The sequence below is a fragment of the Onychomys torridus genome, chromosome 13 (assembly GCF_903995425.1).
Source record: "Onychomys torridus chromosome 13, mOncTor1.1, whole genome shotgun sequence".
NCBI classification, from domain to species: Eukaryota; Metazoa; Chordata; class Mammalia; order Rodentia; family Cricetidae; genus Onychomys; species Onychomys torridus.
In genome coordinates, this window is record NC_050455.1 from 41,256,639 (window position 1) to 41,544,996 (window position 288,358).

General features: G+C 41.9%; 2 protein-coding genes across 7 annotated transcripts; both read left to right on the plus strand.

Annotated features, from left to right (window-relative positions):
* Positions 1-28,086: 28,086 nt before the first annotated feature.
* On the plus strand, positions 28,087-166,913 carry LOC118594826 (synuclein alpha interacting protein). 6 transcript variants are annotated; one of them, XM_036205032.1, is made up of 12 exons: positions 28,087-28,229; positions 97,281-97,383; positions 109,443-109,515; positions 127,942-128,810; positions 130,524-130,703; positions 137,785-137,898; positions 147,868-147,993; positions 150,394-150,563; positions 155,734-155,826; positions 156,372-157,431; positions 158,860-158,930; positions 166,298-166,913. In XM_036205032.1, exons 2-12 carry the CDS (start codon positions 97,324-97,326, stop codon positions 166,380-166,382), a joined length of 2,901 nt encoding a protein of 966 aa, XP_036060925.1. In that variant the 5' UTR covers positions 28,087-28,229; positions 97,281-97,323; the 3' UTR covers positions 166,383-166,913. The 6 variants fall into 6 exon arrangements, with proteins under 6 accessions (XP_036060925.1, XP_036060927.1, XP_036060924.1 ...); XM_036205031.1 differs by lacking the exon at positions 28,087-28,229 and adding an exon at positions 28,368-28,418; XM_036205030.1 differs by lacking the exon at positions 28,087-28,229 and adding an exon at positions 28,586-28,748.
* LOC118594827 lies at positions 84,589-85,563 on the plus strand. Its single transcript, XM_036205036.1, has one exon. The coding sequence runs from the start codon at positions 84,589-84,591 to the stop codon at positions 85,561-85,563; it is 975 nt and encodes a 324-aa protein (XP_036060929.1).
* Positions 166,914-288,358: the final 121,445 nt, after the last annotated feature.

Here is a 288,358-nt window from a genome sequence, read left to right on the forward strand (position 1 = left end):
CAACCAAGACAGAATGAAATTGAGCAGTAAAACTGAGTAAGGGTCAATGGAACAACACAGAAAACCCATCAATAAACATAAAATATGCACAACTGGTATTTGATGGAGACGCAAAGTAGTTCAATGGAAGAAATCAGCTTTTTAACTTCTGGGGTGAGAGAACTATGGGATAAAAAAATAAGCTTTAGACCTTCACACCAAAGACAGAGATTAACTCAAAATGTATCCCAGACTTATTGCAAACACATGCAAATTTTAGGGGGAAAATGAAAATAAACTTTTGAGATCTTGAATCAGGCAAAAGTTCTTTGTCTTGACAACAAGATAAAAGTTTATAAAACACAGAAAACTAACAAATTGAACTTCATCAAAGCTTTAACATTTGTCTTTTGAAGAGGATTTGATACAAGATACAGCTTACTAAAGAAAAAATGGAAAGAAAGAAAAGAAACACTTTCAAACTACTAAAGGATTAGCATGTAGAATATATTAAGAACATTCCAAATTCAATAGTTAATAAATAATACAATTAGAAGAGGATGTGAACAGAATTGTTTTGTCATTGGTTTTTGCAGAGCTGAGATCAAACCCAGGAGCTCACACATACCAAGTACTATACCACAAAACTGTACCGTAAGCTTGGTAAATAAACATTTTACCAGAAGATATAAAGTCAACAAATAAGCAACAAATATGAAAAAATACATATACCCATTATTTAGGTGGAAATTACAGCTACAGTAAGATACGTCACGTGTCTATTCAAATGACTAAAATTAAAAAAAAAATAGCAACACTGTCAAATGTTGGCAAGAATACAGAAAAAAAACTGAATCACTCATACATTGCTGATGGGAATAAAAACATGGAAACACCACACTATAGGAAAGAATTTAGTATTTTCTTATAAAATTAAGCATGCAACCACCATATGACACAGTAATTGCATGCTTGGGCAATCCCGGAGAAATGAAAATTGGGTATACAAAGAAACCAATAACATGTTTTATTCATAATAGCCTGAAATTGAAAACAACTGCAGGTCCTTTAACAGGTGGATGGTACACCCATATCACTGTATACTTCTTAGAAGCAAAAGTACATTCATAACAACTTGAGTGGATCTCTGGGAACCTTGCTGAATGAAAAAGTCAACGTCAAAGGGATGTATGTCATATTCCTTCATTTACGTAGCATTCTTAAAACGTTGGAATTATAGATACAGAGACTTGATTAGGTTGTCAGTATGATGGGTTTGGGATAGATGTTTAAAAAATAAAAGTCAGCAGAGGTCTAGGGCTATAGCTCAGCAGTATAGGACTTGCCTTGCATGACTCAGACTCTGGATTAGATCCACAGCACGCACGCGCGCGCGCGCACACACGCACGCGCACACACACACACACAAACACACACACACAAAAAAAAAAAAAAAACATCAAAAAGTAGAGAGGGATGGATCCTTGTGATGAGGGAACTACTCTGTATCTTTACTGGAACAGTATCAGCATGCAGTTATTATACTACAGCTTTGAAGCTGTTGCCATTTAAAGAAACCAGGTGCTGTGTTTATTCTCGTTTCTCAACTAGATGGGGTTGAGAAATGTCTAAGAGATTAGTACAGCATGCCTACGATGTGGCTGCAGGGCATTTCCAAAGAGGATTGATTAATGGGAGGAAGCCCACTCTAAGAGTGGGTGGAGACATCCCATAGGCTGAAGGCCTGGACAAAATACAAAAGAATAGAAGATAACCATGACTCCTGGACATTCTCTCTCTGCTTCCTGGCCTCCGTCAGGTAAGAAGGTTTACTCAACCCATACCCTCCCCACCATGATGGACAGAAACCTCTATAACCAAAATCTGTCCTCTCCTTTAGTTGTACTGCTCAGGTAGTCATAGCAACAGAAGCTGACTAACACAAAGGACATAAACAGTTTTAATATGATTTCTCAAAAGAGCATGCAAATAAATTTCTAATTACCCAAAATTAAAAGCTTAATTTAAAAATCATTACTTTATTCTTTTTCTGTTTTCTAGGTGATTAAAATTTTGTACAGACCAAGAAAAGATAAAGAAGTCAAATTATCTTAGGAAAAGACAATGGAGAATTCTTCATCTATTTTTACAAAATATCAGGTAATACTTATACATAAATTATCTATATTATAATTATGTCATTGTTGATAGTCACATATGAAATATTGAAAACCAGACAGAAAATGTCATTGTCTACTCAGACTTTATAGGGAATAGGCCAATGTATGAGAACTCCAAAACACTGATGTGAACACATCTTGGGCTTTCCATACAAAAATATTAATGAAGCATTATTTCTGTCTTAATCCTCTAAAGCATGGATTTATACCAAGACTCACACTTATTAATGAGTTTTATTCTCTGAAGACAACACTTTAAACTAGTGTGTGTGAATTGTTGTTAATTGGATTAATTCTGTGATGCAAAGAGAAAATGTTCCTGTGCAAAGAAATTAATTGTAAAAGTACAGCTTACAAGTGGAGTTGACAATCAGAAGCTGAGGTCATAGTGCTAGGTCTTCGAGAAGAACTGGGTACAAAAGAGAAGCAAAAAAACCACATCAGCATTCAGACAAAGGATGAGTTAGAAAGACTGACAGAACAGTCAGATGAAAGTAAGTCTTGAGAGTCACTCAGGGAGAGCGGAGTGACTCCTTTTAAGGTCCCCTAGTGGCTTGAATATGAAGTGCCCCTCTACCCTAGACTCATGTATTTGAACAACTGATCTTCAGTTAGGGGAGGTTATAGATCCTTTAAGATGAGCTGGAGGAAGCATATTACTAGGGACAGGCTTTGAGAATGTATAGCCTTGCCCCACTTCCCATATGCTCTCTTGGCTTCCTGGGGGGAGATACGTAACAGTTCAGCTTCTTGCTCCAGCTGCCTGTTGCCATGTCTTCCTTGACACTATGAACTCTGGAGTCAAAAGCCAAAATAAAGTTCTATAAGTTGTTTTTGGTCACAGCAACAGAAAAGTAACAAGACACTTGGATAGAGTAAGGGAAGGAAAGGCACTGGCCCTAAAGAAACAGACCCAAGGTCAGCTGACACCGCCCAATTAGACTTAGAGACATTATATTTTCTTGTAGTTCTGCCTGAAGTTGATGTTACAAAAAAGAAAAAGAAAAAAAGAAATAAAGTCCCAAGGGCTTCTTTCTCTCAGGAAGGGGTGGCTATGAGGGGAGCTCTTGGCTTTTGGGAAAAACTGTAAGTGGATTAAGACAGAAGAAGATGATCTGTGAGGGGCTGGCTTCACTGCAGTGAGAGAATCTGTGACCTCTACAGGATTCTTTATCCTTTCTATCACCATGTATGCACCTTAATTCCATAGCTGCTATGCCATGGGTAGAGTCTAATTTTTTTTTCATTTATTTATTCAATGAATATTTATTGAGGACATGGTATGCCCATAAAGCAGAAAGGTAAAAAGGTTCTGTTCTCAAACAAACTTCAAAGTAACACACCACAAAACCCCTCATACATAGAAAGCTTTAAAGCCTAAAGTACAGTTGATACAAGAAAGGGCAGTCAGCTTTCAGAACAAGTATCTTCTTGATCCAGGAAAAACAGGAAGTCTTCATGGAGAAAATCGTAGTTGAGTAGGCTGGTCTTAAACAGACTGAGACAGTGAAGGACTGGGAAAGAACAGAGGTTAGAAGTCTGTCTTGATAAATGATTAATGTGGGAGGGCCCAGTCCATTGTGGGTGGTACCACCCCTGGGCCAGAGATCCTGAGTATAAGAGAGTCATGGAGAGCAAGCCAATAAGTAGCACTTTTGTGGTCTCTGCTTCAACTCCTGCCTCCAGTTTTCTGCTTGAGTTCCTTCCCTGACTTCCCTCAGTGATGAACTGTGGTAGGGAAATGTAAGCCAAATAAACCCTTTCCTCCCCAAACTGGCCTCAGTCAGTGTTTTGTCACAGCCATGAAAACAAACTAGGACAGATATCTAAGGTCACTCAGGTTGATAGCATTCTTTATCATATTGCTCACCATGGCCCATCACACTTGCTTGAATTCAGTGATAGGTCAGTGACTATTTCCCAAAGAAGGCTCTTTAACCTTCAGTAAAATTATCGGTGCCTAGTTCTTTTTTAGCACATAAAATGGACTTTGTAGGGATTAAAGAGATATATAACATCTAAAGGGTCTCAGTCAATATTCGTGTCACTTTCATTAACAATGAAGACCCGCAGTAAAAAAAAAAGATGAAAAGAAAAAAAGAAATAAAGTCCCAAGGGCTTTGATGGATAAGGGCACTCTGGGAAACAATGAACCTAGTTATCTGGAAATAAGGCAGTCCTGTCTACAGCCCATCTCCACTTTGGGTCTATTTCCTTGAAATGCTTTCTCTCAGGAAGGGGTGGCTATGAGGGGAGCTCTTGGCTCTTGGGAAAAACTGTAAGTGGATTAAGAGACAAGAAGATGTGTAGCAATTAGGAAGTCACCAAAGAATAAGAGTCTATGGGACTTGTGTGTAGAGAGGGCAATACTGGAGTAAGGGTAATCTGGGGTTCAGAGGTGGTAGCTGAAGAAAAGTTAACAAAAAAGTTCTTCAATATAGTGATGTGTCAGAAGGGACTGTCTCTTTGTCTCTTCCCGCATCCCTGTGATATTAGACATGGGGTGATATCTAAATGCCAGGTAAAATCTGAACTTTCTATTTCCCTGGTCCTCCAGAATCTGGACAAGAAAGCATAAGGGTAATTTTTTTTTAAAGGACTTTCAAAGTAAACTGATGTTCAAATAGAAAAGTTCTAGCCTGTAGCTAGAGTCTACACTAGCCATTATTATAAGCTCTTCAGAGGAGTCACTATTACCATAAGCACTTAAATTATTTCTCAGCTTGAGTTTCACCAGGCACCACCAACAGGAAGTTGAAGGGAATTCATATCCAGCAAACCCTCACAGAGATTTGGCCGAGAGAGAGAGAGAGAGAGAGAGAGAGAGAGAGAGAGAGAGAGAGAGAGAGTGTGTGTGTGTGTGTGTGTGTGTGTTGGAGACAGGAGGACAGAATGAGTTAATAAAGGAAACTGTACACACAATATATGAACTATTGGAAACCTGTTCTCAAATTTTCTTGGGACTCTAAACTCACTTCTATTAACTGGATGATGATTTTTATCTTCATAAAAAGTAGCCAGATTATATTTAATGAGCCCTGCAATTGTAGTATGCATGCAATTAGGTTTGTGAATGTTGCCAAAATCACAATCATAGTAGTTATCAATTAGTTCTTGAAACTGCAGGATGGATTTTGAAATTTCTTAGACATTAAAATCATTACCCTTTCTCATGCCCCCACCTCCAATAGCATTAATTAATGACATAATTAAACATGTACATAAGAACTTAAAATGTAAACACAAAGAACTGCCATATCCAACCTTACTCCTCCTACACTCTGATCCCTAAGAGACAGTATGAACTGCTATAACAAGGCCTGTTTTCCTCACATATTTAAAAACAGAAAAAAGAAGCTGGACACATTAAGATACACTTGACCCCAGTATTGGGAAGGTGATAACAGGAGAACCAGATGTTCAAGATCATTCTGGACTACATAGTTTTAGGCTAGCCTGGGCTACAATGACACCACTGCCTTTAAAAGGTAAAAGAAAAAAATGGGAAGAAGAGGTAGATTCAGATCAGCAGTGCTTTTAACTTAGCCTTATGCGCTGCTGTATTTCAAGTCCCCACACAGACAGGAGGCTTCAAAGTCATTTTACACACATACACACACACACACACACACACACACACACACACACACACACACCACAAAACTTCCCCACTGGATGATCACAAAGCAAATCCTTTTAATCATAAGACTGCAGAATTGAACTTCTTGGGAGACATCCCACATCTTCACAGGGAAATTTAATTACTATGTTGTTCCATGAAGCTCACCCTCCACTCTGATGTGAAGGCTTTGAATAAACCATACAAACACAATCTCTAGACTTTCTACTAAACACCCTCCCCTGACACACACACACACACACACACACACACACACACACACACACAGACCGTGGCTCAGAAGTGGATGTGGTAATGTCCAACACCACATACCATCACAGCCATCCTTCTTGCAAAGGTCTAGTTCTCTCACCTGAATAAACTAGCCTCTGATATACATCACCCCATGAGATCAGAATTTTCCTCCTTGCATAATGCCTAATGTGGAAACATGGGAACCTTGTGTTTCTCTGAATAGCAGGAGTTATAATTATTTCAACATACGAGTTGAAACTATTTCAAAATATGAATATTTCAATGTTTGAGTATTGTTGAGAAAAGCTTAAAGCACTGATTTCAAATTGTGAATTATTCACATTGGAGAAATCACTCAGGCCAGGGGTCTTGACAATTGTTCTCCGAGATCAGCATGGCAACCCTTTTCCCTGGTGATCAGGTTTTCTCCTACAATCTATACTTCCCTTGATGTACACATAGGATTGAAAGAAGTTAAAAAAAAAAAAAAAAACATCAAAATTACACGGGAGACTAAAGAATTAAAGGAAGCTGGTTGTTCTGAACGTATCTTTTGTCTTTTATAAGTGTTAACAGATTGGAACTGTGGGTTTGTAGTTTTTGGCAAGCATGTTTATTTTGTACTGACAAAAATATTTGGCTTGGCAAAACGTGTTTTGGTCAGGTAGACCCATGACCCAGGCCATATATCACTGGGGTAATGTCAGGACTGTTCAGCAAGTCTGAGGGAACATGATCCACCAAAATGTGCAGTGAGGAGCAGTCCTCAGTGCAAGTCCAAGTCCAAGTGCAGATGGTGACTGCAAAGTGTGCAGATCTGAAATCACAGAGTGGCTCGGGCCTAGTCCTGCTCCGACAGCAAATTCTAGACACAATCACCTTGAAAAGTGGGAAGAAGTCACTGTGGGTCTATGCTTGCTCTGTAGCCATTCTTTGCTAAAGGAAATCATAGTATAGTCCAGTAAATCTGGCTATGTAGCAGTTGTGAGAGACAGGAAGTCTAAAGAGGGAAGATGTGAAGGATAGAGCCCTAGTCCCGTTGGAGATGAACATTGATTTTCTTCTGTGGATTTCACTCAGTCGGTGTAAACTGCAAAGTCCTCACGTTGTTCCTTCAATCTGCCTATCTTAACTCCCTGACACTGTCTACATACATAACCCCCGCCCCCCCCCCCCCCACACGCACCTCTTCCTATGGCACAAACTGGGAGCCAGGCCAGATGGAACATTTTAGGAAGCCCCACATGATGCACTATAGGTTGACACTGGAGTGTTGCTACTACGTACGGCACAACACAGTAGTTTTACATAAATCTATTCCTTGCTGGGACTTGAACACCCAACCTCGAGTCTTATGTTTCTTCACAGACTCCAACTTCCACACTCTTTGGAGCATGTACAAAGAGCCATCTGCACACCTACACTGCAACAGACATTAGCAAGATCAAATATGACAACATCGAAGACATTTTCCCATCTCCTTGGGCCCGTATGTTTTCCTTGTGCATGAAACATGCTTGGCCCTTTGATTATATGCTAGTACTATTGAAGATTAAACTCCTGACCTAATTTTCCAGATTTCTTGGCTTGTAAAATCCTCTCACCAGATGCGTTGCCTGTTTTAAAGGCACTGGTTTTTTTTTTTTTTTTTAAGCAGTCTAGTGTGTTAGCCAAGATCATGGCAGATTCGTGTTTTTAGTTTATGAATCTCTCTATTCCATGCTGAAGACCCTAGATATTAAAACACAAAAGAATAAAGGTTTGCCACCATGCCCACTGAGTCCTGAGCCCCCTTTATGTGGTTAAGGGTTATGAGGCAGGATGGCACTCGGATGAACAGATGAATTCCAGAGAAAGATTGTAAACTGCATGCAAATCCAGGAGACGTTTCAGTCCTTGGTCCTGGCGTGTGGGCTTGAGGAAGGATGCTGCAGGCCTGACTGCGTATTGTCTCACGGCGAAAACATTCCCACTCTGAAATGTCCGCTCTTTTCAGAGTCATGTGATTCTTGCAGCTGATATAGCCCTTCTGTAACTTGGCTCTTTTACATGCAAAATATTTTAAATCAGATACCCAACAGTTACCTTAATTCCATTCTCAAAGTTAAAATTAACAAAAGACTTGTTTCCTTTATCAGGACAGGGAGGGGCTCCCGTGGAGCTAATCCGATGCAAATGTTTAATCTCAGTTTGATACTTAGCTCGTTGCCTTTGTTATTCAACAATTTTTCTTTCTGATTAGTTGGTGTTCCCAGAGTCTAGGCAGTTTTATATGTGAGACACAAAGATGAAAGTGATCCTAAAATATCATCCTAGAAAGAAAAGCAATACCTATATAAAGCTAAAACACCAATTTAGCCATCTAATTCCTCAGTCATTTAGGGAGACCTTTAACATATTTGAGTTACTTCAGTACTGTGCTTATGTCTTGGACTGTGCTCTTGGGGAGAAGGACCAACTCTAGCTTTTCCTGCAGAAATTAAAGAAAGGGAGGAGGAAATTCCAGGAGCTGAGATGCATTAGTGACTGCCAGGGCTGTAGTTTCTTGATTTCCTCCTGCCCAGGGACTCTGAATCGCCTTCATTCTGGGGAGGTTTGTCTCACAACAGGCACTATGAGAACAACAGGTCTGATCCATTTTGATGCACACCCGGAAGATGTGTTTTGTGGAGAAATATTTGAAATGTAGGCTTGGAGTTACCTCCAAGAAGTCAGCCTTCCGGAGCTGATCCGTTTACTACATAAATAAGTCACATCATAATCCAGTCTCTACATCCTTCCCCAGAATTTCTGATTTCTTTTTTGCTTGTTTCTTTCCCAGAATTCCTTTGCCAATTTGGCCTACTTCTTCTGCACCACCCAATTCGCCAGGCAACACTCGGGTTACTTCATTGCACAGTGCTAGGGATACCCCCACTCTCTGTGTGTAGAACACCTTCTGAGTACATCCAAATGTAAGCAGTGTTCCTGGAGTGGAGGGTGGGGGGATGGGAGGTAGGTGGAGGGGTTGGGGGAACCACATGGCAGCTCAAAAATAAACAAACAAACAAACAAACAAACAAAAAACAACCTCTTCTTTTTATTTGCCAAAATTAGTACTAGCTGAAGTTTGGTGTGGGTGCTAAAATTCTGCAGACCGTGCCGGGCTAAGAAGCAGTAAATACATCACAGCGTGGGAACACTTTTTAGGCCAGGATGAGGGGAGGGAAGGACCTTTATCTTCATCGCCCAAATAACCCAAACCATTAGAGCATAAAACAAAAAAAAAAAAAAATTCTTTGCAAGTAATTCCCACCTCCTTCCTAATCCTTAGCTTCAAAATGATGAAATGGTGGGTATTTTTATTGCCTTTACACGGGGTTTAAGGAGAAGAGAGAGAAGATAAGCTAAGACCCTATGGATGATTTGGGGCTATGGCAAAGTCCCTCGCTGAAAACCTGAAAGCCACGGAGTCACCCTAACCCCACCCCCCCCCCCAACCCCGCCCCATGACACTTCACATTATATATTCATCCTCTCAGACTGAGAGCAATGGAGAAATTTGGCTCTCCAATGGTCGTATTGAAACACATTGCTCTTATCTGTCCAGTGTCAGGCGATTGTTTACTCTATTGATTTGAAAATCTTCTTCCCACCCAAGGTCTTGCTTATATTGCCAATTAGCTTGTTCCTAATGTCCTGCCGCCACCATTAAGATCCCTGATTAGGGAATTTATAAGTGCAATCTCGTCCTCCTTGATATGAGAAGTTTCCCAGTGTGGTGTCACACTTCTCTTGAAAGTGATTAGTAAACACATCTTTAGTGCGTGAAAAATAAGTCCATTTATGCTTTCTAGCTGATTTATGAAAGGTACAACAATTAATGTCTTCAATTATTCTTTAATCCTTCAAATCATCACTCTGTTGGGTATAAAATCAACTAATGTTATATCTATAAATTTTATTTATGTGGTACTAAAGCTATGTAAATTGGACCTTTATTTATGAAAAAATTAGAAATCAGTGCACTTGGAAACATATCCAGAAGAGTTGAGCAGCCAGGGAATCTTCTCCAGGACACTTGTTAACTGTTCCTAGTCACTGTATAAAAGGCAGGAAATGGAACTGGAAGGCCTGGCCAGGGACCTAAATACCCATGAACTTAAGGAACATTTCCATTTCTTTTCTTTCACTCTGAAAAGAATTCTGCTTCTATTTAGGAAATATCAATATGCCGTGTTCTTTATTGGAACCCTAGGCTCATTTCTTTTTTTTATTATCTTGCCTGAAAATGACACCAAGTGCTATAGTCTCAGAGGTCGCTTCAAATACCTGACTGAAGAACCACACAGGTAGATGCCCTTTCGAGAGGGAAAAGAACACACTTTTGAAATGGGGAATTCAAAAGCATCTAAAAACAGGCACTCAAGACAAGGGAACTGTCATCAGAAAGTCCATTTGGAGCAGAGCTTAATCCCATTTTGACCCAGCATGTGTCTGCTTTGAGCCCTCTGGTGGAACTCAACATGTGTTTCAAGGAAGGCAATTGTCCTAGTTACAGACAAGAGCAGACTGGCCATGAAGGAAGTGAGATTAAAGTGTGGGAAAACCTAACTACTGAAATCTGCACACTTCAAACATGGTCTCTCACTCCCTGAGTCCTGAGCATCCAGGGGTTGTCTCCAGCTAGAGTGCGTTCCTGGCAGGGCTCTCTTTGCCTGCTGTGGGGAGGGGGCCCCAGCATTGCTTCACCCTGAGGACTGCTGTTGTGTAGTCTCCAGCTCAGTCAGGATAGCGTGTGAAGTTTCCTGTCAGAATGGCAGAAAGCCAGGCCTAAGTCAGCAAGGCAGGGAAGGGCCTCTAATGTGCTTTGAGAGATTTTTAAAAACACCCCTGTCACCAAGTACTTCCCGGAGAAGGTGCTTGAAAATTTCACTTTTATTATTTTTTTTCCTGCCATAAAGGAAGTCCCAAGCAGATGCAGTAGCTTCTGGCTGCACAGTCTACTCAAGGAATGCATCACTGGTGACTGTCACTTGTAGGGACTGAGCAACTGCATGCCACATCCTACTGCAAGGAGGAGGGTTGGAACAAAAGCTAAGAATGTTTTGGTGGCAGATCCTGTATGCAGATGAATGTTGGATACCCGAGAAATGGTATTCATTCCAGATCTAAGACTAAATATGAAGATTGGGGTCCTGGACGGCTCAGCCCAGGGTAAGAGAAGAAATAAATGGGTTTGTTTTCCTGGAGGAAAGAGAAGAGAGGGACGATTTTGAGGAGAGCAGGTGACAAGGTGAGGAGGTGGTATCTAGCACAAATGTTACTTACCCACAATCTCACAGACAATGCCTGGCCTTCAATTAGAAAGGGATCTGCTGTGGATGTAACCATCTATAATTCACTTATGGTAGTCAAAGAAAAGAGTAGACACAGAAGTCTGGATAGCAGGACTTGCAGGCTTTCTCATTTGGGAAAAGGGAATCTGCCTTACGTCTATCTTCCTTGTCAACACAGTTGCGGCTCACTCTTTTAGGTGGCTAGTGTGGTTCAGCCTACTATTGAACACAACTGGAGATCTCATGATGAAAATTATGTCCTTGTTGTCAACAGGACCTAAGAAGGCCATAACACTGGGAGGAAAGCAGGTCCTGCTATCTCTATGTGGTTACAGGCAAGTCACTTCACACCTGCTGCCCTCAGGGAAAGGGACAAGAGCTTCCACCACTCAGCATGTGTGTTCTTGCTGTCAGTGGGCACAAAAATGCCAAAGTGAAGAAGAGTCAGCTGGATGATGAGACACCATGGGAAGGAATGGTTTCCACAAGTCTTCTTGCCCCAGGAAGGTAGAGGAAAGTATGACAGGTAATTGGGTCAGGCTTCAGCAACCTCAAGTGTTATATCCGGCCATTAGTACAGTCAATGGGTTTCATGATGATCCCAAAACAAGCATGAAAGAACTGAATGTGTATTGAGTTCTAGAAGTTCCCCCTGGAAAAGGATCCCAGAAGAAGGCAAAATAAATGATTCCTGTCCACTGGGCTGATTAAAGAACAGCGATTGTATTGTCAGTCTGCCAGGACTCAATCACACCAACAGAATTCAGAATTAGAGGTGCTTGTAAGCCTCTTGATCCAGACAAATGGACACAAGACATCTGCCCGAAGGTGAAAATCTGTTTTGCTAACTGTCTCATGCAGTAACTGACAGCCGCTGACAACGAAAATGACAGAGATGTAGGATAAGAGGTCAGTCCTCTGCCAAGACCCTTAAGCCCCGGGCATGACTTAAATGTCGCTCACAAACAAGAGGCGAGGCAGCTAAGCGTGTGTGGACATGAGTGTGAGCCCACTCCCCCAGGGTCAGACTCCTCGTGGTGATGCTTTTGTTTGTACCTCACTTTAAAGCATGTCTCACAGGACCCAGTGTGTGTCAGGGTGCGAGCAACCCCAACCCCCACCCCCCAACCCCCACCCCACTTTCACTAGTTTATAGTTTGTGACCAGGAAACTGTTGCACTGAGAATGTAAGCACCAGAATTCTTTTAAAGGAAGGGTGTAAAAAATAGAGTGTGTAAAGGGCTGAAGTGATAGTGTTCTTACCCTCTAGGTGTGAAGCTCTGACTCTAATGGCAAAAGGCAAAGACATTAAATAATAATAATAATAATAATAATAATAATAATAATAATAATAATAAATAATACCACCTAGAAGCAAACTAAGTTCCTCAATACATCAAAATATTAATTAGCTGCCAAATAAAAGGAACTGGATCTATAAGTGTGAATGTGAAAAGATGTGCTTTAAATGCCCTAAGCCATTTTTAAAAAGAATTAAGCTGAGAACATGTATACTTTGATTCCATTTTTGTTATAAAAACAAAAATATGCTTTGTATATTCAGTGGGAAAGCGAACTCAAAAAAACATACACAAGCGTAAGCATGAGGAATAAGTTTATAAATGCAAGGTTTGGTTATTTCATTGTTTACTTAATGGACTCCTTTACTATTAAAATTTTAATGAATATGTATTTGTTAATTTCAGAAAAATAAATGTTCCGGTGAGAAGACTTGGTGGGTAAGAGCATTTACCGCTCCTTCAGAACCCAAGTTCAACTCCCAGCACCCACACGCTTGCTCACAACCGTCAAAAACTCCAGTTTCCAGAGATCCAACGCCTCCTTGTAGCCGTTGTGGACACCATGCATGCACAGGGTACACAAACGTGCATACTCACACATGCAGCTAAAATTTTTAAAAATAAATAAGTATTAAATATAAAAACATAAATAAATATTAAACTAACTGTTTCTTTTGTTTTTAAAAGGAAATCACAAAACAGTAACAATAAAGGGAGAAAGACAGGAAAGCAAACGGGAAGGGCTGAGAGGCATGGTTCAAAAGTTTGCGTTTTTTCGAGGGTAGACCAGGAGTTCGGTGAGGAGCGGGGATTATAATGCTTCTGCTTAGTTGGGAGTATCTGCTTGGTTGGCCATTTGTTTTATGAGACAGGGTCTCGCTGGCTAGGAAACTGCTACATAGACCAGGCTGGCCTTGAACCGGCAGCGTCATTCTGCCTCTGCTTTCTGGATGCTGGGATTGCAGGCTCGCACCACCATGCTCAGTCCAGGCTTCGTTAATGTGACTGCCGTTACCTACTCGTTACCGAGTCCTAGTGGATAAATTAAAACAGCGATATGAGCCAGGAAGATTGTGTGTTCAAAATCAGTTCAAGACGCATGGCAAGTCCAAGACCACTCTGGCTACCGTATAAGGCCCAAGCACCTCAAAAAAGGAAATTCTGTGTGTGATCTGGGTATAATTTCTGCATTAATAGAAAGGAAAACAATACATTCTACTTAGCTCATTTTTTGTTCTCTGCTTCCTCCTCATCATCATCTTCCCTCACCCTCGTATTTTTGAGAATGGGTTCCACACTACAGTCCACACTGGCTTGGAACTCGCTTCGGCGCTTAGGCTGGCCTCAAGTTTGTGGTGACCTCCTTGCCTGCAGAGCGTTGGAATTGCAAGCTTGCTGCACCGTGCCTGGTTTCTTTCCCTTTTGTTACACAGTTTTTCCTTGCAATCAAAGATCGTGTATTAGTCATGAGTCTTTTGATTACAAGAGGCAGAAACCCAACTCACACCAGTGTATGCCAAAAAGGGAAGCCGGGTGGAAACCGTGATCATGGAAGTATGAAAACCAGGGACTTAGATTTTTTTTTTCTTAATCAGGGTTGTCTTTCTTTTCCCACTTCTCAGCACTATTTTTCTCTCTATTGATTGTATTCTAAACAAGTCTGTCCCCTCAAGGTAGCAAAGATGGAAACCACAGCTGCCTCCTCTTTCATCACCTTATGAGCTCGCAACTCTAAGAGGCCAGGGAGTAATGCCCTTCCTACCCAGCATTCCTCCATCCCCAGGAAATCATGATGGCCCTGAGGATGAGACTCTGATTGCCAAGTCTTGCTTCTGTGTCCCTCTTTGTGGTGAAAGAAGCACTTGAAGTGATCAAGAAATACAATGCAAGAGAAGGGGAGAACCCGGATGAGGGCCACAGCTGCTGGGTGAAGGAAGGCAGCTGGAGCCAGAGCATGGGATCGCGCCGTCTTATACTGCACTCAAAGACCGAGCGAGTTCTAAATTTTTTTTAAGGTTTTCCTGTCTTATGTTTTTATAATTTCTCTTCAGATTCCTCTCTGGGTTGTGAGCCCCAGCTGCCCAAGTCAGTCTTCCGATGAGTCCCGAGCTATGAACAAAAAAAAAGCACGCTCTTTCCTTGGGTTCATCCAGTGGACCTGTCACTTGTTTCTCAGTGATTTATCACTCGAAAAGGAAATTTGGGGGAAATGGAAATCTCTGGCTTTTTAAAATACCGTATTTGATTATGCGGAAAGAAAGTGCACTGTTTCAGATAGAGTTTTTTAAACTCTTGAGCTGGTGAGTTATTTCATAAAAATAACTTATGTTTCGCTTCCTGAGCCAGCAGTCCTTGGAACAGCAGGTGTTCCGGATACTCGGGATGACAACCAGCTTTATAACTAACTCAAGGAAGAGAAGAGGACGCTCGGCTCCTCTGCCAAGAATTAGAGCCAAACAGAAACTTTCCAAGACCGGCTTTTCTGTAACCATCCCCAAACAGGGGAAGCCAGAGATCAGTCAAACAGTGAGTGCACGGTCTGGTCACTTTGAAGAATGACGTGTTCCTTTGCTGAGAGCAAGCGTTTACTCAGATCTTTTCAAGGGAAGATTTTCCTTCAGCCAACTGTTGAGGATGTAATAGTTTTTCTGCGTCCAGTTCTCATCAAATTCCATTAGCATATTTTGTAGTCTACCAGAGTGAGGCTATTGTCATGAAGAATGAGCCGTGGAACAGGGTGCTTAGTCTAGTGAGGGCAAAGACTTCTTTTCTGGTTGTTTGTTTTGGAGGCAGAAGGAGAAAGAGGAAGACAGAGATTGGTTATAGCTGTAGAATTATATATATATATATATATATATATATATATATATATATATATATATATATTCCATGCACACCCTTCAATTTGAGAAAGCACAATACATCTGAAGGTCAGTATATATTCTGCAACCCCCAGTCACCAGGCACAGGAAGGAACAGTTTCAGTTTGCTCTGCTTTTAAGACTCCCACTTCCCCTGCTGAAGCATTCACAGAACTCATCAGTAATTAGCTGATGACATTTATTGGTGCCTTTTTCTAGCAGGCATCATTATTTTTTCAATGTAGGTAGCAGTCACATCCATCTGTTACTCTCCATGTAAGCTTGAAACAGGCTAACCACTCGTTTTCCTCCATGACAACGCTGCTGTTTTGACAGGGTGGTTCAGGTCGATGTTTAGAGACAGGTGGCTTTACACGCTTCCTAGGAACACAGCTGTCCAGTAGAACATGGGGCAAATAAAATATATGATTTTAGAGGTTTTAGTAGCTGTGTGTAGAAACAAATAATAGGTGAAATTAGCTTGAATGTCTTTTAATCATATATATATACATACATATATATATATACATAATCATATACAAATATATGTGTGAGGTAGTGATGATATTGTCTGCATTCTTTTCCACACCAGGACTTTGGACTCCAGTATGTGTATGATGTTTGTAGCACAGCTCAGTGTAGACTTTCAAGTGCTCCATAGCTATGCAGGCTGGAGGTATGGTAAAGAACACGAGGTCTTTAGAAGCACCCTGTGGGTATACTAAGCATTTCCACTGTGGCCCTGCACTGCTTCTACATAATACTTCTGAGTAGTTCTGGGTGCTGGGAACTTATCATTGATTCCATTTTTAAAAATTCTGTTCCCTTCAAATCTGTACCATAACTTCAAACTCTTTCCTCCTAGTCTGGAGAGTTGTCAAAAGCTACTTCCAAGGCATGATAGATTTTAGAAGGCGGGGCAATCTAACAGAAAAGCACTTTAGATCTCTAAGTCAGGACTCTAATTTTAGATAATACAATTTCAAAGTATCTACCTGATTATTGATGCTTCTCAAAGACTTTGTCTTGCCTTTGTAATTTTCTGCTACCCAGCTTGCTCCTAGATCTGTATTCTAGTTTCAATGCTATCTAGTCTAGTGGCACCCACTTACAGCATTGCTTGTCCTTTCTGTAGACTCTTGATAGCATAGATGGTCCATTCAGAAGCCTTGCACATCCTTTACTCCAACACATCTCCACTCATGTTTACCAGCTCTGTGATGAGTAGTGGTGTAGACACTGATTGAGAATTTTAGACATATGTATGCCAGTCCAAGACCCTCCTAAATCACTGGGCCATTTGAGAGCAACTCTGAATGCTATTTTGTCTTGTGAGAGGGTGGTGGGTGAATGCTCAGCAACTCAAGCTGCTTCCTCCAAGTGGACTGAGCCTCTATTCATCACTCACACTGTTCATTCACACTGATCATTCACACTGTTCATTCACACTGTTCATTCACACTGTTCACTTCTCATTCTGAAAAACCCAGAAGCATTGCTGAGCAGTCATCCAGATCCCCTCTTCATTTTCCTCAGTTACCTTCTGGCTGTCTTTACAGTGCTTGGGGCCATGGGAATATACTTCTTAGTCACTCTGCCTGAGCAACCTATTATTCTGTCTTATTCACCTTCATGTTTTCTGAATGATTAGCATGTACTGTGCACCGGGTACATTGCAGGAGCCCAGAACTATTTGCTGAATAAACGCATAACAAAGTATTTTATATTTTCCCACGGATCATGTTTTGTCCATTTATATCACATTAATGGAAAACATATCAAAATCGTATTACATTCTGCCCTAGAGTTAAGAATGCTGATACTGCTTCTCTCATTAAAAACACTTCACTGAAAATCCTTCCTTTTCATCTGTTCCTGAATGGCTCAGCATTGGAACTCTGAGGAGAGCACTAAATGCTGTTTACAAACCAAAGCTAAATATCACAAGAGAAGGTCTAAATTTTTTAAAGTCTTGAACTGCCAGAGGGCCAACAGCAGCATTTAAACACCAGCCAAAACGGTTTTTGAAGCAATATCGCACATAATCAAAATGGCTGTACTGAAAGGGTTGTGGATGGCTATATCCACACCACAGGTTAGATTAGTCCAAGGTGTAGCTGCACAAGGTGGTAGATGAAATCCTGTTTTGTAAACACTACAGCCAGGAAGCTGAAGCAAGAACAGCAGATGTTGGAGGCCCAAGCTGGGCGATCTAGTGAGATCCTGACTCAAAATAACCAATCAACCAAGAAAAATCCAAGGTGAACTGTAATAGGGTTTAAGAAATAATTCTGAGGCTAGAAAGATGACTTGGCAGCACACACTGCTCTGGCAGAGGACCTTGGTCAGTGGCCAGCACCCTCCCAGGACGTAGTAGCTCACGAGAGACTATGACTCCAGTCCCTGCTAGGGCATCTGATACCCACTTCTGGACATGGCAGGACCTGAAAAGACCCACGACACATACACACATACACATACACACACACACACACACACACACACACACACACACACACACACACACGGAGAGAGAGACAGACAGACAGAAACAGAGACAGAGAGAATTAAAAAATAATAAAAGTAAATCTTAAAAAAAAAAAAAAATCTGATTCTATTTAATGATGCCACAATGCAAACAAGAGAACAGAGATCTGCAGCCAGCTTGGCTTCTGGAACTGACATCCGTATTACCAGTAGATTCACCCAGACGCCAAAGGCTTGATGGTTATTTCCTAAACAAACATTTTAAATTATCTGAATATGGACTTTTTTTTCAATTATTACAGAATGTTGTTATTTAAATCTCATAATCTTTTGAAGTAAAGTCTATGAACATCCTATTTTGTAGTCAAGGAGACTAAAGTTTGGTCACATTAAATAATATTGAAGACAATGAAAACCAAGGCCGAGGTTTAAATTCAGAAAATGTGACACTTAGGTTAGTGAGTTTAACCTCTAAACAACAGGGCTCTCCTGGACTTTGAATTTTATGATATATATCTCTTTCTCTATTTCCACAAGTTACCTTTAAAAAAAAATCCCTCATCAGGCCGGCACTCGGGAGGCAGAGCCAAGGGGATCTCTGTGAGTTCAAGGCCAGCCTAGTCTGCAGAGAGAGCTCCAGGACAGGCTCCAAAGCTACAGAGAAACCCTGTCTCAAAAAGCCAAGAAACAAACAAACAAAAAAATCCCTCATCATTTATAAGAAAACCTTTTTTAAAAAAATCTGCCATCACCTGTTTTAATATGGATTTAGCATTTCCTGGCTTTCTTCTAAACTGTACTATCTGTCCTCAGGCCAGGGATGTGGGTACTAAAAGCTATAAAAGAAAAACATAACATAGTGATGCCTAAAAGATTGAACGCCTTACTTTGCTTCAGAACCATCCTTTCTTTCCCAGAACTGCTTGGAAATTGGTTTTCTTCTGGTTTGGAGTGGTGAGGATTAAAATTCCACATTCTCTGCACTGATCTCTATGCGAAGCTGCTTAGGAGTAACCAATTCTGGTGCCTTTGCATGGCTCACTCAGAGGGGAGGTTGCTTCTATTAACCCACAGAAGCTGCTTAAGGATAAGACAGAGACCAAAGTCGGTTCTAGTTTTAATCCCCTTAAGATCTAAATCCTGCCCCCCTTTCATTCCATCGACACCTGCATCATCTGTAAGCCTCCTGATGATGTTCAAATACACCTACTTATCCTGAAGGTATTACAGGTGGGGGCAATCTGTAAGCCTAGTGATGTTCAAATATACCTACTTATCCTGAAGGTATTACAGGTAGGGCAAATGACTCACAAAGAAAGCAAATCTTATGGAAGTAGATGTATATTACAATACTATGCAAAGTGAAAATTGCAAACTAACATAAAACATTATTATCCAAATGAGAAAACCAAAGACCCCGTGTAATTGCTGATGGCGCATATGCAGCTGAGTCCACAGTTACCAGCAGAATGCTTGTCAGAGATTTCAATCAGCCACCACAATCCATGTGAACGTGCCATGAATGGCTTTTCACAAGAATCAACCCCATTCAGATGACCTGCATTCCTTTAAAAAGGGGGAAAAATCAAATTAATTTCAAGTTCTAAAACTTCCCCTTAGAGGAGTCCCTAGTGTCTAAACAAAGACTTCCCAATAGAACCTGGTTTTTACTGAGTAAGAATTCCATGAGATGTCCCAGGCCCAAGTTCTCCATCTCAAGTGAACTTCCCCACTTTTATTCTCCAACTCACACAAATGGAAATCCCCAGTCAGGGTCAGATTGCCCCAGATAAAGTTTGCTTTTACAGACATTGGTCTATAATCAATGGGGACTCATCATCCCAAAAGAAAAAAACCTAGGTGCTGCCTCTAAAGATACATCTACCCCACTTCCCATTTTCCCTCCCTCCCTTCCTCTTAGCCCACCTCCCTCTCTGCCATTTCTCTCCTTCTTCCTTCTCCTTGCCTTAACTTCTCTTCCTCTTTCTGTGGCCCTTTTAATCTGTGAGGTCTACATGGATGGAAACTTCAACCCCAGGCCTGCATCTTGGAAAACATTTACCTATCCTCTTGGTCCAAAGTGCGAAGTAGTGTGACCCTGCTGGCAAAGCACTAATCTGGAAGCTGGTGGAAAATAGTATTAATCAATCCCATGGTCTATCAAGCATCTGTTGGGTATTTGATAATAATTATGTTATTATATACAAGTCATGTTAGAACAGGTATAGTGTAAGTGGATAGGCGTTAAATCCAAATACTATGATGTAGGAGGGTTATTTGTTTCACCAATTAAAAAAATGAAAAAAATGATAACTAATAAATTTGTATAATTTGAAGAATTTTTAAAATCTATGTTATATTGTTGTAGAATGTTAGCATTACTTATAAAATTTGCTTAGAGTGAATTATTTTATAGTAAACCGGTATCTGTTCACAACAGTAACTAAAACAGAAAAGGAATCAGTTGACTCCAGAGGGGGAAAGGATCGTGTCAGAGGTAAAAATCAGACATGTAGAATTAATTTTATTCAGATCTTTGCAATAAGAAGTTCCCTAATCCCGAATACCAGTGTTTCTGTGTAACTTGAATGTTTACATACAGAAAAGACAAGTTATGGGTGGGACAATTTACATTTGGGATAATTCTGTAACAAGAGGAAGCTTAGACTGGTTTAGCTGAAGAGGAAAAGTTTATCTCTGTCTTGAAAGATCCAGAGAGACAAATGTTTTTTAAAAAAAATCTCAGCTAATCATTCATGGGATAAGAATGGGAAGCAGGAAGGTCTATGTCTGAACTTGTCAGGACATTCTGGCAAAAAAAAAAAAAAAAAAAAAAAAAAAAAGTCTGTGTTTCTCCTTTTTTTCAGGTAAGTAAAGAGCTATCTATGGCAATAGCGGGAGTCATGAGGTTTCCAGCTGAGGTTTCCAGCTAAGTTGTGTGGGCAAAGGTGGCCCCAAGGGTGGGGGAAACAGGGATTTCCCAGCCACTGATAGTTCTAGGCTCCAGTAGTTTCTGCCACTACTGTGGTCAGGGTCAATCGTGGAAGGCATCAACAGATAAATGTGTCCAAGGAGAATCTTTCAATTAAAGCTAAGAGTGAGTTACCCTGAGACTCTTTTATCTTTGTAAAGGAAAAAGCAACCTGTTAAAGACAACCAATGATAGTGGGGCCCATGAAAAAAAGGAGAGAGATGTCAGCTGGGCCTCATGTAGCTCCAAAATACGACAAATTAATTTCAATCCCTTGTGGATATCCTCTTTGCCTCAAACTGCCTTTAATCTATTTAATTTAATTTTGCACAGTTTAATTGCCTCCATTGAAAAATATTACTAAAAAAAACTTATATGATTGGACAAAACAAAGGAATATGACTAATTGTAGTCCTAGGATAATCCAATGGAATCAGATTAACAGTCTAGAAAAGGTCCACATCAAATCTTTTTATTGATGGTTCTCTATTATAATGCAGCCAAGCTGCCAGATTTGGGTTCCTCCCTCCTTCCTCAGTGTGTGGTTACTGATAATAGTCAACTTGATTGATGTGGCAATCTAACTCAAGTTAAAGACAAGCCTCCAGGCACACCTGTGAGGGGTTATGTTGATTAGGTTAATTGAGGTAGCAGGACACTCACTACAAGCAAGAGACACCATTTTCTGGGCTGAGGTTCCCTAATGTATAAAAAGGAGCTAGCTAACAGAGCACCTTCAGTTGTCACTGTCAGCTTCCCGATTAGTGATACCGTGTGAGTGCCTGCTTCAAGAGCCTGCTGTCTTGACTTCCTTTTGAATTTGTGCCACAATAAATCCCCCTTCCTTAAGCTCATTTTCTCAGGGTGTTTTATCACAGCTGCAGGGAAGAAGTGAAGAACACTGGTGGGGAGGGGGGAAGCACTGATGTCATCAACTTGACCATGCGGTTCTTCTTCCTTAAGCATTTGGAACTGGTTTGTAGGAGGAATGAGGAAGAGTTTGGAGCACTGGGCTAGAAAAGCCCTTGAATGCTGCAAGCAGAGCCTGGTGGGACATTCTGACAAGGACGTGGAAGATAAAGGATATACAGATAATGCAGGCCTATCTCATGAGATTTCAGACGTAAAGAAGTAGGAGAGGTGGGGATCAGATGAAGTCCTCAGTGAATGTGTGTAGCTGAGATGAGCACAGCCCTGTCAAAGACCTTGATTCTTCAGGCAGATGAAAATGCCAAAGCCTTCCCTGGGTGAGAAGTCAAAGGGATGATGCAGTCCTTCCCTCTGGTCCCAGTAGGAGTATTGACAAGCAATTGAGTATGTAGAAACTATGGACCACAGCTTCGTCCTCCCAGATCCTTACAGCCTGAAACTGGTCCCCACAGAGACAACTCCCCACTGAGACGAGCTGGACCCTCCTCCTTGTGCTGGACATAATAAGCAAGCTGAGTCTCCAAGATGTGTAGTAAGTTCCCTCCACCAGAGGAATGTATGTATGTGTACGTGCGTCACTTCTTCAGCATCAGGTCATTTCTTCATCCCTGAGTTGACCCAGCCAATTTCCTAAGACCAAGCTGTGTAGCATACAGAAGGGAGGAGGGCCATCTTTAGGATATTTTGGCCAAGAATCTGATTCCATTCTGCCATAGCCTAAGAAGTCGAGTTTGGTTGAATTTACATGTAAGGGACTAGTTTGTCTGGCAGAGGAAATTGCTGTGAAAGCATCTGAAATAGTTAGAGAGATTAGCACCACCAAAGAGAAACATTCTGTGCTGGACTTCAACAATAGGAAAACTGTCCTGAAAACAAAATTCAGCCCATTAGAGGCTCCATCTTATGAAGATCCAAATGCACTTGAGAGAAGAAGAAAGCCTAAACTGTAGGGGTTTCCTGCTTCAAAAAGACAACTGCCCAGGGAAGTATTTTCCCCGGGGTCAGCACAGCTGTGGTCCAATGAGGCCAAGTTACATCTGGCAACAGAGTTTGGCAGCATTGTCTACATGACCCTAGTTTTGCAGGCATGGAAGATTCAAGATTAATGGGGTAATGGAGGCCTGCTCCAGAATTTTAGAGAGCAGTTGAAGCCAGACAGTGTGCAACAGGGTTGGAATTCCTTACAAAGATGCCCTGAGAACCTATTGTGTAAAACTGAAGGTCAAGTCTAAATTGCAGTGGGGACCTTAGGATATTAGAGATTCCTGGACCGTGGGCAGCTCTGAGGTTAGCTGTAAGAATGGGATGGAACTTATCAGAGAAAGGTTATATGTGCTACAGGTTGCAGAGATTGAGGAGCAGGATTTACCTAAGTTATTGGACAATTTCATAGTGAGTCCCAAATACCAGAGGTGGAACAGTAGAATTTGGTATTTTCACTGCTGGATTTTTTTTTTTTTTTTTTGGTCTAGCTTTGGTCTTATCATTCCTCTCTATGCCTCTCCTTCTCCTTTATAATAATGTCCTTTATTCTTTGACATTGTAAATTGAAAGTATGTAGCTTCCTTTTTATTTTACATGAGTTCAGAGTTAATAAAAGATTTGTCTTGAGTCTCAGATGAGATATGGGTCTTCAGCTCTTAAACAGTGTTGGAACTATTAGGCTAGGGGGATATTTGAAATCAGATTTAATACCTTCTTGCATTATGAGATGGACATGAGACTTTGGGGACAAGGAGTGAAAGGTGATGGTTTAAAGTGATGGATTTCATTGTCAAGTTGTCAAGGCATGGCTTTGTGATGGATAGTATTAACTGTCAACTTGATAGGATTGGGAATTACCAAGGAGGAGTCTCCAGACAGTAAGAGGAATTATTTAGTCTCTAGAAATCTCTATGGAGGATTTTGTTGATTAGGTTATTGAGGTGAGAAGACCCAACCACAAGTGGGCAGCACCATTTGCTGGGCTTGGGTCTTAATGGTGATAGGCATTAAGAAGATAGGAAAGAGTTAGCATTTGCTGGGAAAGCAAAAGGACCTGATTTCAAATCCCCCCAGCCCTCTTATAAAAAGGTAGGCATCAGCACATGTGCCTGTAGACTCAGTATTTGGGGGACAGGGACAGATAGATTTTGGAGCTTTCTGGCCACCAGCCTAGACAAAAGAGTGAGCTTCAATTTCAGTGAAAAGGCCTTGTCTCACAAAATAATGGTAGAGGAAAAAGGAATACATCCAGTGTACTCCTTTGATCTTGGTACAGGAACACATGGCCATACACACAGTGTAAGAGGAGTGGAGGGGGAAAGCTAACTGAGCACATTCATTATCACTTTCTGTTTGCTGGTTGTGGATGTTATCACCCGCTGTCTCATTTCCTCTTCCTTGAATTCCCTGTCATGGCGGACTGTACCGTTGAACTGTGAGCCACTACAAACCCTTTCTCTATTAACTTGCTTGTATCAGGATATTTTATCACAGCAACAGGAAAAGAAACTAAGATACCCAGTTAGAATTTTGTTCAAGGTACTAAGATGAAGCAAGCAGCTGAAACTCACTCATAAAGTAAGAAAGAGCAAATTGGAAAAAAAAGTTGAAAAGGAATGGAGAGAGAGAGAGAGAGAGAGAGAGAGAGAGAGAGAGAGAGAGAGAGAGAGAGAGAGAGAATATGAATCAGCCATAGAGATAAGTAAGGTGATAGAATGGATGTCAAATCTCTTTCAGGCTTTGCTCAGACACTCAAAGACATGGTAGTATATAAAAGTAAAAATAAAGGAAAAGAAGGTGTAAAGAAAAAATGAGCATGTTCTACAGCTTGGCACAAAACAATGTAACACCATTTCTGTCTGTAATCATTCCTTTCTCTGAGAAACTTTTTTTTTTAAAAAAAAGAATATTCAATCATTGTATTTCTAAGCATTTGGTAAAATCACATTTCCCCTACTTTTGGTTCGGTAGCCACTTCAGAAATTAACATAACTATAGAATATATATTTGGAGTTCTTCCTCACAGTTTACATTGACAGCATGTGCACCGTGTTCAAAATTCCTTGCAGTGTTATTTTCCAAGTATTGTGGATGTGGGTTGTATCCCTTTATCCTCTTGGCATTTGGTAGAGCCACATGCCTAGTGGCATTCAGTGAGTTGTGAGCAGAAGTGTCTGTGATTTGCCATTTAACTTCTAGTGTGAGGTGCTAGAGATTGCTTTCTCCTCTTTGAGTAACCAAAGTCAGTTGTGAAACAAAGACGCAGCTTTTTTGAAACTGCAGTATAATGAGAACAAGAAATACATTCTTATTAATCTACAGAAGTTCAGGGTGGTGATTTGTATGACTGTTCATTACCATAGCCCTACCTAACCTATCTTGACTGATATGCACACACATTTGCATAAGATGTATCATCAGATTCCTGATGTAAATAATTTAGGATCAAACATGCTGAGGGCCAAACAAATGAAGCAAACTTGGCTCCAGAATAAAAAAAAGTAGCCCAATGCAACCAAATTATAGTTCCCAAGCAGAAATCAGAGAGGACCTCAAATAGGCCTCTTTTCAATGAGCCAGATTCACTCACTCAAAGAGGGGGGGGGGCTCTACTGCAAAGCTAAATGTTTTATTAATAAAATCTGCACTTAAAAATAGAAAACACTTTTCTGTTTGATCACTAGCTGGATTGTGGTAGTTTTATCCAATCTACAAAGACCAATAAAGATATATTACAGAAATTGGGCAAAAGGATAGAGGAGGCAGATGTTTAATTGTAATAATTGAACGAGCAGTTACATGGCAGCTCTTTGGCAGATGATCTACAGTGAAATACACTTCTTCACTAATTATTTTCAGTAGCTAACTGTGAGTATAAAAATGTGCTCAGTGCTGGGGATCCAAATGTGAGAAGTAGAAGCTTGCTGTCATTGCGACGGGAGCTGACAATTAAATGGTAGGGATAAGAAATGCACAAGAAGCAAAAATATCTGAGCACTGAGTGGAGTAGAACCAAAGACATGGCAGTCACAGGTAGAGGGAAAGTTAAGAGGGAAGGGCAAATGGTCTTGGCTGTGGCTTGCCAAGGCCCTCTCGGTTCTACACACAGCAGACAGTCAGCTTTATTAGGAAACCGGCTATCAGAGACTAGATGTTAATAATAAGGCGTTAGAAAGATGAAGCATCAGCTGGTTAGTTTTTTTTTGGGGGGGGGGCAGAGTCAACATTATGCTGAGGAAGCTAGCATTCCTGCCATCCAATCTAAAATCTAGCAGCTGTTTGAACCGAACTACTTCGTTACTGCCACACTTTGGTGTATCAATTTGTGGTTTGGATTTGGCAAGGGTTTGTATAGGAGAAGCAAAGCAACAAACGGTCCCAACAAAAGCAAACACACAAGTCTATGTGGGAAAGTGTATACAAGCCTAGATTTAAATCACAGCGTAAAAAATAATCACATGGAAACAATGGTGAGCATGTAATCAAAAACATGTTGGGAACAGAAAAAAAAAAAGTAACAAAAGAACTTTGAAAAAAAAATGTAGGGGAAATAACTGAAGAAACATCACAAAGGTTTCTGCCTTGCAGTGTGGCATGCTGGTTGCTGTGGCCAGGAAAACTGCTTCACCCCAGGCAATCCATTTTCTGTACAGACAACAAAATCTACTCTCTTCTTATTGACTCATGTAAACATCTGGCTCAGTGCTAGGATTATAGGATGTTTGGGGCCACTAGAAGAGATACCTACTTATAAGTCTAATATAATTGATATCAATAAATTCAAATCTGATTTTTTTTTCAAGAAAGGGATTCAATGCATTCAGGGGGGCAGGAATCAGCATTTCTAGTATGTATACCACCACGTCAGAAAACACACACACACACACACACACACACACACACACACACACACACAGAGAGAGAGAGAGAGAGAGAGAGAGAGAGAGAGAGAGAGAGAGAGTAATCCCATCCATATCTACTGGATAGAAGTGAGAGGTGCTTTTCTCAGACTTTACACCAGGAAAAAGAAGTTTTATTTTAAACAGATGTGAGAAAATTAAACCCGATATTTTAAAGTCTTTTTAGCAGCATATGATGTCATCTGATTTCATATTTTCTACCCAGGGATAGTGTGTATTTTTAAAGTGGGGAAGCCATTTTCCATGCATGTACTTATATGTAAGCTACAATAAACACATGGCAGGACAGCATGCTATGGGCTTGGTTGTTTAGTCAAAACCCAGGGAAGGAATTTAGCGTTTGAGTAGGAAATGGAATTAAAGCACGTGAACTGTCTTCTGCTACCATCCAAGGCTGTCATTTCTCGGGGTGGCCTTCATCTATGGTAGGATTTCCTGGTAGGATTCCGGCTGGGTGGAGGACAAGGATTGCTCTGGTTATCCTTAGTCCTACATATCGCCGTATGGAACCATGGGAATGGCTTATACCATCACTCTAATTACTCAAGGCAATGTAGTTTTTAAACAACCAGGCCCTTCTTTCTTACTGGCAGTGTATTTTCAGTGATAATCTGGTACATATTCCCTTGTCAGCACCCAGGTAGTGCTGGGTTTCCCTGGATCTCAGAGCCTCTCCCATCCTTTAGAACTGGCTGATAGGGGGACAAGATGGCCCTAAATTGACCAGAACTTAGTACCTCATGCATTCCTCGGGATAAACTCAAGCAAGCAGCTTATATCCTGGAACATGAGTGTAGTCAATAGCTTTGCTCAGTCTCCAAATCTTGTCCCTCGCCTGCAACAGAGATCTGTCCAAAAACCATTTAAGGTTTCCAAGAAGCAACGGAAAGTCAATGTTGCTATCAATGCTTCCACTGTCCCCGGATTTTGTTTCGGAAATAGGAAAGAGGCATTCAGTCATCGCTACAGGCATCACTGATGCCTCATCCAGTCTCCTCCCTGCTACCCCCACCACAAGGGATGTTAGGAGTAAAGTTACTATTATCACAGGGTCTTGGGTACATTGAAACATTGCTGAATTAACCAACTGTCATTTCAGACCAAAATCTCCAGCACCACCCCTTCAGGAGCACAGAATGTTCTGGGTAAAAAAAAAAAAAAAAAAAAAAAATCCCCCAGTCCTGCCCCTTCACTCCTTGGCTAAGTTCTCCAGGGTGGGCGAGACTTGGAGAGGGGAAGGTTGGGGTTTGAAGACGCCCGTGCCAAGGCACAACGCTCTGCCAAAACGCTCCTCAGACACAACCGTTTCCCAGGACCGGGCCCACCTTCCTTTTCTCCCAGAGTATCTTTTTCCCGGTTTTATGCTGGAACCTTGGAATGGTTTGGGGACCAATGAGGTGGCAGCGGTTGATTCATGGATCGCGGTGAGGGGAGATTTCATTTCCAAGGAAGAAGGCGGGGTGGGGTGGGGGCTGGGGGGGGGGGCGGGGAAGGACAGCGAAGCCAGAGGGGAGGCGGGGGAGAAAGTGGAAAGAGGGGGCCAAAAGTAGGAGGGGAAGAGAGGAGGGAGCCTGCGGGGAAGAGCCAAGGCGGCGGAGGTGAACGCGCGCGAGGTAAGCAGGAGGCAGCAGGTTCGCCGGCTGGGGACACCCGGGAAGGCGGCTGCTGGCGAGGGGCGTGGGCAGGGCCGGGACACCGGAGGACGGTCACTGTCGGTCGGGCGGCCCCGCACGGTGGTCGCGTCCCCGGGCTCGGCGCCCCGCCGCCCCGGGGTGTCCCCGCCCGCGCGCGCCCGTTGGGGGGCCCGGGGAGCGGCGCCGGCCGCCCGGCCGCATTGTGACGTAGCGGGGCCGCGGCAGCGCCTCCGCCGCCCGCCGGGTCTCCTGCGCCCGCCGCTCTCGCCGTCTGTCCGTCCATCCCTCCCTCCGTCCTTCCGTGCTCCGGTGAGTCCAGGTCCTTCCTCCCCGGGCGCTGCGGGGAAGAGAGGGACGCGGGCGGCCGCGGATGAGCCCGTGCAACTTTGCACCCGGGCGACACCCTGAGGGTTCCCCGGTCCCCGGGGCCCCCTTTGTGCCTCGGGTCCCTTCTGCCCCGGGCCGCGCGGGGCCGCTGCGGAGAGCCACTGGGGTAGAGCCGCTGTGGTAACCCAGGCAGCTTCACCCCAGGGACCCAAGTCGCTCCCGCCGCCTCGCAGTCCTCGGCTCCGATGCAGGGGATTGTTCTTTTCATTGGCCCTTTGCGCCGGCGTTACGCTTGCTGCTGCTACCTCCGATGGTCCGGGAGGCGGCGATGGGCTGTGCCGAGGCTCCCGGGAGCACTCAAGGAGGAGCGAAGGCTTAGTGGTAGCCACACTAGTAACTAGAACAATAACAAACGTGAAGGGGATTCCGGGTGGTGTCGCTGCCCGAGGGGAGACCCCGGCCCATCAGCCCCGCGGCGCCTAGGCTGCCCCGTCCAGCCTCGGCTCCTCCTCCCGGCGCTGTCCGGCGTCCCGGGCTTGTCCAAGTCATAGGGAAGGTTTCTTTCCCGACCCTTGCTGTGGCGGTGACTTTCGTCTGCAGGTGGTAAGTGGGGATGAAGCCAATGTTGGCTATTGTCAAATGCCACGTTTTGTTTATTTCATTTTTTTTTTTTTAACAAAAAGAAAAGGGGGAATATTCTGAGCCAGTTCTGGCAGCCATACAGTTTCCACAGGAAATACTAGCATTCTTTGAGGAACACGCTACTGCTTGCAGCAAAGAAAGTCTTCAGGAGACAAAAAGGCAAAGGCATTGTTGCTCATTTCCAATGGGCCGCTAGGAGGGTGGAAACGTGTTGTTTTTTCCTGTGGGAACATTGCTTTCCTTGGGAAAGTTAATTAAGGAAACATTGCTATCCGCCCCCCCCCTCCCCGCTTTTTTCACTTGCTGGAGGTGGAGCCCCACTCTCTTGGTTGTTACTGACAAGTGTCCATCAAAGGGCCCCTAAGAAGAAAGAACCGCGGCAGGACAGTCTCGCCACACACCACGTGCTGTGGAGCCCTGCCAGGGTACAGTTTGCTAAATGAAATAAGGGCTATCTGGGGAGGCTTATGAGGATTACATCTGTGCAGATGTCAGTTCTCCGAGGTGTCAACTCTAAACACATTATGGTCAGGCATCATTTCGGTGCTGAATCTGCAAGCAGGCAAAAACCTATTTCCCATTATGAAGCAGACATCTCCGTTGGGAACAGATTCAAATCTGTATTTCATTTGTACATATTGAAAAATTTAAAAGTCAAGAGAGCAAGATGTGGGAAGGCAGTATGCTAATGTGTGCACACCTGGGAGGCAATGTCTATTGGCTGATTCTGATGTGTCTTGATATTAAATTACTTTCTGCATAGCAAAGTGCAGGGAGACACCTTTAAACTGTCCTTACAATTAGGAGAAAAATGTGTGACATTTGGGGACTGATTACAGAAGCCTCTTTCTAAGGGAGCATTAGCTGAGGATTGCCCATAATAGAACACACATGGGTTCCCAGGTCTAGAATCAGAAAGAAGACAATGATGCTTCTCCTAAGGGTCATAGAGCATCATCAATGTCAGTAATAAAGTAAAAATGGAGGTTTGTAAGAGAGCTTTTATCAATCTGAACGTAACCTTTATTGTCCCTAAGCATTTCATGAAGGGAGTTTACAAGAGCTAAAGTATCTGAAAATGATACTGCATTCATGAAAGTGATAAGTTCTGTTTGTCCGGGTCCAAAGGGAAGTGACTAAAGCGAGTGGATTTTTGTGTGCCATGTCACAGCTTTGCTGAGTCCAGACAGCTGTTCGGTGCAGGTGTACAGTGGAAAGAGAGAATAGAAGCCAAAAAAAATCTGCGAGCACTGTTGTTGTGGAAGGACTTGGAGGAACTTCACTGCGCCTGGGAGGAGGGGAACCCACAGAAACATCTAAAACATACAAATGCTCTTTGATATTATCAGAGGAAGCCTGGAGCCATGTTTCTTGCCAGAGTTAAGTTGTTCCTTGTGAAAAGAAGAAATCTCCCAAGTAGCAGGTGCATCATTAGAAACAACACAGGGGACTTTCTCTTTTAAATGCAAAATCTAATTGAAGAGCCACAAGAGGATCGGAGACACTCTCCGAGTCAAAGCCTAGGTTTTGGCAATCTTTCAGGTTACAGATGCGAGTCCCATAGGAGACATATGTGTCTTCAGAGACAAATAATATATGGGGAAAATCAAATAGTTGCTTCTGTGCGACATGAACCCAAATATACTTGTGTACTCTTGCTGTTTGGTATATAAATCCACTTGCAAAGTAACATTTCCTGAAATGAATACATCATTTGGGTTTCTTAGTTATGTACTATACATTATTTTCCAATTAGATCATGGACTTTACGGTTTGTGGTTGGAAACTTAATTCTTTTATTAAGCCTTTAAAATGAATGATCATAGCTGGACACAGTGATGTATACCTGTCATTCCAACACTGGAGAGGGAGGGGGCAGGAGGATCACTGCAAGGTCGAGGGTCACTTGGGATACATAATGATTCCCACGCCAGTGTGGGCTTCACAAGCAGAACTAGTCTCAAGAAAAAAAAAAAATCTGAATCAGAAATAAAATTAATGATCAAAAGAGTGATGGTTCATTGATGCCCGAGCCCAGCAAAAGTGCTAGTTGACTCTTAAATTGTTATTGTATATTCATTTGGGGTATATGTAGAGTACAGAAGTATAAAATGCAGGGGTCAGAGAGATGGCTCAGGGGTGAAGAGCATCAGGTGCTGTTCTAGGAACCCTTGCCAGGTAGCCAATCTCTGGCCTTGGGCCTGGCACAGCAGACCCCTTTGGACTAGCCGGGGTGGCGTGCACATGCCTGAGCTAGAAGCATTGATTTTCAGCCTCCCCAAGGTGACATGCCTTATGGAGTCAGTAAGTGCCTCCTCAAGAACACTGATCATCAGGGCTAGTCAAGGGTGGCACAATCAAGGGATGCCCACTGCGGAAGAACACTTGACAACTGATTTGGGCCTGGCCACCGGGAAGTAGGCAGGAAGCAACAAGTAAGGCATATTTATAGTGAGCTATGGGTGCACTAATAAAAGCTAAACCCATGGAGTAGTCGGGTTTTCTCATGGAGAGCCAAAAGTGAAAAGATGGGCTTGTACAATGCCTCATCTGGATTCCTTCACAAATGTTAGCGGACATTTTACTAGAAAGGAATGGAATTCTAAACACGTTCTGTTCTGTCTTTTTCCTGAAGACATATTCAAATTGTGGCTTCATCCGCCTCATTTGTAGATAGCCAGACTGAAATTCAGGTGGTGTCCTTACCATCAAATGCAGCTGTTGGGCCAGACAGAACACCTGGCCTCAGTGACTTCACGCAATTAGTCTGAGCAGCACATACAGCTGTGCATCGTGGACGAGCCATGGATGGACCAGCTTAAATCCCAGCGTACACTTTTATAGTATTTTTCTGTTTTATTGCCCAAGCCTAAGAAGCCTGAAGATACTCAATAAATGTTAATTGAATGAGTGAACGCGCCATTATCTAGTGTAGTAACATTTTCTGAAACAGTCTGGTCTGGCTTTTCATTATTCAGGGTAGAGTTGGCTATAAAATCCCTAAGTGCCTTCTGCGAACTGACATGTTTCCAGGCACTCCTGTCACAGTAACGAAAGTTATTCTTTTCTCTAATCCATCACTCGTTAAAGATAACTTTTCCTTTTTTTTTTTTTTTTTGAAATAGAAATTGTTATGGATCAAGTATTTTTGCAAGTGACAGAAACCAAGTGACAGTCTCCACCTATTCAAGTGGGAAGGGACAGATAGGACCATGGAGACACACTAGAGATCCAGTCTGAGCCCCTGTCTTGCATGGTGCTAAGACTGGCTTAAAAAGAAAATACCCAAAAAAGAGAGAGTGGGTTCTGTCAAAGTACACATAGCAGATACCTATTCTATCTGTCTTTTCTGGAAACCATGCCTGTTCACGACATCCCTAAGCCCCAAACCTTGGAACTAGACCTAACTCCTTCATTTCCTTCTCCACCTGGCCACTCCCAGAAGCCTCCTGCCCCAGTTTTGGATCTTTATTTCTCCTCTGAGATCATCTGTGTTTACCGGGCACCTGAAGATGATGCCTCAGGTCTCCCGTTCTGGTCCGTCCTTGTCCAAAGCATGAAGTTCTCTTTCTAGAGAAGCAGATGCAGTCAAGCCATGTAACTAGAGCCATTCACAACCTTGTCACTTTCCCGGGGCTGTGGACCATGGATCCCAAAGTCTTGTGCTGTGCACTCTGCCTTTTTCTGAGAGTGCAAGAGAGGGGAAGGAAAGGTGTGTTCATGTTGGCTGACCTGTATCACTTTAAGGGACTTACTGGCTTTTACATGAGTTGTTGCCTCAGTGGGATATCATTGCATCCTTCTTGACCCACTGAACACCATTATCTTTTCAGACTCAGCCCCAATATTTTTCTCTCAAGAACCCTTTGATGTCTACCGCCTCCTATATGTCCCCTGAACCACACTTCACCTTTCGATACAGCCTTTCATATGAACGCAAGTCTCCCCTTCTAGACAGATGAAGACTGTGGTGTCTAGTTCTCATGGTCACATCTGCTTAATCTAATGCTGTTCACACCACGTACGTCCTGAATCTTTCATCTTTAGAGATTTTTTTAAAGGATATTTTCCCTTAGGGTTTATCTGGTTTCCTTTAACTTGATTCTCCCATGTGTAGCTCAGAGTAGTAGACAAGAAGCCAGATTCTCTTTGAAGTTGCTGTTCAGATAGTTTATCAAAAGTGATTTTTTTTAATGATTGGCTTTTAATTAGTCCCTAATGACTACATTAAGATAGAGCCTGAAAATGAAGCAACCCAAAGTAAATTGCTGGGTTGCCATCTATGGCTTGCAGATCAGAAGAATCATTCCTCATACCACAAAGGAAGATGGCTAGTGGCTCCATTTGTGAGGTCTATGGTGCTCTGTGCTGGGTGCTTGCTAGATGCCTTGTAATTACTTTGTTATTTAATTTTCACAGCAGACCCTTGAGTGAAGTCTTTCTTTTCTCATGAGGAAACAAAGACTGAGAGAGTTGCAGTGGCATGTTCCCCTGTAAATGTCTTCCTAGTGATGGCCAAGTTGCAGGAGAGCTCGCCTGGGTGCCTGACCAGTAAAAGCAAGCTCAGACGTGAACCTCCCATCTCATGACACGTAATGCTTTTAGCGCTGTTTTAAGGTGAAATGACTGCCTCTGGAGAGATGACCTGGGGTTAGGAGAACTTAGTGATCTTTCAGGGACTCCAGTTCAGCTCTCAGCACCCATACTGGGTGGCTCACAACTATAACTCTTCGCCCCCTACTGGCCTCCACAGGCAACTGTGGTCTTACATGCACATACCACACCCTCCCATACACAGGAATAAAAATAAATCTCTTAAAGAGGGTTAAAACATCCTAGTGCATGTATCCCAGCCATTGACAAATTGGTTAATGGAAAATATATCCAGAAGGAATGATCCCGGCACTGTGTCTCAGATTACATCAGATTATAATGATTGGTAATGCCAGGGTTTTTGGTTTTTTTGTTTTGTTGTTGTTGTTGGTTTTTTTTGTTGTTGTTTTGTTTTGTTTTGTTTTGTTTTGTTTTGTTTTGTTTTTTGAGGGCTTGTTGCTCCTAGTATTTTACTGCTTTGTTTTCTGGAGCAGACATGAATGGCTTGGTTTACTCTCTACATTTTCAAAAGGAACAAGACTGCAAGCCACAGAGCTCAATGCTTTTTAACCTATTTTTTTTCCATCTAAGGTTCTCATAAGAGTTATAGAGTCTTTACTTTGAGGGAAAAAAAGATGTGCAAACATACATGTATACTACTTCCTGTTGATTTTCCATGACTCCATGGGCCCTATCTGTTATTGAGAAACTTTAAAGCTGACCCAGAAGAAAAATGAGAGTTGAGTATTTCCCAGACAGCACATATAATCATTTACTTTGTGTTTGTCAATTCCCAGTGTTTTTTGGAAAGTGTTTTATAGCTACCCAGCTCTCTAAGACCTGCACCACAAACTGTTTTACGCCATGGTAAATGAGGTGAATGGAAGGAACTTAAGTGGTAAAATGCAATTAAAGGCAGAATCACATGTGTGCTGCCACCCCTTCAGGATGCCTCTGCATGCATGCATCCTATCGTAGAGTCAAAGCTGAGCCATGGAAAAATGGAGCCTCCCTCGACCTCTACCATCCCTGTGGAAAGTTGGCTAAGTGGCTGCTTCTACTGCAGAAGCCTCTTCCAATGACCCCAGTGCAGACTCAGGTAGCACTCCAGGTTTCCAAGGATCTCAGTTCACTCTACCTCCCTTGTCCCTGACTCACACAGTGGGTATTTGGCCTCATTAGAGAGAGCATTCCTGGTTTGACCTTCTCCTCGATACAAACTCCTGCTGTTGGGTGCAATTCACACATTGAAAATTCGAGCCAAGTTGATACTCAACAACAAAAGTGACCATCAGTTCTCCTGGTGACCCCTCTGAAGATATTAATTGAGGCCTGTTGTTAGCCTTTGTCCTCCAAGCTCCGGTCACAGCAATGGGTAGACAGAGTCTAGGCTTGTAGTACCTACATCTATCCTGGAGGGGCTCAGATATTTAAATGAGTATTGGGGTTAATGGAAACACAAGCACAAAGAATTTTCTACTGAAGTCTCTCTGTTCCTTGCATCTTCAGAACTGTAGTCACAATCCTGGGTCTCCTCCAGAGACTTTTTTTACAGCAATGGGGTGGAGGTGGGGGTGGGAGAGAGGGGAGTGGCAGGAGGCAGCATGCAGGTTGAGGAGTTCATTGTAGTCTCCTCTCTGCAGACCTGAAGCCCAGAGTGAGCCCATGAATTAACCTCAGATGGGGTGAAGATAGGGTTAACTGGTCAGTCTGGCCCCCAGTAGAGAACTGCTCCCTTTAAACCACAAGCTGCTCCTAATTTACTGGGGATGTTATTATCGTGGATTGTCTTCTCTGGCTGGCTTTGCTGCAAATGAATGTAGCAGACAAACTAACTCAGAAAGCAGTGACATTGCCAGTCTCTCTGTGTCTCTTCTTCATGCCGTGGTTACCTCATACCGTGGTTGCTTCTCCCGGCCTGTTCCGGAGACAGCCTCCCAGAACCTCCCTAGAATTTCCCTTCACAGACAGAAAGGTAAAATCTCATGAATGCAAAACACATAAGTGGTTTCACGTTTCCTAGCAGGCATACTATAAGTAAAAGCAAACACGTGACACTGATTTTAATCATATGTTCTCCTTAACCCAGTGCATCTAAAGCCATAACATTTCCACGTGTTCTAAATCATTAACCGGATACCTTGCATTCTTTTTATTTTTGCGCACTAAGTCATTGAAAGTTGATGTGCATTTTATACTTGCCCCAGACAAGCCACGTTTCCAAGGCTCGCCAGCTCCTTGTGGCTAGTGGCCCCAAATTGGGATACAGACCTGGACTGGAGAGTCATCAAGTTTTCTTCATCTGACTCAGTCTGCACTTAGCTTCAACCTCAGTTCTTGCCTGGCCAGGAGATGTCTGTGGCTTTGTATCCTCCCCAAAGCGGGTCGGAGGGTAAGGAATGAATGACACTTTGCCATCCCTCTTATTCATTCTGTAGTATGTAATGTAATGTAACTGTAGCATTCCTGCTGTAGACTGTAATGAGCCCTCAGTAGGAGGGAAATGAATGAAGGAGGATGTTTGCAACCCTAGGAACTGAGGGGTTTGGTATGTGGAGGCTTGCCTTGCCACACTGAGCATACACCACATTCACAACCTCCGGTTTCCACCTCCCAGCTCTGCTCAGAGTCACAGAGCCCTGTTTGGGTCACACTGAATGACTGGAAGCTTCCATAGTCAGAAAGTGAGAGGTTGCCCTGCTGTGTACTGAGCCTACACATTTATCTTCTGATTTCATTCTTTGATGTCAAGCAAGAACTCTACTATGATAAACCATGATACTCTTTCCAGGATGAGAAAACAAACAGGAGAACAGGCCAAACCCAAAGAGTCATCCACTAGACAGACCTCTTACTGAGATTACCAAAAGCCCACTAATATACACAGCATTAGTACACAAGAAAAAGCGAAAAAGTGAGCTGGTAGAGTCATCACGAGCTCTGTTTTCTGATGATTTCCAGTTAGCTTTCCTCTCCCTGAGAAAATGGGAGATTTGCATCCTAAGAACAATTGCCTGTGCATGTGCAGTATTTAGATGTCTGCAAGTGCTTCTAAATGGTTAAGAGTGCGTTTTTGCATCTCTACTTTATCCTCAATGATAAATGTCACGTAAAACAATCCATTCAACCGCATCTAAAAGATTGCTACTCTCATGAGCCGTACTAATCACAGTTGTGAGAAGAAAAAAAAAAAAATCAAAGTTTGGAAACAGGAGATTCCAGTGTTTCATCTAACACTTGAAAACAGGGGAAAGAGTATGATTACCTCAAACCCACTTAAAGAGTGGTTGGGGGGCTAGAGAGATGGCTCAGCTGTTAGAAGTACACACTTCGCTTGCACAGGACCCCAGTTCTGTTCTCAGTACCCACAACCTACTGGCACCCCACTTCCAGGGGATCCGACGCCCTCTGCTGGCCTGTAGAAACACCAGCATTATCACACACACACACACACACACACACACACACACACACACACACGCACGCAAGCACGCGCACACACGCACGCAAACGCACATGCACACACAAATAACTAAGTGTGGAGAAAAAAAGTGCTGAAATCAAAAGTAGACTTAGGCCTAACCTCAATGTGACCAACATTTGCCATCTTCACCTGTAGGTGAAATTTTTTCTTTGGGCCGACAGCTCATAAATAATGACACAGAAATTATTATATTTATATTTATTATTATTATTTATGAAAGCTTGGCCTTTAGCTTAGGCTTGTCTCACCTAGCTCTTCTAATTTCAATTAACCCATTTATATTAATTCACGTTCTACCATGTGGTATTACCTCTCTTTCATCTTGCACTGCCTGATTCCTCTCCATCTGGCTGTCGACTCTGCCCTTCTTCTTTCCAGAGTTCTCTCTGCCCCTGGAAGTCCCACCCAACCTCTTCCTGCCTACTTATTGGCTAGTCAGCTCTTTATTAAACCAATAAGAAGGTGCCTTAGCAAAGACACATCTTTACAGTGTCAACAAATATTCTGCAACATTCACCCTAGGAGCCTCTTGACCTGATTGAAATTGTGTTCCCACATCCACACAGGAAAAGTAAATCTTGCTGTTCCATGCTGTGTATCAGGAGGATTAATGAATTCAGACAACATTTTGAGCCATTTAAGTAAAGAAAACTCTTAGGGTCACTGGAGCGTGAAGTAACATGCCAATATTTATTTTTGCAAAGTAAATTCCTGAAAGCTAGAAAAATCGTCACATATACCATATGGTAAATAGCTGAACATTAGCCATGTTTAAGTTATCTGATGGCCGTGTCAGGAAGACATGGACAGTTCAAGATGGACAACACTTTCCTCCACTGGCTCCGATTTGGGGACTGCTGCTTTCATCCGAGTCTCTGCAAAAAGAATCCGTGTCTCTCTGCAACCTACATACACTTCTTCAAACACCACGGCTCTGGGGTGCTGTGCTGGTGTAATTGAAAACCTATAAAAAGGCTGAGAGCTCCTTTTGAATTGGCTCAGTGAACTTGGACTGGATTTGTCAAAGTGGTGAAAGGTTTAAAGGAATTTTCATAAATGAAGTCTCCAAGCTGTGTGTTAACCATAGAATTCCAATGAACTCCAAGGCCCATGAACTCAGAGGAGAGTGGCTCAGAGGAGAGCAGTCATAGCAAGATGGAAATCCATGATTCATTCTCATCCCTGGAGTTGGGCAGATGCAAGCACACTTAGCCACTGATAATCATAATTTAGCAGCCCCGCTGTGTACTAAAGCTGCAACTGAGAACTCTAATCTTTAATTGAATCGAGTACTCACAGATTAACATGGTGAAAATCTCGGGTACTGGATGTAATACAATGTTTACTAGTGTTGCTAAGAAATAGAGCAGAGATATTCGAAGTTCCAGATTGATTTGCTGAGAAAGGGGGCGGTTCTGCCTCTCCCTGTTGGGAGATTCTTCACTGCTCCTCACTTCCACAATGTTGTAAGCGTGTTTCATGCGCAGAAGCCCTGCATTTTCAAAGTTGTCATTTGTAATGGGTACATGGGCATGTGTGCCCAAGTACACCCTCAGTGGCTATTTGAAAAAGAGCCCTCCCCTCCTCCTCTCCCTGCCCTGCCCCCCCCCCAAGCTTGCATGAATAAGCATCATGAAGGTTAAGGGTTTTTAGTGAAATAAAGTTTTCTATTTGTTGGACTTATCAAGAAAATATAAAGTTTCTTGAAATTTAATTATCACCAGGCTTTGCATTCTGGCCTTAGTGGGAAACTGTCAAATTATTTTAAAAAAATTTTTTGATCCAGGTTGACAGTTTTCCAAAATCATTAAAACGTGCATGTACAAAACCAGTTCTACTCTGCTTTTTTTCCCCTCTTTTCTCCCCCATTTGGCAAATCTCACTGCACGATGCATTGTATAATAGTTTTTTTTTTTTCCTTAATGCAAAGCTGACATTTGCACAGCGTGAGAGGGAGAAGCTATGCCAGCTCGCTTGCCTTGTCTCTGAGAACAAGAGATTGCTATGTGCTATTTCAGTCAGGACCAGGCATTAAAAAAAAAAAGTGTCCTCAAAATAAGAGAGGGGGGGGGGAACCCGCAGGGACAAATTCCTATTTGATCTATTCAGGCAGGCTCTTGTCCTCAGGGTCTGGTATTTCAAAGCAGGAGGCCTTCCTGAGAGGGAAAGCCAGTGAACACTTGACTAGCTGGTTCATGCTTCAGAGTTGAGAGGACTTGGGCTCATGATCAGATTCTATACGACATCCAATCTCAGACCGAGCTGGATGGAGTTAGGGAAGGGTCTGCCAGGGGCTGCCAAGGGACAGGATCATGGCTGCACGTCAGCAAATGTCCTTAGCTATCTTTAGGACTGTTATTAGAACACACTTTTACCTTTAGGGTAATTACGGACGCATTGCTGAGGAGAGCCAGTTGTTAACTGTGCTAAGAACTGATTTCTCAGACTACAAAAGCATCTACTGGGTATTGCATGATCAGTGTGTGTTGGCTGGAGAAGTGAATCTTTCAACATGTCTTGAAAAGTGAATGTGTTTATAATCTAAGACCTGAGGCTAGCTCCAATGCAATTAACTGAAGCTAAGGGCTTTCATTTTACAAAAGAGAATCACTTATTTATGCCCAGAGCGTCTGAATAAAGGTCTTGTGAAATCTGTAAGTGAAAATGTCATGTAGTGGAAGATGTCACTGCTTGGTAGATGGTTAAAATGGTAATGAAACCATAAGGTCTTAAAACCTACTTTTCTAGAACTTCTGATGCTAGGTGAGAATTTGGAACTTTGACAACAAAGAGACAGAATACTAAGATAATAAAAACTGACATGTGAATTAAAAACTCCTTTAAAGAGTTAAGTATGATCATTTCCATTGTCTCCCCAGACAGGGGAATATGAATGCTGTTGGTAATAATGGTAGACAGGATGGTAGATGTCACATTGGTTCTAAGTTTGATGTTGAACATAAGCACAGGCTAGATTATCTATATGCTTATAAGGCATGTGATTTGGGGTGGTTTATTAAACTTTTCAATATTTTGATGCAATTTCATCCTTTCTCAAGTTCACAAATGTTTCTTAATTACTCCACTTATTCAAGGTGAGTTTTAGTGGTTGGATTTAAGTAAAAATAGTGGTATCAGCTGGGCAGTGGTGGCGCACACCTTTAATCCTAGCACTCGGGAGGCAGAGGCAGATGGATCTCTGTGAGTTCGAGGCCAGCCTGGGCTACCAAGTGAGTTCCAGGAAAAGGCACAAAGCTACGCAGAGAAACCCTGTCTCAAAAAACAAAAAACCAAAACAAACAAAAAAATGATATCAGATCCATTCCCTTTTCTTCACTCACTGTGTGTGCTAAGGTATTTGTTGGGTTTGCAGGATGAACTGACAGGTCTCTTGCTTCTGATTGGGTTCCCACTAATCAGAAAGACCAGCTGGAGATTTGCAAACAAGTGGAGAAAGAACTTTAAATGGATTCCCTGAGCTTCCCGTTGCCAAACCACCTCCCTATTGGCTGCAGCTGTTCCCTGTAGCCATCTCTCTAGGTCTACTACTCTCAGGGCTGTGGCATCTGTGCCCCACTCCAGACACTTCAACGTGGTGAGTGCTCCTTGAAGTCTTTTTGTTTGTTTGTTTGGTTGGTTGGTTGGTTTTATTTTTCGAGACAAGGTTTCTCTGTGTAATTTTGGTGACTGTCCTGCCTCTTAGTTTGTATTAAACTATCCTCAAATTGCATTTGTATCTGTGATCTGTTTCCTGTCAGGGACCTGATAGACAGAAGTGACTACCTGTCTCAGAAGTCATTATAAGAATAACATAATTTTAGTAGATTTAGTACAATGATTGCTTTCTAGTGTGCACTCAACAAAACTGAGTCCTCTGTTATTTAATGGAAATTCCTTCATTGGGCAGTTTCACCCTTGTATGAACATTGTAGAGAGTGCTCACATAAACTAAAATGGCTAGATGGGTGATATAATCTTACCATTGTCACATTCATATTCCTTTACTGAGCAAAATATAGGATGTATAGCGGCATTGTTGACATTACAGCATTATCATCATTGGGCCACATACCTAAATTCGAAAAACTGAGGCTTGACTCCACAGCCTGATTCTGCTGGGCTCTACTACTCAGCTACACTGCCAAACCAGCTTTCTACTGTTAAATAATAAACCGGGTATGCAATATTGTGATTGCATTATTTAAATCTTTCAAAGTTTAAAAGGAAAATAATAATTATTTTGCAAATATTAAGAGTGAAAAAATAAAAAGGAAAACTATCAAGGGCCAAGGCCATATAGGGCTCACATGGCATAACTAAAATGTGAAGAAAAGATTTTATTCTGCTTCCCAGGACAGGGTACATAGTCATAACATGTTTGGAAGAGAAAGCTATGTTTTCAAAGTATTTTTTTAAATTCAAACAGAATCCACATGGGATAATTGGGAATGTCTAAAGTAATAAACCACAGTTGTGACTACTAAATAGCAACAGGATTGAATCATGAACACTTCACCATCTTTGGGTTAATTACTGTAAGGTCTAGAATTAAAAGCTCTTCACATTCTTATCCTCTTGATAGTTTCAAAATAGATGATGTTAGGGTGGTATTTCTTCTTGGCTCCTGCTGAACTGAAAACTAGCATCAGTACGCTTGGTACATCTTTGGCTTCAGGCTTAAAGGGCTTGTTCTTAAGTCCTATAAAATGAGTTGCTTTGTGATTTTTAGCATTATTTCACACAAACTCATGCTCATTGAACTGTTTGTCAAGAATGAACACTAGAAAATTCTCTGAAGAAAAAGCCAGTTGGAAAAACAGATCATAACCCTCTTTCTTTACATTTCATAGTACATGCCATAGGTTATTAAAATTTCAGACTGTGCCGGGCAGAGGTGGTGCGTGCCTTTAATCCCAGCACTCAGCAGGCAGAGCCAGGCAGATCTCTGTGAGTTCAAGACCAGCCTGGTGTACAGAATGAGATCTAGGACAGGCACCAAAGCTACACAGAGAAGCCCTGTCTTGGGAAAAAAAAAAAATTCAGATTGTACAAATGTAGCTTTCAATGTCTTTGGAAAAAATGCCCACACATTCTCTCTCTAACAATGCAGAAGGGCGGGGGAGAGGAATTTCAGAAATGCCTCTTTGTTACAATTAAGTAGAGTCAAATTGAAAGTTCTTTTGATGTCGCTCCATGTAAGTATTTATATATCCCTCCTCCTGAGGAAGGAGCTGGGAAGTCAAAAGCTAATGCCATTGCTAAAGGACCTGGTACTTCCAGGAGGAAGTATTAGCATTCAAAACGCTGGGCTTCTCTTTCCCTTCTTCTTTCCCCTTTAGTATTTTCTTTAAGGTCTTTTCCAGATAGGATTCCTTCTTTGTATTTTATGTTTTCTTTAAGAAAGCATTTTTGTACATTGACAACTAAGCAAACATTAGCTTTCTCAAGTATGTATTGATTATCTCTGAATCGCCCTTAATTTTCAGATCTGGTAATCAAACCAGGGTCCTACCTGTGATAGGCAATTGCACCATGGAGCTGAACTGCCAGGCCAGATTGCCCTGTCCTGAGGTGGTCTCCCATAATGCTCTAGTGCATTGGTTCTCAACCTTCCTGACGCTGCGACCTTTAATACAGTTCCTCATGTTGGGGTGACCCCCAACCATACAATTATGTCATTGCTACTTTATAGCTGTCATTTTTCTACTGTTGTGAATCATAAGGCAAATGTTTTTGGAGATAGAGGTTTGCCAAATGGGTCACAACCCACAGGTTGAGAACCGCTGCTCTACTGTCTCCTTATCCAACCCTGTTCTCTGCTACTGCCTTCCACTGTGTTTCAGTTTCACCTTTTTATTTTTGGCCTTTGGTGAAATAGTCACATTTTCACTAAGAGGCCAACATATCCCTAGTCGTTGCTAGAAATAATTATACTGTTTTTAAATCAGTTGTATTAATACCAGTGTCAGTCATCTAGGAACACAGTGAAGTTCTTCGTGGATTATACTGAAAATATGACCTCATAGCTAAGAGCCTTCCCTGTTTTCCAAACAGTAGTCAGGGGTTGTTAAAATGGCGTCATTGGTGTTGGTTGGAGAGGGAGCTTCTCTTCTTCATTCCTTCATTCCATGAACACGTGATTTAGTAATCTTTCTGGGATGGATGTAATTGTTCCCTCCTAGAAACAGTCTATCCAGTGAAGGAAAGTGTCTGTCCATAGTAAGAACAGGGACCCAGTGCTGTAATCCCAAAGAGGAGCGAACAATGATGCATCTTACCTACAATACAAACAGAGACAATCAGATTACCAAAGGCTTCCCAGAAAACATGACATTTCATTCAGAGCTAAGGGTTGAGTTGAGTGAGTATTCACTAGACAGGAAATTAGGGGGCAACATTTGAGTTGGACAGAGCCCGAAATCATATTTTGTTGTCATTTCCTGCTAAGATATATGGTGTGAGAGTGGCAGGCGATAAAGGTTCAAAGGATGATGGGAGCCAAATCTTGATCCATTTCCCTCTGAGGAGGAAGGGGTTTAGTACCACGTTCACTGAACGGTATTGATGTATAGTCTCACGTAGACTGTGCCATCCATTCTCAAGGTTTAGCCTGTCACCTCTCCTGGCGATGTCCACATTTTTTTTTCTAGTCCTAGACTAGCAATCCTTTGTCTTTTCACTATCTGATTTCTCATGTTCTCTTCTTAAAAAGAAAAAGTATCGAGGGGGATGGGTCGCTCACAAAGTTTATGCCCTCAGAGAGAATTCATCTCCCTTCTTTCAAAAATCTTGGCTTTGTCCCAATTTCTAAGCTGGTGAATGGTCCCAGCTTTCAGGGGAGTTGTCTGTAATGTTACCTATGCTCCAGCCACCCCCCATCTCCTAGCCTGCAGAGATACAACAAGTCTTGCTTTTTATACTTTTTCAATATCTGTCTCTCTTGTGCCCCATTTACATTGTCATCATTAAGGCTGCCATCATCACCTTCTCCTCTGATTATTGCAGCAGTTTTCTCTCTCTCTGCCTTTTTTTTAATTGAAAAATTTTTCAGACAATATGTTCTGATCATGATTGTCCCCAAGCCTTTCGACATCCCTACCCACCAACTCCATGCCCTTTCTTTCTCTTTAGAAAACAGATAGGTAAACAAAAAATAAGCTTAAAAAAAAGAAAACACACACAAGAATTTCTGTCTCTGTCTGTCTGTCTGTCTGTCTCTCTCTCTCTCTCTCTCTCTCTCTCTCACACACACACACACACACACACACACACACACACACACAACAACAACAACAACAACAACAACCCAGAACAGCCATTAGGTTGGGATCCACAATATACAAGCAAAAAACCACTAGGACCAAAAAAATGCCCAGACAAAGACACATGAGACAAAAAGTCTGCAGAAATGCCATTGGGTTTGTTTTGTGTTGGCCATCCACTGCTGGGAAAGAGACCTGTCCTACTTGTGCTTAATTCTGCAGCAATTTCTTACTTCTACTGTTCTCTGATCTATTCCTGCACTGTTCCTAAAAGTGATTTCTTCAAACATTTTGCTAGCAAGTGTGTATGAAGTCTTCACTAGGATTAAAAACCAAAATCCTCAGTATGGCGTATACATCCTCATAATTTTGGTCTTGTCCATCCATTCAGCTTCATGGAGCCCATGGCCTACCTCTCACTCTTCACCATGATTGCTGAATGACTTCAGTCTCCCTGACATTCCCAGGGACTGTGATTCCCCTGGGTATTTTCTCCTTGTTCGTTCTCAGCCTTCTTGCCCTGTCAACTCATTTCCTCTGCCCTCTGCCCTCACCTCGCTATCTGTGTGGTGGTAGATTATTTATTTTTGTCCACAGACACATCAATGCCAGACATCATGTTTCAGTCACAGCGGCTGTATTCCTCCTGCTGAGTTTCATGTCTGGCATGTTGCTGTGCTGCAAGCCATAGCGTTTTCTAAGCAATTATTACAGACCAGGTGGTGCGAATTTATTTACATACATTATCTCTCTTAAGAAATTAAAACAAGGTGGCAGTATTTGAAGGTAATGTGGCAAGGAAAAAGTGAAGATGGGGCGTTGAGATTTGTCTGAGGGTGAACTCTCACAATAGTATGTTAGTAAAACAAGTTAGTGTTTAGACCTATACAGGGGTAAAGGTAATAGAGAAATCAACCAGAGAGACGACGTTAGAGTGTTTCCTAGTGATGCTGGGTGACAGGTACATGCGTGGCTGATAATGCATAGAGAGCCTGGCCAAGGAACTTACTTTATTCAAATTATAAAGTCAGTGATATTTTGATGCAGCAAGCTTATGAGAATTAGAAAGGCAATCAACTGATAACAGGTCAGGAAGTGGATTATATGACCACAGCCTGAAAGAAAAAGGGCAGAGATATCATGAGACAGAGACACCACATGGCTTTTAAGCATAAATTGGTAAAAGAATGAAGATCCATGAAAATTATAAAATCAGACTCAAAGTTTTTAAGTAAGTATGGTGCTATGTGAACTTTAGAATTATTATTTTTAATATTATTTGAGATTATAACATATAACGTCATTTCCCCTTCCCTTTCTTCCCTCCAAACCCTGCTATATACCCTCCATTCTCTCTTTCAAATTCACGTCCTCTTTCTTTGCTAATTGTTCTCACAAACATATACATATATGTATACACATATATATTCCTAAATACGTAAGTACAACCTGCCCAGTCAATGTATGTTTTCAGGGCTGACCATTTCATACTGGATAGGCAGTTGGTGTCCTCTTCCTTGGGAAAGACTGTCTCTTCAGCTCTTAGCATCCAGTTTCCAGTGCAATAATCATAAGTGTGATCTTTATCAGTCCATTGTTAGAAAAGAATAATGGTTGAACGTGTGAAGCCTGGAACCAGAGTACTTGTATCAGTGTGTTCAAGCTGCTAGAACAAAGTATGAAAAGCTAGGTAGCTTTTAAATAACTGGAACATATTCTTATACTCCCAGAGGCTGGGAAACCCAAAATCAGAGGCCACCAGATTCAGTATTTAGTGAGGAGCCACATTCTGGTTTGTAGATGCTGCATTCCCAGTGGGTCCTCACAGGATGGAAAGGCCTAAGGGAGCTCTCTGGGTAAGGAGAGTCATCTCTCCTGACCCAATCACCTCTCAAAGATGCTCACCTGGTAATATCATCTCACGCGTGTTTGAACTGTAACATGAATTTAACAGACACAAAGTTCAAAACGCAGCATGGCCTAGCAAATCGTGGAATTCATAATCAATACCTGTAATATCAACCCACTAAAGCTGTTCACTTTTAAAAAAAAAGGGAGGGGGCGCTTCTTCACTTTCTTAGATTCAACAAATGTGCTGCCCCCTCTCAACACACACTCACACTCATTCTCAAAACATTCACCTTGTCGGGCAGTGGTGGCACATGCCTTTAATCCTAGCACTCAGGAGGCAGAGCCAGGTGGATCTCTGTGAGTTGGAGGCCAGCCTGGGCTACAGAGTGAGTTCCAGGAAAGGCACAAAGCTACACAGAGAAACCCTGTCTTGAAAAACCAAAACCAAACAAAAACAAAAACAAACCAAAAAACAAACAAACAAACAAAAAACCATTTACCTTGCATTACTTCTCTATCATAACACTTTTCCCAAGTTAAGATCCTAAGTTCTATTGTTTGTCTATTGCATTTCTTACCCAAGACTATCCATTGTTGGATGCTGTTTTTATGAACCTTTGCCCACTGTAGAAATCCAGCAAACGTATGTTGAACGAGTAAGTGTGCAGATGGGTCTTAGTTTCTCTTCTGTTCCTAAGATAAAATACTCCAACAGAAGCAACTTAAGTGAGAAGGATTTGCTTTAGGGACAGCTCGTCATGATGGGGAAGCCATGGCAAGCAGGAGCTTGAAGGACCACACTGTATCCCCAATCAGAAGAGAAAAATGAGGACATGTGTGCTGATGCTCAGTTTCCTGTCTTGTTTACACAGTCTGGGATCCTCAGCCCAGGGAATGGTCCTGTCCACAATTACTCTGTGCCTTCCCACACTGATTAATGTAATCACGGCACTCTTCCACCAGCATGGTCAGAGGCCCATCTCACAGATGATTCTAGATTCTGACACTGACCATCACAGGGAAATCATTATGTAGGACAGCATCTTAAAGAGATTATGCTGCCATCTGAGTGTTTTTGTAAACTTTGCTTGCTGTTTGTTATAACTGTGATGCTTGTTAGCAAAAAAAAAAAAAAAATCCAAAATAGAAAATGCAAAGATATATCAGTTGAAAAACCATTCTTCAACTCAGAGACAGATATTTACCATCTTGGTGTGTTTTCTCAGTTTGTTTACTTGATAGCATAACAATGTATAATCTAAATATATCATTTTGTATTCTACAACTTTGACTCTGTATTCCATAACCAGCCTTGTTTCACACTCTAGAAAAGATTTTTATAGTGACTTCTATTTTAAAGTGGTGGGGTAAATGTACATTGATCCCCACCTTTTAAAACAACAGAAATAACGAGACACAGAGAAGAAAATCCACATCTGTAATGAAGCAAGTCATTGGCAGCAACCCCAGAGCACAAACCCTACAGTGCATGCCAAGTCTATAACGTGTGGACACAGGTGAGGGAGGATGTAAGGACCTACACTTATCTCATCTCTTTGGACCTTGAGCAAGACATCAGTTTTCCTCAAATTAAGTGCACTGCCATAAAGCCATCTCCATTGTTTCCTGATTTATGTGTCAAGATCTAGATCTGCAGCAGGACTTTGGGAGAGGTTAGGAGTAATGCCACAATCATCCACATATCACCACTTGAAGGTAGGCAAGATGAAACCAGAGAGAAACCATCCTTTGCCCCTTTAATTTTTTTTCTCTTAATCTTCTGGCTGAGGCAGCATGCTGTGGGGGAAGGAGGGAGCAAGCAGCAACTGCCTTTAAGAGCAAGCAGACAGAGAAGCAGGGGCTGGAGAATCCAAAGCTTTCTGAAAGAGCAAGCCAGGCATTTAGGGAAAATGCCTTCCTTATTTCTGCCTCAACACACCGAGACACTAAGTAGTGCGTGGTGAACTGAAGGGTGGCTAGTTTCTCCCTAATCTATTCGTTAGATAGACACGGCCACTGTGGAGAAAATAACCCATTAAGATTAGAAATAAGAGTGAAATAGCTGAGCTTGGATAAACTTTGTGTAGTTCACAGAACAAGGTTAGCACCTAGATAGGTGTCATAAATCAAAAGATTAGGCAACCCAGCACAAAAGTGCACGTGTCGCTGTAATTGTAAAAAGGGGTTTCGCAGCAAACGATGAAGCTGAGCTTTTCAAATTGCTGAAGTGTCACTGTTTATTTATGAGCCAAGATAAAACTCATTTCTAGATAAATGACTAAATTGAAATACTATAATGCATACCATTCAAGTGCTGTTATGGTTAAAATATGTGACCATAAAAATGTCACATTATTACAGAACCTATTTGTTGGTTGGGTATTTTCTGAGTCCTGTCTCCCCATTTATTGACTCCCACTAGGGTTTTACTGCTTGCCTTGCATAGCCAATACACAGTAGCTGTTTTAGAAGCGGGAGACTGCCCTTTCTATGTGGTACAGCCTTTAAAAACACTCAGAAACTTAAACTAGAACCAGTGTTCTTGATGGTGACATTGGATGAGGTAGCCACAAAAGCATGCCTTGGCAGCCATCATACCTCATTTACAGAAAAGCATTGTGCTCTTTACTCAAGTTCATATTTAATTTGAAACTATATTTTTTCTTCCTATTGGTCTTCCATTTCCTGTAAATGCTCAACTAAAAAGATAAATACCTACTCCCTACCACTAGGGCTGGTATGTCAAATGGAGCAAAGTGTAGCTTATATAATCAGCAGAGAACAGGCACCCCATTTCATAGCAAAGTAGTTCTGTTTTATGTGCCTTGAAGGTTATAAGTTGCAGTCTACCACCAAGGTTTATAACATTTTGGATATTGGTGTGATTAGGCCACAATGGACAATGTTTGGAGATATAAGACAGTAAGTCATTAAATATTTTGTAGACATGAAATACACACTGTGATAGACCTAGAGAAAGTAAAAGCCTTAAGTAAGAGAAGATCAGTATGGGGCAAGGACAAGATGGTTCATTGGGTAAAAGTGCTTGTGCAAGCCTGGAGATCCAAGTTCAATACCCAGAAACCACATAAAGGTAGGAGGAGAAAACTGACTACACAAAATTGTCCTCTGACATGCACATGTATGCTGTAGCATGACTCTGCTCCCCACCCCCTACCCCATCCTCCATCATATTAACACATACACAATACAAATACTATTTTTTTCTTAAAGAGTGGATAAGTATGGAAGACTGCACTCACGGAGAGGGGAGTAGTGAATCCAGTGGGCAGTCATGCAGCATGCCAGAGATGGATCAGGGCAGGCATGAGCTCTCCACTAGGGTCCCAGGAAGAAGCACCAAGCAGAAATGAACCCTTACCCAACTCCAGACCAAGTGCACTTTGTACAAGTACTTCGCATAAGTTAACTAATTTTGTCTTTACAATTGCTCAGTGAAGTAAGATGATTAGCTCCTCTACAGAGAAGAGGAGGAAGGCAGAGGGAGAAAAGAGAGAAGGAAGAAGCATGTTGGAAGTGATGTGCCTCAGTTCCACCACTCACTGAAGCTCAGCTGAAACTTGAGTTCTCGATCATGTTCCCAGTGACCACATTCTTCATTACCTCTGTTGGACACAGTTTACAATAACAGAAGACAGTTTTTAAGAGTTTAGTGCTTTATTATATAAAAGATGAGTTGGCAGCGAGATCCTTCTTCAGAGTTTCTGCCTGATTAACTCAAGAGATTTCCAGGAGAGAGGTGTTGACAAAGAGGTGGTGCACAAGTCCTGGAGAGTGAACTCAAGGCATTGACATTGTGGGAGGGAAACCATTCGATGACTTAGAGACAAGATTTCAGTAGCAAAGCCTAATTTGGAAAATGTAGACTCGCATTTGAATGATTACTTCATTTACTTCTATTCTGCAATAGAAAATTATCTTAATAAGAAACATGAAATCTTGAAACATTTATAGATTAAATATCTCGTAAAATAGTTGTCGCCTCTATACGCATGGAGAAACCGCTGGTTTTGATGTGTTCCCTGATTTGTGGTTCATTCCCTTCACTCTTGTTCCCTGGAACAAAAGTGATAGTGGTCCTATAGGTGTGGGCTTAGTTCCTTGGAGAAGTCTGAAAGGAACAGATACCAATGACCCAAAGAATAAAGCCTCTTCCTAGGCCTACTTGTAGTGTCAAAATTACAACAGTGTTTGAATAACCATTCAGTTCTGCAAATCACAAAAATAAAATGACCATTCATCTGGTTTTAACTATTTTTTTTCTCATTTTCACCTGTGTTATAGAGCCAGCAAATACTTCAGCACTGGAGGGTACCTTAGTTGTGATGTTGCAGGAAACCTGGCCACACACATTTATTTGGCAAGTGGTCCCTCTGGGCCATCACTGATGCACATCAGGTTCTCAGGAAACAGACCTCCAGCAGGAAGTATATGTTGGGTGCTGCTCCCAAGTCAACACCTCCTGGAGCAAAGGCAGGGGCTAGAGTACTCGAGAGAAACTGGGCTCTGATAGAGTCCCACAAGACCTTAGCCAACTCATGGAGACCCCAAAGATTAAGGAGTCCTTCAGTACTGAACTGTGTTACAGCAACAGAGCCTCGCCTGTACAACTCACACCATCCCATCACTGGCAGGACGACACTAAAAGGTGACTATGTTACCAAGGGACAATTCCTGTGGAAAGCTGACAGCCTTTTATATTGGGCAGAATCCTTCCCCAGAGCCAGGGGAAGTTAATTTGAGTAGCATACAGCAGTGTCCTGTGTCATAACTATAATCTCTATAGTTTATATTTGGCATTTAATTCCTAGACAGTGTTGTCGCAGAACCCATCTTCTCACAAAGAAAGTGAATTTAAGAAAAAATTGTTTTAATAAGCCATTTGCTGTATAGAAAAGAAATAACACATACCGGTTAGCAAGAAAATGTATGCATGCGTGTGTGAATGTGTTTGTGTGTGTATGCATATACGACTGAGTGATAAAGTAAATAGGGTGGGCCAATTTTCTATGTGTTATATCCTCTAATGTGTGTAGCTTCCTTGCAAGGAAGGTATGCTCCTCCTCGTTCCACTGATAAGTAAGCAAAATTGGAGCATTCAAGAGACTGATGAGATCAGCCATTTAATGGTACAGTCATGCTATCAGGCCAAGTCTGCCCAAACCAAAGCCCTTGACTCAGTCATATTGTATATTGTAAGTTCTAGACCTTGAAATTCAGCCATGAGCTTTGTGCTTTGATAGATAACTTTTGCCTCTGTTGTAACAGTGCTTTCTGATCCAGCAGTTTGTCATCACAGATCTCAGACTTTTGATATTTAAACTAAGCATGTGTCTTTGGACCTTGCCACAAACTTCTATTGGGGAAAAAAGGGGAACTACTTTATCTTTACTTTAGTAGGACTGAGTGCTGACAGTGGCCTGGCATCTTATAAAAAGATTGTTCTGAATGCCTGGTGTGCTGGTACATGAAGGATGCTGAGGCAAGAGGATACTGAGTTCCATGCCAGGGAGTGCTATTCTAGGGAGATGAGGCCCCCCCAAAAAAAAGAAGAGAGAAGAGGTGGAATGGGAAAAGAAGAGAGAAGGAAGTGAGCTACTGTGAGCTGTTTTCTGCCCTGCCCTCCTGCAGGGGTTTAGTAGATGAACAGCAGCTAACAGAATGGAAGATACGTCGTGTAGAAATCAGAACTCAGTGTGCATCTGCAGAGTGCAGCGCCCATACTGGTTCCCACTTGGTGAATACAGGGGGAAAAACAAACACATCCTGGTTAGTTTTTGTCAGCTTAACATAAGCTAGAATTATCTATGAAGAGGAACTTCAACAAGTCTGTGGAGTATTTTCTTGATTAGTAATTGATGTGAGAGGGCCAGGTCCACTGGGGGTGAAACCAACCCTGGGCAGTTGATCTCAGGTGGTACATTAAAGCAGGCTAAGCAAGCCATGGAGAGCAAGCCAATCAGCAGCACTCCTCCATGGCCTCTGCATCAGCCCTACCATTCTTGAGTCCCTGCTCTGACTTCCTTTTGAAGTGTACAATAAGGTTCAAGCTGAAATAAATCCTTTCATTCTCAAATTACTGAGAGCCAAGGTGTTTTTATCAGAGCAGTAGAAAGAAACTAGAACACATGAACACATATGTACATGCACATACAAGTACAGAAACAAGCCAATCATTATATGTTCCTAATTATCATTCTTTAATTTATGCTGATGACATTCTGGAACCAGTGGAAAGAAATCCTTTGAAGGTCCATTAAGAAAAAAAGAAAGCACATACACTTTAACTATGTGACTAAAATGAATTTGGAAGTGAATTTAAACCCCACTTCAATTTCAACAACTTCCTGAGGGCTTCTCATTTTGTAGAATGCCTGGGTCATGTATCTTTTTTTTTTTTTCTTCCTGAGACTATGGTTGACTGATCTCCACAGTTGAATCCTGTTACAAATGATAACAACACTTTCACTGCCCCGTGACAGTTGGTTTCCTCTGGTTGGTTTTTGACTCCACAATTAAAATAGACAAGGTTCTGTTGTCCCTTTGTTTATTTTAACAGAGTGCTGCTGAAGTCAGGTAGCCCAAGAGGCAGGCATTTGTCAGGTATTCACATACACTGTCTTCCATAGTTAAAAAAGGAGTAAAGAGAAGAGTCGCTTTTAGTCACATGTCTCTGGATGTAAAAAAGAAAGTGGCACATGCTCTCAACCTGAAGTACTTTTCCCTCTTTTTAAGCAGCTGGTACTTTATTCATGCCTTTGGTTCCGTTCAATCATAATTTAATGGAGGATTTGGAGAGCGGTTGGAAAAGGCAGCGATTTCTGTGTGATTGATGCAGGGTCCCACATAAATCTCATAACCCTGCATTATAAATCATGTGGGAAGTTAGTATGAAAAACAGATGATGTTTCCTTTATGAAATACAGGAAACGGCATTTAGGTATCCACAGATACAGGGATGTCAAGGCATCGTGAACATGTATTTGCATGTGTGTTCATTAACAACCCTAAGTCAGACAACTTCAAACTACGCACAGCTTGTCAGCAACAACCCAAAGGACTCTAAATTGGTTCTGGCACTGCAAAGACTGATAATTTATTTTATTGTTCTGGGTACGAAAATGGTTGTACTACAACAACAATGTTAGTGCATATTTATGCATTCATATGTTATGTTGACCACGACAATTTATAAAGCATTATAAATAATAACAAATTTAAGTCAGCCTTTGGGTTCTGTGTGAAATCAGAAACTTTGCACTCATGTGAAGTCTCAAGAATTAATATGTGCACACTGCAAACTTCCAGGTTTGCAATCTCCATAGTTTCTGGAGAAAGCCTTTGTCTGTCAGTCTGTGTATTGGAAGGAATGCTCATTTCAAGAAACCAGTGTATGATCTGAACATGACAGCTTATTTCAGAATTCACACTGACCTCTGCTTATAGAGTAGGTGTTCCAAAGCTGGATATGTACAGAGTCCAGGAAGGGATGTGTCCCAGGAGGGGGACTTGAGCATTCCACTTGGACAGACTGGTAAAGCAAAGGATGGAGGATGGAGGCAGCTGAGTTTGTGACAGCTTGGAAATTTAGAGCCATCTTCTCTATGTCTTCTAGTTTCAGAGGCGGGGAGAGAGGGAGGGAGGGAAAGAGAGAGAGAGAGAGAGAGAGAGAGAGAGAGAGAGAGAGAGAGAGAGAAGTTCTGACAAAATTCCTTGATCTTTAGAACACTGAATAGACAAAGTTACTTCCTTATGTTAGATGTACATTACCCAAAGGCCTCCAGCTTCACATCTCATCTAAGTCAATGGGAGACTGGAGCCTTGGCTATCTTCTGTTTTACATACATGGGATGTCAAGACATTTCAAGTAAAAAAACTAAGAGACTTAACAGAATCTTCCAAACAGAATCAACACCACTTCAGATAGGCTGTCTTCTACAAGTGTAAGAAATAAAGTGACTGTCCACATTTCAAGCAATGGTGTGTATTCTGTTCAGTCAGAACTAGCAAGCAGTTGGAATCTTGTTTTGTTTGGCATATTGGCTTTTGTTATTGATTGGCTCAAAATTGAATGGTGGATTTCCTCCTTCCCATTTATGTCTCAGCATGAGATTTCCTGCCTTGATTCAACCTCTGTGGTAAAGTTTTTATCTGATCATTTGCCTTTCTCATATCTTCGCCATATTCTTATAACATTTTAAACAGAAATGTAAGTGCTGTTTGTGTGAGACGTAAGCTGTTCAGCTGTGAAGGGTCTCTGGTGATTTCTCAAGTTGTTTTCACATTTAGTTGATACTGAGCTTCTAGAACAGAAGTCTGGGAATTCACAGTGAATGAGACCATTGAACACAGGTTTCCTTCCTGGCCAAGCCTGTCTTCGGGAGCCAAGCAAAACTATGAATGAGAATGGAAAATTGATGAGTATAGCCAAACAGGTTAATTTTATTAATTTCAGACTCAGCGCAGCTCAAAGACAATATAATAATCTATAAAAAAGAGGGAATACTGGCTACCATTTCTTTTCACTTTTTAAGAGCAAAATGTGTTATATTAATCAGGAGTCCAGAGCTTGTCCTTGCAAGCAGTTCAGAGAAAGACACTGTGTGAACTCTGCTTGGAGTTGGAAACATAAAGAGATTTTCTTCTCCCTGTTGCTCATGAGGTATTTTTTTCCATGTGTTGAATTTCATTTGGGTTGTTCAGGAGAGAACATGGGAATTTTGCTTGCTTCTGGAACCTGCATTTGAGGAGGAGGGGTCAAGATGCAATCCAACCACTTTAAATACTAAGGAGCCAAAAGTAAAGGACATTCCGCCATATGGTAGTTCTTTGGCTGTGTATGTGAGCACACAGCATCCTCATGGTTTCCCCTCACTTAGGCTAATGTAGCTGGCAAGAACTATTGGGTGGTAGGTGGGAATAGGAAAAAAATGGAAGTCAGTGACAAAATGATCTCTCTCTTCCCCCCATCAGTTCCTCTGTTTCATCAACAATTCTAGGAATTTCTAGGTCAAAGACCACTGAGAACTCTTGACACCTCAGACAAACAAATGTTTTATTTTTTCAGTGCAGCTATGAAAGTAACTTAGAAAGGCCATTCCCATCTCAGTTTCATCAAACTTTGTCAGTACTGAGAGTGATTTTGTCCCCCCCCCCCCACAGATGAACAATTATTTCATTGACCCCTTTTGTTAAAATATGCGAACAGTTCTTTTGAATTAGTCAGAGGAAGCACATGGCTTTACAGAGATTTCCATGGGAGATGTGAGGGAAAATTTACTACCTCATCACCTGTGTCTAGACAAATTTATTAGGCACTTGCTGATGGCAAGTAGTACCTGTTTATGAAGCTGAATTCTAGACTGCTTACATGGGGACTTTCATAAATTACCTCAAGTGCTTTAGAATTTAAGCTTAAATAGGGATTAGGCATTCATAAATTGAATCAAGTGGTCACAGACTAAAAGGGAAGAAAAATGTCCTTTAGTGCGCCTCTGGTGTTCCCTGCTTCCTCGCCTTCAGCCTTAGGAACATGCTTGACTCTAAGGAGGGACATAGTTAAAGTCCGACCCTCTAGTGCCAGAAACTTCTACTTCACATCTTGGCTAACCAGGGAAGATAATCAGCACCTTGTCTCTCTTGAAAATGACAGGGTGCATTTCTGAAGTGTTGAAAGAGAAATATACAGAGCTTACAGGTTGAGCAGTCTCAATTCCCTGGCCTCGGCAACAGTTTTAAAATGTAAGTTGTTTTCCGCTGTCAGAGCAAAGCACCTTGGTCAGCTGAAATGACTACCTACTTGAACCATTAGTAGTTTCTAGCCACTAAATGAAACTTGGAACTGCATTCTTCGAAATATGAAACATCAACATTACTCACAGTAATATTCATTTTTAATTTTAGAGTTTAATGTTAACTTTTACCAAATGCAAAAATTTGGCTTCCAGTTTGGGTAAGTCTGTCAGCTTTTTTTTTTTTTTTTTTTTTTTTGCTTCATTGAGAAGAAAAACTCATGTAAAGACTCAGGTTTAATCCTCTGGAAATTAAATGGAGCCTACGTTTCAAAAGCATTCTGCCATGTTCACACTAAACTCGAAGGGAGCATCCTTACTCCCTTATGTCTTTTACTTGAAAAGACAGCAAGATTCTCCATGCTTCTGGTCACGTGGCCCCTCTGCTGATCCTTCCAAGTAGCAGTCAAAAGCTCTCATGTCCCAGCTTCAGCTGGAAGTGCCCTTCCCTTTGGACATACTCCAGCCTTCGAGATCTAGCCCTGGAAGACTATTCTTGGGGGGTGTAGTGGGTACAGCCAGAAATTTAATAATCATCATAATAATAAAACATCCTGAATGTATCTTCTTCTGCAATCTCTTATCTCCTATAAATCTGCTTCTCGATTACATCATAGAATCAGAAGGAATGGAAAACGGCTTAAATGCAGTCTCCGTAGGAAAGTTAAGCCAAATGGGCTTTGTTGTCTTCAAGCCCCTCCTCTCTAGGAGAGTGGAACTCACTCCTAAGGACAGTGATGCAGGGATGCTGTGGCTTTAGCTGTTTATCAGCTGTGCATTTCTCACATTGACCAGGCTACCAACTGCCAGTCATCAGTGTTAACAGAACCCGGGTTACAATGCTCTGGTGGCTCCTCCCCTCCTACTCTCTTCTTCCCCTCCATGTCCTGTCACTCACTACTCTCTTGCCCTGGCACTTGAAAGATCATTCTGAGCAATGGAAAAATGGAACCAGCAGCTGCTCTGCTGATCTTCAGGGGCTTGGGAAGCGTAACCAAGGGTGACAACCGCAGGTTTCCTGGAGCTTCCTACAAGCAGAGATAAGTCATCTCCTCCTCTGTGATTCAGGTCCGTGGTTATGAGTTCTTTCACTAAAATTTCATAGGATCATTTCAACCCGCATGCTGCTACTCACAGCTGATTGTAGCTGTCAATCATGATTGGATCCTCAAGGACCTAGTAAAGTGCAAACCTTCACAGACAACGTTTCGTTCAGTGCTCACGGAAGTCCCAGGATTTGACTTTAATGACAGTTACCCCTAACTTACAGATGAAGAAATGGCTTGAGAATCCAAAGAGAGGTTAAGGACCTTGTCTTTGGTTATTGTGTAGATGAGTTGTGGGAAGGAGAGCCAGTCCCTATCTGTAACACATCTTGGAGTCCTCTCAGCCGACTGCCACACTTATCCAGCATGGATAAGGCATTCGGCAGCACTAGTGTCCTTTTCTTGTCACTTGTTTTTATAGAGACTGTGGTAAGTGGGCATTGCTCTTTTCAGTGGCGGAATGTTTAAGCCACACTGTTCCTCTCTTAGCGACGAACTGTAAGGGCTATCTGCGAATGCGTATCCACTGCCGTCTCCACATTTGCCTTAAGGAAGAAACAAGCTAGAGCGTCTTTTTTCCTTCCCTTCCTCTTGAACATATGACTACACTTGTGTTGGAAGACATGCTAGGACAGATGGTATCTTAAAATAGTTTCAGCAAACATGTTCAATGAGTTAAAATCATAGACGTCCTCATGCCAAGCAGATTTTCCAGAGACACGATGAAATCAACATCTTAATATTGAGATGTAGGTGCTTAGCTCTCAAACTAAATCGACTAGCTGTCTCGCTGTTTGCCCTCTCTTCTGCCGCTTCCTTTTGGGTAAACATTTGCTTCCGGAACTGAATTTTTGCTCGTGAAGTCATTTGCTCATGCTCACCCTTAGCCTTGCTGTTTCTCCCTCTAACAATACTATCTGAAACCTCTTATTCAAAAGGCAACCCATCATTTCTAAATAGAACGCAATTTTAAAATTCAATAATTTGGAGATTGTTCAAATCAACCCAAAACTTATGATACTGAATATTTGAGGCAATGGCAATATGACTTTATATATATATATTAAACTGAAGTAATGTACTTTTGTAATTATATCTTGCTTTAATGGATCACTAAGAATGTTTTGTACATAAATCATCAGTCAGTACTCTGTCCAGATGCTAAACAGATGATGGTCTTTTACTTGTGTTCTCTTAGGTATTGAGGCTTTAAGAGCGGCCACTCACTCTCCAGTCTCTGTGGCAGCGTCCTCAGCCTTGGTCTTACTGAGTCTGAATGGGTCATTTGAGGGGGCTTTCCCTGGGTGTTTCATTTAGCAGTTCTGGTTTCCTGTTAGAAATGGTAGTAATCTCTTTCCAGGTTTAACACTCTAGTGTCCCAGTGTCCCTTACAGGCAAAATCATCCAGTTTAATAACTCTTATTCTGTAGTTCTTAACCAGATAGATAAGAAGTAATTATATATATATATATATATATATATATATATATATATATATATATATATATATCTCAGCTCTGTTGATAGCCAACTAAAGGGGAGGGTTCTTTATTATATTCTTTCCAGACACTTGGACCCCCCTTTCATTTTTCCAGATCTTCCTTGACCACTCTGTGCAAAAATGGAACTAGCCCTGCATCCTCATTCAACTGTATTTATCTACTCAGCCCCTATCTGTACCTGAAATTATAGATTTAATTGTATATGTCCTCCTCCTCCTCTACATATTTCAAGAGTGTGAGATGCTTTTTATACTATTCAGTGCTTTAATCCCAGAGCATAGATCAATGCCTGGCACGTAATCTGTGAGCTAGGAGTAATTGTTGACTAAATGAGTCAATTATTTACGGACACTTGCTGTGAAAAAGCAAAGAGTGGGGATATTAAAGATCACAAATGTAGCTGCAAATAAATCGTTGAGAGAGTTCTAACTGAAGAATCATAGCAGCCAGGATGGTCATTCTACCTAACGCTTTTATAATTAATTATTCTATAATTGAGATTTAACTTTCTCCTCATTTTATGTGATTAGTTTTCCTAGAGCCTATTTTTCATGTCAAGTGTACAGTGACTTCAGAGGACAGAGAGCACTGAGCTGTAAAGAAGTAAGGAAAGCCCAGATGTTGAATGGAGGGAAAAGACATAGGAAAATACCAACATTTTTTTGCAGTTAGTCATTGCAGGCTTATCAAGGAACAGAAAGAAGACTATCATTAGGTTCTTTCACTGGTATAGACAGTCAAGTGCAGTATTCTTTTGAATGCTGTTTTGAGTATTAGAACCAACAACTGATAGTTTTTGAAATTTCAAAAAATTTATCCATTCAGAGCTTAAAGTTGTCTTATTTTATATTTCAATTCCTCCAGCTCACTAACTTGCTCCAAACATATTTAAGTGCCTTCATATTTAATCTTTTAATTGAAATAATTATCTTTGATAGAAAATCTACCACTCACCATTAAGGTGGTAAACAGAAATCTTTGGCTTAGTTGTTAGGCCTGGAAACATTTGGGTGAAAATCCTGTAAACTTAGTAAACAAGAAAGATATGCATTCCATCAAACGTATTTGAGTCTTGAGGAATTATGGACGTGTGTGTTGACAAGGTACTGATTGGAGCCACTTCAGGCTACGTAATGAAAACCACTAAAATTTTATATGACAGGAGGACCAACGTAGCTGTACGGAGATGCCAGAATTCACAGGTGCTACCAATGAAAGGGCTGTGTAATTTCCCACTTCAAAAAGTCCATTATCAATTTACAGTTGCTAGTTGATTAAGATGTACTTATGTTTTTAGAATGTCCGTTTAACCCTTAGAGAAACAAGTGCTTACATAATGAAAACTTACCTTTCAAAACAAAGAGGGAAAGAAGAGAGGAAGAAAGAGAGGGAAGAAGGAAGAGGGGGAAAAGAAAAAGAAACCTAGCATTTCCAACTTGTAAACATAAGAACAAAATAACTAGAATACTGAAGTTTTCTTTGTTTGGCTGTTTTTCCTTTCCCCTGACTGCTCCTAGAATCTATGGAAAGCCCCAGAGAGTCGGGGTAGCTGTGTAGTGGTGGGACTGGCACCTGCTTATTATGGACTAGTTAAACAAGCATCTTCGACTTCTTCACCACTGCATGTCTTTCAGAACTTCTTACTGTCCGTGCCTTGGAATGGAGTCAGCTCCTGCAGTCCAAGAGTTCACTGATGGTAGATCGTTTCCTGAAACTCAGCTCCCGCCATCTCTGCTCCCATCTTCATGTAGTATATAATGCAATGCTACCCTATCCTTCCTAGATTCTAAAATTACTCATCGCTGACAATAAGGGTGCATGTGTGTGTTTTCACAATGATAATAGCATGCATGCACACAGAAGAGAACAAAGAAAGGGGGTAAAGAGTAGGGGGCTGCTATCACCCAAAAGTCCAGTGGATACCCTGACAATTTATTTCATCAGTAGACATGTTAAGCTTTCATTCAGCAAGAAGCCTTGTAGCAGGTGCTTTGACTGTGAAGATGGACATGTTCTGCTCCGTACTACTTAGGAAAGCATGCTCTCTGATAGCTTTCTTCCTAAAGATTCTCCAGTGGAGCCCATAGCCACATCATCTTGGAAGAGTAAGACCTTCAAGGATATCTCGGTTCTGTGATGTTTGCATAAGACATAATGCCTATTTGGAATGATTTGGTTAGTAATGTTTTCATTGTTCTTCAGAATTCAACCTCTGAGGGATTTAACTCAAAGATGAATTTCTTCTGTCCCATGATCTGCTGTATGTGGTTTTAAATTTTCTAAGTATATTACCATCATTAAATGAGGTTAAAAGTATGATCCAAATGTCAGAGGTGAGGGAATAGAATCTGTCTCAAATAGCTGAAAATGTTTCCACAGCCAAAAAATGAAACTCCCCCCTTTCTTTCTAGTGGAAGTTTGACCAATAAATTCAATTAGTTCATGCCTATTGCAAAGGACAGATTCATAGACTAAGGCTTTGGAGCTGTAAAATTAGAGATGATCTAGACAGCCAAATCAGTAGACACTTGGAGCACGTCTTCCCTCTAATCATTGAATGATGGGACTCTCACATTCATTTGTAATGACATACTGGAATTCGGGTAAATGAAAGTATGATTGAAATGCTCTATTTGCATGTCTTTCGACATTTCCCATTGACAGCAGTGTAAAGCCAAGAAGTCAATGTTTAAAGCCTTTTAGTAGCCACATAAAAGTAATAATTTTGACTACTGAGATATTTGAACTGTGAGGTTATGAGACACTAATAATATGAATGTAATTATGGATATAATAGAAGCAGTTGTCGCTGGATTGTGTAAGGCTCCTTTCAGTCACATTAACTATATTACCAAATAATTAAAACAGAGTTTGAGGCAAGCTTTGCAAGAATGATTCCCAGATGTGAGCTAATTTGGGTCATTGCATTAGAGATAAGCCATTGCTTTAGTGAGCTGAAGAAAAAGCATGCGATTTGATGGAACCTTCCAGAAGTCAATGTATTTGCCTTTCTTCATTTTACCCACAAACTGTTTGAAAGATAGACTATGTATTCTTTGTCATCCATAATATGTTACAGCTTTTTGGACAGTCTGTGTGAGACATGCTTTTCAAAGCTAGCTGGGATAAAGTAGCCGTCGTAACATCTTTACCACAAAGAACATCTGCCTACCAGCTCTGCTTTCTTTGACCGTTTGTGAGTGCTTTAGAGAGTGATATTTCTTTCCCTGTCTTGACAGGCTTCTGTGCTTGAGGCCAGAGTACAAAGATAACAGTAGTGTGTGTGTGTGTGTGTGTGTGTGTGTGTGTGTGTGTGTTGTGGTGTGTGTGTGTGTGTGTGTGTGTGTGTGTGTTTGTGGTGTGTGTGTGTGTGTGTGTGTGTGTGTGTGTGTATGTGTGTGCGCGCGTGTGCACGCGCGCATAGCAACACAAGAATTTGATGTTCTGGTTCTCCAGGCAATTAGAAAGTTGTGGTATTTCCACATAGGTGTCCAGATGATTTCCTTCATTTCTTTTCTAATTAAAATTTTGATTTCCAGAAATTCTTAACATGCTAGGGAAATAATGCATTCGGCATGGTGCATGCAAACAGTGAACACCCCATTCCAATGGTTCTGTTCATCTTATTTATAGAATACTCTAAAACAAAGAAATACCTTCCGTTGTTTCACCTAAAATAGAACTGGAAGCTCCTTAAGGAAGGGAAAGCTGAATTTGAGAAGCATTCCTCTGGACACATGCTCTGATGATGTGTTTATTATACCAGAAGTAGACGAGTTTTGTATTCCCAGTTTCTCCTTGGCCTCTGAATATTAAACATTATCAAGCATGTAGTGGGTAGGCCATAGTATGGATATTTTATTATCACCTCTTCAACTAGCAGTGGGGTTTAATATCTTAAAAAATGCTATGAATATGTTTAAATTTCGTTCAAATGACTGGGTGTTTTATCCTTCATTCCAAGCATTTTAACGGTTAAGACACAACTTGAAAGTTAACTCCCTAACATTTTCTATGTTACTTAAAAAGAGAAGCATAGAAACAAGTATTTATTAAATATATACCTTTATATTTGATATAAGGTCTTTGCTTACTCCAGAAAAAAAAAAAATCTATATGCCAGTGGCATTTTGTGGAACACTGTGGTCTAGGCTTTAGGGTCTTGGCAGTTGCTAGTATTTATTACCTGGATTTTTTTTTCTTTTGACACAGGATTTTATTATGTAGCTCTGCCTGACCTAGAAGACATGATATAGGCCTTAAACTCAACAGATCCATGTGCCTCTGCCTCCCCAGTGCTGAAATAAAAGATGTCTTCTGCTCCACCAGGCTGCTGTGATGATGCTGAATAAGGAAGTGATGTGGAAATAGGCATCCTCTTCATGTCAGCTGAGTCCTTCAGCTCACTTACAAAGTGAGCTGCCATAAGATGAGCATGAATATTTATTAATAATGGAAGTACCCCATCCCTTTACTGATAATAGTAGTACCTTATCCCTTTACTGATAATAGTAATGCCCATTTCCTTTACTGATAATAATAATACCTTATCCCTTTACTGATAATAGTAGCGCCCATCCCTTTACTGATAATAGTAGTACCTTATCCCTTTACTGATAATAGTAGTGCCCTCACCCTGACTCTCATACTAGTGATCAGTCAGTTTCAGGGCTTCACAAAACTAAGGAAGCACTGTACCAATGAACTATAGCATCAGCCATCTTTTAACTTTTATTTTGAAACAAGGTCTCACTAAGCTATGCATGTGGGCCTTGAACTTGAGATGTTCCTACTTCCCAGACAATTGGGATTCATAGGCCTGAACCATCAGGTCCTTCAGAGTAGTGGTATTTAGGACAGCAAGATGGCTCCGCAGGTTAAGGGGCTTGCTGCCAAACCTCACAACTTGAGTGTAACCCCAAGTTCCATCTGGTGGAAGAGGAGAACTGAATCCAGAAAGCTGTGCTCTGACTTCTACATGTGTGCCCTGATTCACTTCTTATCTGCAATAAGTAAATATATTTTTTTATATATGACAGATATGAGCCAGGCCACAAGTAGATATTTCAGGGATATAGGGAGAGATCAGGGAAATAGGGAAAGCCACCAGCCAACTTTACCTCACCAACTTCTGCAGCTTCCAAACTGGAGTTACTTCCTGTCTACTCACGTTATATGCTGTTTTTTGCTCTGTTCTCTCATTGGCTCTCTTAGCTCAGTTACATCACTTCCTCTTCCTACACAGCTCTGTCACTGTCTGTATGTCTGTACAGACCTCCAGGTCTCCATGGTTGGTACTGGGATTTGTAGCATGAATCTTAAAAGGTCTTATTAATAAAAACAAACCTGGAGCCAGGTATTGAGGTGAATAAAAGTGAATAAAAGGAAGTGGGAAAAAAGCAGTCATATTCTAAATCTCACCTAGCTAATGTTTTCACTCATCAGTTTGGGGATATTGTATGATAGTTGCAACAGTTTAATGCCCTGGGAGGTAATGCTAAATACAGAGCCCATGTCAGTCTAGCACAAATTCATTACAAGCGCTTTAAATTCAAAGCAGTAGAAAAAGCAGCCTGAATCACATTTGAATCTACCAGTCAATGGGAAGTCAGCAGAGTTGGACTGGGAAGTCAGCAGAGTTGGACTGGCTGAGCAACAGAAAATGAGAGGACAGACACGGGCCAGATCATAAGTAGATGTTTCCTAGAGTATTACAGAACCGAAAGATGAGGAAAGCTCTTGGGGAAACTGATGACATCTGAGTATGGCTGCAATGTTAGCTCCAGATTAGGCTGACCTAGTGTGTGTAATTTTATCCTGGAAACAGCAGCACTCAGTTCAGCCCTTGACTCTAGTTCTACACTTAGAGTATTAGCTTAATGAGTTTACTTAGATAACATCCCAGCGAGTCCTTTCTCAGCGTTGTAGTTCAGGGGTCTGCTGCCTCATTTTTCTCAACAATTATTCTCTGATAAGAAAGCCCCATAGAGCAACATCACGACTCTGACTGTATCTCAGCATTAATTATGAAGAGAATACGCCTCACTTGGCCACTATACTTTAAACCTCCAGCTCCTTTATTTATTTTTACAAAATTTATTAAGTATAGTGATTCTGGATCCTGGACAGTAATTAATATATGAGGGGCCTGTAGAGATACTGGCGTCATAAAGACTTAGCCTCCAGATGTCTAATCAGAACCTGTGCAAAAGAATTGAAAAGAAACCATCCTTCAGTGCCTTCCCAGACAGTTCGTGGGTACCACTGACAGTATGTAGATAAATTTCTAAGTGGTCTTATTAAATAAAAGACAAGGAGCCAAATATAGGGGTGAAAGCCTTAGAGATCAGGGAAATAGGGAAAGCCACCAGCCAACCTTACCTCACCAACTCTGCAGCTTCCAAACTCAAGTTACTTCCTGTCTACTCATGTATATATGCTCTGTTCCCTGGCTCTCTTAGCCCAGCTACATCATTCTAAATCTCACAGAGCTAATGTTTTCACTCATCAGTTTCTGTCACAGCTCTGTCACTGTACAGACCTCCAGGTCTCTATGGTTGGTACTGGGATTTGTAGCATGAATCTTAAAAGGTCTTATTAATAAAAACAAACCTGGAGCCAGGTATTGGGGTGAACACTGGAAGATCAGAGAAGCAGAACAAGCCACAGCCACCTCACCTCGACAATTCCTCAGCTGATCCTGTTTCCTCAGACTGGAAGCCTCTGTGTCCTCATCCGAATGAATCTCAGCTGAACTGCTGCTCAAAAGCCTAAAAGCTTAACCAGGTCTAGTTCCTCGTCCTCACACCTTAAATACATTTCTGCTTCCTGCCATTACTTCCTGGGATTAAAGGCTCTTGTTACCAAGCCTGGCTGTTTCCAGTGTGGCTTAGAACTCACAGAGATCCAGACAGATCTCTGCCTCTGGAATGCTAGGATTAAAGGCGTGTGTGCCACCATTATCTGGCCTCTTTATCTAGTAGCTGTTCTGTTCTCTGACCCCAGATAAGTTTATTAGGGTGCACAATATTTTGAGAAACAGAGTATCACCACAGGGATTAAAGGCGTGTGTCACCACACTTGGCTCTTTTGCCTAGTGTGGCCTTGAACACACAGAGATCCTACCTGCTAAGGGATCAAGGACATGTGCTGCCTGACTTCTTTGTTTACTAAAAATGGCTTGCTATTCCCTCTGATCTCCAGGCAAGCTTATTTATTAAAACACAAGTAAAATAGCCTCACATTTCAGCACAAATAAAATATCACCACAACAGTACATCTATAGGGTGTTAAAAATTGCTAGCATTTAGCTTTGCACCAAAGGAAATATGATTTACACCTTGCTCCGCTTTTTTAATATGTTAAACATTTATTATGTTTTCCCTTATGTAGATTAACTTTGAAATATACTGTATCTTTATTGATAAAGAAGAGAACTTTCCTTTTTTTCCTTTTTCTTTTTTCTTTTTTTTTTCTAGACAGGGTTACTCTGTGTAGTTTTGGTGCCTGTCCTGGATCTCGTTCTGTAGACCATGTTGGCCTCAAACTCACAGAGATCTGTCTGGCTCTGCCTCCTGAGTGCTGGGATTAAAGGTGCGCACTACCACTGCCTGGCTGGGAGAGAACTTAACTGCGATAATACATTTCTGGTATTTGTTTGGTAGTTGTGTGTGTGTGTGTGTGTGTGTGTGTGTGTGTGTGTGTGTGTGTGTTGCTCGTTTTGCCACTTGTGTTTGTTATGGATTACTGGGAAAGTGATAAATCATTTCTCTGATCTTTAGCTCAGACTCTGACCCACAGCTTGACACTGAGCAGCCTCACTTGCACGGGAGAATTACTGTGGGATTTTTGTGCTTACGTGTGCAGCAAACCCAGGAGGTCATAGAATGTGTATAGTGAAAATGTGAGAGAGGTGGTTCTGAATGCCCTGTAGGCCACTTCACAGCAAAGCCTGACAGAAAGGAGGGCCTCGGATGGGGAGCTAAGCGACATAAGGTACAGGGTGGCAATAAGGGCTATCTTTAGAAGGGTAGCATAGAAGCTTGGGCACCAAAGACCAGATAGCTGCTAGATACCCCAGGTGGTCTAGACAGGGTGCTGCTAACTTTATGTAGTTGTGAAGACCATTGTAAGAAGCGTTCGATGCGTCTAGAACATCAAATTTTACTCTGACTGTGTGCCTCCAGCACTTTTCTAGTTAGTCTGTATTCGTTTGCACATCCACATGTTACCTCTTTCTGGCCCTTTTTACACTCTCTAAATTCCATTTTGTAATTTTGTCTTTCCTCGTGTTACATCTTCTCTCTCTGCTTATTTGATTGTGGAGAAAAATTGAGGCTAACAATGGATTAAAAACATGTTTTTTTCTTCTGTAGTGGGTGAATACTTAGCGTAGCCACTGAGCAGCTTTTTTTTGTTTTGTTTTGCTTTTAATGTCATGAGGACCCAGACAGGCCGCAACAAAGGGCAGTAATCAACAGCATGCAACATCTTCAGTCTGTCTGGTTCCAGCTGTAAACCGGGATGTTTGTGCTGACCTCATGGGGGAAGGCTGGCTGCATAGTGAATCTGGCCAACTCTAACCTAAACCAAATGAGTTTGTATACAGTGTGGCAGCCTCACACCAGCACACCAGATGATAGCCTTGCTCAGAAAGAGACAGTCCTGGGCAGTGGTGACCTCTTGTCTTCCAAAGCAGCAGGGTGCTTTGATCACACACACACACACACACACACACACACACACACACACACACACACACAGGGCTTCTTATAGTTCTGTTAGCTTCTCATCTCCTAGCTGTTAGGAAAGCAGTGAATCTGTGGTGACCTCTTGTCTTCCAAAGCAGCAGGGTGTTTTGATCTGTCTCTCTCTCTCTCTCTCTCTCTCTCTCTCTCTCTCTCTCTCTCTCTCTCACACACACACACACACACACACACACACACACACACACACACACACTCATAGCACCGTTAGCTTCTCTTCTGGCTGTTAGGAAAGCAGTGAATCTGAGTTAGTTGGTCAGCCAAGTGCAGTTTTCTGATTCGTGGACACACAGTGTTTTTAAATGATATTTTCTCATCTGCATTAAATTGGTCAGTGTGGTATTTTCAGTGCAAGTCACTTATCTGTCTGTCCCTGCCCCTGTTAACAAATTTCAGCCAGCCCCTCCCATAAAGTCAGTTCCTAATATATCACTTCTGTATTGTCATGCAAAGAAATCCCACCACCAGTGCATAATAGTCTCCGCCTTGGTCTTTTGAAAGCTCCCAGTAACTTTCAAAACCAAGCCTCCTTTAGGAAGTGGCCACAGACTTCAACAGCTTCATATAGATTGCTGCAGTTTCTATCCATTTCTTTTGCTAAGTTTTCTACTATGGCTACTGAGTTTTCTGCATTCGTGCTGAAGGATAAACAGCGAATACAAGATTAAGAATCCTTAATAGAAATCATTTTTTAAATAATCATGTTTAAAAATGGCAAGATAGATCCTTACTACAAAAGTTTTTTTTTTTTTTTGGGGGGGGGACAGGTTTTGTTGTTGTTGTTGACTGTTTTCAACTTTTGATTTTTCTTCTCTACTTTGAACCTTTTTAATCCTCATCATTACAAATGAAGGAAAAAATTGTTAAGCTGTATTAGGAAATGACATGACATGAAAAGACAGCTTTGGGCTCCTTGCATCCATTCATCCGCTCCACAAATACTTATTTTTGTTATTTTCATATAGATGGTACAGAGTGCTTCAAATCACCTTGTTTGTTTTACATATAAAGTTTTGGGTTTTTTTTTTTTTTTTAAGTTGATATGCCATACCTCTAACCAAATGCTTCATTTGAACTAGACAGTCTTGGGAACTTTAGCTAGAATGTTCTGGAATCGCCAGCTTTCACTTACCATCCCATATAGACACAGAGTGATGCCTTCATAGGAAATCCTATTGTCCACATAAATAAACAGGCTCTTGCCCAGGTCTTCGTCTGTGTTCTATGTATTAGTATGACTGATTCCATGGATGTTTTCAGAACTGTTTCTCCCCACTTATTTAGTGAGCTGGGAATTCACATCAGTAGGATTTTAGAGGTAAAAGTACTCAACAGTGCACACAAGAGTATAAATGAGCCAGCCAGTGGTGGCACACGCCTTTAATCCCAGCACTTGGGAGGCAGAGGCAGGAGGATCTCTGTGAGTTCAAGGCCAGCCTGGGCTATAGAGTGAGTTCCAGGAAAGGTGCAAAGCTGTACAGAGAAACCCTGTTTTGAAAAACAAAACAAAACAACAAACAACAAACAAAAAAGAGAGAGTGAGTATAAATGAGTCTCCTAAACATTATGTTGAGGAAAAGGAGAATAACAGGCACAGAGGACATCCTTCCTGCTTCCGGTTCCGCTCATGTAAAGGGAACAACACAAACCCTCCTGCTATACTATGATTGTGGATGTGGTCACCTTCTTGTCATGTGGGGGAGGGGAGATGGTGGCTGAAAGAGGACAAGAAGGGGATGGTTTTAGTTTGAGTTTGTAAAAGTGGAGGCAAGCCGTCATGAAAACCGTGAGTCTGTCTGTGGTGAGCACCACACGTCAGAGCTCAGAAAAGCAGAGCTTCTTGGAGGCTGTGATTAGCAGAAAGTTTCACAGCTGCTTGTTGACGGCGCTTACTATGGTTATGGCGCATGGGTATTCAACACGCCCCATGCTCCCGACGTGGCACACGGTGTGGGGATGGATATATGAGGACCCAGACTCATCCAGCCAGACCCTGAGTACAGAGTGCAGGTTTGCAAACTGACCCTTTTACATGACCTGTCTGTTGCATTTCTTACTTCGCATGATTCTTGTTTCAGAAAACCACGGAAATGTCATTCTCGTTAAGGCACAGACTAGTCACATCTCTTGTTTCATATTTCAGTGGATTCAGGGAAGAGGGTTCTGAGAATTGAGCATCCTCTAAGGTGCTTTATGAGAGACCCTGGCCTTGCTAAAGGCTTGGATAAGAGCACCGGGAACCCTTGCCAGGGTTCCTCTGGACTCGAGGGCTGCAGTGCCATCATTTCTGGGTGGGTAGGCTCATTCACTTCACTTGGCTGCCAGGCTTGTCATTTGATACGACCCTCATTTGCATGTCAATGAGGCTTGAAGCCCATGGAAAGAATTAACTGGCCCGAGATGTTTATGAAACTTTTCAGCAAATGCAATTGGAAGGAAAGTCACCCTGACTGAGCCGATTGTCTTGGAGCAGCTTGACAGTGAAGTAATCACACTAATATTAAGTGACTCGAGTTATATGATATTTTCAATGATAGGAGTTTAAACATGAGAGAAAAAAAAAAACTAATCAAAAACAGTAAATGAAATAACCCCTTTAGAGCACATCAAGCAGCCTTTTATTTATTTTACACTTTTTATTTGCATTAAAGCACAATGCAGATTCAGGCTTCCTTCCTATAGGAACCCTGTTTCTGATTGCGTTTTTAAACCAACAATATTAATCTCCAGTTGTACTTCTGTCCCTTGAGGAGTAATTAAAGAAAACATGTTTGTTTTTCTAGGCCTCGTTCCTAAACCTACAAGTGCCAAGATATAAATTCTGGCTTTATGTTCCAAAAGAATGTTTAGGTTTTGAGATCATATAATCTTTAAGTAGAAAGCAGTTCATGTGTGAGAGATTGCGTGTGTTCTTTGTTCAAGAGCTTAGCTTCATTTTACAGGCATTTCTAGGGAGGTAAGCAGATGCCATGCGAAAACTTCCCTTTCTTGTTCACAGGTTACATAAACAAAGATTTAAAAACCCGAACTAAAATTTAAAACATTGCTTCAAGGATCTAAACAAAAAGTTAAGGCCCCTCGGAAATGTGTTTCCTTTTCCTTGTGTGAATATCTTTCACATATAAGATGACTCTTCCACCCAAGAAAAAAAGTCTAAGATAGCTTTATATACAAATTTTTCTAGACTGAAATGTAGTTATATATGACACTTTGTTATTTTCCTTTTGAGTGATACTGAAGCAACTCTCTTAATATTGGTATGCAATGAGACACCAGCTTATGGTGTTATAACATTATAAACTCAGTGTATGAGGCAAAGATTATGTCTAGTCAAAATGACCCTTGAAAGCCTGTTAAATTGCCCATAAAATCCACCTTCACATAAGCTCAAAGCTGCCAGGTTTTCCTGTAAAATTGGGAAAATCACTGCCTTTGGTATCTGACTAGGTAGGACTATACTGTAGTGAGAAATACATTTCTTTAAATGCCAGGAAAGCCCCCAGCATGAGAACAACCCCATACCATGAAATAAATAGGAATCAAACAGGGAGATAAACAGTTATCTTGCTGTTTGTCGCCCAGGTTCATTACTAGACTCTGAGGGGGATGATAAATAGAGCGTCCTGTGTTACATCACTGGCCTTTCTTTCCTTCCTCTACAAGGTTATTTCAAGTTAAATGCATACACGCAGTGATACCATTGCACTTGTGAAGTCCTGGGGAACTTTCCTACCAGTGAACATCTCAGGGAATACTTTGTTGAATCCAGGGTTTAAAAACAAGGAAACAATGCTTACAATGAAAAAAGTAGTGGCCTGCACCCCAGCTCTCCTGCTGCTGCATGATGCCTTTGGTTATGGTGTAGAAGAGCAAGCACTTTGAAGGTCGATACCACTGACGCATGTTTCCATACACGTAGATGGTGCTTAACATTATCCTGAGGTATCCCTTGGCAGCCATGAGTGTTGCAAGAATGGCTGGCATTCCTTTGTGCCTTGAGTGAGATATCCCCCATAGACCAGGCATTTGAATATTTGGTCCCCAGTTGGTGGATGTTTGAGGAAGTTTAAGAGGCGTGACCTTCCTGGAGGAAGCCTATCACTCAGAGATAAACTCAGAGACAGCAGGCTTTGGGGTCTAAAAGACTCTCTCTGCCTCCTGTTTGTGGTTGTGAGAGGTGAGTTCTCAGCCCTCAGCTCCCAGATCCAGTCATCCTACCTGCCTGCCTGCTGCCACCCATCTCTGCCATGATGCTGATGGGCCCTCATCCCTCTGGAAACATAAGCCAGAAACAAACCTTTCCTCCTGTAAGCTGACACGTTATTGGGTTTTATCACAGCAATGGAAATGTAACTATGATAGTTTGTAAAGAGTCACCACAGTTGTATGCTTAATGTTCAAGCGATTCTTTTTCATCAGATGGAGGGAAGTGGGAACACTTTATTTATCATATTATTCACATATACACACACACACACACACACACACACACACACACACACACACACACGCACCCAAGAATTTGCTCATGCACACAGACACACAGCATACTTTCTTTTTTCTTTTCTTTTTGGTTCTTTTGAGACAGGGTTTCTCTGTGCAGTTTTGGTGCCTGTCCTGGAGCTCGCTCTGTAGACCAGGCTGGCCTCGAACTCACAGAGATCTGCCTGGCTCTGCCTCCTGAGTGCTGGGATTAAAGGTGTGCTCCACCACCGCCTGACCACAAGCATACTTTCTAAGGGTTGCTCTGTTTTGAATGCGTACAGGACTATGGACACTTTTATTTATTTTTCTTAATTCTAAGTCCAGTATCTCCCTAGTTATCTGGTTGGGGCGATATGCTGGTCAACTGACCTTGAGGTCACCCTCAGATATGTTTTCTTCCTCACAAACAAGTGCATGCACACCACATGTCATTGTGATACCTCTGGAGTTGGACCGTGGTTACTGCTCTGCAGACTAAGGGGAGCATCAGGCCTGGACCAGTGGAGTACCCTTCTAACTGCCAGTTGTTTCTACCCTTCTCCTCTTGAAGTTTGGTCTTCCACCTCTCTCCAGTGCCTGAGCTTACTCACTATTAACCATCACAGCACTTATTCACTGGGCTCTTAGACTTCGGAGTGAACCCCAAAGCCTTTGTTACATGGGGACCCTGCAGACTCATAGATCAGCTCTCCTCTCTGACATTTCCCCAGACCCTCCCTCCCTCAGTCTTGTGTCCTTCTCGCTCTGCTGAAGTCACCCTCACCTCAGGACTTCGACCCATCCAGTGCCCTCTGCCTGGAAACTTGTTCTTGCCCTGTATTTTTACATACACTGTTCTTTAGCGTTAATTAGGTCTCTTTTAAGAATGCCTCTTTTGACTGACCTTATTTAAAAGGACCCAACTTCTCCCCTTGTCCTCCAATACACTCTCTGCAACTTCAAGTTCAAGGTAACAGAGTAAAATGGAACTAGGTGTAAGTTCATTTCCTTGGCTGCACTAACCCACACTTCTAGTGCTTGGTTGCCACATGTGGCCAGTTGCCACTAAATCGGACAGAACAGGGTATTCCATAAACAGAAGCTATATTAAGCTTCACAGAGATGAGTTCCTGGGGACAAGGACTCCATTTAACTTGCTCTCTGCTGGGAGCCCAATGGCCACATCCAACACGCTCAGCTGATGCTGTGTAGTGTGAAGAAGTAGTGGGCGAAAGATTTCAGGGGCTTTTCCCCTCTTAACCGCCTTCAGTCTTTCCAGGTCATTAAGTAGACTATAATTTCTGGATTAGAGAAATTAAAATTTGCCTTTCAGTATGTAAGGGGAAACTTGGAGAATATTTAACTATTGCACAGAAAATCTCTTCTAACGGCATTTTCACCTAGCCTTCTAAGAGCCTCATTCTAGGGGACTATATCTTCCAGATAAACTCTTAACGTCACATCTAGGAGAAAGGTACATTTTTCTCTAAGTCTCTGTTGAGCCTGATACACCATTTTTCTCCCTTATCTCTATAATATATGTATTTTTTTTTTTTTTGCTGGAGTCCACCAAGGAATACAGGATGCTTTTCCCTGTGAGTTATTAGTGCCATTTTTCTGCATTTGCCTCGAGAAAAAAAAATCATACTTTAAAAATGGCTTACTAATTCTTTGCCTATTCCACACACTGCATTTTCATCACATCCCCTGGTTCCTTCCAGATCTACCCCAGCTCTGCAGCAACTCTCAACTTCTTAATCACACTTTTGAAAAGTGCCTTTTCCAGTCCATGAGCTTGCAGCATCTGCACCATGATGAACCTGTCGGATCTGCTGCTGCATGGGGATGGTTGTTGGCATGGTGACTGGAAACAGTGCTTGCCCTCTGGCATGCTTCAGAGCTAATACCCTTGAACTTTTGAACTCAGGGAAACTTCTGGATATGTGTTAGAAGAAATAAGTAATCTAAAGTCAAGAACTGGTGCCTTTCCAGAAACAAATCGAGTAGATTTCAAACAATAAGTTTGATTTTGGGCTTCTGAAGAGTTTCTTATAATTTAATGTTTGAAAAATTATTTAAAGCAATTATAACTTCATGTGAGATTTTAAAAGAACAATTCTTCATGTAAAATTGTTTAGATAAAAAAATTAATGAAGGTAGATGTGAAAATTATTTTCAAATAATAGTTTCAAGGATAATAATTTGCAACTTGGTTTTAAGGAAGAGAAATTATTTAAGTCCTAAATAATGCATTCAATCATGCTGTGAAGTCTAAATGCTAGAAATTTATTAAATCTGAACTATCAAAATAATGTTAAGGCACTTAAATTATTGAGCAGGTTTCTTATCCAATACCATATTTCCATGGGAAACATGAGATTTTTAGACCTTGAATAAAATAACTGTAATTTGAAGGTCCATTATGCCTTTCTCCAGAAACCTTGATGAATTGGTGAACACTTCCATTTAATCAGAAATTATAAGAGAAATATAAGAGTTATCAGTAACTTGGATTAATTTTCTTTTTAATTGGAAGGGGTAAAGTGTAATTGGCCTATAAAAGCTCATTTATGGGGGCTAGGATGATAGTTCATTCTGTAAAGTGCTTACTGTACAAGCATCAGGACCTGAGTTCAATCCTCAGTACCTACATAAAATGATGAGTGTGGCTATGCGATCTATAATCAAAGCCTTGGGAGGTGGAGACAGAACTTTGAAGCTCATTGGCTGGCCAGCCTGGACAAATGGATGTACTCTGAGTTCAGTGAAAGACCCTGTCACAACAAAATAAGGTAGAGAGCAAGACTGGGAAGACTGTCTGAGGTGACTAGATATGTGCATATGTGCATGCGTGCGTGCGTGCGCGCGCGCGCGCACACACACACACACACACACAGAGAGAGAGAGAGAGAGAGAGAGAGAGAGAGAGAAAGCTCAATGATAATCAGCCTAAGTATCTGCATGATTTAAAAGGAATATTTTATTCCTGAATATGTATTGCTAGTCGCATCTCCAGAGGAGGGCTTGAGGATTCCTTTTGTTCTGAACAAATGGGAGCCCCGAGAAGCTGTTGGGTTTTCAAAACCTTTCAGCAGTCAAGTGTAATATCTGTGCTTGGTGCCGGATTTTTCCCATGCACACGTAGGAAAACACTGTTCCACAGAGGACCTGAAACCACTCTCCACCACCCTTTTTAGTGTTCTGATGTGAGAATTGCGTTTGGCTCATTGAGACCAGAATGTTTAGTGACATTTCTGCTGAAAACATGCCCAGACAAGCAGATCTGTAAGACAGCTTGCATGTGCTTTGGATGCCCACAGCAGTCCCAACTGAGCAGAGTGCCTGCAGACAGGTGGAGCCTAAGAGGCCATACGATCTGGTTCCAGAACAGCAAGTGGATAGAGTTGTGTTAGCAAGGGAGCTGAAAATGGCTGGTTCTCACCAACTCCAGCATCCAGGACGACATGCATTATCCCACTAGGTTCCTTCCTTGTGGGTTGTAATTCTTTATACACAAGTTATTGTTCTGATAATTAATGAAAGTTGAATTATATCTCCATTTTTATTTTTAAAAAGGGCATAATTGTCTGAAAAATGCAGAACTATGTAGTTTAGAAGCTTGGCATGTGATAGTGTTCTGACATCTCTTTAGCTTCTGGACATTTGGAAATGAAAAGAAGGCTTTTTTTTTTTTGGTGGAGGGAGGCACTGTATTCATTTGGCACTTTAGTTTTATTTTGTAATGTCTGTAAATGTACTCAAGCAAACATATGATTATATGTACCACAGATAATCAAGAGAGTAATACAGAAGACCACAGAAAAAAATGAAGCCAATGTAACATGGAGCTGTGCTTTTAGAAATAATAGTAAAAATATATAAATAAACAAATAAACAAGCCAAACACCTAACTGGAATTGTCTTGAAAGACAACCTTGCAATTCTAAACATAAGTCTTCATGGTCTGAATTTAATGAAATTTACACCTAATCTTTGGGATAAACTTGATGACAGTTCTCTATACAAATACCCTTACTGAGTTTGACTTTACAGTACATTAATGGCAGAGTCAACTTTACCTAAAAGACGTTTATGTTCTTGGCTTCATCAACTTGACCGTCTGTTCTTTGATGGTCAGATCATGTGCCCATGAAGCTTTATCCCACTATCTTCATTTACATATTTCTGTGAATCCTTAGATATTTTCGAAATGGCCTGCTGTGTTTTTTCAGTTATCCAGAATCGCGTTCTCTGACCTCATCTCTGACCTCATGAATCCTGCATCTTTGGCAAGCCTTGCATTTTCACTTCCAACCTACTCGCACTTTATTTGTTTTGTACTAAAGAATGGTTTGAATTCTCCAGCCTCAGTGAGATTCCAAAGATGTTGATTTCCTCCAGCAGGGAAGGCCTCGTTTTCCCATCACTGCTGACCTGGATACACTATCTGCTTGTCAAACCAAGGTGGAGATTAAAATCAGTTGAGGATACAAACAAAAATAATGGATACAGAGAGATGCTGCTCTAAGCAGGGATGGATATTTTCATGTTATGATGCCTTTCGTGGCCTATTGTGACCTTGAAACTATGGAAAGATGAGTAACTAAAATTCTCTGTATAGAGTAATTGTCATCCCCTCCCTCGTGAAGAACTGTATCATGTCATAAAGGTCCCCAGTGTGATTCTTTTTCAGAATGTTTGCTCTTCCTGTCCGCTGGGCTTTTCAGAGTAGCTCCTTCATCAGCATCATTTGATCCCCTACCTCTACCTCATTAGTTTCTAGTGACAGCAGAGAGAGGTGGGGAGAGAGATCATTTATGCATGCATTAGCAAAATCAAACTTAATCATGTAGAAAACTGGCTAAATAAATGTAATTAAAGAAAAAATGAATTTGGAAACCTCAGCTAGTAATAATGGCCATTAACACAATCTTGCTAATGTTCTTCTCTTGGGGATTGGACTTATTTAAGAATAAAAAGGAGAGGGTTGTATCTGAGTATTCTGAATTCCCATTGAAAGTCATGATTTCCTAATCATCACTGATCTGAATGATGGAGTCATTTGTGTATCTAATTGAGACAGACCCTATAATCCAATGAGAACAGTAACAACAGTAACTCCATCCACTGGGCCCTTGTCCCAACCAGTACTGTGAAGACTCGCCCTGTGTTATCTCTTTTAATCTTCAGGATACTCTCAGAGTATCCTCACAGTACTCCAAGTTCCTGTTTGTTAGGTGAGGACACTGAGTCTCTGTCACTTACATGCTTGGGAAGGATGAGTGCTGGATTAGAAAGCCCACAAGAATAGGGGATAAATATGAGTTCTGTGGCCGATTGAGATACAAAGATATTAACACTACAGAGGTTGCCAGTGTGGCAAGCACACGGGGTCCATGGGAGACCTAGGAATCTTGAGGCTTCTGGTGACAGGAATAAGTGGAAGGAATAATGATGAAGAGCCATGTTTCCATGGCTCCGAGCATCTTAGAGGAACTGTACTGACTTCACAAGCACTGTGGTGGGGGGAAGGGGAAATGGAAGGCTTATCGGGTGAAACGGAACGCTCAAAGCCAGGGAACTCAAAGGAATGTGTAATAGTTACCAAGTTCAGAATCAGATTAACCCAGGGAGGGGAGAGCTGGAAACATATCTACATTTCACTAGATAACAGGGGTGGAATGAGCCAAGAACTCAGTTGGAGTTTGAAGAAATGAACCAGAGTGTCCAGTGAGCCTGAACTGCACCTGACCACACCCAGTGGCCTTGGCAGTGTCCCCTTCAAAATGATACGGTGCTAAAAAAAAACCCACACAAACGGGTTAAAACAGGAAGCAGCATGTGTTCCAGCTTGCTTCACCTTGGGAGACAGAGTTCTGTAAGGTGTCAATAATTGTACCACTCTGAACGCACCTAATCCTGCCTCTGAGAAGGCTGAGAAGGCTTTGAGCCCCAGACAGCAGATGTAGCCAGGGAAGAAAGAGTCTATGCTTTTAAAGCATTAAACCAAGATGCTAAGTAGCATGAGTGCTCTTATATCTCTTGGTTGCAATTAATGCCAATCATGCAGGTAGTCTCATCTGTATATTGTCCTGCCACTCCGACCAGCCTCCATTTCTCCACAGAAGGGGACCGGGTTTGGAAATGGCAGAGATTCTCTTCCTAAGGCCTGGTGTGGGTGAGGACAATTGACAAGGAATCTGGTTGAGCTTGGCTCTCTGCTCCAAACTTGTCTTGGGAGAGTTACATCCTTAAGGGAAAATGGGTATTGAACTTGAATCAGACATACATCTTTAATTTGAGAATCCAATAAGATTTAAGTATCAAAGAGAAAGAAAAAAAATACAGTATTCCTGTTGCCAGGCATGCTTAGAGGCATGTCTCCTAGGTAATTTCAGATCCAGTCAAATTGACACTCAAAATTAATCATCACAGTCACCAGAAGCACGCAGAGGCTGAGTTTATGTTCAAAGACAATATGTGTAATTCCAGTCCTTAGCAAAGAGCTCAAGAGGAACCTTCCCATCAAAAGCAGAAAGTCCTTCTGTGGTTATGAACATGGTCTGTAGGAGGTAGCACTGTCAAAAAGTAGCGGTCCTCTAGGATCTTCAACATTCATATTACGTTCTGAGTTTGGTTTGACTTCCAGGATCATCTCATATTTTTCTCCATGGGTGTGTAAGCATGCATTGTGAGAATACATTCACAAATGAATATGAGTTGGGTATGTAAACATCTGCACACACGTGTGTCTGTTTATGCTGTAATGTCTCTGAGAAACTCCCATTAGGAATCGAAGAAACAAAGCAGGCAGGGATGAGTAAACTCTTCCAGTCTGCACACAGTTTTCCCCAGGGTCTTCTGTGTTTAGATTCGGAGGGCCGTCCTTTGACAGACTGCCGGTCTGATAGATTGGTTTAGAAAGATTCAGGTATAAAAACAACTCTACCCAGTTTACTTCCTAGTTCACCAGGGCTTGCAATCTCGGGGGTCTGGAGCCCCCACTGCCACCCCTCAACCTCCCAAACCCCAACCCCAGTACATAGTGTCGTGGGTGGAAGAAGGTGAGCTCATGAAATCGATGGCTGCTATGAGAAGCTCCCCCCCCCACTCCCGGCCTCTTGTGTTCTGATGAGTCTGACCCAGATTGCGCCTACAAAGCTCTCCTGCCTCGGACTCTTAACTTTCCACTTCTGGGGTCCTCACAGTGAGAGATGTTTTTGTCACGGTCTAATTCTCAAATTCTCTCATCTTTCCCTGCTACCATGTTTCCATCTACTGGTTATTGAATCCAGTATATCTAGAAGTCGACAATTTCTATTCCTACTCAAGGCCTTGCCAACCCACTGCTCTTGGAGCCACACAAACCTAACAGAGCTTGGAGCCATCCCAGTCCCGAACCAAGTGAAACTGATCGAGCCACACAAACCTAACAGATCTTGGAGCCATCCCAGTTCTGAACCAAGAGAAACTGATCGCGTCACTCAACCTTATTGAAGCTAATACCTCGCAGGGTTATTGTAAGGATTACGGGAGATAATGTATGTGAAGGATCCGTATCCTTGCCAGGCTTAATAAATCTTAACTCCTTCTCCCACCAGAGTGGCCTGGAGCTCTTATCCACTTTTTCCCAGCACTTAGCACAGTAATATAATTAGCAACATTAGTGTATCTAAAAGGCAATTACCATTTAATTGCTCTGGCCCCATCCAGACTGAAGTTATTCTCCATTCACTTCTAATTTGGGGTTAGGCGGTTTAGTCCTGCCCCTGCTCATCACACAATTACAGTCTTCCAGAGAATTAAAAGTAACTTTAGGCAGCCACTGGTTACAAGGTCAAAGATTCTGAATCAGTTTGGAGTGGCCTCCTTCTTTAGTGAACAATCCTGTAAAGGTAGCCCAGTTCTGCTCAGGAGCACCTTCCCCCTCCGTGTGCCCCATGCCAACTTTCATCAAAATGGATCAGCATCTCCATATGGACCCAGATTTAGAATCCCATTTCAGGTGTGTTGTCCTCAGAAGACATTCATTTACATCACATACTCAGTTTACAGGAGTCAATGCCCTTCCCTCAGCCTGTGAAGTCTGTTTGTCTTAGCACTACTGTGAGGCCACAATGCCCACATGAAGGCAGCGTGCTGCACTGTACCTCCTCCCAGCCCAAAGTCACAGAAATGAACAGCAGTCTCCAGTTAAGAGCCTGGGGTTTTTTTGAAACTTTCAGGCAAAATCTTAAGAATGTCACATGTGCCTTTGAGGAAGCCTAGATTGCCCCAAGCCACACGGAAAGCATCTGCATCTGAACCGCTCTCCCTGTGATTGTGAGCTGAAGTAAAAATCTAAATAACTTTTAGCCGTTTGAGATTTGGAACATAGCCTGGGCCATATAAACTCCCCTTTAGTTCCCTTTCTGTTACATCTGATGCCAAAATAAATGGAAGCCATAGAGAACCTTTGAACTCCTTGGTTCTCAAGTGACCTCAGTGAAGTTGGATTGGCAGAGCCAGTATTTGGTTTTCAAAGGACTATTTTTTTCATTCCCCCTTACAGTAACCACAGTTACCTTCCTTGGTAGGGAGGATGGAGTGTTGCCTCTGGGTGCTTTTGCTCCAGGAAATACACATGCTTTTGAGAAAGGGCTTTCTTCTAAAGAAACCCATTGGTGTGGTCCCTAGAGATCGTTTGTGTGGCATCCAGGTTTCTCAGGACCTTGCATTCCAACTCAGTCAACTCCATGTTGCCCTTTTCCTTTCCCCTACCCAAACCAGACAAAGCAAGTGGCCTGGAGTTTAATGCCACCTCCTCTGCTAGTTGGCATAGCTTTTCTAGGCTTCAGATTTCTTGTCTCTGGCTGGGAATTTAATACCTCCCACATGGATGTCTCTCTTCACTATATACTTTTAATAAATTACATTTATGTGTGTGTGTGTGTGTGTGTGTGTGTGTGTGTGTGTGTGTGTGTTTCATTTTACCTCTTCCCAACCTATATCACATAAACAGCAGCCTCTAGTTAAGAGGACCCCAAGGTTCTTTCAAATTTCTAGTGTGGAGATCTTCTGTGGTGAGCCTGGGGAAGTCAAAAGGAGAGCTTGCTGGGGTTGAGTTTTTCCTTCCACAGTGTGGGTCCTGGGGATTGAACTCAGGTCATCAGGCTTAGCAGCACATGCCTTTACTCACTAAACCATCTTGCCTGCCCTTTCCAAATATTTTGTTCTTGTGGAAGTTGTTGCAGAGGTTGGAAGAGGTTGAAGAACCTTGCAACGCTGCGTGAAAGCACTGGGGTAATTCTTGTGAAAACTTACAAGTCAGGGCAAGGAACTAGTCACAGATGCAAATGAGGATTCTATTGGCAAATGAAACAGGTCATCCTTGCCACACCATTTAAAGACTTAAGCTACATTCTCTCTGTGACCTGGAGCTTTACTGAAGGTCGACCTGAAGAGTGATAAGCTAGAATGGAAAATTTGGATGGAAATTTTTGGTTTGATGAATTTATTATGATGCAATTTGATGAAAATATTTGCTGGAAATCTCTGAATGGTGAAACATTCACACTGTACCATGGGATAATTCTCTATGAGCGTGGAAAGGAAGAAAGCATGCTTGGGAAATGAGCTTCTTACCTTTCAAAAGGTTAGTATGGGGAAAAGGAGTCCATAAGCTGCTTGGCAAGGTCAATATGAGTTTTCTTAGATACATCAAAATCTTCAAGACCCTTCTTTTTTTTAAAAAAAAAAATTTTTTTTCTTTGCTAATTTCATACATGTCTTGATTATATTCACCCTCCCTCCTCCAGGTGTTTCCCCAATCCAACGTCCTTCCTTTTTTTATTGAACTCTGTGTTCCATTTTCTCCACTTATGATAATTTTTGCTATCCAAAATACTCCTGGATATGAGGCCTTCCACTGGAGCATGGTTGACCTGTCATTATGCCTATGCTCAAACACTGCCACTGTGTGGGCTCATGATTGTTGGATCTGGCCTTTTTATTGTTAATTTCAAGTAAGGTATCCTAAACTGGTGTACAAAATTCATGGAGTTCCTTATGAGGTTCAGAAGTGTAAACATTAACCAGACACCAGAGGCCAACCTCAAGAGACATTCTTGAGGAGCCATCTACCTTGTCTTTTAGATAGAGTCTCTCACTCAGGTCAGGAGCTTGCTGATTAGGCTAGGTTGGCTAGACAGGGAGACCCAGGGACCCAGTGTGAGGACTCTGAGCTTGCACCACCATGCCTGGCTTTTTCTGTGGGTACTGGAGATCAAACTCAGGTCTTCATGCTTATGAGGTAAGCACTTGACCAACTCAACCATCTTCCCAGTCTCTCCTCGTTACCTCTTAGCACCAGCATCTAGGGACAAAGCCTTCAACACAGGGGTCACTGTGGGGAGGGGCTTCATAACCATAACACTAGATTTATATCATTTCAGTTGGTAGCTCTGGACAGTTTGCTCTCTGGTCTTCTATTTTGTCATTACTGAAATGAGAATGATATTAAGGATTAAATCATATTAAGTTTGCAAAGCAAGAGAGTATACCCTGTTTAAGTTGGTGGTAAGTTAATTTTATACCTTTATAATAATGCATAAGCATCATGGTTGTTATTATATTGCTATCATTGTTAGAAACAGGGTGGATGTTTGTACCTGGCAATCAGTGAGGTTCCTAAGGGAAGAAAAATGACTGTAAACACTAAGTTCTCTATTATTTTAGCAATCAATTAAGGAAAATTGAGTTAATAGGAAAGTGTCAACTCCCAGCCTCCTTCCCATTCTTATGGATTGTGGGGCCCAGACACTGTCATAGACTTCTTATCATGTACACACTAGGCATTTCCCATACCCTTGAGGAAAAGACTGGGAGATGCTAAATACTGGCTTTATCACTAGGTAGATGAGATATCAGCTCATTCCCTACCTCTGTAATCTGTAATTTCTGTTTGACCAAAGTTATACTAAAAAAGTTGAAAGGAGCTTTTCTTTGAAAAAAAAAAAAAACCTAGATTTGTGATATCTTCTAGTTTTATATAATTATATTATGTTATATTCATTACATTATATATATTAATATATATATATACATATGTATGTATATATCCTAGCTACCTGTAAGCTCTCATCAAGAAGCCCCTGAACACACAGTTTAGAAGAAATGAAGTCAGGTGCTCAAGCCTGTGCCAGCCAGTTGCAATGTACCACTCGACCAGGCAGTAGCACATATTTTGACTGCACGGGGTAGGATGATTGATGACAGGTGAAGTCCAGCTGTATACCCAGCACGACAGTTTGGCTCGAGGAGGGATCCCATCACATCTGTCTCAGTTTGCACAATCATTCTGTCATGCACTCACGATAACAAAACCACCTAACAGCATTTCTCAGAACATATCTCCTCTGGTAAATGATACATGACTGTAGTCAGTCCCCAGAATGGATCATTGTGACCTAGTTGAGAAACAAGAATTCACCCAACATGTGCGTTAATGGCAGGTAGATAGATATACGTGTGTGCCATGTTCTTGCCCTTGCTTAATGCTCTCTGCCACCTTTAGGAGAGAAATCATTCCACACCTTGTGCTCTAGGAGAGAGTTGCACTAATCACTGCCCCATAGTTAACAAATTGGGAGGCTTGGTTGTGGCCATAAATCCAGTGTTTATTTGCCTCCCTTCTCCTCCCCACCCCCCATCACTTCTCCTTGCTTTCTATCCATCTCTGCTTTCTTCCTCAACACTTCCTCCCATCTTCTCTTGTATCCCCGGAGCTCATCACAACAGGTGCTGCTCTGAGAAGACGCACAAATGATAGAGAAGTTAAAACATGACATGTTCTTGTGTGATCTCTCTCTCTCTCTCTCTCTCTCTCTCTCTCTCCCCATGGTCTTACCCCCATTCTTCATCTGTCAATTTGTCACTTTGAAACCTGCCTTGTTCATTCTTTAGACTTTTTTGCCATGCGTGAAGTGTGATGAGTTCAACCTCTGGCTACCTTTCCTTCACTGTCAACAATTTAGTCTCCTCTCTATGGTTGGTGGACACTGGTCATACCTATAAAGGAATGGCATATTTAGGTATGGCAACACTATAAATACATTTCTGGGAATTTTTAATTACACGGTGCTGCCTGTGACTTTCTCATCACTGTTAAAAGTCTCTGGAGAGGATAGAACAGACTTCTCATGGGAAGCAGGTCTGTTTTCAACAGCTGGGTCACCAAAGCAAGCAGGATTCTGCTACAGACTATGCCGAAACAGTGACAGCGTGCCAGGGAAGGATTTTTTCAACCTAAGCAGGGGCAGAAAATGCTCAGCTGGTGTCAGTAAAGACCTCGGACACAGTTCTGAAAGCCCGATGAACGAAGTTGCAGAGAAGATATTTGGAGTCGCGGTTCAGCATCTGCCATGAAGCCCTCTGCGGACGCGCTTGAGATCATCGCCTGCGCCATTCTCATCCTCGTGAGCATCGTGGGAAACACATGTTTATTTTATTCCACAAGCAAGTGCATCACGGGGGGCCTGCAGACATCCTTTCTTCTCCTTATCAGCCTCGTGTTTGTCCACCTTATCAAAAACCTGGTGGTGAATATCCTCAAGATAGTTTACTCCTCAGGTATCCTGCTGGATTCAGTTGGCTGCAAAGTTCTCCACTTCACTGCAGCCCTGACAACTTCCCTGGCCATCTGGTTCATGCTTCACTTTGCACTGCTCTACCTCCGGAAGCTTTACCAAATTGTCTATCCCTTGAGTGGGGCTGCAAGCCTGAGCGAACAGAAGTACTCCTTGAAGGGGATTGCTGCACTTTGGGTGGCTGGTGTGGCGGTGTATATCCCAGTGCTGATATATACTAGAAAGCCAGAACACCACCAGCATTCTGAAAATGATACAGGCTCTTTGTCTACGAACAGAATTTACATGGAATGCTTGACTGGCTTTGGAAACGAGCAGGTAGAGCTTTATTATGGGAAAATATTTTTAGTTTTGATTGATATTCTCCCTTTAGTTATCTTAGTGTTTGTCTGTTTCTGGATGGCTCTCCTTCTTTTGGAGAAGAAAAAGATGACATATGGTGACATCTGGATTGGAGACGATGATTCAGAAACCGAGGTCCTTCGAGGGGCCAAATTCAGTATCTTGTTAATGTTGCTGATCACTCCGCTCTGGGTTTCTCACTTTATCTTGGTCTATTTCTTGAAGGACTTGGCAGCGTACACCTTTATTCCAGCTGTTCTCACAGCCCTCTCCTCTGGCTTCTCCGCTCTGAGTCCTTTTCTGCTTATGTTGGTTAATTACAAAGTGAAGCTGGTGTCCTTCTGTGGCGTCAAACAGGAAAAGTCCACGCCACAGCCTGCAGATGTCATTCTCTCCCCATATGCTTAGTGACTGAGTGAATGGACTCAAGCGAAGCTCTGAAGGGGTCCCGTCACTGGAGGGCATAGCGGCAGCTTTCAAAGCCCTCAGCAGCAGCTTCTAAAAAGATGGCTGGATAATAGACTGCTCTAGAAATTCATTTCTGAGAGCAACTTTACAAGTAGAAATAAGAACACTAAGTTGTTTATAAACTGAAGTAAAACAATCATCATGACATTCATTATTTAGAACAGCCATTATGACATTTATTATTTAGGACAGTAGTTCTCAACCTGCCTAATGCTGTGACCCTTTAAAACAGTTCCTCGGGTTGTGGTGACTCCCAACCGTAAAATTATTTTCTTGCTACTTCGTAACTGTAATTTTGATACCGTTATGAATAGTAATGTAAATACCTTTTATGCAGGATATCTGATATGTGACCCTTATGGGGGTCTTCACCCACAGGTTGAAAACTGCTGATTTAGGAAGCCACTGTTTTTTAATGTAGAGTTTCTAAGAAAGTCAATGATCATCATTCTGTAATGGAACTCAGCATGGGCATCATGTTAAGTATTTACTCTGTTCAATGTGTTGTATTTAAAAAAAGCAATGTTGCTGAAACCAAGGTCAACACTTCCTAGGCAAATTCCTCAAGATGCTGTTGAGAAAGCTGTGTTTTATACTGTCTTTTCCCTGAAAGGCCTCCCAGATGTTGGCAGTGCATTAGGTAGGTGTGTGATGCTCAGTGTTTGCCATTTCAATCATAGTATCTCATGTAGGCTGGGAGCAGATTTTATTCATTGCCCCCGCCCTAGGCCTTTAGTAAAATACAGCTAGATAAAAAGTATTGAATTAAAGTATTAATATCTGCTTAGTCATAATCTCTGAGTGTGTGTGATATACAGATATTTGGTTGTTCTTTGCATATACCTCATTCGCCTTGCTTAATCATATGAATATATACAACTACGTTTTTTTTCTTCTGAAAAGTAAGCACATTGAGTTTAGAGATAATTCATTTCTTTCTACTTTTAGTCATTAAGTGGGTATCTTCACAGATGACAAAAAATTATTAAAATCCTCATTATTATTTGCTTCCTAGATTTGGATTCAATTTAAAAACCACATTATAATTCTAACTAAAATTACACGACCAGATTTTTATTTATTTATTTTTTTGTGGGTAGTCACTTGTAGCTGCTTAAACTCTTAGGTCACAGTAAATAATTATTTTAAATACCTGTGCATAAATTTAAATACATTTAAATCTAATTCTTAATAATTCCTTTTTTCACTTGCAGTAGCAATCTGTCTAGGGATTATTCTGCTGTTCTAGTGAATGGATCTCTTGAAACTGAGATTCTTGCTCTAAAAAGACTGTCAAATTGTGAATCTGGATATCATTTACAGAAGAGACTTACAATATCGTAGTTGCTAGGAAGTTTTGCAGAGAAAGTAAATTTCAAGGAAACCAAAGCCACAATGTAAATTCTGTAATGTCTGTGCACCATTGTGTGTCCCTTGTTTGACACAGAGATTTTAAAAAAATAAAAATAAAAAAAGACTTAGGACCTTCTGAGACTTCCGGGTGGTCTTCATGGGAAATGCTTAGTTGAGTCCACTGAGGCAGTTTAATCAGAGGGCACCAGGCATGGATCCTGTATAATGACGTTAACATCTGGAGAGATGGAGGATGTGGGGAAGAGGTCGCCATCTTTTAATTAAAAGCAGATGTAGCCAAAGCTAGGAATAACCATTGATCTTAAGCAGTGGTTCTCAAGGGTGGTTCTGGGACCAGAAGAAACAGTATGACCCGGGAACTTGTTAGAAATGCAGATTCTGGGACCTCACCTCAGACCTGTTGAATCAGAAAGTCTGGGTTGAATACAGCAACATTTTAATGAACCTTCTGGGTGATTTTCATGCAAGGCGCAGCTTGAGAACCACTAGCCTAGGGTTGCTCCAAAGTTTAATCCTCACAAGTGATCAGAATAAAGCCACGATAACTGACTCAAGATGTCGTCTTCAATGCCCTTTGTGTGTGTTGCTGCCGTGTCTGCTTCCTTCTAAAACAGCAATCATGTTTGCCATCTGTGTCCCATACGTTGTCAACAAAAAAATGCCAAGCAAATAAATCCACTGTAGAAATTGTCATTTTTGCAAAATTAGGGATAAAGCACGAACCTTCAGGTGTGCAAACAATTTGAAACTTGGATTTGGATCATTTCCTGTTCTATGTAAAGATTCAGTTTCCAGATCATTCCATGGTTGTGTCCAGAAACCAGTGCAAAACATGGCTGGCTTAGTCCCAGCTCAACTTCCCAGTGCTAGCAATGCCTCTCTCTTTCTTCCCAGATGTTTTCATCTAGACGTGGCCTCATTAGATCATAGTTTTGTCCTTATGGAACTGGTAAGTTTCACCTATGATGGAGAATCTTGTACTTACTGAATGAGGCATAGTTCTCTCCTTCAAATTATTTTCTTCTTCACACTCTCGTTCACTCCTTCTTTTCTCTCCTGAAATCTAAACAGCGCGGGTGAGGGTAAGGGAGAGTTAGCAGACACTGTCAAGGTAACTCGTGTTGGCGGGTACAAGTGGGTCAGGACGGTTGGGTTTGGTAGTTGGCATTTCCCGACTTCATCTCTGACTACAGGGCATCTTTTACTGAGACCGACACAGGATTCTAATCTCTTCTTGCATGGCTCCCCCCATACTTCTAGCTGATCAGCTTCTTGCCAGGCTTGCTTTGGTCATGTAAAGCACCCTATTCCATTCTAGCCCATTCAGCAAGTCATTTAACACCAAGTCCTTTCTGAACCTGGCACCTCAGAAACTCCCTCTGAGACATGCTCTGGAAGTCAAATGTTCCTAACCTATCGGTCATTAAATTATTGCAAGAGAGAAGAAGGTTGTGTTCGTTTGTTTTTCTGATCTGAGTAGATATTCCCTTACTTATGCTACATAGAGAAGGAGCGGCTCAGCCACGAGCTAACTTGTCTTCCTTACTCTGTCTTGGTTCATCCCAATGTATATGGTATCTTTCATAAGAAATGACACCAGGAACTGAGCACAACATGCTTTTCTTTTCCTGTAAGTCTAAATGTATTTTTTTTTTTAATTTTTACCTTCTCTGGTGCAGCTGCTGTGAACGTGGATTCTTTCCATCTTTCAAAAGGTATTTTAAATGCAACAGTCATCTTGAATCACATGTACAGACACAATACAGATCTGAAAGAATGTACAAATGTATATCACCCCTAAGGTTAAAACTAAGGTATTTCCTATCACTAATGCTATAGTGTAAGTTAGCTGGTTCTCAGGATTTGGTTTCAGAAATCACAAATTAATCCCCAGATCATTAGAAACAATTTTAAACTGATAAATCAGGAGTTAAAACTGTAATAAAAAAAGACAAAGATTTATCACAGAAATCCTAATCTCTAACAAGAATTCTACTACTACAATACTGTCTTAATTGCCTTTCAGTAAGATGTAATATACAATAGTCATGCATTGTAAAACCAATAGATCTTAGTTATGTGATAAAATAACAATTCAATGGTAATGGGAAACAATTATTTCCAGGTCACTTCATTAGCAAATGCATCCGTGGCTCCAATGTGAACTTTTATAGCACTTAATGTTAGACCTAAGTTTGAGTTTTGTTCTATAGGTTAAGTAATTTCATGCCATTAATAAAACACATAGTTTTGTGAGCCGTGAATTTTCTAATTTCACCTATTGTAAAATGAATGAGTGTTGTAAATCTTACTTTTTTTTCTTAAAGATGAAGTAAACAATTAAAGCAGCAAATGGGTGATAGAATATGCTGTCTTACACACTGGTGTAAGGTGTGTTCATCAGAGATTCCTGTACTTCTCTGTGACAGTGATGATCATGTCTGGCTTTCTACTTTGGCTCTATAGGAAAGATGAGTAATTGGCTTGGTTTTAGGTTCCTGAACACTCAGAGCAATACAATCCAGGGATGGAACAATGTTATGGGGTTCTGACTGAAATGGCTCAAAGCATACCCATGTGTCAGGGCAACCCAGGGCAGTTAAGAGCCTGGCAGAATGTGATTTATGTCAGCCGCCCTTCTCTCTTGTTCATGATGTGTAACTTTGGCCATTATGTTCCTGAGTTTTGCCATCTATAAAATTGGTAGTGCATAAATGCAAATTATAATTTACAATGTCTCCTTTCCTCACACAACTATCAGAAATAAAGTCACATTAAACATATTGAAGGTGATTTGGAAGCAGAAAGTGTTTGAAGCAGATGTGGGGTTGCTTTACTATTGCAGTTTTGGCAAGAACTTAACAGGGGGGTGTACTTGGCTTAAAAATCCATATTTTTGGCTGTGTGTCTATGAGACATTACATGGCCTTTCCAAATCTTTGCTTCTTTATTTCCATAATGGAAATTATGAAGATGTTTGTAGAGTCTTCATAAGACAAAGTGAATAGAGAATATAAGTAAAAACACTTCACCCTATAGGCTCGGGAGATGGCTTATCAGGCAAGAAAGCTTATTTCACAAGTATAACCCTCAGCACCCACGTGAAATGGTGAGTGTGTGGTGCAAGCCTCTAAACCCAGTGCTATGGAGAATGGAGATAGAAGGCTCCCTGGGTTTTGCTCCTTGCCAGCCTGGCTACCATCTCAATGAGAGACCATGGCCCAGGGGAGTAAAGTGGCGAGTGATTGAGCAGGACACCTAGTGTCTTCCTCTAGCCTCTGTATACATGCACAAGCACACAGCTTGCACTCATGGGTGCGCACACACGTAACAGACACAGGCCACACTCACATGCATCCCCACAAACACACACATGACCTAACCCGGTCTGAGATCCCAGTAGGATAGGTTTTTTTTGTCCCATATTTTTCTGAGTAAGGCACAGTATGCCTTCCCCTGCAGCACCCGTATTCTCTATTCCGTGGATGTCTTTTGATTGCTATCAAAATACTCAACTGTAGTTTTCCAAACATGCCAGAAAAGTGATATTCTAGAAATACACTGGATCTGAAAATATCCCATGGCCACTCCTGTCTATCACCCAGGGCTGGTCTTCAACCTTCAAATCTCTTTCTAAAAGAAAAAAACTATAGTGATCAGTGGGAAATTCACCCGCTCTTGGAAACGCTCCTTCTGAGTTCTCATTTGCAAGCCTTTGCCCGTACCTGTACCCTATGACTCTAGGGTACTTCCTCCTCTCCAGGACTTGCCCTCTTATCCCTGCCTAACTCTCATTTGCACCAGACAGACTTTCCCATCTCCAGGGTCTAGCCTCCAGCCTGTGTGTAGGCATTCGTCATGGCAAGTACCACATTAGACTACATTGGCTTGTTTGCTTGCTTGCTTCCTCTCGTACTGTGTGTTCCACACTGATGAAGAGCATGTGGTCTTACCCAGCATGGAGATTCAGACTGTTTCATAAGTGGAGAACTGGAAAGTCCACAGGCTTGTGCTCTCCCTCTGTTCCTCATCTGTGCTTCTTGGCACTCCTTGCCCCGTCTTTCCTAGTAGAAATTTCTTGCCTCTATCATTTATCTGCTTCAAGAGTAGGCATTTAGCAACTGCCATGCTTCTGGCCACTGTTGAATCAAAGAGGGAAAAAGAAACTGAATCCAACATTTGGAATCCGTTGCTTCCTTGCCAGCCAAGCCACGGAGCCAACTGGGGACATTTCCATCCAAGCCTTCCAGGTCTTCGTTTGCAATATTTTTCAGCTCTTATATTGAACAAAGTAAACACAGTGTCTATAGGCAGGCTTGCAATTTGAAAATGTATCTGAGTATAAATTTGGCGGGGGTGTACTGAGTGCGGGGAGTGGTGATCTTTTCCCAAGTGTTAGAGGATTACAGGCTGAAGAAGTAAGTCTCCGTGCAAATCAACTGAAGTCACCTTACTGCTGAGCACACTCTGCTCATGGATGTTGACAGGCCCAGCTTATTTTTAATTACCCGGCCTCATAATATACGTGAGTAAAAGTAGGAATGGAGACTTTGACAGGAGAGAAGAAATGTGTGTAATTCCACCCTTCAGAATGATTCCATGCTAACTCCTTCTAAATGGAGTGAGGCAATACATTTTCAAAAGAATTTTGGTGGGGCAATTTATGTGATGTGTGAGTATAGTCACAAATCAATGTGCCTTTTATGAGCCAAGCACACCAGAATGTGTATGTTACCACGAGTGCAGTTTCTCAAAGAGATCCTGTTGGCCACTCCAAGTTTTTTCCACTGATGCTGCCATTACCCGCCAGATTTTTGCAAGTCTTCATCTGGAATGACGTTTTCAGAGTCTGCCTGCAAGTCACACACATACACAAATGAAAATCCCTCCCCAAATCATAAAACAAGGAGGGGGCACTGTTTCTAATGACTTGCCTACTTTTTACTATGGCGTCTGACTCTGCTACTTTGAGTTCTTTCCCAGCTTATGGGAGTAGTGGAGCCGTCACTGGGGTGACCTCCTGAGAAAGTGACAAAGCACTGGCAGACCCTTTAGCACCAGAGGAGTTTTCTTTTTCTCAGCTAATGGTACTCTCTGAGAGGCAGCAGAGTCCGGCAGCAGAGACCTCTGCACAGTCGGCTTTTCATTTCACTCTGTACTTCGAAAGCCAAGCCTCAGTTTGGAGTTTGAGTAAAGTGTCTTCTAGTTCCTTGAACTCACCCCAAGGTGATCAGTGTCCATGATGTCCCCAGAGCTTCTGGAGAGCATGCAAGCCTCAGCTACCTGGCCGTATCTTCCCTGTGTGAATAGTTCCCTTCTTCTTCTATCAATGTTTGTACCCACCTGGGAAAGCTAAGCCATTCAAAATGATTTCCTTTCTTCCCTCCCTGTCCAGCTTACATCTTCTCTTCTAAACTTCAGAAAGATTTCTTTTCTAATGTGCAACAGACCTGCCTATACAAATAATACTGTGAGACAAATTAAAAGCTCAATGGGAGTCTGAACTGGGATTATTTTGGGCCGTTGGCAGGCAGCACTCCACTAAAGGAGGCAGATCTTGGGAGATGTGTGCTGTGGACAAAAGGAAGGCTTCAATACAAACAGAAGAAGCCCCCCAGGAAAGTTGGTCAGGTGTCAGTAGCTTGTAGAGTTGGGGATGATGATGATGCCTGTCGCTATATAGACTTTTAAGTGATGGAGCCCTGAGATCTTAAGGTAGTGGTTCTCAACCTCCCTAATGCTGCAACCCTTTAATACAGTTCCTCATGTTGTGGTGATCCCCCCACCATAAAATTATTTTTGCTGCTACTTCATAACTGTAATTTTGCTACTGTTATAAATTGTAATGTAAATATTTTTGGAGACAGAGTTTTGTCAGAGGGGCCATGACCACAGGCTGAGAACAGCTGGGACCTAAGGGGTCTAACTGTGATTCAAAGTAAATGAAATCTCATGTAAAGCATTAAAGCTGAATTGCTCTTTCTGAATACCTGAAACATATTTTTCACTTAGGGAGAAGCCTAGTCTTGTTAGACTGAGTCGGGGGGGGGGGGGGGGGGGACAGTCCAATTGCAACTAAGCTACTGCTAAGGGCCAGAGGGAGGAAGGCTTTGGTCTCTTTCTGGGCTAGTACTTGGCATGACTTCCTGCCTTGCTTTTACTAACACCGTGTAAACCCACACCAGTCATAAGAAATCGAGACCCTTCCATCCTCCTGTTATAAAGGGGAGGAAACATAATCCAGACCTCGTAACGTTTTATTATGTTCATGAAGGTTTTTCTTTCCTTAATACTGGAGACTGTGAAACAAAAATTGTGACATGCCAGTAGTTTATTACTTATTATTTAGTTTGTTAAATTTAAAAAAAAAAATTCTGTTGCTGTTGTGGTATGACTTTCAAATGATCTGAATACAACAAGTTCAGGCTTAGAATACAAATAAAGTCAACAGTCTTGGCAGGAGACACCCGTCACAAAGGGTAGGAGGGTGGTGGCAGTGCTCACAGTTCAAAGCCACATTCCTTTCTGCAGTGTGTCTTCTAGCATCCAAACTTAAACACATTGCAGGCCAGGCCTGAGCAGAGCAGCCTGGCAGGGATCGGCTGAGCTCGGGTGATAACTTAGTAGGTCCTATGAGATGATGAGCCTGCCACTGGGCTGCAAACAGCCATGGTTATTGGGTGGACCCATGTAGCCAAGGGAAGACTTTAGATATTTTTTAAAGCAAAGCCCAAAATAAAAAAAATGCCATGAGAAATCACCCAAGGTCTACAAACTAGGAACTTATGTGTTGCTTGGTTTTGTTATAGTTTTTTCCCCTTTTTTTGGACACAACTAGAATCAAATAAATCCCACCTCTGTGAGATAGACTTGGCCTTGGCTCATGAGTCTCCAATATGTACTCCATGTTGCTGGACTTTCTGTTAGAGAATATCTTTGTCATCAATTAGGAAAGGGGACTCTAGATGCACGGGAGGGGCTGGAGAGTAAGAAAGCAAAATCCACCAGAGTCCAGCTCACTCTCTTATCTTGTGTCATCATTTGAAGCAGCTACCTAGACAGACCTCACCATCCCCCATCCCCATGTCTCCAAAGATGATGTTGATGCCCAGTGGAATGGCACACGAGCGAGGGAAAGACCCAGTAATGACCACAGAGACAACTGAGAAGAAACAGCTGGAGATGTGACCAGGACTGATAGACTGTGGGGATTTCCACACATTTAAAGTGACAACACAAATACACTCTCAGTGACCCCTCAAGAGAGAGAAAACCATTGAAACCACACAAAAAGAACCGGGGTTACAGACAGAACAACCCTTCTTAAAGGAGATGACTCTGAAGGAAGCGAAGGAATGTTCCAGATATACTGGGTCTTTTTGTCTTCTGGCCTGCAGAGTCAAAAAAAATCTCATCCAGAGGGGGACCAACCCAGCTACCACCCAGGCTCAGAACCAGGGTTATGAGTTGGCCCACCCCAACATCTACACATCTATGATTTGCCAAAGCACATGAAAGACAGGCCAGGTCCTGCAGACCCAGCGCTGCAGGATCTCCATGACATAAGCTAACAGCAGGACATCCAAGAGGAGTCCCACTGAGAGTCCAGCAAAAGCCAGAGGCCTTGAACCGGACTAAAAGACTCTGCATGAACACTCACATATAAAGATGTATGAGCTGAGGGTACACTGTGTGATTGACTCACTGTGTCACACTGCAGTTTCCATGATGAGATGTTTTTTCTTTTTCTTTTCAATTTTATTTTATTTTGACTTTTTTGGAGGGGGGCATTGCAGGGCAGAGGGAAGAGGGCAGAGGCCAAGGGGTGGGGAGATGAATGGGATCAGGAGGCATGATGTGAAATCCACAAAGAATTAATAAAAAGTCAAAGAGGAAAAAAAAATCTCATCCCTACACTCCAAGGGCAAATACAAAGATCTTATATCTGCTTTGATGTGACGATTCTTATTATCTTCTAGTTCCATTCTGCTAGCAGGGCTACATTTACATTAACTTTGCCCTTTCTACGGTCAGAACGCAAAAAATGGATTCAGTGACTACTTGTTAATTGGGTTGCCTAAGGCATATTCATCTGCAATTTGTATGTAGTCTTGTATTTCTGTCCATTTAAAGATCTGCTTAGTTCCCAGTTTGAGTGTATGACTTTCTTCATATTTCTGTGTTCTCTGTGATCCTGCTACATTACAGACATTACGGTCCTATCCTGAACTGTCTCTTCGTATTATAAAATGGTATAATTATGATAAACATAAAAACAATCCTATCTCAAACCTAGTTTCATTCTTCTTCCCTTGCCACAGGCCTGTATCACTTATGTCACTTTAATCACAACAGATACAGTCCATCCAAAAAGGAATTAGGGCTCCACTTGCTGCTGGTTGTACCTGGCCACGACACATGGTATTGGTATTGTGTTTTTTCACTAAAGCCATGGAAATGGCCTGAGAATCTAGAGTTCATCATAGGGGTGCAGACTGAGGGGAAATAATGTAAGCTAGAAGAAAGGCTATTCACTGATGGGCTGAAACTCAGTCTGGGCGGTCTCTCAACCTGTGAGCCTGTGGAAGGAAAAGACACTATGGGAGATTTGCGTGTACAAGGGTGAGTAGCTCTGTGAGGATTACAGGGAAGGTGATGTGCTTTCACATCTAAGCACTTGCTTTCAGAACTCATTTTTGGATTTTTTTATAAGTAATAAAATGTCTGGTTTTAAGTTTTATTTTTACAAATACAGTTTTTCTTTTTCTTTAAAACCGTGGTTTCAGAAGAACTGTATCCATATGTCATAAGTAGATCATTTCATTTGAGTTTGAAACACCACCTTAATCTGTTCTTGCATGGCTCTCTATTATAATTAAGTCTGTAAGTGATACATGTGTGTGTAAAGGGGAGAGGAAACATGAAAAATTAAATTAGGTCATAGGTTTGAAGTGTGATTTTCTTTTCCTGTGGCATAGCCATCCCATTTTCATGACTTAAAAGGAGGATGGATCAAAATCATTAAAAAACGATGTACTTAGAATAAGTGTCCTTTCAAGAAAATAAACCAGCTATCCAAAAATGATGATACATGCTTATAATCTTTGGAGGTATAGGCAGGAGAATCGCTTAAGTTAGAGACCAATTTGGTCTACATAGTTCCAGGCTAGCCAGTCTCAAACACATAAATTTAAGAGCTTGCCCAGACGCTTGGTCTTGTATGAAGAAGCTCATTTTCATCTGCCTTAGATGCACTTTCACTGTCTAGTAACCTTTGCATTCAGCAAGACACACCTTCATGACAGACAGCATCCAAACAGCCAGGCCTGAGCCATTTATGATACTCACAGGTGGATACCTAAGCTGATTTGTGTAATAAGAGACACAACGCCAGGAAACAGAATCCTTTATCAGCATCTGAGAGCTGACAGAGGATAATTGCACTCCAAGGCACCACCAGGAGATCTCTATTTCTTTCCTTGACATGTGTGGGTACCACTGTCACTGCCGATGGTGATGATGATAAATGACGAGAAAATGAAGTGGGAAATGGTGTCTCTTACCCTGACAGATTTAAAGGATTGCCGTAGGCATCCCGGAGGCAAGTGCTGATGGAGGATATTCCAGTGTCTGCGTCAGGTCATTCTGGCACTGTCAGGCAATGCCGATCGAAGCAGAGGGCATTGCAATAACTCGATTCAAACCTAGATTTAAAGCTCCGCCTCCTCCCTTGTCTCTCTCGCCTCTCTCATTGAACTTGAGATTCACACCACATATTCTAAACTAGCCATTACTTTTGATTAGTTAGCCTTATACCTGTGTAATTACTATGGAGATATAGTGTTTGTTGCTCCATACACAGCATCCAAGGATATTCTCACAGAAAATACCTGAACACAGTTTCCCTAACAATTCCAGGAGATTGTCTTTCTATAAAGACAAATGTTCACCCACAGTATGATGAGGGCAGGGTATGGGCTTCATTGAAAGCTAACATTTATCATAGGAGAAAACTCTGACCCAGGTTGCTGCCCTGCAGAAGATAAGTACAAATCAAGTAAAGCAAAGGATTATGGGTGTTCCCTGGAGAAGTGGAATTAAGGACCAAAGGAGCTGTGCTCAGGGCTTTTGGAAAGCCTTGGCTTTGTTGAGAGGAAATGTGCCCCAGGGCAATGCTATTACCCAATTACCTGTTTCCGGTTTTATTTGTTCAAATAAGGATCATACTTTTAGTTATAAATAGCTAACCTTTGGCCTTTCTTTTCTGTTTCTGCTTTATCCAGGAAACTATAAGTATTTGACCTTACTCAAAATGTACAAAGAAGAATGATGGAAGCCCCTGAATACCTTGATTTGGATGAAATTGACTTTAGTGATGACATTTCTGTAAGTATTACTACCTGAAAGCAATGTTTTCAGGGTGTTCTGACCTCAAGCTTATGAGCTGCTTTCTTTGTACTGTGTGTATTTCCACAACTCTCCCAAGTACATTTATGAACTGAAATCAAGTTGTGTAACAGAGACACAATGTGGTTTGGGGGCAGGGTCTGTCTGGCCTTAAGACAGAATGATGCCAAATTGTGTCTGAGCTGGGGGTGAGGGGTGCAAGACATGCAGCCTTGCTTAGCATTCCACTCCTAAGGTGTTCCAAGATTGTTTTAAAATTACGGATGAGTCTATTTGTAAAGTTTCAGCATATGTACATAATTTTACCTATGAATGTTCATTCCCAGTTTCCATATATGTCTATATCACGTTCTCTCAAGTCTACAGGAACATAGACTGCCAACTTGATGTTTAATTGATGGAAAATAAAGGGAGGGGGTTGGAGAGATGGCTAAGCAGTTAAGAGCAAGTATTACCCTTCCAGAGGATCTGAGTTCAGTACTCAGCACCCATATCAGATGGCTCACAACCGCTGGTAACTCCAGCTCCAGGGAATCCAACGCTGTCTTCTAGCCTCCATGGACACTACACTCACATGCATACACACATACATATACAAAACAAAAATAAGTACTAAGATAAAGGGAAATTTTCCGGTCATTGAAAACATCAGAACATAGATTAGGCGTTTGGGAATATTGACAAGTCATGGGCTGATGATGATGAGTCCTTCAGTTCCCCTAACACTCGCCTCCTGCTTCTTCTCCATTCACTAAAGCTTCTGAGCAAATTGTCTACATGCAGCTTGCCTAGAACTGCATGTGATGTATTCCATGCCATGCAGTCAGTTCTGATATCCAGCAAAATGTTGACACTATCACCCGAGAAGCTCACACCTTCTGACCTCATTTTCTTTGATTTCTCTGGACCTGGAGCATTGGGTCACCACTGGATGTTGCCCCCAAACACTGGGCTCTCGTTGACAGGCATCTGGCTGGATGTGTATTCCTGTGTTGTACTTCTCACTGTACATACAGTAACAAGTAGACTGCACATGACATATTATGGTCATAGATATGATAAATCGCCTCCTCCACACAACTTTAGATCTCTCTGGTTTTGAACGGAAAAAAAAAATATGACTTTGTTATTCAGCCTATTTCAGCTTCTAGCTAATTTTTGTTGGTCCTTTTTCAGGCTAATGTGAAGTAATAGTTTTCTTTTCTATGATGTGTGTGTGTGTCCATCAGTTACTGTGCTTGACTTGAGAAAGTGTTCAGAATGTGGCTCCTTTGTGACTCTTCCTTTCCATTCAAGATATTTGGACTTGAATGAAAGCCAAGAAAGTGAAAGATTTGTTGGAAAGTTGGAAGATGTAGAAAGAAGGAGTGTATAATCATTAATAGTTGGGTGGTAGCTCTTAAAGTTTGATGGCAGAATTGTCATTTGAAAGTTGATATTTGTGTGTGTGTGTGTGTGTGTGTGTGTGTGTGTGTGTGTGTTGTTATTTTTGGTTTTGTTTCAAGCAGTTTGTTTATTCATTTTCCTCTTTGCTAGGTAGAGAACCTACTGAATCATACATTCTAGGCGTGTGTTCTACCACTGAATTGTATCCCCAACTCTTGGTTTTGTTAGACAAGAGAGTCACTATGTAGCCCAGACTGGCTTTGAGTGTATGATCTCTGGCCTCAAACTCTGAAGCAGGCATTACACAACCAGCCAGGTTGTATTCTGGGAGAATAGACTCTGAAGGCAGACAGCCCGGGCTTCTAGTTTCTTCTGCCCTTCATTGGCTGGATGATTTGGAGCACATTAATTTCACTTCCCTGAAATACTCATCTCACTTTTAAAATTGTCTTAAGGTTTGGGTGAAATGATAATATATGTGGAACACTTAGCTTGGCACACAGTAAGTTACTCTTTAAAATAGTAGCTTGTGTTATTGTTTCAATGAATAATACAATAATATTTATCCGACCAATTGTGGAGAAAGAACTCAAGGGAAAAGACCAGGCATGGTGTCAAGATTTTCTTTTAAGTACAACAGAGCAGTTGTATTTACAGAAGAATCAGCTGGCAGCAGCCCATAATTTTGATGAATTAGGAAGCTCTGCTTGAAAGATAAAATGTATTAAGCAATAACTGAAGCTGTTTAGCAAATTGGGTTGCAGGATTATACAAGGGTTGATTCTCTAACTTGACCACTCTGAACCATACATTCCAATTTCCATCAGTAAGAATGTACCTTCCCCCAAAGTCCCCTTTTATGTGGACTCTAAGGTTTGGCTCTTTAGCCCGCATTAAAACTTAAACCAGGTTTCGAGTTGTATAGCATTGATGAAACAATAATGGTTAATGCTAATTATCTCCTGTGGACCAGGCAACATATGTCTCATCCTCACACTGATCTTACAGAGAAGGGATTCTAAGCACCTTCCTTTGACAGATGAGGAGACTAAAGCATTGAGACCTTACATCTTGCCAAGGATCGCCCAGTTAATCAGGAGCACACTGATGAATATAGTTTATTGCACCAATTCACAGCAATGGTAGTTTTTCTGCCCCCGTTTCCCATCCACGAACATTTGGTGATTCAGAGTTTTCACTGTCATACTGGGAAGGTGCCACTGGCTCTGGCGGGTAGAGACCAGGAATGTACATAGTACAAGACAGCCTCCTCAATGGAGGACTATCCAGCCCCAAATGTTGACAGCACAGAGGATGGAGGATGAGGAGTCCAAGTCTATTGCAATCCCCCTTGAAACTGAAGAAGCTCTATTTAGCAATCTCTCCAGTGTTAGATTATTTTATCATAATTAAGTATGATGCAAGTTTAATACCCTAAACATGACAGTGTTTTACTGTTCATATTTAATGATTCCACAGAGAAAAAAGTGAAGACACACTCAGAAATAGTGAAGTAAGCCTCTCGGCCTGTTTGGGTAAACTGGGAACGTTGGCCATCGAGGTTGCTAAATGAGAATGATTCCAATGCTGAGACTCAGAAAGCAGTGTGTTTCCCAACTGTTAACTCACTAGCATAAAGAGAAATGAAGTTTCCCAGGAACACGCATTTATATTTTGGACAGCACAGACCTCCATCTCTGCCCACCCTTTTGCCTCTTTCCTGAAGTGGCAGGAGATGGTGGTGGGTCGGGTCGTCAATGCAGCATTTGTGAAAAGATGTTTACAAAACTCATGCAGGGCTTTACAACTCCCCTCCTTACCCTCCAACTATAGCCCAATTACGTAGTTTGGGCTTTGTATTTCATGGTTTTTCCCCTCTGGTCAGGGAACTGGTTCTTGTTTTAATTAAAACACAAGCTGTATATTTGTATAGAAAAAAACCAACTAGAACTCTCTGTCTTTATCTAATGAGACAAAACACAGAAGGCAACCAACTTATTTTGAAGTTCTCCAGACTTGAAAATAATGGGCTTCCTCTGTAAAATGCAAAGTTTAAACTGTGCATCCCTGGAACCCTGCCATCTGAGGGCAGAGCACTGGGCAAGAGCTGAGTGCCTATGAGAGGGGGCACACACAAACCTTCCTCTCACAGCAAATGAGATTACAGACTCCTCTTTTATTCATGGGAGAACCGAGCCCCTCCTATCATCAAAACAAAAACAAAACCCTCCGTGGCTCTTAGGAAGCATGGTGTATTTATTTTACTAAGCAAAGTCATTTTTTTTTTTTCACAAAATAGTATCTGATCCAGGACTGAATAAATAAAGCCGTGGCTAAACCAGCAGATAGGAGAAACATATCACATACAGCCACCGTCTGTTAGACGTAGGCCCTGTCACACACAGAGCAGAAATCTTTTAAGTCAGTTATCTTGCTCAAGCCTCACAAAGCTCATCCTGTTTCACAGATGACAAAGTCGAAACTTCCAGAGGTACTGGGACTCTCATAAGGTTACATACAGCCAGACCATGGCAGGGTCAGGACTTTACAACAGACTGTGACCTTCTGAGAAACTTTGTGAAATGGAAGCACCTCTCCACCTCTGAAGCAGTCACTTCATGTCCATTTGGCACTGGAGTGGCCACAGATTGCTGCTGCTTGGCAGGAAGGGACTTGGTTCCCATTATAGATCAATAAAATCAGATAAAAGGAAACCAAGCAAAAGCCTTACTTTTACTACGCTAAAGCTTCCCTAGAAAGTGACCGGGACCTTCATGTGGATTCTGGATGGCCCAGTCCCTGCTTCCTTGCTCCTATCAGCCATGTCCTTCCTAGAAGTCAACCTGTTCTTGTCCATATGGAAACCTTCCTTGGTGCCAGTCAGTGCGATGTGGCTTCAGCAGCAATCAGAATACTACTACTTTTTTTTTTTTTTTTTTTTTTTTTTGCGATGTTTTATTTGCTGCATCCTACATTTGAGTCCAAATTGCCTCTTATTCCTTGTCTTTAGCCCCATGGAATTAAAAACATATTCCTTGTTTCAACACCAAATGCCTTATATTACATTGTTTTCTAACTGCCTCCCAAGAAATAGACTAGGAATTGTCTAATCCAGAAACAATGTGTTATATGTTTCGGACCTCAAGACTGGAACTAAGTCACCCTCCTCCATCTTGGACCAAACACTCCCAGAAGAGAGGAACCTTAGGCAGAGAGTGACCTCCAAGAAGAAAGAACAACCACCAGACTGATTTTTAATTTGCTCCCTCTGATACTGAACTTAGCCTGTGGAATCCTTCTCTTGCTGGATAGCCAGAGTATTTACGAAACTGTCTACACAGCTTATTTATACAAACTACTTGCTCATAGCTAGTTATTTTGCCAATCTAGTCAGTAAGTGTTTATTAAACATCAACAGTGTTCCAGGCACAGTTCTAGGTTTGGGGAAATAGTATAAACTTGGTCTGTGCTCTTAGGGAGTTTATAATAACAAGTAAGCTATTATATTTCATAGAATGTAACATATTTATTATAACTGTGAAATGTCAGGTTAACTTCATGGGAAGTCACATTTCAGTACCAATCACTGTTCCTGGCAGTCTGTGTATCTTGGTGCTGATTGACTCTTGGCTCACAGTTTAAGTTAGACAAGAGCTGATGCTGGACAAGGCCCATGGCTGGCCAGCTACCCGACTGCAAGATAAATGTTTCTTTTAATTGTTTCATCATTTATAATTTGTCAATATTTATTACTATTTAGGCTTAACTTTTTAGTATTTTTTGATGCTCTAAATATAAATAGTAATGGCCCTTAGCATTTGTTGAATACTTACTGTGTCCATCAGATAGGATTCCCATGTTTTACAGTATTAGCTCAGAGTGTTCACACCACTCTCCGTTGGGGTATTGTAATGACCCTGTTTTACCAATGAGATGAAAGAACTAAAATTACCAATAAAATATTGAAGATGACTTCTTCTGGGCTTCATGGTCATCCTTGGACTGACTTCCACAGTTCACTTACGTTATTACCATCCATGTCCAATCTTCACCATAGAAGGAGGTCCTTTAGTATTGTTATCACATTCCCTTTGCCAGTGTAGACCATCAATGCTGCCCAATCACACATTTCATCAGTTACTATTACAGTGCAATAATTTCTGCTATACCCTTAACAATGATCAAAAAGAGCTGCTGAGTTTCCCCACACCAGCTACAAACAGTATCTAGCATTAAAGGCGTAAAACAAATTTGTTTCTATTTTCAAATCTTGACAAATAGAATAAAAACAAGAAACCATTGCAAAAGCCATGGGCACGTGAGAAGAGAATTGACTGCAATAATTCTTATTAACTGATCCTAATTGGTAAGTATGAAATGTAATTAGAGCTAGTGGGACAGATCTAGTAAAGATGTGGACCATCTGCATGATTCTGTGGAGGGGCAATATCAGAAACTGAGATATCAGTTAAGTCTCCTGATGAAATGTAGTGTGGAAAGAGCAGAATGTCCCTAGAAAGGGCAGTACAGAAGTGTACCCTACATGGGAAGAGGAAAAGTAAAGCTTCTACAAAAGAAACTAGAAAGAAGTTTCTAGATATAAAGGGGGAAAAGAAAAAAACAAGAAAGGCCAAAGACAGGTCAGGAGTTTAGGAATTAAAACAAAACAACAAAGCCCAACAGACAGGTCATGGTGAAGTTCAGTATCTGCAGAGTTTTTCACTTAAAACTCTTTGGTGGCCATCCTGAGCTGGAAGAGTAAATGAAGAGAGCAGGAAACAGAGACAAGAACGAAGGCCAGTCTTGCAAAGGAGGTGGCTGATGATCATGAGAGCAAGAAGGCCAATGAGGGAGAAAGAGCATCCTGAGGCGGTGGGGATGCTGGTTCATGCTGTATGACCTGTGGAAAGAGCCTGTGCTGAGAGAGTGGCTGAGAAGGAAGGATGAAGGATGCCAGGGCCAGGGCCCTGAGAAAAAGAAGCAGAGGGCTAGAAACACGGGGAAGGACTATCTCAGGGCTATGTGGAGTCATATGCTTCTTCACTGGGAAGCGGGCCTTGCAGAGATCAAGATTTTAGAGAAAGAAAAGTCTTAAGCTTGGAAAAAAACCTCTCTTTAGCTATGCATCTGTTTTTACAGGCGGTTTTGCTTGTGTGGAAGGCTGTGGTTCTACCATGTGGCTGCCTGAAGCTCCTGCCTGAATTCTGGGAAGCTCAGAGAAACCATGAATCTCATGATAGTTGTTTGAATGGACAGCTCATTTTCTTTTTCCTTTGGAAACATAATAGAGCCTCAGTTATTTAAGAATCTCTAGCTTGCAAAGGTGCTCAGGATGATGTTCTTTCATTTCCTGTGGTTCATTACCCCTTGAGTGATGGCTGCTTGTTCACCCAACTGGCCCCAACAAGTTTGCAGGACGGAAGGCCAATGTTTCTGAATCCTGAACATTTGTCAGTCCTGGCTGGTCAGAGAGTCCCCTAGTCCAATATAGAACTCATGTTCTGTCATTATAAATATCATGCATGTTCAAACTGTTTTGCATGGCAAGGGGATAAAACTGACCGCTGTGGACTGGGACATATAAAGTTTTCTGACATAAAAAGACTGTAGTTTGGGAAGCAAGCTTTCCGTGTCCAGCCTCATCTACAAACTCACTCGAGTAAGGACATAGTTAAGAGGACTCACATAAGGTCCAGAGGGAGATTGGGGCATCTTCCTTTTCATCCAGTCCCAGCTCATTCCTGCTCCTTTCTTGCTTTCCTGAGTTTCAAGTCCAGACAGGAATGAAGACGAGGAAGGAAAGTTTGTGGCACACTCACAGAAAACAGGTTAGAGAGGAGAGAGAAACATGTTCCCAAGCACTTAATCAGTTTGCAAAATAACCCCTTCATTATCTCATATAGGTACCTGTGCTCCACAGATAAGGGAGCCAAGCCCCAGAGAAATGAAACAATTGATTTGTCCGGAACCATAGAGATAATAGACTTCAGAGCTATGGCATAAATCCAGATCTTTTGGCTCCACATCTTTGTCCTTTATACAAAAGGACAACTGCCAGCAGTCATGTTAATGGAGTGAGAATTTTGTTCTTCTGAATGTGCTGTGATTGCATTGCTCGATTTATAATTGTGGGTTTTTCTAAGACTGCTTTTGCAGAAATATAAACTGTTTTTTATCATGGCTGCTAAAGTCATGGGCTACTTAAAGGAGTTCATTTAATCTAGGTCAATAAGTGCCTAGTATCTTAGATAACTAAAATCTTTTCTACTACCTAAAGAAGCAACAAAAGCATTTATATTAGTGTGGAGACAGGAGGCCATGTGTATGATTAAGACGAGGCTTCATGAATTCACTTGGACATTGTAGAGACGATACCCAGGCAAGGCTGAAAGAATTAAAGGTGAGATGGGAGGAATGGCATTCTGGGTAGGCAAAGTAGCATTCAGTTAATTGGCCCCTACGTACATACAAGTCAAAGATAATATCCTTTCCATCCTATGTATATGGGAGCTGATAATTCAACAGAGGAAAAGGCCACACCCAAGACACTGCAGACTTTTACTGGGAACATGAAAGAAAAACATTTCTAAGAATTGCTCTGGGCTTTGTGGAGAAGGCAGAGTACATGCTGATCTTATGGCACAGTGACATTGCATGATTGTAAGAAAGCACTGCAGACAAGGGGGACCCCCAGATTAAAAGGAACAGACAAAATAGACTTTGGCTCTGCAGAGGCATTGAAACAGCTGGAGAACTGGTCAACCTCACCAGGAGCTCCTGAAACAGCACAGTAGTAAAGATTTGGTCAAAGAGGCTATTTTCTGCAGCCAATAACCTCTGGGAGGATTCAAGAAAAAGAAGATGTTAGGACATATAGTAAAAGGAAAGACAGTGCCTCTCAAGTAACTGAAAGCCCTCTCTTGTATCACCCAAGGATAACAGAATCAAGAGAACAGGCTATATAATTTGGGGATAAGTAGAAAGAGGACACATTGGTCTTGGTTTGGTCAGTCCAAAGTGATAGGAGTTACTCCTAGTAATTGTCCTATGGATGAAGTGGGTTAGCCATCTGACAGTTCCTTATAAAAGGCCATCTGTCCTGTGAATTGGGATAATGGTCTGGGAAGCCTTCCATTCCAGGTCCCAGATGGTAGCACAATGTACTTTTGTAAGAGAGACATCCTGGGTCATGGGCTCATTCTCAAATTTGCAAGTATGAAAATACATTTGCATGTTGTTTTTGGGAAACATGTTTCCTGTGCGTTTCTTCCAATCACAATGTGACCATCTATAGGTCACTCTTGTATTAAATCTTCCCTTGTAGTGTTGGTATTTACAGAAAGAAGTCCTCAAATTACTCTTTTATTGTGTCTTTTTAAAGAATGATAGATTTATTAAATGCACAGAGTGTCACAACTGAATGTGACCTTCCATGCACCCTAAAATTTCCCCCAAACTGTAATTTTCTAGCTGATACTTTTTTTCCTTAGTTTGCTGTGTTTTTTATTTCTATTTCCAGGATTAGCACATTGTTTTTTCTCTAGTGTAGCATGAATTGTTAGATGGTCTTATTAATAAAAACAAACCTGGAGCCAGGTGTTGGGGTGAATGCTGCAAGATCAGAGAAGCAGAACAAGCCACAGCCACCTCACCTTGCCAATTCCTCAGCTGATCCTGTTTCCTCAGACTGGAAGCCTCTGAGTCCTCATCCAGAATGAATCTCAGCTGAACTGTTTGTTGCTCAAAAGCCTAAAAGCTTAACCAGCTCTAATTCCTGGTTTCCACACCTTATATGCCTTTCTGCTTTCTGCCATCACTTCCTGGGATTAAAGGCATGTGTCACCATGTCTAGCTGTTTCCAGTGTGGCTCTGAACTCACAGAGATCCAGATGGATCTCTGCCTCCCAAGTGATAGAATTAAAGGTGTGTGTGCCACCATTTTCTGGCCTCCATGTCTGCCTAGTGGCTGTTCTGTCCTCTGACCCCAGATAAGTTTATTAGGATGCACAATATATTGAGGGACACAATATATCACCACACTGTGATTATTTCTTAGTGGTCGTGATGTGAAGAATGGGCAAAGCCACAGCCTGTAGTTACCCTCTCCCCGACTCTGTTTTGTTCTGGGTGTTTTTTTGTTTTGTTTTGGTTTGTTTTGGTTTGGCTTGGTTTTGGTTTTGATTGTTGATCGGTTGCTTGATTGGTTTGTTTGGAGTTTTACTGTTGTTTTGTTTTGAGGTAGGGTCTCAGTGTGTCACCCTAGCTTGGAACTTGCTGTATTGACAAAGCTGGCCTTGAATTCAGAGATTGCCTGCCTCTGCTAGGATTACAGGTGTGTGCTCCCATGTCCAGATTCTTCTGGGATACTCTGTCTAAACACCAGCCAAGCATCCTGTGCCGTTGAGTTTGAACCTCAGCAAACTTAACCTCGCTGCCTACTGTGGGCCTTCGCAGTCAAACAGGAAAGCTGGATCTGCAGCTCATAAAGCTGAGATCTAGTAAGCAGTGGGTCTGGCTTTCAGGTGAGAGTTAGGATGCATGTGCCTGGGGTGCAGACAGCAGTTCACCTGTTTTAATCAGGTATATATCATTTAAGCCCAATGAGAAATCCTTGTTGTATCACTGCTCATATATATACATAATCAATCCATTTTTTTCTTTTCTAAAATGCTGCCTTAGGGGACAAGCCTAAAAGGGAGGAAGGGGGAAGGGAGGAGGAAAGAGGGGGGCGTGGTGAGGAGGTGGGAGCAGGGCAGGAGAGGTGGTTTCATGGGGTACAGCAACTAAAACAAAGGCCGAATTTTAATTGAATTGTAGACTGTGTAATTATGTAACCTGTGCCAGCTGGTCTCAGAAAGCTACCAGATTCCTTCGAGAGCTCGTACTTGATCAGGAACATGAGGGACCTTGTTATTACCAAGACGAAGCTTCTCTATCTAAATTATCCCCGACCACCCGCCTGCTGTGTGTGTGTGTGTGTGTGTGTGTGTGTGTGTGTGTGTGTGTGTGTGCCCACAAAGCATAATGAAGAAGGAAAAATTGTCTTGAGGCTTAATTCTGGTTTAAGAGGCTTCCTCTTCCTCCACCTGAGTGTAGCATGGTGGCTGAGACACCTGTAGTCCCTGGTGAATGGCCAATATAAACAGGATGATATTGCATCAGACAGGTAAGAATAATTTCTCTAATTAGTCTTTGGAGATTTCATTTTTCACTTGGAAGTACTGTGAATTTAATTTGTTTGTGATGTGCAAACTGACACAGCAGCAAGTGCCTACTCCTTCTGTCTTGCTCTGCTGATACCCTGTGGGAACCCTGGAGGTCTATCTATCAACAGCATGCCAACTAAAGTACTTTTGCATTGAAAAATGCATTCTAATTATACAGTCCTCACTTGTGATGCTAGAATAATACTAATGGGTTTCCCCTGGTCATTTTTCTTTTAGATTAAATTAGTTTTTCTCAGTAGCCTCAAATTTTGCATTGGAGGAGTAATTCATGATACGTACCTGTTGTTCTTAGAGAGACAGAGCAACCCATTTTGAGAAAATTGGGTTTTATGGATTACAGTGTGAGCAGGACTGAAGGTAGTCTTTGACTTCACCTTTGATTAAAAGCTTCCTTCTAGTCTGTTTGTTCTGTTTATCCTGTTTGAGCACATCCTTCTCTCCAGGCAAATTGATGGATATCAAATACAGAGCCCATAAGTCATAGCTATTGATTTCCCATGTGTTTTAGCTCTCCTGATTGTTGTGCCTCTGGTGTCATAGTTTGTTATCTTGATAGCCAGCCCTTGACTTGCTGCTGTGACAAAGACTAAAAGGTTCTGTCCTTCCTTCCAAACTAACCTATAGGAGAGAAGAGATTGCACACAGACCCAAGCTCACCTTGCTTTTTATGGCATAACCTCCATATTTGCCATGGAGACAACACACACAGACACACAGTAAAATCTGCAGCACATGGTAACTGTTGGGAATTACAACAAAAAGATATGTTTATTTTATTTTATGTGTATGAATGTTAGGTATGCATGTGCACTGCTTGAGAGTGCCTGGTAGCTGCAGAGGCCAAAAGAGGGCATTGGATCCCCTGGAATCGAAGCTACAGATAGCACAGCCTGCCATGAGGGTGCTGGGAACCGAACCAATCTTCTCTGCAAGAGCAATAAGTGCTCTTCACTCCCGAGCCATCTCTCCTTGGGATTTTATGGAGTGTGGTCCACACCGGCATAGACATGTCTCCTTTACCCTGGATGTTGAGGGAGCCGGATACTCCTCCACTAGACTTTTCACACTTATAGCTAGCTAGCTCTTAGGGTTGAGGAAATAAATAGTATCTTCTGGAAATATTCAAGGGTCAAAAATTCTGACTGTGTTTCAGTTCAAAATGATGAGAGACAGACTAGCTGCCAGATGTGTCTTACTTTGTCCATTAAATAAGAGTCCCCAGGCTTCTCTGTAACATGTGTCTGCTGAGGTGCTCACTGGCAGAGCCTAGGATGCCATCAGATCACAATGAGGTCAACTTCCCGGATATGTCTGTTGCACTCAAGCCTCACTCCTTGTGTTCACCTTTTTTTTTCTGGATGATTTGAAGGAATGCCTTTATTTTTAATCTATTTCCCACCCTTCTCCCTCTGTCTTCCCATTCAGTATTCAGTCACGTCTCTCAAGACCATCCCAGAACTGTGCAGAAGATGTGATTCACAAAACGAAGACAGATCAGGTAGGTCGGACTCCTCGCCCCTCCTCGTCCACCAGTGTTAACGAACGCTCCAGTTTGCCCAGCCTTGGTTGCTCTTGCATTCTGTTCTTTTCTCTTGTGGTTTCTCTGCTCCCACTGGACCTCCCTGCCACCTTCAACGAACAGATGTGAGGTCATCTACAGAACTAGGTTGTCCCAACTAGGACCTGGCTGTGTACAAATCAACACAGACCCTCTTGATACCTTCAAGCCATAGAATCCACAGAGATTTGCTGAAACCCAGGAAATGCAGTGGCGGCAAAACATAATGATGCAGGCGCCATCGAAAAAATGCTGGATGCGTTTCCTACCCATATGGCAATGGCCAATGTGAGGGATGGTGCTTTGCCAAAGTCTGAAACCCTATCAGGATGCGACATGCTAGAATCTGCAATAAGGCATACTCTAACAGTTAAGATGAAAGCAAGGCGCTGGAGTTTAATAGTGTAAACTAAACAGAGAATTATGGCAGATAGATGGAAACCAGCTGGCTGGCCTTGTCTCCTTGCCCCATCCCCCGACTGAAAAAAAAATACATTTAGGGTTGTTTTTCCCCCTGTAAATCAAATTAAATCCCTCTGCTTTTCTCTCCTCGATGGACGAAAAGGAAAATAAAAAGTATATTGATGGGAATGATATTAAACTACGAAAAGATGTTCATTACTTTGTTCTAGATAATTACTCAAAGGCATCACCATTAACCTAACCAAACTGAACCTCTCCTCCTAGTAACACCAGGCTTGAGAAACATGCTTGGCAGGAGACTTAAGATAATCCTTGAATTATGCACGTGATGTTTAAAAATAAATAGTGGTATCTTTCCTATACAGCTACTAGAATTCTGAATTTCTAACTGAAAGGACTTGGAAAACTAATTAACTTCCCCCACTCCCCAGACTATTTTTTTTTTTTTGCTTTTACTTAGAAGAAACAGCAAAAATAATATGTTTCTGGGTTTGTTTATTTCTCTCTCTCTCTCTGTGTGTGTGTGTGTGTGTGTGTGTGTGTGTGTGTGTGTACACTCGAATATGAATGTGTGCATGTGTGAATATATGAATGTGGATCAGAAACATCACAGAACTTAGCTTTAAATTTAAATGAAAGTTTTCATTTGCTCTAAACTATTAAAAAAAGAGAGAGAGGACATAAAGTTGGGAGGGAGATAAACAGCATAGGAGGCGTTTGGAGGGAGGCAGTGGTAGAGGGATATGATCAAAATAAATTGAATAAATACATAAAACTTTCAAAGAATTCACAAAGATGTTATTTTTTTTTAAAAAAATGTTTTTGCTTAGATGGACAGGGGATTTTTGGCTCTAAGCCTTTGAAGGATTTATCTCCTGAAAGCAACATTTTTTTTCTAAAAGTGTGAAAATGATTGTGCTCAGTGGCACAAACTACACACTGCAAGAATGAAGAGATGCAGTTGGGGGATTTAGCTCAGTGGTAGAGCGCTTGCCTAGCAAGCGCAAGGCCCTGGGTTCGGACCTCAGCTCTGGAAAAAATAAAAATAAAAAAAAGAAAAGAACAGAATGAGGAGACAAGTCTCAGAGTCCAAGGACGAGAGTTCAAATTAGAGTCCAAAGACTTGAGGAGATTGTCAAATGTTCACATCTATCTTTGTGTTACGACATCCTTCAACAAATATTTCCATTTGTTCTTGCATTAATTCAGTCAGCGACTTTGTGTTGAGTGTTCTCTGATCCAAGCATGGCAAACAAAACAGAACAAAAAACCAAGAGAGATGTTCCTGTGCTCATGAAGCTTGCACCTGGCTGGGTGACAGTCGGAGGATATGCAAACATACAAGTAGGCAAGAGCACTGCAGAGCAGTAAGGCAACATGGCCCCACATCATAGTCTCTCAACCTGTGGATCACAACCCCTTTGGCAAATTTCTGTCTCCACAAATATTTACATTACGATTCATAACAGTAGCAAAATTACAGTTAGGAAGTAGCAACAAAATAATTTTAAGGCTGGGGTCACCCACGACATGAGAAACTTATTAAAGGGTCGCAGCATTGGGAAGGTTGGGAACCGCTGTGCTAGGGCTTGAGGAGGAAATGCTTGGACCTCGGGGAGTGTGTCAATTACTTTTCCTATTGCGAAGACAAAAGCAACTTTGGGGGCGTGGACTACTTTGGTCTCAGTTTGAGTATACAGGCCAGATGAACCGGGAAGCCAGGACAGCAGGAGGCAGCTGATCACACGGTGTCTGTTGTCAGGAAGAGAGGGAGGCATGTGGGTGTTCCGCTTTCATCCTCATTTCTCTTCGTTCCAAGACCTCGGCCCATGGAACGGTGCCACCCGCGTCTACACTGCGTCGTCTCACCTCCATTAACCCCACATGGAAACTCCCTCCCAGCCATGCCCAGAGATGTTTCCAGATTATTCTAAATCACATCAATTTGACAACTGTGAGTAAGCTTCACAGGACCTTAGAATGACGCAGCCATGTGAAAGCCAGCAAAGGCGGCTGAAAACAAAAGAATGCCCACTTCCTTGATCCAGGCACACACTTAGCAACTATGGCGAAGGGAAGGAGACCGGTGTGGCTGCCGAAAAGTGATCAAACTAAAGGACAGCAGGAGAGGAGGCTGGGAGGCGATGTGGCCAGACGCCCTAGCGAGCTTGGTGTCCTATGTACCATAGGCATCACTGCCAGCAGGGCTCTAAGAGCTTTTGTAAAATCCTATCACAGATTGACCAGAACTTATCCAAATCGCCTGGGACCAGAAGTGTTTCAGAGTTTGGAGTTCTCTATATTTTGGGGGTTTTGTTTGTTTGTTCGTTTTTTGTTTTTTGTTTTTTTTTTTAGCCAGCCTGTAGCTCATCACTCTAGTGATGGGAAGTATATAATCTCATGAGACCACCCATCTATACAGGTTAACTGGCTGGGCACCCCTTAATTCCAATGCCCCAAACTTGAAATGCTCCCAAATCTAAAACTTATTAGACATCATGTCATCATCTTAAACGCTTTGGATTTTGGAGCAATCTTGTTACTAGATTTCCAGGTCAGGAGTGTTCAGTCTGTATCTGAAAATACACAGCATGTAGAACTATGACTCTCAGAAAGACTAGGGTCCATAAAAACCGTCCAGAAAAAAGCAAATGGGAAGCACAAAACAAAAATAAGTAGGTTAAACTATCAACACCTGTGAAAACGGATAAAGGCAGTTGGGATGTTGTTTTGGTTTCACACGTGTGATATAAATTTGTTTGTAATTTAAAAATTTTTTAAAATTATTCACAGGTACAAAATTTTTAAGAAGGTAAAAAAAATTCAGGCAGTCTAAAGCCAATCAGATTTTCGAGAATGATTTTTTTTGTTGGTCCCAACCACAGAGGCCGCCGTCCTGTTGATCACCTCAGTAGAAGAGTGCACATTCTGATGACATTAATTTTGTTAGTCTGTCAAACTCAATGTCCCTTGAATTCTCACCCGATCCTTCCTTGGAGCCTTGGAGAAGCAGGACGAATCCCTTTTGGAAAAGAGAACTGCTCAGTGTATAGAATGGGCCGACCTGTGGCCCCCCAGGGCTCACATTTCCATCTGTGGTGCTAAGCGCCTCCTAGGCATCCATGTTGTTCTACTCAGGGTGGCAACACTTTCCCAGCAGCCCTCTTGAAATGCAGCACCCACAGCTAAATCTGAAGTCTCTCCATAGTCTGCTCTGAGGCCATCAGCCCCATGCCACAGCTCCTGTGACTTAACATGTACGTTTCCTTCCTGCCCATAGGGTCTGTCCTTTCTGCCTGTTTTCTGGGTGTTCTGTGATGGTGGGTATAAAGGTAGCCTCAGATGTAGCCTTTAAAGCACTCAGTGGACACATAGCACAAGGCTCACCTCCCTTCACCCCTGCACCTGGGTCAGTTTGCATTGTGGGCTGGGAGAGTGGCAACTGCCAGTGTGGTCAGAGCCTCTGAGTTGGGTTCTAGCACCTTCTACCTGCTCACCACAGCCTGTGAGTCCACCACCAGGAGTGCCCTTTCCAAGCTAAAGGACTTGATTCTTACTGAACTCTATTTTTTTCTAACAAGAACAATATTTCAGTGGTCACTCATTAACTACACTACCCAAACACTAGGCTTCAAATTTGTTGGTGTGGGTGAGAAAGATTTTAAAAAGGAAGAAAGTGTGAAGGAATTTTGGAGATATGTATGAGGTAGAAGGGGGACAAATTAATGAGGAGTGGGAAGCCTGAGAACATATCTGTTCATGCTGTACTGGAGCCATGCTGGAGCCATGCTGGAGCCATGCCGGAGCCATGCAAGGTGCTACTGAGGCTTCGGTTATTCCTTAGGGATTCCTCATTCCCGGCATGATGCCAGATCTTCTGTAAACATTTCTCTTATCCCCAAAATAATTCTGAGGGAGGACCATTATTATGCCCATTCTATTGATGAGGAGACAAGCCTGCAGTTAGTAATGTGCCCAAAATTCTTGAGCCAACAAGATCTTTTGTCTCCAGGACCCCCCATGCATATAAATCAACTGAGGGGTAATTTAGTTCAAGAAAATTGTGTATCAAGTAGCGTAGGGTGTGGATTAGCAGCAAGGGAAGGTTGTGTGTGAGAAATGTTCACATCTAATAAAGGACGTAATCTGTGAAATCTTTGCATGCATTCCCGGCACAATGTCTGTGTCTCCAAGGCAGTGAGTGTTAACTCTATGACTGTCTTCAAATGAAGGTAGAAATGCGTTATACATTATATGGTATTCAAATAAAATATCCAATTTCATTGACTTGGGAGTTTTTTTTTTTTTAAAGTTAATTGGATATTCAAAAACTCATTTGTTTCAAATGCATGGTGCCATAAATGTCCTGTGATTCTTTCAAAAATATGTATCTGGTGATTTCACTGTATACTTTCCTTGTGCAGGAAGGCAAATAAATACGAATTCTCATTTGTATCTGAGAATTGAATGCACTCAGGTTAGAAAATTCAGCTATGCAACGTGATAAATATGCCTCTAATAGCTCTTAAAATAAATACTGAAAGACTTAAATAACATGAGTTGTTGCTTGTATGACACTGAATAAAAGAAACCATTCTTTCCAAAATTTGGTTTCTTATGAAAATCATTTGTGTGTATTTAAAAGCATTGTAAATTTGCTATATTTTTAGACCTGTTCTTGCAAACTTTGTGACAAATTCTGAAGCTATGAAAACAAACACTTAGATGCTGTTTGAAGATTTACAAGGATTTTAGCCATCACCTAAAATAATAAACAGGCATCAGATGTGTCCTGTAGACACTGCTGTGACATGGTTAATGTTGCTAAATATATAGACCAACTGTTTTCAATTTGTATTAAGGTTTAATGCTGCAAGCATGAAAGTGAAAGTTAGCTTGGCAATTTTATAATAGTTGGTTTGGTTTGTTTTGTTTTGTTTTTAAGGCATGCAGATTAAACCCATTTCCCATATTGTTACATAAAATGGACTCCAAAATATGGGGAAATTTTCTAAGCTCTCAGTCAAATGGGGGAAATTCACTTGAGGGGCTGGAGCAATGGCTCCATGGTTAAGATCAAGGACTGCTCTTGCAAAGAACCTGAGTTCATGCCCAGCACCCACCCACCTTAGGCTGCTCAGAATGGCCTTGACTCTAGCTCCGAGTGGTTTGATGCCTTCTTCTGGCTTCTGTAGGCAACTGCACTCTTATGCATATACCCTCCCCCACAGACACACAGGCATACACAAAAATGTAACAATAAAAATCAATCTTTAAAAATGGAAAATGAACACTTTAATATGATACAGCTAAACTATCGAAGAGATCTCAGTTTATTTTTAACAGCAGTGAGACTTTATCCGCAGATGAAAGTGTTCTTTGTCTCAAACAATTATTTATAATCCCAGGACTTGGGAGGTTGCAGTAGGAGAATCATGAGTTCAAAATTACCCTGGGCTTCACAGTGAGACTCCTATTTTTTTTTTTTAAAGCCCTATATTTATCTTTCTTTACCAATAGTCTAATTCTAAAGGTGATATAATCTGTTATGTTAAAACATGGAAAATGAAATAAAACTCTAATTGCCTTGCCATTGAAACGATTGTATTTTTTTTCCCAAGTTTCTTCCCTGAGACTCCTTTTGTGCCTGCAATTGTAATATAAAGACAAGTTCACCTGATGCTTTTTCCATTACCACAGAATGTTCCCATAAAAGTGGACCTGCCCCACCATCCAAATTACTTGGTTTATTTTTATTGGAGTCTAAAGCACTCCTATCCACCACACTGCTCATTAGAAAAAGCTCTTGGTAGGAATAAGTGCAGGGAAATAAACATCGAGGAAGGATGGGAAAGCCAAAGGGCAGAGGAAATCACCAGGCAGGCAGGGAGGAAAGGAAAACAGAAACAGAGCGAGCGAGCTAGCTAGCTAGCAAGCAAGCAAGCAAGCAAGCAGACAAGCCACTCATGCGCAGAAAGCCTCATGCAGACCACCTCTTAAAGGACTATGGCCCTGCAAAGAGCAAAGACTTCTTCCTCAGGAGGCACAATTCCTGTCACCCCTTCCCAATCCAGTGCAGAACTGTGCATGTGGAGAGATGTTGGCATTTGTAAGCTTCCGTGAATCTCTGTCATACCCCACCCACTTCCTAATGAAGGCTTACTCTTTTGTCCGTTGTTAAACGTTGTCTGTCTTTCCACCTCAGTCTCTGTCTCCATACCCACTCTGTTCTGATTCTCCGTAAAGTGGGGGCGAGGGGTGGGAATGGGAATATAACTCGGTTGGTAGAGTGCTTGCCTAGCATGCGTGAAGTTCTGGGTTCAAACCTTAGCACCACATAAACCAGGCATGTTAGTGCATGCTTGGAATGCTAGCACTTAAAAAGTGGAGATTCAAGCAAGCCTGGGGTACATGAAGTTCTGAGACTTCCGAGATAGAGGAGAGAGAGATAGAGGAGAGAGAGGAGACAGAGAGAGACAGAGAGACAGAGAGAGAAAACCAGCCAGCCGGGAGAGAGATTCAGTCATCTAAGACATATTCAGGTAATAGAATCCTAGAATCCCACAGTTGAAGGATCTTCTGCAGAGATATCATTGTCAATAGACCCCTCTGTGTCTATCAGCTAGACTCTCTCATCTCAGTGGTACAGGACCAGCACCAGTGCTTACAGCATCATCCATCATGAGTCTCTACAGGCTCTCAAGCCTCACCCCAGACCCAGATTCTGAACCTACAGTTTACAAGCTTAGTCCCAGGATATTTGTTTACGTGCATTCATATTTAAGAAACTTTTACCCAAGTCACTTGTCCTAAATGAAACACAATAGTCTCCTCAAATTTCATTATCTGCCATGTCTCTCCAAGCTTAAAATTCAGGTAATGGTTTCCAAAGATGGTCATGAAGCTGTGCCATGGGAAATTTTTGTGTGGCTGTGGGAGACCCAGAGTGATTTGCTATTGGACCAGCAAGCTTCCCTGGTACCACTCCCCCTGCCTGAGCCTTCTAGTCACATCAACCATTCAAAAAATGTATTAGGCTCCTTTACAGGGATTGCCCTTCCTTTCCCCTCCAAAGGAATCCCTTGGGTCCCTTGAACTGACTCCCTAGACCAGTAATATCCAGTTGAAATATGTAGGGAGCCACGTCTATAACTTTATTTTTATTTTTAGTATCCTCATAGAATAAATACCACTAAACAGGTGGGTTCATTTCACAATGCTTTGTTTAGCTCAATATCTTAAAACTATTATCATTTTGACATGTGCCACTAACTACCTTCTAAGTGTTCATAACCAAAGGCTTCTGGAAGAGATGGTGAAGGTCTGGGTTACACCAGCAGCTCCCACAACAAACCATATCATGTCCTCGCTCCCTAAACTTTTTCTCCTCTTGAAATGTCTAAGGAGTCTTTCTTTCTTCTCCCTTTCTTTTTGAGTGTGCAAGTGTGGAGATAGTTCATAGCAGTACTGAGGACTGAATGTAGGGCCTTGCACATGCTAGGTACTTGCTCTACCACTGAGTTTTATCCCCAGCCTTCCTCTTCCTTTATATTTTGAGACCAAGTCTAATTGAGTTGTGTAAACCAGCCTTGAATTCATTCTGCAGTCCCAACAGCCCTTAAAATCAACCTGCTTTAAAGAGTTATGAAAAACCACATCTTTAGTTCTCTACTTCCATTTGCCCTAAGCATCTACAGTATGAGTTGCCTTGCTAGAGAACACCACCACTTCTGTATCATTAAATCCATTGACACTTGGATGATCTCATCTTTCTTAGCTTTGTGGGAGTATTTGAGTCTGTTGGGCACTGCTACCTCCACTACCCCACCCCACCCACCCCTCGCCCCCGGGTTCCTTCCTAAATCACTAATAGCCCCTTATTCTCTTTTACAAGTTCCTTTTTACTGGACTGCTAATAGTCAAGTGGGGATAAATATTCAGTAGGGCTACCCTCTCTCTTTTCTGCCTCTAGGTCTCTGATTACTCAGATGGTTTCATAGCCTCTCTACCTGCAACTCAACCTTCAGCTCCCTTTTCAACAATCCATTTAATATCTACATTAACTGTCTCATTGAATTTCAAAAGGAACTCTTAAATCTGCTCTACAGCATGTTTCTCAGAGGATCACACACACACACACACACACACACACACACACACACACACACACTCACTCACTCACACTCTGGGCATGCACCTCATTAAATAGCTTTTGGTTTACCAGACAATCCAATGTATTGCTGAAGAAGGAATTTTCTTGCTCACTCATGCCCCACCTCATTCCATCAATAAGTCCTGGGTCCTCTACACTCAAGAGTGTCCTTGGACTCCCAGGAGTGTCCAACTGGACTGAACGCAGTGGATGGACTAAAATGCAGGTCAACACAAAACCATCAACTCACTTAAAGCATGGTGGTGGGGTGTGTGTGTGTGATGTTTTAAAAAATGAACAAATAGTTCTTGCATGTCAAAGAATTGGAGATGCCTGTAAGTTAGAATGAATATTTGTGCTCCAATAGAATTTGCATATTAGAAACCTCCAAGATGATATTACTAAGAGAAGGAATCTCAGGGGAGGTGATTAGGTCATGAAGGTGGAGCTCTCATAGACAGGATTAGTGCCCTTATGAAAGGGGGCAGTATATTGGCCCCAAATAGCCTCCCTTGTCTTCATCTCCAGCCCTTCCCCATGGCTCTTGGCTGCTTTAGGTCTTTGCAAATGTGCTATCTTCTCCCCAGACTGTCACAAAATTACCCTTTATCTCTTGCTTCCCCCAGTTCCCATATACTTGGCTTTTTCTCCTTCTCCTTGGATCGAAGTATTACCTCCTAGATGGGGATTCTCAGCTGTTCCATGCCCTCATGTGAGATTATTTCCATAAGAAGCACTTTGACTTTGGTTACATTTTTATTCCTCTGTGATCCTGCATTATTGTCTAGACAAGGGCGTATCTATTTCATTCACCCCTGCGGGGAGAAGAGAGTTGTGTGCACAGACGACATTGGGCAAATGCTCACTGAATAAATGGGTCTGGTAAGAAGACCTTAGTGCTCTGCCTATCACTGACTACCTTCACAGGACTGTCCGTCCTTTGTCATGTTTGTGCATCTCTTGATTGTATTCAAAGGAGAGGAACAACTGTAGCCAGGATTCTCAGTGATAAGATAAATCCAAATTTATGTTTGACACTGCCAATTATAAACAAGGTGGGGAAAATCTGCTCAACGGTCATTTAGAAAAGTTACTCTTTATTTGTACTTGGTAATGAAAACACCAGAATATTAAGTCTTGGATCCGTAAGTGTGTCATGGATGTTGAGAACACTAATAAGAAATATTGTATTATTACAACATTAGAGATGAGAATGAAAGTGATGATTAAAACCATTGAATCAAACTGGTTAAAAAAAAAAAAAGTTATTCTTAAAAGCCGTTTCCCTAACTTTGTTCCCAAACTATAGTTTGATACTTGAGGAGTGGCCACATTTGGGAAGAGCTCATGTTGGGATTTTAATTAAAAGGAATCTGAAGGGGCTCCATCCATGTCTTGCCACTGGTTGCTGGGATTCCATGACCGACATGTGACCCAACTAGAGAGACGGTGAATTGTCTGCTTAGGGAGTAGTTTTAATTTTGACAGAGTGGTCCTCTGGTGCTATGGAAAGTTGGAGTCAGGCAACCTTATTCCTGATTGAGAAATCAGAATGCTACATGATTTTCCATATAATGCTTAAAATTCCCTGAGTTCTCATTTGTTTTCAAGTGAGAATGCATAAAAATTGCCCATCTGTCTTCAAGACCTGCTATGAAAAATCTCTGATGAAATCATGCACTCTCCTGTGCTTAGATATACAGAAAGCCTGGCATGGATGTATTGGCTATTTTAAAGTGTTAAGTGGAGGAAAATCCCAGTGAAGATACCATTTTGTGGGATCCAGGAAACACATTTTCCTCTCCTTTTACTGAAGTCTATGTACTGACTTAGCTAATTCCTCAATGAGGATACACAGTCCACACTTGAAAATGAAATAGGCTGGCATTTGAGGAGATGGTAATTAGAAAGTATGTATTCAGTAGGGCCACCCTCTCTCTTTTCTGCCTCTAGGTCTCTGATTACTCAGATGGTTTCATAGCCCTCTCTACCTGCAACTCTTAACCTTCAGCTCCCTTTTCAACACTCCATTTAATATCTACATTAACTGTCTCATTGAATTTCAAAAGGAACTCTTAAATCTGCTCTACAGCATGTTTCTCAGAGGATCACACACACACACACACACACACACACACACACACACACACGCATGCACGCACCTTACCCCATCCTCTGCCCTGTTTGCCCTTGCCTCTTACACCTCTTGTTTAACTCTGTGCTTTGTCTCTGGCAGCAGATCAGCGCTGTAAAACATCGCCACCTTCAGTTAAAAGATGTTAGTGGTGTGTCTGCACACCTAGAAAGCACATTCAGGCGACTACTCCCAAGCTGTCCTTTTCCAAGTGTCTCTGCTTGATGAGTCTCTTCATGGGCCCGTCACTGTGTCTCTCTGTACAATTCCACAGAGCGAAAGAGAGAAGGGAAGAAGAGAGAGAAGGAACCTAGTAAATGAGTCTGGAATGAACACAAACTTAATCCACTCGCAAGGTTGTGCTAATGTCCCAATGAAGGCCGGGATACTTTTTGCATGACAGAATAACTCTGTGTATTTTCTTCAGACCTACCAACTGCCATTCTGTGCCAACTGTACTTTTGAAGCCTGAGGGTTTAAACTTGTCCAAATACTGAGTCTGACTTCATGATGGAATACGCCTCTTTGGTAAAGATGTACCTTTTCTATCCAGGTTTATAGGGCTTGAATATTTCAGTGAGTTTTCACAGAACAAAGAAACAGGCAGAGGCTGGCTGCTGAATTATCTGAGCAAGTCTGCATAGTTATGGGCAGAGCTGGGAGTAATAAAACATGAACCTGACATGTTCAATAACAGCTGCTTGGTATCAGTGGCCTTTTAAAGACAGGAGGTTTAAGACCCAAATAGATGACATTTTCCTCACAGCATGTGACTAAATCAATGAGTATGATATTTATAAGAATGAAGTCATGCACACTTCCCCTTCAACCTCAGGATATCCTCAATAAAGGGTCTGTGGTATCAGTGAAAGGGATGAGCCAGCAACCCCATAGGAACATTCCAGAAGCATGTGTTCAGTTTACACACATCACTCTTCCCAGCATAACAGCCTGACACAGTTCTCCAAAGCCAGAGTTCACTCAGTCATCCCTTGGATCAGGTTACAGACTAACCTGTAGGACAGTGCAAAAGATCACCCTGCCTGTAGTTCCCAGACTCAGTCTCAGATCCTTCTTGCTAGTGTCATGGGGGGACAGAAGCCACCTGTCATCACTTCTTAGTGATCCCAAGGTTCCATGGGTCCACTGCAGATTTCACTTGACCAGTGACTGTACCAAAACCCAGGGCACTAGCATGGACAAGCCCATTCTTTCATAATTTCCCTCCCAGTGAGGAGAAGATAAAAGGAAATGGAGGTGGGTAGAAACGTGCTTGCCTGGTATGTACCATGCTTTGGGTTTGGTCTCCAGCGCTGCATAAACTGAACATGTTTGGTGACTTGTCATTTCAACATTCAAGAAGTGGAGGCAGGAGGATCAGAAACACCACATTATCCTTGACTACACAGCAAGTTCAAGAACAGCCTGGGCTATATGAGTGAGACCCTATATTTAAATATATATATATATATATATTAAAATAAAGAATATAGAATGCTTGAGAACACATAAGATGTATTTCTTAATGTAGGCTGCTGTGGATGGGCAGTGTGTTATGTATAGTTAAAGAAATTAAATTGACCAGTTTGCTTCTCCCAGAAAGTAGAATCCATTTAACTTGACAGAGTCCTTTCTTTCTCTTCTCTCTGTCTCATGCTAATTTCCTACTGTGGACACAGATCTCCATATTTAGAAGTAAAATAAATGGGTATTTCAGGAGCCAACGTTGATGTTTAGTCTTAAAAGTTGGGTCTACCATGGCAACAGCAAACGGTCCATTATCTTCTTAAAGAAAACAATTTATCAAGCCTAGAAGTCAGAGAATTGTGTGGCAGCAATCGTCTCAGCCTCATAATTATAAATTTGTGAGGATCTGGTAAAATGCACGAATCCCAAAGAATTATAGTGTTTCACTATGAGTCAGGATAAAGAACCCTGTCATTTGTAGACATTCTACATCATCAGAGATATTTAGAGGGGGGGTCAGATCTTAGCAATGATATTGTCTAACCTTATCATTTTTCAGATGAGGAAATTTAAATTAAGAATTTTTTTTTAATTTTTTTTGAGACAGGGTTTCTCTGTGTTGCCCTGGATGTCCTAGAACTCACTCTGTAGACTAAACTGGCCTCAAACTCAGAGATCCACCTGCCTCTCCCAAGTGCTGGGATTAAAGGCATGTGCTGCCACCACTGGGTAAGAACTTCTTAAGAGAATGCATTAAAGTACTTCACTATGCAACAGGCCTTCCAACTGTCCAAGCCACTTGAATAACTTACTATCTCTCAAATTGTCACCTCAGTTTAGCAAAAAAAAATGGACTCATTATAACAAAACTTACGATTATATTTCACATTTTTGGTTCAACACATCCCTTCCTTCCTCCTTCCCACCACTCACTCATGGAAAGACTGGGTCACAGAACCTCATTGTCTTTGAAGATCTTTGCTGGACAATGAGCTGGTTACAAGCAAAAGTAGCTTCTTGGGGAACCCATGTCCTTGAGGCACCCCGAGGAGAAGGTGAGGTTGGTGCGCCACTCCAGACTTGCTGCAGGCATGTTCAAGGATTGCCAGGAAACTGAGATGTAAAGGGCACCTGTTCCCTGCAAGAGTCAGAAGAAATGGCTCAATGGGGCAACATGGGATGCTCATGTGGGATGAGCATGAGTCACAGGCAGAGACAACAGCAGGGGTTTATGGGAAAGGCAGAAGAGACCCAAAGGCAAGAACAATGACAGATGGCCATATGTATCCAGAAAGATTCGATTTAGCAGTACAGGAAAAGGGAAAGGCAGGGGTTTGGGGATAATGAATGCTGAGAAAAGAAGATAAATCATAAAGTGAACAAAAGAGCCATTGCAGAGCATGCTAAAGAATTTGCTATGAACAAAAAAGCCAGTGTTGTGACATTTTATATCATGTGTTATACCCCCAAATCCCTTTCTGTTGTCTTTATGTTTAAATATATATAATGTATGCTATTATTTATTTAACATATTTCTTTTTTTAAGATTTATTTATTTATTATGTATACAGAAGTGGGCATCAGATCTCATTACAGATGGTTGTGAGACACCATGTGGTTGCTGGGATTGAACTCAGGACCTCTGGAAGAGCACTCAGTGCTCTTAACCTCTGAGCCATCTCTCCAGCCCTTAACATATTTCTTAAGCACTTTACATTTAAGCATATTTGGTTCTTGGTTTTTGGTTTTTTTAAGAGATGGTCATGTTCTAAACAGAAAACCAGTATTTCTTTAAATGGAATTCTAGGTCATCATTGAAATGAATGTGATGAACAGAAAACCCTCCAGTTAATACATTGCTTATGAAAGCCGATCACCCTGAAGCCTGCAGTCAGTTTATTAAGGGATATTCTACATTTTGGAGAGGAATTAAATTCTAGCACCAAACTGAGACTCCTTAACAAACGAGGAGGGAGAAGAAGACTGAACACCAAATAGTTTTCTCACACTGTAAATGAGGTGTGTTTATCATGGGTCCGAGAGTGTGTTTGATACAATGGGGATATTCATCCCATACCTAAGGCAATATCATCTTAGGAAGCATGGGACATCTGAAGTTTGGGGACTAATTTTGGGTGACAAATTCAGTCTTCCAAAGAGGGATTAACTGGAGTAGAGAGAGAGACCAATGGGAGAAAGGAAACCAGTGTGTGATGGTCATGGAAAAGGATCCCAGTATAACCCAGTTAGAGCAATGGGGATACAGAAAAGGGTCCAGAGCTAAGAGGGATTTGGGATAAAGCCACAGACTTTTTTCTGAGCAATGTGGGGCAGGGATCAAGGGAACAGAAGGACAGATGATGCTCTGGGGGTGAATGACTCACAAGACTATATAAATGACACTGTCATTGTTCAAGCTGGAATCAATAGGCTTGTGAGGTAGGCTTGAAGAAGGGGGAGAGTGGAAGCAGACAGGGGTGGAGAGAGTCAGATCCCTGGATTCGGATGCACTGCCACTCAGAGAAGCTTCCATATTCTAGATCCACATTGTTGCTTTTTGGGAAAATGTCTGACTTTTGATGCTCATGAGGTAACGGAAATTTTCGTGCTAATGCTCAGAGCATCCCACATGTCAGCTAAGTTATAGGAGGCTGTTTTGCCTATAAATGAGCATCATAAACATCTGTCTCACTGCTGATGGTTTTAAAATTCTGTGACTCCATCAGGTAGACAAATTGAAGGCACGCTAGGCATATTTACTGTCCTACGATATGAAAGGTGTACACATCTAAAAGCAAAACATCATTAAAAACCTTCTTATGTAAGCAATCTGCTGGGAGTTTTGAAGGATAGAGAGCCAAATTAAGCACAGATATTGTTCTCATACAACTTGTAAAGACTAAGATAAAATTTCATGGACTTAAATTATGTTCAGGTGTCAAGAATTTATGCATAATTTCTAGAGAAGAAATCTATTCTCAAAAATCTTCCTAGTAGCCATAGTTAGTGTGAAATTTGTTTCTGTGGATGACTAGAGTGTTATGATGGTACTGGAGCAAAACAACAGTCAAGTACTCTTAAAGAATTGAAAGGGAATTCCTGGCCTGCCATTAATAATCTGTTTCTTATGCTGTGGATTTGTCCAGCTTGGGAGAACTAAACAAGTGTTTGTCTGTTGTTTGTTGCATTTCTGCTCATCCAAACGTGTGACGTGGCAACAAGTCTGAGCATTCTCGTGAAGCCCATTGGTTAGTGTTGGTTTTTCATCAGCAGGCTTTTCTTCCTTGGCAATCAAGACCAGCCAGCAGGCACCAGTTTCCTCCTAAACCCACCATAGGCCTGACTGAGGAAAAAGACAACATTCCCAAATGTTGACACTCCTTCTTCAGTTTCTAGACCTTTCTGTGGAAAGAAGTGTTCATATAACACAGACAGAATTCATTTACATAGACCGTTCTTAATGGCTCCTGTCAGAACAAACAGCTGGGAAGCATATGGTACCCATTTCCCTGCATCACTTGGAAAAAAAGTGCACATGTAAATAAAGCCAACATAAAAGAGTAGCCCTTTGAACCCATGACCTTACATAATACATAAATATATCAGTACAGTTGCATTGACCCAGTAAGTCTTGTGGCTTTAAATATTTTTAATACATTCTAAGATTCCTAGTTTTTAGGAGCTCCAAAAAAATCAAGGTAATTGACAAAATATCAACGGATGCCAGGCCAAACAATAAGTGTGTGTCTCAGAATGTCTATGTATAGGTTTTCCAACAATATATATGGATTTGAGGAAAGCTAGTGAGTAAAAGCAAATGCCTATTTATGCCTTATAAGCTCCATGTTCTCTGTTTCCCTATTGCTTTATGTGAAACAGGCACTGTGTGATCTCATGGCAGAGAAAATGCCTTGGCAAAAATTTCTGGCAAATGATAACTTTTCATAGCTTCATATTTTTAGAAAGAAAAGAACATAGAAAAGATAGGAAATTTTTACATTTACAGGGAACTGATTGGAATCATTGGCCTTTGCCTTTGCATACTGACATTTCATAAATGACTACAAAGAATCTAGCTTTTCCTGGCAATTATCGCTTCTTTGGGTTATTAAGAGAATGTCATTCCCCCTGTGAAATTAAGCTGCAAATCCCTCAGAAGGATTCACTTTATGCATGTTAAAGATTGAATGAGTTGTGTAGAATGAGACTCAAGTTCACATGCTTGTGTCTGTTGATCCAATGCTCCAGGCCAAGCATTGTGTATGGCTCAGAACTCTAGACGCAAAGCAGTGTGGGTAAGAGAAACAGGAGGTCATCTAGACACCTTCCTTCCCTCCTGGGTATCCCTTGCTGTCTGTTGCTCATTGGGAAGAAACCAACTTTCCTTCCATAGCTTTTAGAGTTTTCTTCTTTGTTTCTAAAGTTTGAGAGTCAGAAAAGCCTCCAGGGTGAACTGTGCGGTGCAGACCATCTGAACCCCATGCCATGTTGTTGACCACTTGGAGAACAGAACTTGGGACTTTATAGTAGGCAGGCTCAGGACACTCACTTCTCTCTTTGTTTTATCCCCTAACTTATTTGAATGCTTTTAGGACACATCTCAGCATAAACAATGACTAGCAGCACACATGTAGGGTGCCCTTTAACTGTAAGAACCAGTCATAACCAGAGGCTATTGTAAGTTACAAACCTGAGCACTCCTGGATGACTCAGGGTCTTTCACCCTTTGGCTGTGCCCAGGGGCAAAGACAAGCATGTTTGCTTACTCTGGGATGAAAGCCTTCCCAACTGCACTTGTTTCATAGGATAGAGGGTAATTGGAAGGAAGTTTTACCTGCCTGATGGAGGATGATAGAAACTAAGGGCAGAAGAATAGAAACCCGTAAAGAAGCCTATGAGCCTGTAAGAGTGCTGGGTCATCTGCCTTCTAGGAGAGGAGTGTCTCAGAGAAAATAGAGCCCTGCTGTAGCTGAGAACACTTCAGCTTTATCCGCTCACTCTGATAGGTGCTACTGGTGTCTTGCTTGTGTTGAGGCTTACTAGAAGAGGTTGTGGTTTTTGTCTTTTACCTCCAAGTCTGTCTGGTTGCCTCACTGTCCATCTCAACCAGCTCAGTGTAGGCCAGCATGGCATCTTTATTTTAACCACACAAAAACAAGAGAAATTTAAAAACAATTCTGAGCACTAGCCCGCCTTCCCTATCTGCCTTTCATGACTTCCCCTTGCTATGTGTCTACCTTTCTCAACATAGAGGGCAGTGGTACTCTAAAGCGAATGTTCTGTTGTCAAATGGAAATGCATTGTGTTGTGTCGCAGGCTGAGAAGCACCATGAGATGGCCTTGCATGATGACTGTCTAGAATGCTTAGCAGAGGATGGACTGACGCAACCATGGCCTGTCTCCCATGCATAGATGAGCACCTGACCACGCCATGCTTTCCTTTGCTATCCCTAACCACCTAATGGAAAAGCTATCAGGTCACATAGTAGGTCACAATTTGAGTTTGTAAAAGACGAGCCATGTTTTCTTCACATGGTTGCCTTAAACATTTGAGATGTGTGTACAGGCAAGTACATGCTTACGCGTGTGTATGTGAATACATATATCACTTGTTCACTGGCTTAGTTTAGAAGCCCATTCCTGTTCCACTTTGGTTTTGTTTGAGCATGGTGACAAACATGTAAATTGTGCCAGACACACCCAGCCGTAAAACATCTGTCAGGTTTCTTTATTTTAATTTTCTGCTTTTATCACTCTTGTTCCTTGAAGTGATTCTGGGTCATCACTCTATGACGTTCTTACCTTTCTCTGCCTTGCAGTGGTAAGTATGAAGCATTCATTGGGGGGGGGGTGCGTATTGAGGCAGGGTTTCTCTGTGTAGCTTTGGAGCCTTTCCTGGAACCCACTCCATAGCCCAGACTGGCCTGGAGCTCACAGAGATTCACCCGCCTCTGCCTCCTGAGTGCTGGGATTAAAGGTGTGCGCCACCACCGCCCGGCTAATTTTGGGCTGGAGAGATGGCTCAGCCATTAAAGGCTAGGATCACAACCAAATACAATTTTATGGATATATATCCTCTCACACTTTATCCCCTACTGTGAACATAACCTAAGTGAGCCATATCTACCTATATGGCCAAACTGTGTTCTTATTACAACTTAATAGTCTCCTCTATTATTTTTTTTAATAGTTTCTGGCTCTAGCTGGAATTGTGGTGTCTCATCTCTCATTACAAACCCACAAAAGCCCACTGGAATCGCTGAAGTGTACAGTAAGTTCCGCCCGGTGAAACGCGTTTCTCCACTGAAACATCAGCCAGAGACTCTGGAAAACAATGAGAATGATGAGCAAAAGAACAATACAGTAGAATACCAGAAAGCAGGGGAGACTGACCAGGGCCCCCCGCCCGAGGAACTCAGCCCTGAAGATGGAGTCAGGGGGTTGCCAGGTAAGGGCTCAGAGCCTAGCCAGGCACTGGGCGAGCTGGAGCATTATGACCTTGACATGGATGAGATTCTGGATGTGCCTTACATTAAATCCAATCAACAGTTGGCCCCGTTCACCAAGGTGACTTCAGAAAAAAGGATTTTGGGTTTATGCACAACCATCAATGGCCTGTCTGGTAAAGGCTGCCCTGTTGGGAGCACTGAGAATGCCACATCCACCATGACTCCGTTTTGCGTCCTTTCTCCCGTGAAAAGCCCTCATTTAAGGAAAGCAAAGGCTGTCCTCCGGGACCAGCACAAGCTCTCCACAGAAGAGTCTGAGAACTCACCTGCTCTGGGTAAATGTGTCCCTGCATATGAGTCAGAAAGCAACAGTCAAGACTTCCTAAACAAGGTCTTTAGTGACCCCCATGGTCGAAAAATCGAGAAGACTGGGCCAGACTGCAAGCTCAGGGCCTTTCACCTGCAGGCCTCAGCAGCAGGGCCCAAACCGGAAGAGCAGGTCAACGGCATGGCCTGGAGCAACGGCCAAGGCACAGAAGAGAGGGGCGAGCACCTGAAGAAAGTAAGAAGCATACTGAACATTGTGAAAGAGGGACAGATTTCGCTCTTGGTGAGTATTGCCTGTCAGTCTGTCCGTCTGTCTACAGACACCATCTTATAACAAGACGAAGTGTTTCACAGCTTTCTGTGAAGCTTCTTTTTTTTTTTATTTTTAATTCGTTCTTTGGGAACTTCCTATTACATGTTCTGTTCCTCCTTTGTTCTGTTTCTTGCTGAATCTTTTCTTGTGCTTTGGTTGAGTTTTAAATGCTAAGGTCAGGAGGTTAATTCAGGGGCCACAAATGGCTCCAGGAGAGAGTTGGCACAGTTTAACATCGTCTGACCTCAGCTGGAATAAAGACATTTAATCTGAAAGGAAAACAAAACAAAGAGCCCAACACTGTTTTCCAGTTCAGTTGTCAGGCCATTTTTTTTTTCTTTTGCTTTGCTTTTCAAATGGCTCCCCATGCTCTCCATCCCTTTCTGTGGGGACGTCAGTTTTTAGCTGATGGTGTGGACCTGCCAGATCTGTGAACAGAGAGTTCTCTGTTTCACCCTGATCATTATTCAGAAGAGTTGGGGGGGGGCAAGCATTTGCAGATACAGCTTTCCCTAGAGTTTGATTGTTCTCTGACACACATGGGGTTTTCGCTTTGCTCCAGCCTGTGTGTCTAGGGAACATGAAGGATTGTCTCCAGAGACTCCAGATGCAGAGTTACTTGGTGTAAGAAATATCTATTGAGAAAGCCCGGCAGAAATAGCATTGCATCTGCTGCACTGTTCTTTTCTAGCTTCCAGACACTGACCAAACAGTAGCGATCCTGGGCTGATACTCGAGTGATAATTAAAGTCTCATTCTTGGAAACTCACTGCATCACAGCATTCCCCATAATGTTAAGCACGCACAGATAAACCATGACAACAGAATAGTGTGACTGAATGATTTTACCAAATGAAGCCATAACTGCTTTTTCTCAATAATGGCCTTTCCATTTTTTTTTTTTAAATCCCTCTGATTTTCTTTGGTTCATTCTTTTCCTTTGTCCCAGAAGTCATAAATGCTCACACCATTCAGTTTACCCAAAATATTCTGTCAAACACTTGATACTCAAAGGACTGAATTTCACCAGAGACAGGGGAAAAAAAAAAAAAAAAACAGCCAAAGAACCAAGTAGCCTCCAGATATCCCAGATACCCCTGGGAGTCACTGATATGTCTAGAGGTTCCTATAAAGTGCTAGTAGCCACAGCCATTTGGTAACATGCAGGAGCCAGGCTGACAAGTCAGACCCTCAAAACAAGTACTTTATTCATTCAACAAACCTACAACAGTCAATAAAGCATAGCCCTGTCCCTCGAGGACTTAGCTATGGTGTGGTGGCAGAGACAGAGAAGCTGTCACTTACCATCAGTTTCCCCTCAAGGACCTAGAAAACCAAGTGGAAGCCTTCACAGCTCATTGGTCCTAACTCAGTAGCCCTTTCTCACACAACCATCTGTCCCTTGAGAGAACATGTTCTCAAGCAGTGATCCTCAACCTTCCCAATGCTATAACCCCTTAATTCAATTCTTCATGTTGTAGTGACCCCCCCAACTGTTAAATTTCTTGTTACTTCATAACTGTAATTTTGCTACTGTTATGAATTATAATGTAATATCTGTTTTCTGATGTTCCTTCTACCCTGTGCCCAAAGGAGAACCTCCATAGTGCCCTGTTTTGATTTATTGATTGAAGCCTTTCTCTCTCTCTCTCTCTCTCTCTCTCTCTCTCTCTCTCTCTCTAGCCACACCTAGCTGCAGACAATCTGGACAAAATTCACGATGAGAATGGCAACAATCTGTTACACGTTGCTGCATCGAAGGGTCATGCAGAATGTCTGCAGCACCTCACATCTCTGATGGGCGAAGACTGTCTCAGTGAACGGAACACAGAGCAGCTGACTCCAGCTGGCCTGGCCATCAAGGTGACCACTTAGGGGCTGAGCTGTCCCAGGCTTTGTCTGTGGATTTGATCTCCATTTTCTAAGATTCCTTGTGAGCTAAGCTATTGGAGGGGGGAGAGGAGAGAGTGATTTATTAAACAAACAACACGTGAGTGTATTTTATGTAAGACGTTAATCACTGGGGTCACTACCATTCTGAGATGTTGATGGCATTCCAGCTTATTATCCAATAAGGACGATTTCCAAATCAGCCCACAAAGAGGGAAGAAGATGACCCCCTGCAGGGCTGAGAAATTTGTTATTCATGGTGATTGCAATTTGGATCCTGACCCACACCTGGATCTCAGAGACTGTCAATTTTCCCTAATGGAATAAGAAGCAAGGATCAAGGTGTGCTATTAAGAGAGGCTAGCACTTAGGAGTTTCTGACAACAATGTGGGCTTTTAATGGATCAAATCTGAGTTTAAATGTCATCAGTATCAAAACTGTTTACAGCATCACTAAGGAGTCTTGTATTTAGCTCTCCAAAATAGCACACTGTGCCTATTTGTCAAAGTGTACGCAAATTAATGCCAACTGGGGTGGAGTTAGAACCTGGACCATAACGCAAGAAAATAGGGCCCTTTTTAACACTGTGGTAAGAGCATCTGAGACAGACTAAGTCACAAGAAGGTTCGCGATTACACTACAATGACTGTTAGGCTCTCTGGCAGCTAAATGTGGAACTCAGTCATACTTATTAAGGATCCCGAAGTAAAGTTCAGAGAAATAGAACACATCTTGTACTTCTGCATACAGACTGCTTTCCATGATAGTTGAATCTCCTAAAAGCCAGATCACATCACTTTATAAATGGAATTGCATAGGTGTTGAATAGAAGAACTGGCTAGCTAAAGAAACCTACTTGTGAACTTACTAAGGAACACATTTTATTTTTAAAATAATGTTTCTATCCTATCCTAATATATCTTATATGTAAGGCTGATTTTTTAACTTTAATGCATTTGGTCAGTAAAGTTTATATGTTAAAAATGTTATTTTATTTTGTTTTGCTCCCTGGTAAAGTATGACTTCAAAATTTGCATAGTAAATATTTTGTTATAAAGAAATCTATGATGCCAGGGGATGTATTTTTCTCTGATTGTGAATGATGCCATACCAGATCAGAACTGAGTTTATTGCAGCCAATATGAAGAAAAGAGAAACCAAATTTAAAGGAAAAAGCAAAAAACAAAAAAAACCTCTTCTCAATAGAGTTGCGTTAAGTTTGTGCCGGAGCCAGCAGGTACTGTGTTATTAGGCACCAAAGGTAAAATTTGAATAAGACATAGTATCTATTCCTAAGGAGTTGATACATCTAGTGAATAAATCAGGTACCTTGATTACCACTTGATAACAGTGTCAGATGGTTAAGTCATCATCTAACCCTGTGACAGAGTCCACAGAGATGAATGGGTAGAGTGTGGTCATCTATGGGCAAATGTCAGTGATAAATATCTTTATAATGCTGATGAAGGTTGGCACCTGCCATATTTATAGAATGGTTTAGTGTTTATGAAATACAGTTCTCATTAGTTTTCCTAAATAATGGTAGGTGATTGGATATTTCCTTGTTATATAATTGAATGAAAACCTATCTTTTCTTAACTTATATGCCTTACTGCTTATTTGGATAGATTAAAATTTTAGAGCATGAAGGTTCATGAGCAACTTAGTCGTCATTAAGTCAATCCTCAATGTGAATGGTTTCTCTGCCATCTACACATAAGCTGTTGATTTATCCCTAAACTTCAGCCATACACACACACACACACACACACACACACACACACACACACACACACACACACACATCTAACACCCACAAGGCTAAAAAGTTCTTTCAGATGTAGGGACTTGGGCTTCTGAATGATTCGAGAAAGTATTCGTTCTGTTCCACCCCAATCACCCTGACAAAAAGCAGTAAGTCTGAGCATTTCATACAAGTACCTCTCATTTCACAGACATGACCTGCTACCTGCAGTTCATTCGTGTGCTTTGATTGACGCTAATGAAATTGAGTCTTAAGAAGCCACCGGTCTCCTGTTTTAGGACCTTGTTTTGAACACGTGCTGCAACTGATGTGTTTCACCGCATTAAACAGTTCTAAGAGGGAGCTGGAGAGATGCTTGGTGGTTATAAGCACTTGCTACTCTTGCAGAGGACCAGAGTTTGGTTCCCATCCCTCACTTGGTGGCTCATAGCTCACTGTAACCCCAGCTCCAGGGGATCTATCTGTACCCCCAGGGGATCTGATGCCCTCTTCTGTCCTCCAAGGGCATCCACCTGCACATGCACATACAAAACATATACTTAAGTAAAGTAAATCTTAAAAAATAAAATAAAACCGTGCTGAGAGCCCTGCTGCCTGTCATTAAAGATGAACACACTTGGTAGAAGTGGCCTTCGTTTCTAGCATGGTGTGCCTCAGCTGAAAGAAAGCTCCCAGAGACACATTGAAGAACATCATTTCCTGATTCTCAGACTCCTTAAACAGGACATAATAAATAACTCTGCTCCTTACATTACATTGCAGACTTTATTGAGTGTTTTCCAGGAGACTCAAGAGTAGCTGCTTTGGGAGTTTGTGCCCTTTGGAAATGGTTAAGCAAAGTCACTGGGAAGAAAGAGATCTAAAAGGCCTGATTTCTAAAGCAGCCTGTTTTGTAAAAGAATTGGCAGAAGGAATATTTTAGGACTTGAACAAACTCAGAATGAAATAAACCTTATTCTTTTGTTTTGATAACTTCTGCTTAGGTCATTCTGATTAGACCCAAAGGCAAAGTGTTGATCTGGTGATAACATGATGTCATACATGCCCTTACAGACATCAAACACACCCTTACAGACATTTTTTTTTTTTTTTAACATTCAAATAACTGTAAGCCCAGAGACTTGGGCAGGCAAAAGTATCCTGCTGGAATTTTAAAATGTTTTTTATTGGTTAGTATTCTTGCTACTTGCAGTTAAGGCAAGTTATTTTGGTTTCAAATGCAGGGAAGTGAAATAATATTTCCTTCTGTTCTTTGATGATTTTTTTGTTTAAATGCTACCCCCTTGATTCACCAGACTTTAAATTCATCTGCAAGAACTGTCTCTCACAATACTGAAATAAACTTACTTGTCAAGTGCACAGAAAACATTTTCTAGGACACAGCCTTTATCAGATTATGTAACAAAATCCAATCAATTGTGAAGGATTAAGATACGTGCATATATACTTCATCCTTAATAAAATGCAATTAGAAACTAACAACAGGAGGACATGGGATATTCAAGAGCATGTGAAATTAGTCCACCCTGAGACAGTCAGTAGGACAAAAAAAAAAATAAAAAATGTCAAAGGAAATTGAAAACGATTGCAGACAACTGAGAAAGAAAAATCAGCAAACCACAGTCTTCACAGGAAGTGTCTACACAGCTGTGCTTAGAGGGAGGCATGTAAAGGAGGTGGGGCAGGGAGGGAAGATTCAGATAGACACCTTGGTAGCTGGAGAAGTAAGACAAACCAAATCCAAAGCAAACAAAAGAAAGAAAATGGCAGGGCGTAAAGCGGAGTTAAGTGCTCTGGAGAATATAACAACAGTAGAGCAAAACAACGAAGCTAAATTTGGTTTTATGAGAAGGTAAGGGGAAAAACCCTTTAATTTAGTTAGACTAACCCGAAAGAGAGAAAGAGGCGAGGAGGGGGGTCTCTATGTACTAGAACTAGAGGCATGGCCTCCCATTTCTGTGTTCTGTATAAATAGTAATTATACAAACTGTCTTGCTCCTTGTATGACTAGTGGAAGGCATAGGCTGGCCAGTGGCAGCACCCCCGCTCAAGAGCCAAGAACAGAACGAACCTCAAACTATCTTTTCCTGGGCTCCTGCTGGTAAAGTGCATTACCCTAACCCAGCCAGAAGCCAGGCTACCAGACAGCCACTCAAAGAGACCAGCACCAGGGCAGCAAGGACCACATGACCTGGTCGTACCAATAAAGGCTTAGTGATGAAGACACATTCTGAGATGCATTTTTCCACAATTTAGTCCTTGTACAAACACCACAGAGAATATTTACATAAACATGGTGTATGTCTGCACTGTGGCTTTAATGCAGTTAGGAGGTGGTAAACATGAAATGCATGTGGGTACCGCTGGCATAACATAGCATCCTGTTTTACAGTAAACTCTTTGTCATAAGCAGGAGTACAGGCTAAAAGAATGACAAGCAGCCTCATATAGTAAATAGAGAAACCAGTAGCACAGCTGTATTGTTACTGAGTGTAATTATGATTTTTATGGAACCTCCATACTATGCACAGTCATACAGCACATCCCTATACCTCCAGGGATAGAATAGCATGTGTGTTTGTGAGTGTGAGCGTGTCTATGTATGTGTATGCATGTGTGTGCAAGAGAGTGTGCATGTGTTTGTGAGTGTGTGTGTGTGTGTGTGTGTGTAAGAGTGTGTGTGAGAGTCAGTGTGTGTGTGTGTCTGTGAGAGAGTGTGAGTCAGTATGTGTGTGTGAGAGTGTATGAGAGTCAGTGTGTGTAAGTGTATATGTGTGTGTGTGTGTGTGTGTAGCTGGGAATTCTTGACTTGGAATCCTGTTATTCAAACAGAAATGAAGGAAGAGCTTACCTCTCCCATCTTCCTCTGGGAATAGACATTTTCATCTTGACGGGTTAAAATTCTAAAGAGAAAATGATCCTGTTAGATGCTGCTCATTTGCCCCTCCCTGGTTCCATGAGACCCTTTCTGTGCTCACACCCACAGTATGCAAACTAGAAAGGCAATGAATGGCCTCATTTGTCTTATCAGAGTCTCTAAGAACATCCGAGGGACTAGCACGTAGTGAGTGTTGTGGCGGTCAAGGCTGTGCGGTGCCTCATTTCATCTTTGCTGCCCTGTCACAGTCTCTGGTGCACATGTGAGATGGTTGCACACCCCAGAGACAAACAACTGTGGCTAAGTGGTGGATCGAGGGCTTGCATCCATCTCAGAGTCTGTCTGGAAGTTAATCACAGGATTTGCCACTTAAATTTTCTATGAAAGGTAAAGAGAACTTCCTAAGATGCATGGACTGCATTTTAACTATTTCCATGCCTTGTTTATGTTCTGAAACTGTCACAGTGCTGAGAATGGAAACTCAGTGATGACTATAGACAAGAAAGACTCTTCACCCCAAAGACATGAGAGTCATATTTGATTTTATAAAACAAAAGTCTTTAGAAAGCCCAGGATGGTTTGTTTTGTCTCCTCCCCCTGCACTGCCCTCCTTCATCATAACTAGAAAGAATTTTCAGTTCCCAAAAATGTACAACTTGTAGCCGTTTCAGACTTTGTAGCACCATTCCATCGCTTATAAATAACAAATAATTCATTTGTAAGAATGTTGTCACCTTTTGAACGTTTTTTTTTTTTCTTTGAGCTGAGGATCGAACCCAGGGCCTTGCGCTTGCTAGGCAAATGCTCTACCACTGAGCTAAATTCCCAACCCACCTTTTGAACTTTTGATTGCTCTGCTAATTAAAATGTTTAACCTGGTTACTTAATGAAAAATGTTATTTCAAATATAAATTTGTTAATTTTTCATAAAAACATGGTAGTGTTTCATTTGAAAAATCATTGATCTATCTTATAAACTATAAGGGAGGAGGCCTGGAGAGATGGCTCAGAGATTAAAAGCACTGGCTGCTCTTCCAGAGGACCAGGGTTTGATTTCCAGCACCCACACGGCAGCTCACAATTGTCTATAGCTATAACTTCAGTTCCAGAGGATCTGATGCCCTCTTCTGGCCTCCTGGAACATCGGGCATGCACGTAGTTCATAGACATGCATGCAGACAAAACACTCCTACATATAAAAATAAATAAATCTCTGAATAAAATAAATTCTAGGTACTGATTGCTGGTAATATTATGTGTTAGCCTGGATATGGACCAACTGGCATGTTCTCCTGATGCTCATGGTAATATGAAGTAATTTACCACTTTGGAAACCAGTTTGACAGCTTTTCATAAGATCAAATATACACCAACCATAATCTTAGAAATTCTACAGTTGGGCATGGTGGTATATGCCTTTAACCCCAGGATTTGGGAGGTGGAGGATCTCTGTGAGTTTGAGGCCACTCTGGTCTACATAGTGAAATCCAGGATAACCAGGACTAAATAGAGAGACCTTGTCCAAAAAGAAAAAAGAAAGAAAGGAAGGAAGGGAAAAAGGAAGAAAGGAAGAAAGGAAGAAAGGAAGGAAGGAAGGAAGGAAGGAAGGAAGGAAGGAAGGAAGGACATTGTAATTTTAGAGAAATAAAAATATATTTCCAAAAAGATATATTTTAATTTCAAAAATTTAAAAATATCTGTAGTAGCTTGGCTGACTCTGAGTACTGTAGTAAGTGGAAAAAGTCAGGTACAAAGAGTGCAAAGCTACACAGAGAAACCCTGTCTGGAAAAACAAACAGATACAAAGAGCATCACGCTCATCTTGTCTGAGCTTATTGCATGAAAGCCATGGGATGCCAGAAACTTGGGACTGTTGACAGTATTATTAATTTGATTGGAGTTAGAGATATAAAGTTTGATTATTTTTGAGTACATACACACACACACACACACACACACACACACACACACACATACACACACATATATTCCAACCAAATTATACATTGAATATATATGTTCATATGTACTCAAAAATAATGAAACTTTATACTATTATATTTTACAGTATATAATTTATGCTGTGATAGACTAATTTCACCCATTCATTCATTTGTTTACAGCGCTTAGAATCAAACTTGCATACACTAGGTGGGTACTCCACCACAAAGCTCAATAGAATGATTTTAAACTAACTGACTAGAATCCCAAAGACACATGCAAGTGGGAATTCTCCCACTGATGTAGAGCTATGCATGTAACAGGTCTTATGTTTATATTTCAAGTAAATACAAGCCTAATACAAAAGCCAAAATTCATCTGTCTCCCCATGGTAAATTACAATCTTTGTAATATTTGCTAAACCTTAGTAATCTTGAATTTCTTTCTCTTTGTCTTCTTAAAAATCTAGAATGGTCAGTTGGAGTGTGTTCGCTGGATGGTGAGCGAGACGGAAGCCATTGCAGAATTGAGTTGTTCCAAGGATTTCCCGAGCCTTATTCATTATGCAGGTTGCTATGGACAGGTATGGAGTCTTTGAATATCTTCTCTTACATGTGTGTTTATTTTCTTCTTATTAGATCATCAAAATCCAAACAGGATATCATAAATAAATCCAAAGATTTTATGAACAATGATATTCATTGTAATATTTTAATGAAGGAATGTTTTAAGCAACCCAGATATCTCAAGGCAAGATTTTGGATGACTAGTGAAGCTGTATTCATATTGTAGGATTAAAAGGGGAAGTGTTAATTATATGTTAATAAAATATATGATGTAAAACTTTCACTGTACTTTAGTACTGACTTTAAACTTTGTGGAGAAAGAAACAGAAAGCTAGACTAGAAAAAATACAGCCTACCATAGCTCCAGTCATTTTGGAGCAGAATGGAACTACAACTGACTTTTTTTCCCCCAGTGGCTTTAAGATTTTTTTTCTTCCCCCTCCCCCAAGCTGAGGACCGAACCCAGGGCCTTGTCCTTGCTAGGCAAGCGCTTTACCACTGAGCTAAATCCCCAACTCCCAAGATTGTTTTTTATTAAGAGATTTTTTTTCTATTCATTTTATATTCCAACCACAGATCTCCCTCTCCTCCCTCCTCCCATCCCCCATCCTTCCCCCCCAGCTCACCCCCCATTCCCACTCCCTCCAAGGCAAGGTCTCCCATAGAGGGTCGGCAGAGCCTGATACATTCAGTTGAGGCAGGTCCAAGCCCCTCCTCCCTGCACCAAGGCTGCACGAAGTGTCCCACTAGGGTCCAAAAAGCCCGTTCATGCACCAGGGATGGGTCCCAATCCCACTGCCTAGGGGCCTCCTAAACAGTTCAAGCTAAACAACTGTTTCACCTATTCAGAGGGCCTAGTCCAGTACCATGGGGACTCCTCAGCTATTGGTCCACAGTTGTGCATTTCCACTAGTTTGGCTGGTCATCTCTGTATGTTTCCTCATCATGATCCCAATGTCCCTTGCTCATAGAATCCTTCCTTTCTCCCATCAATTGGACTCCTGGAGCTCGGCCTGGGACCCGGCCGTGGATCTCTGCATCTGCTTCCATCAGTCACTGAATGAAGGCTCTGTGATGACAGTTAGGGTATTTAGCCAGCTGATCACCAGAGTAGGCCAGCTCAGGCACCCTCTCAACTATTGCCAGTAGTCTATGGTGAGGCCATCCCTGTGGATTCCTGGGAACTTCCCTAACACTCTCTTTCTCCCTATTCCCATGATGTCTTCATTTATCATGGGTTTGTTTTTTTTTTTTGGTTGGTTGGTTGGTTTTTGGTAATTTCTATTGAATATTTTTAACATTTATCAAAAAGTAAAATGGTAATAATTTATTGAGCACAAAGCAAAACCCAAGTCTTTATAAGGCATCAACCAAGGATGCTTCATTGGAACAAAGATATGCAGGTGTGTTAACTAAAAGCCCCTTAAAACTAATTTCTCCATGGGGCCTGTGAGATGCTCCGGGAGTAAGAACACTCACTGCAAAAGCCTGATGACCTGGTTCAGTCCCCAGAACTCACATAGAGGTGAGGAGAGGGCTAACTCCAGAAAGTTATCTTCTGGCCCACAAGTGCATGCACACACATATTGATAATGAATTCAAAAAATTAATTTCTACATTAGAAAAAATCCCATTATTATTAGCTGATCCTGCAGATCTTGTCTCTACCTCCCATTGAGGGTGATGGTTATACTATCTTTTAAAAAACATGGAAACCACAAAATACCAATCTCAAGCTTAAAAAGAACAAGGAAGTCAGTATAGGATCAGAATAGATTCAATCAAATTTGTGGCAGAGAAAATTGCTTCTTATATATTAACCCTTTAACTCCTTCCACCACCACACACACACACACACACACACACACACACACACACACCCTTTGACTTCGTAGATTTTCCCAAGAGCAGTGAATTGTGGTGTTGCCAATAGAAGTGGGCTTATTTCTTCAGGATTCCAACCACATTTTTCAAAAGGCTAGAAAATATTACCATAGTCTTTCTTCCCTTTTGGTGCATTTGTTTGCTTTTTGAGATAGGGTCTCTCTGTGCAGTCTGGATTGTCCTGGAACTCACTACAGGCCAGACTCGCTGACCTTCCTGCCTCTGCTTCCCAAGGGCTGGGATTCGAAGTGTACGCCGTCATGCCTGGGTTGGCCTTTCTTTTGTAGTAATCATACTAGCTGAAAGCTTATTCTGTGCCAAAGCAAATTCAATTGATATAATATGTACATAAACCAAGATAAATAAAAGAAAGATAAAGCCCATATGTTGACACACATATGCACACATGTTTTCTTTGTGTGCCCAGCTCCATGCCACTAGATTTTTATGTAAACTATTTGTAAGAGCTTGTTTCTTCCATAGATAAAGAAACTGAAGAAGGAAAATTAAGTAAATGGTGTATACATTGTCTAATGACTATTAAGAGTGGAGACTAGATTTCCACTCAGGTCCTGTGTCTTCAGAATTTTTTTGTCCATCTCTGTACAAATGGTTTGTACAGATTATTACAATGTCATTGATAGAGCAAACGGTGACTTTCTACTATTTTACTTAACAATACCTTGTAATAGTTGGAGTATATCACACAGGCCATTGAAGTGAGCAACTGTATAAATACATGGAATTGTAAAAGGAGGGAGAAGTAGGAAGAACATTAAAAGTTTGAATAAGTCACTGTCTTCAAAATATTAGAATTACATCTTTTTTTTGCATTGTGCTTCCTAGTCCAACCCTCTGTCATAAATATAACCAATGACAATTATTACACATTTGCTAAGAAAGTATTATTATTGTATTTTTACTGGAAAGGAGAATAGAGGTTTTTAAATTTTTTCTCAAGTCTTTGACCACTGCTAGTCTCCACAAGTCACTTTTGGTATTGAGCAAATTTATTAAACTACACGATCAATGGCTTTACATCTCTAATTTCATTTGCTCATTCAAAGCCTAATTGGGCCTTCGGGGTATTTGTGGAAAGGTTGCAGCTGACTCCAGGAAAGGAGGAAGGGGCTAGCAGGCCTGTTCTAAGGCTCTGGGCAAAACCTGGGCAGCAGCATCCTTCAAGGAAATGGCAGTTGGATGCCAGCTTCTTCATTCACATCTCACAGCATGTTTCTCAGAATTCTTAAGCTGTGTGAGCTGCTGCTTACAGAGCTGAAGTCTAGGAAAACGCAGAATCTGATGACCTATCTGAAGAGACTTGTCAAACTTAGCTTCACACCAGCATTCATTCTGAGGTTGTTCTGGGATGAGATGCATTTTTGTCACATAAAATGCAGATTTTGGGGAGTACCCTTCAGAGAGCAGTCTACCCCCATGGAGAATATAGAAGAAGCCCATTCAATCTACCAATTCTGTCCAGGGCATCCTTCATCCGCCACAGCCACTTGTGTAACAGATAACCTGCAGAGTGCCTAAACTTGGAACCATGACAAGGCTAATATTTCCACAAGGAAGATTGTTATTGAGCTGTTTCTAATGGATTCAGCACATGCAAGCCTTTCTCTGCCAGGCAGACACTAGAGTGTGTTCTGAGTTTTGTTTCCTCTGTAAATACGTTTGGAACGGATTAGACCGACCAAAGAAAATTACTCTCTGCTTTCTCTATTTGCTCTCTACCCTCCTATAGATCAGCCTCCAGTTGCCTTCCAATCTGTGTCCCTTTTCTTATAAAAATTACCTTTAAAGACTCCAGTACCATAGGGTAACCAGCAGTTTTAGTGGACTCCTGGAGTGAGAGATCTTTGGATGATAGAAATTGATTTTCCTTGTCCTGACACTTGAAGTCTCAGAGGGTACAATTATTTTACTGCCTGGCTATCCCTAGCAGAACTAGCTACAGGGAGCATGAAGGTGAAAGTCTTGTGGGGACTGGAGGAGCAGGCCTGGGGTGTCCTGGCATAGGCCTGCTCTGCCTCCCCAATAGGAAAACTGCAGACGAAACAATGAAGACAGAACTGTGTTGATTCAAAGCCATCATCTGTGTGGCTTGGGCGTTGTACTCAAACATGAAGATTCATGTTGTATCCAGGTCTTCCCAGCAGAAATTCTGCCTGTAGCTGCTGTGGAAAGTGTCACCCTTGATGCTTGGTTAGGGGGCTGTGTGATGTGCAACATTGAATTTGTGATTCCTTTTTATTTTATTTTATTTTATTTTCTCTTGGGACATTTAGTCAAAACATTCTACAGAAACACCTTACCTTCATAACGATGGCTACTGTGCCTAGTCTTCATTTTAAATTTTGGTCCTGACAATGTCTGGTTGTTTGTTTGTTTGTTTTGTTTTGTTTTTTCAAGACAGGGTTTCTCTTTGTAGCTTTGCGCCTTTCCTGGAACACACTTGGTAGCCCAGGCTGGCTTCAACTAACAGAGATTCACCTGGCTCTGCCTCCCAAGTGCTGGGATTAAAGGTGTGCGCCACCACTGCCTGGCAAAGTCTGGTATTTTTAAGGGCTCTTTTTGAAGTGAGTAAAGGCTCATAAATTCCTGTGCATGGTCCCGGGCAGCACAGGACATGATGATGAGGGGCATGCTTTTGCATGCTCTATTGCTGTTCTGTGGGTTCGCTTTAACCAGATAAGAGTTCTTTCCTGGACTTGATTGCTTCATTGACTATTGTTTCACAGTCATGGGGCAGAAATAAGTAATCAATCTGAAAGTGCTGTTTTTAGGGAGGAAGAAAAGTAGAGAAATCTTTCTGTGTTTTGTTTACGTTCTGTTTTGCTTTGGTTCTCTGATAGTCTTGCTAGGTAGCATAGGCACACAAAGAACTTGGGATCTTCACATTTTAGCCTCCCCCAACCCTGGGGTTACAGATGTGCTTTCTACCACCACTGCTGGCAGGAAAACCCGATTAGCACAAGCATCAGTCTACACTCCATGTACTGATCTTTGAAAGGAACTAACCCAGAGCTCCACGGCCTGGAGACTGACAGCTAACCAGGGTTTCCTCTGAGCCGAGTGCTCTGTAGGAGCATGCCTGCTAGAACCAGAGCTGTTGGAGAAATGAGCAGTTGTGGGAACTGGAGCCCGAAAGATGGAAAACAGAGTCACCATGATAACTGAGCCCTAGTGCCAGGTGTCTGGGTCTTAATCATGCCAAGTCCTCGCTTAGTGGCTTTGCATGCATGCATGTAGAAAGATGAAGGGAAAAAATGAACCCAAAACAAGAAAAGAGGAGATAAAAGAGAGAGTCCTGTGCCTTTGTGTCCTTATGAGTATGACATGCCATGAGAACTTCCCTCCTGGTTGTTCTGAGGACATAACGAGGACCAGCACACTGCTCGGCCTAATGTATGCACTAGATAATGTTGGCTACTATGGCAAATCTTCCACTGTGTTGATTTTATTGCTATTGGTGTAGTTTATTTACTCATTTTACTTTAAGTAAAGCATAAGACAAACTTACCAAGGAATTATTTTGGCCTTGGTTGCTTCATGCTTATATGCATCTTTATTCCCCATATCTTGCCCTCTCTGTATCCTACATTTACCTTACAATAAATGAAGTACAAGTATTGGTGACCACTTCTTTTTACATTTTAATATCTTGATAAATGGGGTGACTCTCTAAGTTGATGTTGTATTAGGTTCGATGACCTATTGTTGCAGACAAAGCTGCTTCCTTCGGATTGTACCACAAACTGTAGGGATTTTATTGATACCAGCAATAAAACTGTGACATATACTTCAATTAAACTTTTATTAGACTTTGTTCAGCACATCTTATAAATTGCATGTATTAATTGCCTCTTTAAGGAGCTTGCATTGCCTTTGGGAACACTTAAGTTGCAATGTTAAAACAGGTTATCCAAAGGCCAGAAAATCCTCAGAAGAGGCAATCAGTGTATGAGAGAAGTTCTTGGCCCATAGATGTAAGCTGAATTGATAGATGGATGGGTGAGTGGATTGTTGGATGGATGGACAGGCTTTACATTGGGAGTTATTCCTCAAAATAAAAACATTCAATAGAGACAAGCTTCTCTATCCACGTGACTGCTTAGTACATTCTCCGAAAGCAATATTTACCAAAAATGAAAAGCTGGCATTGCATTCCTGCAATGGAGAAGAAGAACACACACACACACACATACACATACACACATGCACGTATATGCATGCACACACATATAAGAAGGAGAATCTGAATGCATTAAGGGCTAGACATCATTAAATGTGTATCTGGTACATATTTGCATCAATGAGGGCCTTCTCGGTTGGATAAGTGGTCATTCTGTCCTGCTTATGTTTTAAGGTACTTGTTAAGTCCGTCCTCATTTCATTCTAGGACTCTGCTTCTATACGTGCCCCAGAATCAGAACCCAATTTCCCTGATCCTGAGTGTAAAAGATCTTATGTGAAAACAAGGGAAAACTAGCCATCCATCCTGAAATCCTAAATGCATGTAATCAGAAGACCACTTATGCAGTCCCTCTGAGTAGTACCCATCCAAATGGCATGACAGGAAGACTTTTATTTCTTTACAAGATATGAGTAAATAGACCAATCGCTTTTTCTTCTTAACATTGTGTATATTTTTTAGTTTTTATTAACTTTTAACAGTTAGGTTTCATTATGGTGCCTTTTTCTAACAACTTACTTTTGTTGTTTCTGTTCCCACCTCTTCTTCCGCACACCCCATTCTCCCCTTAAAATAATGTACCCCAGTACCCTCCTTTCCATGCTCATGTCACGTGACCTTTGATCCCTTCCTCAACAGTTCTTATTCCATTCTCATGGTCTTCTATCTAGTTTCATATGAGAGAACTGTACTATAGAAAATACAAAACAGAATTTGAGGTGCCAGGCAAAACGTTGTTCTGAGTCAGTAGAAGTGTTTCTGCCTTGTATGAGTCTTAGGTAACAGCCACCACAAGAAAAGATAAGTGGTTATTATAACTGATCCTGGCTCAGAGCACTCAGGGGCCAGGGCAAGTTTTTCTTTTCTCATAGAGCATACATGTATCTCGTTCTCATAAGTTACCTGGCACCTTGCTGAAGGCCCTAAATTTTTCTCCACATTTCTAAGCAAATCCTTGGACTTAAGGAAAAATGTAGTATTCTATTGCTGACAATCCCATTCCTAATAGTCAAATCACTGTGATTTTAGTAAAGTGTGTGTCTGGACAGGTGGAATGGACACACTCATGAGAACATTCAGTTGGGTCTGAAAAATATGAAAATTTGCATAAGACATTTTCCAAATAGGACATTTCAAATATCTTGAGTTCTCTTGACCTTTACTTGCCAGAGGAGGCTAGTAGAAACCAGACAACATGCCTCACTGTCCTGGGCTAGTTTTATGTCAACTTGACACAAGCTAAAGTCATCTGAGAGGAGAGGACCTCAATTGAGAAAATGTCTCCATAAGATCCAGCTATAGGGCATTTTCTTAATTAGTGGTTGATGGGGGAGGGCCCAGCCCATTGTGGATGGGGCCACATCTGGGCTGGTGGTCCTGGGTTCTATAAAAAGCAGACAGAGTAAGCCAATAAGTGGCACTTTTTCATGGCCTCTGCATCAGCTACTGTCCTGGGTTCCTACCCTGACTTCCTCAGTAATAACTATGATATGGAAGTGTAAACCAAATAAACCCTTTCCTCCCCAACTTGTATTTGGTCGTGGTGTTTCATCTCAGCAACAGTAGCTCTGACTAAGACAGTTACAGTTTTCTGATTTATAAAACAAGGTTGAGTCGGATGATTTCCCCAGAATCTCTTCCAATACGCAGTTTTATTAAGAGTCCATGGTTTATTATCATAGAACAAACCAAGTCACCTCAAACTTGAAAATGACCTATTGAAGAGGCTCTATTCTGTGTTGGGTGGGGCTATCCTTTTCATCTGTAGAGACACAGCAGCCTTCTCTCCTGGAGCTTCCTCCGGTCTCAGCCATTGACTGCATGTCAGTTAGTAATGTCTTTAATCCCGATACAACTCATGGAGACTTGGCTTCTGTTTTTGCTGTTGCTTTTGGTTTTTTATTTCTATTTTGATTTTGGAGACAGAGTTTCTCTATGTATCCCTGGCTGTCATGGAACTTACTCTGTAGACCAGGCTGGCCTTAAACTCATAGTGATCCACTTGCCTCTGCCTCCCAAGCCCTGATCCACTGAGAAATTTTTTTTGAACTGAGGATCGAACCCAGGGCCTTGCACTTGCTAAGCAAGCGCTCTACCACTGAGCTAAATCCCCAACCCATTCCACTGAGAATTCTTAAAGATTTATTTTATGTGTGTTTATGGGAGGTATGTGCATGTGAACTCAGAAGCCCAGGGAAACAAGAAGAAGGTGTCAGATCTCCTGAGAGGTAGAGATATGGGCCAGTCAGTGTGGGTGCTAGGAACCGAACTTGAGTCTACAGAACCAGTAGTCACCCTGAGCCATCTCTCTAGGACCATTACTGAAATTAAAAAATAAAAATAAAAATAAAAATAAGTTGCATAGCATAGTAGTAACCTTCCAAGTAAAAGAATTCTAATACTTTACCCCTAGTTAACTGGGCCATTTTATTGTCTCGAGCACATGAAAACATTATCCATTCTGGTCCCAACATCAGCTCCAATTTTCTGTAAGTTGGTCTTTGAAGAAGAGAGTTAAGCCTATCAGGATTTCCTTCTCCAATTTATAGTTCTCAATCTGAGTCTCCAGGCTCAACCTCACCTCATTTTCTGGGAACTTTTGAAGACCTCCTTTGACTCTCCACAAGGTCCATCTCCATCCTCAGCTAGCATTCATCCTGGTGTCCCAGGTCCATTCTTGCTCAGATGTAGGAATCACTTCCATTTTCCTCGTTTTGCTTTGGAGGGGTCTTACTCCAGCTTGCTCGCTTGGACAGAGTGTGGCACAAATATTCCATCTGTCCCCATGTGTCAGATACCTTTGTAAGCAGTGCCCTATTCACCAGCAGAGAGGAAAATATTACAAGAGTTAACTGTTTGGATCTAACATTCCTTCAGCAGATTAGCTGGCATGTTCAGAAGATGAAGGCAAATTTAATCCAAAACAGTTCATGACCAGTCTGAACAAATAACCAGAGGGGAGAAAATCCTTTAAAAGGTTAAGAAGGAAGAAGTTCAAGGCTATTTCAAACACATGATCATCTTTTGAAATGTCACACTCCCCCCACTAAGCTTCATGCTGCTGTTTTTACTCTCATTTTTTTTAAACTTTATATTTAATTCTTCTATTTTAAAAAAGTGAAATCCCATCTCCTTGCTTTCTCCAAAAGCCATGGCGTGAAAATACCACAAAACATTCCCTGGGTAAACTGCAAACAGATTACGATGAAACATCCTGCTGGCTTGCTCTCTGGCTTTGCTTTTGAAAGACTTGGTTTCTGTGCCTTTGGTCTATTCCCTTTAGCATGAAGGTGGGGGGGAGGGACTTTTAAAATACCACTAGCATTTGGTCAGAGACAAAAAACAAGAAGTCCCTGCATTATCTCAGCAAGGTTATCTTGTACTTGACAACTTATGGTGTTCATGTTCAGTCTGTAGACGGCAGGATTTTCAGGATTAGGGGGCCGTGGTTTAAGAACATAAATTTAAAAGTAAATCGAATTGCATCAGTAGTCTAAAGCCTTGGGATAATCGGCTTGAAGCCTACAGGAAGCTTCACAGAACTGAAAGTGTTGACTTAAGAGACTTGAAATCAAAAGACCTGGGTTTGGTTTCCAACTTCAGAGCTGTGTGGCTGTGTGACTATGAGCACAGATAACTTTCTGTGACTCTTTCTTGTTCCCTTCTGTGGCATAAGTAACACGAACATTTCCAAAAAAAAAGAAAACTTCCTGCCTTCAAAATCCTCTATGGGATCCTCTTTTGCATTCCAGTGAGACCCACAGCTTTTCAGTGCATACTGAATGGGAATCTTCTTTTGATAGGATAAGCAATATACCCCTCATGAGTTATAATGCCATTTCTTTATATTCAGCTTCTGTGTATGGTAGTCCACTAATATCAAGTGCTCTTGTGTGTATAGGAGAAGATTCTCCTGTGGCTTCTGCAGTTCATGCAAGAACAAGGCATCTCACTGGATGAAGTGGACCAGGAAGGCAACAGCGCTGTTCATGTCGCCTCACAGCATGGCTACCTTGGATGCATACAGGTGCACAGCTTGCTGCTTTCCAGTCAGGAAGGGGTATCTTGAGAAATAAAACAGGGAATGGGGAGAGTGGAAGGAAGGAAGGAAAGAACACTGTTCGTTAGGAAAATGCCTGTACTAAATCAGCTTTGGTACCATACGATAAGTCTTAGGCATCCTGAAGGCCTCTCTGCTAATACAGCAAACCAAATCAGACCAAATCAGGAAAAGCCCAGGTTTAATGGGTGAAGCATTCCCAGGTGATTCCCAGCCCCTCAGAGAGGAAACAGACTGAAAGACCAGAAAAAACACTGTTTTCTGGGATGCCACTTATATTCCCTGTGGGAGTGATCTTGAGCCTCTCTGGGGGAAGAAATGTGTTTGGCAGGCTTTGAAGGGGCAGGTTTAGGGAAAGAGAAGGGGGAGGGGAGTTGAGGTGAATCTTCCACCAGACTCCTTCCAAACATTCCAGACTCTTTGGGTATAGGGATGCCAGGGTGCCAGGGGTTGAGGTGGAGCTCCCCCCAAACACTATACAGTATGGATTGTAGGAGCCCTGTGGTTTCCTTTCTTTGTACTGGGACTGAGCTTCACACGTGCATTCCAGAGTCAGAGAGGCTAGGTAACTGATCTTCTTGGGCCTTCAGTGGACCAGGCTCTGCCTTGATTGGCCTAGGCTTCACCCAACAGCCCCAAGTAGCCTCACACTTCGTCTAGCCTAACATGTCTTGCAACCAAACTCATGTTCTCTGTGCACATGACAGGTAAAGATTACTGAGTAGAGCCACAAGGGAAGGGAGAGAACTGTAGCCACTGACCCAAGTCACTAGGCGAGCACTTGGTGGGCAAAGGTTCCATGGGAAGGGAGGACTACATCTAGACAGAGCACTGGGCAGTGAGAGCTGGCTGCTCAGAAAATCACTCAAGAATGTAGGCCAAAAACACGACTGTAAAAGTCAAGAGTGTGATAAAAGCAAAAATTCAAGGAATACCAGAAAGCTCTCTAGAGGACCTGTGCTCACGAATCTGTTCTTTGGAGAGCTAACTTAAGAGGAAATATTCGGAGTATCTGGACATCATCCCATCGGGGTTGGCAATTGTGCATCTCCTCATTTAAGATGTCAACGTGGAAAGGATTGATAAGAAGGTGTAGATGGAGAGAAAGCCGAATTTCTTACCAATAATATACAAAATGATTAAAGGAATGGTGTTGTTTTTCTATGGAAGAAAGACAGCTGGATGAAGATTTAAAAAAAAATAGATGGCTCTTTTCATGACATGAAATGATGCTTGATAATCCTGAAACAAACATTTCATAGGCTAGTGAGTGACTGAAGCCTGAAGAAACGCAGGTGATGTCACATTTCTATTTACATCTTAGATTGTTTTTGTTTTAATATGTGGAGAGAAGCAGTCTGTCTTCTGAGGGCATTTGTCATTCCATTTCACAAAAAACGATGATTTTGGCACTAGGCACCGTGGAAACTTGGATAACCCAGACAGGGTCTATCCACTGTGTGTGAGATTAAAAAATAATAATAATGAGAGACTAGAGCAAGTAAGAGGCCTTGTGGGTTGAGAAAGGGGATGGGGAGGAGAGCACAGAGGGAACTGCAGGAGTCAGAGTCAAGGGCAGGAATAACAGCGTGTGTTTATACTGAGTCTCTTGGAGCTCCTTCCTGACAGGGTCTCTGTGACACCAAGAGAGGAGGAGGAAGTAGCTTTATGGAAAGCTGACCTTTCCTGGTGAGCAATCATAAACTAAGAGAGAAATGAAGCTCTTTAAGGACTTCTGAGTCTAGGAGTCAAACAAGAACAAGAACAGGAACCAGGCAAACAATTCCACTCTCCACGTCCTACAGCACCTCTGACTTTAAGAATGCTTTCTCTTGAACCCCCAACCACCAAAATGACAAAAGGCCACAAACATTGCACGGCCTGTCTCCTAAAGAGGATGAGGGGTTGGTGGGCCTCCTCCTGTAGGCTAAAGGAAGGAAGTCACAATGCCAGTTTGGTCCTGTTGTCCTTGGCTGTGAAGGGAAGCCTCTAGCATCAGCTGGGTGGATCACTGGCAATGTGTTTCTCTGAACTGGAGTTCCCCACCCAACATTATGGACTCTGATAATTGGCTTTGAAATAATGAGAAAAATTCTACCCTGAATTCTGTTACAGTCTTTTAGAAAACAATGTTTGGAAGGAAGTCCTGGGGCTAGAGAGATGGTTCAGCCACTAAGAGTATTTGATCTTCTTCCAGAGGTTCCCAGTACCCACACCAAGCAACTCACAACCATCTATAACTCCAGGTCTAAGGAATTTGGCCTTCTTCTGGCCTCTGTAGACACACACAAACACAATCTGTTTAATAAAATGAAAGTCCTGATGCATTCAATGTGATACATTCAATGTTTTTGTATTTTCTGGCAGACCCTGGTGGAGTATGGAGCAAATGTCACTATGCAGAACCACGCTGGAGAAAAGCCCTCCCAGAGTGCTGAACGCCATGGGCACACCCTGTGCTCCCGGTACCTAGTAGTAGTGGAGACCTGCATGTCCCTGGCCTCACAAGTGGTAAAGTTGACAAAGCAGCTAAAGGAGTAAGTAGCCCCTTGATTCCTAGAGAACAAAGTCTTCCTTGTATTTGTTATGTTTAGATCTCAGCCAAGGGCTTTGGAGAGTCCCCTTCATTCTAGTTAGGAAGAAAACCTGGGCATTCTCATGTTTTCTTCCTCCATCCTAGATGCTCACAGGCTGTGTTCACACTTAACATACCAGGCCGAAAGAGACAAAATGGTATCAAGCTGGGCAGTGCCAAGCAAGCTCTCCAACAGGGAATCATGTTTGTAGAGAGGGAGCGTTTGTCTGCATGCTGGTCACCTCAGGGATGGGTCATAGCAGGGCTGGAGCAGCACACAAGCATCTTCTCTGTCCTTTCCCTTTAGTATAGGAAATCATGAAGAGTATGAGAGAGGGAAAGGCCGGGAATGGTTCTCCTTTCAGTTCCTCAACAAGGAAAATATTGGAAATTACAGACATAAGTGTCTTAATATCCAGCAGCAGCCAAATTATTTGGGGAAAATGAACCAGGGCTTTAATTGGCTTTCAGAATATAAATGTCACTTCCTAAAGTCAATTCTTCGCTTGATTGATTACTGATCTGGGACACATTGCCTATCAGGTGTCAGAGTAGCGTTTTTGTTTTTCATTTTGTTTTCTGTTTTGTTTTTTTTTGTTTATTTGTTTTTTGGTTTTGGTTTTTTTTTTGTTTTTTTTTTTTTTTTTTGTTTTTTCCTGAAAGATGACCACAAAACAAATACTTGAAGAAACTGGTACAGGGTAAAAGTACATCAGGTAGGAGTCTAGAAACAATTAAGAGCTTTGTGTTAGGGCTGGAGAGGTGGCTTAGTGGTTAAGAGCACTGGCTGCTCTTCCAAAGGCCCTGAGATCAATTCCCAACAACCGCACGGTGGCTCACAACCATCTATAATGAGATCCAGTGCCCTCTTCTGACCTTCAGGCTTACATGTAGGCAGAACACTGTATATATAATAAATAAAATAAATCTTTAAAAAAAAAAAGAGAGTTTACTGTGAGGAACCAACCTCAGCCCTTAGAAATCTTAGAGATCACACAACAACTGCCATATTGAGGGAGTTTTCCTGGTAATTGGGATCAGGATTCCAAAAAGTTTGACAGATTAGAAGAACAAAAACCCTCAAGCATTGAACTAAATTTTAGAAGAAAAACATAAAATCTTATTTTTAAAATGTGTGTGCCTATTCATATATATTTAATAGTGATAGTTATAGATATTCATAATGTAGTACAGTACAGTAAAGTTAGCCAGGCGGCAGTGACGCACGCCTTTAATCCCAGCACTCGAGAGGCAGAGGCAGGTAGATCTCTGTGAGTTTGAGGCCATCCTGGGCTACAGAGTGAGTTCCAGGAAAGGTGCAAAGGTACACAGAGAAACCCTGTCTTGAAAAAATAAAAAATAAATAAAGTATATAGTCGGTGATGAATCTACTCGTTTTTTTAAAAAAAGTATTTTTATTTTATGTGCATGAATGTTTTGCCTGCATGTGTGTCTGTGCCCTAGGTGTGTGCCTGTTGCCCACAGAGGTCAGAAAATGGTGTCTCAGATCTCCTGGAACTGGAGTTGCAGACAGTTATGAGCAATCTTGTGGGTGCTGGAAATCAAACTAGGTTCCTCCAAAAGAGCAGCCATCTCTCCAGCCCTCAACAAGAGTTTAGTAAGAAAAAAAAATGTATCCTATTTACAATTTACTTGGGGGAGAAAACGGCCAGGATGAATAAGAGACCTTGACTGGTTGTAGATATGGGTTTTGTAACATTATGATGTGGTCTTGGACCCCTGTGCCTTCCTTGAGCTCAGGCACCCCTTTGTCTCCCTAATGCCCTCTTCTGCCTCAGAGATGCAAGCCTCATGTGCCCCTCGTGTTGCCAGTGTCTAAAGTAATCTGAATTTAAAGGCTAAAATATAAAAGAGTTCCTCTAAGAATCCTCTGTCAGTTAAACAAAACTTCTCCATGACAGGTGAGTCTGGGCGGACTTCAAGATCTCACTGTAGCTGAAGGAAGGGTGTACATTAGTTGATAACCTAATAACTCACAAGTTATTTCTCCACAGTGAACAGACTCTTATGTAAATCTTTACATATTTACACGGCTTTTTGAAGAAGGGAGTAGTTAGAATAAAAGGAATACATTTTGAAAATTAGAGCACCGGGGACTATAACTCAGTGTTGGAGCACTCGCCTGACATGCAGAGGCCCTGGGTTCGATCCTAAACTCTTTGGGGATGTAAGGAGATTGTTATGTAATGCCTTTCCAAAAAAACGCTGCAACTTCGTCCATTCCCTTCAGTGTTGGACAGACATACTCATAAAGAGGAATTTGAAAACCATCCCATAGAATATTTGTCCTAAAATTTCACACCCAGAAAATAGATTTTTTTTTAAATCTCAGCTTTTATGCCACAGACTCTGGATATGAGAGAGCTACATAGCTACTTTGCTGTTTCATTGGTGAACTCTACAAATTCAAGGTCCTGACCACTCCCTCTGTTAGTTATCCTGTGATAAGCAATTCCTATACACTGACAGATGGCAGCCATTCAGTTGTCTTGAAATCTAAATGCTGTGGACAAATGTTGTTAGCCCAGTGACAAGATAAAATATGTGAGATGCTCTTGTGGGCCCTGGTCTTTTATGTATTATGTACTTCAGTGAAGTGAGCAAACCCAGAGTGTATAGAGAATTCCATGAAATGGCCACAGAGCTCTGTGTCCTTAATGCTGTGGGACATTAGTAACTGGAAGGGAGGGAAATAATTCCCAACACTTGAAAACACCAAGTTTTGCCCACAGTGAGCTTTGGGGATTGATAGCCTTGATTATTACTCCTTCTTAGAATACTGTTCCCAACTCTTCCCAGCCATTGCTACTGCCTAGACATGGCAAACTTCAAGTCTACTGAAGTCCCTCTTAGTAAGCCTTGGTATTTGGAATGGAATTCTGTCTCACCAGTAAGGCACTAAATCCTGATATGTCAGTGTACCCTCAGTTGGAAATTAGATATTCCCAGAAGATATTGAGTCCAAGTGGGGTCATGGGGTTGAGTCCTAACCAGGTGACTAGAGTCCCTATAAATAATGGAGAGGGGCATATACACAGAGGGTATGACATGTGAACATAAAAGCAGTGTTCATGGGTAATATCTACAAACCTTAAAACCAGAGTTTGCCAGTAATAACTTGAACAGTAATAGGAGACAGGCATGGGATAAATACCATCATGGCCCTCAGGAGGAACCAACATGGCTGACAACTTCATCTCAGACTACTTAGACCTCCCAAACTGCGAGCTGATGAACTGCTGTTGTCTGGGGCTGGAGAGATGGTTCATTAGTGAAAAGCACATGCTGTTCTTGCAGAGGACCATTCCCAGCACCTACATCATGTGGTTCACAACTACCTATAACTCTAGTTTCACTTTTGACCCCTGGGGGTGCTAAGCACACATGTGGTTCACAAATATATATACGCAAGTATTCACACATACACATCAAATAAAAACAAAACACAACAATTCCTTTTATAGTTTCCTGTTGTTTAAGCCACCTGGTTTGTGACACTCTTAGAGCAATCCTGGCACACTGACACAGTACACAAATACAGTTTTCTCTCTGTGATTAAGGCTGGCTGAGCCTTTCTGGAAGCTCCCTTCAAATCTACAGAATGAGAGTATCCTCTGTTCTTGTGTTCCAACCAACAGTCACACAATTGATGTCAACTGGGAATTTTTTAATTCTGTCCTAATTCCTAAAAGACACCTAATATATGTTTTAAATGTTGACTGTATAATCTTCCTCTACCAACTTTTGCGTGTGCACCTTTCTCAAGCCCACTAGGTCACTCATGTTCTCAGGGTGCTTTATCTTTCTTAATAATGTCTGTGTTTCTTAGTTTTTTAAATATAATTTTTTGTTGTATTTATTTTCTGTGTATGGCTGTTTTGTCTGCACATATGCCTGAGCATTGTGTCTGTGCCTGATGCCTGAAGAAGAGGCCATTGGATCCCCTGGAAGTGGAGTTATGCATAGTTATGAGCCACTGATTCAAACCCGGATCCTCTGGAAGAGCAGTTAATGCTCTTAACTGATGAATCATCACTCCAGTCCCTATTTCTGTGTCCAAAAATACTACACACACACACACACACACACACACACACACACACACACACACCACAAAACTTGGTATGTATCCCAACTTAGCAAAGTGGGGTGTTTTTAGTTCTATATTAAGCTGGTGTCAGCAAATAGTAACGCAGGCAAAGCCACTCACCACCTATTTTTGTAAGTGGTTTTGTTGGCACACAGCCACACATGTTCATCTGTGTGTTATGCGAGGTTAAATTCAAGCCACAAGGACAGAGCTGGATAGTTCTAAAACCTTAGTGATTCCTAAGCCTAAGATGTGGGCTATATGGTCCACTAAGAGTTGGCTAAGTCCTGATTTGGACACCTTTGTGTTTTTGTGTTTATTGCTGTTGTTTAAGATTTATTTTGGTTCTTATTTTATGTGTATGTATGTGGGCCTAAGTGTATGCAGATCATCCTGGAGACCAGAAGCACTGGATCTCCTAACTGCAATTACAAGTTGTTCTGAGTGACCAGGGTGCTGAGATTCAAACCTAGGTCCCCTACAAAAGTTCCAAGTTCAAGGGGAAACCCTGTCTCAAAAATGAAGGTGGACAGCAACTGAGGAAGAAATTCAACATCACCTTCTGGCCTCCACATGCACATTCACACACATGTACACAAACCCACACACAAATGAGACTCTATTACACATGGTATTCTCTAATATTCCTTTTCATTTAAGACTAGTGGAGTATAATATACACATACAGATATATACAAGTTTTTTGTATGTCTGTAGGTATTCAGTATTCAAGTAACGTTGCTTTAATAGTTGCTACTGCAGAAATGATTGAAATCCCTTCACTCTTATTGATGAGCTTTTAGTTTTTTCATATTTGTCATTAACATGAACAATAAATGTCCTTTTCAATGCTTTTGATCACTGCCTTGGCAAACGCTCTGAACCATAAGAATGAAGACTAAATGCTCTTTAAGGCTCCTGAATGGATTGCCATTTACGGCCTTTTCATGAGGATTCCTCTGCCTCCACCTTCAGCAGTGGCCATGCATCAGACATTGTGTTCTTTGGTTGTTTCCTGCAGGCAGACAGTGGAGCGTGTCACACTGCAGAGCCAACTCCAACAACTTCTAGAAGCCCAAAAATCAGAGGGCAAATCACTCCCATCTTCACCCAGGTAATACCAGTCATGTTGGTGTTTGAATTGTTGAGTATTTGAAGTCTTTGAATCTTCCTCTAGTATTCCATTTAGTTTTTTTTTTTTTTTTTTTTCCCAAGAAAATGACAACAGAGAACATTTTAATTTAACTTGATTTCAAATAAAAGTCTGTGTCTGGGGTCACAGGACCCAAAGTCATCTCTAGCATTTCTATTTCTTTGTGTCACAACTACAAACAAGTCATGGTTCTCTTTTGTTGCCTTGTGAAATGAGAATAAGAACATACAGCTTTATTAGACCACTGGAAACAGAAGTGACGAAATTCACACAAAGTGGTGGGTAAACAATAAAACAGAGAAATGTTGTAGCCGTGAAGTTTGGGGTTGTTATGCTCTGGCTACAGCTGCTGGAATGGAGTCTTTGCTAACTGTTCTGGAAAAGCCATTAAGTAACTGCAATCTTGTTTCCCATGGATTGATAATCATATTAAAGGTCATGAAAGGACCTGGCTGCATTTCGTGCAGTAAAAAAGTCATCTCACATGTCCTTACTCTTCCTTCCAGAGCACCCTCCTCACCAGCTTCTAGAAAGTCCCAGTGGAAAATTCTAGATGCAGAAGATGAGGCTACAGGCAAGAGCCAAACAGGAGCCCAGGAGGGAATACAAGTTCTTGGAAGCTTATCAGCATCCAGCAGGGCTAGGACCAAAGGAAAAGACGAAGACTCTGATAAAATCCTGCGTCAGTTACTGGGGAAAGAAATATCAGAGAATGTCTGCACCCAGGAAAAGCTGTCGTTGGAATTCCAGGATGCTCAAGTATCCTCTAGGAATTCGAAAAAAATACCTCTAGAGAAGAGGGAGCTGAAGCTAGCCAGGCTGAGGCAGCTGATGCAGAGATCACTGAGTGAGTCTGATACAGACTCAAACAATTCTGAAGACCCCAAAAATACTCCTGTGAGAAAATCAGACAGGCCCAGGCCACAGCCCATTGTGGAAAGCGTGGAGACTATGGACAGCGCAGAAAGTTTGCACCTGATGATAAAGAAACACTCTCTGGCATCAGGACGCCGGTTTCCTTTCAGTACAAAGGCCTCCAAATCCCTGGATGGGCACAGCCCATCTCCCACTTCAGAGAGCAGTGAACCAGACTTGGACTCTCATTGTCCAGGCTTGGGGAGGACTCCTCCAACCCAGCCTTCTGCAGATCCCACTCAGTCCAGTCCTGACAGCTCCACTGCCCAGAAAGTGGCCACAAGCCCCAAGAGTGCTCTCAAGTCTCCATCATCCAAGCGCCGGACATCCCAAAACTCAAAACTCAGAGTTACCTTTGAGGAGCCTGTCGTTCAAATGGAGCAAACTAGCCTTGAACTAAATGGAGAAAAAGACAAAGATAGGGGCAGGGCCCCCCAGAGGACTAGTGAATCAGGGGAACAAATGAAAAGGCCTTTTGGAACATTCCGATCCATCATGGAAACTTTAAGTGGGAATCAAAACAACAATAATAACTACCAGCCAGCCAACCAGCTGAAGACCTGCACACTGCCCTTAACATCACTTGGAAGGAAGACAGCAGATACCAAGGGAAATCCTGTGAGCCCTGCTAGCAAGGGAAAGAACAAGGCAGTGAGTGCTACTTAGAGATTGTGCTTGTGTTACTTTTAGTTGATAGCATTAGTGTTAAAGCCCAGGTCACTGACTTGTGCTGCCTTGAGAGGGTCACCTCAAAATTCAGAAACCCATATATAATGAAATGTTCCAGGTTAAAATATATACCCTTGCTGGGCAGTGGTGGCACACACCTTTAATCCCAGCACTCAGGAAGCAGAGCCAGGCGGATCTCTGTGAGTTCAAGGCCAGCATAGTCTACAGAGCGAGTTCCAGAACAGACACCAAAGCTACACAGAGAAACCCTGTCTCGAAAAACCAAAAGAAAATATGTGTGTGTGTGTGTGTGTGTGTGTGTGTGTGTGTGTGTGTGTGTGTGCCCTTGCACTTCCTTTGGAGAATGCAGAGAGAAGTGGGTAAAGAAATCACAGATTAGGTCTGGACTCTCTGTCTTGTGCTTTGGGCATGAGGGGTGTTAAGCTAGTAGGCATTTATACAAGATGAAACTACCAGTCAGCATAAAATCAGTCCTTTGTTGGCATTGATTCTGCCTTGGGAAGAGTTTGTTCTCATGGACTGTGTACTCTCAAGCCCAACATAAAGGCACATAAACAGCAACCCCAAACTACTCAAGTCAAATGACCTTTGGAATGAATCACACACACACATACACACACACACACACACACACACACACACACACACACACACACATGGACTGCCACACGGCCTGATCCTACACAGATCTTTAAGTGCTAATTAGATACTGGAGAGACTGAGTGCTTGCCAGGATACAGGAGATGGCAGAATGCTCTCTGAAGTCATTTATAACAGTGTTTCTTGGAAACTCCTCCGTAAGTCAACATCCCATGATAGGAAGATAGGAATCTTTCTAGGCAATGATTTCTGCATGTTCTGTGTTTATCATGCCACCAAAAGCAGTACAGCAGGCAAAACGCAGAATTCCCTGTGGAAGAAATGCCTTGGATCATTCACTGTTGCATTCACTAAGCCACTCAGTAGTGTCAGAATCTCAGCGTTTTTCTTTGTTGGGTTGTTAAACTCCTATTACTACATGGTCTTAAGAACTGTCTGTATTTCTTGCTGTGATACCAAATCAAGTTTTAGTTAATGTCTCTTCAACAGCCTCATCATGGACTTTTAAATTGTCTACCAACTGCCTTACTATAAAAGACTTTACTATGGATTTGTTTCATCTAGAAAGGGCACACTCCAGCGAAGGCACCAGACTTTTTGCATTAAAAAAAAAATTAAAGCCTAATTTTTTCCCCAAATAACTTAACAGAGTCTCTGGATCGGCAATAACACTAAAGTCATTTCCACATTTTCCTCTAACGTATCCTGCATGCCTTGCATTAACCGGGACCTGTGCATGTGATGAGCTTGTTGCATGCTTTCAGATAATTCTTGATTGCACTTCTCTAGGAGATGTACAGCAGCTGTGTCCATCTTCCCTCTAACGTGTGGGTTGAAGAGCATCTTCGTGACTATGCACGGTATGTGGCGTGGGGGACACTGTGAGGCCCCGCCATGCCTTTGCTTGCAGTTGCATGAGCTTTGAAATGATGTATCTGCAACACTTTTAAACTGGGGATAAACACCAAGGGAGAAGAAACTTGTAACTCTTCCCCATAAAGAGACACAGATTCAGGTGGCTACCTAGGAAGGTAGCTGGTAGCCATTGGGGGATGGGGTGGGAAGGAGGGCCTTTTATCCCTGTATAAATCAGGAGAACCTACTCTGTGCACAAACTCACTGTGTTTCTCAGTTGACTTTGGACCTTCAGTTTGCATTTTAAGGGAGCATGATGCCAAGTAAGTATAGAAATTAAGTTCAGTCATGGGTAGAAGGGGTCAGCTGCCTGTCAGAAATCAGAATCTTAGAGTGTGAGCCACGGTGTTGCTTCAGTACTACTAACAACCTGCAGGTGCCTTTTGGCATCACTGTGCTGTGCTCGGGGGAAGCATGCCTCTGCCTCTGCAGAAGCTCTCTCACTTAGCACAGTGACCCACTTCCAGTCCAGAAGCCATTTTGATGAATGTCCACTAATAAAATAAGGGTCTTCCTCAAACAAAATGTTCACAAGTCCATATGCATGGATTATGTATGTACAAGAAAGAGGAGCCTATAGCCTGTGAGTGGGACTCCTCCTTGGGCAAAATCCTTCTGAGGTACAGCATGTGTTTCCAGACCTAGCAGGAAGTGGGTGGGGTGACAGGAAAGTAGCCTAAGTTAGTGTGGTCAGTGCCTTTTGATTGGTTAATTTGAGAAGAGTTTAGCCTCAAAACCCATTTAAAAAGCAAACTGTTGGTTTTAAAACATTTCAGTAATTTAAAAGTCATGACATGGTATTCAGCATTTCTCCAAAGTCCCCCAAAGAATGTTTTACTATACATACAGATTTTAGTTTAAAATACTAAATTTCCAGAAAAAAAAATCTTTCTTTTTTTTCCCCCTGTCTAGATCAAATTTAGTCTGCTTATGTCTATATCCATTCTGGGTGGAAAACAAATATTAATCATGTTAAGAGAATATCATCAGGGGTCTCATTGGTTCAATGCATTGAAGGAACAGCCTTAGACTCTTCATAGTCACTAGTGACCAGCTGACTACTAGCAGGTAGTCCAAATGTAGATTCAGGACTGCTTCCAGCCATCCTGTGACAGAGGCTCCATTCAGTGCCAGTGTTAGAGATGGCAAAGTGACAGGGAAGAGCTCTTCGTCCTCCCAAACCCTGGTCCTCCCCAGCTTCTGTGCCTCTCCGCCTCATTCCCTATGCTTACACCCTCTCCCGTGCCTGTCTTGGGTTGAATGTGTCTTCTCGGTGCCTGGACAGTTCTGTCATTGTCCCTGAGACAAGGAAGCACAAAGACTTGGCAAACTCCCTGGGAGCAGAGAGGAAAATGCATCTCATTTCTTGCAGGCTCCTACAGCAACTGGGAACAAGATAATTAGTGTTACAACAGATTCTTCCTGCCAGAAATGGTTCACCAGGTCTTTTTATTACAAGGGAAGGAACAAAGCTGAGCATTTTAGTCTAATAGGATTACAAAACTTCAGAGTACAAAATGAGATTATGGGGCCACTCGGATGAGTAGAGCGCCTTTTCTACTGCAATTAAGGGACAGTCCTTCTGAAGACTCAGTCACTGGGCTAGCAGATTTCGTGCCAAGGTTTGAATTCATTGCCAAACATTTAGGAAATCCAAACGATATGTATGTATAGTCAGTGTATTAAGTAAGCATCCAGACCTCTTCCTCTCACTGCCCTATATCCTAAGACAGACATTGCTATGGTTTTAGTTTAACATGGGTTTCCATGAACATGAAGTCTAGTTTGTTTATTTTATGTTTGTTTCTTGCATTGGAGAGAATGAATTCTTCCTATTCTCTCTGCATCCCATGCACACAGACAGCACACGCCTAGTCCCCTCCACAGACGAACCAAGAATGCCTCTCTACTTGAAGTAAAGATTCCCCGAAGGAACTGAGGCTAGAATGAAAGGTTTAAATGGACAATATATAATTAACTCTGGTGCCTGCAGCATTTGCCTGAGTGCCAGTGTTCATCTATCTATCTATCAGTGGTGACTTCAGAGCTTGACCAAAGAACTTGCCAGAAGATCAAGTGCTTTCTTGACATAGTGGAGGGCTGCCTTGACTTTGGGTGGAGATGTTGGCGGCTCCCTGCTACTGACCCTCTTGGGAGCAGATGTGAGACAGTGGCATCAGCTCCAGGACTCTGGAATCACAACCTGGTTTCTAAGCATTTCATTTTGAGTTTGTAGAAGTAGAGAGTTGAGTAGTGGTGGCACATGCACTTGGGAGGCAGAGGAGGGTGGATCTCTGAGTCTGGGGCCAGCCTGGTCTGCAAAGCAAATTCTAGGATAGCCAAGTCTATACAGAGAAACCCTGTTTCAAAAAAAAGAAAGAAAAGAAAGAGAGAGAGCAGAGAGGAGGGGTGGAGGGAGGGAGGGAGGAAGGAAGGAAGGGAGGGAGGAAGGAAGGAAGGAAGGAAGGAAGGAAGGAAGGAAGGAAGGAAGGAAAAAACAAAGAAAGAAGGAAAAGTAGGAACAATAAATACAGTGCTTTAAAGACTGTCGTTCAGCTCTATACAAGGCTACCAATGGCTACTTATTTTTCTTTTTTCCTTTTGGTTTTTTTGAGACAGGGTTTCTCTGTGTAGCTTTGCACCTTTTCCTGGAACTCACTTTTTAGTCCAAGCTGGCCTCGATCACAGGGTGAATAGCAGAGTCTGAATTTCAGTGGCCTTTAAAATCAGCTTCAGCCTCATTGCCTTGAACAGCCTCCTCAGCATGTCAACTCTGGAAGATGACTTGGTTTACAGGAAACAGATTTATCTTTTTGTTTGTTTCTTATGTAAGTTGACTTGGCATTTTTTTTCACAACTCTTGGGGAATACTTGCAATCACTGGTCTTAAAATGCCAGTGAAGTATTCATTTGCCAGTTTGAGTCTGCCTGAGAGAGCTTGTTCCAGACCTTGGCTATCTCTTATCACACCCCCTCTGACCATGTGGCACTGTTTCCTGCAGGGTTGATAACCCAATCCTAGCACCAGCATTAGAGAAGTCCTTGAAAAAGACATTAAGCAGTCAAAACTCTTAGAATGCTTTTTATTACCCATGAATTAGCCACATTAAGAATTAGATATCCAGAGCCAAGAGCTAATGTCAAATATTTTGCATAGATTTCAAGGTGCCCAATGCTGCTTCAAAGAGAATGATATTTTTTGGCCTAGGGCTGGGACTGATGTCCATTATGCCATTGCTCATGGAGAGGAGAAAGGAGAGATCTTCCTTGGAAACCAAAACCACCCCATCAGAATGCATTCTTTGGCACGCTGGCCCTGACTTAATGATAATCAGAAATCCTAAGACAAAAGCTCACTTCTCCATTCCCTCTCTGTTTTTCCTACTCCTGAAGGTTCCAGTTATGAATTAAGCCCAAAGAAGAGATGTATCCTCCAGTGTCATATCCACACCATAAGTCAGGACATCTTTGGATATTATGAGAACAGAGCCCACCAATAACCTCTCTGAAGGCTGAATTTTAGAGATATATAGATTGATTGAAATCAACACAGATATAAACCTTGTCTGGGCCATTTCTGTGAGTTGCCACACCTCTTCCCTGCTTCTGTCTCTCTGTCTCTATCCTCCTCCTCCTCCTCCTCCTCCTCCTCCTCCTCCTCCTCCTCCTCCTCTTTCTCCTCCTCCTCTATCTCCTCTTCCTCTTCCTCTTCTTCTTCTTCTTTCATCTTCTTTCATACATTATATCCTGACCAACTACAGTTTCCCACCTCTCTACTCATCCCAGTCCCTCCCTCCACCTTCTCTCTCCCCCAGATCCACCACTTCTCTGTTTCTATTCAGAAAAGTGCAGGCCTCCCAGGAATATCCACCAAACATGGCATAACAAGTTACAATAAGACTAGGCACAAGTCCTCAAGTCAAGGCTAGACAAGACAATGCAGTAGAAGGATTTTTCTTTTCTTTTCAAGACAATGTTTCTCTATCTAGCCCTGACTGTCCTGGAACTTGCTTTGTAGATCAGGCTGGCCCAGAACTCAGAGGTCCACCTGCTTCTCACTCCTAAGTACTAGGTTTAAAGGATGTCACCACTCCTGGGTGACAAAGCCACACATTTCTTTTCAACATCTTTATCAATAAGGACCATATTTAGGGGAACTGGGAAAATAGCTCAATCAGTAAAGAACTTGCTATGCAGACATGAAGACTTGAACTTAGAACACACACGAAATGTCAGTCATGGTGGTGTGGGCTTGTAGTCAACAGACAGGCAGACTCCAAAACCAGTGAACTCCAAACCAACAAAGCACCCAAAGCTCAGGAAAGGCATCAGACACCTCTTGAGGAACAACATTTGAGGGTACCCTCTGGCCTCCACACATGTGTGTACAGGTGTGCATGCCTACCTGCACCCACACAGTTGTACTTATGTAAACGTGTAGCCACCCGTGCACTCCATAAAGACACAGCTTTCCCAAAGTAAGGCATGGTCTCTGAACTTAGACAGGTCCTAATGAAGAGATTCAAAGGTGAATAGAAATAAAAGGTAATACCAGACCTTCGTGAGCGCACTCATCCTTGAGAGAACCCTTGTACTCCCGGTATCTAATATGGTATATGGCATATGGAAGAGGCTTCATAAATATCTGGAAAGAAAAAGAACCTAACAGAGGAAAAGGAGGAGAAAAAAAGTAAAGGGAAGAAGAGCAAAAATCTTGTCTCTATTATCCTACAGGGGTGGGGGGTGTTATTATGCCCTTTGGACACATTTGAAGTAAGCTTCCATTTGAGTATTACAGTCCACCTTTAATTTAGAACCACAATTCCACCTTTCAGTAGATAAACTGTGTAGATAGGCTACAAGTAAAACTGTAAGAGAGGGCACATTTAGCAAGCTCTTCTTTTGGTTAGCAGGGGGAGTGTGTGGCAGGCTACAGACCATGGCACACTGATCCTGTAAGTTGCTGTGGGATCGCCACGTGCTGTGGAAATACAGCGTGTGCCTAGATGATTCAGCACCCTGGAGTACATGAAAACCAGTTATTTAAATATGAGGCTCTCCTCCTCTTCAATTTTGGTCACTCAGAATGCGATTTCATATCCAAGAGTGAAATCAAGGCACAACAATTATCTCAATGATTTCTGCCAGAATTACCCATTTTTGTTCTTTTGAATTCTGGCAATTGGAGATTGAATAATTGAAGGATTCAGGGAAGACTGAATTATTATCATATTGAATGTCTCAAATTAACAGTTTACTTGGTTTGGACTTGGCTTTCTCTAAATCAAACTAGGTTTTTCATGCAGAAGGAGGATTCGCTTGAGGGTGTTCAAATTACCATCCACTATCTCGAAGCAAAGGTGCCATTTCAAAAAGTGTGAACCATAGTGTCTTTAACCTAGAACTAAACTTTTGAAGTTATTTAATGGAATTTTCATCAAGGTTATATAAATACATATGAGTAATAATAACCAAAAAAACTGGCTGTTCAATGGTCAAGCATATATCGAGGAAGGGCTGAGGGGACCCCACCCCTTACTCCTGAACTGTTTGCTGATAGAGTTGAGGAGAAGGAATCGCTGCCTTCAGATGTGTAGTAGTTACTGTCGTAACCACTTCAGTGGATTGCTCTAATTCAATACTCATGCCAATGGTCCTGCTTAAATTAAATGGGTCACAAAAACAAAAGCAAAGGGCATGAATCTCAGAGAGGAACTGGTAGAGATGGGGGAAGGCACACTGATACAAAGAGGGGAGGAGAAGGGAGAAGTGAGGGAGAGAGTGATCCGAACATATTATATACATGTACGAAACTATCCAAGAACAAGATTAATCAATAAGGAAGCTGTCTATGGCTTGCACCACCCCCTCCATCCACTCTTCATATTCTTCTGAATCTACTGTGCCCTCTCAAACTGTCTTTAGTATTCTGTATTTCTAAATACAATGTTCATAGAAATTCTCAGTTTCCCTATCACCTACCAGCATCCCTCTGTAGATGATAAAAACATGAGTGCACTTAAAATAGCCCAGCGAATATTCCGGACGCTTTGCACATCTCTGCTCTTTTAATCTTCACAATGATATAGATGGCACATACTATTATTATCCACATTTTGCATACTAGAAAAAGATGATCATGCGTCTTGCCCAAGATTACACAGTAATGATGGTTATAAATTGTGGAGGCAGGATTTGAATTTGAACAGTCTGGCTCAAGAGTCCATAGCGACAGTAAGTCCTATTTGAGCCTCTCCCCCCCCCTCCACTCCCCTCTCTCTCCTTTTTTTGTCTGAGGGCTTGGATATTGAACCCAGGGCTTTGTGCATTCTGGCCAAACACTCTACCACTGAACTACATCCCCTGACTCAATCAGGGGATCCCAAGATTTCCTTCTCTAAGTTCTGTACTTGCTTTTAAGTTTACACACATGAGCCCTTAGGGGACACACTCCAACCATGTCCAAGCCATACCAGTAAGCAAGCGTGGTTTTGAGGTCACAAAGCTAAACTCTTAGACTTGTCCTTCATCCAAGTGTTAGAACCATTACCCGAAGCATTTGATTGTATCTTGTGTAGCAACAGTAAGAACTTAGTAGTGGACAGGCTTGCCCAGGAACACAGGCTAGCTGCTCTGTGGAAGCTTTTAAATGGGATGCATCTAACACCTCATGAAAATGAATGTATCTTATCCAAAGGAAAAATTCACTTATGAAAGAACATCTGTCACTTTGCCCTCTTCTTCGATGGACCTAGCAGAGAGTAAGCATTAAGCAGGAAGCAGCACTCTTGTTTCTGAGTTTTCTATTTCCCATATCTTCACCTATTTGCAGACTTCCACCATGCCACTCAGCAATCACCCCTAAAAGCATTCTTTTCAAACTTTCAAGACTCCAGCTTCCTGTGGAATTCAAAGTGTCACCAAGGATTCCTTGTAAGAAAACTATTAAAAAAAAAAAAACCCTCTTGCTTCCATTCTACCAGCAACACTATACTTCCTATCATATTTGTCTCTGACAAAATTCCCTTGACTACAGAGTACCTGGACTCCAAGCTGGGTGGCTAAGAAATTGCTCCTGCAGCCAAAATCAAATGTGTTCAGTAAGTGTGCGTTTTTTACATGACGGTTGCTTTCATTACATTTAAACAGTGGTTTGTATGAAAAGCAAATAATTTGCCTTCTGGAATGAAGCGCCCTTCAGGATGGTTCGGGGATGGATAATTTCCATTTTTGGTGAGCTGTTTAGCAGCATCGTCTTGTAACTTGACCATAGTTTTATCTAATTTTGGCCTGTGGTTTCTCTTCTACTTAGGCATAATGACATCAATAGAAACACGAAGAAAACCTACAGCAGAAAGCACATTGCTGAGCCAGAGTCAAAGGAACTCTTCTTATGAGTCACTCTTCTTAGTCTTACGCATGCCCTCCGGCCACCATTGGGAGTTATTGAAGACTGTCCACTGTGGCAGTAAGACCACAAGAACAACACCTCACCAGCAGAGCAGAATATCTGGATGCCTTAAATTTATAACCTGAGACTCGTTAGAAGATACAGTTTGGACTCTAACTGTATATAGACTTTGTCCATTTTTTAAGATGCTGTTTGAAAACGTGATTGGGCAACATATGCATCGAAACACTTGATGTTTGGTTGATCCAGCCTTCTCAAAGCACATCCACCAGGCTCTGACACTGTTGGTGTTTTGGCAGTTCCATGAGGATTTGCTAGTGTTGATTGATATTTCGTTCCTCCATTACAAGGGCAGCTTTGGCTCAGTGCCATGAGGCTAGGTCACCAGTATTATTTTCTGTCAAGAGTGTTTTTCTGTCATTTCTACTTTTTTAATAAAGAACATTAAACATTGTTAATAGCCATGTCTGAGCACGGGGCATCTACTTCCTATTAAATCTGTGACGGTCTGATTTTTTTAAAGGGTCTGGAAATATTTTCATTGCTGATACTTGATATTGAGAACAAACCGGGCTGTTAATCTCGTTTCCTGGGATGGGGGTCAAATAAAACACTCTATACTTCATTGAGCACAGAAAGATCAGACAAGTATGTGGAGCAAGCTGTCCTTCTGCCTTCTCAAAATGCAGCGTTGACATGGGAAAACACTAACGACAACTAAAGATTTAGTCCTTTCTTGGGTCACTTTTTTCTGCCTACAACACATCATGAGGCTTGTCTAATCCCTGTGGGAGACAGCATGGAGCCTAAGTTCATAACAGCTTTCTTGTTGACGTAGCCCTTTTAATCCCTGTAATCAATGACTTACAGGAAGGTTCATCTTATCACGGAAAAATACATTTCTTTTGAAACTACAAGAGTTCTATTTTCAAAGTGTTGGCATGGCCTATGAAAGGCTGTCAGGTTGTCACTTAGGAACAGAATGTCTTCTTACCAGCAGGAGGGAGTACACATACTGCTTTCGTGACTCCTCGAAATATCCCTGCCATTGAACGTGGGCCCTGATACACAGAGCAAGCCAAACAACTGAGTCTGAAGGTTAGGCTTGCAAATGTGAGCCAACTTTATTTCACGAGACACAATAATATATAGAAGGAGTTAATATTTGAGTGTCTTTTATGCACCAGCCACTATGTGGCGATATCACCATCCCCATTTTACAGATGAGAAATGCAGCTTTGAGGACACTTAAGTTTACACCACTAGATGATAGCAGATGAGACATTGGTAAAAAGCTCATTGATTATCCTTGCTGCACTACCCTTCAATCTTATGCTACACTATCTTCCTGGGACAAAGCCATGGACGGCTCTTTGGTCATAGATAAGCAACATTGCCTTCTTGGGAAATCAGGAAAATGGTAAGAAGAACAACCTCCACACACGGCTTGAAAGAAGGTTCCTTCCAGTCTACAATGCAACTTGCCTGTAAGTTTCCATGAGTTCAGTGTGTCCTAACTTGAGTCCTACTGCATAGCCTAGGGTCAATTCTCATGGTGTCTTGTATTCAAACAAGATTCCCTGTGTCTGGTTTGGGGATGTCACCACTTCTGCCCTGTTTGCCTGCTTCCTCACATCTCACTGCTGTGGACTATTGCTTGGCATTCTAACAGAGGACACTAGGCAAGTCCATATGAAATGGGCCTTCCTGTTTCCTGCCTCATGCAAACGAGGCCACAGGAGCCACATGATGAAGTAACACGTGGTTCTTGGCTCAAAATGTGGCCTGCAAGAATGGAAATCCATAAAGTGTTCTCTCTGTCCCCAAGAGGTCCTGGTTTTCTTCTGAACCGTTTTTAAATGCAAAAGGTGAAGGGTCTGAGCACCCTGTAGATTTTTAAAGCAATACAGATAAAATAACTAAACATAACAAAGAGGGGCTAAAGAGATGTCCCAACAGTTGAGAACAAGTGTTCAGTTCCCACGTAGTGGCTCATAACCGTTGATAACTCCAGTCCAAGGGATCGGATACTTTCTTCTGACCTGTGCAGCCACCAGGCACGCACATGGTGCACAGACACACATGCAGGCAAAACACAGCAAAGAAAATGTCAGGAGTTTGAACTAACTTTGACCCAGAAAACTCTGCAATCCAACTGTGCGGAATTAACATGTAGATTCCAGGACAGTGAGCAGGGGAGGAGTAAATCAGAAAGGTTGAGCAGATCCCTGTAAGCTGGCCTGAAACCTACACACTCTCTCGTTAATGGCATTGCTGGTCACTGAAAACACTGGTCCTTGTCATCCATGGACATGTCTTTACTGCCCAAATTCCTTAGGAAATAGATAGATTAGAGAGGCTTGAAATTAGTAGAAACTTTTCTTTACCACAAAGTTTCATGCAACATATAAAAAATGAAAACTTATTTTTCTCTAGGAATTGCAACACATTTGCATGTTAAGAAAGAGTGGAGGCAAGGATGGTTCCTTTTAGTAAGCAGACCTTTAGGGCTCCTACCTCAACTTCCCCTTCCCATTGGGCTAATAAAATGAGCAAAGCTCTAGCAACATGCCTAATGGCATGCAGCAGAGTAGGAAACTTGGCTCCACAGTAAAAACAATCACAGCATCTGTCAGCGTCTTGTAAAGACTGGCTTCTTTTATGTCTCTAAAGGGACCTATATTGCCAAAGTTCAACACATCAAATTAAGAATGTTTCTCAGAAACAATAATAGGACACTAAACTCTCACCACACTCAACAGATTGAATTCCTGTTGCTTATTCATGTTAAACAGTGTCAAGACCTCACGCCTAATGAGAATGTCCTAGGTGTTTATCAGGGGTTTGGTGGTGGGGATCAGACTCTCAAGGCAGTCTTCAAATAAGGTGTGTGTGTGTGTGTGTGTGTGTGTGTGTGTGTGTGTGTGTGTGTGTTGATGAGAATGGAACTCAGAGACTTACCCGTGCTAGGCAAATGCTCTACAACTGAACTACACCCCACACTAAAATTTAAGAATTTTTCCTCTCAAAGTAAAAAGTCAAGCCAGGCATGGAGACACATGCTTGTAATCCTAGCATTCCTAAGTCAGAAGCCGGACAATCACAAGTTCCAGGCCACATAGTGAGATGCTATTTCAAAAGACAACACAAAAAATGAGGAACCATAACAAGAGGGTGATGCACAACAGAAAAAGATGATGCAAATTTGCTTAAACCCCTCAGAACCTCCTTGATACAAATGGCTAAATGCTCATTCTTCCATACCTCCCTGTGAGTTTATGTTACACTGATAAGGCTAAGTGAGTATAAGGAATTCATCACAGCAGGCAGTACTGTTTCCCCATAAAATGAAGTTCATCCTGTCTGCTGCTCATGACTCATCTGGAGATAGGTTGGGTTTGCTTTTATGGCTTTCCCCCCATTAACCATTGTGTAGCTTTGTATGACTTCTCATTGAATTAATTTCTGTCTTCTATTGAACCAGTAAATCTATTAATCTTAGCAAAACTCTGCATCATCTTATAGATGTTGGTAAACGGATACTGACAGTTCCTTTCAATATCGTAAATCTCCCTTTCCTTCTCGTTTTCTTCGTCTGGCTCTTCCTCACTCTCCTTTTCTCTCTTTCCCAAACTTCTTTTCCCTTTTTCCTCCTTCTCAACTCTCTTTAAGGTCACCTCCCAAACTTTTTTGTTTCGTTCTTCCTTGCCCTTTGTTTATAAGACCTTCAAAGGCTTTATCTCATGCTTTTCTTGTTGCTGAGGTAAAATACCCTGATGAAGACAATTTAAGGATGAACACATTTGTTTGGGCTCCCACTCTGAAGTGAGGCTCCATCAGAGCAGGGAAATCAAGGCAGTAAAAGCTTGAAGAAGTTGGTTGTATTGTATCCACAGTCAGGAAGCAAACAGCCGTGAGTGTTGGAGTTCTGCTAGCTTCATGTATTCAGTCCAGGATCACAGCCCAGAGAACTGTCACCCATAGTGGACAAATTGTCCCATATTAATTAACCAAACTCAGATGATCCCTCATAGGTGAGCCCAGAAGGCAGTATTCTAGGTGATTCCATACTCCATCAAGTCGACAAATATGGCTAATCACAATAACCTAACCCTTGCCAACTTGTCACTCAAGCACATCACTTTAAATCACAGTCTTCAGTCCTTGTCCCCAAAGTTTCACAGCCATCTCCTAATACAAAAAATAGAATCGAACTTCAAAATTTCCAACACTATTTAGCAATTCTAACAGTGTCAAGGTCCGAAGCCGATGTCTCCTCTGAGACAAAAAGCAATTTCTGAAAAGTGAGAGCTCCTAACAAAAACTAAAGGCCAGTTGCATGAGTTCAACACAGAATGACAGAGTAACCATTTCCACCTGAAAATAGAAGAATCGTAGCATAGCAAGGATGATTAGACCAAAGCAAGACCAAAATCCAGTAAGAAGAGCATCCAACGCCACAGCTCCGTGTCTGGCATCTGGCCCGCTGATGTAACTTTTGGACTCCAACTGGACTTAGTAGCTCAGTTCCTCCACCTCCTCCACCGCTGTTCCTCCAGCACTGCCTGTAACCATGTCACCTTTCTCTTGGGCCAGTTCTGTCCTGTGCGTGTAGGTCTCCTCAATAAATGTCCCCAAACCCTAGTAGCTCTAATATTCTGATGTTTCCATTGTAACTTAGGCTTTACCTTCAGAGTTTGCCAACAACAACCTCTCAGAACTCTTTACAGGGGATCTGACCAAGCCACACATTCCCTGGCTTCAGCTCTTTCCTGAAGTTGAGGAGCGGTATTCCTTGACCCCCTCAATCTTGCCCCTTCTACATCTGTAAAACCAGGACTATGGGGATGGCACTGCCAAATTCTGCTGCTGCTCAAGATGGAGCCTGACTGCCTTGGACCACAGCTCTATCAGCTTCTGAATGCTGACCCTCGACTAACACTTCTAGTTGACAACCAAGACTAACCATCACACTGTAATTGAAGGCGTCAGCAAAGGAATTCTAGAAAGCAGAAATGTGCAGGTTTGTAGTGAAGAATAAGATGCTCCCTTCTTGTCAAAAATGTCAGATGAGCAAGCACTGCATGATTATTAATTCAACACAGTGGTTGCGCTGACATTATGAAGTAGGTCCTCAAACAAAAAGGTCCCAGAAGTTAGCATCAGAGCCTGAGATCACAAGAGTTAGTTTAGACTGCCAGATACTCTTAAAACATGGGGCTCAGTATGGCCAGTGACAGAGAGAAGTTCATAGCAAGGGGTTTTAGGAAACTTTTGTTGAGAAAGCAGCTTACCTCATACTTGTATTTTGCCTCTTGTATCTAATTTTTCTTTCTCCTAAGCACAGCACTTCAATTTTTAGCTATGAGGACGAATGTTTCATGCAAAAGAATGAAGGAAGGAAAAAGGGAGGGAAGGAAGGAGGGAGGGAGGGAGAAGAAAGGAAGGAAGGAAGGAAGGAAGGAAGGAAGGAAGGAAGGAAGGAAGGAAGGAAGGAAGGAAGGAAGGAAGGAAGTTAGTTGGAGAGATGGCTCAGCAGTTAAGATCACTGGCTTTCTCTTCTAGAGGTCCAGAGTTCAATTCCCAGCACCAACATGGTGGCTCTGATGCCCTCTTTTGTCGTGCATGTAAATAGCATTCATATACAAAAGTATAAATCTTTTTTAAAAAAGGAAAGAAGGAAAGGCAGGAGGCAGTCAGTTACTTGAACAGCTGCCTAAGCTCTGAATAGTACCCTATGTGATTTGTTGAATAAACTCTATTAAGAAAATACTGGCATCTGGCCTCTGGTGAGACCAATCAAATTCAAATCCTAATTGATGTATTCAGCTAACAGAATGGAATACACATCAGACCACTAGACTAAAGCAGCATCTCTCTCTCTCTCTCTCTCCCTCCCTCCCTCTTTACTCCCAGGTCATGGAAACATGGCTTGTGTTCCATAATTGAAGTTATTTTTGCTGGCTCATTTGGAAAATAGTACAAGTAAAATCCCATACTGTAATGCCGTGATATAAGGACATATTCCCTAGCTGCCAGCAGGCAGTACTGCTGGCCCAGAGCCCTTAGGTGTTGTCCTTCTTCAGGGATCACTCTTGGCTGAGGAGGCTCTTCTTGACCAGAAATATGTATCTCCTTAGAAACCCCATGGCTTCTCAGTGTGTAAGTACCGAGGCCCAGTCCTTTACCCAGCTCTAGACAACTCCCAAAGGCCACCTCAGCTCCAGAGCAAATCATGGGTTTGGCTCATCTTCCCAGCCAATTCCTTCTTCCTGCTCCTCTGTGGGGAATGATCTTAAGAGCCAACTGAAACAAACTTCTCGCAACTCATCTTGAAATCATGTCTTCTTACCAGGATATACAATCTGTGCTAGCATGTCAACATGTCCTAGACTTGTACAAAAGAAACTTATTTGATGATAGTTGATGCTTAATCCAAATGGTTTATTAGATGATTTTCAGAACACTTTTCACTTCCCCCAAGAGTAGTTTTTCCCTTAATACTTGTTGTAATCGGTTCTAATATATGGAATTTAGATCATTCTAATTCAGACAAATTTTTAAAGAAATTCAAAGCTATATTCAATTTGACTAAAATTTCATTTGTTTGCTAATGATGCCAAATTGATACTTAATATAGTAGCCTGTGGACATGATTATTGAAACACACCATTTCTAGCATCCTTCCATAGGCTATGATCCCAGATGTAATCCATCAACCTCATTTCATGGCTGATGGTTGAATTATAACCTGGGTCTCCAAAAACATATCACCTCCACACTATAGCATTTATCAAAACTCAATATAAGAAATGGCCATGTAGAAAATGTTTCCATACATATTTTTATAAAACTTATTGAAACCATCATGTGTTTTAAAAAAGCCAATAGCTCCATAAGGGGCCATAAAATGAATTCCTCTTAGAGTTAGTACTAGGGGGGAAATCTGCCTCCATAGAAAAACTGGCCTGGTGCTTTTTATTAGCTAATAAGAACCTTATATGACTTGCTTTCCCTTTCCTAGCGCCTGCCAGAAAAAAGTCAGAAGTGAAGTTTACACTCAATCTAAATAGCAATCCTTAGCCCAGATTTTCCTAGAATAGTCATCTCTCCACTCCCGTCACACTCTTTGTTCTTAATTTCCCATCCTTTCTTCATGATTGAAATGTATCTGTGAATTCTACTGTGGCTCCAAAGTTTCTACTATGTGCTGAGCGGCATCAATATAGATGTCCCCGACCTTACCTTACCTACCTAAGCCTGCTTCTTTTATTTCTGATGATGAAACTTATACTTTGTTCAAGTCAGTGCTCATTCAAGATGTAAGACAATTGTTACCTTCAATTTACTTACTGTCTATCAAGGATGGGAGAAATCACATACAAGTATGTGTTAAGTATGAATCAGGAAATAATATAAGAGGTGGGGATTGAAGGGTCAGTGTTGAAAAGAGGGAGAAATCACCTTAAATTTGGTTGAGATAGGTACATGGATTGTGTTTGTTTGTTTGTTTCCGAGACAGGGTTTCTCTGTATAGCCCTGGCTGTCCTGGAATTTGCTCTGTAGCCCAGGCTGGCCTCAAAATCAGAGATCCACCTGCCTCTGCCTCCTGAGTGTTGGGATGAAAACCATGCACCTCCACACCTGCCTCCAGGCACATGTCTTTTAAGGTTCCCATTTAATAGAGGCAGACAAATGTATAGAGATCCATGAGATTCCCATGCCCTTGTGTGCTTGCTATGATCAAGGAGGAAAACAGATACGCACACAGTATTACCTGTGCACACCAAGACACCATTACCAGGAGATTGTCAAAACTCATATGAGCTTCAAAACCTTCAGTCAACCCTTTCTTGATCAATCCAAGTCTTCCCACCCACAGGCAGGTAGCAAATACTCAGAAGAGCATTTCTTGTGCTATTCAGTTTGCTCCCTAGCTGTGACTCAAATATAGGGACAGAGTCCTAAATCCTGAGCATTTTCATTATGACCTGTGCATAGGGTATTCATCTTCTGATGACTGATTTCCTCGTGCAGTGTGCTATAAGACCCTACTGAGATCAAAGCTTTCACTCCTGTCTTTACTCCCAAGACAGTCACTCTTCAGTGGCTGAGCCCAAGTGAGCTATTAGAGCTAGGTAATGTCTTCCCACCTGGGGTGGGGGGCCTGGGATTATCCCCACCTCATAGAAACTTTTCCCAGCTGGGCCTCATCCACCCCAGCGGTCCTTCATCCTCTTTCCATTGCTGAGAGTTCTCTGCCTCTCCTGCCCCCCTTTGCCTCCCTTACGTCACCCAGGAAATTTTATACACCTCCCACTTTACGGCTGCTTCTCAGATGCCCTGAGCTGACTACCCTGGCTCCTATGCCCCTCTTGTTCTCTCCCACCTTATTCTCAGGACCAGCCTCCGCTGGAGTTAAGCATTTGGCTTAGGCTTTGTTCTTCTCTCTGCTTTTTCTCTTCCTGTACGAGGTGGATAGGAAGCCATGAGGACTGGTGATTACGGCTTTGTAGATGGGGGGGATCCGGGCACAGGTCTTCATAGCAAAAGTTAATTCAGTACAACTACATATGAACCGTATTACTTATACAGAAAGACTTTATTTCCTTCCCCAACTTGAGTTATGTCCTATTCCCTAATGCCCCATAAATTCCAAGATTAAGGACCAGATCTTAACTTAGTAGGAGAGTGAGAGACTTAGTTGAGATGAAAGAGGTGGCGTATGGTTTCAGAAACTCACCTTACAACATGGGCACAGTGCATGACCTGAGTTCAAAGAGTCAATTCAATAAGAAGCAGAGGAGATTTGCCTCTTCAATTAAATGCTTTATTCAAAAAGCTTGTTATTCATATGTAAACCTTATAATTCTTCCATTCTTTCCCCTCAAATTTCTCCTTCACATCTTTATTCCCCATATTTATGCTAATTTAATGTATAGAGCACGCAAGCAAATTACTTACTTCTCATCTCCCATTGCTTTTAACATTTACTGTTAACATTTATCTTTGTTGAAAGACGTAGTCTTTAAAAAAATAATCATACTCAAATTGTTACAAGCAGGGTTGGAAAGATGGCCCTGTAGTCAAAAGCAATCACTGCTCTTGCAGAGGACCCAAGTTCGGTTCCCAGCACCCACATCAGAGAGTTCACAGTCGCTTGTAAGTCCAGCTGCAGGGAATCCAATGCTCTCTTCCGGCCTCAGAGACAGCTGCATTCACATGAGCATACCTATGCATGCATACCCATAATTAAAAACAAATTTAAATCTTGTTAAAAACGTGAAGGCAAGGGATAGCAGGTACAGCAAGGAAATGTTACAGTAAGTCTCAGAAGGTTCCAGCCCTTCTGCTGTTGATGGCAGTTGTCTTTACCAGCCCATGAACAGGCTTTTCTGTCATAGCAGTTTCTAATACCTGTACAGGGAACCATGTATCTGAGCTTTATTTGACTAGAGTCCCAGAATCCTGGATGTGAAGTACTGTGGTTGTCTTGGTCTGCATCTCATCTAAGACAAGAATGCCATGGCGCTGCATTTCCAACAATAGCCAGATTGTGAGAATCCCCAGCTGAAAGCAGTCATCCCCAACTTCAGTGAGATACAAAGAGGACAGGAAGTCCATCGTTCTGCTCCGTGTAACAGCAGCCTGCCACATGACTGCTTAGCCACTGTTCATCCCCAGACTAAAACTTGCCACTAGCAGGAAAGATCATGCCTCTAACTTTCAGACTATTTGCTGGAATTTATTTTGGCCCAATGGACATTTAAAAATAGTTACTTTATTTGATATCATTCGGCCTCCTTCCAGAGCCATTTAAAAGGCCAAGCTCCCTCCCCCAAACTTCTTTTGTTTTACAGACAAACCATGGGCCTAAGGAGCACATGGCCTGCACTATACTAAAATGTTCAGGCTCGAGTTTCTCTGATTGGATACCCAATTAAGTAAGTCCCCTGACCTGGAGGAAACTAAGTTACAGTAACATTGAGGTCTGTCTCCAAGCCCACAAAAGAAAAGAAACTTTCACCCTGGGGATTTAGCTCAGTGGTAGAGCACTTGCCTAGCAAGCACAAGGCCCTGGGTTCAGTCCTCAGCTCTGGAAAAGAAACTTTCAAAAGTCAGGGCTGAAAATTCTGTTGTGCAGTGAGAATGGCGAGCTGTCAGAGGAAGGTTCTGAAACATGGTAGCACTGTCCCAGACTCATGCAGATCCGTAATCCCTACATGTTGATGGCTGGGTTGATGGCGGGCTTCGAAGCTGACTCTATTCGAAACCATTAGCAGCTCCACGGCATTTGCTTGCTCTCAGACCTTGTTACAAGGCCAAGGCCATCCTCTCTTCTGCTTTCCAGTAATAAACACATGGAAAAGTGTGGTGTACTGAGCAGAGGCTTGGAGACCAGCACCCTTCTGCAGTTAGGACTTGTCCACAATCCCAGGCAGAAGCACTCACAGTCTTTGCTTATTAAACTTCCAGACAGTGAGATTTCCCTCCTCTCCTCTCCCCTCCCCTCCCTTACCCTCCTTCTCCTTCTCCTTCTTCTACTCTCTCTCTCTCTCTCTCTCTCTCTCTCTCTCTCTCTCTCTCTCTCTCCTCTCACTAACTCTTTTTCAGTTACTGCAACCATGAATGCCCGGCAGATCTTTTTCCATCCCTCATCATTTCCATGGGCCTGCATTCCCAGAAGTGTTCCTGTGTAGACTGACTCACTTGGCCATGGCACGTCTTCAACCCAGCACAAATGTAGAGGGGTTCAGGGGGAGTCAATTCTAGAAGCCGAAAATTGTAAAAGCAGGATTGAGTGACTCTATAAGTGTAAGAATTGGCACTTTGTCTTTTAACCATAAAAAGAACTAAAATGTATTTCTCTCATAAAACCATGTTTTATTGATATATATACAGCTCGGTGATGGGAAAACCCCTTTAAAGCTAATAAATGGCTCATATTCCCTTTGACCCATGAGGTAGGTAATCATGGAGGACAAGCTTCTTAGGGTTATACATCTCTCTTTTGGTGTATTTATAATAATTTAATCCTTAGAAGAATCTCTTGGAGGCAGTCAGCTGTTAATGAGGAATTCATATCCAACATTAGTGTTGTCCACCACTATAGACAGATATTGTTGAATGACCTTTACATTGCACATCTAAATTCTAGTGTAGGCATCCATCTCCTCCCTCTATCCCCCACAAATATCTGTCTCATGGGATTTAACTGGTTTGTTTCCATGTTAGTGCTTGATATCTAATATGGCTTGTTAACAGGACTCACTATATTTTCTGGGCAAAAGTGTTTATGGGAAAAACTTTAGATTTATACAAGGGTTGGGACATGTGACTCACATAAACTGTAATAAGAGTATTGTTGCTGAAACCTGGCTTTTCTTTGAAGCCTCGTCATCCTGTTCTTGGGAAACCATTAAGCACAATTGCCCTGAAGGGTAGGAGAGAATGCATCGACCAATAAAATGTCAACAAACTACAGGATTTGAAGATCCCACACTTTCATCTAAACATGCCCTTCTCTCCTTTCACTTGGCAGGAGTTTGCTTTTTGAGAAGTAATAAACTCTAACACTCTGGTTGACCTGCGATGTGTTTAAGAAATCAAACCCTCAAGCCAGAAGCAGTAGGACCTTTTACATGGATGGGCTCCCCTTCTTTAAAAAGAAACCACAGGGTGAGAAATGAAAACAAGATGAGGACAGAAATGTGTGTCTCCATTGTCCAGGTCTTGGATTTTGTGATGAGGGTACACACCAAAAGCCTAGGACAAGAGGAACAACTGTAAATCTGTTTAAACAGGTGTCCGATAAGTACATACAATCTTGGTGCACAACCAGGATGGACATGGTCAAGTTTCCCTGTCCACGGGCCCCTGGGACCTTTATAAATCTAGGACAGACAGTATTCAGTCCCATATCAAGTCTGTAGTCAAGAAGAGCTTCCCATGGCTAACCAAGATTCTCAAGCAACTCACACCCTTTACTTAGGTTTCTTAGGAATAATAAAAGTGATCCAAACTAAAAACCCATAGCAATATTTATCTAAACCATTTCATCTTTCACCTCTGGCCCCCATTCACTGCTAATGGGAGCAAGCGTTTCAATTCTCATTTCCCATGACTTCTCTCAGCTCGTGGTTCTCTGTTCTCATCCTGTGTCACTTTATGAAGGAAATTGGTCCCATGTCTTTCCTAGCATAAAAGGATTTCTTCCATTTGCAGCACATAATCAGGAATTTGATCTGGTAGTTAGAGGATTTTTCTTTAGCTGAGGAGGGGGGAAAATGAAAAGCATTTTTATTAACAATTTGATCCCAGCATGTATGTTTAATGATAGAAGACAAACTACTTGCAAAAGCGGGGTTGGAGAGATGGCTCAGAGGTTAAGAGCATCGGTTGCTCTTGCAGAGGATCCAGGTTCAGTTCCCAGCACACACATGATGGCTCACAACCACCTGTAACTCTGGTTCTGAGAAATATGATGCTCTATCTATTCTGACCTCTCTGGGCACTAGGCATGGTGCACATACATGCACGCAAAATACTCTTGCACATAAAAGGAATAAATCCAAAAAAAATTAAATTAGTGAATATTAGGCTAGGATATATAATAATGTTAGAGTGTTTGCCTAGCATACACCAGTTTACCATCCAAACTAAAACATGAAAAATACCTGAGGATGTGTGGATGATGTTATTGTCATATTCTTAGGATAATAAAGGTTTGACTGGAGAAATTCATGTCTATAAAAACAGACGTCAGGCGGTGGTGACACATGCCTTTAATCCCAGCACTCAGGAGGCAGAACCAGGTGGATCTCTGTGAGTTCGAGGCCAGCCTGGGCTACCAAGTGAGTTCAGGAAAAAGGCACAAAGCTACAGAGAAACCCTGTCTTGAAAAACAAATACAAAAAAAAAAAAAAAAAAAAAGATGAAATAAATCCTTTGGCTGGGCAGTGGTGGCTCACCCAGCACTTGGGAGGCAAAGGCAGGTGGATCTCTGTGAGTTCGAGGCCAGCCTGGTCTCCAAAGCGAGTTCCAGGAAAGGCGCAAAGCTACACAGAGAAACCTTGTCTTGGGAAAAACAACAACAGCCCAGAAGATCTCAAAACAGTCAAGTTCCCTTTCAGAACAGTGAATCTGGTAGATTGCCTAGTAGAATCTACAATTATAAGAGACGAGAAGGAAAGGGGCCTCAAAGAAGGCCAGTCACAGCCCTGGGATGTTATGCCTATATGTCAAAACCATTGGTGATGACAAGCTAAGGGCTGCAGGTGTTAACTAACACTGATCATCTAGTAGGTTCTATGCTCCAAGAATTGGGAATTCAACATCTGGCAGAGTAGGCTGTATTCTACAACAGAGGGAGTGTGTAATGAGAACAACAGCAGAATGGCAAGGGGAGGACTTCTCAGAACTCAAGGAGCCACCCCATCTCTGTCACCATTACTGTACAGGAAGGTCAGCCAACTCAAGGTTGCCAGACTCTGCCGTAACAGCATAAGAAAATAAAATGCCATGTTCAATAACTTCCGATTCTTCCCACCCATGGGTTGATATTTATGCTACATATGAAGGCCAGATACCCTTGCCTATCAGTTTATGTGGTTCACAGGCCAGGCGGTTTGAAGAGGTTAGGAGTAAGTAAAAACCTTCAAACAAATGTAAAACAAATATTTGGACTTTCATCTGGTTCAGTATGCCTATTCAATAGAATATACTGCAAAAACCATCCACCAACAAAGAAAATTTATTTCAAAGAAATAAAATGGGTAAATGACTTTAGTTAACCACGGAAAATATATAAGTTCGGGCCAAAAAATGTCAGGGTGAAATGGAAAAATACCTTGAGTAAAGACACCTTTACCCAATGACTCCTCTTACAGAATGTTACACACACACACACACACACACACACACACACACAATCTTATTGATTATAGCAAATTAATATCTAAGGATATGCATTACACCAAATTGTACTCAAAACATTGGAAATCACTAAGTCGTGTATCTGTTGGAATTTGTTTCATGTCCATTTTGTATGGTCTGTGCATGTGGTGGGAAGAACTTCACACACTAAAATTAATGCTGCTGAAGATTATTTCATAGCAAACAAGGCTAAAAGCGCAAATCAATTATCTTTCCATTTTCTTACACGTTCATACTTTTGGGATCATATCTTTAGCTAAAGGCAAAAAATAAAGGAAACCAGAGAACAATTTGAAGTGGATGATCATACAAACAAATACACCCAGACTGGTGAGATACAGTACGGCAGTGCTGAGTGAGGGAAGAAGGTTGCTATCTGATTGCCTCCACTAGAAAAGAAGAAATGCTAACACTATAGAAGCTTTCCTATGAGAATGGTACTCTTCAGAGGGACATTAACCCCAAATAAGCAGAACCACAGGCTTTGTTGAGGCTGGCGGAGGGACCAGCTTAGCAACCTTGGGCTATGCACACCCCCCTTTTAATAATGCACTTGGTAGCCTGAGGCCTCACCTGCACACACTGTGCACACTTACCTGTCTCTGAACAATGCATCCAGTAGCCTAAGAGCCTCACTTGCACTGAGCTGCATGCACACTCTACTCTAACAATGGAGTAAGCGTCTCTGCATGTGATGACAATCACACTTGGACAGTTACCACTGAAACATATTCCCACTATAACTGGGAAGGAGGATCAACCCCTGCCCAATAATACAGACTGTGTCCTCTAAGTGAACATTTAGGTAGACACCCCTGTTGTGGAATATTAGTTAAAGATGTGTTACATTTTTTTATGCTGTGGAATATTCGTCTAATGATGTAAAGATGTGATGCATTCTTTCACGTTGCATTTGTTTAACTCTGTGAAGCTGTGTTACTTTGCCTGCCTGAAACACCTGATTGGTTTAACAAAGGGCTGAGTGGCCAATAGCTAGGCAGGAGACGGATAGGTAGGGCTGTCAGAGAATAAATAAAAGGAGAAAAAGAGGAGAAGGAGGAGTGGGAGGAGAGGAGGACTCCTCTACGGGCCAGCCACCCAGTTATACGGCAAGTCACGGAGTAAGAAGTAAAGAATGGGATAGAGACAGGTAAAAGCCAAGAAGCAAAAGATAGACAGCATAATTTAAGAAAAGCTGGCAGGGAACAAGACAAGCTAAGGCTGGGCATTCATAAGAAAGAATAAGACTTTGTATATTTACTTGGGAGCTGGGTGGTGGGCCCCCAAAAGACCAAGGAGGTAAGAGTGAAACTCAGCAACTACAAACCCTACTTACCATGTTTCTTGGTTTGCTTTATACTGCTGCGATAAACAACCACAGCCAAAATCAACTTGGGGGTTTATTTCAGCTTACAGTTTATAGTGCATCGTTAAAGCAGGCCGTAGCAGGAATCTGGAGGCAGGAATGGAAACAGAGACTGTGGGAGAACACTTCTCAATGCTTTGCTCCCCCTGGATTGTTCAGCCTGCTTTCTTACACAGCCCAGGACCACCTGCCCAGGAGGGGCATCCCCCACAGTGGGCGGGGCCCTCTCGTATCAATCATTAATCAAGAAAACACCCTATACACTTGCCTATATGGGTAATATGACAGAGGTATTTTCTCAATTAAGGTTTCTCTTCCCAGATAACTCCAGAGTAACATGAATTGCTAAATGGTCTCATTAACAAAAACCTGGAGCCAGATATTGAGGTGAAAGCTGAAAGATCAGAGAGACAGAACAAGCCACAACCAACCTCACCTCGTCAACTCCTCAGTCGATCCTTTTTGCATGAATCCTCAGACTGAAAGCCTCTGAGTCCTCACCCCTGAGGGTCTCAGTTGAACTGCCACGAAAAGCCTCTAGTTCCTGGTCCTTATGCCTTATATACCTTTCTGCTTCCTGTCATCACTTCCTGCTGTGGGATGGTCTTTCTGTATGCTGTGAATATGTGTCACTGTGATTGGTTAATAAAGAAGCTGCTCTGGCCTATGGCAAGTCAAGTTATAGCCAGGTGGGAAATCCAAGGAGAGAGACAGGAAGAAGAAAGGCAGAAGCAGAGAGAAGTGCCAGCCACCACCCAAGGAGCAGCAAGATGCCAACAGACCAGTAATGCCACAGCCATGTGGCAAAATACAGATTAATAGAATTGGTTAATTTAAGATGAAATAGCTAGCTAGTAAGAAGCCTGCCATAGGCCATACAGTTTGTAAATAATATCAAGCCTCTGAGGGGTTATTTTATAAGCAGAAATGGGTCTGCAGGTGAGAGAGATTTGTCCTGACTGTGGGCTGAGTGGAACACAGTAAATCTTCTGACTACAACTTCCTGGGATTAGAAGCTTGTGTGCTTCCCAAAAAAAGGCATGTGATCTCAAGTTCTGGGGTTAAAGATATGTGCCACCACTGCCTGGCTCTGTTTCCAGTGTGGCCTTGAACTCACAGAGATCCAGATGAATCTCTACCTCCCCAGTGATGGGATTAAGGGTGTGTGCCACCACTGTCTGGCCTCTATGTCTAATCTAGTGGCTGGCTCTGTCCTCTGATCCTCAGGCAAGTTTATTAGGATACACAATATATTGGGGTATACAATGTATCACCATACTCTAACTTATGTCAAGTGTAAAAAAATTAACCAATAAATGGTTTCTTGCTTATGCATGATTAGAAACACATATGATTGAAATCAAAATGCATTATGGGAAAGGAAGTAGCAGAAAAGTTACATAACCTAAAAGCCTGTCAGTCAAAATAGAAAACAACCCACATTACATCCCTTAGCAACCAAACTTCTTCTCTTGATCCCCATTAAAAAATGCTACACACTGGGGGATGGATGGGTATGTAGACAAAATCTGCCACCCCTAAACCTGAAGTTATCCACAATGGAAAACCTCTCACAAAGGAAAAAATAGTGTTCTCCAATGGAGTATCACTCAGAATACAAACGTCAAGGGCAGGCCCTATGCCCAGCAGTAGACAGATGGCCAACACAAAACAAACTCACCGGTGTTTGGGGAGATTTTTTTTTTTTTTTTGGTCTCATAATGCTTTATTTGGGCTCTTATGTTTTTTTAAACCTTAGTGACCTTTTGCTTATATATTGTGGTTTCTGATTTTGTGTTGTCATGGGTTTTCATTGTACTGTGTATGAGTTCTTTATGTGCTTTCTGTTGTTGGGGGGGGTGGTATTTGACTTAATTTTTTTCTCTCTGTTTGTTTTCCTGTTTCTTTTCTAAGGAAAGAGAGGAAGAAGGCTTAGAGTCAGGTGGATACAGAGTGGGGAGGATCTGAGGGAAATAAGGGAGCCAAAACAATGATAAGAGTATACTGTATGAAAAACAAAACCATTTTCAATTTTTAAAAAAGAAAGATGGAAACTCACTCTAATTATTGAAGCCATCTGAGTACCATCACTCATGTGACCTGTTGATACCTGTCCCTCTTCACGGTGTGCCTGACCTGCTCTATTGCCTTGATTTGAATAATAATCACCCTGCAATTTCTACAAATCTATGTGAGCCTTTATTTCAATTCCTGACTAAGAGCAGAGAGCATGGAAACATGGGCCCAGGCTCTGGCCCAGTAATGTAATAAAAATAAGATGAAGTCGATGAAAAATAGAGAAAGTACAATAAAAACCAAAGCCAGCTATTTGAGATTTAGGAAAACTGTAAACCCAAGACTGAAACAAAAAGAAAAGCAGAGAGCCAGGGATTAGCTCAGTTGATAGAGTGCTTGTCTTGCATACATGGGCCTCTGAGTTCAATCCCCAGCACTAAAAAACAAGATCAGGAAAGACCTAAAGTATCAGTATCGAAGACAAAAGAATCATTTCATCATGTGCTCTACAGCCACTTAAAAAGGTCAGTGAAAATATAATGGCCAATTTTATGGAGATGGCATCTGAAAAGAAAGGGACAAATCTTTTGAAAGCTATCAATGACAAATAATAGCAAGAACTGACAAATGAGATTGCATGGGAACACAAGGTTTCTGCCCAGCAAAGGACCCAAGAGTGAGGTGACAGCCTGGGGAGTGAGAGAAAACACTGGCCAGCTATACATCTTGCAGGGGATTATACCTAGAATATAAACAAAGAACTAAGACATTAAACACCAGTTTCCTGGCCGTGGCCCCATTTCTCCCACCTAGATGTGCACATTTAACAGTTAGAGGCTAGGACCTGCTTTTGAACAAGAACATACAACATCCATCTTTATTAGTCTGGGTTATCTCACTTACAATAACATTTTTTCCAGTTCTATAAATTTTCCTCCAAATAGTTTCATTTTTCTTCACATCAGAAAAAAAAATTGCATGGTGGCTATTTACCACATATCATTATTCATTTATCTGTTGATGGGTGTCTATGATGACTCCATTCTTTTGCTGCTGAGAAAAGAACAGCAGCATTTCACCCTACTCAGCACAGCAACAATTAAGGAGATGTTGGCAAGAGCAGGGCATGTTAACCAAGGAGCATTGGTGGGCTGCTAGCCAGACTGTTGCTGCTAGATCTCAAAGGAATCTAAGTCAGCATACAACAACATGTTTACTGAAACACAACGCACAGTAGCCAAGATATGGAACTAGCTTGTGTCTATCAACAAAGAGATGGATAGAGAAGATATAGTACTCAAATCCACACATGCATGCACATAACAAAGAACAAATTGTGACATTTAGTTGTGTCATTTGCAGAAAGGTGGGGACACTGAACATGATCATACTAAGCAAAATAAATCAGACTCAGATAAATGCCACATTTTCTTTCATTTACAAGATCTAGATCTAAACATATGTGGTGGAGGAGAAGAAGAAGGGGACTTTAAGGTGAGGGAGATGGACTAGAGGGAAGGAGAGCAAGAGGAGATAATGGAGGGTGAGTATGAGCAAAGTAAATGGTGTTTACATGTCCTAGGTAATGTTTACTGCCAACTTAACATACCCTAGGGTCACCCAGAAAGAGAAACCTCAACTGAAAAATTATCTGGGTCAGATTGGTCTGCGGGCATCTCTGCGAAGGCATTGTTTTGATTGCTAATTGATGTAAGAAGGCCAAACCTGCTATGGTCTTTTCGTACTCTCTTCCTTTGGGTTAACCCTCTCATCCACCCACTTGGTTTTCCAAGCCCATCCCTACTTAAACCTTTCTCATCCCAGTGTTCTGCTTTTCTGCTTCTGTTTTCATCTATCTACAATCCCTACTACCTTAAGGTGTCCCCACAAAAGACCTTTGTCTTAGTTAGTGTTTCTGTGGCTGTGAAGAGACACCATGACCACAGCAACTCTTATAAAGGAAAACATTTCATTGGGGTGCCTTACATTATCATCATGGCATGGTGGTGTGCAGACAGTCATGGTGCTGGAACAGGATCTGAGAGTCCTTACATCTTGATCCAAAGGCAACAGGAAGTGACCTGAGACGCTGGGCATAGTTTGAGCATATATGAGACCTCAAAGCCCACCTCCACAGTGACGCACTTCCTCCAACAAGCCACACCCACCCCAACAAAGCCACACCTCCTAATAGTGTCACTCCCAATGGTCTTATGGGAGCCAATTACATTCAAACTACCACAACCCTTTCTAACTTCCTGCTTTCACTTGTGCTCATCACATAAATCAAAAGATTTGTGCTAGGACCAACAGATGGGAGAAAATATATAGCATTTGTCTTTCTGGGCCTCATTTGCCTGGTTAAGTATAATTTTTTTTTCCAGTTCTATCCATTTACATGCAAATTTCATGGTTTCCTTTGTCTTTATAGCTGAGTAATATCCCATTGTGTATATGTCTATTGATGGACAGCTATGTGAATTCCATGTCCCAGGTATTATGAATAGAGCAGCAATGAACAAGGATGTACATGTCTCTGGAATAAGATACAGAGCATTTTGGATACATGCCCAGGAGGGGCACAGCTGGGTCATATGTCAGTTCCAGTTGGGTATTTGTTCAGTGGGTGGGTTGTTTGTTTTTTGTTTGTTTGCTTTTGATTGGTTGGTTGGTTTTGTTTTTGTTGTTTGTTTGTTTTGTTTCATTTTTGATAAACCTCTAAACTGGATTCCGCTCCCACCAACAGTGTCTAAAGAGTTCCCCTTTCACCTCATCCACAACAACATTTTGTCTTCATTTTTATTCTTGATGATGTCCATTCTGACCCGGGTGAGAGGGAATCTCAAAGTAGTTTTAATTTGCATTTCCCTGGTGGCTAAGGTTGTCCAGCACTTTAAAAAATGTTTTCTGTGTTTCTTCTCTTGAATTTTTTTCTTAACCTGACAGCAATTTTTAAATTGGGTTGTTTATTTTTTTAATGGGCAATTTTTGAGTTCTAGACACTGATCTTCTGTCTGATGAATAGCTGGCAAAGACTTCTTCTCATTCTGTATGCTGCCTGCTTGCTTACAAAACGGTTCCTTTTGAATTGCATAAGCTTTTAAGTTGGTAAGCTCTCACCCTGGTTGTTGGACTTGTTTCTGGCACTATCAGAACCTAACTCACCAAGTCCTCTACCTGTAAGTGACAGCATAATCCCAACCTTGCCCTATAGCAACTTTAGGGTGTAAGTTTTATGCTGAAATCTTTGATCCATTTGCCCTAAAATGGTCTCTATCTTTGTTGGGTAAGTTGTGTTTCTTGGAGGCAGTGCAGAGATAGAATCTATTTCCAAATCCAATCTGCCAGTTTGTGTTGTGGAATTGAAACCATGAATACTTAGATGGTTATTGAAAGATCTGCATTGACTCCTGTCATGTTATCTGTTTTGTAGTGTTTTCTTTGACCTCTTTGGATGAACTGTCCTTGTAATGTTTATTTACTCTTGTGACATCTTGGTGTTTAGCTTTCTCTTCAGACCTAAAGATCCTCTTTAGAGCTGGTTTAGTGATCATAAATTCATTTAGTCTACTTTAATCATGGAAATATTTTATTTCTTCTCCCAAGTTTTAATATACAGTTTTGCTTCATAGACTAGTCTGGAATGGCAGTTGTGGACTTTCAGAATTTAGAGTAATTCCTTGGCTCTAAAAGTTTTTGTTGAATAAGCAGATGCTATTCCAATTCATCTACCTCTATTGGTAACATGATCCTCCTCTCTTTCAGCTTCCAATATGCTTTCTTTTCCATGTTTTTAGTGTTTTAAACACAATGTGTCAAGGGGCTTTCTTTTCTCTGTCTACTTGACATGTAGAATTCTTGTAAAAAGCTGGGGAGTTTTTTCTCTAGATTTGGGGATTTTTCTTCTAAGATTTTACTAAACATATTTTCTGTGCCTTTGCTGCAATATTCTTCTCCTTATAATAAAATCCAATAATTCAAGGATTTAGCCTTTTCATGATGTCCCAGAGCTTTCTCATATTCCATTCGTTTGTTTTTTAATTTGTCATGACCTTTACCGAAGGGTAAGAGGATATTCTTAACATATAATGGACATCTAAGGCCTAAAGTTAATATCCTGTGTGATGATGAAAGATTCACTGTTTTTCCTAAAATTAACATTTGCAACAAAAATGTTCATTTTTTACTCTTAAGGTTGTAATGAAAGTTCCAGCTAACACAGTAAAGCAGGAAAAAGCAATGAAAGACATAAAGATGAGAAAATATATATACAGTGAAATTGTTGTTACTTACAGTTGCTTACATATAGCAAATCCCAACAATTCTCAAATAAACTAGAACTAATGGTGATATTTTCAAGTCCTCGGGAAAGATTAATTTTAAAAATGAATTGTCTCTCTAAATACTAGCAGTTAATAACCAGAAATGAAATTCTAAAAGTTTGTCCAGTTGTATCTCAAAACAAACAATTTAGAAGCAAGTTTAACGAAAATTTTTATAATATTTATACACTGAAAACAACAAAACATTGCTGGAAAAGTCAAGGAAGACATAAGCAGCAGAAATCAACATGATACAGAGCTATGATCATCAATTAACAGATTCCAAAAATAGACCCAAATGTATATGACTAATTGGTATTTTTACAAAAGTTCCCAAGTAAGTCACTGGGTAAAGTGGTTTTTGTTGTTGCTGTTGTTTTGTGGTGGGCAGAGGGGGGGCAGGGGGTTAGGGTTTTTTTCTAGTAAGATAGACTAGAGCAATTGGATATCTGTGTGGGTAAAATTCTTCATTTTATGTCAATTTGACTAACTAAGCCTCAGTACCCAGGTGTTTATCAAACATTATTTTAGATGGTGTTTTGTGATATGAGATTAATACTTTTAGTCGATGAACTTTAAATAAAGCAAACTGCCCTCTGTGATGTAAGTGGCTCTCATCCAATCCATTGAGGACCTGAGTACAACAGATACACATCCATTAAGCAAAAGGAAATTCTGTGGTTGTACCATCAGATTGCCCTGATCTTGAATTACAACTATCTCCAGAGTTTCCAGCCTACTAACTTACCTCAGCAGACTTTGGACTCCCCATGCCATGAGCCATCTCATTGTTTAAACCATTATTTTTTTAAAACCCTCTTTCACACACACACACACCCTATTGACTCTAGTTCTCTGGACAACACAAAAACACAGGGTAAAAGAACATGAGAAAAAAGTAATTGTGACTTTGGATATAAGCAAAGATTTATTTTAAATAGGACACATAATGCCATAACAATAAAAGATGCAGTTTGTAATTTTAAGCAAATATTTTTAAATGCCCTTCAGGAGACATCATTAAGAAACTGAAAGGCAAATCCTAGATAGTATAAGATACCCACAATGAGTTTATATTCACAATACAAGAAGGCTACAACACAAGACCAGCTCTCCCTCCAAAATATAGACAAAATACTTGAACAGATACTTTACAAATGAAGATATACTCACTATCATCATTTCTTAAGAGTAAAGGCAAATGAAAACAAAATGAGACAAAAGTATCTCATCATCACAATCAACGCTTAAAAAGGAACCATCCACTCCACTTATGTGCAACATTGTGATGGGAATATAAAATTGTATGACCTCTTTGATAATTCTTTGTTGAACATATACCTACCAAATACACCAACATTTCTACTAAACACTATTTAACTCAAGAGAAATGAAAACATATACCCACAGAACACATACATAAATGTTCATAGCAGCTTTATTCCTAGTGTCTCCAAACTGTAACCAGTCCACATATCCATTAATAGATGAATGGTCAATCAAAATTTTGCACATTCATACATTGAACAACAACAACAAAACCCTATATTACTGATTTATGCAACATAGATTAATTTCAAAAACATTACTCTGAGCAAAGAGAACCTCAGAGAAGAGAATATATACTATGTGGTTCCTTTGTGTGTATTTCAAGAGCAGATACTATACTGTTTCCTTTTTTAAAAGTAGTGGTTGCCTACTATGCGGATCATATTGATAGTGGATTAACCACAAAGTATTATGCAGGAATTTTTATGTTAGCTAGGAAAAAATTTGTATTATAGAGTAGGTTGTTTATTACACAGATATAAACAGTAGATGATCATTGATGATGAAGATAGATGATGATGATGATGATGATGATGATGATGAAGATAGATAGATAGATAGATAGATAGATAGATAGATAGACAAAATGCATTTTCTTGCATGTGCTCAGATCTCTTGCATAATGATGTAATCAGCAGCAGAAAGCTCTCGGTCTTTCTCTCTCCTGAGGAGGAGCACACTAACCCCCAGCTCTTGTCTGCTGTACTAAAAGATTACTCATAGGCACAGATCTCAGATCTGGCTGTGCATCAGGACTATGAACCCAAATTCCTGGATGCTCTCCCTGGGACTTCTGACCTGAATTCTTCTTCAGCCCCCGGGAGCACAGGGCCCTGTGTTCATTGTTCACACTCCTTATGGCCGCAAGGATGGCTATGTGCTGAAGCTCAATGCCCCCTGGTGTCTGAGACTGTCATTGGACCCTGGCCCCACTTCTTTAATAACAATCATTTTTTCAAAGTTAAGCAGCTCAAGAGACAAAATGATGTCACTCCATTTACTCACAAAACTGTGATGACTCTGAGAAAAATCTACAGAAAGCCCAACCTTGGTCCCTCTCCTTTTAGTAATCCTAAGCCTCTCCAGGAGAGATGGTGTGTGCACAGGAGTTAGTCCCACTCTCTGTCAGTGCTCACCAGAGGAGTGGGTGCTCTGGCTTGCCCCAGAGACCTGAGATTATGAATTAAATCCTCTAATGGCAAATTAAGGAGGAACTCTACTCTGGATCTCTGGGTCAAGATGACTAAGGAATTCTTACTATTTAACTATTTTGTGAAATCACAGCATGCATTTTCTGCAGTCTGTGGAACAAGACCACAAACATCACAGTGGTTAGGAAATCCCTTTGTCTGAAAACCATCATTTGCTACTTGGTCTGATTAGAAAATTGTCAACAGTTGTACCTCCAAAACCATGACTTCGGGATGTACACAAGGCTCTTGTCACGTAGAGGGCCATGGCTGCTTGCATGTGACTGCCAGTGAAGCAAGGTTCTGTTTAGCAACCCCTGGCTTACAAAGGGGACTTCATACACACAGGAGGCTCCAAACCTGTCTATATATTGCAGGTCCTAGAAGATCAGCTAGGACATTAACCACTTTTCCAAACTGAAAATATTCCTCAGGTCTTCATCTTCTAATATGAGTTTGAATCAGTCGCAGCAGGTGGGAACTCACGGGACTGCAACATTCACTTGGTGAAGAAGAGGTGAGACAAATCTCTGTGTACATCAGCAGAACAGGCAGGGAAGGGGGGTTAGAAGGTGGATGACAGCTGGGGAAGATTCAATAGCTAGACAACAATAAATGGGGTGAAAAGTGAACTCAGAAAGAACAGGGCAGTTTGGAATGCAGAGCGCAAGACTGACCTTCTCTGCAGCTTTGCTGGAGCTCTGGTGATGGCTGCTAATTCTCACAAGGTTACTCTGGAAAGCAGAGCACACATCTGCCAGGATTCAGTACAGTTGCTGCTAGTGAGGCATTCTGGTTCATTATGTCTTCCGGACTCTCTGTAGCAAAAGGAGAAAAGAGTGTCAGGCCTACCCTAAACATTCCCTCTTGTCAACATGATGGTGACAGAGTCTTCCTGGCCTAAGAGCTCAGAAGAACTGGGAAGGGGACACTTTCCCTGTTTTACCACTTGGATGACATTTTTAGGATTTTTCATGTTTCAAAGTTTTAGAACTAGTGATGGCATTGGAAAGAGTCTAGTCCAAACTCTTAATTTCATATATTATACTATGTATGCAAAATACATATGATCAAACCCGGACTATGTGCCAGAATCAGAAGGGCCTAGAGACAGGCCCTTGAAGGCCAGTTTCCCTTTTTGTCCTTCTCTGAGCTGGTGACCATGGATTTCTCTCAATGTGGGCTTGAACGGTCTCTGGGCTCCTACTTGCTACATAAGCTATAGTTCTTCATATTGTCTCTGAATCTTCCTTTTTTTAACTCTAGAGATATAATAGTAAAACTATAACAGTTAAAAACAGATAAAAATCCACCCTGGGTGAGTTTACACTCTAAAGTAAATAGAGTAATTGACACAAATACATAAATAAGTGCTGCAACATCCAAGGGTGCTAAAATATGGAAACAAAAAGTCCCAGGGAGGTCACAAAGACTTAGATGGAGTTATTACAAAAGACTTGTAAAGGAAAGGCGCCAAATAGACATGTGAATAAAAGAAGAGAAAGAAGAAAGTGGAATTCTGGAGGCAATATTCCATCCAAAAGCAAAATATGGGTACTGTGAAATAATGCTTTTGTACACTGGTTTAATAAAACGCTGACTGGCCAGTAGCCAGGCAGGAAGTATAGGCAGGGTGAGCAGACAAGGAGAATTCTGGGAAGAGGAAGGCTGAGTCAGGAGATACCAGCCTGCCCTCTAGGGAGCAGCACCATGAAACACGTGGTGACATATAGATTAACAGAAATGGGCTGAGTTTAAGTGTAAGAGCTAGTCAGTGTAGGCTTGAGCTAATGGCCAAGCAGTTTTAATTAATATTATTAGCCTGTGTGTGTTTACTTGGGTCTGAGTGGCTGTGGAACTGGCGGGACACAGGAAAACTTCAGCTACATATGGGGTGTTTAAGGAAGAGCATGGGACCTGGAGTTAATACAGAGTGAGAGAGAATGAGGCGGAGTTCCAGCAAGGGGTGTCAGGAGCGAACCACCAAGACAAAGCATGGAGAGATACAAGGCCTTGAAAGGAGTGAAGGGGAACTTAACACCCAAATCAGAGAGGTAAGCTGTCCCAGCCCACCACACAGCAGACTTCTGAAGATAACTGAGTACGCCCATGTTTCTGAAGTCATAGTATATTCCTATCCATTGAGACCCAGTCATCATTAAAGGCATGCACCACCACCATCCAGCCCTTCTTGCCTTTTAAAAACACGAATTAAACAAATACCAAAGAAGTTTCCATCCGAAGGAAGAGCAAGTTATTTACCTTTTTCAAGCCTCATAGTCTAGGTCCAGGCCTTCTTTGGTACCATTTCCCCCAAATGAGCCCAAGCTAGACTTTCCTGCCTTAAATAGAAATAAAGAACTGATCAGGTGACCTCAACACAGCTGACAGATAAATGGAAAACATAGAGTTAAATATGTTCATTCTCATATGGGAAAGTGTGTGTGTAGGGATTAGAAGTTGAATATTCAAGAACTCAGATGCAATTCTGTGAATGGAAAGCAAGTACCATTAGGAACAATGCATGGACTTACTTATTTACTTGAGAAATCAAAGAACATTTGAGAGCCATGGCCAGGCTTAAGGGCTTGAATAGGATGAGCTTCTGTCCTGTTTCCACGTAGAAGACAGTTGTATTTCTTCCGCAGAGACTCAGAACACCATCATATAAGCACTTTTGTGCTCCCACATTCTAAATATACATTGGTTAAGACACTAAGCACTGAGTTTTGTTTGCTGTGCTATCTTGAAGGCTTAAGGAGCTGAGAAAAATTCTAGCAATTCAAGAGGTTGTGTTTAAGGGAATGCTGTCCCATGAGTGCCTGTCTCTCAGAAGTCCTTAAATGTTGGCTGGAGTGAGGTCTCTGCTTCTACTCAAATAGACATTGCACATGTCGCTCCATGTTTACCTCAGGAGTTTCCTCTGACTCACCCACGCCTGGGAGATCCTCTAAATTCCTGAGGAGTCATCTTCCCTTCTCACGTTCCTAATGCAACATTTGCTCCCCCACAGCATCCTCCTTCCCACTTCTCTTTGTCCTGAGATATGTTGACCACCTAGTCTCCGTGAGCGCTGTGCTAATTAATTTCTACCTTAATCTAACGTCAGCGGTGAATCTTCACAGCTCTCTTCCATATCCCCTCCTATCTGGATATAGATCCTTCTCTACTCTTTGGATCCTAGGAGCTTAACACTTCTTCTCCCCAAAAAAGTGAAACATGCACCCAGCTTTTTACAAAACTGAAGTCTACACTTCTCTTTCCCACGTGGCTCATTCCCACAAAATGGAAAGGTTTACTCTCCCATCCTTTCTCTGCTGTTTTATTTTCCCTATGGACTGTCAGGAATGGCAGGTCCTAACCAAAAGGAAAGCTGTAAGGAGAAAGAAGGACAGGCGAGGAGGGTGGGACAGGATGGGGCAGGACATAAGAGGAAGGCATGGCTTTCCCTTTAAAAGATGTAGTCAATGTGTATGAGTGTTTTGCCTGCACAGATGTATGTGTGTGTACAGTGTGAAGTCAGAAGAAAGCATCAGCTGCCCTGGGACTAGAGTCACAGATGGTGATGAGCCGCTATGTGACTGCTTGGACCCTGGACCCTGAATTAAAATCTATGCAGGAGCTGTGGGAACTCTTCACCATCAGGCCGTATCTCTTCACCACCTCATACTTCTGGCAAACTTCAAAACGGGTCCCATCTTTTGTGCTTCTTTCTGGTTTCCATTCCCACAAAGCCGAAAAGAGAAGGCTAGTTACTTGACAAACACATGCAGTGTGATATTTTCAGGATCAGAACCAGGAGTGTGGATGTGGTAGACTGGCACAAAGAATGGACACTCTTTAAACCCTGAGCAGCAACTCTAAAAGGCCTTAAAATTTTTTGTCTTTCCAAAATTACATCTCCTGGATTGAGGGGGTGGGGGTGGGGTGAGGGGTGGGGGAGGGCAATAGGAGGAGAGGAGGGAGGGGAGATTGTGATAGGAATGTAAAATAACCATTAGAAACTTTTTCTGCTGAATGAGTTTGGAACCGCTCTAAGGCCAGACTCAGGAAGTCTGCCGAATTAAAATCTGGGCCTCAGCAACCATGAGCGATCCACTCACTCATAAGAGAGAAGGCAAGTTCACACCTCAGAGCCACAGTGGGAGCAGGGAGGCTCTCCCTGCCCCTGTCGGGGGCGTCTGATCCCATCCTTCAGGAATGGGGAGAGCAGTCGCTTTCTGGGACAGAGGCTCCAAACTACGCCTACAGAGGCGTAAGCAAGCTAAGCTCCCTGACATGGCAGGCTACAGAGCCAAGGAACGACATGCCAGTTCCACCATCTCTGTCACCACCATTCTCCAGCCACTCTGTCACCAGAACGCTGAAATTACAAAAGCAAAGATTATCCAGTACTGTAGTGGTAATAATAGCTCAATTTGGGAAGAATAGTACAAGCAGACACTAGTCAACATTACTTTCCCCAGTTTTTAAAACAACCATAGAAAATATCTCTCTCTCTCTCTCTCTCTCTCTCTCTCTCTCTCTCTCTCTCTCTCCTCCCCGGTGTGTGTGTGTGTGTGTGTGTGTGTGTGTGTGTGTGTGTGTGTGTGTGATCTAGTGTACATACATGTTTGAGTCCACATGCACCCATCGGTGTGCCTGTGCATGGAGGCCAGACATCAACGTCAAGTGTCTCCCTCTACTGCCCTCCACCTTATTCCTTGAGGCAGTCTCTCTCCCTGAACCTGGAGAGCACGCATTTGCTAGGCAAGTCCAGAGATTGCCTTGTCCCCACCTTTGCGGTGACGAGGAGAACAGATGAACACCTCAGTAACCGGCTGTGAGGTGAGGGCTGGGGCTCCAACTCCGGTCTTTTTGCTTGTGTATCAGAAACTTCCAGCCTCCTAGAAAGTATTTTAAAGGTAAAGAAACTAGGCCAGAGATAGAGTAATTAACTTACTAAGTGTCAAAGTTGGGATGAGAACCTAGGTCTGGGGACTTGGGACATATGTGGTTCCATGGTAGAGTGGTTATCTAACACTCACAAAGCCTTGGGGTTCAAGTCCAGCACCAATAAATCACCAATGAATTAATGAACAAACAAATGAATGGGTAATAGGTGCTCACGCACCGTGGGCAACTTTGCTCTCTAGGGGGCATTTAGTTAGGTCCACAGGGTCCCTGATGGTTGCAGCTAGAGGGAACAGTGCTGCCACCTAGTGGGTAGATTAGGGATGCCCTTAAAGACCTTGCAGTGCTCTGGACCACAAATGCCCTCCCTGCTGGGGGCCCACACAGGCTTTCCACGCTAAACTGACTGTGCATCCCATCTTCATTTAGAATGTATGGGGAAACAGAAGAGGCTGCGGAGGAGTGGTTGGGGGTAAAAGAACCAAATACAACTGCCTGGCTAGAGGTGGAGAGTTCCACAATGTGTAACGGGAAGTGGGTGAGCCACCAAATATCTGCTTGTTTCTATTGACATCCTCTAGCCACGTAGAAACCCAGCACAAGCGAGGATACAGAGAGTCTGGCCAATGGTTCTGGACAAAAGCAGGCATTCCGGTCCAGGGGTTCCCTTGCTCTGGCTGCCATCGTCTGCCTTCCTGGAGACAGAGAGGAGACACAGGCAGCCGCCCAGCCTGCTTATCTCAATAGCATTGCTGCTGGCTGGGAATGCCTGCCAGTGCCTACTTCATCACTGGCCAGCCTCTGGCTGTCAGCACCTGGAGCTGGGCCAGCAGGGCTGGGTGGGGAGGCTGGTACCAGACACCCAGGCCTGTTCTCTGTCCTCCTTTTACTAATAAATGGCCTTCCTGGCGCGGCTGCCACATGGATCAGCATCGGCATAGACTCCTTGTCGGCTAGACAGGCATTTTTCTATGCCCGATTGGAGCGTGGAAAACAGAAGCTTTGGAAGGGAGGGTTGTAGTTGCGTGAGATGCACTCTCACACATTTTCTCCATCATTAGGCAATCATAAATCAATCTACTAAGCAATCTCTTAGGCCCTCCATGAAATTGTCTACAACCCCTTCCAGACCCGGGCTAAGCTGGAAGAATGACAGATGGGTTTGAAGAGCCCTGGTACCTTTCTCGGCCTGACTTCTGCTGCTCTGTGGCTTAAGATATCTGACCGGCATGTGCTCATGTACATGCACACATCACACACACACACAGTGGGTGCTCCTATATGGCCTCCCGGATCTCTGTCCTTCCCTCACCCAAAATTCACCCTTCTTCTCTAACACCCAGCAGTAGGCTATGTTGATGGGTGGATCAGGATCTGATTGTATTGGTGAAACAGATAAATGGCTGTGCTGTGCATACGGATGTCCTTTATCACACTTACCATACAGCATCTGCACGCTTAGGTCTCTGACCTCTCTATTAAACACCAAGCTCCCTTTGGGCTGCGGCCATGTCTGCTCCTTCACATTCCCGGTTCCTGGTACGTTGCAGGAGCTGATATGGCTGGGGGTAAAGGCTAACCTGAAACAATCCATCAGCCCCTGTTTCAGGCTCGTGTTGTATTTTATGACTACTGTCAAAACAAAACCTCAGAGGTTACACAAGGATACGCACTCATCAAGGCACAGAACTGTAAAATAAACAGGGTGACTTTTGATGTGTATAAATCCCATGTCTGCCATAATCCTCAAAACCCCATCCTGGATGCCACAATCCCAAATGATGAAATCCAGAAAGATTGAAGTCTAAATTCCTGAAAGATTAAAATGCCTAATTTTGAAATCAGGAAAGCCGAAAGCCAAAAAACTGAAACTTCCATTGGGGTGTCACAGGTAAGAGAGCAGAAATCTGAGTCTGGGAAGCAGTTCATTAGGGTAACTAGGTGCACTGGTTAGTTACACCACAGTAGGTAGAATGGATACCTAGAATCCGGGAGAACATTATTTTAATGGGTCTGTGAAAATATTTCCAGAGGAGGTTAATACGGGCTTCTGGTGAGGTAGGCAGCACCATCCACTCAGCGGAAACCTGGGAAGAACAAATATGTATGGAAAGCAGGTTGGCTCTAAGAGCTGGGACCCAATTCTGCTTCCACAGACATAAGAACAAGACCCAACCTAAGGCTCCTGGGTGCAATGACTTTGGGCCCCAGACTGGTTTACACCTGCAGTTTCCCTAGACCTTTGACCTTTGGCCTTTAGCCTTTGGACTTGGGCTGACCTGAGATACAGAGAGCTCAGCTCTGGGGCAACTGCACACTCAACAGTGAAGCCACTTCAGGTTCAGCTCTACTGCTCAAATAATAGTATTTTAGACGAATATGGCTAAAAAAGTGGGTGTCCAATTGGCGGGCTCACAAGGGCTTGTAATTCCAGATCCTGAGGATAAGATGCCCTCTCCTGGCCTTCAGGTTGCCCTGTGTGTGTGTACACACACACATGCACGTGTGCACACACACATAAATCAAACAAAGCTTTAAAAAGCTGAGTGTAAACCCTTATGTGCCATAAAGATGTGTGTTTATAAGTTGAGATTCTTGATATATTTTGTTCTTACTAGTTCTGTTTATTGCATGTACATGCAACTGTCATTATTACACCTTATTAGTGCCTCTTTCATTGTGAGATGGTCTATGTTCTATGTGCATATATGTAGATATTCATGTGTATATGTGTATGTGTGTCAGTTTGTTATACACACACACACACACACACACACACACACACACATTTATTTTCTCAAGTAAATGAATTTTTTAAAAGTGTAAGTAAGCCAGGTGATGGTGGTGGTGCGCCTTTAATCCCAGCACTTGGGAGGCACAGTCAGGAGGATCTCTGTGAGTTCGAGGCCAGACTGGTCAACACAGTGAGTTCCAGGACAGCCAGGACTGTTACACAGAGAAACCCTGTCTCAAAGAAAACAATAACAACAACAAAAAAAAAAAAAAAAAAAAATTCACAAAATGTAAATAAATGTCCTTTTAAGGGATTTTTAAATTTATAATTCTTTTTCAGGATTAGGATATTTCAGGACCTCTACATTTAGGATTTTGGTGTTGTATATTTGAGAAATATGTCTTGAATCCACAAAAATTCACTTAAATTTCTTTAAATGTAAAAAAGCACAAAAGCCAGGACAGAGAAAACAAATCCCCTGTCTCTAAAAGTGTAATTGTGCCTATCATAAAAATGTAAAGAAACATTACCCCCTACAAACAGTACACAAATGTGTGTGTATCTGTGTGTGTGTGTTATTATGGAAACATTGCCTTGTTTTTATTTTTAAAAGAGCACTTGAGCTGACAAGATGGTAGGTGGGTAAAAGCACTTGTCACACAAGCCTGATAATCCAAATGTGAGTTCCAGAACCCACCGTGGAGGGAGAGAAAAGACTCCAGAAAGGTGTCCTCTGGCTTCTACATGAATGCAGTGACACATGTACCCCTGGGCTCACATTACACACACACACACACACACACACACACACACACACACATACACACACCACATGCACACATACAACACATACACACACACACATACAACACATACACACACACACATACAACACATACACACACACAAATATATATATATAAATATACACACATGCACACACACACACACACACACACAAACATACGCACACACACATAAATATACATGCACAGCAATAATTCATTCAATAGTTTTAAAAGCAGTACTTTATCACTGGAATGTCATTGAAATCTTATTTCACGTACAAGTCCATGGTACATGCAGCACTTCCCAGTCCTTAGGGCAACATTCAGCTGTAGATATGTCTTCAGAGATTAAATGTTCTTTAAGCAGACTACCACTATTAGGTTTTCAAAATGGTGATGTGTGTTAGAATTCCTGAGTTTTCAAAGACATTTTGCCTGAGAGATTTGTTTACCCCTTTCATAACATATTACATCATAAAATAACATGCACGAGGAGCCAGGGACAGCTTTCGAGGACTTAATATGGCCATGTATTATCAGACTATATCTATAATTTAAAACATTTCAAAATTTCTAAACAGTCATCAGCTTTTGAATGTTTTTTTTTTTAAAGTAATAAAAGGAGCCCAGAGATCACACCCTTATTGTGATGTGGGATTACAATGCCCCTACCCACTTTGTGTCCTCTGTCCCTCAGATCATGCCAATCATTCAGTTCTAAATTTTCTTAGCATCTTCTGTTTATGTCTCTTGAGAATAGGATGATCAGCCTATAGCAGAATCAGTTTAAGCTGCTTGTGGAATAAATGTAGTATGGTGTGTGTGTGTGTGTGTGTGTGTGTGTGTGTGTGTGTGTGTGTGTGTGTGTGTGTGTGTTGTTTGGGTTACAGCTGTTTAAGGTTTTCAGAACTAGCAATTCCTTGTACAATGGAATGTTTTGGGTTCTCTTGAACAGATCATGAAGGTCTGGCAGTGCTGATCCATGTTGCTGTATGTCTAGAAACAACAATGGCTACTTTGTGTAGACGTTTTGGTCATCTAATTGGGCAATGTCTTCATGCCTCTGTGTTTCCACTGTTGCCCATGTAGACACTGACTTGCAAGGAATCAGTGGCTACATGGACCTGATACTGGTCCAGCCCTACTGCTGTGGCTAAGAGGACCTAGTGAATTATTGAGAACTTCCTGGCCAGTGCTGTACAAATGCATCTGTCCTATGTTGGCCAGTGCCACAAGGCCAGGGGGAAGGTTCAGGGGCTCTAAGCATGTCTCTGTGAAGGTTCAGATGGCCATCAAGAGGTCTGGGTGACAGTGGGCAGGTGCTCTTCAAGAGAAGTGACGACTATTTTACTAACAACAGGCTGGTATGATATACCGGTGGTGACTTCTGACAGGCTACGCATAGCAATTTCCTTCTATAAAGGGATCAGAACCATGTGGATGATGAATTCCACAGGCATAAGTACAGGACTTCAATGGCTACAGTATCTCCTGAGGGCAAGGGCTCAGGCTCTGGCTTCAGAGCCTTCACAGGAACTTACTTAACACTACCCATACCCTGTACAGAACTGGCTTTCTGTATAAGCTTTGTTTCGTCAATAAATGAGCTACTATCTCATAGGCACTTGAAATACCTTAGACCTCACCTTCTGTGGCAAATGAAAATGTCTTAGGCATGTAGACATAGTCATCCTCTGTTCTAGACTGGGTTAGCAGACTGTAAATATGATAACATAGACAAATCTGAGCAATGATTGTGGAAACTACAGCTGGCCCACACAGCTGGAAGCTTGGCCCCTGCCTTACTCTCCATGAGATCTGCCAAGCTGGGGGTGCCACAAAGGAGACACCTGCTAAAATTCACCATCTAGCAGCACTCCAACACAGAGCTGTATAGTGGCAGACGTGCTGTGGAGTCTCACTTGATTATATACCGCACCAAGTGAACAGCGTGGTTACAACACGTTCTGATGGATTTGGGGGCTAAAGACCGCAGAGGACACGTCTTCTCTCTGAAGGCTGTGTAGTGCCAGCACCTCCCACCACAATGGTACTTCCGCCCACACAAGACTCTAATAGAAATCACCCCAACAACCATGAGGGAGTCTCCTGTTACTGTAAACACTGCTTTATCAGCCTCGTTAGCGTACACCCCGCCTTCTAATTATGCCTTCATTTGTACCCTGAAAACATCTAACAATTCCTCCACCAACAGCACTTCCAATTAGTGAGAAAATCCATAGCAGATGTGAAATTTGTGGGAGACTGGCTATAAAATGTTAATTGATTTTAAAAGCTTGAAGTCTTTGCAGAAGCTTTTGTTGGGGGAAATTGTGGGTGATGTCTTCATCAACAGACTGCCTCAAATGGATTTGTCTTCTCTTTTGCTCCCTTTTGAATCTGTTTTGGTTTGGTTGGGTTTGGTTTTTTCTCTTTTACCATTTTGGAGATAACTGGAGGGTTCATGAACCCTTAGATTCCACAAATCATGATATAGGTGGAACTAAAAGAGACAACTAACATGCTTGACCATGCATGTGTCTCTCCCACCTGAGATAGGGACTAGCAGGATCCCTTCCCATTCTGCACAGAGCATGGGACACAGTCTCTGGGTTTGTCCTGGCCAGTCTCAAGGGCCTGGGTCCCTTTAGCTCACATTCCAAAGTTCCCTTGTGGCTGCTCGTGAAAACCCATGCGTATATCTAAATGTACAGAATTGCCCCCAAAATATGAAATAGGGGGAGCCTTCTGCCTCTGGAATGGATGAGCCTCTCCCTTCAGGGGTGAGCAGTTCATAAACTGGGGTCCATCAGAGTAGGAAAAAGTGTTGCAAGACCTAACCATGTAGCTAATTTTAGACATCCATGTGACAAGAATGCCACAGGCGAACTCCTGTTCTGGAATGCATAGTAGCCCAGCATTCCTTGTGTGACTAAGCTCTTGGGGGCAAAAGGGTTGCAGACTGCTATCTGTGTTTTCTCCTGCAGCATCCCCCCCAGCCAGCCCATCTCTGAGGAGGATGCTACCAGCCCTTGCATTCTTGACATAGCTGCATCTCAGCTGGTGCTCCTTCCATTGCCCCATTTAAGGAAGGGGCTTCATTACAGAAGTAGAGGAATCTACCCAAAGCAAAATCTCTCCTTCAATTAGCTGAACAGCCCTTCTCACTGTGATCATTTTTTAAAATATACCTTCATTTATTTATTTATTTATTTATTAATTAATTTATTTATTTATTTATTATGTATACAGAAGAGGGTGCCAGATCTCATTACAGATGGTTGTGAGCCACCATGTGGTTGCTGGGAATTGAACTCAGGACCTCTGGAAGAGCAGTCGGTGCTCTTAACCTCTGAGCCATCTCTCCAGCCCAAAATACAGTTCTCATCTCTCTTTTTTTTTTTGAGCTGAGGATCGAACCCAGGGCCTTGTGCTTGCTAGGCAAACATTCTACCACTGAGCTAAATCCCCAACCCTCTGTGGTCATTTTTATTTTAATAAAACCATCAGTTTTTGAAATCTGAATGTGCTTCTTCAGCCTCAGATTACATTTATATAATCAATACCCACCCCAGTTCCCCAGGAGGTGCACCCTGGAGAAGCGCTGGATAGCAGATATATGATATATTAGTCCCAATAGGTCTCTTGGCCTGGAGCAAACAGAACTCCAGTGACTTTCCTCTAAAGTCCCTTACCACGGATCTAGAGGTAGCCTCTTCCTGTGGCCCTCCCTACCTTTCCCAAGAGTTCCTCATATTTACTCATGAGGGCCATCTCCCTGTAAGGCTCCTCTTAATGCTGGCTGCTGATTAGCTTTGTGTGTGTGCTTGTGTTATGACTCTGGTTTCGGATGGGTAAGGGATGGAGCAGGACTTCAAAGGCATTGGGACAGGTTGACAGTCCAGAAGAACATCACAGCTTTACAGAATTGTCGGATGTTTCCCTAGATTCTTACCCATTAGTTATGGTGCTTGAAAAACAGTTAACTGCTCTGATTACACACACATTCTATTCTTAATTTGCTTTTTTGCATTCAACGCCAGGCAGCCACACTCTAGAAACATGCACCATAAGTAGTATTTTACATTATGTCCTCAAATGGTAAGTGGGGACGGGGCTCAGTGGAGGCTTTGCTTCTCAGAGAAACATGGGATGCCACAGATGGCAAGACCGGTCACCAGAGGGAGACAGAGCTTGAGACATTGCAGGCAGTCACTGTTCATTGGGACCCTTTGCTCCAGTGTGACTTCCTCCGCGGCGGCTTGTCCTTCTTGTCCTTGGTCCTTCCTCTGCTCACCGCTCCCCCGCTTCTGATTCCCACGCTTCTTTGCAAGTTCCTGTGGAAGAAACTGCCTTGCCGGAATGTGCAGCTCAAAGAGGAAAATTTACAAACAAATTATAGGCTGGGGCTCAGTTGCAGAGCACTTATTTAGCATGTGGAAGACCCTGCGTTCAATCTCCGTGGTGTGAGAGAAAAGGAAAACAAAGAGAATTGCCAGGTGGATGTCCTCCTCTGTCCACGGCCTCATGTCTGAAGTCTGGGGAGCAATGACAGAGAGATTGTGCATAGCTCCCACGTCAGAGCCTTCAGTCCTTGACAGAAACATGAAAGTAACACCATACGTATGTGGGTATACATATATATGTGTGTGTATGCGTGTGTGTGTATATATACATACATATATACACATGTGTATCTATATGTATGTCTATATATACATATAAAACCTCTGAGGCATATATAATCAATTCATATAATTTTTGCCTTAGAATTGTTTACATTGCAATTTTAAACATTGAAATGTTCTGTATAATAAATACATAAAGCTATGCTCATATCATTGGATTGTTTTATTCAGAACTGATTATCTAATAGCTGAGTGTTAAACTTTCTTAAGGTTTCTCATTATAACATTTGCTGCACGGTGGAAAGGAAAAATATTTTTAAATCGTAAAATTAAAATCCTAATTTGCTCTTGAGCCACAGATATGATTAAAGGAGATGCTTAGACAGCTGGCACTGAGCTCCTAGAGAGGGAGAACTTGATTTGATTCATGTAGACATCTCCTGTGATGCTTATGGAATTCATTCATGGATGACAGATTTGTGCTTACACAGAACCTATCCTGGGAAAGAAAGGCTACTGCCCGCCTAGCCCACCTGAGATGACTAGCCCTCCCAAGCAGGTCCCAGTCCAACCTCACAATAAAGAACAGTGGAGCAGCTGGCTGAGCTCACTCCCTCTCCGCTTTCTACCCCTCCACTCATCCCAGTCAGAGGTCAGCTAGTTAAAACCAGCATAAGCCTACTCACCATGGGCTGGGAAGGAAGAGACCATTATGTGGGAAAGGCTCAAGGGTCTTTCACAGGGCAGGACAGGAGCATCATCAGCCTTCTAGATGACATAGGTGAAAGAAGAACAGGACGCTGGCAACTTACAACATCCTCAATGCTTGCACATCTCTCACTTGGTAAGTTCTCATTCTCTCTCACCCCTCCACATATCTGCTCCCCACCCCCACCCCACTACTCCACCTTCCTCACTTTGTCTTCAGTAGAAAGTACCTTCTCCAGCACAGCTACATGTTCTTTGAACTCAAGGTTGTCATTCTGTCCCAAGTCCAATTATCTCCAGCTAAGACTGGCCTAGCCCGGATTGAGTAACTCTGATCTCAACCACTGTGGTCAGGAGAGAGTGATCACATCTTCTCATTACCTTTAACCCGGTGCCAGCCCCATCTTAGGGACAGGCCACCTGTGCAGATGAGTTGACAAGCTTCAATGTACTCAGCTCACCTTAGTCTGGTCAATCTTGATAGAAGAGCATCAAGCCACTGAGTAACTTGAATTGTTTCTAACAGAAGGACCTGTATTTAAAACTGCAAGGGTGACTCCAGAATTCTCTCCTCTGAACGGACGCTTTGGTTGGTGTTGATTTTGCAGTGGAATGTGCAGTTGCCTATGAGCAGAGTTAATAACCATTTTGAAGCCTGTTCCAAAAGACTTTGGAGAGCAAGTTATCTTTTGTATGTACTTTATTTCCATAGCATTCTGGTAGAGGAAAACTCTCAAGTGAGAAAGGGGTGGTTGGAAATATCCAAAGATGAAGGAAGAGGTGTGGCTGAAACCAGAAAGAGAAGCCTTCATAAGGCTTCAGTGAGATGAACAAATCCGAGTTGACAGTACACAGTTAACACTGAAGACGTCTGCAACTTCACCTCTTCTGTGTGGTGGGACCAGAGTTACGAGGACCCTCAAAGAATAATAATACATAGGAGTCCTAAAGAATTGTCACCCAATTTGATGACAGAAATATTTGCAAACCCAGTGCTCACTGAACATATAACACAGGTAAAATTTCAGGAGAGAATAAGAGCCATATTTTTGCTCTGTAGCTCATGGACCTGAACTTTGACCAGTGGCCTAGTATCTGTGGCCACAGTTCTATGTGGATAGCATTTTAGAGAGGCCTTTGCTAGTCCTTCACTACCAAATTCAAGAATACAAGATTAAAACACCCACAGAAAGGAAGTTCAGCATCATCAAAGATGGTGAGCAGTAGCTTCCACGAAATCACACTGCATTGTTGTTTAAATAGTTTTAATTTAAAGTACCCGTGGTGGTGGTGGGGTGGGGGGTGTGCACATGCCACCATGCACTTGTGGATATCAGAGGACTCCATCCTTTCCTCCCACCTTTCTGTGGGTGCTGGGGATTGAACTCAGGTTGCTGGGCTTGCACGGCCAACACCTTTACCAACTGAGCCATCTCACTGGCTCTATTGTTATTCTACCTCACAATTATCCGGTCTTTTAAGACACTTTATTACTCAAGCTTTATTTAACCAATGTCTCTATTTCTAAACATTTCCATAACCCTAACTTTGTCCTCACAACTGTGCCATTACCCAGGTTATATTATTATCCCTGCTGAGCAGATAAGGAAGTTGAAGCTTGGAGATATTAAGTTACATGACCAAGGTTACAAGTCAGTGAGTGGTTTATTAAAAAAATGGAATTAGGATATGTTATCAATACCTTTTGAAGTTTCTCCTAGCCGGACAGTCCCCTTTAATATCACATTACAAACTCTAAGATCCTTTGCTGCTGTTCTTTTTGATTCTCAACACCCCGTGAAGCTGGCCCTTGGTGCCCCCATCTCCTGTTTACAGAACCTGGAATGAAATCCTGGATGTTAAAGGACAGCCTGCAGGAGCTACAAGAAGAAGCAGCTAGAACTCCAGCTGGCTCCCCTCGCTCCACACAGTTCAGTTTCTTGCGGTTAATACACAACTTTAGTACGACATTCCGGACATCTATTTCCTAAAACGGAAAGGTCTTGGTTAGCCTGAAAATGCCCCGTTGTAAATAAACGGAGCTTTGGCTGAGCAGAAAACACTGGTCTCTTGAGTTAATTCCTGCTGAGGTGAAGTGGCCCTGCCTATGCACAGTTGAACTCAGTGTATTAACTCGCTTGCTTTTCCCTGTGGCAAAATCCCTGAGAGATGCAACCTGAGGAAGGAAGGGACTTTGGGGGTTCACTGATCAAAAGGGATCCCCAAATATTACAGTGAAAAAGCATGGCAACACAAATGGTTCTGTCTACATCACCAGGAGAATGAGGCAGCGGGTCACCCCAGGGCCAACTACCAGGAAGAAAAATAAGTGTGAGAGAATGGAGTCGGGCATAATATACTACCAATGCCCCCCCCATTTACATCATCCGGCCAGGCCCAGCCTCCCAAATAATGAGACAAAGAATTCAACCACACGAGCTTATGGAGAACATGATACATTCAAGCCATAACCCTCAGTCTTCCATCATAACAACACAGAAAGGCAGGTATCCACGTACCCCTCATGGAAAATGCACTGTGGAGGCCATGGAGCCTTCAGAAAGAAGGGATTCTCGGTCTGTGCTACACAGTGTATGGTGCATGCATCCCAGTCTAAGGCCCCAAATAAAAACAAACATATTTATTGCATGCACTGGTTTTCCAGACTAATTTTATGGCTCTGAAAGGAAGTTTTAAAGACATCGTCGCCAGCACATCCAGTTTAATTCTTGTCTCATTTACTTCCTGACTATTCCGTTAAGCATTAGGGATGTGGAGCTCACTGATAGCCAAGTAAGTAGAATTTGCATTTCTCTAGTTCTCCTCGGGGCGGAAAGTGCTCATGATTACTCCAGTGCCCCTTATTCTTACTTTATTTATGTGTTTATCCAAGACCCTCCTGCCTCCATAAACACAGAGATTTGCTTTGCTGCCGACTCAGTATTGCAGAGGATATTTTTTGGTTTGCCTCCAGCTGTGTATCAGTAGGCAAGTGTCTACACGGAAGTAAACAATCCCTGTAGTCCTGTGTTATTATTCAGGTTTATCATCTTCAAGGATATTTATACTCCTCTGTACCTGGTGGAACCTTTCAGATAAATAAGAGGGATAATTTCACAGGCCTGGTTTGGCCTCAGATCCATTTTCTAGGCCTGATTCATGGCGTATCATCCTGCTTAAATGGCTTTTTAGGAGAATGAACACCAAGACTTCCACAGAATGCATTTCATCTAACCTGTAGGAACTGTTCCTGGGGGTTAGAGATAGCGTGGGGTGTTTTCTCTTTTGTCAGACCTGTGAAGTAGAGGCATGAACACCACAAGCTGGCCGTGTCAAACGTGAGTGGATCTCCTCCAGTGTCTCCATCTTCTGCACCATAGCAGACACCCATACACACCAGTGTGAACCAAGTGGAAACCGGCTGTAAATGTACTGTTAGTACATTTCTGAGCAGTGTGGAGTGGCGGCCAGCACTCTGAAGGCATCGTTCTATTGTTTCAGCTCAAAACACTTTGAGAGCTGGATGTGGTGGTATTGTGTTCCCCACAATATTGTGCACCCTAATAAATTTATCTGGGGTCAGAGAACAGACAGCCACTAGAACAGAGCCAGAAATGGTGGCTAGAAAATGGGTCAGAGCAAAAGTTGGGCGGTGGTGGTGCACGCCTTTAATCCCAGCACTTGGGAGGCAGAGCTAGGTGGATCTCTGTGTGTTCAAGGATACAGCCAGCATGGAGACACACACCTTTAATCCCAGGGAGTGATGGCAGAAAGAGAAAGAGAAAGAAGGTGTGAAGACCAGAGCTGGTTAAGCATTTGGCTGGTTAAGCTTTTAGGCTTTGGAGCAGCACAGTTCAGATGAGATTCATTCTGGATGAGGACTCAGAGGCATCCGTCTGAGGAAACAAGACCAGCAGAGGAACTGGCGAGGTGAGGTAGCTGTGGCTTGTTCTGCTTCTCTGATCTTCCAGCATTCAACACAATAACTGGCCTCAGGTTTGACTTTATTAATAAGATTCCTTAAGATTCATGCTACAGCTGGGGGTGTGGCTCAGTTGGCAGAGTGCTTGTTTTATCATGCATGGAGCCCTCAGAACCACAGAAACCACCCACGGTGGTGCACAGCTCAATCCCAGCACACTGATAATGAAGCCTTGGGGATCAGGAGTTCGGGCCATCCTCATCTTTAGAGAAAATTTGAGGCCAGCCTGGGCTACATGAGTCCCCATTTCCATCAAAAGTGACAATGATAAATGTACTTATTCAGCAAATGACTCTCAATATTTACTTGTTTTTCTAATTTCTGTGCTACAGGAGCCTGGATCTTTGGGGGTTTGATCAAGCTATTGCGGAAGAGCCAAAATAAGAACACATCATCTATGTCAACTATCAGTTCTCTGTTACTAGGTCATAAACTAGCCCCCAAGCAACTTTGCAAAACAAGTTTTGGCCTGGCAAGATGGCTCAGCCAATGGCAGGGTGTGCCGCCAAGCCTGACGACCTGAGTTCTGCCCCTGTGGTAGGAGGAGAGAACTACCTCCGGCTAGTTGATCTGATACCCACATGTGTGCTGTGACATGCACTACCACCCCCCGCAAAAAAAGCAATAACGTGTAAAATAATTTTTTTTCATGAATCTGACAGATCAGAAGTCCAGGCCCAGCTTAGCGTCCTTCTTTTCGAAGGCTTTCATCTTTTCGAACATTCTTTCTGCCTCTGAGACATGATGGTCCCGTCGCTTCATCCCTCTGTTAAATCATGTGTGTTCTTGATGTACAGGCTCATGTTTGCAGGAAGACATTCTGCTTGGTGCTATTTCTCAAGTTTGAAAATAAAGCCTCTGTGTCCAGGAAGGACAGCACCGTCACTAGCTGAAAAAGACGAACACAGCTTTTATACTTAGTACACATGCCAATAATCCAGGTTAATCCACAAAGGCCAATCAAGGATCTTTTCCCCCTAATGCACAGATATAAAACCTTCTGGACAGTAATGTCTATTGTTAATAAATCCTCTTAAAATAATACCAAAAACCAGAGGCTGCAAAGATGACTCAGTGGTTAAAAGCACTGACTGCTCTTACAGAGGACCCAGGTTCAGTTCCCAGCACCCACATGGTGGCTCACAACTGTCTGGAAGTCCAGTTCCAGGTGATCTGACACCCTCTTCTGGCCTCTGAGGGTACCAAGTACACACATGTTGCACAGACATACATGCAGACAAAACACCCATATACATAAAATAAACATGAATTAAAGATTTTTTTGAATAACAAAACCCAAATATTAACAATAATATCAACAACACTGAATAACACTGATAGAAACCGTAGAGTGAGTGAGGGCTGGGGTAAAGTGTAATTTTCTTCTCCAAGCCAGGCATCCCAATTCCAGTTCTCACCTGTCCCCTTGGAGCAGAGGACAGGTGCCAACATGGGACAATGAAAAGAAGCCAAGGAAGAAGAAAGGCATCTGGCTGGTCATCCCCTGGCTTCCCACAAGCAGGCGGCAGTCTGCTTCTTAATGTACTTCCAACACCACCAAGGCAGTTGCTGCTCCCCGGTCCCGGACCCCAAGCCAGAGCCTGCTTCCGAGCCTGGCCCTAACTCTTCCTTCATAATTCACTCCGGTGTCTTCCCAAATGCTGTTCTCACAGAAATGGAAAAGGGTTGGGGGAGATACAGAGACACGGTGGGAGGCAGAGACACAGAGAGAGGCAGAGAGATACACCGAGAGGCAGAGACCACTCTTTCTCTGTCCAAGGAAGCATCGCCATCAATGCCCACCTTCACCCTGCCTTGATTTCCTTCACAGCCCGAGCCTCCTTAGTATATCCTTAGTCTTTCTCAACTAGAACCAGGCTCACTGGGTGCTCCAAGTCTGTGTGTTTAGTTTCTGATGAGTCTCTGGAATGCGGCTCAGCAGTCCCTGGCACTTCATAGCCGTTCAGTTTATGTCAAACACAGGAGCGAGTTACTGGACACTCTCCCAGACACAAACCCTGGCAATCTCCATACACTGTGACTCTGTGAGTCTGTGACTCTCGGGCGTGCTGGGGGCGGACATCTTCTTATTCCTGTTTCAGACTTGTATAAGGTAACAAAAGACCTCAGATTGCCTCATAGGCAGGGGACTGATGTGGAACTGCAGCCGGGCAGTCTTATTCTATGCACTTAATTGACTGACCTGGTCAAATGGAATGATTACACAAAACAGTTGGTCTGAAGGGAGGGAGTAGCTGAAACTCCTGTCCAGTTGCATACATCACTAGGACTTTGCCACCTAGTCCCTACTGTGAAAATGCCACCTAGGTAAGACAGAAGAGCACCTCCTGGCTGCTATCCACAGATCCTGTCGGCTCTGGGATTGAGTCCCTTGCCTCGCTGCCCCACAACCCTCTCCTTTGCAGGAAGCAAGCTACCAGGGGAGAGTTTGGGTGCATTTTCTCAAATTTGAAAATGAAGGACTGTTTGCTAACTGATGGAGAACTGAGTGGGGGGGGGATGATTAAAATAATTTGTTTGTCCTCATGTCAGGAGAAGCTGAAATGCCTCAGCATTGTCAGGGGCCAGTGACTGATACAGGGGATAAACACACCTCAGCATCATCAGGGTCCATCACTGATACAGAGGATAGACGCACCTCAACTTCACCAGGGTCCATCACTGACAGAGTATGAAATGCCCATAGATAAAGGTCCTCATTCCAAACACCTGCCGGTGCCAACTCTAGACATTTACAGAGCTTGTGGTAGTCCTGGGAGCAGTGGCCCCTATGCAATTCACCTATAAGCACTGTCTCCCTAAACCACCCATGGGACATAAAGCAGCCATGTGGTCAGCAGTGTATTTCTCTTCAGATACATCAGTATTCACTTGGAATCTTAGAAACAGGGTGGGCATGACGGTTCATCCCTGTTATCCTGGCACTTATGGACGCAATGTCATCCTGACTCAAACAGACATGTGTGTGTGTGTGTGTGTGTGTGTGTGTGTGTGTGTGTGTGTGTGTATAACTTGGTATACAGGCAGGTCAAACCAACTTGCCTGACTTCTGGAGTTAGATCCCCAAACTTCTAGATGTGTTTATCTCAAGAACTTATTTCTAAACATTTTTCTAGAAGCTATTTTTGACTCATGGATACATTTAAACCAGTAAGTAAACCACTGTGATGTTTTCTACTGTGGATTTACAGTCTCTCTACGCTGGAGGGGGAACAGAGAAGCTGGGGAAAAGAGGTGGTGAGTTGTTTTTAAAGCTACAATCAAAGTAGTATCCTATTATTCTTTATTATTTCATGTATGAGGTATGTGTGTGAACACGGGTACCATGGCATGTGAGAGGGGGTCAGAGGGTAACTTCTGGGAGTCCGTTGTTTTCTTCCTATGTGGATGTCCAGGCTTGAAGTCAGGTGCCCAAGCTTGCCCAGAAAGCTCTATAACCCATGGAGCCAATTAACACACTGCACAGTGTAGCATTTAAGCCATGTTAGAAAGTCGGCAGCTGTTCTTCAAGCAGGAGGATTTTAATTGAGGCTTATGCAGTAGCTTTGGACCCTGTAATTCCAAGTTCGGCACAGCAGCGGGGTCAGAACCTTCGCCAGGCAATGTGGTGTGCATACAGGTACAGCCTGGGGTGGAGTCAGATGCAGTATCAGATGCTCAGATCGGTTCTCCTCCATCCTCTCAGAAACATCAAGGCAAGCGACTCCCACTCTCTTACAGGCCAGTCCTGGAGAATCAGGAAAAACGAAAAACAAAAAAAGACTCAGATTAAAATCCACTACATAGAGTCACAGGTTTACAAATACTTAGAATGGCTTTCCAATAAAATATAAATAAAAGACTTAAAATATGAATAAAACTGACCAAAGTGTCCGTTTAACAAAAGCAGGTGTTGAGTGGGTTGAGATTAACAGCAGAGTGAATTCAGACGGCCCTGTCACTTCTCAAACGGCCAGTAGAGGGAGCCCGTGACACGCATATGTGATCCTTCACCGCCTGCTGGGAGCTTCCTGGAGAAGGATTTGATTCCAGAAGGTCAAGGCCCTAACACAAGCTCTCTTCAGAGACAGAAGATCTGGTTTAAGTCCAGCTCTGCCCCTTACCAACAAGGTTAGGATCTATCATATTAAGGGACGCAACGCTGTTTTAAAAATAACTTTCCATCCACCAGCGCGTCTTGAGTTCAAATCCTGCTTCTGCAGCACTTTTAAGACCTGTGTTGGTTTGGGGGAAATTCTGTCATCTCTTCAGACCGTTTCTTATCTCTACCTTAGAGTCAATAAATTCTCATGGGGAAATCCTGAGAACTGGAGTTGGTGAATATACTTTACTTTTGTACAGCTGTTTGCCTCTGTGCCAGTAAATTCGGCCACGGGTCACTTGCTGTCTTCATCTAACCTCCCTAAAAATTCTGCAGGGTGACGAGTGTATTTTAGGTCACTATATTCATGAGGCAAATCAGGTGTAGGTTCAGAATTCACTCTGCTGAAAAGAGCTGTGACTGGGTTTTATGTCCAGCTCCGACCTTCTCCCTCCACCACACTGACCAATCTTAAAGGTATAGCACATGGGGCTGGAGAGATGGCTCCGAGGTCAAGAGTCCTGGCTGCTCTTCCAGAGAACCCGAGCAGGGCTCCCAGCACTCATACCCAGGAGCTTGCAGTTGCTGAGATCTCCAGCTCCATTGCCTCTTTCTAGCCTTTGTAGTTGGAAGTTTTCCTGTGTCCCAGCTGGCTGGCCGACAATTGGGACAACTCTTTCCCACTCTCATCCCCAAAGTAAATACACAGAGGCTTATATTAATTATAACTGATCGGCCATTAGCTCAGGCTTATTACTGACTAGCTCTTACACTTAAATTAACCCATAATTCTTATCTATATTTAGCCATGTGTCTTGGTACCTTTCCTCAGTTCTGCCTTGTCATCTTGCTTCCTCTTTGTCTGGCTGGTGACTCCTGACTCTGCTTTCTCTTCCCAGCATTCCTTTAGTCTGCTCGCCCCGCCTATACTTCCTGCCTGGCTACTGGCCAATCAGTATTTTATTAAACCAGTGTACAAAAGCATTATCCCACAGCAAGCCTCCATGGGTACTTGTACACAAACACATACACACAGACATAAATAAAATAATCTTTTCTTTTAAAAAGATAAAGCACACTGTGTTTCAATGGTTCTATCTTTTAGATTATAACTTGGCCATGGAAATAGTCCAATAGGAAGGGGAGATAGACTGGCCTTCCCAGTATAGTTGAAGCCTATGACTCCTGCAGGGTAAGAACAAGTTTCTAAGGAGGCGTAGACTTGGCTTGGAAGCCCTCCGTTCAGATGAGCTGTTGTGAATGCCTCTCTGCAGCTTTCCCCTTCTGGGAAGTGGCCCTTTCTTTTTCAGAACTACATGAAAACAAGTTTTCTGCAAAAGGTATCTCTGTCTTTGACCTAGGATGGTAAAAGAGCAAATGTTACATCAAGGACTTGTGAATAAAGTCTGGCAAATGGTATTCTAGAAATGTCTGCCCGACCAATACTTCTGTACTCTTGTTCTTTCTCAGTGATGTGCACAGTGTCCCCAGGGAAGCACAGACAGCCCCACCATGGAATGCCTCACTTCTCCCTTGCCCCCTCCCGTCTTGGAGCTGCCTACCCCCAATACTTCATTTTCAGCTCCCCCTGCACTCCTGCAGGGCCTGGTATCCTTGATTGGCAGTCTAGGAAATGGAATCCTGCAACAGTGGTGCCCGGCAGAAATCCAAGACTGAAGTGGGAATTTGGACTCCAGATTGTCAGACTTCAAAGTCCACTGTCTTCCCACCCCTTGGTTTCACTGCTTGGCTTGACTTCAGAGGTGGACCTGTCCACATCTCTTTCACTGGAGAGTCCTGGGCTGCATTCTGTTTTAGCTTTTGTAACTGGCATTCACTCTGCTTTCTCCCAAAAGAAGTCTGAGGGAATGCTCCTTACATCTCCTTGCTCCAGAGTTCTTAATAAAATTTGCATTTGGGATGTAATGACAGGCCCACCTAGATTTGCAGCAGCCTCTCTGTCTCCCGCCTCCACATCTCCACGAAGGGAACATGGGAGGTGGGAAACGGATTCCCGAACCTCCCTGGGCTCTCTGCAGTAGCAGTTTCTTTGACTATCCTGACAGGACAGTGAGCTGAGGGTTAGGAACAGCTGGCCCACTGTGCCCATGACTCAAGCATGCCAACCTCTACCTAGTCTACCTTGTTACTTCTGCGTTCCTGTCAGAACCCTGGCAGTGTTTTTCATGCCTTCTGCATCTTCCTTTTCTTCTAGGAGCTCCTTCCATAAAAGTCCATTCCTGGCCACAGCGTCGTCTCTCTGTGGTCTCAGCTGGCCTCTATACTCGATGACTCCAAATCCCACGTTCCCAACCCAAATGTGCACCGCGAACTCCAGATTTCTTCTGTCACATCTGCTTTGTAGCGTTCTGTGATGTTCCCATTCGCATCTATCTGTTCCAGGTACCGCTGCTACGTGGCAAACGACTCCACAGCTCAGCGGCACGAGGCTTGCAGATCACAGGTCTGCATCCCAGAGAGCCCACAACCAAGAGGACGTGTCTATGAAGGGTTTGGAACTCCAGCAGAATATTCCAGAGTCATGTGATATTGTGACCTGAAATCATCTGTGTATTTGTTTGCATATCGATACTGCTTTGGGCTGGGATCTCAACTAGTCTACGAGCTAGACTTCTATGGGACCTCTCCACATGATTTCTATACATGAGTCCATTTGGACTGCCTCACAGCCAGGCAGTCTGAAAGCCAGCATCTCGGGACAGCAGGGCGTGGTACATAGAGCTTTATTTGACTTGGAAGACAGAGAAAAAATTCCCTTATAATCTCTTGGTCACGATGATGACAAAGGTTGTTGCCTCAGAACAATCTTTGTACACTGCAAATATGTAACCAACTCTCACCAGTTGATAAAGAGCTGACTGGCCTATAGCTGGGAAGGAAGAGATTGGGCGGGAGAGCCAAATTAAGAAGATGCTGGGAAAGAGAAGGACAGAGTCTCAGAGGTTACAAATGAGAGCAGAGGAAGCAGGAGATGTACATGCCATACTGAGATACAGTACCGAGCCACATGATAGAACACAGATTAAAAAAAAAAATATGGGTTAATTTAAGTTGTAAGAGCTAGTAACAAGCCTAAGCTATTGGTCAAGCATTTATAATTTAATTAATATTAAGTCTCTGTGTTGTTATTTGGGAGCCTGTTGGCAGGACAGAGCTGACCCTCAGTCCCTACAAAAAATCTGCCTACAAAAGACCTACCCAGGCACAAGGCAGAAGAACGCCCTTAACTCTCCATAGCAAAATGTGTCAACGTCAGAGCAGGGAAAAGAGAATATAGGATACAAGATAATAGTTGGAACCATCTCTGGAAAGTACAATCCACCTGAAACCTGTAACTCAGGATGTTCAAACCCAACCCATCATTATTCCTGTCCCTAAATCCTCCCTTTCCTTAACCATACCTTAGTGGACAATGTCATTACCATATGGTCATCCTCATCCTCATTATCAGGGATCATATCATTATCTTCCACTGTTTGAGAGGCAACATAGAACCCTGCCCTACACGACCGCACATGGTCATTGCCAAGTACACTTCATTTCTTACCCAATTTTGCCTACTTGGTCTTGTAAATACATTTGGCACCTGTTCTGTCCTTTTATCCCCATGGCCTTGGCTCTGGCCATAAACTCAGGCTCCTGTCTCTCCGCAGATTCCAAGCTATGTCCTGGACCCCTACAGCTGCCTCAGGACCCTTCAGCTGCCTCCACTCACCACCCCCTCCAGCTCTTCAAGGCTCCACTGAGCAGTTCACTGTCCTGAGACACTTTCTCCATGCCCTGCCACCACCACCCTGGATAAACAAGTGGCCTTCCCTCCATTTTCCCTACTTTCTCTTCTATTTGGTTATTCATCACCTTGCGTTGTTTCAGCAACTTCCTAATAACGCTTGATTTGTGAAAATTCTATTACACGAAGGTGGGAGCTGGCAGAAAGCTCAGCTATCACATGATCTGACTCCATTAACCCCTTCTTCTCCTCCCAGAGGGACCACTTTGAACTCTACATCATTAACTCCTTAGTGCCCGCCATGCAGCAGTTGCACAGTATGCTATCAATGGAATAAATGTCCACACCTCTGTAGTAAAACCTGGACGTTGTGTGTTTCCATGCCGAGGCACAGCGGTCACCCTGACTTGAGTAGGGAGCTGGAAGTAGGCAGGTAGAGGAAATTTTCTGTATGCCCCAGGAAGGTGCGTTTTTCTGAGAAGAGCACAAGAGACCTTCCTTTTTTAACAGGCTTCCTGTTTCCCTCACTGATTTCTCCCACGACCATCCATAATGACTCAAGTGTTTTCCTTTTGGCTTCTCCTGACTTTGTTTTATTTTATCTCTTCTCTCTACAAAGAGAAAAAAAAAATCCACAAGATTTGTGGTACAAGAAAGTCATTCAAAAAGAATCCAAACTAAATAAGATCTTATTTTCTCTCTCTCTTCTCAAGAGTATTTTATTTCTTCTTGTGGTGCTGACCACAGTGCTTTTCATGGATCAGAAAAAGCAGGGCACATCTTCAGGGTGAAAGTACGAATTTTCATCTTTTATGAATTAACCATCTGTGTGCCTGCAGGAAAAAAAAAAAAAGGAAAAAACTTCTATAAGCTTTTAAATTTCACTCCAGCCTCTTTAATCTGAAAGCTTCTTGACAAAGGCAAGGTGGCAAAATAGTAAAGTCATGTCTTGGCTCCCCAGAATGAACATGAGATTATGTGCTAAAAATAGAAAGGGGAAGGTAGTCTTGGGGAAGCCACATTTCAACTCTCCTCCACTCCTGCAGCAAAGAAAACCTCCAAGATCATGGCTGTGGCCACCAACATTTACCAGGTCTGCCTGCTGTCCCTATGGAAATATAGGGCATTTTAGGGAGGAGAACCCAGGAAACAGCTTAGGTCATTGTTCAGCAGAAAGAGGGAGGAAGCCCTATGGTTTTTCCCAGGGAGCTTCAACTATGTTTTATATGTAATGTCTAGACAAGCAGTCTTAAAATTTTTACATCATCATAATAAGATGTATAATGAAAATGATACTGATAATAATTACAATAGAATAAAAATCTTGGTTGTGTGAAGGATGAACATCCATTGGTAGAGTACTAGCCCAGTGTGAGAGAGGCCTTGGGTTTGACCCCTAGAACCACAGGGACTGAGCAGGGCAGCACTTGCCAGTAATCTTAGCACTTAGCACTTGGGAGGAGGAGGCAGGAGGAGCAGAAATTCAAGGTCATTCTCTGCAACATAGCAAGTTAAAGGCCAGCCTAGGCTACATGAGCCTCATTCTTGAGAGAGAGAGAGAGAGAGAGAGAGAGAGAGAGAGAGAGAGAGAAGAAGAAGAAGAAGAAGAAGAAGAAGAAGAAGAAGAAGAAGAAGAAGAAGAAGGAAGAAGAAGAAGAAGAAGAAGAAGAGGAGGAGGAGGAGGAGGAGGAGGAGGAGGAGGAGGAGGAGGAGAGGAAGGAAGGAAGGAAGGAAGGAAGGAAGGAAGGAAGGAAGGAAGGAAGGAAAAAAGTCTTCATAAGCTTACCATGAGGAGATATTACATGTGTCCATCATTTTTTTCTCTCCTACCTCCTCCACCCCCATTGTGAGGACGTGTGTGCATGTAAGTATAAACATGGACTCAAATACAAGTGTCAATCAGATGAGATCATACTCTATGCACTTTCATAAGCTGAGTTGTAATTGATTTTTTTCTAACACGTTTATTGAGAGGCTGAGGATATTGCTCATTGATATAGCACTTACCTAACACACACAAGGCCTTGGGTTCAAGCCCCCAAATCTCACATATACCTACATACTCACACATATCTGGGGGCCCACAGAGTCTCCCTAGTAAGACCTTACTCAGCGTCAGAGGATCTGGGCTTGCTTTACTCAGCAGTGCTGCATAGTGGGATGATTTGGTCACGAGTGTGTTTATTGGGTGTTTGGAAGGGTCTACACTTGGCTGTATATTGTACTTTGATCTTGAAAGGGGGAGGTCTTTTGCCTTGCCCCTTGGCATTATATAAAAAGCCCTTTGGAATAAACCTTGAGGTGGCTGGGTATTGACCCAGGGCCCTCCCAAATCTATCCTGTGTCTGTCTTTCTTATTATCTCCTTCTTTCTTTCTATCTATCATTCCCTCATTCCTCTCTCCTCCCCCCAAGAACCCTTCGACAGGTTGGAGCTGGACTCCGACAGACTCCCACACATAACTTTTGATTGGCACATAGTAAGTATACATACATATGGGATATATACATCATTTATCTGAAATTCAGATTTCATAGAGAACTCTGTTGTCAATCTGCTGAATCTTTGTGTTCATGGAAATTGTCTAAGTAAGTAGCTCTTTTTTTTTTTTTTTAGATGAGGACCGAACCCAGGGCCTTGCGCTTGCTAGGCAAGCACTCTACCACTGAGCTAAATCCCCAACCCATAAGTAGCTCTTAAGATAATAAGAACTATACCCACCCCCTACCCACCACCCCCATCCACCACAACCCATCCCTATCCATCACCACCACCCACCCCCATCCCCCACCTACTCACCCCCACCAGCCAACCCCATCCCTCACCCCTGGTGATTTTTATTCTATTTCTCCAGTCTTTACCACAGGGAACAATGATTTCTTTCCTAAGATTTTGGTACTTATTTATTTAGGTTCTTTAAAACAAGGTCTCAGACAGACAGAACTCGGGAGGCAGAGGCAGGTGGGTCTCTGAGTTTAAGGCCAGCCTGGTTTACAGAGTGGGTTCCAGGACAGCCAGGGATACACAGAGAAACCCTGTCTCAGGGGGAAAAGAAAGAGAGAGAAAGAGAGAGAGAGAGAGAGAGAGAGAGAGAGAGAGGGGAAGAAGAAGAGGAGGAGGAGAGGAGAGGAGAGGAGAGGAGAGGAGAGGAGAGGAGAGGAGAGGAGAGGAGAGGAGAAGACAGGATCTCACTTTGAACCCCAGGCCAGCATGGGACCATGTAGCCAGGTCTAGCTTTGAAGTCATGGCAATCCTCCTGTTTCAGCCTCCTGAGTGCTGGGATTATAGACATGAGTTAGGAGTAACGCTACTAAACAGAAGGATCTAGAACTGTTGTAGCCCACAGGCCTCATCAGAAAGGAAGGCATCTTTCTGTGCTGTGAGGATGAAGATCCATGAGTGTAAAAACTGTTTACAATTATCCTAGCACTTCTTGGTTCTCACAAAACTGTGAAGTATGCTCTCCTTTTGAAAAACCACTTATTCCTATTTTACAGGTCAAAATTAGATAGATGAGATACTAAAACATCACACAAAAAGGTGAATGATTTTTATCCTCTGTTCCCAGGCATTGAATCCTAAGTGTCTCCTCTCTTTGGAAAATACAGAATATAATTTTCCCAACTGAAAGAGGCCATCCAGTTAGTTTTTTTTATTTAATCAATTCTGTTGTGTATGCATGGGTGTCCTTGGGTCATGCCCAATAGTCTAACCTTATAATATTCAGCACAAACTAGACACGGACACACACACAGACACAGACACACACATACACACATACATGCACACACACACACACACACAGACACACATACACACACACACATACAAACACACACACACATATATACAGACACACACACACAAGATACTATTTAATTTGGTACTGACCTGAAAAACACCACAGCACAAAATAGAACTGACTTTCTGAGTTGCACACAGAATGTGTAGTTGAGTCACAGCTACAGTCAAGAGCAGAGAGAGAATGACTCCACACACAGTAAACACTCAGCTCATCTTCTCTTTTATCCAACCCAGCACCCAAATCCAGGGTCTGACGACACCTACTTTTAGGCTGGGTCTTCCCACATCGATTACCGTAATCAAGACCATCCCCCACAGACATACCCAGAGGCCAGCCTTGTTTGAATAATCCCTCATTGAAACTCCCTTTCCAGGTGATTCTAGATTGTGTCAGGTTGCCAGTTAAAATGGACCATCACAGACCCTGGTAGTTCTTCGGGCCATATAATAATACTTAAGATAGTAAGATGGCTCAAATTTGCTACCAAAGCTGCCAAACTAATTACCAAAACTTCCTGGCTTAAAGCAACACACATTTGTTGTCGTTCACTGGCCTCAGATCAAAGAGGCTATACTCCTATAAGTTAAGGAACTGATATCCATTCACCGTTTGTCCATCATCACCTGAATTCCTACCCAGGTCCCTTCTCCAGCACAGCTGTCTCCCAGTCTCTTCCTCTGACACTCTTGCCATTCCTTGACAGGGACCTTTGCAACTGTACCTGCTGAGCAATGCAGAATGGCATTCGCATCTCAGGGATACTCGCAAGGTCCCTTTTGCCCCATTGGTGACATATTCACAGTTTGGAAGATCAAGACCAGCAGGCTTTGGGATTGTTCATTCTAGCTAATATCCATCTCAGAGTTTCAGTCCTGTGGTAGCAAGACAATGAGGAGGCCAGAGCTAGAAGATCTGGAACAGCAGGCCAGCCTGAGATGAACAACAAGTGCCCTATAACAACTAAGTCATAATTAGGAAAAACAGTTTGAAGAACTATACAATTCAGAAAGTCACTGGGAATAGTGTCTGAGTAGAGACTGCTCCATTGATGTCAAGTCTTCTACTGTCATTATTACTATGACATACCACTTATAAGTGTGGTTGAGGCAAACATGGCAAGGTCAAAATGTCTTCCTAGAAGAAGAAAAGAAATCAAATGTTTCCTACAGGTTTTTAATGGGCCCAAGAAGCAATAAGAAGTTATGGAAATGGAAAGATGACAAAAAAAAAAACAAAAACAAAAACAAAAAAACAAAAAACCTAAAAGCATTTATCAGTTGAGAATGTGTCCTTTGGGTATTTATCTTTGTCCAGTACTAAGTCAGGGCAATCTGTGACTGACACTGAAGGAGGGCCGGAGGTTAGGGATGGAGAACATGCTCTTCTGGCCCTCCTCTGGTCTTCCCTGCATCTCCAGATGAGGAAGGAAGGAGTCTGTCCTCCATGGGATGATTCCCAAAGGGCTTCTTAGGTTGCCCACTCCTGCCAACATGTTGCCCATTCACAGTCTGGGGCAGCAGGACTCAGGATAATGATGTGAAAGTAAATACAACATGCTGGTAATTACTCCTGAATTCTGCCCTTTCACAAAATCTAATAAAATTGGACTTAAAATGTCTATCTTCATAACGCAGCTGTGATATGTTTGTTCTGCTAGTACTTTTTTTGTCTGTCTTGAATTTTTAAAAAGGTGCATTACATTGGAAAACAGTACATTTTTTATTTTAAGTGGAATAGAAAAAAATTGATTTTTTTTCCTACGCCCTAATTGCAAACATGTCAAATAACATGTCACATTTAAAGGCTGTCATGGGAGCCAAACAGCGTAATTGTATATGGACAGTGTTATCTCATTCTACTTCGTTCTATGATTTACTAGGAATCTTCGCTGCTGCTCCCTTTTATTTAGATCTTTGATAATCTCTGACTTTGTTTTCTGCTAATCTACAGCTGGAGGCAGGCCCTTCTTTTGCCTCAGAAGGTCCTTTTGGTCAATCAGATATCTGGGTGCTCCTGAAACCAAGCTGGGAAAAGTAGCGGGAGCAGAAAAACCCAGCAGGTTGGAGGCTCACAAAGCAGGGCTGCCAGGCTCGCTCTGGGAGAGCATGGTGATCAAGGGCCCCCTGGCTTTGACCTGTGTAATCACTAGAAACATTTTGACCAAGTTTTAGTTTTAGGTTCTGTTTTCTCCACAAAGACCCTTTTCACTCTTAATATTTCTTAATATATTAACACATGTCAAGCTACTCATTTACCAAATGAAGAGTGGATAGGGGCGTTTTCGACACAATTTATTCTCAGTAGGAATTAAGAGCCCAGCCTCCACAGGGTCCATTAACTAAGTCTTTAAACGTTAGAACCTGTTAGTGTGAATGTGTCACAGTGTTTATGGCCCTTACTGCCCACATGTTACAAGACACGTTGGGCTTGTAAAATCAAAGACCCCTCTGCCACAGGGTGCTCAGAAATGCAATTCCACTGATGGCTGTGGCCAGAAACTCTTCACATCAGGCCGTTCACACCTCTTCCCCTCCCCACCTCCTCAGTCTCAGGCTTATAGCCACACACAAACACATGAGGAGAACTTCAGTATCCACTGTTGAAGGCAACATCAGCAGCCGGGTCACAGGCAACTCCTGCTCTCTGGAACGCCCTTGGTGAGACAGTTCATGCCCAACAACGTCACAACAATGGTGCAAGTTTTTTCTTCTCAATGAAGAGTGCATTTTATTTTTGACAGGGTCTCACTCTATAGCCCTGACCAGCCTGGAACTTGTTATGTAGATGAGGCTGGCCTCTAACTCAGAGAACCATCTGCCTCTGCCTCCCAAGTGCTGGTATCACAGGCATGGGCCACCACATCCCACTGATAGTGGACTCTCTCCATGAAAGCTGTCTTTTCATGAGAGATCCATAACCTGAAAACTACCTGTGATCTGCAACAACCTAAAAGGATGCTTGTTTTTTTGTTTGTTTGTTTGTTTGTTTGTTTTGTTTTGTTTTGTTTTGTTTTCCTTTTTGAGAAAGAGAAAGAAAAGAGGATCTGTGAAAGGCAATCCATAGCAAACAGGATCACATAGATGCTGGCAGGAGAGTACTACTGTAGGCTTTACTAAACACACTTTAGGAAATACAGCAAGAGCTGTGTTTTATGTCACTCATGGGTCCCTCAATAGTCTCGGTTATCATTTGTTGATGACTAGACCGAAAAGAAGAGAAGATTGTTTAGAGCTACAATTTGTGGGGAAGTAGGTTTCGGCACCAAGTCAGGTAAATTCATATCTTCCAAAAATATTTCATCTAAGACATGTAGGTGTGTATTCTTTGGTCAATTCCTTCACTTAGTCCCACGCATTTCTGTTAAATGTGCACAGAACGGTTGCACATCTGTGCTTCATTTCACCCAGCAGCCCCTGAGTGCATCCTCTCTGCCTCCTCTGACTCTCCCACTTTCTGTACAATGCAGCAAGAGCTGAAAGAACCGGTGATGCAATCTTAATGCAGGAGCTGACTATGGTTTTACAAACTGTTTTCCTATCTTAATTATTTTGCCTGCAATATTCTCAAGAAACATTGTTCTTTTATTAATAATAATAATAATTTATTTTTATTTTTGGTTTTTTAAGACATGGTTTCTCTGCATTACCCTGGCTGTCCTGGAACTCCCTTTTGTAGACCAGGCTGACCTCAAACCAGAAATCCGCCTGCCTCTGACTCCAGAGTGAGTGCTGGGATTAAAGGCATGCGCCACCACCTCCTGGCCAAGGCACTGTTCTTAACAATGTGGTGCACCGAGGCTGTAAGACCCTAAATGTTCTCTTTTACAAAATGTTTCTTGGGACCTTTGATGTAGCAGCTTTGAGAGACATGACAATGTCTCTTACCAGAAAGAAAGGAGGTTTTGCTTACTGCTTGCTATAAAAGAGATTTCTTAAGTCATGTTCTCCGGACACAAAATACTTCCTACCACCCATCTGGACCCATGGCAAGGTCCTCATGAAACATGAAGGGAGAGCAACTGGTACAGGCATTCAGATGCTCCTCCTGCCTTGAGGAATAAAGCCCATTGTTTCTGATTCAGTAATCTTCTGGCTTTTTCCAGGATCCATGAAATACTAAGCTAATTTATCAGCTTATATGAGCAAATCTCACGCCCAAGAGCACTTAGTCATCAGTGCAATCCATATCTCTGAAAATACATAAATGTGTTGAGACATAACCTATGTCCCAACTACTTGCGTTCGGCATCCCATGAACTTCAGACAGAACACAGGGAAAGAGGACATGTCTGTTCCCATCAAGTTAGAGACATACCAGTAAGTTAAGATCGCAGGCAATCACCGGGCGATATTCACCTAGCTTTAATAAAGTAAACAACTTAAAGCTGATTGCATAATATAAATAAAGACCATCTTGAAAAGTGATATCAATCATGTAATTGGGCCTAAAATAAAATTTAGCAAATATAAAAGAAAATTGGTATGTTCTTCTGTGCTTGGATTAGCTCTCAGGTGTAGTTGGTTTTTTATGTTTTCAGGGAAATTAGTCAATGATGCAATGGGACTTTCAGGCTTGTTGGAGATTCACTCATGCTACAGCCATCCACTTAGCCATATCTAGATGTGAGCCCTAATTAGTACACACACAACATTTTTTTTAAGAGTCTACACACAGGGGTTGACCTTCTACATTCCTTAACATAAAATCACCCTTTTCTGTTTGATAAAACCAAGTTAAGCTCAGAGGAGAAAAAGAAAAGATTGTTTTTTTTCCCTACGGGTATACCTTTCAGATTGTATGAGCATGAGGTGTTCTTCCCACACAGTTTTCATGGTTTCTGGAGATCATCAACACAGTACTGCACATCATCAAATTACGTGGCTTTGATCTAATTTTCATAACATCAAAATTATTAATTTGTATATAATAGTTGCCAATGCACATGTGGCAGAAAGTGAAGAGGGCCTCTGATGGTACAAGGAAGGACTTCAACCCATCCATGGCCTCTACCATGGCAGAACAGTCACCAGGACTCTTTGGGGTATTTAGACTGTGAACCAATTTTTCTATTATTAAAAAAAGGAAAGAAAGAAAGTGACCAGGTATGGTAACACATGCCTGTATACCCATACCTTGAGAGGCTGAGGCAGAAGGATTGCAAGTTTGAAGACAGCCTGGTCTATATAATAAATTCAAGCCCAGCCTTGATTCTGTAGCAAGACTCTATCTCAAACATATATGTAAATATGTGGATTGTATGTTAAGGTAGCACTCAGTAAGTGGGTGTTATAAATCTCAACAAGTTAGCAGAACAGAACACAACCAGGCTCACAGAAACTCTCAGGGGGGCTTTCTTTCAAATGGTGATTTGGGCATTCAAGGTCTACCCTTTCTTATTATGTTCTTGCCATCATGAAACCCAGCTTCCAGGACAACCAGGAAGCAAAATGGGGTCGACAACTCTCAGTGAGAGGGGCACATCACCTGTCACCCCTGCTCACATTCCATGGATAGAACCCAGCCCCATGGCCGCTGGAGGCTGAGTCCCAAGAAGAGGAACAGCTGTGATTAGCTACCAGCATCAGCCATAGATTTACATACTCGTTATGGGTAAATCTCTCATTCATGGCTACTGCTTTAAATGTCCAGAATTGAGGGAAATTCTGTTATTTTACAGGTGTCAAATACATATAAGACATCTACTTTCTCATCTTTTACTTAATCAATAATACAGAACATGGTGGTTTTTGTTTTGTAATTCTTTTAAAATCTCATAGACTGAAGCCCTTGTGACTTTTTATCTTTTCCCTAAAGATAATGCCATTGATGACAAACTTGGTCCCTTAGATAAATGTGTTCGTTCGTGTGTGCACATACATGTATATGTATGTAGCAGATTAGTTAAATATAAAGTTCAAATACATTTCAAAGGTATATTCCTATAGCTACGCCACAAAAGATTATTTATAAAAATTTATATATTGGAGAATAGTGTTACTTTAAGTATGCATTGATTTTTTTTTTTTTTTTAGAACCATCAAAAGACCTTAATCTGTCTGGGGTACCTGAAATGTTAAGGTTCTGAATTTTGTTGTGTCTTATTTAAAACTCACCCCCAAGGTTCCTTTCTATTCAGTCTTCAGTATCATTCAGACTCAAGAGAAAATAACTATCAAATGAGAGAAGTCCTAATGAGGGTGAGTGATTCTCTGGAATCCGAGTTAAAAGTTGCATTCATGCTTACTATAACTCACATGTTTGGTAGCCATGGGACCCAGCCCCTGTGTCCTCTCTGTCATCCTCAGTAGCTGCATCCTTTTGGTGTAATAAAGCATGATATGCTGACATTTTCTCCTTCCTGATAAATTATATTCCACCATCACTTTGAATGACTGCATGCATTCTAAAAGGTATTTTTCAAATAATTTACTGCATTTTTTAAAACTTATCCAAGGTACTGACCATGGCTTTCACTTCCTTTCACTGCTTCCTCTTTAATGTGATGGTTAACACTTGACAATAATCCTGAAATAGAAAACATGGTAGAGAGACTGGAAACAAATGACATATCGATTCAGGCTGGAAAATATTTTGATGTTTTGGTTTTGTTACAGTTCAGTTGTCTGAGAAAATATGTAGGTTTGGATTTAGTTCAGACTGGTTCACTGGGTTTTTTTTGTCTTTAATGGATTTGATTTATTGTTCTGTAAAAAGTTTAATATCGGGTTTAGGTCAGAGAAGACACATTCACCAAATAGTTATTTGTTTCCAATTTTGGTTTGCGGGTCATTACAAGGTCTCAGTGCTGTAATTATTTGCAAAACCACAGTGTGGAGTTGGTGCCTCACTGTGGAGTCCTCCTGGAGGACAAGAGATGCCAGGCCCTCCCAGCAGAATGGCGAGCACTCTATGTAGATATGACACCACTGTCTATGCCATGTGTGAGATGCCAAGTTATCGATGCATTGCGAAGGGTTTGCTGAGGTGTCTGGTGATGGCAGGTGTTTTGCATATACATATAGTAGTTTTCCATTCCTTTAAATATATTTTAGGTTTGCACAGCCTCTGATACACACACACACACACACACACACACACACGCGCGCGCGTGTGTGTGTGTGTGTGTGTGTGTGTGTGTGTGTGTCTGCTTTGTCTTTTGATGTAGTTAACCATGCCTTTAAGTAGGTTTTGCTTTCTAATATTATTGCCAACACCACAAAACAGTGCTGAGAAACCAGCACCCTGACCACGTCTGCCTATCATGCCACAATGTCAGCGTGGCAAAGAATTATCAAGATCTTAGCTCCATAGGTACTCTAATATATTTCCACCTGGCTGTGCTTTATGCAAAACCACACTCTAAGATACTGGCATGGCTGTTATTGAGTGTGATTATTAAAGGGAAGGAAGAAAGCAAAATCCTCTCACTGGAAAAACTCTTTAAAGGCTGGATAAACAGTAAGGAGTGTGTTTAATGCAACTAATTTATAGATAAATGTGGTGTCAGGATAAAATACATTAACAAGGTAAGGCTTTGGGGTCTCTAGGTAGATAATATATTGCTTTCATTAAAAAGCAATCTGCATGGACGATATCCACCCCCACTGCAAACTCCGCAGCTGTCACCTTTATCAGGGGAACAAGAGCAAGCCACTACATTTTAATCACTGGAGTTTGTCAGGAACGAAAAACAGCCAGCTTCCCACAAATCAACAGACATGTATCCCGATAAGGGAAGTGCACAGGAAAGGATGGCTACATCCCACATGACATCACCTATTCTGAGCTGATCAAAGCTCTGTAATTGTGGAAGATAAATCTGCGGAACTGGACCCCAGGATAAAACAGTCGTCTTTGAACAAAGCAGATGCACACTTAGCACAAATCACCGGCAACTTAGTACCTGTGTAGATCTGAGTCACTTTGCAACATAGAGAGGAGCCGGCAGCAGCAAGGCAGAGGGTGAGGCGTCTTCCTGCTACATTTGCTCCAGGAATGCGTTGCAGGCTTTATTATGCTTTGATCAAATCGAAAAGCCATCAGAAAAATGTTGGACTAGGTGCCAGTGAGGAGAAGGCAGCCAAGCAGAAGCTGAAAAATGTTCACAACTGAGGCAGGAAGACACTTATTTGCACTTAAGGAGACAGAGATGGGCCCCTCCCCTTGGCCTGGTATTGCTCACCACCATAGACCTCCTTGTCTGGAGTGACTTGAGACAGTCTTTGTACTTTCAACATATGAACTTACCTTTCAAGAAAAGTAAGCAAAAACCGCGCATGAGTCAACACTGCAGTGTTTAAGGACTGATACACCAGAGAAAACAGGACGACTATGGGATGGAAATGGAGAGCAGGCTACACAGAGGTGGTGGTATAATGGTTAAGGAGCAGTAGATCAGCAACAGGGTAGAGAACACTGGGCCGTGGGCATGGAAACCCGAGTGACCCACGTCAGCAAAGGAAACCTCTGCTCACGGGAGAAGACGGCAGACACATCGAGATCCAGTTTCCAAAGCCATCAAAGCCTGCAACCAAAGAGATGGTTTTCACAGCCCCGCAGATGCACTGATGATCTCCGACTTGAGTCATACATGGTGAGCATTAGCTGCCCAGATAGTGTTAGAACAACATTTCATCACATGTGAGGGTAAAAATGTAGATTAGTTCTACAGATTTCCTAACCATTTCTTCTAAGTTGAGAGGGAATTCTTGTCTAATAAAGATATATATATATATAAATATACACGGTATGAAATTCAGTAGCATTTGGTGTGTTTGCAATGTTGTGTAGTCATTAACTCCATTTAATCCCAAAGCATTTTTTTACTGTATTTGTCCATTTATTTGTTTTATTTATTTCATGTATGAATGTGTGTATGTGTGTGTGTTATGTGACATGTGTGTAGATGTCAGGGAATAAGTTGTGGGCTTTGGGTCCCTCCTTCTGACATGTGGGTCACAGCAATGGAACTCAGATCATCAGGCCTGGCAGCAAACACCTTTATCTACTGATCATCTCATCAGCCATAATTCCAAAGTATTTCCATCACTCCCTGTTGGAGACAGTGGAGTAGTAGAACCATGCTAGTGTAGACAGAAAGCTCTTGGGAGATGAAGGTCTTTGTTCCTACATCATATCCCAGTCTGCTTTCTGATGCCGTGATAAACACCACAACAAAAAGCAACTTGGGGATTTGAGATTTTGTTTCATCTCCCAGCTGACAGTCCATCATTGAGGAAAGTCAGGGCAGAAACTTGCCGTAGAAACCAAGGAGGAACACTGCCTACTGGTTTGCTCTCAGGCTCATGTTCAGCAACCTTCCTTATGCAGCCCATGCCCATCTGCTTGAGGATGGCACAGTCCAGTCTAATCAATGCAGTCCCCCAGCTGAGACTCCCTCAGGTAAAACTCTAGGCTGGCTATGTCAAGTTGGGTACTGAAGCTAACGAGGAGACACCGGAGATTCATAAGAGGTCACATTTCCTGGCAATACTGGGGCAGAATTGCTACGGAACCATTCCGATCACAAAATTCTGCAAAGCCAGTATACTATGCTCTATCCATATAGTGCCTGCATTCAACAGTACAACCCTTTGGGGCAAGGACCATATCTGTTGGGCCTTTGTCTCCTGGCTCCTGGTCACAGCCTCCTAAAGCATCTTAGAGTAATGGCTTCATGAGGCTTACAGTAGTGATGAAGCAAGCCTTCATCTCAAGATACTGCGTGTGTGAAATGTGCACTGACTTCAATATCTGAAATTCGTTGCTTGATATTATCTATGCCTATGCAGTTCAGCCATTGATGGATCTCTGAACAGATATGGGGAAAGTTAGAACAGTTTTGCAAGGTAGGAGCTATAAAGATGAAAAATAATTTGGCATGCAGGCTCAGTATCCAATAGCCAATGCTGCCTGGTAACACAGAACATATTTATAATGAGAGTTTCCTGTAATTAAAGAAAAACTAACTGTAAAGGAGCAGAAAGAACAAATATTTCATTGCTGCTGCCTTTGGATCGATCAGAGAGAGTATTACAAAAATAAAGACTTAGCTATTTATTTTCAAATAAAAATAATCAAAGCAGACATTGCACCGCACAAGGGGAAAAGAGTCTGACTCCACAGAGTGTCTAATTGTGAAATCTCTGATACATTCCCTCAGCTGGAAAGGGTTCACTCGTTTATCTGCTGGTAAATACTGCCAGAGGGGGAAGAAAGCGGAGTTATCCCCAGTTCAACCTCCACAGACAACAGCTGCTTTCCTTGATAAGTAAATAATCACCATTGCTAAAAATGAAAAACATTTCTTAAAAAAGAATGTTAGTTAAATATTAAAATATGAAGAGTATTTGTAATTTTTTATTTCATAAATTTTCCTAGTACTGTTTTGGAAATTAAAACACACATTGCATGGAAAATACATCCTTGGTGTTTTAAGAGCGCAGGTCCACAGCATTGCGCATGTTCACATGGTTACACAGTCACCACCACCTCCTGCCTCAGAAAACCTTCATCTTGCCTCAGAGAAACTGTCCCCAAAAGGCACTCACTTCCTGTTTCCTCTTCCACCTGGAATCTTTTCTCTGCCTCTACCGGCAGCATCCTTTTCCTGTGTATGAATTGACCTCTAACATCTCTACACATCTCACCTAAGTCTTATCACGTGTTTACTTCCCTAGCACAAAGTCTTCAGGGCGGATTTACATGACCACACTCATCACCGTTCCCTCCCTTTATGTGGATGTCATATTCCACTGTGTGTAGACCATTCTTCTGCCAGTTAACATGTGGGGGACCTGAACTTTTCAGCTGAAGTGAATGAAGAAATATCTACCCAAGCTTTACTATGTTGAGTCCTAACCAATCATCGAATCATATGGCAATCCCATGTGCATATGTTCCAATTATTCCACTTCTCATCAGCACTCATATTTTCCTTTATTTTATTTTATTATTTTAATAATAGTGTCCTGTGTGGTGTGGTACCTGGACACTCAGTCTGTGTCATCTTCTGTCCGCATTTCATTTCTCTTTTTCTCTCTTATTGACCTCTCAACCTGCCTTTCCTTCTTTCTTACACTTGTTTAAGCTGAATACAGAAATCAACTGGTGATGCACAGAGTGCATTTTGTTATATAGGAATAAAAGATGTAAGACAGGTGTAGCGACAGAAACCTTTAATCCCAGCACTCAGGAGGCTGAGGCAGACCAATCTCAGCCCGATCTTCATAGGGAGTTCAAGGCCAGCAAGGGCTACACAGTGAGACACTGTTTCAGAAGGAGAGAGAGAGAGAGAGGAGAAGCAAGCAAGGAAGGAAGGAAGGCAGGAAGGAAGGAAGGAAGGAAGGAAGGAAGGAAGGAAGGCAGGCTGAGAGGAGTAGGAATGTCAAGAACCAACATTGACTATTTGGAATACATTGAGGGAATCACTTTAAGAATTTTAAGCTCGGCGGGTGGTGGTGGCACACCCCTTTAATCCCAGCACTTGGGAGGCAGAGCCAGGTGGATCTCTGTGGGTTCAAGGCCAGCCTGGGCTACAGAGCAAGATCCAGGACAGACACCAAAACTACACAGAGAAACCCTGTCTTGAAAAAAAAAAAAGAATTTTAAGCTCACCCTTGGCTCCCCCCCCCCCACCCCAGTGCATGAGGATTGGTTGTAGAGCCTGTAGAAAATTGGTAAAGCACTGAGCCAGGCCCCAACCCTAAACCTGATCTTCCTGGGCAATGTTTATTGTGCGGCTCCTTTAGGACAGACAGAAGAATGTTCCAGTCTCCAACAGGACTCATATAGGGCTTTGAGGAAAGCAATATAATACCCTACTTCTTCTTTCCTCTACTTTTGATGATGTAAATGGGGTAATTTAGTAGGGGTCTAGACCCAGGGTTCTATTGTGAGTTACCACAGGCTAGCTCAGTAGTCTTGGCCAAGCCATTTCAGTTCCAAAGCTTCCATTCCTAGATTCATAAAGTGAGATTAGAGTAACTCTCTTTGAGGTCACTTGAGTAGTTACCTAGAAACGGTATTTTAGATGATGAAGAATTAGATAGCAATCTTAAAAGTAATAACAGTAAAGAAAAATTGATCCAAAACAATAATTCCATTTTTTTTTGTCATTCTTGTCACCCATGGTCTATAAGACAACCACACTAACTATTCAAATAAGAACATAATCTAAAACCATACAACAGTTTGTAATCTTTTGACATTCAGAGAAAAATCTGCATTTCCCCATTCTAACCCAGCTGTCTGTCATTTCAAACCTTGCCTGCAGAGGTTTGTAGAGATCGGTGATCTCTGGGTAATCTAGAATTCTTAGTTAATATATTAGGGACCTTGAATAATTCCAAAAAATTAATAGGAATTTCCCCCTTTATGGTGATTTAATCTTGGCCTCGTACATCTTAGGCAAACACTCTATTGCTGAGCTCCCCAACCCCAAGTTACAGGAATTTAAAGGCAGGGAGGTAGTTCATTTATCAAGTACTTAGACACTGATTTTTTTTTTCTAACACAAGATTGCTCATAGTTAAGTAAGAGTCCCTTTGCATAACCAGTAGTTAAAATAGTTCAAAACTATTTAAGTTACTGATCAATAAGAGAACTTTCCACTGATTCCCACTTGATTTTTAAGTCATTAAATTCACCTTCCTTCTATTTGTGCTACTTTCAGGGAACCACAATGTATTATTGTTTACCATTGTGGAATATTAGTTGAAAATGTGTGAGTCATTTATGCTGTAGAATAGTTGTGTAATGATGTAAAGATGTGTTGTATTCTTTTAAGTTGCATTTGTGTAACTCCATGAAGCGGTGTTACTTTGCCTGCCTAAAACACCTGATTGGTCTAATAAAGAGCTGAATGGCTAATAGCTAGACAGGAGAGGGATAGGTGGGGCTTCCAGGCAAAGAGAATAAATAGAAGGAGAAATCTAGACAAAAAAAGAGAGAGGAGCAAGAAAAGAAGAAGGAGAGGAGATGCGAGGGGCCAGCCACACAGCCACATAACCAGCCACAGAGTAAGAAGAAAAGAAAGATATACAGAATAAAGTAAAAAGCCCAGAGGCAAAATGTAGTTAAAGAGAAATGGGGTAATTTAAGTTAGAAAATCTGGCTGGAAACAAGCCAAGCTAAGGCCGGGCATTCATAAGTAACAATAAATCTCTGTATATTTATTTGGGAGCTGGGTGGCGGGCCCCCAAAGAGTAAAAAAAAAAAAACTACGGTTTACAGACTAGGATTTGAGAGTGAGTTCAATAGTCCCAGCTGTACCCACTTTGTGCCCTTGTGCATGCCATTCACTCTAACACTTCCTTCTCCAGCTTGGATTTCATTAAGCATGAGAACTTAGCCCTGCCTTGCCTGCCACAAACAGTAGTTATGAGATTATTTTGACTTCGACAGTGTGTTCTCCTTGTGGTCATTACTGATAACTCTGGGCAGTATTTGTGTCCTCTGGACCATTTTTGCTTTGCAGACACCCCTTGCGTAGATGCTAAGAGCCTCACCATCACCCCTCCTCCCCATTGCTGTGTTTTCCATACAGGATACCCTTCTAAACAGTCAATAGGATAAGATAGTTTATCTATTCTTAGCGCACTGCTAAATAAACTAGTTGCTTTAGGTTACAGACCTGTTTTGCAAACTACTCAACTACATAGAGCTTCTATGGTTAAAAAAAACATGGTGCTATGACCAGACAGACCCCCTGCTGATCATGGTTCCATTTCCCACCCTTTTGCCCTCAAAAAAAAAAAAAAAAAAAACTTGTGAGTCATTGTGTGGTCTTGCTCATTCAATTTAAATCTTACCATTGATATCATGAACTGGAGGTGTTTTCTAAGATATAGAGAAACAATACTTTTTTTGGTAAAGTCTAGAAAAGTCAGTAAAGAAAAATTATGAAGCATAAACCTATATTTACAGGAAGGGTTATATTCTGACAACTCAAATAGAATAAGTATTAAGTGGTTTTCTCTGGCTGTCAGTTTCTCTGGTAATAAAAAAATCTCCATAATCCATCATCCCAAAATCTCTTTAAATAACATCCCTGATCGTCTGTTAGCCAGTAAAGGAGGCCACGCTGTCTTTTCTGTTTTCTTGTATTTTCAAGAGAGAATCTGAGTATTTCATGTTTATTGCTTGATTGGCTACAGAGGGACTCTTTAAAAATACATAAAGAAAAAAAAATCAGGAATCCAGTACAAATCAAACATAAGCTGTTATCTACCACGTGCTCAGAGCATTATGTGAAGTTTTTACTCAAAAAGATGTCATTAAAAGTTGCAGAAATTAATTGGTGCCATTGAATGTAATGGCCTTTCCTGCCATAGCTTCTCAAATGTAAAGAAAAATTATGGATAACGTAAATTCCTCCCGGGATTCTTATAGATGTTGGCTTTGTTCTGTTATTGTTTATTGCAAATGTTATTACCGTGATCTATGGCCCTATCACACTGTGTCTACACTGTGCTGCTACGCAGCAGCCCACAACAACGGAGGGTTTTACTCACCAGCAAAGACAGGGTTTGTTTCTTAATTCTTTGCCTTACATATTCCAGAAGTGTCTCAAGGTGTTCATTGTATGTGTTTAAATTTTTATACAAAAACAGATTTGTTCTGATTGATTATATATTGACTCACACCATTTTTAGAATAACTCTGAATCTTATTTAAGTTCAGGGTTTGTGCTCTGCCTTCCCAGAAGGTTTGAATTGGCGTGATAATGGCCATCGCCTTGTGTGAATCAATGCATCCGGAGCTACCATCTTTCTCAATAACATCTGCTTAATTAGTAGTGGTTTAGAAATTTGACTCTTAATTAAGGAACAACTTTCTGTCAGTCACTTTGAAAAAGTCTAAGGAAAAGGAACTTTTTGTACACTAAATACTGTTTTGTTCCTGAAACCTCCATCTGCATGCTACATAACATCACAAAGGTTAACCCTTTCTTTCCTGATGCCGCCCTCTTCTGATTTTGTGAGTCTAGAAACTGGTGAAAAGGCACAGAATGTTCTCTGGAAACAAATGAACTAATATTAAAATTGTTTCTCTGCCATTTCTTTTGTTTTTGTGAAATTTAGAGTCTTTCCTCATTCATCAGCTTAAGAACCTAGACTAATTCTAATCAGGTCAAATGTTGAAAGCTCTATAAGAAAAAATTAAATTTCTTTCAAGTCAAGATGGCTGCTTAGATTCACACACTCCCATGGCTCTCAGCAAGACTAGAGAACAACTAACTAGTCTCAGATTCTTGGTCACCTGAGCTGTGTCAGGCATGGGTTCCATCTCATGCAGTGGACCTTAAATCCGATTATATAGTGGTTGATAACTCCCACAACTTTTGTGCCAATATTGCACAAGCATGTCATGCAGACAGGTCACCATTGGAGACCAAAGAGTTTGTAGCTGGGTTGGTGTTTAACTTTTTCCTCTGGTAGTGTGCAGAGTACCTCCAAGTACCATGAACACTAGTCAGTAGGGGTAAAGACTCTAGATAGGCACCTGCTCTACTTCTCCATATTCAATGAGATAGGTAGGTGTTGTCTTCTTCAGCAATAAGGCCTTACCGTCAGTTTGTGGAGAGCAACCAATAGCCTTGGAAAAGCCAAGGCTTTTGTTGTATTTGTTGTATTGTATCTGAGATTGTTTGATGGGGTTGAAGAGGACAGTTGTTGTTTTCCAAGATGAGAGTCTTACTCTGCACTAACAAGTGATCCTCCAGCCTCAGCCTACTAAGTAGCTAGAACTACAGGCTCACATCTCTACACCTGGTTGTTGATGGTATTTAACTTGCTAAATCTCATGGTATTTAGGAAGAATCTCGAAATCCTGAAAAACTTTATATATGTTGCCCCAAAAATATAAATATGAATATTTAAAAAATGGGGATCAGTAAGGGAAGGTAGATGTGGTTTGTTGTTTTCAAGTCAAGAAACAAAAACAGGGGGGTTGGGGATTTAGCTCAGTGGTAGAGCACTTGCCTAGCAAGTGCAAGGTCCTGGGTTCAATCCTCAGCTAAAAAAAAAAAAAAAGAAATTGGGAGGCTGGAGAGATGGCTCAGAGGTTAAGAGCACTGACTGCTCTTCCAGAGGTCCTGAGTTCAATTCCCAGCACCCACATGGTGGCTCACAACCATCTGTAATGAGATCTGGTGCCCTCTTCTGTATGCATAATAAGTAAATAAATCTTAAAAAAAAAAAAAAAAAGAAAAGAAAAGAAACAAAAACAGGAGAGGAAAGTGGGAAAATATTAACAATCTGATAAGATGCAGTTTAAGAAGAAAAAAACAAATAAAACCAACAACACCAAGTGTGGGGGTGGGGTGGGGATGGGGAATTTAATCGTAGGCTAATGAGAAATAAATATTCCAAACAATTTCCCTGTCTAATGGGCACCAACAAAATGGCGTCTGCATTCTACTAATTCTCCTTGAGATTGCCAAGAAGGCAACAGCATCAGATAAGTACGAGATAAAATATGAGCCATCCTCAGAAGCCACTAGAAAGATCTTGATGGAGCAATTGAAATGTGTGAAAACCTGAAACCAAGATTGGGCCTCAATTTTAAAACATAGCTTTTTAGATGACACATTAGTTTTGCTTGTAAAACAGCTAAAACTGTTTATACCCTCGTTTATTATACTGAAAATACTGAGTATATTTTTTTCTTTTTAAATTGTATTTAAGTGTGTGTGTGTGTGTGTGTGTGTGTGTGTGTGTGTGTGTACACGTGCGCATACACACGTCATGGGGCGTGTGTGGAAGTTAGAGGACACAATTTATTAAAGTCAGCTTTGTCCTTCTGCCTTGTGGGTCACAGAGAAAGAACTCAGGTAGTCAGGCTTGATGGCTAGCATCTTTACTGGCTGAGTCATTTCATCCACCTTCGTGTTGTTTTTATTTTTATTTTTTATTTTTTACTTTATGATAAAAAATAAACTTGAAAATAAACAAACAGCATCAGACACCAAAATTAACCAGACGATACAACTTAATGAATATGCTGGGTCTGCATCTTCCGGTGAGTCCTCTCACAGGCGGCCTCCCTACTTCCTGTTTCTTATGCCTCCCACTTCCTCCTCCAGGAGGCGTTGCAGAGAATGCTTGAGGGTGCGTGAGCTGAGTTGTTCCCAATGCCCAGAGCTGTGTCCAGCATCTCTCTCTGTAGGAAGGTTCCACCGCAGGCTGAGCTGCAATAAACCTGTGCCCACTGCTACCCAGGAGTTCTTTGGGTATCAAGAGTTCAGGAAGACTGCTGAATTATTCTCTACTCCATGTCCATCTGGGTAGCTCACAGGGAACTTTAGCTATGACACCCCTTCAAAGCCAAGCTTTGTGGTACAGGACATAATTTCAGCTGCTTGCTTGGCTGAAGCAGGAGAATTGTAAGTTCAAGGCCACCCTAGGTGACTTAGATCTCTATCATGAAAGTATGAAAACAGCAGGGGTGAGGATCAGTGGCAAAGCGTTTGCCAGGCATGCGTGGGACCTAACAGTCTCCACCACAGAGAAGCAACCTTTTCCATAAACAGTGAGAAACAGCCCTTATTTCTGTAAAATGACTTGACTTGGGACCAGCTTGAGGCTTCCAAACCTGATAATGATGTGCGCAGTCATGCCCATGTCCACACCCCACGTCAGCACCTTCGCTGCCAACGGTTCCCCTGCTCGTCAATATTCCAGGGTTTTTGGAAGTTAAAATTGCAGCAAGGAGGATAGCCTATGAGACCCCGGCTGAGCATGCAAATAAATAAACCTTTAAATTCTCAACAATGTGGTTTCCCCTTTAGCTCGTCATAAAAATGACTACCAAGCAATTCTGCTTCGAGCTGGTGGCCGAGAAGATCAGGGAAAAAAAAAAACAAACAAACAAACAAAAAAACCCGGGGGCTGGGGAAAGACATTTATCTCTTTTTAAAAGGTAGCTTGTTCTGTTTTCCTGGCAACACGAAGTCTTTTAATCTTTAGCCCTTGTTCTCCAGCAACGTGAGCTTCAACACAGCTACGGCTGCTCCGTGATGCTTTGAAAGGTCATGCCCAAGTCTCTGGATCCTGCAAGGGCTCAAGATTGCTCCTGCTCTTTGATGTTTTCCCTGGAACAGGTCTGATAAGCACTTAGATGGCCTTGATAGATGAGTACAGGAGAGAGATAAGAATTCAGAGGTGTGGCCTGAGCTATGTCCTCACTCCTGGAGAAGTGAAGACCCTCTTATCTTTACTCTTGAGTTACTTAACAGCCACAAATAAAATCTGACCTATCTTCAAAACATTTTCACGACTATTGTCTGAGACCCAAATGCTTTACTCTGTGATCTTCTTTTTCTTATTTATGTTTTATTGGGGGCTATTCTGTTCATTTTGTTGTTGAGAGAGTTTTTAATAAAAGATAACATTCCCTATTAAATATTGAAATTGTTTTTCTTTAATAGAAATGCTTTGTTACTGAAATAGCAAACAAACAAAAAATTGTCATCAGTGTGGGCACCAGGAATCTACTTTGCATGTGTAAAGTTCCAGCCTCAATCACACACATTTATCTTTCTCTCTAACTCTTCCCTGCCACAGGATGTTTATAGCTCTGGCCTCCTATTAGCATCCTTCATGTACATAAAAATATAGATTCTAACTTGAACCTGTCCCTTGAGTGTCCAACATCCTTCTCCACCCTGCAGAAGGGAACATTCAAACCCATCCTGACTCACCTTCGTGTCTGGCTAATATATTATTCTACCACAGAGCCTCAGGAGGGCATACAACTAACTCAGAAGGACGTGTGACTGAAGACAAGGTTAATACGTGTGCCTCTGAATGCCACACCCTGCCCCATATTCCCTCTCCCTTCTATCTCTTGTAGTACATACCAGTCCCTCTTCTGTGAAAGGTGTTGGCTTTTCTTGGTTGTAATGTCATTTCCTTCTACATTCTCTAGAGCAATAGGGAGGAGAGCATCCGTCCTGGGGTCTTCAGATACAATTCAGATTTGGACTCAGTTATTATCTGTGTGTCCTGAGAAGAATATTTAATCTGTCTAAAATCTGATGTTCCCATCTGTTAGTGGGGATAGAAACAATTCCCTATAGACTGTTGTGATGGGTAACTTGTGTAAATCAGCAAAGTCCCTCTGATAGCACCCAGCACATAGTACTCTTTCATCAACAGTAGGTTTCCCATTTCATAAACACTGCATTGCAATGACTCCCACAAAGGAGTAAAACACCACATGTATAATAAAATATTACATGTATAATAAAACACCATAAAATGTACATTACATGCATAATAAACACAATAAAAATGTACATTACATATCTAGCAAATTGGACACTGAGAGCATTTAAGGAAACAATATGTTTACCTTTTTCTTATCTGTCATTTCAAACCTTTCTAATGAGTTGGGGAGTAGGAAGGAAAGCAGGCAAGCTTCACGTAACTCTTGAATTTTTTGTTGGGAGCCTGGCCTCTAATGCCTGAGCCATCTTTCCAGCCCAAGCTCCATGTAAGTCTATTGGCTTCTACTGTCTCGTAAGGTGTACCACCTTAGTGTGGATGTATCAGCCAATGTGTGACCCTGCGAAGGAAAGGTTCACTAAGGAAGACAAATTCGGTGTCAAAATGTTCTCCCTGCCATGCTGTGGATATCGCTCTGTGTAAATAAAGTTCTGATTGGCCAGTGGCCAGGCAGGAAGTATAGGCGGGACAAGAGAGAAGAGAATTCTGGGAAGTAGAAGGCTGGGGGGAGACATCGCCAGCCGCCGCCATGAAAAGCAACATGTAAAGACACTGGTAAGCCACAAGCCATGTGGCAAAGTATAGACTAACAGAAATGGGTTAATTTAAGATAGAAGAAGCAGATAACAAGAAGCCTGCCACGGCCATACAGTTTCTCAACTATGTAAATTTCTGTGTGCTTTCTTGGTTGGGTCTGAGAGACTGTGGGACTGGTGGGTGAGAGAGATTTGTCCTGACTGGGCCAGGCAGGAAACTCTAACTACACTGCCACAGTATTTCTCAAGCGATAAATGTCTCCTATGTGGAAATGCTCTTGTTTTAGTTGGCTTTGCCTGTGGGTGATCCATACCCCACCCATCCCCTAGACCTCACACCTCTGGAAGCTCCGGCCATTATCTTCTCCATTTCCCCCAGAGCTCCAGATGTAGTGATCTGTACACAGTGACTTGTTCAGTGCTCATCACTCCTCTAAAAAAGATTCAAAGAAAATGAGCCTGTCGCCCAAGTCCAAGCCTGTAGATGTAGGAGTGACTCTTCTAATCAGGAGAGGGTCAAGTTTGGTCCTTCTGAAGCTGTGTCTTTCTTTTGAAGTATGTCTCGGCTTTGTCCTCTAGGTTTCGGAAGCCCCAAGACCCACCCCGTTCTTGACCTTATTGCCCATTGTGTCCTTAAGAGTCTCTTTTACCCTTTCTATCTAGACTACCTCATCACCCTGTATCCAAGTCTCTCATTTGATGAATTATTTCGAATTCCCTTAGTTCTAACTAATAACAAATATGAAAATCCATCTTGTGCATTTGAAGGACACTGTTAAGTGTGGCCTGAGCAGGAGCCCTTACCTACAACCAGAGAATCATATTAGACACTTTTGTAGCAGGCAGTAAGCAAGCACTGGGATTTCTACAGACCACAGGGTTATGGATATTTTCTCCCTCTTAGGCAAGCAATCGAAATGGAGCCTGCCTTCTGCATCTACTAATTTTTACCCCACACTTGTTGACAAGACCACCCAGCTTGTCTCTGGCATTAGTTAACAGCTCAAATCCAGAATCTCTCTCTAATAGCTATGGAGAGAATCAGCAAAGTCAGTCTTATTCTGTGTTCAGAGCAAAAAAAAAAAAAAAAAGCTAAAATACCATAATCATAATCATCCTGGTTTAGTGTATTTTCTAATGTGGAGAAGCATTTGATTAAAAGTCAGTTTCCCTGGACTCCCTGATTCCTGCTAAGTAAAAAGTGATGTGACCAGGACTCAGCAGGTTTTGTCACATAGCTATTTTGCTATAGAATTTTTCCTTTTGAATCAAAGAAATTAGTCTTTTCTGTGTATGCATTAAAATTTTTTCATTAATTAAATTTGGGATAACATACCCTTATGTCTATAATATTTATCTCTCTCTCTCTCTCTCTCTCTCTCTCTCTCTCTCTCTCTCTCTGTGTGTGTGTGTGTGTGTGTGTGTGTGTGTGTGTGTGTGTGCACATGTGCGTACAGGTGCTAATAGAAGCCAGAAGAAGGCATCTGATCCCTAGAGCTGACCTGGGTACTGGGAATTGAACTTAGGTCATCTGGAAGGGCAGCAAGCATTGTTAACTACTGAGCTACCTCTCCGGCCCTGGGACCACATCCTCACTCAACCACTCATCACCTAAAAGTCGACATGTTCTGACTTTTTTTGGCAAAAAGGGGCCAGGATTTTGTCTCTATTAAAACTACCATTCCTGTTTTCCCTATAAAATAACCACTTCTCAGCACGCCTTCTTTGTTTTAATGTAAAACATTGCTGGGTTCTTTACCTTTAAAAAGTCTATATCTCTCCATTTTAAATTGATCAAGTAGTATGGTATGCAAATAAAATATTGTATATAATACTGGGCTCTAATTTGGAAAAAAGGGCCCATCTTGCAAGATAGCAAGAAAATAAGGGCACAGACAGAACAAAACTGGTATAAAAATGGTATGTTTCGGGATGGAAAAAGAAAGCATTTTGTACCCATAATTATTCAGATTTCTCTAGTCCTTCAAACCAAGATTTGTTTACTAGAGACACCACAATTTAGTGAGACAAATTAGACTAAACTTTTTATCTCGGGTGGTTTGCACACACACTGATTGAACTAGTATTTCTTCCAAAGATTGCCTGGGAAGATAAATGAGCAGGGGGAGCAATTAGAGTGAGGAAAAACTAAAGATTGGCTGACGTGATTTAAGTTTACCACCGAAGCAGTTTGTCATTTTGTCTCTATAATCTCTATCAGAATTGACTAAAACAGTAAACATAAATCATTAGACTAATTTATTTCACTACACTGTGGTGTAGGAAAAGAATATTTTTACCTTTTTTTTTTTTTTTTTTTTTTTTTTTCTGAGACACTTTGGTGATCCAGGCAGCTACTTTGAACTTCTTTTAATTTATTTATCTGTTGGGAGAAAACAGCCCAAGAGAATCAAAGATGAGAACTCTGAGTTCTTCAAAAACAATATTTCTTGGTGTCAAAACAAGTTATTTTTATTACCTTAGGCTAAAATAACTATGGGTTATGCATTAAAGGACACTCAACATTGATTGCAATTTTTTTTTTATAGAAGCAAGAGTTAATTCCTAAGGTGGAGATGTGCTCTAAATGCACTGCTAAAAGTGATTCTTCACACCCTGCTTAATAAGATTTTTTGTTTCTTCTCTAACCACAGAAAGGCAAGATGCCGCACGTTTTCTGAGTGTACTTTATGGACCATCAACACCTTTGAAAATTAAGGCCATGAAGGTGACTGACCAGACCATTGCTCATTCACCAAATAGCACCATCAACAGGCCCTTTAGTGCAAGACCCAACTGGCTCCAGTGAGTAAGAAGCCACTGGGGCAGGGGACATAGCTCAGTGGTATAACACATGCTTAGCATGCAAGCTCCTAAGGTTGATCTCCAGACACACACACACACACACACACACACACACACACACACACACACACGAAGGGAGTCTTTGATTAATCCTTGAATGCACACACATAAATACACATACATGTGACCATATATGTTTAGGTATATGTGGTATACTCACATATAAGTGTCTATTCCAGCTCAAATTAAGATGATTGAAATTAAGATAACCACAATTTTATTTGCTGTTTCAAGGAATCTCAAGACTATAAAACATAGAAGAAAGCATATAAACATATTTTCTGAGCAATCCTATCCTTTAAACGCTTTATATAAGAGAAACAGTCAAGTAGGTTCCCAAATATTAAGCCACCATCTTCCTCCTCATTTTTGTTCTTCTCTTCCTTCTCCTCCCTCTTCTTTATCTTGTACTGTGGAGAAGTGGGTATTGAACTCAGAGCCTTGTACATTTAAAACACTCTACTACTGAGCTTCTATCTCCATGGCAGACAACATAACACAGGATGTAGTAGCACATCCTTGGCTGGTTTTAACAGGCAGGCTAAGAAAGGGCTGGAGATTTTACACAGCTGTTATGAGGTAGTAACTAAGGTAGGTCTCAAAGTATAAGGATGATTTCTGCAGGTAGCCCTCGTGCTCTGAGACAAAAGCAAAGTGGAAGTAATGGCAGGGGAAGAGACGTGTAAGACACTGTTAGGGAATAAAGGGGAGTGGGCATTGGTTATACCAGGGCTCAAGTGATTTCTTAAAAGTATACTCCAACAAGCCTGATATAGCAGTATATGTCTGTAATCCTAGCACTAGGGATGCTGAGACAGGAATAATATGGATTGAAGATCAGCCTGGGCTATGTATTAGATCTGAAGATAACATGGGTTACATAGAAAGACATTGTCTCAAAAATAAAAGTGTGTGTGTGTGTGTGTGTGTGTGTGTGTGTGTGTACTATATCTCACCAAAACTCTGCTCTGCAAAGGAGACCATCAACAGAGTAGAATGGCACCCTAAAGAATGGAGAACAATACTTGCCACCCATTCATCTCATGAGTACAGCAAGGAGCAAATACCCAAAGTGCAAAAGGATCTCTTACAAACCGACAGTGAAACATGACAACAAACAAAAATTTGAGCAGATATTTCTCCCAAGACATACAAAAGACAAAGGGGTATCTGAGGTGATAGACAGCATTACTAACCTCCAGGGAGATGCAAATCAAAACCACAAGGCGCTAACATCACACTTGATGGGCTAGCCATTTTCTGGGCTTATGAGGATGTAGAAAAACACTGGAACCCTCACGTACTGTGTGTGGGAACCCTAACGTAGGGCTGTCACATTGGAAAGTGATTGGTAATTCCCCATAAAAATAAAACCAGAACAATTCAACTCTGTTTCTGTTTGTATAGAAGAGATACATGTCCTCTTAGGGTCAGTGCAACAATATTTACAATATAGAAATGATCTAAATGTCAACAGATGAGCCGATATGGAAATGTGATTTACATATATACTAGAATAGTATCCACTAACTAAAAAAGAGATCCTGCCTTATGAGGCAACGACAGAGATGAACTTTGAAATCATTATGCCAAGAGATAAGCCAGCCATGAAAGTCCAGGATCCCATTATTCTATTTAGGTTCTGAGGAATGAAAGAGTCAAATTCATATAATTAAACAATGCAATGATGGCTGGTCAGGTCTGAGAGTAAAGAAAAATGCAGTGTAAGTAGATTCCAAAGAATAAGTTCATATAACACCATGTTTATAACTGACAACACTATACCATGCTCCTGAAACTTATTGAGAGAATGAATCTCATGGTATTTGCTGTTATTATACAAAGAAGCAGATTGTAATATTATAATAAAATAGTTAAAATAGTAGTTAAGTTCTTACATCACTAAATCTGAGATGCAGTGTGATGGCTATTCTTAGTTGCCAACTTGATCATATCTGGAATGAACTCCAATCCAGAAATGGAGGATATATCTGTGATCCAGATCTTGAAGTGGGAAGACACATACCTTTAATCCAGATCTTGAAGTGGGAAGACACATACCTTTAATCCAGATCTTGAGGTGGGAAGACACACCTTTAATCTGAGTTACACCTTCTGCTAGACACCTATACAAGGACATGGAAGAAGAAATGTTTTATTCTTCTTCACCTGCTTGCCCTCACCTTGCCAGCACGTCCATTCCTTCACTGCCTTTGCAGCCTACTTCTCCAGGACTCCAGCATATACAGAAGACCAGCTGAGACACCCAGCCTCGTGGGACTGAGAAGCCACTAGATTCTTGGACTTTCCATTCACAGCTAGCCATTGTTATATTAGTCGGACTGCAGCATGTATCATTCCAGTAATTCCCATTTTAGATATAAAGGGGAATTCATTCCATAAGTTCTATGACTCTAGATAACCCTGGATAGTACACAGCTAAAATGACATTCAGAAGTAAAATTGTGGCTTTAAATGAGTTGAATAAAAAATGGTATTTGGACACTCTGGTTGATAGCAAAATGCTCTTAATTTTCAAGTAAGTTCATTGAGCACCTAAGAAAATAAATTGAAAAATTTTTGGCTAACTTACCAATTTTAGGATAACTAAATATAGGGAAAATATTTAAAACTACTTTTTACAATTCAGAAATAAATAATCAGAGAATGCACTAGAAAAAATGCATTCACCATATCAAGAAAAAAATCAAATTCCAATAGCAAAGCTATAACATCTGGGGGGGATCAAAAACCCTAAACTTCACTGAGATCTTTAAGACAAGACCTTGGCCTAGTGAGAGGGCTCAGCAGGAAAAGCCTCTTGCCTAGCAAGACTAGGCTTGAGTTCAATCCCCAGGACCAACATACAGAGGCAAAGAAAGACTTGACTTCACAAAGTTGTTCTCTGACCTCCACCCACGCATATGTGCATGGCATGCATGTACACACACACACACACACACACACACACACACACACACAGGAATAATAAACTGTCTTTTAAATTTTTATTTTGTATGGATGGGTGTTTTGCCTGCACATGTCTGTGCACTGTGTATGTGCCTGATGCCCACAGAGGCAAGAAGAGAACATCAGATCCCCTGGAACTCGAGTTACAAGCAGCTGTGAGCTGCCATATATATTATGGGAACCAAACCTGGGTCTTCTGCAAGAGCAGCCAGTGCTCTTAACCACAAAAGTCTCTCTAGCCTCACAATTAAAAAAAAAAAAAAAAATTAACAAATACCAATTGTTTGAAAGCCTATGTTCTTAATTGCTAGACTGAATGCAAGGGAATACAGTGAGGACATTTTAAATCATTAGATAGTGAGTATTTCTTAATGCCATTAATTTGGTAAATGACGAAATCTCTGAAAAAAAAAGGAAGTCATTTATGATCTCATTGACTACAGAGCATTATTTAATATTTTAATTGCAATCAGAGGAAATAGCCTGTCAAGTGTTCATCTTTGCTTTTCATATCTTCACCTGCAGACGTACACAGTTTTATGTTACCATTTTCTTATCTTTAAGAATAAATATCATGGAATGGATCTAAGTACATTATTCAACCTTTCTTATGAATGGTCTAATAAATAATAACATTAAACTATTCAAAACAAATTAAAAAAAAAACAAGACATGAAAATGAAACCACATGGAGTTTCTCAAGGACATATGACTCAGCAGATAAAGAGTCAAGTGGCCCAAGCCTGATGACCTGAGTTCTACCTCAAGATCCCACATAAACACAGACAGAACTGACTTTACACAGCTGTCTTCCGACCTACACACACACACACACACACACACACACACACACACACACACACCATGGCACACGGAGACACACACAATGACAATAAACCTAAAATAAGATAAGTTAATTCCAGAAAGAACGTAAGATAGAAGCCATGTTTTGAGATGGGAAAGTTAAATATGGCAGAGGTGTTGCCAGAACCAGGGAACTCAATTTAACCATCAGAGTAACTGCATCAACAGGTCAGAGAGAACTGGAAAAGGATTGAAGAGAAGCGAAAACAAACCATGCCTCTTTACTCGCATCCAAATCTAGAGCTCAAAGGAGGCAGCAAAGGAGGTGCACAACAGTTCATTCAACGACATCCGAGCAGACTTCGATTCGTGAGAGGGTAAGAGGGGGGTTTCCGGTGTTGCTGTAGCACATTGTCTTCCACAATGTGAATGTACTCATATCTTATTGGTTCTATAGTTAAAGTTATATTTATTCAAAGGGAATAAAACATTTCCAGCATTCCCATGGTAGACAGAATTGTGACTCCCTAGAACCTATGACCTATGGCCTTGGTTAAGAAACTGTTCGATAATTAATTTAGCATCAGAACATCTCCCATCTGATGTTGTTTCAGCCCCACTCAGAAGCCACTAGGTGCCACTCCATGCTGCTTTCCTGTACTGCCAATACTGTCAACTACACTCCTTGGTGTCTCTGGAACAGTCTATGAATGGTACATTTGTTACTTTTTCTGAGAGTAAAATACTGGGGGGGAGGGGGGCGTAAAAAATACAATGGATGAAAAGTTTATTTCACTTCAAAATTCCAGACAAATTCAGCCATCATAGAGGAAGTCACAATGTTGGGGGTACCAGTGGCTGTTTACCTGGGAGCAACAGGCTAGTGAACTTCTAGGCAGTCTCACCCTCCTAAACATTCCACAGCCCCACAAAACAGGGCCTCCTACTGTGAACCTGCTGAGAACATTCCAGATTTAAACCATAACAAAGAGGAATGTGACTACCAGGAAGATGAGCAACTAGTACCAAAGCACAAAATTCCAGAGCCACTGGCATAGCTGGATCACTGATACTTATTGCCAAAGTCACACTTATCCCCTATCTAATTCATCCTAATTATATCTAAGATGAACATGGGATGGGGATATGAGTCCACCGACAGTTAACCCTAATTCCTATCATGTCAAGTTTCCCTGTTCATCACCAAGGCCAAATGCTGCATCTGCAGACAGTAAGCACAATGACCCTTCACCTACTGAAATCATTTAGAAAATGCTAGTCCTAGCCAGAGGCGCATAGAGCACAGAGCAATACCTACTTTCAGATTATTTGAAATTATTGAATTCCAAATGATTGCAATCGAAACTGAAACAATGATGTAATGAGCTTCATGGTCTTGAGTTTCTTCCTATCTACTAGATGCCACAGGGTAAAAATAAATCCTAAAGAAAAAAGGATACCACCAACAGGAATTTATGGACTATGTGGAACCCTGGCATATGACCAATAGATCTTAAAAATTCTGTAATTAGTTCTTATGAATTAATTTCTTATTTTGTCTTGTGGAAACTATGACCAAGGATGTCCTCTGAAGTCTTCCTTTCTGAGTACGCTGCTTCTTTCTTACCTAGTAAGTACCCTCCTATATTATGAGTAAGCTAAGACTCTGTATTTTGAGCCTGTTAGTCTTAGTCTCAGCCTATCAACCCTGTGGTTGTGTACAAAACCCTAAGGAGGCCAGTAAAACAAGAAACCTTAACTTTTGAAAGTTACAAACCCTTGTTCGGGAACCTGATGGGAGACAAGGACTCCAGTCCTTGGAAACACACCCATTTGTTTATCACATTCACAGGACATACATGTCAAGCTAGAGTGTCATCATTTCCTAAATTGGGATATTATACTTACTTTATAAAAAGTTCTTGCTTCATGAGTTGTGTTTTTTATGAGATGGTTTCTTTTTTTACATTTGTTCCTCATGAGAATGTGCTATAGTGTTTAAAAATAAGACTCTATAAGACCTAATCCTAGAGAAAGAATGAGGCGTCTTTATTTGTAGGCTTCTGTGTTTTTACTGCATAATTTTCTCATGAATTTTCTATCATTCCACTATAATTTCTTCTATATCATTTAAGCCATCAATCTAGTTTCTAGACGCTGCTGATTATCTCTAATGAGGGAAGGAATTATCAGATGCTTAGTTGAATGCAGTCCCTAGCCTGAAGATTATCATCCATCCTTAGCTGGAGCAATCATTGTCACCTACACAGCATTATCGCACTTTATAATGTGTGGCTTGACTGGGGCATTTTGTTTGTGCTGCTGCTAGGTCCCTCCCATGTTCTTACAATGTACAGCTCTACTGCTTAGTATCTTAAAGTTTAACAAAGGTTTTGATAAATCTCTTTCTGATCATGGCAAAATATATATGGTTCTAACAACCAACTCACTAAAGCAAAAGCATTGCCAAGGCCAAGCCAACAATTGAGTTAGGGTGATTTTTTTTTTAATCATCAAAAATTTCAGTCTTCCCCCAAATAAGGTTATTCATGGCAGCCATTCTCAATGCAACCCCAGCACTCCAAAGGGGAAACTGATGCTCATGGTGGCAAGCCTCAACAAGCTGGAAGAGTGGGAAACAGACGACATGACCCATAGACAATCCCAACCTCAAGCTAAGCACTTTCCTGTGAGCCATACCACGTTGTGAGAAGGAAGTTAGGATGGTAAATGATCGTAGAGGAAAGCTCACTCTGTTGCTATGCCTACATGTGAGTAAAATGAGCCAGAGTAGTTCTTCATTTATGTCAGAAAATACATATGGCAGAGAAGGAAAGCATAACTCTTTCAAAAAAAAAGAAAACCAGTGGTTTAGACATGGGAAACCGATGGCACTTAATTTGATAGTGTTGATGGGCGTGGTTTCTCGTGTCTGTAATCTCAAGACTTTCAAAATGGAAGCAGCAAGATTGCAAGTTTGATCGTGGGCTTTGAAGCAAGACTCTGCCTCAAAAAACTATTAAAAATGGCTATGGATGTAGATCAGTGGTAGAATGTGCACTTAGCATGTACAAGATGCCATATTTGACCACATCTGAAGCTCACAACCTGCAAATGTGTACGTGCAGCTGCACAAGAAATAAAAATAAATCTTTTTTTAAAAGCATCATTCCTGGGAAATGGTACATAGGTTCATACCTGGGAAAAATTACATTGTCTCTCAGAAAGATGCCATCTTTGAAAGCAAGATGTAACTTAATTACCCAGTTATTTGGTAACATGTCAGGCATGAGGAGATGATAAATGGGAACGGAGAGGAAAAATTGATCAGTTCCTGTCTCCATTTTAGCTACTGGAAAACTTGAGCTCAAATTTATGAGTCACCTCTGTCAAGAAGACAGGATTTCACAGTACCATACTTTCCTGTTTATTTTGCTTAAATCTTCAAAAAGCTTATCCTGTTTATTATATATGTTATTGCAAAGAATCTTTAATCACTTGTGAAGATCATAAATACCTATGCTCATCTGCCTCTGCCTGGGGTTAAAAAAACAATGTGCTAAGAGCAAGCAGGAATGCTTGTGCAGGATGAGAGTCTCCACTGCCTGGTGTCATTTAGGACCTTGATTTCAGAGCCAGAGCCATTAAACCTCCCTAACACTCCCCCCTCCCCGCCCCCGCTCTGTGTGTGTATGTGTGTGTGTGTGTGTGTCTGTCTGTCTGTCTGTCTGCCTCTGTCTCTCTCTCTTTCTTTGTCTGTCTCTCTGTCTCTCTCTGTCTCTCTCTCTCTGTCTCTCTCTCTCTCTCTCTCTCTCTCTCTCTCTCTCTCTCTCTCTCACACACACACACACACACACACACACACAAACATCTCCCTAACCCTGTCTTCTTAAGTAACCCTGACCTCGATCCCATGACTCAATAGGAGAGGCCAGGTTGACCAGTGGACATGAATGTTGTTGTACTTCAACCAATTTTTAAAATCAACTTTCAAAGTTGATTATTTCAGCTCACTGATTAGTCTGTGCTGGAGTTGGTTCATATAATACTGTGCTTGGGAGCCTGGCTAGCTTAATCACATGACAGAATTTCACTGCTGACTGTGTGAGGGTGCTGAGTAGGCCCAGAGACTGTACCCGAATCCTGGTCCAGGTGAGACTCCAGGTGGGGTTTCAGGGATGGGGGGGGCTTCAGTGAAAGCTCCAGTGGGGCTTCAGGTGGGGTTTCAGGAATGGGGGGCTTCAGTGGAAGCTCCAGTGGGGCTTCAGGTGGGGTTTCAGGGAACTTCCGGGGGACTCCTGGGAAGGGGGCTTTAGTGGAGGCTTCAGTGGGGCTTCAGTGGGGTTTCAGTGGGGGCTTCAGAAACCGCCAGGGTCTCAGCCTGCCTACTTTCACTTGAGATAGCCCTCTGGCTTCCACTAACAGTCCATTTTCACCCCGCCACTACAACTTAAACGTTTCTCACAGCAAACTCTGCTGCTAGGCCTTTGATGTGGGACACGATGGGAGTTCCAGGTACCAAAGCACAAAGTGCAAATACCCAGGCCTGAAGGTCACCAAGGAGACTGCAATGTCTGTCCACCCCTCTTTTGCAAAAACCTGCTTTCCTTGAGCTATTCTTAAATAATTAATTATAGGCATGCCTTTAAATAATGGGCTGGTCTGTTTGCTTTCATCTACCATTTACTGAGCACCTACTCAGTGGGAAATGCTATGTTAGTGTTGCCTCCTGTATTACGGAAGAAGTCCAGTGAAAGGAGCAGGTACTCCTGAAGCATTCAAACAAATGCATCCTTGCGTATCGTGAAACGACAATTGGCCGAAGGAGAAAATTCCAAGGGGAAGTCCCACACCAGATTGTGGAGAGAGCACACCCTGGACCCCAACAGTCTAATGTGGGTACGCTGTCTTAGTATTTTCTGTTAGCCAGGTGAATATATGTGCCTGTTTGTGTGGTACAGTCCCACTTCAGGCCAGTTGTCCCAGTATGATCATTAATAGAACCCACTTTCCCACCCAGTGCGTCCTGATTAAAGTAATAAATTATATGTTCATGTTCATTTTAAGCAAAGTGGAAACTCTGTAAAGTGCTAAGTCCTGTGAGGGATAATGACTTCTAAGTACTCTGGAAAGCATCCCGAGGTGAATATAAGCATTAGCAGTGTAATGGGCTGAGATTAACTTCATCCCTGGCTTGATTCCAGTGTACGGGGGAGGGGAATCACAGGTTCTCACATAATGTGTTTGAGGGCATAGAATCAATATTGGGTGAAGAGAACGGAATCTCAATAAACAAAACTCAAATTGCCCCCTCATGAAGAGAGAATTAGCAGAAGATGAAAACCCTCGGCCTTCAGCATCAGGTGAGAAACTTTGAATATGAAAGCAGAAGCAGAGAAGAGTTGTGAGGCATGAACTGAAGGGGCCTTAGACACTGGCTCACACAGATCTTGTCTTAGGGAGAAAGGGCAGTATACTAAGGTGGAGGCTGAGAGCCGCCGTCTTGAAGAGTGCAGAAAAGCACGAAACTGGGGTCACCATGTTATAGTCCCAGGTTCTTGAATTCATACCTTCCTTTTTTTTTTTTTTTCCCCCAGCATGGTTTTTGTGATTGGAGTCCCAGTAGACAAATACCCTCCATCCTCTCTCAGGGTTATTGTGAAGGTTAAATAAAATCTTAGAAGCTCGGAAGGGCTGTGTAGAGTCACCCTACATATCCATCCTCCTAGCCCATGCTCTGTGAGAAAATGTCAAAATGCTACCCTGACCCTGCAGAGTCTCCCCACCCTCTGACCTGAGCCAAATAAAGGACTTTGGAATATAGGCTTGCAGCTATGCTCTTTGTTCCTCCTCTGATCCCTCAAAACCCAGCAAACAAATACAAATCAAAGATGCTAATTAGGCAACTGACAAAAATTAGAGTTTCAGCAAAGCACACTAGTGCACACATTTAATCCCAGTTCTGGGGAGTTCCAGGCCAGCCAGAGCTACATAGTGAGACTCTATATCTATATCTGTATCTGTATCTGTATCTATGTGTTTGTGTGACATATATAATACATAATATGTGTATATATATATATATGTGTGTGTGTATTTATACATATATATGTATATATATTTAAGTTTTAGATATTCTAGAAGACACTGCATATATTCAGATTACTCTAGCATCTCATCTTTTAGGATTACATTACTATTGACAGAAACAGATTTAGCAACCAAGCCAGGTAAACAAACGTAAGTGGGAAATCAAAGTCTGAGTGTGAAATGAAAGCATTTAAAACAAACAAACAAACAAAAAAGTGTGAACCAGGGCACATTCTTGTGATCCCAGCAGAGAAAGTGGAGGCAGAAGGATCACAAATTGGAGGCCAGACCAAGGCAGCAAGTGAGACCATCTCAAAAACAAACCAACAAACAAAAACAGAAATAACACACACACACACACACACACACACACACACACACACACACACACACAAAAAAAAAAAAAAATCAAGGAGGGATGGAGAAAGGGAGAGACTAGAAAAGTGATAGAAACAGAGGGAAGGAGAAGACAGGGTCTGAGTACTGTGGGTGACAGAAACAAAGACATGGAGTTTCTCCTACACAGATGGGCCAATATGTTATCTAACTGGACACACTATTCTTGAGCAAACACAAGAGGTCTCAAAAATACCTCCAAGTTGTAAAGTCAACCTTTAAACCTATTGAATGAGTCAGGAAAAATTAGGGGGAAAAAGAAAGAAAGAAAAGAAAAAAGAAAAAATGTGGAAGGACAGACAAGCTTGGCTTTGGCTGAACATGGTGGCATGTGCCTGTCATTCCAGCTGCTTAAGAGGGTGAGGCAGGAGAATTGCCAGCTGAAGGCTAATCTGGACAATTTAGTAAGACCCTGTCCCAAAAGAAAAATAAAAAAAGACCATGATTGTGGTGGTATTGTGTTCCCTGAAATATTGTGCATGCTAATAAACTTATCTGGGGCCAGAGAACAGAACAGCCACAATATTAAACATAGAGAATAGGCAGTGGTAGCACACGCCTTTAATCCTAGCATTCCAGTGGCAGAGATCTACCTGGATCTCCGTGTGTTCGAGGATGCAGCCAAGCTTGGTGACTCACGCCTTTAATCCCAGGGAGTGATGGTAGAAAACAGAAAGGTATATAAGGCGTGAAGACCAGAAACTAGATTCTTTCTACCTATGATAGAGCTCATTGGAAGGAGATTTGCCTAGTATGAGCCTGGTGTTGAGTTTGGTTTCCAGTACTGAAAGGGAAGTAGGGAGGTGAGAAGGAGGGAAAGGAGGGCAGGGCAGTGGAGGAGAGGAGAGTGAGGTGTGTCTCACTCTCACTGGATCCAGTCAACAAAGGTTCTGAAGAAGCCCAGGTTGCCGAAATAGCTCAGCATGCCCTCTGATTTATCTGCTGGAACTCAAGCTCACAGCCATATCCAACTCCAAATAAATGTGGGAAAGGCAGTAGCTGGGCAAACCAAAAAGCATAAGCCTGATAAATAGCTAGCATTCTCTGCAGCTGATGAGGTTTCTATTTAAATTCCATGTTAGGGCTGGCAGGGACACAGAAGTAAGACCAGGACATGGCTCACCTCCCCTCTGCAGTTTTCTGTCCCTTATATTGTGCCCAATTCTGTCTGTGTTCCTCAAGGAACCCACAAAGTGGATGATCAGGGTCCACACGACCTCAGTGACAAGCCCACTGTGCCTACGGCTCTGTTAAGGTATAAAAGGGATCAGCTGAAACCACACTGGCACCGTGATAACATGAACAGAAACTTCTGAGCTCTGTCTGCATGACAAACCCACTCCCTGTAACCTACACAGCACCCTGGAAAGCCAAAGCCTTCCTAGAATTTTCCATTTGAAAACCTTTGTGCATCTTGGCACGGATTTGTACCAAGCAAGATTTTTTTTTGACCACAGAGCCCAAGGAATTCTAAACATTGAAGTCCTGGGCTTCAGACCAACTAAGTTTCACTTCCCCGGCTCTGTGTCCCCTTCTGGAAGGTAATCTCTGACTTACCCACAGACTCTGAAAGCAGAGAAACCATTGGGAAAGAAGAAAGTAAGGTTTGGCTGCAGGGCTTGCTGTTTAACTGAAAGAGGGTACTTCAGGAAATTGTGAAACCACCCATAGTGAAGGCAATGGTGTGAAGCTGAGGACATTATCTAAAAACACAAGGCTAGCAGAAAAAGTCACTTTCTGGGTACCATTTGCATCCTTAGTTATCAGACCGGATTCCTAGATTCAGATGCAGAAATCATTATTGTTTTGATCAAATTCTCTCTTTCTATAAGAGCAAAGGGCATTTTCTGGATATTTTACATTCAAGGACTATAACTCTGTACCGTGGACCTTAAAAAGAATCAAAAGGGAAATCTGAATGTGTTTAGGTAGAGAAAGAGCATGTAGGAGAAAGAGGTCAGTGGGCTGGATCTTCTCTGTGGGCGCCACTGAGATTCAAATTGTGGCTTGTCTTCTTCGGGAGAAATGAGACCCTAATGTAAAACCACAGATATCAGAAATGCTGGATTTAGAGAGGCAGCGTGGACCTTTGCCACAGACAAGCTGATGGAAATGCATGTTTAGGAGATGATAGGTAGGACTTTGGGTCAACAGTGGGAACACCTGTCTGAGGCAGAGAACCTGGTCCTGAAGATAAGGAAGATTCGGAGTTCTAAGAGAGCCCAGCTTTGCTGGACAGTGGTGGCGCACTCCTTTAATCCCAGCACTTGGGAGGCAGAGGCAGGCGGATCTCTGTGAGTGCGAGGCCAGCCTGGGCTACAAAGTGAGTTCCAAGATAGCCAGGACTACACAGAGAAACCCTGTCTTGAAAAAGTAAAAATAGAAAGAAAAAAGAAAAAGAGAGGGCCCAGCTTAGGGCAGGTAGCAGGATTCTGGTGCTAGAGGGAGTTTGGCAGTAGCTCACAGAGGAGGTGATTAATGGCAGCCATCAGGGTCTCACCAAGGAAGCTCCACCCCAGCTCCTGCCTGGTGGGCCTGCCTGCCTTTCAATGTCTGTAGCCCATCCTTAGCCTCAGACTGAGAGAGCATGGATACCAGGCAAGCCCGCCTCCTCCAGCTAAGGAGATCTTATGCAACTGTCTCTGGTTGAATTTGTCTCCAAATTCATTTTGGAAAAATAATTGAGGCTTTCTGTATGTAAAAAAAAAAAAAAAAAACCTTTATGAGATTAGACCATAGAATCCATAAAATATATCCGTTTTTAAAAAGTTGTCAAATTGATAATTCAATGATTCAACTTAATATTGAAGTGAAGATTGGGCCCCTTGGGCACTTGGCATTTTCACTGTCTCACAGTCAATAACCTCATAGTTGGGGAAAGCTGAGGGAGTAGGGAGTTATGGTTGACCTTAGGGTCCAGGCTGTCCTCAGAGGACCAGGATAACCTTGGTATAATGGTCATCAGAGTCCTCAGATGTTTTGTTACTGTGGGCGACAAAATTCTTTCCTGGTATGAGTAATTCATTGACCAAGCCAGACTTAAACATCTTTTTTTGATTAGTTTTTTTATTTACATGTGTATGTGTGCTCATTAGGCATTGATGTGCGCCAGATATATGCAGCTAAGCACAGAGGCCAGAAGAGGGCATCAGATCCTCTGGAACTAGAATGACAGGCAGTTGTGAGGCTTCTGACACCAGTACTGGGGGCAGAAGCAGGGTCTTCTGGAAGAATAGTAAGCATTCTTAACTACTGTGACATCTCCCCAACCCCAACTAGACTTAAATAATGATGATGATAATAATAATAATAATACATTATTGTTATTATATGTGTGTGGATATTTACCATTTACATCTATGCACCACATGTGTGTCTGGTACCCACTGACACCCGAAGAAAGTTTCAGATCCTCAGGGGCTGTAGTTACAGATGGTTGTGAGATGCCAGAAAGAGGCTGGGATTTGAACCTGGGTCTTCTGGGAAAGCAACCAGCACTCTTAGCCATCTCCATTACCCAAACCAGATTTTTAAACTTTGAAGTAGAATCAAATTTCATCTGCATCACTCTCAATAAATGACCTCACCAGCTACACCCACGAGAGGACCCTAAAGGCCACTGGGCAAGCATTTTCTAACTTGTACCCACAGACTATATATTTGTTTCCAGAAGAATCAACTTGGAAGCGCTCATTCAGATTGTTTTGAACTGTAAGTGTATGGTGATTCATGAACATGGAGTTGTTTCCTTCTGCTCCAAAGAAAGACATCAGCATCCATCTTCCAAAAATGCAAATTGGACTGGGTCGTCTGTGTGATTTGAAGAGCTCATATGCTCTACCTGATTCAGAACCCCAGTGCTTGATACTTGCTTTGACTCCACACGCAGCCTTTCCCTGGCCATGCTCAAGTGCCCCTCACATGGTATGCGGATTCCTGATGTGGATTCTCCAGCTTGTACGTTTTCTCTGTCAAAACTTCCTTGGTTTCAACTTCACTTCCTCCAAGAAATGAATAAGATGGTCTAACCCAGGGAAATCATATTGTCTTACATAGACCTCCAGCCTAGCTTTCTTCTACTGCCTTTTTAGTATTAGGGGTCTGGCCTGCATCCCTCACAGGGTGCACACTAGGTGGACATGATGCATTCTGGGTAGGAACAGTATGTGACCATAGCTCCTCGAGCTCTGAGAATGAACTGTGATTCATTCTTCACTTATGATATATATTTATATTTATATATTTATTTGTTTATATATAATAAATTTATACCTTAGCTTCCCAGACCCTAAAAATTTAAGAATATTTTTGTATACTGATATGATCCTATGTTAATAACTGTTTCATTCCCAGAAGCCATCTTTCTGAATAGCTGAGTAGAGCTAACTTCCGGCTAGGCAGCTCTCTAAGGCTGTGGGCACCTAACTTAACTCTTGAAACTACACAGAGAGTTCTCCTTTATTTTAAATGTGAGGGAAAAAAGACCACCATTTTTTATTTATTTGACTGATAAGTATGGATTTCGCATTTCTAGTGTGTCTTAAATAGTTTTTATCTGAATTCCACCCAAAGAATTAACCTTTAATGTGACACATGACATCCTAGATGAAAATGGAAGTGCCTTGGTGGTCCAGTTCAAAGCTAAGCACCTTCTGCTTCTTTTCCATCGCGAGTTCCTGTTTCTATTTGCCACAGTCTCCATCCGGAGGCATCTCTCCTCCTTCCAGCCTTCCTTGGTGCTTCCTTTCCTTTCAGATTTGTGAGGACCCTTCACTCTTAGAATTTCCACGTCCGTGGTGCTTTTCCACTCAGGGGGTGAGTCCCCGCCTGGTGGAATCTCAATGGCAATAAAATAAGATGACAAGGAAGCACAGAGAAGATGGATGGCTCGAGCTGATGGCAGGTTTTGGGAACCGGGTTTTGTTTTCCTGGAGACCTGTGATCTCATTTTTCTTACTCTTTGCCTGTCTCTGCTGATTCCATCTAGAGCACGTCTTCGAATGCAGAAGATTGAGTAATAGCTTCGTGAAAAGTCTCGGAGAGTCCTGGGTTGTTTTGAATGGCTTGTTTCTTCTCTAAAGAGTGTTGGGGGTAACTCCTAGGTTTTCAAATGTTCGCTTAATCTGTACATCAGATGCTCTCACTGTCTTTTGCCGGGACTGGAAATTGGCCGTGAGAGGAATTACGGCATGCACATACAGGTGTCAATAAATGGCTAAAGGGAACCGAAACTGGCTATAGTCACTCTAAAAATCCAGTGATACAAATAGGAGTGTGCATGAAGCAAAATAACCACAATAAACAGGAAAATACAAAGCCCCTTCTTTCTCACTTCTACCTTCCTTTTCTAGTGCGGTAACTAAGACACCAGCTCCAACCGTCTCCACTCAGACGCAGTCCAGCTTCCTGAGTCTCGCTGATCACCAGAGTTACGTGAGGAAACTATTCAGACAAGAATACTCATGCCTGCTGATGGGGTTCTTACCTATTACAAGAATTTCCACACATAGTTCACCTTGCCAGCAGGAACTCTAGCCAGTTCTGTCTTGCAATGGTCCCTACTCTGGACATCAAAAAAGACCCTAATGTCATTCACTGTTCACTGAGGTTCCCAGCAGCCCTTCTCTGCTCTTCTACAACTCAATATGTACTATGGATTATAGGAACCTGCAGAAATTAGAACTCCTGAGCCCATAGCCCTGGTTCTCTTTCTTGCTCCTCAAAAGAGCACTGACCTCACCTGCACCTCAGAGTCTTTGTTAGAACTACAGAATCTGGAGCCCCATTCACTACAAACTCCAGGTCCGCATTTTAACAAGAACCCCACAGTTTATGCAAGAACATTGGAGTTCCAGGAGCTTACTCCAAGTCACCATCATACGCTAAGATGATTTAAAATTTCATGTCATTTACTGCTATTGTGTGCGTGTGTGTGTGTGTGTGTGTGTGTGTGTGTGTGTGTGTGTGTGTGTACATGTAGATGTATGCCAAGAAGATCAGAGGGTGACTCCTGTAATTGGTAGTTGCTTATCTCCTTCCACCACAGTTCTGGAGATCACATTCAGAGGTCACCAGGTTTCCACAGCAAGGGCTTTTACCCCCTGAGCCATCTTGCTAACCTTGCAAGCTGATTTTAAAAAAAAAGCTGAGCAGTGGTGGTGCACGCCTGTAATCCCAGCACTCTGGGAGGCAGAGGCAGGTGTGTCTCTGTGAGTTCGATGCCAGCCTGGTCTATAAAGTGAGTTCCAGGACAGCCTCCAAAGCTACAAAGAAACCCTGTCTCGAAAAAAAACAAATAATAATAATAATAATAATAATAATAATAATAATAAATTGATCCTAGTCATTTTTCTCCATGCTAGAGTCATTCCCTAAAATTTGTCTGGTTTTTGGATCATCCAAAGTCGGTTCCTGCATAAGTCTTCTACCAAGTGTGTATGTGGGGGACAAGTAGAGGCTTAACCTTAAAGCTGAGTTATCAGGGCCTGTAGCCTGCCCACTCAAAGCCCTAAGACTGGCATGCAACCTCCCCAGACTGTCTCCAATAGGAAGCCCATGGCTGGGTATCACTGACAATCCAGCAGAAATAGAGTGTTACAATGCCAGATGATTTCTGAAGCCATAATGTGTCTAAAATCCACTATGTTAGCTACTCTCTCCTTTATGAAATGAAAGACATCATTCTCGGGCAGGTAAAAAGACAGGAAAAACTCTGGGTACATGGGGCTGGGAAGGAGCCCCTCACTCTAGAGTCTGCTTGAAGCCTCTCACCCGCTGAGAAATGAGAATTCCAGAACAATTAATATTTGCTGTGAACGTAGCCAACAGACAATTTTTCTTTTATATAGAAACATATTTAAATAAGAATCCCAGCACTTAGAAGGCAGAATCAGGTGGATTTCTGTAAGTTCATGGCAGCCAGAGCCACAGAGAGAAACCCTGTCTCAGGGGTAGGAGGGGGGGGGTTGTTAAAACAGCAGTGAAGCAGACTTAAGGGCTGGATATGTCTGACCTTGTCTGGGGCCTAACTCCTCTTCCAGAACTTTTTCTCTGGGGTGTGGGGGGGTGCACATTAGACTATTAAATGTTCTTTTTACAATGAAGACATCCTAACTTCTTGTACTATTATGATCTAGAGTTTTGCCTAATTGATAAACTGGAAACACATTAAAAACCCAGCAAAATGGCATATGTGGCTGTTGTTAAGAAAATGAGGTGTGGCTATTCTCTGAGAAGCCCACACTCATGCCTTAATTGTGTCTTTCTCTTCCCAAGCGCCTCTCTTTCTCTTTACCCTTGTGTGTAAAAATAATAGCATATCAAATTATGATATAATGAACTCCAGTTCTACTCCATAATGGTTAGCCCAGAAATTTTTTTCTGGGTCAAAGCAAATTGTCTAGAGTCAGCATTTTATTTGAGTCAGGGTTCCTAAAAGATTTAATGAACTCCTCAGAGTGCTGTGGGTGATGGCTTGGAGCTGTGCCTCCATCCCCATCACTGGGGACATTCCTTTTAATATCAACACTTAATGTTTATATTAATGGAAATCCCAGATGAATACCACATTTGACTAACTGGTTTCTATAGAAATATAATACAGTGTAGTTTATGGAAGAGCACAGAACAGTTCCCTATTAGGATCCAAGTTGACTCTTGTAAGTCGGTCTTTGAGTGTGTCTCAGACCTAGAGTTATTCCCTATACTTTAAGTGAGTCCTTAAAGTACACAAAATACTAACAGAGGGTGAATATTAAGACATTAAAATCTGACATGTTAAAAGTTGTCAGCATATACCTCTAAGTTTATAATCATTTGTGTTCTTACTTTGTTTTATTTATTTTTGTTGTTTTGTTTTGTGGCTGTGATGGATAGTCATTTATGGAGAAGGAAGATCCTAAAAGGGAGGTCTGGTCTACCCTGATTCAAGAAGAAAAAGGGGGTCATTTTACCCCACAGATATGCCACTGACCTTTTTTTTTTTTTTTTTTTTTTTAAGATCTACAGCACAGAACCCACAAGACTGCTCTCCATTTTGGAATGGTCTGTTCCAATCTCTCATTGAAGTGTTTGCTTTGCTTAACTCAGCTAAATAGACTCTACTTGGACTATGGCTGTTGGCTGAATTCTGTCTTTCAAGAAGACAGGAACCAAAGATTCCCTCCTACTGAGAGGCTGGTTGCTTTGTATCAGCATCTATAATGTGCTAGATACCACGTCGACTACATCAAAGATGAGTGAGAGACTGTCCTTGCCCTCAAAGAGTCTCTAGCCCATAGAGCAGGGCCTGTAAAATGGAAGAGTGTGAAGAAGTTTAGGAAGACTCTCCTATCCTAGAACTGCTCTCAAGGAGAGGGTCCATTCTGTCTGGGGGAGGTCTTTGAAATGCTAACGGGAAATGACAGGCTCTAAAAAAATGCCCTCCCAAGCTTGATTTATATGACTTCTCTTCCTGCTATAAAATTCTGTTGCATGTGTCAAGAGATGAAGAGCATATTATTTTTGCTGGCTTACCTTTTGAAACAAAAATTCTAATTTACCTCTAGGCAGATGAACTCCTCAGCTAGATTAGGACAAAGCTAATGTGCCTGTCACATATGATGTCTCTTAGAAACAGTTAACCCTTGGCCAATACAGACATGTAAGCTTGAAAATCTTTGCTAGTATCATACCTTCCTGAGGAAGGAGAACATGTAACAGATGTAACAGAGAAAGCATACATGGAACTACCACACACACACAGTGTGTGTGTGTGTGTGTGTGTGTGTGTGTGTGTGTGTGTGTGCAAGAAAGATGGTGTTCTGCAAATACCCATTGGAGGGCCAACACTCTGGGAATGTCACCATTGAGTTTCTAACCTTTCCAGCTCTAGCCAACATAATCTCTTCGTGTATTCTTTTTTATATTATTTATTATTAAGATTGTTACCATCACTATTTTGAGACAGGATCTTACAAAACTTGAATTGGCCTTGAAGCTATTATCTCTGGAGCCAAGAATGACCTGAACTCCTGATCCTCCTGCCTCCACGTCTCAAATATTGGAATTATAGGAGTGTGCCACCATGCCCAGCATTTCTAAATAAACTGACTTTGCTTCTGCTATTATCCCTTTATCATCATCATCATTATTATTATTATTATTATTATTATTATTATTATTATTATTGGAAATAACAACCTGAAAGTTCCAGCTGGTGACCTCCAGGCTCTTATATTAATAACATTCTCATTACAATGAAATCTACAGTATGTATACATGGCACACAGCAGGTACCACGAAAGAAACCTCATTACCATCCTGCAGGTGACGTACTGTACCCTGTACTCACAATCGTTCTGTGTAGCTGCCCTTAGTTTTTGCTTTTGTTGGTTGTTGTTATCCCACTTAGCTTCAGCCAAATTCTGCCCAAATCTGTCCAGAAGTATGTTTTGTTTCTTGCTTTGATACTAAGAGATACAAAGATATACAAATGATTCCAATGTGGTTAGCATGTTTGAGCTTTACACTGTAGAGTGTCTTTATCTCATCAATAGCTGCGAACGATTTTCACTCATGAACAGTTAATTCAGATTTCTGGCCCATTTATTTCTAAGACTTTCCACTCGACAAAGTCTTTTGGCCAAATCTGTATCGGTGAGTTTATTGAGGAACAAAAGCACGTGTAGTCATTTCCCTGATCGGAACTGGAGCCCACCTCAACTCCTGTTCCGCTGTCAAGCTTTAACCTCCAGCAGCTTTTGTTTTTAAATATGAATTTTGTTCAGGATGTTTTCTGTTGGCCTGTGGGGATTTCGTGCATGCGTGCATGCCAAGGAAGTACAAAAAAGTGCAACGTTAGAGGGTGCACACTGGAATTACAAGCAGGTAGGGAGTCCCCAATAAAATGTGCCATTGTTAGGAGATACACCAGAGCTGTCCTGTGCCGCTTACAGCGTTGGCTGCCACTGCCCCTCACACTGTAGGAAAATGGAGCCCTGCACCGGGAAGCATTTGGTTTTTAGAAGTGAAGTTAAACTGATAAATTAGACCTCGTTTATTGAACAGCAGTTAGAGCCGATTGCCTGGGGAGTCGTTTGACACCTTTGAAGACCCTGCTAACTTAATTGGTGATAGTTGAGGGGCTGAAGGAGACATTTAAGCCAGGAGCAGCAGGACACCGTGCCGCATGAAAATGGAGAAGACAAGCGTTCTCTCTGACAAGGGGAGTCATATATAGATTTTTGTGTCCATTGTTTTCGCTTATTTGTGTGTGTGCTTTACCCAGTCAATCAAATATAATTGACACCACTGGGTTCTGTTGTTTTGTAGATGACAGGAGCTTAATGCAAGGGAAAAAAGCTGGAAGTAAACTTCCCCCTGAAAGGCTATGAAAAGGTTTTTCCACCCTGCCTGTGACATTTTTTGCTCAATTGTATTAATTGATGTAGCGACAGGGCCCTCGCAAAGATGATGGATACTGATCACTACACCCTTTTTAAGGCTGGGCATCTCGCTATTAGCATAAGCACTTGTTTGTGCAAGGAGCCACCAGCAAGCAGATAGAACAAAAGACAAAACCACAACAGAGCAGACTACCTGCAGCATGGACCTGACAGAGAACCAGCAAGGGGTTCACTGGGTAAGGGCACCTGGCGTGCTAAAGACAGACACCTGCTTAGAGACAAGCTCCCGGCTCTGAACATAACATTTCTTCTTACATACCAACCCCAAAGAGGTATGCCCCAAATTTTCAATCGTTTTTTCGAAATGCCTAGTATTTCAAAGAGTTTTCACAAAGTCCAAAAGCTTAGAACTGAGAGCAAACACTGAGGAAAACTCGCCAGCCTTGGAGTATCCTGGAACTAAAACAGCCAAATTATTCAGGCTAAAGGAGCTATTGGTATCAGAATGCTCATTTCTCAGCCTTGGTGACAGTGCCAGTGATGCATTATAGGCCACATGGCTTAGCAAGACAGTGCCAAGAAGGTATATATGGCTGAGAACTCACGATAAATCTACTCACAAGTCCTTAACTACTTTAAAGGAGAGGATCCGAGGGAAGGAGTCTTTTGTGTGCAGAAGTCTGTCTGAAGGTTGTGAAGACGGAACCCCTGGTGCATTGGAGTTACATAGAGCCATGCAAAACAATCTTCAGACTTTCTGGATCCCCTCTGGTATTTAAATCCAGAGCTGTCCAAACTCAGCCTAGACTCATCATCCAAATGTGTTTTCAATTGCACTAGAAAAGTCATTGAATTAAAATACAAGGTTTCATTAGCTCAGAGTTCATTTTTTGTAATGTCAAATAGTTTCTACAATTTCTATTATCTGTTCTTTAAACTTGAACTGCATTATGAATATTGTGGAATTTTGAAGGAGAGTTCTCTAGGAACCATAGTCAAAAGAAAATTTCCATTTTCTAAATCCTTGAGGGAAAACCCAGCAGTTAAATACACACAATTGGAAGCAGGAAGAGGCACAGATTTCACTTCTGTTCCACAACTATCTAGGGAAAGTGTTGGGAAAGTCTCATCTCAGAAGAATTGCCACAATATATCCCTAGCAAAGAAAATGAAACCTTGTTTTCCACTAATCCAGTTTCCATTAGCATATTGATCAGTAAGTAGTAGTCATACAAACACATGGCTGAAATTCCTAGAAATCTCAGAGTGGGAAACCCATGCCTTTCTCAGAAAACAACAACAACAACAACAAAACTTGAATTCATTTACTCACTCACTGCACGTTTGCGGAGGGCTTGCTCTGTACACTCCGGCTGTCACAGGAGTCACAGTGACCACATTATCCCTAAAAAAAAAAAAAAAAAAAGCAGTACTGAGCAGAAGATAAAGATGGATGAAAGTAAGTCTGAAACTGTGGTAAGGATAACTGGTCTTACGAGAATTTATAGTTGGGGAATGTCACCCTGACTGAAGGATCAAGGGAAGTGTCATAAGGAAACCATAATATCTAAGTTGAGATCTGCGTGACTTGGGGGAATTCAAACCCACAAGAGAGTGACTGAAGGAGAGGGAAGGGAAGAAACAGTGTGGGTATGAGTGAGGAACAGATGGGGCCAAAGCTTTATCATGCAGGCGGTATGATATTGCTGTTCCTAACAGCTCACTTCCTTGTTTACCTTGTCTTTTGCTGTTGTTTCAGGCAGGGACAACAGGTTATGATCTAGTGACAGGAAGTCTAGAGGCCTCCTCTCCCAAAGTTAACAGACAGCAACTGTTGTCACAGGAGATAGCCACAGAATCCACTGGGGCTGGGAGAGGACCAGCTTGCAGCTCTCCCATGTCTCCCTCACATTTGGAGCAAAATGAATCCTTCCATTTTGAAAAATACTTTTCCATTTAGGAAAATATAGATTCTGTACTCCTATAAATTTTGAAAGATTTGGATCAGAGAGTGAAGAAGTTTCTCGGTGACATATGGCATAGTGATGGCCACCATAACCATCTGTGGCTGTATTTTTAAAACCATTGGAGATCACAACACATTTTTGTTTTGAAAAAAAAAAAAAGCAATGTCAGAAATAGACTGTTCTCTCCCATTTGGGCTCCCAAAATAAGAATGCTACTAGAGAAAACCCAGGGCCACAGGAGCAAGCCTATGATGTCACTGCCTGCTGGCCCTATGAGGTGGGCAGCAATGACAGGCAGAGCAGGCCCAGGAGGCAATCTCAACACCTTGTAGAGAAGATACTAGAACCTTGAGCTCTTGCTCACCCTCATCTCTGAAAGCCCACAGAAAACCACACAAGAAAAGTGTTCACGTCGCCCATGACTAACCAGGGTGTAAGACATGTCTATGGTGATATTTCTACCAAAGCTGTGACCGTCTTGGAGAGGCAGCATCACAGGGCATGAGCTGTGTCGTAACCTGTTGCCACTGTCTGAAACAGCAACAGAGGACAAGGAAGTAAAGGAAGTGAGCGGGTAGGAATAACAATAACTGAGTTTGTGGTAAAGTTTCGACCCCATCTGTTCCCCCTCACTACCCCCACTGTGTCTTCCCCTCACTCTCAACCATTCTCTTGCATATTTGAATACCTTAAACCACACAGATCTCAACTTAGTTACTGTTTCCTTATGAAGCTTCCCTTGATCCTTCAGTTAGGGTGAAAGTTCCCAACTACAGACTCTCATTAGACAGGTTGCCTATCACTGTGAAGGCTTACATGAAGAGTGCAAAACTGATCATTCCTCAGGGCTCCGATAGGATCCTTGAGAGAGATCCAATGGCAGGAAAGCAGCGTCGTCAACAGGTATGATCCACCACACACTTTTGTACAGGCCATGTGGTTTACACAGGTTATTCCTCTATGTATATACATATTGTCTTAGTTAGGTTTTTTGGTTTGGTTTTTTTTGTTTTGTTTTTGCTATGAAAAGACACCATGACTACAGCAACTCTCATAAATGAAAACATTGAATTGAGGGGGCTTGCTTACCGTTTCAGAGGTTCAGTCCAATATCATCACGGTGTGGAGCATGACAACATGCAGGCAGATATGGTGCTGGAGCTGAGAGTGCTACATCTTGACTCAGAGGCAACAGGAAGCTGACTGACTGTCACACTGAGGGAAGCTTGAGCAAAAGAGACCTCAAAGCCTCCTCTCCGCCCTCCCCCCACCCAGTGACACACTTTCTCCAACAAGGCCACACTTCCTAATAGTGCCACTCCCTTTGGTGGGCATTTTCTTTAAAACCACCATACATACATACATGCACGCATGCGTGAACATCCTATCTCACAATTCAGAGAATCCTATCTTATCAATGTTGCCTCCCAAACTACGGTTTCATTCCCCAGTCCACATTCACATGTAAGTCTTTAATGCTTAGAGGGACGTACACTTAGCCACATACTTCCCTGCATGGCCTTTGAGGTCCATCCTCAATCCTTCCATGCTGCTCAGAATTAATGTATTTTGGTGCAATGATTTTATCCAGCCAAGAAAACTACAAGATTAATAGCAAACAGACATGAATTGAGGTTGTTACCCCCTAAAATTTGGTGGCTTAAACAGCCACTACCTTAAATGACACAAGTCTGTAGGTCAGGAATGTGTTTCTTCTAATCTGGTCAGGTTTGATAAATATCAGCTATCTTCATGACAGTCTACTGTAGGTTGCATAGTCTTGGCTGGCTCTCTCAAATCTCTGTGGCCTTGCTTGGGACAATAGCTGATCGGACTCTGATTTGTACAGGCTCTCAACCTACAGCAGGACTTGAAGAGCTCATCATGTGGTGGCTGAGCCAGCCTTGGAACACAAGCATTTATGGCCCTGAAGAGGGACCTGGCTCCAAGAGTCCAGGTCGAGAGACCCTTCCCATAGTTCATGACTTGATCCAGCCAAAATACACATTTCCAGAGAAGTGGAAACTTTCCTGAACACAAGAGAGTTATCTTCGTACAGAAATGCAGCATAGACTTCCCCTGACACTAGGGATCCTGACCAGAAGTGTGTGCTCACCACTCCTCTGGTTGTGTTCTTGCATGACCCCAGACACAGATCACTCCAGCTACCTCTGCTGAGCCTTCACCATGCTACCATGCCCTTGACCTGCCTTCCATGTCCCAATCCAGCCTTTACACAAAAGCTCTGTGTGGTGAGCTCCCGAGTCACCATCCATGTCCCTAAACATCCCATCTCTGCTGATCCAGTCAGGAGCCTGGCTTCCTCCAGGACTTGTACCTCTAAGGAAAAGCCAGAATGCTAAGGTAGGAGAAGAAGCGACATCTTCCTCTCTTCCCAGGATTCCCTCCTCCCTCATGGAGAAGACACATCCTCTTTGACATAGCAATACGCTTACAGTGCCTTAAACCCTCGAACTGCTGGTTCACACTAACCTACCAAGCATGTGTCTCCCTCACTATAGATTTTGTTTATCTACGGAGCCTCTTCTCTCTCCACTGTAAGCCTAACCCGCCCTCCAGACAGCTATAGCATCAGGGAAACAGATCCTACTTCTTAGCATTGTGGCTCATTTCCTCCCTTACCTCCCACAGGCCAGGCTACCCGGCTGCTGTCTGCACTGCAGTCACACCCAGAATTTCTCCACCTGCAGAATATGAGTATTGACAGCTCTTTTCTGATCTCAGTGTCCTGTCCTCACAACTGTATCATCAGTTGCTCTGGCAGCACCCATTTCTCTGTTCATTGAAAGCTAAAAATCTACTGAAACTTTACCGTTGCTTTCAAGGTCTAAAGTCCATTGCCTCACCCACCCTTCCACCCACTGTCCTCCCTGGAAAAATGTCAGACTTTGTGTTGTCCTAAACATCTTAGCGCCTTCCACATCTGCTGACCTGGAGGATTCCTACATCTAAGGCAATTATTCAGATGCACCCAAAATACCAAAGAAAACTGCTGTGATGACATTGAACTGGGTGGTGAGATAGCTAGAAAGTATGTTGTTTGTGTGTCAGACAAAGCTACGTCAACAACGTGACAATTGACCTAGGATCCAAGCGACAGAAGCAACCATTCAAAGAGCTTCAACGGGCACATGTCACAGGGGCACTAGCAGAGGCACTGCTGTGGATAGGATTTCAGAGTCTGGGAAACGAGGAGAAAGCTAGCATTACTACTCACGGCAGTAAGAAAAAGAATACAGTATTGTTACTGATGGTTATGATAAACAGCGCTGGTGGTGGTGCTGGTTAGCAGCGGAAAAGTCACGGGCCACGGACACGACTACCAGAGTTACAAAGAGCTTTATTAGAAAGATGGAGGGGATAGGAGGGAGGAGAGCCAGGCCTGGAGAGAAAGAAAGATGGCAGGAGCAGAGCGGGAACAGAGAGAGAGCAGAGAGAGAGGGTGGGGGTCTGTGTCTGGCTTTTTAAGGCAGGTACGTAATTGCCCATGCCCGCTGATGACATAAGACACCAGACCCCAAGCTGCACATATGCCAGAGTGAGGGCAGGATCCTAACAGTTACTACCAGCCACTGAGAATGGGAGGGGATGGGATCTCTCAGCAGAGTAAAGAAGTCTGGATTGGTTGGTTGGTTGGTTGGTTGGTTGGTTGGTTGGTTGGTTGGTTGGTTTGGTTTTTGTTGTTGTTGTTGTTTGAGGCAGGGTTTCTCTGTGTAGCCCTGGCATCCTGGAACTCCCTCTGCAGACCAGGCTGGCCTCAAACTCAGAGATTGGCCTACCTCTGCCTCCCAAGTGCTGGGACTAAAGGTGTGCACTACTACCACCCAGCACTAGATTGGTGTTTTACACACAAATGTAAGATACTGAAAGAAGTTTATTTCTTTGACTGATACCTTATTACACTGTATTGCTGAAAAGTGATAAGAGGACCTTGTACATGAACGGCAAGGATTGCACCACCAAACTACAGCCAGCCCCGGCTCCATTTTGCTTTTCAATTTGAAGGGTGATATAACTTGGAATTTTCCAAAGAAAATCCATTTCCAAGTTCTTGCTTTCTTTTTTTTTCTTTATTAAAACTTTATTATATTGGGGCTGGAGAGATGGCTCAGAGGTTAAGAGCACCAACTACTCTTCCAGAGGTCCTGAGTTCAATTCCCAGCAACCACATGGTGGCTCACAACCATCTGTAATGAGATCTGGTGCCCTCTTCTATATACATAATAAATAAATAAATCTTTTTTAAAAACTTTATTATAAAGAACCCATACATTAAAAAAAAAAAAAGTCACACACCAAATTTCACCAGACTGAAAGGCCTATATATACATCCTAATGAACTTCCAGGCAGTAAAAACAGCCATTCCAGAGCTGCAGGCAAAGCTTTACACTGGACCTTGCTGCCTCTCACACGCTCTCCAGCCTCACTCCACGGCTTCCTTACTCTTTTGTCTGTTCCTTTGTGGTCTCTTGGGCAAGCTTCTTCCTTAATTGGCCTTGTGTTGGTGTGGGTGGGTCTTTAGTCCGCTGCTGTCCTTTGCCCACTCCCTCTCCTGAGCACTTATCACCCCCACCAAGCACTTATTCCACTCCCACCCCCACACACACACAACCCCTTCCATCCTTCTTGGGTATTTTCTCTCCTGGGCTCTAGACATTCTCAACACTTGACAATTTTAATCTCTCTCCTGGGCTCTAGACACGTTTGACCTCCCCAACTTGTTATAAATTGAGCTCACCAGCTCTGCCTGTGCTCTCAACACCTTCTGCCCATCTGGAAAGTTCTACCCCCTGATCTCCTGTCATTTACTGTAGTATGGATCTTAAAGAGTCTTGTTAATAAAACTCAAACCCGAGGCCAGTTATTGGGGTGATTGCTGGAAGATCAGAGACACAGAACAAGCCACAGCTATCTCACCTTGCTAGTTCTTTCGGTGATCCTGTTTCCTCAGGCTGGAAGCTTCTGAGTCCTCCTCCACATGAATCTCAGCTGAACTGTGTTGCTCCAAAGCTTAACTAACTACATGCTTTTTTCCTCTTTCGTTCCTGGTCCTCACACCTTATATACCTTTTTCTTTCTGCCCCCACTCCCTGGGATTAAAGGCATGGGTCACCAAGCCTAGCTGTTTCTAAAGTGGCCTTGAACTCAGATCCACCTGGCTCTGCCTCCCAAGTGCTGGGATTAAAGGTGTGTACCACCTCCGCCCAACTTCTGCTAGGGCTTACTCTTCCCATTTTCTAGCCACCATTTCTGGCTCTGTTCTAGTGGCTGTCTGTTCTCTGACCCCAGATATGTTTATTTCGGGGAACACACAATATTTCAGGGAACACAATACCCACCACAATTTACAGACAAAAGCATCACAGTGCTTCACAACTGTGAAAACATGGTTACCTTTGGAGATCATCGTGGCTTGCATGCCTTTTGGAGACCATGATGGCGTGCATAGATTATGGTGGCAGGGGCCATTGTGTCTCCGTTACTGTCCCCTGAAGTCTTTCTCTTCACTGCAACTGAAGTTGTTTTTTTTTTTTTCTAAAGTCTAAGGCTTCATGAATTCACCACCCTCCAAAATAAAATGCAGTCTGTTTAACATGGTTCCCCTGGGTTTTTCTCCACCACGTACACAATCCCCACAGCAGCTGTTCTCACGTTCCTCACTGTGAAGCTCAGTCATTACCGGCCTTGCACTTTCTGTCCATTCTCCTTGGGATCACTTCCCTTGAGGCTTTGCCCTGCACCTATCTAGTCTTCAAGCCTAAGGTCAGGGGTCGCTTGCGCCTCTTTTAATTTAATCCTTCCTATGATCTTTCAATGGGAAGAAGGCTTTTGACCATTTGAAAACACTTTTCAAAAAAAAGTAATATTGCAGCCAGGCTTGGTGGCACTTGCCTGTAATCACAACACTCAAGAGGCTGAAGCAACAGAATCATGAGTTCAAGGCCAGCCTGGGCTGTATATCAAGACTCCTCCAAAAACTGCAAAAACATAATTTATAATACATATATGTGTGTGTGTGTGTACATATATGTGTGTATATATGTATATATGTGTGTATATGTGTATATATATGCACATATATATGTATATGGCTTTTCCATATCAGGAAGAGATAGAAATGCTAATTAATTATGCTGGTTTCACCACTATATATTATATGTAGATGTGTAAATTATCCACATTGTGCCTCATAAATATGTATAGCTATGATATGTCAATTAAAGTTGTTCTTTTTAAATGAACTATGCATTACATATTAGAGACAAGTAGAAAGGCAGAGGAGAGCAGGCACACCATGGCAGTTAGGGAAGGCTAGAAAATCCACCATATCCAGACAAAATTAGAACTTCAAGAAATCATTGGGCAAGAAGTTTGTGAACCATCCTAGAGAGGTGGCAGGTGAAAGCTGTGAAGCCTTCAGACTAGGCAGCAGCTGATGCCTGAAAATGGAGAAGGAGACATAAAGGGAAAAGGAGTTTTGGGTGGCAATGCATCCCCGGGCAGTGTCAGCCATGCTAACCGGGAATACCACTTGAGGGATGTCTTGTTAGCAAAAGAGTTGAACATCACACTTCCATGGCTGAGAGTGACTTCAGGTCTTCAGGGTAAATGGTCCCCCAAACAATGATCTGCTGCAGAGGGGAACTTAAAAGTCAAAGTCCTTGATTACTTTCCACAGTGGCTTTCAGCCTTGGGCAACTCTGCCCCCAAGGAATATTTGGCATCATCTAAATACATTTTGAATTCTCACATCTGATGCTGAGTTTAGGAGAGTTAAGGTGGGTATGAGCAGCATCTAGTAGAAGCCAGATATGGCTAAAATACACAGGAAACATCCAACTTTCTGCCATTGCAACATGATGGTATCATACACACACACACACACACACACACACACACACACACACACACATACAAACACACAAATTTATATTCAAAAACACATAAACTAAATTACAAGAAATCATATTTTAAAAATCTCACCATGTATTTCAAGTAAGTTTACACTTTTATGTAGGGCCACAACTATAGCTGTCCTGTGCCTACAGAGCTACATGCTGAACATGGCCACAAGAAAGCATCACAGAGTAACTGACATAGAATGTCAGTGATGCTCAGGTCAAGGAACCTTGCTTTTGGCAGTACCCTACCCTTGCCTGAGGATCCCAGGATAGCTACTAGGGTTCCAGAACAAAACCTTTGCACACCACAGCATTATACAGCAAGGTCAAAAGGCTGGACACCTCTGCATGACTGAAGAAATATCTAATACTTTTCAAAGTATATACTTACAACCTCCTACATTATTGATACAAGTTGGCAAGCAGGGTGGCACATACCAATAGTCCAGAGATCAGGGAGCAGAGGTAGGAGGAACACAAGTTCAAGGCCAGCCTGGTCTCTGAGGATAAACTGCCTCCACATTTGCAGTGGGGAAGGTGAACACAGACAAGTTGACAGCTCATACGCACACCACTCACTTTATGTGCAGCTTACAATGTAGACTCAGAATCCCATGTCAACCCTGCTCACCTCTTACATCCACGTGTACAGCCTATGGAATGAATTACATAGACTTTGAACATTATGAAGGCAGAAAATTGCCTACTTTTGTTTGCTGTGGGATATTCTATATGTTGTGAATATGTGTTGCTCTGATTGGTTGATAAATAAAACGCTGATTAGCCAGTAGTCAGGCAGGAAGTATAGGGAGGATAAACAGACAAGGAGAATTCTGGGAAGGGGAAGGCTGAGTCAGGAGACATTAGCCCACCATCCAGGGAGCAGCATGTAATGGTACATAGGTAAAGTCATGAAACACCTAGCAACATATAGATTAACAGAAATGGGTTGAGTTTAAGTGTAAGAACTAGTCAGTGGTAGGCCTGAGCTAATGGCTGAGCAGTTTTAATTAATATAAGCCTCTGTGTGTTTACTTGGGTCTGAGCGGCTGCAGATGGGGTGGGACATAGGAAAACTTTCAGCAACATTTGTTAGTTTTGCTTCATCCACTAGCTGTGGGGATGTTTGCCCCACATACTTTACCAGTTGACTGCAGGATTGAGGGACAACTGTCTTTGTTGTTATAAAGGAAGAAAATTACCTAAGAGCATACATTGCTCTCCAACCATGCCTCTTTCTTCACCACTACCTTTCTAATTTAAAATAGATCATTTAAGAAATTTAGTTGTGGTTGGGGAAAAGAAAACCTCTGTTTTCCTTCCCCTCAGTGCACAAACAATGTCTCTTTATTCTATTTCTTCAGAGTGAACTCTAGCCATGAAACTGTACTTTGACCAATGTGCTGACAGATCACCCTCAGGGCCAAGAGTGGAATTTCTCAGAGCAGATATGAGAATAAAAGTCTTGGATATAATTTATTTGAAAATATGAAAGTTGCTCAGAACATGAGATCACTCTTGGCAGCCTAAAAAAAGAAACAGAATTGGCTATTGTGCTCCCAGTGTGCAAAAACATGGTCAGTCTTCTCAGAGCCCAGCTGAAGGTCACAGGAAAAAGTCAGACCCAGGGAAATTGCTAAAAGGAGAGAAAGAGAAGAAAAGGAAAAACCTATCCAGTGCCCTAACCCTGGACTGCACTGATACCCCTAGGAGCAAGAAGGAAGACTACACTGTGACATAGTAATGTCACAGCAGTTAAAAGTCATGGAGAAAGGAGGAGTGGATCACCTTGCCATATGCAAACTCCAAGTGCCTATTTTTCTCTTATTCCACATGACTGCAAATAATTACTAAGTGAAATCAAAGATTTATTAAAGTATCAAAAAGAATGAATAAGGAGGACTGCAGGATAAAGATGGAGTTCTTGGTTTATAACTTGCTTGAGAATCTGGAACCTTATGCTTAGCATGGCATAAAGGTCCAACAGAACTATAACATGTGATAATAAAATGACAAACAGTCTCTCTCCTCTACAGCTAATGTAAGCTCATTCCCAGGGTGAGAGGCTAGTATAGGTTTCCAATGAGAACCAGACCCCAATTATGGCAGATACTCAGGGAATGGAACTTTTAATTTGTAAGGAAAGTTTCTGACAGAGGCCATGCACTGACTCTGAAGGTTGAGAATGAACCAAGGCTTTTTAAAAAGGTACCTGTGCCATTTAAATCTTTCTAAGACTCCTTGAAAAGATAGTTCCCAAGTTCAAAGGAGAAAGGGACCAATTTGGAAACCATAGTACTATTGATGCCGTGATCTCAGTAAGTGAACCCTACACCATTGACCCTCTGGTTGCTCCCATACACCTGCCTCTCTTGATTCACCTACCCAGGAACAAATACAACACAGATTAAATATGTTGGGCTCTTTGATAAGGCAAGAAGCACCAAAAGAAAGACTTTCATGTGGTGATGTTGTGTTCCCCAAAGTATTGTGCACCCTAATAAGCTTATCTGGTGTCAGAGAACAGAACAGCCACTAGATATAGAGGCCAGAAAATGGTGGCACACATACCTTTAATCCTATCACTTGGGAGGCAGAGATCCATCTGGATCTCTGTAAGTTTAAAGGCACAATGGAAACAGCCAGGCATGGTGACTCACGCCTTTAATCCCAGGAAGTGAGCCTTTAATCCCAGGAAGTGATGGCAGAAAGCAGAAAGGTATATAAGGTGTGAAAACCATGAACTAGAGCTAGTTACGCTTTTAGGCTTAGATCAGCACAGTTCAGCTGAGATCCATTTGGATGAGGACTCAGAAGCTTCCAGTCTGAGGAAACAAAACCAGCTGAGGAATTGGCAAGGTGAGGTGGCTGTGGCTTGTTCTGCTTCTCTGATCTTCCAGCATTCACCCCAATACCCAGCCTGGATTTGTTTTTATTAATAAAACCTGTTAAGATTCATGATACACTTCCGGGATAATTTCCTCTGCTATGGAGGAATGTAGGGGTAAAAACCTTCAAGTTCCTTGGTTGTGTGTCTACTCACGTTCAGGACCCAAGGCATCTTATTTTGATTCTTCCCTTTGGCCATAAAATACAGATGCTGGAAAAATAAACATCCACTAGCTTCAGCAACACACATGAGGAGCCTTCAGCCTGCGAAGCATCGGTCTCATATAATAGAGCACAAAGCTTACATGATGCGCTACAGCCTTGACACCCTTCACAAATCAAGTCTGATTGGATTTCTCATTGAAGCGGTCTGACAGCTTGGCCAGAAAGCCTCCTGGGGCCATTCTTTCTTTTTTTTAAAACTCTCTTTTCCTCATCCCCCCTTACCTTGGTAATGGCTAAAAACATTCCAGAAAGTAGTCAGCTTGGAAGTGGTGGTATCCACCCTTAGTTTTCTTTTTGATTTATTGTCATGCAATTGCTCCTTTAACTCACTCTATCGATCTTGAGTGGGAAGTGGAGGGGGCTGGACTGAGAAGGAGCATTGCTTGGAGTCAGGCATCTGTGGTTTGGCCCTGAGGGAAAGAAATAAATAGTCCCAACCTAGAAGGAGGGGGGAGCTGCAAAAAAGAAAACAGAAGATTGACTGGTTTGCAGGAGATCCCAGTGGATTCCCGCTTACACCAGAGCATCATTTAAGCCTATGTTCTTCCATCTACCTTGTTTGCAGTAAATAGTTGCCCATTATATCAGGTCAGGCAAGTGCCGGGGCGTCACAGCTCGATAGTCGTGATCTGCCCGCAGAGCAGCAACCAAAGTCCCCCAGAGAGCAAGCGTGTGTGTCAAGTTCTGGAGTGGGCAAGGTTCTAAGAGACGGCTCATCTTGAGGGCTTAAAATGCGCAGGTTTTTCCTGCTTGTTTCAACACACACACACACACACACACACACACATATACAACCATCTCCTCATCTTCTCTTCCTCATCCCACATGCCCCTCCCCGGTCATTTTTCCTCTTGACAATCTGCCTGAAAGAAGACGGATGCTGGACCAGTTTTCTTGAAGTGGGCTCTAATTCCGGAAGGTGCAATCCACCAAACTGCAGCTCTGTCCATCTTTTGAAAAGGCTAAGATCCCGAGGCAGTCCCATCTATTATTTGTATTGACACTAACAAATATTTCCAGATGAGTCAGAGGCTGTCACTTTACTCTCCTCACGTTCTTTGCCCTCAATAAATAAGACACATTAAAGTTCTTAAAGGCGAACAAAGAACCGTACCCTGGGTACCATTTTTCCTGTGGTTGCCATGTTTAATTGAACATTTTATAGCACTCTAATGTCATGTCAGGTTCTTAATGTGACATGTGTTCCTCTCTTACATTATCAGGGGCTAAGAACACACAGACTCTTCCCTGGTTCCACATGTAGGAGAAATAAGATTTGTCCTGTGAACGTCACTGAATCATTTATGAGCTGCCTTATCTCACCCAGGCAATTTTGGTTAACTTGCTTGTAAATCGCCCTTCTGGTCTGCTGTCTGGGTCCAGTTTACTGTAAAGTCCCAAAAATAGTGTGACTATTCAAAAGACTACATAGCAAGCTATATTTTACTGCAGTGTAGAGTTACTGTCTTTTATTTTTTCCATGTATTAGGACCATGTATGATGCATAAAAACAATCTGGGTGGGGGTGGCACTTTAGGATAGGTAGTCCTGAAGGGAAGAGGTAAGTAAGAGCAGCATGTCCTGACTTCAAACATGAGTTGCAGTATGAGGCAGTTAGGAATCTCTAGCTGTGTACCCTCCAACAGAAATTGGCCACAAGGAGACCTGATTAATACTGAAAAGTATAAAATGTTGGCTAAACCAACAAGATATTAACCATATTTCAATAAGAGGGAAAAAACATGAAGATCAAAGGTAAAAAAATAAGAGAGAACTGTAGGCAGCTAGGTTTTTCTTTGTTTGGTTGTGATTGTGTGTGTGTGTGTGTGTGTGTGTGTGTGTGTGTGTGTGTGTGTGTGTATGTTATGCATGCAAGTACAGCTGCTCATGTGTACATGTGTGGAAGTTATAGGTTGACAGTGGGCATTTTCCTCTGTCACTCTCCATCTGATTTTTTGAGGCAGAGTCTCTCACTAAACCTGGAGCTCACCATTTTGTCTACAATGGCTAACCAGTGAGCCCCCAAAATCCACATGTCTCTGGCTTCCAGTAATGAAATCACACATAAGTGCCACCATGCCTGGCTTTTACCTGGATGCTAGGGCTCTGAACTCAAGTACTCATGCGTGTAGAGCAAACGCTTTCCACACTGAGCCATGTCCCCAGTCCCTGAAGCTATGTTTTGTTGTGTTGTTTCCAATGAGGGAAGCCTTCATGAGCCAAGTAAATGGGCACTGAGTCCTTGAAAGAAAGACGAACCAGTCTGTAAGGTTCTCACCATATGCAGAGTTCTCCATCCATATGGAGTTCTCTCAGCTCACTATAGACCAAATCATTGAAGAATATTTTGGGGATCTATAACAGTGTAGTTTTCACAAGCACACAGCCACAGTGGAATAGTTTCCTGAAGTTTCTCAATGTCTCTATGTTTTCCTGGCAATATACACAACTTAATAATTGTTTCTGCTGTTTATTTTAGAGACATTGCCTACACCTGTGAAAGTAATATGCAGTCTATATGAGGTAGTCTTTGCTTTCAGTCAGAAGCATATGTTTTATTTTTTGAAAAGATATAAAAATTCAATCATAGACCAAACATTTGGAGGGATGTGTGTGTGTGTGTGTGTGTGTGTGTGTGTGTGTGTGTTTACTATACAGCAGGTGGGAATGCACAATGAACAGGCCCTGCATTGTATGACAGGCTCCGCCTTTTTTCTCTCATGCCTCAGTTCACTCATCTGTGACATGAAGATAATGTTATTGCTGTGGATGATTGATAAATAAAACGCTGATTGGCCAGTAGCCAGACAGGAAGTATAGGCGGGACAAAGAGGGAGGAGGATTCTGGGAAGTGGAAGGCTGAGGCAGAGAGATGCTGTCAGCTGCCGCCATGAGAAGATGTTAAGATACTGGTAAGCCACGAGCCATGGCAACTTACAGATGAATAGAAATGGGTTAATTTAAGATATAAGAACATCTAGCTAGAAGCCTGAGCCATTAGGCCAAACAGTTTAAATAATATAAGCGTCTGTGTGTTTATTTTATAAGTGGGATGCAGGACTGCGGGGTCTTGATGGGACCCAGAGAAAAACTCTCTAGCTACATGTTATATCATCTATATCTGCTCGAATGATGAAATAGGAAGTGTCCAATCCAGTCCCTAGAACATTAATAAATGATAATCACTATATTTATTGTTTTATGATTATCAAATACATACAAATTTTACTTGCAAAACTCTAAAAAACAACAGTTGTGCTTGAAGTTTTGTGGCTATTCCAGCATATTTGCTTTAATTTTCATCACAACTAGTGAAAACAAGAGGGCATGCATGGGGCAGTTGGCCACATTCTTTCAATAAGGATTATGACATGCTTACCATGTATTCATGTGATGATAACCTAACACTCCAGTTAGACAGTCACAGAGGCTTGCCAGGCAACTGAAAAACCTGAGTCCTTGAGTTAATACAAACTATCTTAGATTTTTTAAGGCAGGATAGTGTGGGAAGTTGCTGGACTCAGTTCACCTATGAGTCGTACTTCCTGGAAAAATAAAATAGGATTCCAGCTTTGTGGTTCAAGGGTTCACTTTATTCCTATAGGTTTCTTGAAATTTGCACCAATACCAGCTTCACATAGAATGGGCACAGTAGCTTTTCTTAATCAGTTCATAAAAAAAAAAAAAAGGTTGTCTGATCCATCCTTATCTCTCTATCTTTTCCAGAGATTGTAGAACCTCTGTCACTAAAATATTTTTTACAGATGAGCAACTCATATCAAGTCTATTATAAATTTTCCATTTTCCCCAAGATGCAAATGCAAGACACATCAAAGAAATTCAATTATAAAAACCTATTTTCATTCAGTACACAGCATGAAAATTTATTATGGGTTACTGTGTGCCATGTTTCACAAGGGCATAAATAAATTCTGTTTCAATCAAAGTATCAACTCTGTCCTAATAGGCTTTGACTGGATGGACACAAATGTCTTGACTTACATTCTAAGAACATACAACTCTACAAACATGCCTAAGAAATCAAGCTCTTGCCAGGCATTGTAACTCATGTCAGCGATCTCGGCACTTGGGGTGAGAGGGGGGAGTTCAAGGTCAGCCTGGGTTACAGAGTGAGGCCCAACTTCAAGAGAGGAAAAGAAAGAGAAATAAAGATCCTATAAAATGATTTCAGATACCTACACCCATTTAGAGATCTCGTTCTAAAACATTTGCACAAATAGATGTGTATGAGGTAGGAAAAGGGAGACTTTAACAGGAGATATTAAATTCTTCCTCTTTATCCAATATTATCTAAGAAGAAAGCAACAGAAAATGTTTGTCATCAATTTACTGGGTGCCCACTTGCTTCCCAAGAATCCTCCTGATTTCTCTGCTTCTACCTTGTTCACATCTATCATAGTCTACTAATACATTTCTAAGAGTGTTGTCTAAAATTGTTATGTTTAAAACATCAAACCAAACTGTACCTATTCCTGTTTGAGATCTTTTTCTAAAATATTTCTTGGTGCTTAGCATGTCAAGTCAAGACCAGAGAGACATTTGCAACAACCACAGTACAATGTATGTCTGCTAAATTCTCATAGTATAGTAGTTCAATAGTTTAAATCTGTGCTTTTTTTTTTTTTTTTTTTTTTTTGGTTTTTCGAGACAGGGTTTCTCTGTAGCTTTTTGGAGCCTGTCCTGGACTAGCTCTGTAGACCAGGCTGGCCTCGATCTCACAGAGACCCACCTGCCTCTGCCTCCCGAGTGCTGAGATTACAGGCGTGCACCACCACCTCCCGGCATAAATCTGTACTATTTTTTTTTTCTTACTTCATACCTATCTCTATACCATTACCTATCTCTACTCTCAGAGAGACATGAAGCTGTGGGATCAATGTGCCCAAAGTTTCAGACCCCAGAAAGAGGCACTACTGAAAGTCATAAAGAAGTAGAATAATATTTCCATCCCTATTCTTCATATTTATAGTAGAAAATACATCCATAGTAAAAACTAAAACTTAGAGAGAAGTAAATAATGCTCGTCAATGCTTGACTATTTTGCAGTCTATACCCCCGTGGGAAATGTTTTAGCCTTTTGGTCAAAAATAGACATTATTTTCAGTACATCATTTAAAAACACCCATATGGAAAGAAAAGGTTAAGGTCAAAGTTCTAAGAAAGATCTTGAAGATTCCTGATGGAGCTCCATTATTGCATCTGAAGTTATTTTCCCTCAGTGATTGCAGAATGCCATTAGGAGAAAAATGACTGGCGCTAAACTTCAGCAAAGAGCGTCAGCCTGGTGTGACTCCTCAAAGGCGAGTCGAGATGTTCCACGAGCTTCATCTATTGATTGTTGTTCGCGTGTGCCTCTCTGGGAGCAGAACAGCAAAGAAATGTTTTGATGGGAGAAAGAGTGACCTTTTCCTTGGAAGTGTTTTAAAGCTGTGATATGCTGAAATAACTAACTGAAAGGATAACAAAGGGGATTGGCGGGGGGGGGGGGGGGGTGCTTATTATATTGTAACCCCTGGGGAAATGGACATTTTTATACTTTCCTATGAAACTGGTGGTCTGGTAAAATTCTTGAAGCTGGATCTGAAATGCTGTGCTCTTGATTGCAATAAGGTGTACATTCTTATGTAACTAATGAAGGGGTACGTGCCAGTTCAGAAGAGCCTATGTATGTGCCTGTCAATGTGCAGAAGAGGAGGGCATGGGCAGACTGTGATAAGAGCTGTCGTCTGTTCATGCTGCCCCATGCACGTGAGTGTGTGTGTCTTTACCTTTCACAATGGCATGCTCACAGACCACTGCGCTCTTGATTTGCAGCTGAGGAGTCTAAGGGCTAGACTACTTAAGCACCTTGTCTAATTTGGTGCCATAAGCAGGGTTTCCCACATGAGAATTATAAGTTTTTTTTTTTCTTTTTCTTCTAGGCTTAATCAGAAAGCAAAGCCATTTCTCAGTGTTTATGGATTTGTAGTCTATTTTCAGAGGAAAATTGTCTAATGTGTGTATACCTAATATGAATAACCAGCATTCTGAAGGCAAAGGGATCTTGGGTTCAAGACCATCCCAAGCTACATAGTAAAACTATCTTTAAAAAAGTCAAAAATAGCCAGGCGGTAGTGGCCCACGCCTGTAATCCCAGCACTCGCGAGGCAGAGGCAGGTGGATCTCTGTGAGTTCGAGGACAGCCTGGTCTACAGAGCTAGTCCAGGACAGGCTCCAAAGCTACAGAGAAACCCTGTCTCGAAAGGAAAAAAAAAAGTCAAAAATAAAACAAAATTAAAAATTAAAAAATGTTTTTACCATTTGCCCTGGTAAAGACAAAAGTTACAGTATGGATTTCAAATATCCTTGTTATAATTTTTCTGCTTGAGTTCAGCATTTTGATCCAAACCTAGTGTTCTTGTTGTACTTGTTCTCTTTTGTCCCATTTGTTGTTTATGTGGACTACTTCATTTTTGTTTTGGTCACAGTCTCACTAGGCATCCTACATTGGTTTGGAACTTCAAATCCTTCTGCCTCAACTTCCAGAGTTCTGGGATTACAGGTGTGTGTCACCATACCTGATAAACCTGATATTATTTCTCAAGATAAGAATCATCTCTTGATATTAATTAGCCACTATCTCTATTTCCCAAAGGTTTTTCTCAGCAGATTTCCATATGTAGATTCAACTAGATAGGGGCGTCGGGGAGACACAAGAACATGAGCAATACGTGAAGAGAGAAAACATTTTTCAGTTCCAGAAATTGAATTCAGGGCTCTTTGCATGCTAGGCAAGCACACTACAACTGGGCTTCACCTTTAGCACCCATTTATTTAATTAAGAATTTATGTGAGCCTGCTATCTTCTTAAGCAAGCCACTGACAGTGACTCTTCAATGTCAGCTATCAGCATTAATTCATAGAGAGAGCGTACAATGGGCATGCTGTGCCAATCTCCACAATTAAAAAACATATCTACTTTCCTTCTGGGCCCCCTTTCCCATGTCTGATGTCTAGCCCCAAACCTGTGTCCTCTCTCCTCTCCCACCTCCATCTCTAGATCCTGTTCTCTTTTTTTCTGACCATGTGTCTGTTTGTCTATGTGCCCAACTCTGTTCTCTCGCCTTGTGTCTCTCTTTGGAAGGTATTTCTGCCCACATTCATTCTCTCTCTCTCTCTCTCTCTCTCTCTCTCTCTCTCTCTCTCTCTCCCCCTCCCCACCATAAAAAGAAAAAAAAGATCTAAAATTGCCATCATCCTTGAAAATAGACTTCCAAACCCATAAACACTGAGAAGTGGCCTTGATAGCCATTCAAATGAGTTAGAAAAATACCAACGTACAATTCTCACTATTGGAAACAAAACAACAACAAAAAATAACATCTAGATTTGGATCAAAATGCTGAGCTCAAGCAGAAAAAATAACAGCTATCTTAAACCCACATCCATTTGTTTCTGTCATTATAAATGGCCTAATGGAGCCAGGTGTAGTGGCACATACCTTTAATCCCAACACCTGGGGGGCAGAAAAAGGTGGATCTCTGAGTCTGAGGCCAGTCTGGTCTACAGAAAGAGTTCCAAGACAGTCACAAAGAATCTCTGCCTAGAAAAAAAAAAAATCTAATGGAAAACCTCTTTGGGGTAGGGGTTGTATTACTATGTAGCTGAGGGTGGCCCTGAACTCAAGATCCCCTTTCCTCCACTTCCACCTCCAGAATGATTCATATTAGATATACTTAATGTTTGACAATTTTTTTCATAAGATAGATCCTCTAAAAATAAACTTACAAACCCATAAACACTAAGAAATGGTTCTGGTAGCTGATCAAACCTACAAAGACCAATTGAAAAGAAAGTACCAAGTACCTGAAAGGGGACAAATGAATGTTCCTAAGAGTTCTTCAAATGTAAGCCTGACCACCAGGCCAAATATTAGAATGTCACGGGGTGAAGAGCATGGGCTCTGGGATTGATCTCTCTGTGTTCACAGCTCCACATCTTCATGGCCCTGGGAAAGGGTTTTACCTTTCTGTGTCCCAGTGTTCTTATCTGTAAAGATAATGCTTCCTACTTTATATTGTCCTTTTGGGAATGTGTCAATCAATCTTTACCCCTTCTAGTAGCGCTGGATAAAAGGTAAGGGCTGTGTACATGTTTACTATCAAAACGGCATGCACGTGAGGCCATATTTAGAGAATGAGACCTACAAAACAGGTGGGTGGCTGTTGTTTGATATTTGATGTTTTAGTGAAACAGCAAATGGCAGAGACATCTGTGCACGAGCTTCTGTTATCCTGCAATCTAATGAAGACGAAGAGAGCCAATGATTTCCTTTAAACATAAAAAGAAGTTTACCTTAAGTGTTTTCGCTTTTACAGTCCCTGACACACCTGTGTTTCCCTCGCTTCCTTATTTTAAGAGAACAGTACTTTCTAAAGTCACATCATATCAAACAGTTAAGTCCCCTATCCGATCACTGTTTGTTGAGTACTTCCTATGTGAAAATCAATGTTCTAGAATCCAAAAGGCAATGTTTGTTAAGACAATAAAGTCCTTGTTCTCCTGAACTTAATTCTGAGTCTCTCTGTGTGGTGGGGGAACATGTGAATAAATAAACAGGATAATCATATATTGAGACAAGTTCCAGGGCATAAATGACAGTGTGTCCTGCAAAGGACAAAGGCTGGGGTCAAGGAAATACCAGTCTTCTGTGACAGTAGTAGTTATGGGCACAGACTGTACTCTTGGAGGATATTTTAGGTGTATTTCATTAATGCTGGCACTTTAGATAATTTTTGTATAAGACAAGTGTGCTGGCTCATTTTATTTCAACTTAACACAAGCTAGAGTCACTCAGGAAGTGGGACTCAATTGAGAAAATGCTCCAACTATATTGACCTGTAGGCAAGTCTATGGGTTATATTTTCTTGAGTGATGGTTCATATGGGATGATTCAGCTCACTGTGGGTGGTGCAACCCCGGGATGGTGATCCTGGGTGCTATAAGAAATCCGAGCTAAGCAAGCTGTGGGGAGCAAGCCAGTATGCAGCACCCCTCCATGGCCTCTGCATTGGCTCCTACTTCCAGGTTCCCGCCATGCTTGAGTTTCTGCCCTGACTTCCCTTCATGATGGACTATGATGTGGGACTATGAACTGAAATAAATCTTCTCCTCCCCAAGTTGCTTTTGGTCATGGTGTTGTTCTTCATAGCAATGAAACTCCTAACTAAGCCAACAAGCTAATATAGTCTCCACCTATCTTATTTTCTCATTTCATTATCACCAAATTTTATGGGCCTGAATGCATATTCTTTGACTTATAAATGAACAACACCAATCAGAAAATTAGGGGGAAAGGTCTAACCCATCTGACATTATTGTCGTTCTGTTATGTGACACTGGACACTGTCCTATGAGACACTGAATACTGTACTTTGCTTGTCCTGCTGAGCTACTCTGTAACTTTGGTTGAATCTGTGTGTATATTTGGCAAGGTATTTATTTTACTAAGTATTGTTGACAGCTTGGTTTTGGCACTTCAAAATACAAGCCATGGACCTTTACAGTGTTTCAAGGCTTGCCTTCCTGCAGACTATGTGGCTGCCAGGGAAATCCAGACCCCCAAACCTCCATCCAAGCAAAGCAGCAGCCAGAAGGTGGGTGCCGACTTCCCATGCTTTCGACAATAGCTAGCAAGACCTTGAGGGCAGGACAAAACTGCATTGCCTTATGTATACAAGTGCACATCTCCAGATGTCTGCCAAAGAGAAACTTCTAACGACAATTCTGCCATTTTAATAAATGATTAGAACAATGAAAAAGAATCTTGTCTGTGGGCAATCTTATCCTCTCTGGCAGCTAGATTTATTACGTTAATATGTGTTGAAACTTCTACAAATAATGATCTTCTGTCATCTGGAGAAATCTTGATTTTATCATGGTGTCACTGTAGGGCCAAATATAATATCATGCTAGAAAAAAAATGAGGATCTCTTTTGAATAGGAACCAGTGTGTAGATGAGACCTTAGCCAGGCTGTGGGACTGGTGAGCATTATCTGTTTACTTCTGGTTTTTAGGTTTGGTTTTGGTTTTTAAGTGATGTGAAGTTAGCCTCCTCAAAGAATGGAAAGGCTCCCTTAACTCTGTGCTAGGAATCGAACTCAGGGCTCTGTGCACACACAGTAAGCAGCTGCTTTGCCACTGAGCTCCTTAAGCTCCTTTTGAACTCCTTCAGTCTCAAAAGTGACTAGGTTTTGGACTCTTGAGCAGTGTGGAAACATGAAAGACTACGGGATCTTTTTTAAATGAACTATATGTGTCTTTATTGAAGTATGTTCTCCAGAACGCCGTACTTCCATATTCATTACAATAGCCAAGGATCAGAAACAATAAGAGTGTACATCACCGGATGGATGGATTTTGAAATGTGGTGCACACATCCGCTGGGATACTGTTAAGTCATAAAGAGACTGAATCCTGTCATTTTCATCAAAACAATAAAGTTGAAAATCATTGTACTAGGCAAAAGAAGCTAGGCACAGAAACCAAGTACCACACTCTTAGTTATCCATGTCCCAAGTCAAAATCCCATGAGAAACTGGACAATATTTTTAAAAGAACACCAACAGATCTTACACATTAAATCTTTGAACTTAACTAAAACATTTTCAAAATAAATTCAGAGTTCTAAGTTTAGAATATTAAAAATATTAGGGGAAAAAGGCTAAAAACAATTAGTAAGAGATTTGTCTTGAGATGTTTGAAAAAGAAGAAACTATAAGTCCAAAAACACACAGAAAGAAATAATAAAGACACAATGAATAAAGAAAAATGTATTTTGGGAGACTATAAAGATAAACCAGTTCCTTGAAAAGATGAATAAAAACTTAAAATCCTGTCAAAGTCAAGGAAAAAAAATGAGAAAAATAGTAAGTTACCAATATTAGATTACTATTAAGTATGACATGAAATCAATACTATTTCAGAACCTGTGGAATATATATAGAGATATGTGTGTGTGTATATATTTACAAATTATTGGCAAATCTCCTTCTCCCCTTGATATGAATAATACAAATACCACTTTATCTATCTTTTATCACCCTCCCCCAAACAACTTCAGTTCCACTGAGGAAACTAAACAAGAAACTAAACTGAGATATTTTCAACAAAAATGCCTGCCCAGTACTCTAGAAAACCTAACATCTAGAGAGTGCTTGTTACACAATCATGAAGATCAGAATTCAAAGCCCAGCACCAACAGGACAAACCAGATATCCAGTACACACCTGGTTATCCCAGCTACAGAAGGGTACAGGGGGCCTTGCTGGCTTTAAGCCTAGCTAAGAAAGCATGAGCCCCAAGTTTAGGGAGAGACCCTGCCTCAAAGGAATACATGGAGATTAATAGAGAATGCCTGACCCTGACTTCTTCTAAACTCTGTGTGTGTGCAAAGACACATGTACCTGCATATGTATGTGCAAGCACTCACACAAATGCATACACACACACACACACACACACACACACACACACACACAAGTAAATAAATACATAAATATATCTTTTTTATTTTTTAGGTTTTTTGAGACAGGGTTTTTCTGTGTAACAGTCCTGGCTGTCCCAGAACTCATAAACCAGGCTAGCCTCAAACTCACAAAGACCCACCTACCTCTGCATCCCAAGTGCTGGGATTAAAGGCGTGTGTCACCATGCCCGGCACATAAATAAATCTTAGAAATTTCCAAGGTCATTGAAAGCAAGAGAAATATAAGAAAGCATAGATATGGCAACTAGAGGTGATGTGGTATTCAGAGTGAGTTCCTAGAACAGAAGAACGCATAAGGTGAGGAGTAAACAGTAATGTATTACATACTTAACAAGTCAATCAAGAAGGAAGCTCTTGTGTTAAAGGTTTTCACAACAACCAAAAGAGGCAAAGAAGAAACACTTAGATTGATGACCATGTCTATGTTCTCACTTATGGTTCAGTTCAGGGGCTTTAAGGTACCCTAGCCTCACCCCCTGCACCTCTTACTTACACTTACTGTGAAAGAAATGAAAATTCCCCAGCTGAGAGCATGTCTGTGTATCTCTGACATTCTAACAAACTTCCTAGTTCCCCAGATTCCTAGAGAAGAGCAGGCCCATTCTCACTTCTCCAAGGAAGCTTACAGGTTCAAGTTTCTAGACCCTAAGACACAAGAGAGCTACTTACATGATGGCTTAGTAACCTTAACTACTGTGTACTACTCACCAACCACATGGCATGAAGCCTCCCTCTTCCTCTTAGACCTATAAGAAGGGATGCCTCTCCCTATATACACTGCCACTCTTTGGTGGCCTCTCATCAAAGCCACTGACATTCTCTCAATCTATCTACCTATCTGTCTATCTACCTATCTGTCTATCTATCTATCTATCTATCTATCTATCTATCTATCTATCTATGGCATTGAAGACTTGAACTCTCCTTAGAGACCCCACTGCCTGCCTGTTCATAGCATTAATCAATCTCAGCATCCCACCTGAAAGCCAAATACCAAATCTTTCCATCACAAAGTAGATATTCATCTTCAAATTCATCAAATTTAGACATTAACTATGAGCATCTTTTTGGACACCAATAATGTCTCAATTAGGAAAGAACTAATAAAACCCAGTGCTAGTATTGAATCACTGTGACAAATGTATGACAATGTAAGTTGTTAGCCAAGGCGGGAAATGGAGAGATGGAGAATAGATTACTATGGGATCCTCTATGCTATCTTTTTAACTTTTCTGTTGATTCAAAGCTCTTCTGAAATCTGAAATAACAGCTCTACTTAAGAAAATATTGTCAACGGATTAGTATTATAAATTATATATAAAATATAAAAATGATAAATTTAAAGGAAATAATTATTTTTAGAAAAGCTCTTCTTGTACAAAATGACATAGAAAAAATAAGAAGTAGGATGGATGTGGGCAGTGGTGGTGAATGCTTTTAGGCAGGTAGATTTATGTGTTCAAGTCCAGCCTGGTCTACAGAGTAAGTTCCAGGACAGCCAGGGGGATATACAGAGAAACTCTGTCTTGAAAAACAAATGAATAAAACAAATAAAACTAAACATTGAGCCCAGGGAACTTCATT

What these genes read in the sequence shown, in the direction of transcription:
- LOC118594827 (XM_036205036.1), top strand. Translation starts at nt 84,589, where the DNA reads ATGAAGCCCTCTGCGGACGCGCTTGAGATCATCGCCTGCGCCATTCTC.
- LOC118594826 (XM_036205032.1), top strand. Translation starts at nt 97,324, where the DNA reads ATGATGGAAGCCCCTGAATACCTTGATTTGGATGAAATTGACTTTAGT. An exon ending in ATGCAGGTTGCTATGGACAG is followed by an intron (nt 137,899 to 147,867) that starts GTATGGAGTCTT and finishes TTGTGTGTATAG; the next exon opens with GAGAAGATTCTCCTGTGGCT. An exon ending in GCTACCTTGGATGCATACAG is followed by an intron (nt 147,994 to 150,393) that starts GTGCACAGCTTG and finishes ATTTTCTGGCAG; the next exon opens with ACCCTGGTGGAGTATGGAGC.